This window comes from Lissotriton vulgaris, chromosome 3_1 (genome assembly GCF_964263255.1).
Source record: "Lissotriton vulgaris chromosome 3_1, aLisVul1.2, whole genome shotgun sequence".
Classification (NCBI taxonomy): Eukaryota; Metazoa; Chordata; class Amphibia; order Caudata; family Salamandridae; genus Lissotriton; species Lissotriton vulgaris.
The window spans coordinates 1,343,823,710-1,344,112,067 of record NC_141689.1 but is presented as its reverse complement, the minus strand read 5'-3'; the positions used below and the strand labels follow the sequence as shown (position 1 = coordinate 1,344,112,067).

The window sequence follows — 288,358 nt, the reverse complement described above, 5'->3', positions numbered from 1 at the left end:
CACATGGTCTGTAAGGTCTTGGAAAAGTATGTCAACACGATTCTCTCGGATTTCTTAGAAACCCATAATCTTCTGCACTACTCGCAGACCAGCTTTCCTCCTCAGCCTAGAACAGAAACCGTACTTCTTGCTGTAGTCGAAGAATCAAAAAAAAATCTTAACCAAGGAGGAGCAGTAGCCATCATCCTCCTTGATCTTAGCTCTGCATTTGATATGGTTAAATTTGACATACTTCTTAACAGACTTAGTATTGCCAGTGTGTCAGGTGGAGCCATTGCCTGGCTTAGATCCTACCTAAATGCTAGAACTATCCAGGGCTTTGTAGGAGAAACAACTTCTAGGAGCCTATCACTCAGTTGTGGAGTGCCTCAGGGCTCATCACTGAGCCCTACACTATCTAACGTGTATATGAGACCACTTGCTGATATTATCTTGCCATATAGGAGTAACATTGTCATATATAAGGATGATACTTAGTTGTTAGTAGCCCTTAGCCAGCCTCAGAATTCTCCCTCTGGCCTGGAATCTTGTCTTGAGAATGGCTTAGTGCATGTAATCAGGCAGTCACTGGTCATGTTAAGGTCACTCTGTATATGAATTACATTCTTTTTGGACTAAAACAAACAAACCTGTCGAATTTCAATCATATATCTCTTATAAACTCGTTTTCTGCATTTTCAGGTTAGAGAATGATTTCACCTGCTATTCTGCACCGCAGACATCTCTCTTGGTTAGTGTGTAAATCATACAAATGGTGGTAGCCCCAGATATATATACATGCTAGGAATGCTTACGCTGCAGGTCCTCATCTCGACATTAAAAATGATCCATAATGGGAAAAATGATTTAACATGGGCTGGCAAGAAACTGTGCCTCAAACCATCCATTAGGTTACCCTTAACTCCCCACTACCGCTTGGCATATCACCTCTCACAGCAGCTGCTCCTGACTCCTACTTGTAATGACTCAACATGTCCCCGTTATTGATTGGCATTGAAAGGCAGCACCTAAGCAGCTTACCAAGGCTCACTTGTGTTTATTGTGGGCAACATACATGTGACAAGGTTAGATCGCCAGCGGATGAGTGACTGTTGTCTGCAAGGACGCAAGCACACAAACAACTTAGCATTCATGGTTGTATAAAGTGGAGAAGTGTGGCTCAATGATTAGAGCGGCAGACCCTGATGCAGAGGTCTAGCCCGGGACCAGGGTTCAATTCCCCGCATCGGCGGGTCTTGGGCTCCCTTCAAATGGCAGAGGCGGATCTCTTGTGGTGTTCTTATGCTGAATGACGTGAACGGCAATCACACTCTTAAAACCTCTGATGACCTGCGCACTTAATTCGAAGTAGCTTGCTCCCAATGCTGGAAATGTCAGCTTGTGCATTGTCTGACCAGCCACAATAGCCCTGGCAATTTCTCGCTTCTAGTGTCTCTAACACTGTCATATTCTGGGTGGGTTCAACAGTGTTGTGTCTGGGCTCTATGGGGTTCTGATCCAGGCAGTGTACTGAGATGAGGTGTTCACAGAAATTAAGGCCCACTGGCAAATCATTCCGGGCCTGAAATAGTAACATGATGACTAGTCGTCATTGTTAAACACACATGACAAAGAACTGAAGGAAGCACGACTCAAGTAGGCTTATTTTAGAATACTCCATAACTGGTTTCAAGCCATTTTACTGTCAATTTTAATATCCTTTTTAATATAAAATAAATGTAACAGTTGTTAAACGTTTATTATTGTAGAAATAATGTTCAATACATAATAAATAAATGTGAACATTGTACTTGAGGTGGGATTTTAAATACATCCATAAAATTATGATTTTAATGTAATGTTTTTACGGTAATTAATTATTTATTTCAAAATTATTGCTTTAGCATTTTTTTTGCGTTCCATAGCTAATAGAAATATATAAATTCATATTTGACATAAAAATTTATTTTAGCAATTTTTTTAATGTTTAATGAACTTTTTTTACATTTTCCTACACTTTACCGTAGGGACATCTCCACCCTGTCTGTGACAACTTACTAGTACTGACTTTACCCTGTAAACTAAGCTCCATCCCCTGGTGGTTAGAGGGTGAAGACATGTAAGTCTAAAATTAGTAGAAAATTTACACTTGACAATGGCGAACTGACAAAAGCAGTAGATTTACTACAAAGTGGAAGAGTGCATTTAAATGTGTAGATTTTGACACTTGTAAATGTATATTTGTGAATAGTTCCTTTAGATTTTAATACAGGCACTTGGCAGGTGATGTCTGACACCAGTGTGTCTCAAAATTAGTGAATAGTGTTCATCCCCTAAATGTCCACAAAAATGGCTGATCCCACTCACTTCACCCCTGAAACTGTCTCTGACCCTCTCCATTTCTCTCTCTCACTCTAAGTATACTGTAATGTTGGGCTGTTATTGCATCTTTTTCTAGGACTGCTTTTGTTTTCCTGTCTGGCCATATGTGTGAGAATCAGTCTTCTCTTTCATCGCTGAACGAATATTTTTAGAATGGCATTTACATTGTATTGGTACTCACTGCTCACTCACTGTTTCATGTTCAGTTCTTAAGCATGTTTTTGTTCACTAGGTATCATTTCCCGACCAGAGGCTGAAGATATTTTAAAAACAGGGAGTGCAGGAAGCTTTTTAATCAGAATCAGTGAAAAAATCAAAGGATATGTTCTCTCATATCGCTCAGAAGAAGGATATAAGCACTTCATGGTAGATGCTTCCTGCAATTCATATAGCTTTCTTGGAGTAGACCAACTGCAACATGCAACTCTCGCTGACCTTGTTGCATATCACCAGGTATATATTTTTAATTAAGCAAAAAGTGTTTACCATTTGATCCAAAAAGCTTTTAAAAAAATCTATAGTCCTGTTTAGCTTTTATTGTATATGTGACACCTCCCAAACGTCAGCAACCACTACAATTTATTTTGTTGTCCAGACCTGTCCATGTATGATTCCTTCGTATTTTTGTGCAGCGTTTCTGTTCCTTCCATACACTGAGTTTAAAATGTTTGATGTGTAATTCTTGGTAATTATTATTTGGATTAAAAATGTTCCATCATATGAATTTTTGAAGCTGTGTGAACAATTAGATTCCAGTTTTCAAAGTGAAATTGTGCAAAGTGCCATTGAAATTGCCTCAAAGTAATTAGCATGCTTAAAACACATTTTCAGGTGAAGTATTTAAGGTTAGGTACATTTATGACTAAGGATTGTTTCCACAGAAAGAAGAGCTGAATGCATGGCAATCATATTCTCACCAATGTAAAATACTAGTCTTTCATTCCTTAGAAACTGAAATCCCCATATGGGTTGTGGTCGAGGAAGTCCACAGGCCATATCATGACGACTCTACGCAGAGCCGACTAGCTGTTTATTTGCTTTTGAGTTGCCTAAAAATTCACACATAACCAGTGCTTTAATGGGGAAAAAAGAAGTGCAGGTACTCATCAAATTGAACTGGGGGCGTGGCAAGAAGGCGGGGCTAGGAGGCGGGACAATGGGCGGGGCTAATGACACTTTAAAGGGCGCAAGAATTTTTGGGGGAATGAATAATGACAAATTGCTTCAATCTGTAATATATTTTTGATACCCTTGCATGTAAAAAAGATACTTTTAACATTCTCTTTCAAATGTTGAATATGAAATTTCCGGTGCACAAATGGTACACGAATCACATTTAATATGCAGAGATTCATCGACAATCACCATTGAGTATCCAACTTAAAAGGAGAGGCGGTGGACAAAGGTATTAATTTAAAGGGCCTACAGATGAAACCAGGGTGGGGTGGGGCGTGGAGAAATGGTTGAAGATGCCAATCCTAAACCAAGAAATCCCATTCCTTGCACTATAGTAAATGGACCCTTACGTAGTAGCATAGAAAATGGAGGAGGTCTGAGTTAAAGAAAGGGGTTATCCCTCGAGGTATTTTGGTGCTTTCTGAAAGATGTATATTAACCAAGTCAATATTACTCATTTTATTGACCTCAGAAGGATGAAAGGCTGAGTGAACCTCCTATGATTTAAAGCTGAGACCAAGAGGTCAAACACACATTTTTTAAGTGGATGTATTAGGCCACTGAGTAACCATAACACCAACCCCCACCATACTTCTTGAACATCTACCAAGTACCGGCTAAACCTGGGACAGTCCTGCTTTAATTGCTCTGCCTTGCTTCTAACAGTGCTGCTCTATTAGCCACAGTTGCCCATTCGGGTGGTGGGGGCGGGTAGTAGAGGAGAATCAGTGTAGCTATGAAGCACATTTAACCTAACTGGCTTGACCCTGACTATCTCTGCCTGCATCAGTGTCTTTTCCTGAGTCCCGACACGAGAAACACCATTGTGAAAAGAGTCAGCTACCTGCACAGCTCAAACAGTATGAGGAGAGGCAAGAGCCTACGGCACATGACTGCCCCACAAAAGAGTTTGCTATAGGCTAAACATTCCATGTTTAGGGCAACCAGTATCACCATCTTTAGTATGCTTTATCTTTCTGGTTATGGGATAACAGAATGGTATACAGCACTGACATTGACGTGCGGCCCCAGATCCAACAGCAGCACTAGGCTGCACCCTACTCGACTAAGAACTGACATCAAAAATATGTTAAATAATCATGCAAGCATTTATTTAAAGGTTACGTGAAGTTAAAGAAAGAAAGTAACTAGGGTGTCTTGCACATCTTAACTTTACCAACACTTGTTTTTAAAAACATCTTGCAGCAAGAGTATAAACAATATATAAAGTCTCTCCCCAATTAAAAAAAGTGTTAATTTATCAAGATGCAGAACTGTCTATCCTTATTACATCAGAATATACCAGTGCACCGATAAGCATTTTTTTTGTTTAAAGTGATAGTTTTCAAACGTGAATTTCAAAACATTAATTCTTCCCTCCACCCAGACAACAATGGCAATATTGATCTTATGTTTATCCTCTTGAGCAGCCTGGGTTCCTATTGTCCATGATCTCTATAATTTATCAATCAAACACAGGGGAGGATTTTGTAAAGCGTGTATCCTGAAGTAATATTGCTAGGTTCTCCTATATGTGATAATGAAGTAAAAGAAGGGAAAGTATAAACAATTGCATAGGATCACACAATTTGTTAAAGTGGGAAAGCCAGGATTAAGCCCAGATTTTCTGATTTCTCGTCAACTGCACAATGTGACACCAGAAAACCTGGGATTAATCCTGGCTTCCCCACTTTAACAAATTGTGGGATCCTATGCAAACAAAAATGGTGGCGAGAACCCATGATATTCACTAAACCACTTGTTAGGTACAAATCTAAACACCACTTCTGGTGTAAATTGGAGAGTTGTATAAAGGACAACAGCCATAAAAACGGCAATATACTGAAGACCAAAACAGTGTATAGCACTCCAAGGCCCCTCAAAAAGGAAAACTCTACATCTGTGATTTTCTAAAGGCCTGCTAGCCCAGATACCAGTTGCTGCTGCCTGCTAGCCCAGATACCAGTTGCTGCTGCCTGCCTGCCTGCTAGCCCAGATACCAGTTGCTGCTGCCTGCTAGCCCAGATACCAGTTGCTGCTGCCTGCCTGCCTGCTAGCCCAGATACCAGTTGCTGCTGCCTGCTAGCCCAGATACCAGTTGCTGCTGCCTGCTAGCCCAGATACCAGTTGCTGCTGCCTGTCTGCCTGCTAGCCCAGATACCAGTTGCTGCTGTCTGCTAGCCCAGATACCAGTTGCTGTGGCCTGTCTGCCTGCTAGCCCAGATACCAGTTGCTGCTGTCTGCTAGCCCAGATACCAGTTGCTGCTGCCTGCTAGCCCAGATACCAGTTGCTGCTGCCTGCCCGCCTGCCTGCTAGCCCAGATACCAGTTGCTGCTGCCTGCTAGCCCAGATACCAGTTGCTGCTGCCTGCTAGCCCAGATACCAGTTGCTGCTGCCTGCCTGCCTGCTAGCCCAGATACCAGTTGCTGCTGCCTGCTAGCCCAGATACCAGTTGCTGCTGCCTGCTAGCCCAGATACCATAGCCCAGATACCAGTTGCTGCTGCCTGCTAGCCCAAATACCAGTTGCTGCTGCCTGCTAGCCCAGATACCAGTTGCTGCTGCCTGCCTGCCTGCTAGCCCAGATACCAGTTGCTGCTGCCTGCTAGCCCAGATACCAGTTGCTGCTGCCTGCTAGCCCAGATACCAGTTGCTGCTGCCTGTCTGCCTGCTAGCCCAGATACCAGTTGCTGCTGTCTGCTAGCCCAGATACCAGTTGCTGCTGCCTGCTAGCCCAGATACCAGTTGCTGCTGCCTGCCTGCCTGCTAGCCCAGATACCAGTTGCTGCTGTCTGCTAGCCCAGATACCAGTTGCAGCTGCCTGCTAGCCCAGATACCAGTTGCTGCTGCCTGCCTGCCTGCTAGCCCAGATACCAGTTGCTGCTGCCTGCTAGCCCAGATACCAGATGCTGCTGCCTGCTAGCCCAGATACCAGTTGCTGCTGCCTGCCTGCTAGCCCAGATACCAGTTGCTGCTGCCTGCTAGCCCAGATACCAGTTGCTGCTGCCTGCTAGCCCAGATAACAGTTTCTGCTGCCTGCTAGCCCAGATACCAGTTGCTGCTGCCTGCTAGCCCAGATACCAGTTGCTGCTGCCTGCCTGCCTGCTAGCCCAGATATCAGTTGCTGCTGCCTGCTAGCCCAGATACCAGTTGCTGCTGCCCATACATTTAATTGTACCAACGAACTGGCCTAAATAAATGCCAAATACAAAGTACAATTGGGTTGGGGGGTCACCCCAAACAAACTCACCTGAAGATCCCTTCTTGGAGAGAGGAGCCGGGCCAGCAGCGAGGACCGGAGCGAAACACAGCAGCAGTGGCAGAAACAGCAGGAAAGGAATGTATTAGATTCCTTTCGTTTTGTTCCTGCCTTTGATGGGCCCCTTGGAGAGATGTAATGCAGGGCACCGGTGTTAATCGCTGCAGGTTCCCCTGCATTACAGAAGCACGATTTAGTGCTTGTGTTCTGTGTCTTTTGCCACGTTCTTACTTGTTTTAAGTTTACTTGCTCTTCCCATCGTTTTGCATTTGTTTGTGTCTAGACCTCTCACACCAGCAGTGATTGGACGAATAAATAAATAAATAGAACATTTTATCACCTAACTATTAAATTGAACAGTGTAATCAGTCCGCTCTAATCTGAAATAAACCGTTTTCTGGTAGAAGAGGTACCCTTTCCCCTCCCTATCAGCATTCCTGAATCTGTCAAGAGCTGCAGGCACCGGGAGATGACCATTTAAAATCACACCCCAGACGTGATGTCTTGAGTTAAATCCAAGAGCAGGATGTTTAGACCCACACGACCATCATCCCCCAGCCGAGGCAAGTGGGCAGATGAGAGCGCCATTAGCCATTATCAGCATGTGCAGTGTCAAGTTAAAACCAAAGATTTACGCCCTCCGCCCCCTGTCCGGGGGTGGGTCTGAGAGCAGCCATTCACTCCTCCCAAACAATGCTCACACACAATACCCCACAGGCCGACACACGACCATCCTCAAATAACTTTTAGAAAAAGCAGGTTGGGATGTGTGCCCCCCCCCGTGGCTGCCCCCTGCCGCCCCAGCTGGGACCTTTTCAAATTCACTTCCAACGCTGCAGGGCACCTGCCGAGTAGGAGAACAAAACCCGGCACACAGGGCGCAGCCGAGCCAGCCTGACAATGGGCAGATCTGTGCAGCTCAATCGGGCCATCCGATGGGCTTTCCAGCTCTCAGGAGAGGGGGAGCTCTTACTTTAGTGTGCTTTGTACTGCAGGGTGTGAAACCGGTGTGAAATGGCCAGCGTGTGAGCATGAGTCACAGTATAAAGCGGTGACGCATGCTCACTATACCTAAAACGTCGACCTGCGTGAATGAGTACTGGTACTCTCCTTTTGTAGGGAAAAAGTGCCGGTACTCTTGGAGCGAAAAAAAAGAAGTGCCGGTACTCAGTACCGGTGAGTACCGGCCCATTTAAAGCACTGCACATAACTAATAATTTTGCACTGTAGCAAGCTATCCTTAACGGTGGAGGGGCCAAGCCCCGCACATTTTGGACATAAAGAGTGTCTGTCAGATTAAGCAAGGGTCAGTCTGACAGACGTCCTTTTTTTGCAGGTCAGACAGCCAGGAGCTAGACATGCGATAAATGTGCAGTCTCCTAGCTGCCTGAGATGAACTTTGCTGGGCTGAGAATGTCACAGCTCTTACCAATCCTACTCTGTGACGAGATGTGGACTGCAGTCCCAATCCTCCAGGCACCTCCGAGGCTTCTCTCGCTGAGAGCTGCAGCATTTAAGTATTATTTATTGACTGTTTGGTGTGTAGATATATGTATAAATGTATGTATATTTGTGAGTGAGTGTTGTGAATGGATATCTGCGCGAGTGGCTGCATGTAAATGCATGGGTGTGTATGTGTGTGCCCCCTCTCAGTTGTACTTGCCAGCCGTCACTGAAAGAGAAACCGTCTATGCTTACTGAGGCAGGAAATGAGGGGGATCTCACAGGATCCTGGTTCAGGCAGCTATTTGTGAGCCGGATCTGAGATCCAGCTGATCCTGTGAAAAATGCAGAATTTGTTCCTTTTTAATTTTCTTACCTTTGAACACAAGTCAGCAGCTTTACAAAGGCCCTATTTAACAGGCTATAAGCCCTTCTGTTGTTCAAATAGCCTGCAGGGAGCCATCTGGAGCCTAGCATTTGGACACCAATGCAGTGGAAGGAACTTATCACTTCACCAGTACTTTTGAAAACCCATGATTTGAAGGCACGTTTTTCACATCATTCAATCTCCCCTATGCCAGAAATGTGTATGCAGTGTAAGAATGCCAGATTTATTTGTGTATGAGTAATTGCTCAGTAACTAATTAAATGGTAACTACTAATTTAATTTGTAATTCTTTTATAGAGCTACTTATTCCAGTGTAGAGTGTCAGTACTTTACATCACACTCAGAGCAACAATAAATCCTACAAGTATGTAAATCAATGTACAGGAAATGTTCCATAAGACAGTGAGTATTATAAGGAGTAGGGGCCACATATTGTCCACACTTGTAGACATTATATGTTAAGAGTGCATGGTCGGGAGAAACACAAAGTCAGGATTTGAAGCATAACATAATGATTGGGGTTGCCTATACTAACAAGACTTTATTGCTTCCCAAATAAACCCATCTTTGCACACTTATAATAACTGCAGATTGAGAAAATACAATACGGATCTAAACCCACGATTTGCAGTGTGTATGCAGCTCTTCATGCCGGTTCTTAGTTTACTGTGCTGTATTTGAATAACTACAGCTTATGAACTGGAAGTAACAAAAGGATATCCATGTCAAAATCTGTAACCCAGTTACCTATCTACCTGAAATACAAATCTGTGATCTGCATGTTACACAATGTGCTTTGCAGCTGGCATTTTAACCATCTGTGCACTCCCAGAATCATTCTAGCCGCCAGTTATCTCACCGTTATGATCCCCCTGAAAATTGCTGGGCATGCAAAGATCTCTGCAGCAGGTGTCTTACCTCTACAAGATACTTGAAAATGTAGCCACCCCATTTCCGTTGCCATACCTTGCCTTCAATGTATGGGTTCCCGATTACGAATTCCAGAACTGAGGCTGACAGTTTCTGACTTCTAGGCATACATTAATTTGGCGAAATTCCTAGTTACATGTTTGAACTTTAGGCACCTTGCTTGCAAAACACAGGCAGCTACCTCTGTTCAGAGCCATTATGGTACAGCCCCAAAGCTGAATATGGCAAAGGTCAGGCTCTCAAAACAATATGATCAGAGTATCTCTCCAAGGCACTGTGGGGAGAGTAGGGATTTATCGCCACCTAATGACCGCAATTACATAGTTAGTAGAAAATGAAGAGGTCTCGGTGCTCCCACAAAATATTCTCCTTAGGTTACTGCTCTTCAAGGAGACACTGAAGTGCAATATAATTTCAAACAGTCATGTTCTACCACTGTGTTCCATCATTAGAGTTCTTGGAAACATTCCAAACAAAAAAGCACACCTTCAGAGCACATGACTAAGCCCATTAATGTGAGAGTGTCAGTTTTGTTTTAGTTATGATAAGTTTATTTATTGAACTCCATATGCTAATTGAATAACAATAATTGAATAACTGAGCACAAAGCACTGACCTTTGGTGTAAAAGGCAAGAGAGAATGATGCATTCCTGCAGTCTCGAATTGCACAATAAATGTTTCATTTTTGAAAAAAATAGTGCTTCCAATAAGTGGTAAAACCTATCTACTTAATTGTGACAGTAAGAAATATTGAAAAATATATATCTTTGTTTTAATTTTAAAGTCTTTATTATATTTTTCTCATTACATTTGTGTCCTGTTTTATATATTTTGATAGCTCAGCTCGTGCTTTAGCTCCTACAGACAGGTCAGAGCCTGGCTGTGCTCTACCTCCCCCTTGACTCCCTTGAAATATAGTGTCTCCTATGTCCATGGTAGAGCACACACTTTTCAAAAACACACTGGCCTCCCCTCTTGGCAAATTTGAGAGAAGCTGACTCTTACTTTTAAAAGTGCCCGGTGGAGGAGCAGTCATGCAGTATTATGAAAAGCAGAGGCCGTACCATGATGGACCGAGCACCAGGCCCATGTTTATAATTTTTCATGCAACGCAAAGCAGCAAGACAACTTTCTGCAGTGCGTGAATGGGAGTGGGCAGGAATATGACATATTTGCCATTATATAGCGCTTTCCTTTCCTCTCCTTGCACTGGCACTCTCAGTGCAGCCTACCGCCAATGCAGGCACCCTTGCTTCATTGATCAAGGGTGCCTGCATTGCAGACAGGAGTATTTTGTGCAGGAAACATGCTGCAGAGTGAGGGATACAATTATTGTTCCTTCCCAGGTCTACAAGTGTTGGTAAATCTGGGAAAGTGTCAGAATGCATGTGTAGAGGCCTGGGAACAGCCGGGCTCCACACATGTAACGTCTTTGCTCGCAGTATAATGCAAGACAGCGATTTTCATTTCCTTTTATTACACCAAATTTATCAAGTCATGCATGGCCACACAGGGTGGCCCTTCGTGGCTTAGTAAAACTGTTTCTAGGTTTTGCCTTGTGCTAGGTCACCTTGAGTGATGCAGGGGTGCTGCAAAAGACTGATAAATCTGCCCCCTGATTTTAATGCATGAGGTGTCTAAAGTGCAAACATGCAACTCTGAATTTCTCCAAGTTAATGTTTGAACTGTAAACAGAACAAGTCTGTTTCCTCTTGTTCTGTCTAAAGTTCAGACATTAACTCAGGGAAATTCCGATTTATATGTTTGAACTTTAGACACCTCACACACAAAAAATACAGGCTTACTGGCCATCATAATACAACCAAAAGGGGCGTGGCCTGACTGCCCATGGAATAAGACATGCCTATCGGAGCTCCTGCCCCTAGCGGAGTCCCTGGGGACATGTATCCTTCATGTCAGCAGGCTTTGTCCTTCTGCGATGTTGGGGCTGACCCCTGGTTAAATGGGGAACTGGCTGAGCCAGTTACCTGTGTCCACCGACTGAGAGAATTAATAATCCGAGCCCGAACCCTCCGATGAGCTAAGCTAGCAAGATGGTGACTGCTGGGCTGCCCTGAATACGGCTGCCCGAGGCCACCACCGGTGGCCACTCAGGAGGGCAGCCCTCTAGTAACAGAGGGCTTCCCCTGCCCCCCCTCCCTCACCTTACTCCTCCCCTGGGCAGGAGGAGTCTCGTAGGGAGCGAGCGTGGGGGCTGTGATGTCACGTCCGGTGCAGCAGGCAGGGCGAGGGGTACTTAAGTCCCCCTCGCCATTTTACCTGCCTCTTTGCTGCACCGGACGCGTCGTGAGGGCCTCGTGGACACACAATCTTGAGGCCTAGGGCTTGACTGCTGGTGAGTGCGTATCCAGCGTCGAACATTCCCCCACCCTCTGCTCGCTCCCTCCGCTATGGAGGTCGCTGCTGGGCTGGGCGGCCTGCTTAGTAGCGGGCCGCTGAGGGGGGACGTGTCGGCCGTTTCCACAGGGTGCCTCCGGCCTGGGGCATTGTTGCACCGTTAGCTGGATGGCAGGGTTCGGGGTGGGGAAGGCCACAGCACGGGTAAGTGGGGCTGTCCTTTGCGTGAACTCACCCCCCCTCCCATTCTGCTCGCTCCTCCCCAACACAGGGGTCGATGCTGGGCCGGGCGGCCTGCTTAGGTGCAGGCAGTGAGGAGGGGTGAGTCCCGCAGCAGACATGGCGATCTTCCTGGGGGCTAACGCCGTCGTTTGGGCCGGGGGCCGGATGTCCGACACCCTCCGCCAGGTGGGAACACCGCCTGGGCAGCAGCAAGGAGGGCTGTGAAGAGCGCGAACGTAGAGCAGCCTAGCCGTTCGTTGCTACACTTCCCTGCATCGGGCGGGGGTTGCTATCCTTTCCTTCACCACTCCTCGTTCTGCCTTTAGCCGGAGCTCCCTGCTGTTACCAGGTACACTTGCACAGTGTAGGGGCCATCTTCGGTCTCGGGGGTGGGGGGGGGGGGGGGGATGTGGGGTGGGCCGGGCCGGTTCGAGTGAGCATCCTCCTCGCAGCAGAGCTTTTGTCCCCCCCTTTTTTCTGGTTCCTCGTCGCGGTTCCTCTCCCGTCCGGGTCGGGCGACCAGGCCTGGCATCCGCCGCTTGCCCAACGGGGGGGGGGGCATGCACATCGCTGGAGGCAGCCGAGACGTTGCGTGTCGTGGAGGAAACATAGGCTTCCACAGGACATGTTGTCGGATGCAGGATCTTTGATAGGAAGCACTTTAACAGGAAGTCTTTATATCCCGCCTAGGCCTTATGTCTGTGGTGAGGTCCCGCAACCAACCATCCCCGGCAAATACTGGATGTTAACGTGGTAGCAAGGTCACAGAGCAAGTCAGAGGATGTAGCTCAGTGGTAGTGCACATGCCTGCATGTATGAGGATCTGGGTTCAATCCCTGGCATCTCCAGTTGGTCTTCTTGCAGCTAGTTAGGTAGCCAGCGGTGCGCTCAGCGAGCTGCCGCTCGCCATAACGTGATGATGTGCAGGCGCACAATTTGGTTCATATCTTCCCACAGAATTGTGACCGATTTCCATATTTTAAAACTAGAATCACTGTGCTTTTACATTTTCAGAGCCACTTGCACTTTTTGTTGCTAAAACTGCAAATAAAGAAACATAAAGTGGTTTTGCATTTTCAGCTTGTTTAGTTTATTTGAAATGCCGTATTAAAGTATCTGATCTAATTAGATTTCCGATGGAGAAGTTGAGCAGTTTGCAGACTTGGGCTTGAGGGGTGTTTCGGCCATCGCGCAGGAAATGCAGTGCCCACGCGTAGGTCCGTGTGCCCCTGACGTAGTATGCAGCAAGGATTGGACATTCAATCCGACTGTCTGTGCGGATCCTCGCTTTCCTAAGTGTACTTTATAGAGCTGCAGAATCCACACGTCAGACGTGGGTGGGTCGGGGCGAGACCCCGAAACTGCTCCCTAACCTTCCATTGTTTTCCCCTGGTGCGATTTTGTATAGGCTGGGTCGCTTGGCAGGCTTTGTCACCACCGCAAGCCCTGCGCGTAGGTCTGCAAACTAATACCGTCTTTGAGTGTGGCAAGAGCAACACGCACTGGTTAAAATGAACCCGCTAAGCCTGAATGATTGAGTGTTTAAACAGAAGCTATGGGGTTCCAGGCTGCTCCTTAGTGCCTGCGCATTGCAAAGGGGCCGGTTAGCTCAGTTGGTTAGACCGTGGTGCTGTTAACGTCAAGGTTGGGGGTTCGATCCCGGTGCGGGCCAAAGTGTACTTTTCTACTTTCAATTATAATGTCCTGCTCAGGTAGCACACGGCGTGTACTGCACTGACGCGCTTACCCCGTAGTAGGGAAGCAAGCAAATTAATTATTAGACGGAGGTGAACCTTGGGTTTTATTTTCATGAAACTTCCCTCTGATCAGCGTGGACGGGGGCCCCAGCGGGTGCGAGGGAGCCGCATGTTCGAGCGGGCGGTCACCATACATAGTTCGAGTCAACCTTTGACAAAACTAGCTGCCCTGTGGTCAATAAGATTTTTGGGTGACGCACACGTGGCACACAGATAGTAACATATTTGCAGAGTTGACACTCCAATACCAGACAGCCAGGTCTAATTGGATCGTGGCTTTTCTTGGTTGGATGCACTCGTGTCACCTGGAACAAGCACCAAGTTACAGCGTGCTTTGCTTTTAATGCCGTCAGCCATCCACCTGGTTCAGCTCCCTTAGGAACGGCGTGTGGGCACGTGATTATAGCAACATTGTTACCGCGTTGATATTTATTTATTTATGCGTTTTTCCTATAGCGCAGACTTTACCCGAAGGCGTTGGAGCGCTTCACAATAGAAACAAAATTGAAACACAAGAACATTACAAGTGAACATATTACATAAGCAAAAGTTCCATTACATGAGGCAAATGTGACCATGTGAGCAAACAATATCGAGAGGTAGCACACGGTGCATTACAGGAGGATAAAGTGATGTGTGCAGTTTACACTAGCGCTCAAAGTACCAATATAGGTTAATACCTCACAGGCGGCAGCGCTCTCACCTGCTTGAAACAGGGCACTACTATATTTGTCCTTGGGGAAGGTTACGGGTTCCCAACTGCAGCGCTCCGTCACGCACTGAGCGGGTTCACGCTATCATATGGACCTCAACTGGGGAAAGGAGTTCAGGCAGCACGCGGGCCCCAGACAGTGTCTGCGGAGGACAGCATGCCCTGACGATATCTGCAGCAGCCCACCCCGGAATTGCGGTTTTTGATAAGTACAGTTCCTATATAGAGTGGGGGGGGTCGTGTAACCGTGGGCAGAGCATACGTGCTCAGCCAGCATCCGACGACCGCCCCCCCTTTTTCTTCCGGACAGCTTTTGGGTACAGCTGGGCGCCCTAAGATCTTGGAACTCTGCCTTGGTACAGTATAATAGTGCGCAACCTTTCACGATGTGTACTTTCTGCCACATGTTCCGGTATTGATTGTATACGCTTGGGGTCTGCTCACATTTGGAGTATTAGTAAATAGCGGGACATCTACGACATGCCAGTCCGGCATTGCTGGATTCCTAACCTTAATATGTCACTTTGCAAGAGGTGAATTGCTCAAAGTAACGGATTGCCTAAACTCCTGTGATCCTCTCCATGGAGACGTTGTGCATATGGCTCTGGGGTGGGATATTACGTAGGACAGTTGTATTCGCCAGCATTTAGCTGGAGCGCGGTTAGTTTTCGAGCTAGGTGCATTTCTCACAGGCGTCTGTCCGTTATCCAGTTTTACATTGCGCCGTAAAACTTGACAGTCTCAGGCAGTCTTATGTGGAGGATTTTAATATATTCAGTTGGAAAGGGAATTGGCAAGGACACAATTTTTTCCCATGCCTGTGGGGCCACATTCAGGGCGACTGACTCCGGAATCTGGGGACCACGGTTCATTCTCTGGCTCCGGCGGCAGATTAGCCCAGCACCAGGTGACTCTGGGCAATAGCTTGCTTATCTTCCCGGACGCAGAAAGGATAGGGATTCACACGTTCATCGTAACAGGCATTCAGTTACACCGTCCTTGCTTAACGCCGTTGGTCACTCACTTGGTGCGGTCCCCCTGAGGAACGGCTTGTGGGTACTTGAGTATACAACAAGGTTCTGCATTGATATGCTCAGGCGGCAGCGTTCTCACCTGCTTACTTATCAAGGCACTTCTCTGGGCCGCAAATCAGGTGATCCATAGTCTTGGCTCGACTTGCGAACTGTGGATCCTGGGCAAAGCCGTGTTTCCCCAGGTCTAGCAGTTTGCCCATGTCTGTGTGGAAGGTAACGGGTCCTCATGCAGAGCGCTCCATCACATGCTGGGCGGGTCCGCGCTCTTCATGGGCTATTAATAGGTATAGGATTCAGGCAGTACTGGGTAAAATAGAATGTAGCAATGTTCCAACCCCAGGTGCCTCACCCTGGAGCATTTTGGTACACCGCAGGGAGTGATTTGCGATTCAGTGGAACGGGTGCGCCACATACTGTCTTGGGTCAACATCTTGTCACTATAGTCGCAGGATACTAGGAGCTTTTTTGGATGGTGCAGAGTTTGCATGCCTACAGATCCCCATCAGACAGCTATTGCGCAGACCCAACATCGGACCTGATAGAACTTACACCATTTAGGCCAATCTGGGAGAGAGGGTTGGGCAACCTGTGAGGGTTGGGACGGGTCACTGGGCAAGCCTTGCCAGGACAGCAAGAATAAACATAATAATTGCCAGTGTGGCAAGAATCATTCAGCCAGTTTGGAGCGTCAGAGAATGCTCATGTCCTCAAACAGACAACCCTGAATTATATTCCTTAATGTATATAATTTCATATGGGTATTTTTTAATGTATTCAGTGTAATTAAATTCAAGAACTATGAGTTCCTAGGAAACTTATTTCTAAGCTCAATATACACATAGGAAGACAACAGATTAGCCAACATAAAGACACGGTTACAGGTCAGCGACAAATACACGGTCACAGGACTGCAACACACGCTTTACACGATATGGAGCCTCGATAACCAGCTTATAAGAGGTCCACTGGTCCTCCTCTGCGAAGGTTGTCAAGCGACACCTCCTGTCAGGTTGCCCCGGGGCCTGAAGAGGATCTGGCCATGTGGTTGAGTTTCTGTCTGACTCCAACGGGACGGTGATCTGGAGGGCGCCATGCGTTGACAGTCCTGAGATCAGCATGTTCACGGATGCTTCAGGGAGGGAGGGCTTTGGAGCAATCCTGGGCGAACAGTGGTGTGCGCTGGAATGGCCCAATGCCTGGCGCAAGTGTGGCATTACGTCCAACGTCACGGTGCTTGAGTTCTTTCCTATGGTCATCGCCCTCCACCTCTTGCTGAGTCCGTTTCAGACAGAAAGATCCTATTCTGGTCCAATAACATGGTGGTGGTCCAGGCAGTAAACGGACAATCAGCCAGATACCCTTTGGTGCTATGTCTACTGAGGGAGCTTGCTAGTGGGAGCCCGCGTTGCAATAGGGAGTTTAGGGCCAGACACATTGAGGGAGCCAAATATGGGGCAGCTGCCGCTCTCTCTCGTTTTCAGCGGTCTCTGGCCCCAGGTACGAGGAAACGCTATGGTAGCCACCTGTCTGCATTCTACAACGTAGTGGAAGACTTGGACTTAACAGGGTTACCACTGGAAGACAGAGTGCAGGCGTACGTGGCATGGGCAAAGAGACAAGGCAAATCCCACTCCTGGGCCTGGGGTCACCTGGCGACAGTCAGTCATGATGCTAGGTTGAGAGGGGGCCAGGACCCAGCAAAGTCTTTTGTCATCAGGACACCTTCGTAAGGCTGGTCTAGGGAGGAGCCGGGGGTCCCGGGCGGTAGATCCCCCATCGATTTCCCCTTTCTCCAAGCCATGCTAGATGTTCTGGATGCTGTACCCCACTCTCACTTTGAGGCTTCCCTGTTTTCAGCTGCGTTTTGCCTAGCCTTCTTCGGAGTTTCCTGCATCAGCGAGCTGGTGGCACGCTCCACAAGCGACAGTCAGGGGACGCTCTGGGGTTGGCAGAGATCAGCCAGGACCGTAGTTTACCATCCACCTCAGGAGATCCAAGACCGATCAGGCGGGCTAGGGGGTGGTTATTGAGTTGAGCAGGCTGGGGGACCCCCAATACTGTCCTGTCTCTTTAGTCAGGGATCACCTCGCGCTGCGCCCCTCAGCGCCTGGGTACCTTCCGATCCACGCAGACCTCAGCCTGCTCACAAAGTACCTGATGAAGAGAATCATGGTCAATGCCTTTCCAGGGCAGGCGTACTTAGCCGGGGCAAAAAGTTCTCCAGCCACTCTTTCAGAATAGGGGCTGCCACCTCGGCTTTCAAAGCAGGCATGCTGCTGGTGAGTGTGCAAAAATGGGGCGCTGGGGTCCCTATGTTACAGGCGGTCTATCTGCCCATGAGGCTACATTGGCTGCAGTAGTTCGCAGTGTGGTGTGTTCTACCGTTGCATTCGTTGCAGTGTGTTTTGCAGGGTTGTGTATTTTCATAGTGAAGAGATTAATAATACAACGTAGTTTGAAACTTGTCCTTTGCCTTACCAGGGTCGAGAGTGTGGATCCTGGGGCACTCCACCATCTCCAGGTTAGCACGGTGGGCATCGATCAGGAACTGGACACGTGGATTCGCAAACACAGAGTTTGTGTGGTTAGGTTTCCCAGGCATGCGCTGGAACAGCCTCACGATTAAACTTGAGCTATCACTAGCCTCACTCGGAGCACCACCCTACCACTGGCCACACCTCTGGGGGGCAGCGATCTCACATATTCGGAAGGACCATCTTACTCCACAGGATTAAAGTGAGCGGGGGAGGACTGTAAACGCATGGGGCAAGGTGAGATTTGGTGGCCAGAGATCGTGCCACGTAGGGGGTGGCAAGGTGCTAAATCCTACGAGGCAGGAGAGCGGTCTAGGAGATGAGTCTACAGCACCATGCACAATTTCACTGAGCGAAAGGACTGGGATTCATCAGGCATGAAATAATTCAGGATAGAATCAGGGGCTACTACGAGGTAGATGGGGTTCACCTCTTGCCTGTGGGGATGGACCTGTTCCTCCTAGACCTACAGGAGGCATTGCAGTTGAAGGGTTGCAGGTAAAATAAGGAAGCTAGGGTAGTGGGGGGCCCGGGCGGCGACGGTGGCCGCCACCCGGGCTGTGGTGGAGTTACAGGGCGATCTGGAAGCAGAGAGGTAAAAAAGTGTACATCAGCGGGCCCATAGGGGTGCCAGAGCCTAACACCAGGGGCCTCAGGGGAGGTTCCTGGAACCTGTGTCGGCGCCCCGGTAGTCCTTTGGGCGGTTGTGGGCCTGTGCAACTGGGGGCTTGCCTAGCTACGCTCCGCCCCGTAAGGGGCGTGAGTATAATCAGTAATACCAGAATGGGCAGCACATATGTGGTTCGCCACGGTGCTGCTTGGCTCATCAGGCGGGCAGGTGGCGAGAATGCGGCCTGCCCTTGGATCGCCCGTAAGCTAACCCACTATGATTACATAATGTTGTATGTAATAAACCTGCAGCAGCTTTTCCCAACTAACACTGGTGTCTAGTGTGTTATTTGCGGGATGCATGCATTTGTTGTGGGTTGGGGGGGCGGTTGCCATGATGTTACTAAGGCCCATGTACAGCGGCAGCTGCAGAAGATAGTGTGCGGGCACCAGTGAGTCCCTGGAAGTCAAGACGAGATCGCACACAGTTCCCAAAGGAGTCGGATGGTTGCCCTCCTATTCCCGGCTGCCGACGAAACCAAGCGGCCAAAAGGGTGGCCGCTCGGAATAAAAGGGGTCACGAAGCGAGAGTCTGATGTTAGGTGTGACTGCTCGGAAGTGCTGAGCGCCAGCTGCGGGTTTGGCAATCACCCAGAACGGGCGCATCAAACCCCGCTAGGGATCCTGCACAGTTCTACAGCCCAGAGTCCAACAAAAGAAGGAGGTGAGGCCAGGGGAGCCACGTGAAAGATTGTGATCCAATATACAGCCTAGAATGTGCAGTGGTTCTTTTCTAAGAGCGGGTGGCAAGACAAGTAACTATCAGTGCAGAGAGTGATGTACTTCAGAGATAGAGATGCTATCCAACTGGCATCGAGGAAACACAGTCCTTTGCTAATTGAAGGCTAGGAGGTCAATCTGTACCCAGATGGTACTAAACTGGTCCAGCGGCAGAGGGATGTGTGTGTGCGAGTCAAAATAGTGCTGCACCAGTTGGAGCTCAAATATGCCTTCCTCTTCCAGCAAAGCTGTGTATTGTCCATGAGGATTTGGCCTACTTTATGGCATCAGTGCAGGAGGCCTGACATTGGCTTGAACAACGGGCTGGTGGTTGGGTCCGCTGCCCTGCACACAGAAAGACACTGAATGGCGACAGGCACCCTTGTGGAACCGGAACACCAGGTGTACCACAGCCTCACCAACGAAGTAACAAATGAAGGCGGCCCAAGAGAAAACAGTGCTGGAAGAAAATAACTGTAATGAAGTTCTCAGCAATACCAATTGGAGGGCGCTGGTCTCGGAAGGGGAAAACAGTGGCTCGGACCAGACAGAACCCGAAATGAAAACGGAAGATGGGTGTCTCCCGGTGGTCACCCACATGACGGCTGAACATTTGGTATCAATCAGGATTTATAAAGCACGTAAAATTATCACTGAGGGTTACAAGACGCTGGAGTTGCTAGTTGGTTAACGGAGAAAGCAATGAAGAATGAGGCAAAAGCAGAAGAAAGCAATAAGAAAAACAGGAGAGAGGAAGGAGAAAGCAGGAAAAAACAAGGCAAAAGCAGGAGAAAGCACTCAAAAAAACAGGGGGAAAGAACAGAGAAAGCAGTAATACAAAAGCAGGAGAAAGCACTCAGAAAAACTGTGAGGAGGCAGAGCATTGCAGCAGTACAGGAGAGCTGGGCCTGGGGCCTGCTCCATATATAGGGCATGATCAGCCCCCTACCTGTCAGACCTACTGACTTCAGGGTGCAGTAAAAAATGCAGCATCATGAGATAGCTGGGCCTGGGACCTGCTTAATGGGGTTGTGCTGCGGCCTCCAATAAGTAGGTCGTAGGCAGAGGGAGGGGCACTGGGAAGCAGTGGGGGGGCTAGGTGGAAGGCTGGAAAAACAAGTTTTATTTATTTATTTATAGTGCCAACTTGACCCTAGAGAGTATCAGAGAGCTTTACATTTAGGATCGTTGCGTTAAAAGGTACATCAGTTACAAGAGCATAGTAAAGTACAATACACAAAAACAATGTTGACAGAATTCATAGGAGGGAGGGGAGGAAAGAGTCATAGGAGGGAGACGAGGAAGAACCGTGCCTAATGTCCGGCTGGGTAGGTGACGGACGATGGGGAAACCAGGTCCAATCTCCTCATTAGCTGTCTAGCAGCTCCACCGGGCATCAGCCATGTTGCTCAGTTTTGAGTTGATTTGATTTGAAAAGTTTTATATAGTGCTGGCTAGACCCGGAGGTATCAGAACGCTTTGCCAGAGGATTGTTGCATTACAAGGTACATCTAAAAGGTTTTATATAGCGCTAGCTAGACCCGGAGGTATCAGAGCGCTTTCCCAGAGGATTGTTGCGTTACAAGTTTTATCAGTTACAATAGCGTAGTAAGTTACCGTAAACAATAACTAAGTTGCGAGAATTCGTAGGAAAGGAGGGGAGGAAGGAGCCATAGCAGAGAGGCGAGGAAGGACTGTGCCCAATGTCCGGCTGGGTAGGTGACGGTCGAGTGGGAAACCAGGGCCAATCTCCTCAATAGCTGTCTAGCAGCTCCACCGGTAATCAGCCATATTGCTCAGGTCTCAGCATTCAGGAAAACAGTTTTGAATAGATACATAGGCTACAGTAGCATGGTAAAGTAGTGGGAGAGCATGTCCCCACTAGTGGATAGAGGTAAAAGAAGGGGGGTTTGGGAGTATAAAACAAACCAGAGAAGGAGCTGGGACTTCCATTTAGGAAACGAAGGATGCCATTTTAAGGTCAGGCACGTCAAGTCCAGGCCTCTGTATGTCCCTGTGTAGGCGTTGATGAGGTAGTTGGTCTTGGACATGCTGAAGCCCTGCTCGTGGGAGGTAGCAGACAACTCAGACCTCCTGGATGCCATTTAGAAGCCGAGACGTGAGGTAAAAGCGGCTGTACTTCCTCTTTCTCTGGAAGACGAGGTCAAAATATGGAGGGACTGCAGGAGGATGAACAACGACTCCCCGAGTCCTCCACTGAGTAGTCCTTTGCCAGGAATAGAGAAACTAAGCTGAGTATAGCATTATGCTATGGGTGGTATTAGACCATAGAGGTCGAACACCTAAACCAGGGAATCCACTGTGGTGTGATTAGTAGAGCTCTTCAACTCAAAGGGAGAGAGCAGAGTCCCTCTTTCCAAGCACCTCTCCAGCTATTCCGAGATGCTATTTTCACTGGGAGACCTGCACTGCCATGATTCTCGTTGTTTCAGCAGAGTACCGTCTGCCAGTTTTTCAGTCAGGCACAGTCAGGCTTGGGTTCACAACAGTGCTATTTTCATAATGTGGCTCAGCTGGTCGGGCCCTGTGAGAAGTTGGCCTGATATATGATGTCTCCAATTCTGGGGGCACCTTGTATCAGTCCAAACAATCCCTTATGGTGATGGTTGTAAGTCAACCTTATAGACAAGCTATCCTAAGGGTAGCATGGACTAAGCAGCCTTAAAGGCTTAACTCAAGAGGTCGTGTTAAGCGAGCTGTTTTACCAATCACAATCCTGTAATATCAAATGAAAGGACACCACACAAGTTATATATTATAAAAATATATGTTATTTATTACTAGAATAATCCTCTGTACTCTTTATGAGTGCAGAGGCACAAGCGTTGAAACAAAAGCACAGTTAAACATATAAAAGTTGCACAATTATGGATGAGGCCCAGGGGCCACGCAAACCATATATTAAAAAAGTGGTATAAGAGATACCAATCGAACAGTGGTTAGGCCTAGGGCCTAGGGAATCGCTGGGAGCAGTCGGGACTAGCAATGCTGAAGTCGGGAAAAGCCCGCGGGATTCGGGTGCAGCGCTTAAAGCACACACATGCACCAATGCAATGTCAATGGTGCTTAAAAGTTATAAAGTGACAATTAAAGGAGACTTCCGCTTAACCTAGCAGGAGGAAACTTTAGACACATACACTAGAGGTGTGTACCAGTGTAGCAACACCGGCGTTGAAGAGTTACCTCACCCACAGAAAGCGGGTGCACAGGTGCGAAGTAGTGTCGGGTTTTGTCACGCAGGTTGATGGTGCTTGGAGCTGAAGATGCTGCGGGCGTCGAGACGAGAAGTGTCCGGTGTGATCCAAGGGTGGATCGAAGATAAAGATGATCTGAAGGCAGAGGGGACAGAGTCTGGGTCACTCAGCAGTGACCAGGGTGGAACCAGGCAAGAACCAGGCAATGTCGGGCGCTTTCAGGTCGATGACGGGAAGCTGGTCTCCGCTGCCACGTGGACTCTGGGGCACCGAGGGCGTCCAGGAGTGGATCACGAGCTGTCCCACGAAGGTTCTCGCTGTCGGCGGTGTCGGCTTCCGGATTGGAGCAAACAACTCTTGGCAAGCGCAACCCAGGATTCAAAGATCACTTAACACTCGGACCAGGAGGGTCAGAGCGGGTGCTCCTTTTCAGGGGAGCGAGGGCAGGTCTGGAGCAACCAGACTCACGAATCAGATTTCAAAGTTCGTCGGCACAGGGGCCACAAGCCAACGAGCAAGTGACTGGGCCAACGCGTTGAGCCAAAAGATGCAGAAGGGCCCCACGCAGCACTCGGTGAGTGTAGAGGGGTGAGCTTCGGTGCAAGAGAGGCTCAGGCTTCTCAAACCCCAATGCACAGCTTCGAGGGGGCCTCGGATGCTGCACGGTCAGCGCCTCGTGGTCTTTCCAAGATGGCGGGCCCCACACTTCAGGTCGCCTCCACGGGTCTCAGCTCTGCAGGGACTGTGGATCGGCTGTTAGAAGGCAGGCACGCTGGGTCTTGTTGAACTCTGTTGCTCGAGTTCCGGCGGGAACTGCAACAAAGCAAACGTTGAGGTGCTGGATGGTGCCTGTTTGCACAGGGTGATCACTTCTTGATCACAAGGGAGATTCTACATTCTTCTACGTCGAGTAGGATGTCGAAGGGTCCAGAGTTTTGTTTCATAAGTGTCAGTCAGGATAGTCTGAGTGCGTTGGCACTGCTCCCATTCTTATACCAATCTAGGGGGCTGGATTACCTGCTAGGTCCCTCCTATGGGTGGGACCCAGGAAGGGGGTGGTTACACCCCTTTCCCTTTGTCCAGGGTCGCGCTGGGACTGGGGCTGGAGTGCCCCAGAACCGGCTTGACCGGATTATGCAAGGGGAAGCCTTGTGCGCCACTGGCAGTGTCTGGTTTCATTCAACCCACCCTACCCCAATACACTATCTCCTGTCTGGGGAGGTGTAGCACCTCCCTGCGACAGGAAACCCTTTGTCCAGGCCTCCTCTGCCAAGTTTCGGTCAGCAGCAGGAGGTCAGACTTGTGTCGGTGGCAGCAGCATCCATTTTGTGACGCTGAGGCTCTTTTAGAAGTCAACCGCGTTTTAGCAAAGTAACATGTCTTCTCCCTCTAGAAGGGTGGGATGCTTTCCCCGTTGACAGGGTTGTCGAGGGGATAGTATTCCAAATCGTATGACACCTTACACGACATGTTTTTATAAAGCCAAACCAAAGTTAGCACATAACCGCGATGGATTATAATGCACTTAAGAGTATATGGTATGGCAATATCCCGGAACAGCTAAGGGAGTTGGTCCCGACAGCTGCAGACAGGCTCAGCTCGTGCTAGAGCACCATCTCACATAAAACCAAGCACTCTGCCTCCAGGATTGATAAGGCCTGCCATAGGAGCCGGATCAACTCTGTCTCATCTTCCTGCTTCCACACCCTCCGCCTCCTTCATAAGACCTTCAAATGGATCCCCCTCGAACACCGAAAGACAGTCACTCACGCCCTGGTCACCAGCAGACTCGACTACGGCAACGCACTCTACGCCGGAATAAACAAAAACCTCATCCGCAAGCTACAGAACAACCAGAACGCCGCCGCAAGACTGGTCCTCAACCTGCCAAAACACTGCCACATCTCCCAGCACCTGCGCACGCTCCACTGGCTCCCCCTCGAGGCGAGAATCACCTTTAAGATGCTCACCCACGCACACAAGGCCCTCCACGGCACCGGACCAGCATACCTGAACAGCCGGCTCAAATTCCACGCACCCCAAAGGACCCTACGATCAGCCCAGCTCTCCTACGCCAAGGTCCCCCGCACCAGAAAGACCAGATCAGGAGGCCGCTCCTTCTCCTTCCTCGCGGCCAAAGCATGGAACGCCCTTCCGCTCCACCTCAGACAGACAACATCGCTCCCCATCTTCACAAGAAACCTCAAAACCTGGCTCTTCGACAGACCCCCTCCTTGATGGAATGGAACCTGCACCCCTCCCCCCCCACCCCTAGCGCCTTGAGACCTTTACGGGTGAGTAGTTGCGCTTTAACAAACTCCTGATTGATTGATTGAGGAGTAACTTATAGGTATATATGTGTCCAGATATAGGTTTAGATATAGGTATACTATATCTAAGCAAGGGGTGATTACACCACCTTGCCCCAGCTGAGTGATCAGCCAGTTGTGTCAATTTAAGAACCAGCCAGGGTTGGCAAAAGCTATGCTGCAGCCCCTGGTAGGCCTTGGATGCACCTATGCCCTTGGCACCTATAGTGCACTATATAGGGGCTGACAAGGTGTTCAGTACCAATTAGGTTATGCACCTAGGGTGCATGGAGTCCATTTTAAGGAGAGAGCAGATAGCCTGGGGCCCTGATTAGCAGGGAGCCAGGCCAACTAAGTCGAAAACCAGCTAAACACAAGGCAAAAAATCTGGGGTAACCATAGTCAGGTGTCCACCTTCCTACAGGCCCCTATTACATCCGCCACCCTTAGGTTCCGCCAGGCCGCCGCAACGCTGCTCTATCTCACCCGTTGTAAGAGAAACTCTGTACGCAGCTCCGGGATCATCTGGGGATCTTCCCTCCTTGTTCTTCCGATATGCAGCTCAACTGGTCTCAGCTCACTGCGATGTAAGTACTGCTCCCTCTGTTTTTTTTGCAGGGGTGGTAGCACCTCTCAGCTGCTCAGATCACGGCACAGGGGCTCAGCAGCTGATTCTTTTCCCTCCAGGCATTGTGATCGCTATTTTGTGATGTTCGTGTCTGTCAAATTCCGATGCGACTTGGAAAAGGAGTTACGACCAAACCTCAAGCTCTTTGTGTGGTCGCTAGGAGTTCAAGAGCATTGTAGTAGCCTTAGAGGCAAATTCTGGCAATTTGTACAGACTCTTTACAACAATTGATGGACAGAATGCAGAACAATGTCATACATTCACCCTAGTACAGAGATCTGGGCCTAAATCCATCTTTTTTTGCAGTCCCATGCTCTCCACACCACTGGAGTCAAGCTATCCTGGCTGAAGACGGCTGATAGCCAGAAACCGGTCCTAGGATGCTTGATTCCGGTCCAGGAAAGACATGGCTTGGCAGTTCGGGCTGGACTGTTCCCATGAGGCACAGGGTCAAGGCTGATTTGCATATGGCCATGTCTGAACTGGGGTGGTGTGGAGTGCAAAAAAACAATGGCTTTAGGCCCAGATCTCTGTACTGGGGTGAATGTATGACATTGTTCTGCATTCTGTCCATCAAATTTGGTTTTTGCATGTGTCACCCCAAGTGGGATGGGTATGCTCAGACGTGAGTCCCATGCTCTCCACACCACTGGAGTCAAGCTATCCTGGCTGAAGACGGCTGATAGCCAGAAACTGGTCCTAGGATGCTTGATTCCGGTCAAGGAAAGACATGGCTTGGCAGTTCGGGCTGGACCGTTCCCATGAGGCACAGGGTCAAGGCTGATTTGCATATGGCCATGTCTGAACTGGGGTGGGGTGGAGTGCAAAAAACGATGGATTTAGGCCCAGATCTCTGTACTGGGGTGAATGAATGACATTGTTCTGCATTCTGTCCATCAACTGTGGTTTTTGCATAGGATAATATACAGCAGCATATTACGTTGTACATACTGATAGACTCGTAATTAAGTGCTGCATTGACCTGAAGGTGTAGTAGTTTTGGCTTGTACAGAATGCAATAAGATTTATAGAAGTACACTAGCTTCCTGAGATGGCTTGGCACTACTGACAGACAGTGTATCCTGCTCAACAATAGCGGTGATGCTGGATGTGGCCCCATTGCGCCTGGACTGGCGAGCAGCTACTTGATACTAGTTTTCTGGAGTCTGTAAGAATGTAAATACTTGGAGCCGAGGCAGGAGGCTTGCATTCGTGTAGGTAGTCTGTGATAAAAGTGTTTACTGTGCGCATTTTTCTGGTATGCAGCATCCAAAATTTACATGTGGCACCTTTTTGCAGCGACTAAGTGTGAATGTGTCATAAGTCTACAACTGGTACCATCTCCCATCCGATTCAGGGGTTCAAATTGTTGATCAGAGTTTACATAGTAAACGACCTGATAGTTAGGGCTCATGGTATTTTTTTATATGCCCGTCTGCCTATGTCCATATTTCTTTTTGGGACCTCTAATGGGTATTTATCCATATTTATGTTGTGTTTTGAGAATAAAGGAGTATTAAAATTTTATATTTCCGCATTTATTTAACTCAGACGTGCACTCATGTGGATGCTGGTCGCGTTTTAGCAAATTAAGCAGCCCCATATAACAAAACACTACACCCACAGGTACATAGTAGTTTTATACTACAAATGTATGTGTCTATCTGCTCAGCTTTTGCCTGGAGTTCATGAAAGACAGCATGGAGATTGTCATAAGAAATACAAATTTCTGTATTTTTCTGCTTTAAAAAATAAATAAATAAATGAAACACATTGGTTTCAGTCTGTATTTATTGGGGGGGGCAGTAAAAAAGGAAAACTGGGAGCCATATTGATAATGTGTATACATGTTACAAGACATTCATTATGGTGATACAATTTAGTACATAAATACAAACATACTTAGAATGGAGATTAAGATCAGGCCTCCTCTTCCCCAGATTTAAGCAGTGGTGGTCTCTTCTTGGAGACTAGACAAAGGCTGAGTACGACAGAGAGCATAGTTAAATGAGATAGATACCTATTTGAATGGATTATAACAGTGATTAACATCTAGAACAAAGATTTGAGGAACAATAAATGAACTTCTGAATAATACCAAAAATTGGTCTTCTCTGAATTCTCCCGAGGTAGCGGACTAGACCAAGACATTTTCCAGCAATTGAATCCGCACGTCCATAGGTGAGACATTGGACTCCTTGCCAGCCTTCTCCAGTCTCCGGAACTGATGGCCCATAATTATTAATTAGGCATCATCCTGGTGTGTTAACCTCACTTTACAGATGAACGCTTCCGCACCCTTAGACATAGTGACTGCAATATTTGAAAGAGCTTAAATATGCAGAACATAACATGGACCTTAGCACCAGGAAGTCCACACCACATAATAGGGCGGAATGAGGGTGGCGAGGAATTTGTGGTGTCTCTGCGGTGATGGTCATTGTTTTGTTGTGAGAAGGTCTGCTCACTGTTATGCTGTCGGTGTTTCACCATGTCATCTCCTTCAGCACTCTCTACGTTACAACCACTAGATGCTCCTAAATCCTCGTTGCCTGTGACCATTGGTTCTTGATCCATTCTTTTAGTGGTCTTATGTGTAGTCTTAATGTGGGATGCATGAGGCCATCATGCCCTTCAATTTGCCCATAGCTCTCAATTTCGGAGACTAATCCCTGCAGTAGAGTTAAGCTTGCTCAGTCATTGTTTGAATCCTCGAGGGTAGGTTCTCACCTTCAGTGTGGATTCGTGCTCCTAGGAAAATTTTCCGGATCATTTGAAGACCTTTCAATGTTTATTGGGAAAGCCCTCCTGAGGAGTATGTCCACAGCTGTCCTGGAGTTCCTTTTGCAATGCGAGTAAGAGCTTGCTTTTATTAGCCAATCGTCTAAGTACGGATACACATGAATTATTTTTCTCTTCAGCTGGGCTGCCACTCTAGCTAGGCTGTTTGTGTAAACTCTGGGTGCTGACTTGATTCTGAAGGGTAGCACCCTGAATTGGTGAACAGGTGTGCGCCAATACAATTTGTTTTACCGAATGGGCTGCACAAGCGTCTGCAGCCTCTACTATAATACCAAAGTGCCCCAGGGGCACACAAAGTCAGCGCACATGCCTGTTACGCCCCGGGCAATTATGACTATGCAGTAATTTAATTTCGTAGGGCATTTACCCTATTAAAATATCGTATTTTACATTAAAAAGTAGATAGAACGATTTTTGAGTGAAAAATACACTCTTAGAATGTTGTTCAATCATTGATATCGGGCAACCAAAACCTGCATGCACAACCTACGCTCGTGCTTAGACTTCTCTGTTGCTTTTCCCATGGTTCCCATGGTACAGTTTTTCTTCGAGCAAATTGTCATTTACACGAAGTAGCCTAACATCAGATATTTTGTTTCACAGGCGTAGTGCGAAATGTCTGACATTACTTCAGTTTATGCCGCATAACCTAAATTACACCTGGGGGCTCGAGAAGCTTTATGCGGGAAGCTGCTAATGAGTTTACATAGCCCTCTAGTGCTTTTTCAGTACCGTGATGGGTTTTATACACAAAAACGTGTGGAGGCTAGTGGGGGGAAGGGGGGGGGGGGGGGGGATTTGATGGACTGTATACGAAAGCTGCTAATTAGCATATAGACTACAAGAATCTGTTCTACAGTAATTTATAGGATTAGCATATTATAAACATGTCCAGTTAATGCAATTTTAGCCTCTGGTTGAAACGTTATAACCTTTGACATTTTAGGTGTGTATCATGTGTGTAGCGGTCAGTTTGGTGTGTAAGTTCCTACAATAGTAGTTGTGAATCCATTCAGTTTCAGGCTTAGCTAACTTTGGGTCGTAGCAGTATATTAGTCGACGACATATAACCGAGGCTCCAGTATTGCTTTTGTGAAAACTGTGCCTAGTCATGTGGACACATAATTATTTTTCATCATAACTAAACAGCGTCCTTTGCATTTGGTCGGACATTTCTAGTAAAATCAGTTACATTCTTTGTGAATTTTCCAAAAATCAGGGCGCCTTCTGGCAAATTTGAGTAGGAGCCAGTGGGCATAATACACACATGTGAGGCATGGTTATCTACTAACAATGGTGCTTAGTTCAAAGTGGCAAATACATCATTCAGACACTCTCAGCATTTATTGTTTGACAGCAAATGGACTTGATTATTTCGTCTATCGTATTGTTTTTTACTGCTGTACACTTTTTGAAAACACACATCTCAACATGATCTTTTAGCAATTTATTTTCATGTTTTTAACAGTTTTAATAATTAATATTTTTCTTTTTTAACTCCGTTTTCATTCATTGATTTTTTTACAGCATACTTTAAAAATCCAGCACCAAAGTGCTGTAATACTGTTGTGAAAATCTATTAAAACAAGAAACTGCGTTAAATTGTCCATTTTAGCCCCTTATGAACACCAGTATCCATACCAGAGAGCCTATAAATGACCAGGCGTGTCTATAATAGACTCCGTTTTTTAGTCCCAGTGAATAGGGATGGACCCCTGTTACATTGGCTCATCAGATCATTTCTCTAAGGATCACACAGCAATAATTATAATTTTCTTCATTCGTCATTGTATTAAATCATCGTATTTCAAACTCGCTTTGGGGAAAACGATTTAGGAGATCGCCCTAAGCACTGTCATGGTCTCCATTTATTTGCCTATAATATTTAAATTAACAGGATCAACTAGTGGAGAGAAAAAAATAGTTAACTTCATCCGTCGCTTATAGGTAGTCCAAGAAATTCCTTTGATTAGGTCTGCTAGTTTCTGAGTGACAACTTGCGCTTCACTCTCATTGTCTGTTTGATGTCACTCACAACTCCTTGGTGAAAAATATCTTCACTATTCACTGTTGCCAATTTCGATTTCTATATTAAGAAATCTGTGATCAATAAACAGATTGAAAATTCGGTTAGTCCCTGGAAAGGACATACTTTACTGCTGTTCCCCTGTCTTTTCTGGGTGTCTAGAGAACAAAGGGATGCTGTAGAATGGTGGTTGGCGGCCTCTCACATTGTGTTCCCCTCTTGTGTCTCCACAGATCCAAAGGAAGTGGGATAATGTCAATGGTGAACTGTCTGCACCAATAACCACCTTCCCTGTCATGCCTGGGTCTCTGCTGGCCTGCACTTGTAGGAATTTTGAAGGTGCACTGACATGGAACTTACCAGCGTGGCACAGTGTCAGCTGTCTAGTCAATGAAGGGGAGAGCAACCCTACTTTAAACAGGAAAGATGCAGAGACTGTTGGCGTGATTAGCAGGACGCCAAATGTATAGTTTTATATATTTTGAAAGGGAAGGGTCAGGATAGAGGGGAGTGTGGATGGTCAGGTGGCAGGATACTACCCATTTGTTTATATCTGAGAGGGGTAAGCTAGTGCTCAGTGTGAATGGGGTGGAAGTGGCAGTACACCAGGCAATTTATTTTATATTGTGAGAGGGAGGGGACGTTAATTCAGAGGGTGATGTGACTGTGAGGTAGGACACCAGGTATCTTTTTAGGTCTCGCCTACGCAGCGCGCATACGCTGCTTAGGAAAAGGACCTTTTGGAATCGGTTCACTTAAACGTACATGCATTGCATTGTTTTAAATGGAAACGCGTGCACTTTTGGCGATTCCCTGTCAACATTTTTTTTTCTCATGAAAAACTGATGAAAGATGGCAAGTACCTGATTTCTGCAACCAAAAGTAAGTTTAGACGAGTTGTGCTGGAGCGATAACAGGGGAGTACAGCGGTAAGCTCCTGGCTCCAGAATAAGGCGCTTGTTTTCTAAATCGTGAACCAAAGCAATTTAGCAAGATTAACTGTCATTCAAATGTGTATGAAAACCCTCTGTTTATGCTTTTGGCTTGTTCTATTGCAGGCTGCTCAGCTGGGACAGTTATACACTGATTACCAGCCTCTGCCTTTTGTACAAAAATTACATAGTTACAGGGAAGATGTGAGTGCCTCTGCATATTGTAAAATATTACATTGTATCAAGGATTGTGTCCGTGCCAGAAGGTGTAACATGCTGGTTCAGTAACAGTGAGTTTTTGTTCAGGGGCCGGGTGCATGTGTCCACGTTTGGAAAGACGATGCCAGGTACACCATGATAGGAATGGCCTAATTTTACCTTCTGAATCCATATCAGTTTCTCAGACTATGTTTGAAGTTTGTTTTCTGCGTATTACCCCACTTTTTGTGGGATCTTGAAACTATGTACAGTTCTGGGTGTTTCCTTGTGTTTGCCTACTCGTGCAGTACAGTAAGCCGGATGCAGCTACAAGCACCTTGCTTTGTGGTTGTTGGGGGAATCTAATTTCTCTAGCGTTCAATGCAAGCTAGGAGTGGTTGCAGTTGCAGCACTGGGGCAGCCGTCTGTTACGCCACACATTTCTACTCAGAATGTAAACATGAGGGGCTCGAACTAAAACATCACTTTCGGTGTGTGATTGGCTGAATGTAGGTATCGAGCAAGTATGGTATTGCCATTCGCTGTACAACAAAGTAAAGAGAAGCAGATAACTCGCATCTGTCATCGTAACCATTTGCTAAAATAATTGTGGCTATCTGCATTTTGCCGGTAGTTCTGTTTTACTCTGTGGCGTTTTATGTACATGCTATGACTTCTTACTATTGAATTGAATTGAATTGAAAATAATTTGTACCGCGCAACTAAAACCCTAAGGTGTCAAGGCGCCTATCAAAATAAATCAGAAAAGATGGCAGATCAGACTATGCATATGCGAGCGCGAAGAGACGGGTCTTCAGGGCTTTTCTGAAAAGCTGCAGAGTGGGGAGGGACCTCAATTCCATGGGAAGACCGTTCCACCACTTGGGTGCAAGATTGGAGAAGGCTTTACCTCCCCATCGAGCTTTTCTAATACGCGGGACTAATAGAAGAGCCTGATTAGAGGAACGTAAGTTCCTGCAAGGACTATAGCAGGACAGGATAGATCCGATTCCTATAGAGCTATTTTTTGCTAAGGTCCTATAGATTAAGCACAGGATTTTGAACAGAATGCGGTCCTCCATTGGGAGCCAATGGAGCCGTTTCCTGGCCAGCGTGGCCGAGGTGCCCCGAGGCAGATCCAGGGCGAACCTGGCCGCTGCATTCTGGACCACCTGCAAGCGCTGCAGCAGGCTTTTGTTCAGTCCCGCGTACAGCGCATTGCAGTAGTCCAGACGAGAGCCCACTAGGGCCACTGCCAGTTGTTTCCTAGCCTGCTGTGAAAGGTAGTGCCTAATCTTCCTCAGTATGCGTAGAACGCCCCAGCAGGTGGCAATAGTCCTGTTTACCTGTTGACACATACTGAGGGAAGGATCGATCACCACCCCAAGATTTTTAGCAGATGACGCAGGGACAGGACATGCTCCAAGTGAGTCCGGCCACCAGTCAGTTGACCATACCTCCTCCTTGCCTCCAAACACCATCACCTCAGTCTTCTCCCCATTCAGTTTCAGTGAATTGTGAATCATCCACTGTCCAACCGCCTCCATACAAGATCTAAAATTGGAGGCAGTTGTAGTAACTGACCGGGAGAGAGAGACGAGGATCTGGGTGTCATCCGCGTAGGAAACTACCTCCATCCCAAAAGATCTAATAAGTCTGGCAAGGGGGGTCACATAGATGTTAAAAAGGGTCGGGCTAAGCGCCGACCCCTGAGGGACCCCACATTGCACAGACAGGGATGGAGATAGAAACCTACCCAGCTTCACTCTTTGCTCTCGCTTGTCGAGGAAAGAAGTGAGTAGAGCCAGTGCCTCCCCCTGAACCCCAATCTCCCTCAGGCGAGATGTTAGCACTGAGGGAGAGAGGGTATCGAAGGCGGCAGTAAGGTCTAAGAGGATCAGGAGGGAGGTCTGCCCCCCATCCACACACATGCGGATATTATCCAGTACTATGGTGAGGGCAGACTCTGTACTATGTTCCCTCCTGAATCCATGCTGGGAAGGGTCCAAACAGCCAGAATTTTCCACGAAGGCAGCAAGATGTTTATTCAGATGGATTTCTAACATCTTCGCGGGGGCTGGGAGCAGTGAGATGGGGCGGAAATTCTTTAACACCCCAGGGTCGAGAGAGGGTTTCTTGAGTAAAGGTCTTACTACCGCATTCTTCCACTGCTGGGGAAAGATGCCCTCCTTCATGGCCCTGTTCATGATGTCTACAAGAGGGGGTAAAAGTGAATTTCCGCACTGCTTTAGGATCCTAAGCGGGCAGACATCTAGAGGAGAGCCAGATTTAATTGTACTGAGAAGTATCTCTGCATCTTGTAGAGAGAGAGAGGGGAAGGATTCCAGGCACCATACCGAAGACTTCTCCGAAGGGCCAGAGTCCAGGACAGCACAGGCAGCGGGCTTGGTGGTAACAGGTTTCAGCAACTCTAGAGCGGTATAAATATCCAGGATCTTAGTCTGAAAAAACGTTGCAATGTTGTTGCAGAGCTCCTGTGACGCCATCACCGGATCAGGAGTCTGAAGGGTGGTAAGGGAATCTGCTATCCTAAAGAGCTCTTTAGGAGATGAAAGTGAGGAAGTTAGGGCAGTAAAGTATTCTTGTTTTGCCCTAATAACTTCTAGTTTATACTTTCTTATCAAGATCTTATGGATTTCCTTTTCCCTTAGATCCCAGCTGGTATGCCATAGACGCTCCTGTCTCCTGGCTTCCTGCCGGAGTAGTCTTAGATGCTCCGTAAACCATGGGGCTGAAGGTCTTTTCCTCGCTGAATAACAAGGCCGTATAGGAGCCAGAGAGTCCAAAGCCTCTGTAATGATCTTATCGTATTGTGAAACAGCCGACTGGACATTGTCCCCCAAGGAGGTAGACAAACTAGTGATCCAGGGTGTGAAGGAACCTTCTGTGATATTATTCAGATTCCTACGTAATTCCATCTTGCTCGGAATATTTCTGAAACCATCCAAGATCATACAGGACATAGTGAATGATACGGCCAAGTGATCTGACCATGACAGAAAGAAAGAATCTTTTACTGTCAACCTCCGATCATTGGAAAAGATTCCATCGAGCGTATGTCCTGCTCGATGGGTGGCCACCTTTACCAATTGAAAGAGTCCACAAGCTAACATAGCATCCACCAGAGAGATGGTGTCATGGGCCTCTGACAGCTCAAGATGGAAATTAAAATCTCCCAGAACCGTCAAGTTTTCACAGCCAAAATAAGGTTCAAGGATGTGGAGCAATTTTAATCCAAAATCGGCTCTAGGGCCTGGAGGACGATAGACCAGAAGTCCATTGAATGTAAATTTATGAGGGCCTGTAAAAGAGAAATAGAGAGCCTCAAAGGCATCCATAGGAACCTTGATAGGTGTAATAAGGCATTGAAGGCATTCTTTATAAAGAATGGCTAACCCACCTCCCACACGGCCCACTCTATCATGTCGTGCCAAGCAGTACCCCTGCGGGACTGCTACAACAAGGTCAGGACCAGAGGAGTCCTTTGCCCATGACTCCGTGACGAAAACCAACGAAGGCTTCCTGTCAAGTATGAGCTCCTTGAACATGATGTTATTCTTAATAAGAGAGCGAGCATTGACAAGAATACAGTCTTCGTGCCGCGTTTTGACTCCAATATCCCCCAAGGAATATGATCGGTGAGTAGAGGGAGATACAACAGAGCCACTGGGGCATGCCAAAAAGCAGCCACAGTGCGGAGATGAAAGAAGATCATCAGGAGAGCTTCTATGATGACACGAAAGACTTGAAGGCCTAAGCCTTAACATCTCCTGTAGCGAGTACCTACCAATCAATCTGCCAGCCTCATTTTGGCCAGCCGTCCAGCCGTCCATCCCGTCCTTAGCGCGGACGGGCGCAGACGGGCTGGACTCTGGCGTGACTCCGGCGTACCGACGGCTCACACGCTGCGCGTCATAAGGCCGGTTTAAATAGGGCTCTAGCTACTCTGCCTGCCTACTAGAGCGCCCACTAGTGCAGCGCTTCCCCACACCCACCCAAGATGACGCCCACCAATTAAAGGAAGCGAGGGTCAGGGCCGCCCAAATAGCGGTGAGGACACAGTTTAAATGCAGAATTGCGGACAGTGATTTAAAAACAAGGGATACTGTGCTAAAAGTAATACCAACAAAGATATGACAAAAACGGGGAGTTTAAAAGCGTCTCAAAGCTAACGCAATGCTAATGAAATGCAGCCAACAAGAAGAAACGATCCTACCTCGAGCCTGCTTTATCGCGGATGTCAGGAGCTGCCTCTGGCTACTCTGCCTGCCTACTAGAGCGCCCACTAGTGCAGCACTTCCCCACACCCACCCAAGATGACGCCCACCAATTAAAGGAAGCGAGGGTCAGGGCCGCCCAAATAGCGGTGAGGACACAGTTTAAATGCAGAATTGCGGACAGTGATTTAAAAACAAGGGATACTGTGCTAAAAGTAATACCAACAAAGATATGACAAAAACGGGGAGTTTAAAAGCGTCTCAAAGCTAACGCAATGCTAATGAAATGCAGCCAACAAGAAACTAGGTTAACCATTTCTGTCCCCCTCTTTCTCTGTGACTTTATTTTTGGCTTACCTTTACCCGGCAGTAATGAATTGACCAATGTACATAGCTGCCAAGGTTTCAGATTGCTATGAGTGACAGTTGCATAATTTCAGTGAAAATATGAGTGACATTTCAGGGACTATGAGTGACATTTTCTCGCAAGCAACATAAAGATGAGGGAAGCACATAAACACCAGAAAATACACTAATTTCAGCATGGAGAAACTCTAAGAAGATCTTAAACGTACTGCAGGGGACCAGAAATACAAGGGCCCTAATCTAGTAATCTGACAGAGACTCGAGTGGGGGTGGCAAGTGGTAACTACTTTAATTACTTAACTCGGTTCTTGGTGATCCGATCTTCATCCAGGAAGTCGCAGCACAGTGTGTCTGGCCTCGGCGATTGACTCTGGAGTAGGGCTGCCTTGTGCCTTCCACCCCCCTCCCAGGCAATCATTTTCGGTATGCCTCCGGTGCCTGGAGAATTCAGGCAGCCTGTCAGAGTTCTCTCATGACAGCTGCTGCAAAGGAACCAGACATGTGACGGTCAGTCAGAAGTCATCACTTCGACCACACTCTACAATGCACTTTTCCGATCGCCCTCCCCATACTGAGCTGTGTGCGGTGGCCTGGCCTGTGTGTGATAGCAGTACACTCAGCACTGCCACCCTACTTGTCCCCCCCTTGGCCGCAGTTTAGTTTGCGCCGCCGCCCCTGATTACTAATGCCTCTTTTCTTGTGCTGCGGGCTTGCGGCCATGAGTCAATACTTCAGTGTCTGTGTGTCCAGGCACTGTTGTGTTGACGCACCACCGCCGGTGAAATTTATTCTCGGGTTCATCATGGTGTCACTGACTCTTGGCGAGTCCCCGCAACGCAGGTGATTTGCGACGCTGCGCACGAAGACAGAGCAGTGCAGCATGCCACAGCGGGGACTCCTTGACTCAGATTGAAGTCTCCCGCCGTTTCTGCATCAGTGCTCATTGCCTTCTGTTCGGTCACATCCGGATTATACCCAACACCTGGGCACCCCTGGTGAGTTTCTGGCTGTGAACCAGTAGGATCGACTGTTGAGAGGGCGGCACGCCCCCCTAATTATTGGCAGCATTGTGCGTCAAACTAAGCTGTGCGGCGCAACAGGAATATATGCAGCCTGGAGCCAGGCACGATTGTTACATTGTAGCTTAGCGCTCTCACTTGGCCACCAGAGCATGGTGATTAACTATTTACGAACAGGAGCCCAGCAGCTGCTGGCACTGGCAGCACGTCTCTCGGAGCAGCAGAGCCCTTCACAAGCGCCGTTGGTGGCTCGAGCTGGACAGTTGGCAAATTGCGTGACAATGCATTTCAGTGCGGTGATGCGGAACACCGCACTGAAATGCGTAAGTGTCACACCTGATGCGTGATACTTGGCAGGACTGAATTTATGAGGAGGAGTTGTTGCTCGAGTACATCCAGTCATGCTGCTTCGCACATAAGTTTTCAAGTGATCTTAGTGCATTGTCAGTTTGTACAAAGAGTTCTAAATGGGTTGGGTCAAATTGCGTTGGATTTACCAATGTCTTACGACAGAGCCTTTTCTGTTTTTGAAAGCACGCTTTGTTCCTTGAAAAGGAATTGCACATTTCCAGCACTAGAGTTAAAATATTCATGCCATATCACTTAAGACCTATTTGATACCATTTTCGCGATTTAGCAGTGCTATGAAACATGTATATCGTTTTTTCAAACAGACTTTTATTTGCCCCTCCCCTTGTAGTTTGCCTTATTAGATGCACTTTTCGTGTTTGTAAAAGAATGATAACAACAAATGGTTGATATTTCATCCAAAGAGGGTCTATTGTTTTAATACATGCGTAAACTATTTACTGTCTATTCTTTCATAAATGTTTCTCTCTCGGAGGCAGATCACATTTAGCACCAATCGAAAACTTGTGCTCATTCACAAGGTAAACACTGCTTCTTTATAAAACAAAAAATATATAACACAATGTAGCTGACAGTGCACCATATCTTTCGTGCGATTCTGTGAGGAGGTAAAATAGCTCGCGTTTCCCATTCATCACTTTTAGATCTGTTTGAAACCAGTGCTGTCAGGCAGACCCGTTGCTGGCTATTTACATACAAGAAGCTTTGGGCCCCTAACATTCAACCATTGGCTTTCTTTCACAGGGCTGTTTCAACCATTGGTGTGAGATTTGGTCTATTATGTCTTGGCTGAGCCCAGTATAATACTTATCACCTATCAAATGCTGTTATCTGTTTGGCTGAATTATTTTACGTCCGCTCGAGTGGTTGCAGGCACCTGCATGAGGGACTACTTTACAACTGTAGCCTTTTCTGTCCGTTCCTGCTAACTGCCTCCAATATGTCTTGCTTTAATGTGTTAACTTTATATACATTAGCACGGTAAATAAAGACCTGATCACTTTGCCAATGCTTGTTCTATTTGTACAGGTGAGTTTATGGAAATGGCACGGGTAAGCCCAGGCCCTGGGTTCCCTATGTAACTGGTGCTCAAGCAGCACACCTCATTGGTGATATTCAGCAATACAGAAGCACGCCTGCCGCATAGGCACTGGAAGAAATGTTGGGGGGGGGGGGGGGTGAGGTGTTGCTGCAGAACCACACAAAATTACCATGCTGCAGTTCAGAAGATGAATGAGCAATAAAGTTGCCTTTACTTTTTTTTTTTTATTGCTTAATAATATTACTCAGTTCAGAAGAGCTGGGTGGCGTTTGCTCAAAGAAAGACTTACCAACAATGAGCCTGCCTATAGCCATGCAGTTAACTGTGCACATAGTATCTCTTGGTTATTAACTATTTTTGATACCCAGTAAGATTTCATACCAGGTGCAGACAAGAGGAAGTCAAATTGGCACATATGCTGAACTCTTGCAGCTGACAATGAGATTGTTGAGACTAGTGTCCTTTTGTAATGCAACAAGTGCTCATGTAAAGCGCTCTGATATCCAAAATCTTTGGGTCAAGTTCGCGCTATATAAAGATCTGTTAAAAAAAGGAGAAACCAATGCTCCATGGTTGAGCCAAAAGCTGAAGGCACACAGATGTGTAGGTGTCAGTAGAATGTCTGTCATGTTGTATTTTATCATATACAAAATATAATCTAGTAAAGTGTAGATTTTTTATCATCACCTCCTATGGGACATACTTTTAAAAATGGTATTTAGGACACTATATTTCTGTTATACATTTTGTTACTACCATACTACCTGTAGGGACTTTAATCATTGACTCCTTTTAAGAAGGCAGTAGCTTGAATTATAAAGAATGAAATTAATCTGTGAGTGAGTATGAGTGAATACTCAGATCTTTGCAACAGCTGCAAGTTCATAATGGTAGATGAAGCACTTCTTTAACTGCATTACATTCATCAAATTGTTCACGGTCCAAGACAGCACACAAGACACCAATGGTTATTTTTTTGTAGTTTGGGGCTATTGGTCCTTTTACTGAACCTGAGCATCCATTGTTTGACCTCACTTTGTTAATACAAGTTAAATGTCAGCCACAATGTTGTCATGTTTGTGTATTTTTTAAAGCAGTATTGGCTTGTAGTAAATACATTAAGGATCATAATATTGCCACATTGGGCACACATGACATGACGAAATGTAATGTTGCATGATTTTCACAAATATAATTTCTTTCCTGCCTGTCTTGGAATCTGCGTGCATGCATCCATTTTATTTCATGACATGTGAGTATCTCTGAAACATCCCTCTACACAGTGAATATGACTGCAGAGAGTCATAATTGGGTGCAAAACAGAAAGGTTATTTAATTCTAATAAAAGTAGTCCGAGTGCATGCAAGAAATAGATCCTAGGTTACAGATTGGCAGTGAGGTAAAATGTGCTGATTTTTAATGGATGCTGTAAAGCTTCTCTTGGCAGGATTGTTGTTGGTGGAACTATTCCTGGTGGAGTTAGTGCTGCCATGTTGTAATATATTGGTGGTAATACCACATACGCTAATTCCGCTCTCGATAATTCTGGTAATTGAGGATGTTTCCTGCTTCCGCCGTGAATGAGTGGAATCACCACATCAGGCGAAGAGCTGCGCCTTTTAAAGAGCACTTAATAACGAAAAGTAGTTGTATTGTAATTACATTTATATAGCTTTTAATACCCCTTACGAGTTGTTAAAGCTCTGGGGTTGCTGAGTACCATGTTACCCACGATAAGGTAGTAGTTAGTTTAGTGCTTAATATTGTTGTACATTTGTTGGGTATGGGATTACTCTAGTGCTCTGAGGATTCTGAAGCATTTCCTCTAGTTTCTAGAGGTGGATTGAGTTATTAGGCTTGCTGCTCTTTTATGAAAAAAATGGACTCCTGCATGTAGGTTCCCCTTTTTGGTTGCCTACTGCCCTAATGCTAACATGGAAACTGAGCCCACAGGCCCCCTTATAAAATAAAACATTAACAATTTGCTGGAAAATGCACAATTGTATCCCATTGTTTAAAAAAAATGATTTGCACTGGGAAGGGTGACCTGCTCCCAAAAAATGCTGCGTCACTTTAAAGAGAACCTCAACCCCCCCCCCCCCCAGCGCTTCCAGCCCCCCTCTCTCAAACTTCACCAGCCGCCACTGCTTCATATTATCTTAACCTGTAGCGCCACCCTCCAATTTCAAGGGCAACCTCCCCAGGTATCGCCCATCCTTTAACTACAAACCCTACAGCAAGTGTGCTGCAGTTTGGTGTATTCCTTGAGTAGTATCTACCCCTCACTTTATATTTACCATAGTTTATCTCTCTAGCATTCTTACTACATTGAATACTTCTGTAATCCAGTTATGTCCAGTTTACTGCTGCAGTCTCTCACATTATTCAGATTGTTTTTATGGGAGGGTTCATGAGTAAACTAACAGGTAAGGTTGTGTCTGGCTAAATAGCAGGTTATCTCGAAGGGCACTGCTTCTATGACTGACGTGTATATTGTTTGAATATCTTTTGGTGCGGCTTAATTTAATTCAGTTTAATTCAATATACTTGTTTGTAAAGAATGCACAACTCTGTGGCTCAAAGTCAGTCCATTTTCATTAGTGCAAAAGTATCTTCCTACCAGGCTAGTTGTTTTTACAGAATTTAATAAAACAAGAGTTTTGTGTGTTGACCACATCGATGGTTTCAAGTCAAAGTCTTCCTCATGGTGGATAACAATCTGGAGCTGGAAGGAGAAGTGAGCCTGATCTCGGCTTTGCAGGTAGGGGCGGGGTTTGTTCTCATTTCTCCCTTCAACTACACCATGATGACCATCACTGGTAATCATAATATGATAACAAGCATTGGCATAGCCAATAGGTCTCGCCTTTGGGACCTTATAAGTGTTTAGCCATGCAACACTTGATGTTGTTGCACCAAGGATATTGTGCAGGATAACTAAACACTTATAAGGTCCCAAAGGCAAGGCCTATTGGCTATGCCAATGCTTGTTTATATTTGTTGGGGAGAATGCAAGCAATTGTATGACACCGACTTTGTCCTCCTCCTCGGCACTGCTCTTCTAAGGATGGTAAAATGGCATGGGGACATGGGGACATACTTAACATAAAAAAGTAGGTGGGATAACAGTGAGTAAAGGGGATGTTTTTACCATCTAGTTTCTCAGTGACATCATTGACAACTTGAGGTTCACTCTTGGTATCTATTTGATATCACTCAGAACTCCTCCGTGAAAATCACCCCCTTATTCAAAATTGTCATCTGTTACTTTATATGTGTGAGATGCCATCAATAATGTCACCTGTTATGATGATGCCCAGGATGCTAGTTGTGATTATATGTGATGTTATCAATTGTTCAGTTTCAATGTTATCTGTAATATCAAAAGTGAGAGAATTAGCAGCACATTAGAGCAGTTATGCTTGCCTTAAATGTCAAGTTTTAGGAATGTTTACGTTTTGCTTCATGACTTTAATATCACCTTACCCAATGTTTTTCTCATGGAGTATAAACATTTATTACGTTGTAAACTGTTATGTAAAAAAAAAGTAATATATGAATGTTAATGTTAAAAGGTACTATTTTATCTCTGGAGGTAAGATTAAATAAGAGAATGAATCTCAGGAATGTAATGTGAAACAAACATGTTTAAGAGGCAACGTCAGTGCGCTGCATCCAAGATGCTCATGTTGAACGTGTGCTAAAGTTGCTGCTGTGGACGTTAATACATCTACTGTATGTTCTGTTAACAGGAGGAACCTATTACCTCCATGGGAAATGAGCTGCTTCTTTACCCCTGTGATCAACGGGAACACAGATGCGACTACAGTGAACTTTTTGCCTGAAAATGTGCGATAAAGTGAAGAGACTCCAATTTGCCTTCATGCGGGAACAAATACAAATCTAACTGAATGTGTAATACATTGTTATTTGCCCACGTTTTGACTACTGTTAAAATCGATTACAATTTCTGAAGCATTTACTTTGAAAGTACATGTCACAAAGCAGGGGATTTGTGAATGACTGCATATGTGAATGAAAAACCGAACATTGACAGATAATATCACTGCTCTAAATAACAGATGCAGAAACAAATCATTTAGAAAACTTTGATTTGGTGCATGGGAAAGATGCAGAGCTCAAGTCTTATGACCTCTGATTCCGTTGTGGAAAGTGGGACCATATAGTTCGACTATGTCTCCAGAAAACTGCCCCAGGACCAGTGACGATGGAAATCGTTGTTACTTTTGTAATTGCAGAAATCAACTTAATTTAGTCAGTTCAACCCATAACTTACAAAGTAGACCTCAACTCCATGCTATATACTTCTTCTGGCAAATTCATCTTTGCCACCTTATTTTGATCAAAAGAGTTCTTTCATCATCACAAACAAATCTCGAATGCAATTTCAAATTGTAGTCAATAGTGACAGTTGTAAGTAGTTTTGAAGGGTTTTATTTTCTAATTAAAAGTTTAGTTATTTCTGATTCTTTATTTATTAGTTAGAGCAGATCATTTTAAAATAATGCACTTTGTGTGTTCATGAAGGAAAAAATCCCAATTCGAAGAATGGTGATAAAATAGTGTCATTCAGAACCCATGGAGAGTTCAAAAGTGAAAGGCAAGTGTGAGAATAGAGCATAACGCTAAAAATCAAGAATTAATAATTGTAGAATTTCCCATAAAGAGAAATAAAGCATAGAACAAATAAGCCTTGGCAAAAGCCAATCAATTAGAAATAAAGCATAAAACCTGGGTCTGAATATTATGTCTAAAGGGCTCAGCCTATCTCCTCTCTCCTGTCTCTGCTCTCCTGACCCTTCTCCATCCTGCTCTTCTGCTACTTCCCTGCTCTGCTAAACTGCTCTCCAATACTAGGAACACACATTTTAAAAAGGACAGCTTAATGATGTTGTAAGACATGTTGCTTGTTCTCTCTTCTTCAGCCAATAACAATTCATGTGACATTTCCAGTTTCTAGTGAGCCTTTTATAGTGCTTGGAATATAGGACAATTGTTGTAAGAGGCTCTTTTCCTTTACAATTGCCCAACAGCAGGGAACCTATAGACACATAAAAGCAGAACCGAAAAACACTTCAGATGCTTGATGTCTGCACTCTTTGGGATTAATGATGGTATCCACTGGAATCTAGAAATGAGAGGCAGTTTTTGGATGGCCCAGGCTAAGATGAAACCCTCAACTCGGAACACTCTTGCGAAAAGGACTGCACGTCCCGCAGAGTATCAAGAGCCTGAGAGGGGGGCTCTGCTACCATCTGTGTACTGACACACATAAAGCGCTTCTCAGTCTCCCTCAGCGCAGGACAGCATGAACACTCTTGCGAAGGGGACTCCACATTCCAGGTAGCATCAAGAGCTTGCAAGGAAAGGCTCTGCTACCATCTGTCTGCTGATCTTCATAAAGCACTTCCCCGTCTTCTGCAGTGTAGGACGCACACCAGCCATGCCTGGGCAAAGCCTGAGCCAAGGTCCCGTCCGTCCTGTGCCCATCAGAGCCCGGAAGAGTCTGGGCTGGGCCACTCCTCTAACGTTACCCCCTAAGGAGAACTATCACATCTTTAAACAGGGTGAGTTCACCTTGATTTACTTTTAAATCACTGTTAAGTGAATTCTAACTCTGAAGTGGTGTGTCTGTTATGGGCAAGCAAAGGCTACTGAAAATGTACCCTGGAGAACAAAAAAAGTTCCAAGTTAACCTCTTCACACACAGTTGGGCTGACTCATGGCAACACAATGTCAAAGGCAGACTCAAAACAAGGGAAACACAGTGAGCAGGATTGCACCTGGTTTTAGTAATAAGACAAAAGGCAAAACCCCTAGAACCAATTTAAAGGCAGGCAGGGGTACCTCTCCGCCTGATTTGAGCAAGGAGTCCACTGCAACCAACCTTGAAATCTCAGTACCAATAGGATATGTTTCTGCACCTCCAGTGCCTGTAGCGCTGGCAATATCATGCTTTAATAGATATTCAGCCTTACCAAACCTCCAATCAACTAATGGACTGGGAGAGATTTGGGCCAGCTAGCAAGAGAAGGTAGAACGATGGACTAAACTGTTGTGGACTCTGGAGAGGGATAGCTGGCAATACTGGTAATGTTGATCCAGTCCATATTAGGATTTTGGTCAAGAGTCTCCAGAACAAGATCTGTAGGTTGAGACTGCTTGTACTAGCACTGTCCGATGAAATTGAGAAACTAAAAGCAACATATAGCAATCCCTTTGTAAGATTCGAGAGGAGTAGTGCGATCGATTACATTGTAGCACATACTCAAGCTTAGTAGATGACCGAAATAGGCAAAAATCTACCAGGGATAAGGTAGCTCAGCATCTAGGGTAGAAATCGCAGACCCCCCAACCTCCTGCTTCAATATCCCAAGTGCACATACAAAAAACCACCACGTCCGTAGCGTTCCATCACACTAGGTTGATGGTTCAGACAAATGGAGACATGTACAAAAGATCCAGCATGGTGTGTATTGCCAATGGAGAGAAGTCTAGTGTTTAAGTGAGACATATGGGCAGTGTCTTTCTGACAAATGTGCCTAAATTAACTGGTAGGGAAAGAGAGACAGAGGTGTCACTCAAAAATAAATTAACACACTTAATAAGATCGGTCTACAATTGCTACTCACTAACCTACTCCGACATTATCCAGGCAATGAGAACCCATGACCTATTATGGACCAACTGTGTAGTAAATTTCTTTATTCGATATTTCGTAATGGAAATCCATACAAGCATTATTGCACACATTATATCATAAAATCGTAAAAAGAAACAGTATTTGCAATAAAAGTTTACAATAAAAGTTTGAAAAAAAATGCTTAAAAAATATTTCAATTCTCTTTACAATTAAATACATTTCATTGTGTTGTAAGCAGTTTTCTCACAGATTGTTTCTATGTTTAAAAATACATTTTAGGAAGTTAACCATGTGATAACAAGTGACTTCAGAATCCAGAAATTGAAGGTGCAGCATGGCAGGGCGACACTGTCTTAAGTCCCACGATTTCAGCAATGGTACCAGCCAAATTTTGCGATGAACATGATAGAACTTACAGAACAATACTGTATGTATAGTGGTCTGTACAGATGTATCATCGCAAGGACATTGTCCTAATGTTTGTTCCCAGGTGTTTCTCATGGGGAAGGCTACTAACCGATGGAAAAGGTTTAATCTGAATCTGGTTAGTAAAAAGCGATCAAAAATGCCAATTTCAAGCGTTAGGTAGGGCTGAATTGTGGGGACAGAATGGACCATGATTGCATGGCGAATAGAAAAGAAGAACACCCTGCCTTAGGATATAAAGGCCCTAACTGGAGGGTCCAACAAATATGTATGGAGGGGTGATTGGCCTAGGGGTTGACACAACACATAAGAATCACATGGTCAAATCAAGAATGAACAATACAATTCATATTTGAAAATATATATGTTTTTTTATTTTTAGGGATAACAATGATATAAATATAAAGTTTTTAGGTCTCACATGTATATATAGATCATAAATAAGACAGACATGGATAAACAAACAACATAGTAAGAAAAATTCTATCCTGCCCAGTAACGGCCACACTACACTCACTCTAACTCACTTATTTCACTCTTTACCCACTCTTTCCTATTTAACCTCATTCACCATTCATGCTACATTCATTCATCTAATCCTGGCGAGTACAACACAACGATGGTTTTAACGTGTTGTATGGAACGGGGTGTTTTAATCCAGGGAGATGGTTTTGACTACGGGTCCTGATGTTAAAAGGACAATAGCCATTTTCCTGGAGACATACGCCGACGCGCGTTTCGGTGGCAGGCCAATGGGGCCGCACCTTCGTCAGGGCAAAGGGCAGTGTACTGGGAGGGGGCACAGGAGAGAAAGCGATCTGAAAGATAGAGAGCGAAAACAAATTTCATTTTACTTATATCTAAGTGTATATATTTTTCAGAGATTACTTCTGTGCTTACAACATATGCTCTTTACAATTTGATATGCAGTAAAAACATCTTAAACATATGAATTCACTAAGGTTCAAGAAACTTGATTTTAACCGTCTGATACACTTTGGAGCCCAGCTCCTACACTTGACCGGTGATTGTTGTGCAATGTCAACCTTCTAGATACACTCCCTAGGAAAGATTCCCTATTCCGTGGAATCTAAAAAGGCATCAAGATAGCCTAAACCAAATGGACCATAGAGCACAATTTATAACAACACTCAATCTTCATTTACAAACAGAGATTAAAAACCTTTTTTTTGGGTGTGTCAGCCACATTCACATAGTTCATGGTATATACCAGAGTTATTTTCTTTTGTACACACATGATCCTATACATGAGGACAGAAGCCTAGTCCTCGAGGAGCAAATAGTTAGGCTAGTCCTGGTTCACTCAATGAAGGTTTCAGCTAAATCAAAATTTACTATCTCTTTTTATCTCAATATTTTTACCTGTAGGTGTATATTATTCAATTGTTCAATAGATGTCGGAACGCAGTTGGGGCTAATTTTTTTGTAGGCAACACTTCAGGTCGGTTCGGGTCCTGTAGGGAGGATAAATTAGTGTCATCCTAGTTCAAACTACTTAGATGTTTCTATTTGGGCCAGAGATTCATTTGGTAACCCATATCCCTACTAGACTTAATCGCTATAGGTGTATAGGGAACCCTTATTAACATCCCTCTAATTTTTTAAGAAAAGGCAGTCAGGGCTCCTGCATATAATCTAGTAGAGGGGAGTTTGTCTTTAACCGGTGGCAGATAAAATTGCACTTTCATGTTTCAGGATACCTACTGTTATCACCAGCACTTCAGCATAGTGTTGTTCTTTTTCAAGGCTCACAAATCTCATGCACGCTTTAAACAAGGATGTGCATCCGTCCAGCCTATAGATAAAAACGTGGCATGGGTCACTATGATGTTGTGATTAGAAAGATAAGTATTTTACAATGTGAGCTAAGAGACACATTTCCCAAACAGTGTTTTTTTTAAAAGGGGTTACAAGATCACATTTAAGTGCAGCTTATGGTCTGAATACGTACCAACGCCGCCAGATAGTACAGGCTAGACTTTCTTTTTATATATCCTGGGTTCCACAAGGGTATACAAGTGTAGTTAGGTGTATGGCAAGCCTGTGGAAAAAGGTGGCATTTAGTAAGTGCCGATCCGCTAAAGATTAAAGACATTTACGAGTTTTAGTCCCAGATTTACCTTCCATACAATAGGTGCTGTTCCTAGACCGGGGTTCAGATGTGCAGTTCTTTAGGTATGTACTGGGTTTTCCTCGTGGGATACGAGTCTAAGTGCCGTCTTCTCTCAGAAAAATGCGTGATGGCTGATCTAGGGCCAAAGAGTTAAACGGACGGAGAGGTTATTTCAAGTCCATGCCGAATTCCTATTTAAAAACCATCGGTTTCACGGGCTTACCTTTGTTCCAAAAAGCTGTCCCTGTTGAATAGGGGTTCCGCCGACCAAGCGTGCCGGCCAAATGGTGACCATTGGATTCTCCCTCGTCACTTTCGGCATTTCAATTAAATAGCGCCTATGTTCGCGCCTTAGTTTGAGTGATATCAGCTGTGTATGCCGTCATACAAATAGACGGCGGACTATCTATTTCTCTTTCACTTTCGCCGCCATCTTATGTATACCGGTGGAGAGCAGGCATTACAGTGCTCATGGTATTGATACGAGGGACCGAGGCGTACTCCGCTCTCGTGTTTTTAACGAAGATTATTATTTTAGGACCTTAGGTTGGTTGATCGATCTAAAAAGATATTAAGATCGCATCTATAGTATCTTATGAATGAGGGACTGGTCTTTCATTGTTTTTATTTTTATAGTTTATAATTCTCCATTAAATGGCATCGGCCTAATGTCCTATATTCCAGTGGTCACATATTATTTTTGTTAACCAAAATATTTTTGTTACAAAGGGGAGATTTTTTATTTTTGGCCATATTAGTTATACCAGTGCTCGCCTCTCCTCGGTCTCAGTCCTATGTTTATGGTCCTGGGCACGATTTTGTTTAGAAAGAAGGGGGTTACAGCTTACTCACTGGCTATAGATGAAGACCCTTGTTATTGTTATAAGAGGAGTCAAAACTAGCATATTATAAGGTTAGAGACACTCTTACCTAGGGTACCCGTTCTAATATCAATTTCCCCATCGTGGTCATTTCAGTATCATTTTTCCCCTTCGAGGCATAGAGCTATTCCAGTGTTGTTATAGAAAGGCCTGATGCCAGGGACATTCTTCATTCAATCCTTTTTGAACAGAATCCAGATAAAAGATCCAGAACACCTCCCGTTTCTTTCGGAGGCAAGTGGGTTCAATTCCAGGATTTGCTTTTATCTTTTCCAGGATGAACCAGCGTAATTCCGTATCTTTGTGATCCTTTTCCAACCAGTGGGCCACAATCGGGGCTGCCAATTTCTTATTTCTTATATTGGACTTATGCTCTCCAATGCGTACCCGGCATTCTCTACCAGTTTCTCCAATGTATGGGAGATTGCACGGGCACAATATTAAGTACACGATGTTGCTGGTACGACAGTTAGTTAGAGTGGCATTTCGACTGACTGAGACTGTGCGGGTGTTAGTGATAACAGTATCGCCCACAATAGCTTGAGGGCATATATGGCACGTTCCACATTTGTGATTGCCATATATTGGATCCATTCCTGTTATAGTCGTCTGCTTGTTTATCGACGGTTCCTGTATTTTTCCTCTTACCAAATGGTTTTTTAAATTCTGGTTCTTTTTGAAGGCAAAGATGGGTCGTTTCAGGTGTGTTTTGTCACTTTCCAGGTTCAGGATATGCCAACTTGAATTTATAGCTTGCCTGATCTTATGGTTTATTTCGGAGTGACGGGTTACACACACTAGTTGGTTTGATTTCTCCGACTCTTTTTCTGTAAACATAGCCTCCCTATTCGTGTATCTGGCCCGTTTAAAGGACTCTTTGATCAATCTCGGGGGGTATCCCCGGAAGCGCAGTTTCGCCTGAAGTATGTCCGCCTGGGTCAAAAAATCCTGTAAGTTGGTACAGTTCCTTCTAATGCGAAGGAACTGACTATAGGGGATACTATCCCTCTGGCTACGCGGGTGGAAACTCGCGTACTGGAGCAAGGTGTTCCGCGCTGTTGGTTTAGTATACAGTGAAACTTTGATGATATTGTTCTGATGTTCAATCCAGATGTCTAGGAATTCAATTCTAGACCTACTGGTGTGGCTGGTAAATTTCAGATTATTGTCTGCCATATTCAGCCATTCAATGTATTCAGTCAGTTGGTCTTCTGCTCCCCTCCAGATAAAAAAGATATCGTCGATGAACCGTTTCCAGTTCACGACGTTTTCGAAAAAGGGGGCCATCTCATTGAAGATATTTATCCTTTCGAATTCACCCATATACAGACAAGCAATACTGGGTGCACAGCTCGCTCCCATACTTACACCAGAGGCCTGTCTGTATAATGTGTTGTCAAACTCAAAGTAGTTCTCAAATAGAACTACTTTGAGGCATTCGAGGATAAAAGCCGAGTTGGTTATATTGGCATTTCGTGAGAGAACAGTTTCAATGGCATCATATGCTCCTTTTTGAGGTATGTTTGAGTATAGTGCCTCCACGTCAAGTGTGACCATTATTTTGAAGTTTTCGTTGAACGGAGTGCCTTCCACTTGCTGAATGAAATGCCCGGTGTCCCGTACGTATGACTTCAATTCCGTGACCATCGGGTTGAGAAATTTATCGATATATTTCGATAGTGGCTCAGTCGCAGAACCAATAGTCGAGACTATTGGTCGCATAGGGGGGTCTGTACTGTTTTTGTGTGTTTTTGGTAAGCCATATATGATGGGAATTTTGGTGTTTGTAGGAGTAAGATACTCCGCCTCGGCTTCACAAATGTAGTCCTCATTAACCGCTTTTTGGACCATGGTCAAGATTCGTTTTTTAAGTGATTTTTCAGGGTTCCTGGTAACCTGAATATAGTGGCCTGAGGACGACAGAAGTTCATTCATCCTCCTCTTGTAGTCGGTGGTATCAAGTAGTGTAATACCACCACCTTTATCACAAGGTTTAATTGTGATATTTTGGTTAGTTTCAAGTTCCTTCAGGGCTTTATTTTCTTGGATGGACAGGTTAGCTTTTGGTAGGGGCACATATTTAGTCATCTTGTTGATCTTTTGCATGACGGTCTTTTCAAATATGTCAACTTCTGGTCCCACCATTTCCAAGGACGGTGTAAAAGAGGAGGGGGGTTTTACAGCCAGATCTATTAATTTCAATGTCGTTGGGGGGCGTATCCTGGAAAAACTTTTGGAGTCGTACTTTTCGAAAGAAAAGTTGTAAATCCCTGTTCAGTTCAAATTTGTTGAAATTGGCGGACGGTACGAATGATAGGCCCCTAGATAGAAGTTGGATGGCCTCGGGGTTTACCGTTTCATTTGATAGATTGAACACAGGGAGCCCCCTTATGTTCGCCAATACTGATGGTGGCGGGTCTGCACGTACATCTGCGGCTGCCCCCGACCCTGATGGTAATTCCTCGGTTGGGGTGTTCTTAATGGGGGACGGGTGTTGCCCCGGCGGTTCCCTAAAAAACGGTTTGGTTGGTAGTTGCGGTCATATCCTCCATTTCTATTTCCCCTGTTGGAGTTGTGTCCTTGATTAGAGTTGTGTCCCTGTTCATAACTGGGGTCATATTCCTCAGGGGTATCCCCCTCAGAATCGGTTGTTTCAGAGAAAGTGGTGACTTTCCTTCCTTGTCCCCACCTGGATGTTTGTCCTCGAGGGGCATTCTCTTCTTGGGTAGTATAGAAGTTGGTCCCTAAATAGGGATAAGCCCTTTCCTGTGAGAACATTCGGACGTCCTTCCTTAGTTTTTCTGTCTTTCTTTTAAGTAGATAGTCGGAGAAGGATTCCAATTCGAATTGGATTTCTTCTAGCTTTCTTTTCCCCTCTTCGACTGAGTCCCCCTCCTTCAGTTTGTCCTCTAATTCCCGGATTTCTTTCTCAAGGATCTCCATTACTGTCCGTGCTGTTTCCACAATCAGCATCATCCAGTCCCTGGAGCAACGGTTAGATATAAGGGCCCATCGCTCCAGGAACTGTCTGATTTCAATGAATAGTCCAGGAATGTTACGGACTCTGAGCCCAATGGGGATCGTACCAGCTCGTAAATAATCTAACATGAATTTCGCATGTAGTTCGGTTCTTTTTGATTTTTTTCGGAGATTTAGTAATTTATTCCAATCTCCATTTAGGCCTTTTGGTACAGTAAAATCTTGATTGCCGTCCACTGGGAGGCCAAGCATTTTGGCAAAATCGTCATCCGTGAAGCCAAATGTTTTTATAGTATCCATTCTGGATTTTTTTTATGAATGGGATTATTAGATATTAGATATAGGGGACAGATGTTATAAATACAAAGTGGTTTCTTATTCAGCTAATCTTAGGAAAAGATGATTGCATGGCGGACAGAAGGTTTCCCTATTTCACTTATGATTCTTAGTCCATCTAAGTGATTCTTTCAACTCCTTCTTGGATATCTCACAGATCTTTTCTGGTGTGATATAGTGTGGCTCCAGGCCTAAGTCCGTAAGGAAATTTCTGATATAGGTGAACCATTTTATTTTTCCCGAATGATCTAATGCCATTGAGTCTGCCACAATCCCTTTGGTTAACATGTTTTTATCTGAGGTCCATATACCCCGCCACAATAGCAAAGGTTGGATTTTTGCCAGGTCCTCAATGTGCTGTATGCCTAATTCAATGTGGGATGCATATGTGGAGATTCGCCTTGGTGCCACCAGAAGAAATCTTAAAAAGGAATTTTCTGCCACCTGTAGAGCACTAACGTCCACGTGCCCCCAAACCCCAGCCCCATACAGAGCTACCGTCTGGCATTTCGCGTTATAAATTTTCAGTAGTTCCACAGGCGACCGTTTGCCCAATTTTTGTGAGAAAGACATCAGAGCTGCTATTGCCCTCTTAAAGGAATGTTTTCTAGACTCAACTGCCGCTTTCCAATTACATTTTTCATCTATTGTGATGCCTAAATACGGATACTGGGCCGTCAATTCAAGCTTTTGGTTATTGAGGGATGTGTCCCTGAACCCTTTTTTCCCTTTGCCTGCCACCATTACAAAGGTCTTCTTAATATTAATGTGGAGGTCAAGGGTGCCCATGAAGTCCGCGTACCTGGTCAATGCCTTCTGTAGCTCGCAAGGAGTACGGGCCAGGATGACAGCGTCGTCTGCATAGAGCAGAGCGGGAATCGGGCGTTGTTTTACTTGGGGGAGGTCTTGAGCCCCCCTCAGAAGCTCCTTCTCCAGGCTGTTTGGATATAAGGAGAATAAGAAGGGGGCCAAGACACAACCCTGCCTGACTCCACGCTCTACTGCAAAAGATGCAGTCAACTCACCCCTAACACCGTAACGTACTCTTGCAGAAGCCTTGGAGTATAGTTCCCTCAGAAAATCTAAAAGTGAGGGGTCCACACCCATTTGTGACAGGACTAGCCATAGTTTTGAATGGGACACGCAGTCAAAGGCTGCGGACAGATCCACGTACACCATATAAAGCTTGTCTTTTTTTGCATGAATATATTTTCCCACGATTATTGACAGATTCAAGGCCTGCTCCACTGTACCAAATCCTTCCCGAAAGCCGAATTGTAAGTCGGACAGTACACCCCCATCCTCTGCCCACTGTTGGAGACGCTCAAGGATGACCCTACCGGCTACCTTGCCCAATGAGTCCAACAGTGAGATGGGGCGGTAGCAGGGTAGGCTTCTGGCGATCTCCTTTTTTAAAGATCGGGACCATAACAGACTTGGTCCAGGATTCCAGGAGTCTCTTTTTTGCGGCTGCCGCACACACCCTGGTCAGTATGGGAGCCCAGAGGTCCGTATTGTATTTAAAAATATCCTTGGGGCCCGGAGCTTTTCCATTTTTACTTAATTTTAGGGCCGTAAGGACCTCGGAAATGTCGAATTCTATTGAGATGGGGTAAACGACAGCTGGATGAGTTATTTCTTCACTTCCTAAAAGTATTTGTTTCTTAAAAATCTTTGAGAAGTGAGAGACCCAAGCTCCTTCTTCTATGGCCACTTCTATTTTTGGGAGGTTATCGTCAGTTAAGAAGGGGGATTCTTAAAAATCTTTGAGAAGTGAGAGACCCAAGCTCCTTCTTCTATGGCCACTTCTATTTTGGGGAGGTTATCGTCAGTTAAGAAGGGGGATCTTTCTGCTCTCCAGAATGCCTCGCTGTTTTTGTTTCGGGCACTTTTATGTAGTTCGTCCCACAAGGCTTGTTTTAATTTGACCTTTCTCTGGTTTCGGGCAGACAGATATTCTTTTCTGAGTCTGGCAATTAGCTGTGGATCTCTATTTTCATTTTTCAGGGCCACTTTGAGCTTGGAATGTGCCGAGGTGCAGCTATGATTAAACCAACCTCTCTTATTTGAAGTTTCTACCTTTGATTTTTTTGTTAGGAGGCCCTTGATGACGGTTAGAATTTTAGAGAAGTTACTTATGTCTTCCTCCTCTGTCGTGGTTAAATCAAGGCATTTTATGATGTGAGGGTAGGCTAATTTAATCACCTCTTCGGTGATTTGCCCAGGGTTTATCTTCCCCCATTTTAAAGTATAACCATTTACCTAAATTGTTCTGGTTCAGAGCTTTAGCTATCGTTGACGCGAGTGATTGTTGGTGTAGTAAGTTGAGTTCTATCCTGATAGCGGAGTGGTCGCTTAGTGTATTTAGTAGAACCTCAACATGCTTAATCTTATTTAACAGCCCATCTGATATGAGAATGTAATCAACAGTAGACTGGTAACCCCTCCCTACATATGTTGGTTCTAGCTTTCTTGTTTTTGGGTTCGAGTTGTTGACTGTTATGAGGCCCAAGTCTGACAGAAGGTCATTCATGGCTGTGCCCGATTTGGTATGACAAAAATGAGTAACAGGGATATCCAGCTCATTAACCATTCCACCACAGTTTTTACTAAAATAAGGACAGGGATGCAAGTTGAAATCCCCTCCCCATAAAAAAAAGACAACACCTTTCCCTCCTTTGGTCTGTCTAAAATTAGAGTTTTTTTCATTTAGATTTAGTATTACGCTCAGGAATTCTCCTTCCTCCAAGTTGTTATAGAAGTTAATGAGTAAGGCAGTCTCATTTTTGGGTAGGGAAAGGGAAAGAAGCTGGAAATTTGCATCCAGTTCAAGAGTGGTTATTTTTATTTGTTGAATGGTATTCGCTATATAGATAGTTAATCCCCCCTTAGCTCTGCCTATGCTCCCCGCCAGGGCTGGTGAAAAGAACGTCTTAAAGCCCAGAAGGTTTAATTCCGTTGGTGACCATGTCTCCTGAAGACATACAATTTGGTGTCTGTCTAGGAAACTTATGGCGGAGCCGTCCTCAATCATGGGACGGAGACCGGCAATGTTCCAAGACACGACACTCAAAGTTTGGGGATCCCTAGTTGGAGTTTGAGTTATTTGTGGTCCAGTATTGCACTCTGATTCTCCTTTTTTGGGGCTAGAATGATTTTCAGCCTGTGAGGGTCAATCAACTAACTCAAGGCCACTATATCTATTCGTCGCTGGGATGCCGCTCCAGCCCTCCCAAGATAGTGGTTCTCTATAGGGATCCCTATGATATGGTCCTCCCCAGTCGTCCCTTTCTCTACCCCGATGTTGAGGGCCTACTGTGTGCCAGGGTCCATCGCAATGATAGCCATTACGATGTCTTGGGGGGTAGAAGAAGGAAAGGCGCTTTGTTCCTATAGCGCCTGTTAAGGTCGGGTGGTCCCATGAACAAATGTGGTCAACCAGTCTAGGGTCATCAAAGGTGATAAGAACGCAATCACCTTGTATTGTTTTTTTGCCATGCCCTACCCAAGGGGCTCTTCTTACCATTAGAATCTTTGTAGAGCAGTAAGGAGGAGGTGGGTGATTTGCACTTAGCCAATGTTGGACCTTGTTCTTTAGCGACCAGGTTGCTTCATTTGTTTGATCTCCCAATTCTGGAACGCCGGTCATTACAACTATGAAGGGGCTGGCCTCCGGTGGAAGATTTACAGAAAATCTTCCTTCAGGGGGTCCTCTAACCCACCCTCTGTTCGGCTGTGTAGCTGGTGTTTTTGGGCCCATGTTGTTTTGTTCCGAATTAGTGTTGGTAATGTTAATCGGGGTGTTACTTAGTGTGTTTTCTAAAGTCTTTTTTTTTCGTCACTATGGGTTGGGCTGGTTTAGCTACTGGGGGGATAGATTGTTTATTTTGAACAGTGGAGGTTGCGGGTGGCTGCTTACCTCCCCCTGCCTTTTGTACCCCCTGATTTGGCTTAATTTTTACAGAAGTTGTCAAATCAGCTAGTGCTTTTTCTATTTGTCCCAGTCTCATTTCTAGTGGTGTTAAAAGTTGCTTAAATAGATCACCAATTTTAATTAGTAATTGGGCGTTGGAATCAGAGTTGTCGTCTGCCTCCTTACCTGATGGGAGGTCAGTTACGATTTCCCCAGTAATGGGAGCCGGGGTGCCATGTGGTGCTTGGTGAATAATTACATTATGGAATTCGTGAGGTAAGGGTTCGGGGCTCTCCTGTCTTGTTGGGAACCTTATGTAATTTTTTAGATTTTTGGTTGTTTGGGGCTGTAGGTTTTTTTTTTCTTATTGCACCCTCCCTCCTCCCTGTCTTATTTCTTCTGGGGTAGTTTGAATCACTAGATCTGGGGTATTTTCTAATTCCAAGGATAGTTATGAATCAGAGAGCTGTGAGACCGATAGATCAACCATGGTTGGTAGGCTATTATGCCTTTGGCCACAGGCTTCACTCGGTCCAGGGTCATTAAGTTGATCCGGCGTTCTTGCATCCGCCAGAAGTCCCAAAGAGGATCTTTTTGCATTTGCTAAATCTTGGGACACTCTACGTTCTATCAGGGAGATACTCTGATCTATGAAGGTGTTCGCTCTAGTGATAAAGTTATCAATAGGACCTGTAATTTGCCCATCCTTAGCGGCAGTTTTGCTTCTGCTTCCTCGTGTAGGCATGATAGAGATTAGAGTACTGTCTTCCTTACAACAATGAGGGTGGACGTGTGGATATGTAGGCAGAGTCCCAGAGTTGGTATGGGACGGTATGGGGAGAAGATCTAGAATTTTTAAGATAGAACTAAATGATCGTACTTTTTAGGGGGTGGCCCAGCCCAGTCTTTAACGTTCTCTAACGGGCACAAACAGGCCCGCCCTTGGCCCCGGCTTCGCCCGGCGCTCACCCGCGTGCACGTGTGCTGAGCAGCCTAAATAGAGAATACTAGGGGGGCGGGGCGGATAGAGGACCCAGGTGCGGCCGGTGTCTTTGGCGCTGTGCTACCTGGTCCTCGCAGTCCCGCAGCTGGTTCTGGCGAGTGCCCCCAAATCCTGAAGAGTCCCGGTGCTGCTGGCAAAGTTCCACGGCAGGTGAGCTTTCAAATGTCCGCTATGCAGCCTCGAGCTGGACCAACTGTGATTACATCAAACTGAAACTAAGACACACTTATCTGGTCAATGGCTTAGCGGGGCTTGGCCTGCTGAAAATTCCTCCAGCTGACTCAAAGATTAAGTTTAAATATAACCCCCGAGCCTAAACCCTCATGCCCCAAATTTCCATTCTAATAATTTGCGCAATAGAGAAGAATTAGGGACCTTGATGGTAGATTGACATAGTCAAAATCCATCTTTTGACATCTTTGATAGGGCCTGGGGAATATTGTGCGGGCACAGGTTAAGTTTATCAGTATAAGAAGGCCCGGAGGGTGTGAACCACAGGTTACTTGCCAAGGTGATTACTAGTGACCTGCCCCAGAACCTAAGCATGGAGTCAAATACTGTTAACATACTTTCGTGGCATGTGGTAGACATGAAACATTAGCTCTATTACCCAGATTGGGGTGAGTTCATAGATCAATTCGATATCTGCCTCCTACAGGAGGCATGGTGTTTGGGACCAGTGTATTGGTTGGGCTATTTAAACATTTGTATCTTTGCTTGCCACATAGAGTGTGGACTCCCTTCCGGTGAACTAACTATTTGGGTGCGATCATCATGGTCTGGTGATATATGCACCCTCGACATGGCGTACCTTTACATTCAGGGCATCTCTTTCATGAGTAAGGCCTGGTTACCAATGAATATGTACAACATCTATGCTAGAGGGATTAGAGGTGGCAGGGAAACACCAACTATGAAACATGTTATGGTGCCCTGGGGGATTTTTGACTCCTATGATTATTGGTGGGGACTTTAATACAACTTTTGAACCATTAGACATTTATAGTGGCTCCCCCATTGAGGCTGAGGATGCTGAATGAGGTATCCCCACCTTGGAATTACAACCTGTAGAGGTGCACGGATGCCGCCTACCAATTTATGTCCTAATCCCTATCATATGGCCTTTGGACCTGTAATGACCATACAATATCAGACGCCCAGGCCAGGAACACACAGAACCATCACAGACTAGCAGGATCAACTATGTGTTTGTCTCTGTGGAAGCATGTTAAAGATATGATGGTGATCACTAGGAAAGACAGTGACCCTAATGCTTTACATTGTACAATAGGGGACGTGTTAACCCATTTAGAGAATGTTCGATGTCACTGTCCAGGAATATAAGACATGCTAATAACAGGCGTACATTTATTGGGGCCTTTACAATAAAGTTAGCGATTGCTTTTGCCAACAGCATAGGAAGTCCCAATCAGTTCCCCATTCAAGCAACTCGTGCTTTAACAATGATTGTAAGGCAGCTAAAACGAAGATATTGTATACCTTGAAAACTGGCAATTTTGAGCTTATTATTCTCATGAGGGCTGATTATAAAAAGGTACAGTTGCAGGCTCGCTGAGTCTTGTACGACCAGCTTAGGGGTAGCATTTATAATGCAGCGAAGGCAAAAGAAGTGAAACATTTCTGGGAGTTAGTTGCCTATGGGGGACAATGCAGGAAATCTATCATGAATAACTATATCCAGACCTAGGCCTGGTGGAAGCACTTTTCAGATCTTTATGACCTGGTAGAGGAGGAGGTCTCTCAAATTACTAATTTGTCTGAGATAGGGAGTTGCACTACTAAAACCAAATTGGATATAGACCTTGAGGTGACCAAGGCGTTCTGTGAGAAACATTATGCCAGGCAAAGCTGCAGGTCCTGATGGGATACCAGGGGATCTTTTTTTTGTTGATATCAAGAGTTGGGCATTATATTTCAATAGCTTAGCCAATCCATTAATTGATGGAGTAGAGACACCACTTTCTGGAAAGCAGTAGAAATTATACCCATCCTCAAAAAGGGCTCTAGAGATCCACCACTGAATTACAGGTCTCGTAGCTGTGTTTCCCAAACAATTCTGTAGGTAGATCTTGAACACTCTTGATATTTGGATTGAAGATGCTTCGGCCTTCTCCCATCTGCAGGCTGGTTTCAGAAAACATCCCAGCACCGTAGACGAGGTGTTCAGATTTTTGACTATTTACTAGAAAACTGTGTTCATCCAGAAAGCCCACTTATACGTAATTTTTGCGGATTTAACAAATGACTTCTATCTGGTTCCCCACAGCAAGCTCTTAGAGGTTTTAAAACAAAAGGCTATCCCTTTGCCACTGCTTAACATCCTTATTTGACTACACTCCGACACCTATGCCCAAGTGAGATGGGAAAAAACAAAAAAGGCTCTGGTCCTATCACTGACCGGCCTGGACCGCTACTATTGGATAAACAACAACAAGTGGCCGAGCAGGTTAAATTTACAAGAGATACATCGCCTAGTCAAATAAATTACTAGGTTGGACAACCATTATGTTGAATTGATTCATATTTTATAGAGCAGTTTTTTGAAAAATGTTTTTCTTATGTCATCAAAAGAACACAAATATATTTAACAAATACAAACATACATTTAGTGCAGTGAAATACACTTATCACAAACAAGCAAAAGAATTGTCATATAAAATCACAAAGACAACTGTGCAATGCCTCAGACAATTTGATTTTGAGGCACCAGTCCTTAATAACAATAAACAAGTGGACAAACTGAAAGTTACATTCGCCTACTTGTCAACACCAACACAAGATACATATTGTAATTTATAATGGGGTGCTAATAATAGGAATAACACATGATAAACTGCGTGATTACAAAATGTATTATTTCATTCCTATCAAGCCCTGTCTGTTTTGTATCTTGGATGGAAGGTCAACGCGTTTCTAACCCAATTTGATTCTGCGGGTTCTCCTCAGGACACGGACTGGGGGGTCGCTGTCGCTGTGAATAATTAAAAATTTGGTATCAGTAAGAGGACTGCCTCTAGGGACCTCACCTCTAACAGACTCACACACTCTTATGATTGGTTACCTTATTCGTAATGGGTGGCAGTTGGAAATTCAAGGGCCATCCCCCGTTAGCTGTACTCTAAACAGATAACATCAGAGATATCCGTTTTAAATGCTGCCTTACTGCCCGATTTGTGCTCCACTACCTGACCCCTGAAACCGAGACATACCTCATTGATGAGTGCTATGGGCGGTAGGCGGGTGCCAGATCGTTTTAATATTCGGTGTTCATATCTTTACACACGACCACTGCAATACAAGCGAACCTGGAATTACTGCCTGTCTGAGTGTGCGGATTAGTGGGATTACAACTTTGAATTCGGACATCCTACCTTAATGATCGTAGTAAGTTCTGCACGGCTGCACGCGTAGGGAGGCGGCAGCCCCGCACAAGGTTGCTAGCTGAAAACACAAGGGACGCGCTGTTAAACACTTTCTACAGACCGGTTCTGATTATGTTTATAAGAATGGTTCTTGGCAAAGAACTTACTTGGAAGCGGGTTTCAAATTGCTTCAGTCCGGCATCCGTCTTCTCCCTGAGTAAAACATGTGATTACGTTTGGGGCGTGTCTTCTCTAATTTAAAGAAACTGCAGTCCCGGTGTATATTGGGACTTATAGTTTCAATGAATCTAAATGGAGTCTTTCTTGTTGGGGTAGTCATGTTGGTCATATTACGTTTTCATGTTCATGGTCATCTGAGCAGCACAACCACGCCGCAGAAACTACAGTGACAGACCGGATACTTAGAGGTTACTTAGTTCATTAAGGTCATTCAATCCTGACATTGAGGTGTCGAATTTCAAAATGAGATATGCTTCCTTCTGTGCCAGGCTTGCATCCGGATCACCTCCCGCACCAGCAATGTTTTTGACAACTGATAGAATTGTCCATTTCAAATCACTGACCGAGTGATTATTAGTCAGAAAGTGGGACACCAGTGGCGCTGTAAGTACTCTGTTGTTAATACGAGATCTGTGTTGGATTATCCGTTGGCGCACCTCTTGTGTGGTTTTCCCAATGTACACTTTTTTGCAGGGACATACTATGGCATATACTGCATACCTGGTTTTACAGTTCGTGAAGTCATCATGGCGCCAATGTTTCTTGCCATCCGTGAAATGTGTTCCTTCCATTGTTAGGCTGCACACCGAACACGTGCCACATTTGTGATGTCCCTTCACTGGGCTCATATTGAATAATGTGCTCTGTGTTTCTTTTTTCATTGTGGGACGTGTGGAAGAAATCTGCTGACCCACACTTCGATTCTTTTTCAGCGCAAACAGTGGTTTACCAATATCAGGAATGACTTCTTCTACTAGATGCCAACTGTTCCGGATGATTTTCTGCGCTGGGTTTGTATGTGGTCCAAAAGTGGATACACAAACCATGCGTTCGGTAGGTACTTTCTCCTTCTTCTGCAATAGATGCTCTCTGGGTGTCCATCTTGCCCTCTTCATAGAATGTTTTAGGAGCTTACTGGGATATCCTCTTTCTTTCAGTTTTTGAACCAAAGAATCTCCATGGGTCACGAAATCTTCTGTTCTAGAACAATTCCTCCTCACCCTAAGGAATTGTCCGTAGGGGAGGTTGTTTTTAAGGCTCTTGGGGTGGTAGCTTCTGTAATGTAAGGCATTGTTTTTATCAGTTTTCTTCTGAAACAGAGTTGACATGAGACCTTCCGGAGTGGATTTGATCTCGACATCCAAAAATGACATGGTTTTAGAGTCGTAGGCCAAGCTGAATTTTATGTCCGGATTGCGGTTGTTCAGCCAATTATGAAATTCTTCCAAAGACTGTGGTGTACCATTCCAGATACACCACACATCATCTATATACCTGAACCATTGCTGGATGTGTGCCTTGTGTGGATTATTGTTGTACACAAATTTCTCTTCGTACTGGGCCATGTACAGTATAGCCATCTCCGGTGCGAAGGGACAGCCCATCGCTGAGCCCTTGATTTGGACAAACATCTCTTCTTCAAACACAAAGAAATTCTTTTTTAATGCCAATGATGCAAATTTGACAATCAGCTCAGTGGGTACTCTATGGGGGCGAGGTCTCTTGTCCAAGTACATTTCGATCACATCCACTCCATCTTGCTGCGGAATTTGCGTGTATAAGGACGTAACGTCCATTGTAACCAAGAGTTGTGAGGTAGGGTCGAACTCCAAGCCCTCAACCTTGTTTATAAATTCCATCGTATCACGAAGATATGAGGGTACTTCTGCAACAAATTCTTTCAAGAACACATCAACAAACTTGGAAACCGGCTCCAACACCGAATCGCATCCCGACACGATCGGTCGGCCTGGCGGTGTGTTCGGGTCTTTATGTACTTTTGGGAGAAAGTATAGATGGGGTACTCGGGGGAAACGTTTAACCAGAAATTCTGCTTCCTTCGGGCCCAATATTCCGATCTCCCTTGCCTCCTTCACCATACGTGATATTTCATAGGTGGTCTCCGCTGTAGGATCCTGTGTTATACGGCGGTACCAATTCTGATTATAAACATGGCTTCTGCCTTCAGCTTTGTATAATTCTTTGGACCACAGTACCACAGCGCCTCCCTTATCTGCTGGTCGGATGACTGCCTCTTGCTGATTTTTCAGTGTACTGATGGCTTCTCTTTGAATTTTGGAGAGATACCCACCAAAATATCTTTGACATCATTTGGTGTGGAGGAGTATTGGGAGACTGAGACAAGTCAATATCAAGAACCCATGTGAAAGAAATGTATTGGGGACATATATGGGCTTTGGAGGTGAACAGTCGGAACCTATGCTCGCTCACCTCAGATTTTATGGATGTTAGAAATCGGAGTGACTTTGAAGGATTCCTTGCTTACATGTTGCCCCCCATAGCTAGGCAACTGTACATCAAGCTTCGTCGTGGTACTTTGCCGTCAAGAGCTTCTGCAAGACTCAGTCGATTTGGCTATTTTGTTCCCAGTTTGCCTCCAGATGGAGGAAACTCTACCTAACTACTTCTTCTTTTGTCTGGGATATGAATGCCCGAGGAAACAGTGGCTGATTCCAATTTGCAGACTACTGTGAACTAGGCAAAGCCATGTGGCACTTAGGTTGCTGCATGCAGAAACCACTGAATACCTTGTCTGTGCTGTAGCCCAATTCTTACATTGGAGTGGATGTATACGAGCTAATACCATCAATCAACTCTAATTGGGTTTTGATGGCGCTTCCTTTGCTGTTTCTTTTGAAGAATTCGATCATACAGCATTGTAGGTCACTTTGCCTCTTGGCCGAATTTCTGGGCCACTCACAACTTCTGATTGGTGGTGACTTTTGTAAAAACTCTGTGTCCCCTCATGTCTTATTATTATCTACTTTGCCTGCAGCATGACGCAGTTTGCTTGCCATTTTTGCACACTAAGTCTACCATTGCTTCTTTGAACCTTAACTCTTGTGAGCAACTCGCTGATATTTTCCAGTCCTGCATGTTTTACCTCATAATCTGCTGTTTGCTTTTAAAGCTTTTAATATCTTATATCTGACGTGTAACCTTGTCATTTCTAGTATCACTACTATGCTACAATATCTCTTTGAATGAGATTCTAAGACACCAAAATGTTTACCTATTATGTGGAACGATCTTCGTACATTGTTTTTTTTTTTAATAACCAATTTTATGTCACATATATAGAGGCACCATCCGACATTACAGGCAGGAAAAGCTGAGCACCCAGAGTCACAACAGTACATAAAACGACCCAGCCAAAAGTCAGTCTGATCATGAGGACAAATCATACTAGGATTACCATTCCCACACTTTAACATGCTTATGAGTGCATCCATGTGCCTCATAGATTGTTTTTTCTTGCTGTGCACAACAATCGACTTTGGTCACTATACCTGTATTGAGGAGGGTGTGGGTTGCTTCGACAGGGGAGTGTGCAATGTGCACATGCATCTTGGGATATGGGATGTGGGAAATTCGCTAGGACAAACAGATATTGGGGAAGGCATATCATCTTAAAGAGTGCGCTGCCCCCCATGAGGTTGAAATGGAAGCTATTCCAGCGGTGCAGATCTCTATAAGGGACCAAGCCCAGGGTTTGAAAGTTAAGAGTTCAGGCCAGGTCTGGAAGGTGAGATATGTGAATCCCTAAATATGTAAATGCGTTCTGCCCCAGGGGGATGTCTGGGCACCAACTATGTCCCTCAGCGGCACCTTTTATCTCCACCAGTACTGATTTATCCACATTATTGCAAAGACCTGATGCCTCACCAAGGAGATGGGGAATCTTTAGGCTGCTGGGGCCTCAGGCCAGGGGTCCTACAGGTAAAGGAGAACGTTGTCTGTGTATAACGCCACATGGTCCTCAAGTCCACTCCTCCACATCCAGCCCTGTATCCGCATGTCACAGCGTATGAGGCATGCTAGTGGCTCAATTGCCAAAGTGCATAGCAAGGTAGTGAAAGGAAAGCCCAGGCAGCTGCCTCTGTGGATTCGAAAGAGGGTGGACAAAACATAATTCACTCAAACCTGAGCAATGGGGTTGTTATAGAGGAGTCAGATCATTCAACGGAACGAGCTTCCCAACTCTGCTCACAGGATGACTTCCTCCAGAAAGTCCCAGGAGACCATGTCAAAAGCCTTATGAAAAGCCACGAGAAGAAGAGCTAAGGCACCCTCCAGTTTCTGTGCCTGTCAAGAGAGACGTCTGCACTTGCTGAATTCAGTGACGCATATTTCAAACTGGCATAGATCCACATTGATCTGGGTGAATGAGATGTGATAGGGTGTGGGTCAGCAGAGCTGTTAGGACTTTAGCAAAGGTCTTTATGTCTGCGTTAATAAGCAATATCAGGCGGTAGGAGGAGCATCTATCGGGGGCAGGCCCTACTTAGGGATCACCACGATAGGGGCATGGTCTAGGTCAGAGGAACCGATCTTTATTGTATCGCTTCGGCATAAAAGTTCAGCAAGTGCAGCATTAGTATGGTACGGAATTACTTTTGATAGTTTATGTGAAGGCAGACCTGAGGTCTCTCCAGCCTGGAGTCGAGATTTGACTTAGTCGACCTCCTCCTCAGTCATGCCCTGGTCTAAATCATGTGCCTAAGAAGGTGGGATAGAAGGCAATGGGATACCTACAAGAATAGGTTTCTCCATTTCTAAATGGTGTGTCAGACATCGTGCGTAGACGTCTTGGTAGAATGCCGCAAAGGTCTGAGCAATTGCCTGTAATTCCTTCCTGGAGAACGCTGGCCGAGTCTCTAATGGCGGGCACCACTCTAGTGGAAACATTCCGAGTCACCAACCAGTATAATAATTTGCCTGATTTGTCCCCCTATTCATAAACTCTGTGTCGACACCCTCTAGCGCTGCTTTGCCTCCTCAAGAGAAACATGCTGCAGCTCATCCCTTGCCAGTGCCAGGAGACATTAAGCCTCCTCTGTGCCAGGCTGTTGGGAGTAGTGCTCCAAAGTAAGGATTAGATTTTCAAGGTCGGGCATCCACCTCTGTTGCAGAGACTCTTGCCGCCCTACAAAGCCTTTTAACAGACCCCTCATGGAGGATTAGCATGAAAGAAGGCTTGTAACTACTCCTCTATGAAAGGGGAACATTCAGGATTCTTCAGATGCCATGCACTAAACCACCAGAGTCTGCAGATGGTTGCCCCATTGCGCCAGTTGGGGGGCATAATCAGATATGCCCAGAGGAAGGATTCGTATAGAGGGCAATGAGAGAAGGTCTGTTGTGGGCGGACCGGACGGACAGATTGGAGGGCAGCTGAGGTGTCGTGCTTGGGTCTGGGACTCCGTTAAAGTCTCCTACCACTTGTGTGGTTCCCAACGAAGGGCCACCAACAAAGTACGAAGCATCTGGAGGGTGAGATGTAGCAGCTGTGGAAGGGCATAACACGAAATGAAGTTATACTGGCTAGCGTTCATGCGACCGTTGACCCCTGGATCCCTTGGGATGCTCATGTATCTTGGTAATTGTCAATGGGAGGGATCTATTTAATAGGAGAGACAATCTCCCAGAGCCTCTACCAGACCCAGAGTAAAAGTCCCTATCATACCTGAAGTGTCCCCGGAAGGAGCCGTGGGTACCCAATAAGTGGGTTTGCTGCAACATAACCACCCCGGCTTGTATCTTTTGATGTGGTGCAAAACAACTGATCTCTTGATACGGTCTAAAAGACCATTAGTATTCCAAGAGAGAATTATGATTGTGTGTGTGTGGTGTGTTGACGATGGGCCATTTGGAGAGTCTGTTACTGCACAGCGACCCTGAGCAAAGCTATGAGAAACTACACTATAGGATTGGTGGGTAAACTGATTGAAAACCTGAAAATTAAAGACACAGAGCAAAAGAATGGTCCCATAGGGATCAACAGAAGTTCCTCTCCCCAACCCCCTCACCCCATACTTCTACCCCCAAAGCACCTGTCCCCCAAAGGCAAAGCATAGCTATTACAAAGAAAGCAAGAGAACACAAAAATAAAACTCAAAGGGAAACTCAATGGCAGTGTACACACCCATGGGATAGATTTATGCCTGACAGCATTCCGAAAAAAATTGGTTGCAAATATCTCAGCAGTTGGAATGCACACTTTGCCGCAAGGCCTAAACATCTTCTAGCAAGCAAAATACGAGGTATTAGATAGGGTCTCGTCTGGCTCCAACATTGCCTAACCCTCATATCCCGGGCGTGCTCGTGATGTGCCTATCTCTCGTTGACCAGTACTTAGCCTACGAGATTCGAGTACCTCTGCCCAGTCTTCCTTGGCAGGAGTGGTGAGGGGTTTTCCGTGGCTCTGTGTCCCCATACTCCCCCCTCATCAAGTTACAACAGTCGGCCCTCTGTGGCCCATTGCCAGGCCTGTTCCGGGGTGTCCAAGAAGTAAGTGAAGACTGAAAAATAACCTTGAGGCGTGCCGGGAACAGAAGCAAATAGCGGAGGTTGAGGATACAAAAGCTTCTGTTTCACCTCTTCGAGGGCACATTGCCACTGTTACACCGCCTTGGTGTATTCTGGGAAAATCATTACTCTTCAGTTCAAGTGTCGGAGATCCTGCTGGTTTCGGGCTTTGCTTAGGTTTGCATCACCGTCGCAGAAGCTAAGAATCCATAATATCACCGGCTGAGGTGAAGCTCTGGTTAAGGGCTTTATAGCAAACGATTAATGTCCCCTCTCAATAACAAACATATTAGATATCTTGTCTGCCTGGACTTAGGATCGGAACCAGGCTTCCGGAGTTTTGGGTGGAGTGAAACTCTTTAAGGTCTCAGGAAGACCAACTAGGCGCAGAGTATTATACCTTGAGTAATTTTCGGTGCCTTCTGCCAATGCGTCAAGGGTCGCAACTGATGCCATTACCTTGGGCACTTGATGTTCAAGTGAGGTGACTTCATCTTCAGTCGGAGAGATCCATGTTTCAGTTTCATTCACTCTACCATTTTACGTAGTCCTTTCGCAGCAGCGAGAATTCAATCTGGAGGCCATTGATTCTACACCACTTCCTGCGAGTCGTGAATCTCCTTAAGGATTGTGCTTAAATCTGCTGCTGATTGAGGTATGAACAAGGGTGTAGGAACAGGAAGCAACTCCAACTCCGATATGAGCAGAACTGAGCCATCCAACCATCTTGCATGTGCAATCAATGGGATCTGGTGCAAAGTCCAGAATGTGATGGCATCCATAAGTCTGGATGCAGCACTAGCAGCTCGCTCTCAGGCCTCCCCAGCAATCATAGGTCCTCAGTGATGTGGGAGTACCCCAGCCGAGGCACTTCCCTTAGAAGCACAGTGTCTCAGGTTGTTTGGGGGCACTAAAATGTCATCCACCTGGGCTGTTGAGTGTGCAGAGAAAGATTAGGTGCAAGGTCCCTGTTGAATGTGTCTCACTGTTGACCAAGGGGAGCCACGGGAGGTCGTGGATGGCCATCCCCTCAGAGGCTATGATCTCCACCAGAGTGCCATGTCATCAGTTTCCCACACTGTACCTCTAGCAAAGCCACCCATTGACCGGTCCTCAGTCCCAGCTAGTGCTGCCTGGCTCGCAGCCCAGTGCCAGCCAGGTACTAAGAGCGCAGCTTGATTATTTGTCCCATAAGATCCTGGGTCTCCTGGATTCAGTAAGGATTATCCCAAAAGGATTGCCTACAGGCACGCGATCCTGAGCCTTGCAGGCGGGTGCAACCACGTACAAGGGATAGCACCTCCTCCACCACCTCACCAAAAGGGACAATGCCCCCAGCAGGCACACAGCACAGTACCTGCCCTACCTAAATTTTAATCGGTGCATGAGTTATCTAGAATTCACATGGACTTAGACGACCAAACAACCACAAGTACTACAAGTGAGGGAGGCAACAGCTAAGGAGCTACACTGTTAGAAAGCTACACTGAATAGGCTAGAAGTCAGTATAGACTAGAAGTCAGTATTGCCATAGAAAGTGACTTCTCAATTACACTCTCTCTCCCCCCACAGAAGACCAACTGTGACCTCCAAATAAGGTATAAACAGCACAATAATAGACATGGACTGTGCTTCCTTGCCCCCTCACATACATCCATATGAGCACATTAATGATGAGAAGCCCAGAGAACTTAATGAGGTACAATCAGAGCTTTCTATGGTAGCTACTGTGAGGTGTCTCCTTTTACTCACTGGTGAAACATGCCAGCCACTTGGATCAATATCACATGCTAGCAGGAACAATTTCACACGCTAGCAGGAACAGATATTGCCTCACATAAGATGACTACCAGAGGGGAGCTCCTCCACTGAGCTCCTGGGTTAAGGGATCACCTTTTTGGTAAAAAATCCCTGTATAACCCGGCCCTCCACAGCTTTCCTTCGCCCCACTGCCCTCCTACTCCATCATACATCAACATCGGCAAACGTGGCCCCCGCAGCACCGCACTGACTAGCCTCAAGAGACCCCTCTTCCTCGTCTGTCCAGAAGAGAGGGCTGCTGATCGATTTCCACAAGCTCGCTGGTTGCTGCTGACGACTGGTGCCCTAACGAGCCACGTATCCTGCGGGCAAAGACTGAGGGCTGGGCTGCTAGTGGACCGACCGAGAATGCCTATCCCGATCTGGCGATCTTGTTGAGTCCGGTCCTACCCTCCCCCTCTGCAGGCCACTCTCCGTTTTTGGGCCCCTTGTCCTGGGACTGACCAGGATCAGGCAGGGCTGCGCTGGCCCCCGGGCGAGGTTCTCTGGCCTGCAACTGACGATCCAGGAGATGGCCGAGGCACTGGGAGGCTGCCTTGCCGCATCGCCTTCCTCCCCCCAGCCCCCTGGTATAGCGCTCCAAAATCAATCGCGCTCTGGGCCTTGGGGGCATCAGGATGCTGAGCGAGGCAAACGGAGCCTGGGCTCTATTGGAACGTGCCAAGGTGCTGGGAGCTGTTTCTTGCCCCCCCTCCCCCGGTGCAGCGCTGCTGTTCGATTGCGCTCAGGCTGCAGGGATAACACAAGCTGCGTGGAGCTGCTGAGTGGGCTCCCGGCTCGAGACAAAGCCCCGCCCCCACACTTAAAGCAGCAGTAAGCTCTAAGGCTGTAAATGGTGTGCCTGCCTCAAGAGCTTACTCATAGAAAATAACAGTCGATTTACTCCGTCATTAGATGAAAAGCCCCCCCCCCCAATATACAAGACACAGAGTGAGCAGTGTACACTAGCAGGGACATAAAGATACCCAGACACAGAGGTCAGTCAGATATCGGAATTCTCAGCGACTCCTTGAAGCGTCCAATCTATGCACAACAGCAGTATTATTGCCCCTGCCATTTTGTCCACAAACTGCCTTTCAGGCTGCCCAGACTGTCCACCCCGGAAAATGGCAGCACCTTGAAATGGCAATGGAAAGAGGACTGAAAAACCGAAACAAACAAGGGTCCACATCTGTACCCCAACCAGGCTGGATCAGCAGTGGTAACAGAAAGAGGACTGCACCCAACAAACAAGGACCCAATACTGCACCCTGAGCCATTTTCGCCCAGGTGGCGGCCATCTTGAAGTGGCGCTGACCTACCATAGTAATCAATAAAAAGCCTGTTGATCTGTAGAAAGCTCCAGGAATCTCATCTCACTTCGACCCGGCCAAACTTTTATCTCTCTAAGGTACTATCCTAACATCTACGGACATAAGGATTTCTGCTGATTACCGACCCAGGTCGCTCCTTTAGTGCCCAACCCTTGTCAACATGGTTGGTCCTGGCCTGACTGCTACTGGGGTAAACACATACACCCTGGGTTACCCCCCAACCCTCTCCAAAACCATCGCGAAAAACTTCAAGCACCTCACCAAGAAAAAAAACCCTGAGACTCTGATGTCTGACCTACGCTTCAGTGCAGACAACGGCACAGTCATCAACAACCTTGTTTTCTACTCCAGAAGAACCCCCGCTTGGTGCAATACCTTTGAGCACCTCCTTAATGTACGCTCAACCAGGAACATTGCCTACGGCACTAAACTCTCAATAGCGCCCTCTGCAACCCTGCGAGCCAACCTTACCATCACCCTCTACAAAAGCGGCATTGTATTGGTCCAATCCTCAACCAAAAACCTCAAGAAATTTGCGGACCTTTTTACCCTCCTCAGAAACAATGTGCATGACACTAGCAGGGCGACCAACACCCGCCTTGATAACCTTCAGACCTGCCCGCCCCGTATATCTAACCTCCCACAAACCACCTCTCTAAGGTTCTCCAACACTACTCCTCCCAACCCCTCCAGTCCGTTTACAAGCCCTGCCAACACTTCCGCCCCGAGACCCCTGGTCCCCTCCCCTCCTTCTCTCCTTACGGTATCGGAGGTCTCTAACACAGAGTACTCTAACCCCCTCAGCTCATCTACCGGCCCTGCTAATGCAATCGACCCGAAACACCTGGTCTCCTCCCGACTAGCTCTCCACTCGGACTCTGAGACCGGTAAACCTCCAATGACCTATGATGCAGGTCAAGCTCACCTTGCTAGCCCACAAATCACCCCCCCTACTGCTCCCAATACAGCCCATCCTAACCCTCCTAGCACCCCTATCGCGCCTGCTCCCATCACAGCCCATCCTAACCCTCCCTGCACCCCTATCACGTCTGCTCCCAACACAGCCCATCCTAATCCTCATAGCACCCCTACCGCACCCTCCCGTATATGGATATAGATACTCTGCACTCCAGAGCCACCAAAATAATCCAGAGCATCCATTTCTCCAACCTGGATCTAACAAACCTCCTCCACCTCGCTGAACTCTCCTTCGCCAGCCTCAAGCCCGGGGTGAACTCCACTTCCCCACCTATTACAGAGCTCCCCAAACACCCTCTTCCCCCATCCCTGAGGCACCTTCGCCTTCGCAAGCACCTTTGCCACCTATCGGAGGAAGAAACCCTAGCTCTCGCCCTCTCCTATAACCCTCCCCTCGCCTCACCAAATCTGCTAGACCTCACTGAAAAAGAAATCCTCGCCATCCTACAGGAGCACAATGCAGCCCCAGTCACCCCTTGTCCCTCAGATGTGAATGAAGAATATCCCATCTGCACTGACGCTATCAACCCCTGCAGATCCGCTACCCTCTGCAAAAGAAGTGTGACTAGAAGCAATCTAACGCCTGTACTCCTGTCTGCCCCGACACCCAACACCCTCCCGACGGGTCCCTGACTGGTCTCTTAATCAACTGCCGATCGGCAGTAAAGCACGCTGCTGAGGTTGCTGCTCTCATCATTAACAGTAAGTTCGACTTAGCAATCCTAACTGAATCATGGCTAAACAATTCCTCATCCCCATGCCTGGACCTCTTGGTGCCTCCCAACTATAACATTGCGAGGCTGGACAGACAACATAGCAAGAAAGGAGGGGGCATCGCTTGCATCTATCGTTCTAACCTTCATGGAAATTCTGGCGGATACCACTGACTCCTGCGAATACCTTGCCCTCTCAATTTGCAATAACTCCACCCAACTATGCAACCTCCACATCGTTTACCACCCCCCAGGCATGAACGACTCCTTCACTGACCTCCTCATGGAAATCCTCACAACAAAGAGTTCCTCCAGCGCTAAAGACTTCTTCCTCTGCGACTTCAACTTACTCTGGAACGACCTCAAGGATCCTCATGTCAACGCCATTAAAGACCTCCTGACTGATCAAGCCCTGACACAATCTTGTTTACTCCCAACCCAATCGAAAGGAGACACTCTTGACTTGATCATTGCGAAGGAAACAACCATCAAGATTATCTCAATAGACCCCTGGACTGGTCCGACCACCACGCCATTGTCTTCCTACTTCCTGGCTCCCTCAAGACAAGGGCCCCACAGCCGGTGCTTCCTAAACAATGGATCAGAGACACTAAGAACCTAGACCACAAGGAACTCAAGGCTCGGTGCAAATCTGACCTCCCCCGCATATCACAACCGTCAGTGACCTCAACGGTCACTATTCTGCTACTATGTCCAACATTCTGGATGACCTGGCCCCACTAAAACTAAAAAGAACTCAAAGTAAAGATAGAAACCCCTGGTACACTGGATCCCTCAACATTAAGAGGAGATCCCTCCGACAAGCCAAAAGAATCTGGAGACAGCACCCCTCTGCCGCTAACTTAAAACTTCTCCGCCAGGCCAGAAATACATACAACAAGAACATCCTCAACTCAAAAAAAGAATTCTTCAGATCGGAACTAGGGAACGCTCAGAACAGGCCCAGCAAACTCTTTGAACTGGTCAAACACCAATCCAACAAATTGGCCAAAACATCAAAAGAAAACCCCAAGTTTCTAATTTCATCCAAGGAATTCTACTTTTTTGCGGACAAAATTAAAACCTTAGGTAACGAACTTAGTTCCGCCCCATTCTCTCTATCCCCCTAACTTGCCTCCACCACCCACGCCGCCCCAACAGGCTTCACCCAAGAACCAAGCACACTGGACCAACTTCACACTCTACGACAAAGACTCTGTCTCCAAAATCCTGTCTACCTTAAAGCTGAACAACCCGCTCCCCTCTAAATGCCTAGCTACCGTTGCCCAATCGAATTTTCCCAGCTGGACTACAATAATTAATGCCTCCCTCCGGCAGGGATCAATTCCTGACTCCCTGAAAGTGGGCCAAGTTCTCCCCATTCTGAAAAAGCCGTCTCTACATCCAGCCTCACCTGACAATTTCAGATCTATTTCCAACATCCCTCTCTTAGCCAAAGTGCTGGAGAAATATGTGCAACTGCAGCTTAGTCGTCACATCAACAACTTCCACCTACTCGATGACTTCCAATCTGGATTCAGGGTGGGCACAGCACTGAAACCTCAATGCTTCACATCGTCGATGATGCCCTCCAAGCCTTTGACCAAGGCAAAACCTGTCTCCTAATCCTCCTAGACCTATCCTCTGCCTTCGACACGGTCAACCATGGGAAACTTCTCGAACGTCTACAACTTAGGATGGGACTAGATGGTACCGTCCTTGAATGGTTTAGATCCTTCCTCCAAAACTACTCTCAGAGATTCCCAATCAACGGCATCCTGTCCGCTCCTTCTTCGGTCACAGTTGGAGTCCCTCAAGGCTCAACGCTGTCCTCCACCCTCTTCAACCTTTATCTAGAACCACTTGCCGAAGTCCTACGCACCACAAATATCTCCTACCATATATTCGCTGATGACACTCAGGTCTACATCAAAATCTCATCTCTCGAGGAGGTTCTCTCCCTGAATGAGGCCCTGAAGCAGACCGTCCAATAGCTCGCCTCCAATCAACTCAAACTCAACACAAAGGAAATGGAATTTCTTCTCACTTTCTCTCCTAATACCGACCCCGAAACTCAGACTTGGATTAAGCCCATCACAGCCTTACACTGTCCACCAACCATTGTGAACTTGGCCAAATCGCTGGGAATAACCTTGTACTGCAACTTGAAAATGTGAGACCACATCACCTCGATGACCAAATCTGCCAGATTCCACCTGAGCTATCTATGGAAACTGAAACCCTTCCTGGACGCTCCCGACCTAAAAATGGCAGTACAAGCATTAGTCATTTCTAGACTGGAATATGGCTGCTTCTCCCACTCTGGCTTCCCCAAGATCTCTCTAGCACCCTTAAAAGTCTGCCTCAATGCGGCCGCCAGACTACTCACTGGCACAAGGAAATTTGATCACATTTCTCCACACCTGAAAAACTGGCTTCCTCTCGAAGCCACAATACAGCTTAAGCTGGCATGCATCACATCACGCACAAGGCCTTATACTCGAACTCCCCTGTATATCTGGCACAGAAACTTGTGTTATCTGAAGGAGTCAGAAACTCACGGTCCGCCAGAGACCACCTTCTCCAGCCCGCACGCTTTCTGGAAAAAAAACGTATAATCGGGCGTTCGCTGGGGCTGCGCCAAGAATATGGAACTCCCTCCCACCCGCCATTAGAAGAATCCCCTCTGTTGGATGTTTCAAAAAGGAGGCCAAATCCTTCCTCATGAGTAATTTCCTCATCTAAACCCTATCCCATAAACCCAACAGAGACTATTGCCTCCTTCCGTCGACCTTTCGCCCCACCATGAAACCCAGGGCCTATCTTCAGCAACTATAATGTTAACCATACTTAGTATCCTTCCTTCCCTCCTCTGTCCTCTGCTACTGTAATGCCAACTGTACCTTGTGTTCCTTGCATCCCCTTGTACACTCGTGATTCCATGCCTTTTGTACAACTCCTTGACTATGTAAAGCGCTCTGATACCCTAACTGGTCAAGTTCAGCTGTATAAAACACTAAATAAATAAATATATAAACTACGGGGTAGTTACTTATTACTAAATCAACAGCGACTACTGCCTACACATGGGTCACGTTAGGATTAATAATTACCTGCAAAGATCCCTCCTGGGCAGAGCTGTATTATTTAAAATGTTGGCCCTGCCACGTTTGCTGTATGTGTTGCAGAGCTCCCCCTTCCCGATCCCGGACCATGTCTTCAAAACGGTGGAAGCAGAGCAGCGCTCCCTTTTGTGGAGCGGGGGGGGTCCCCTGATTGCCCTTGGTAACCTGCAGCGCGACCTCTATGAGGGGCGACTGGCGGTATCCGATATTCGCCTCTATTATTGGGCGACGCAGCTGGTTAACGTTAACGGGTGGGTATTCGCGCCACAGGAAGAACCTGCGTACCGGGTGGATCGCATGGCCCTCGGCGCGGTTACCTATTTAGCGGCTCTCTACTCTAAGCCACGGCGTAACCAGCCCTTGCCCCCCCTGACCGCGGTGGTGGTCGGGATTTGGAAACGGGCAACGAAATTGCTTGGATGGGAGAGGAAGCTCACGGCCCAGACGCCCCTGTGGAAGGGCGACTTCCTCCGGGAGGTCGCTGGGCTCCGCGACCTCCGCCAGTGGAGCCTGATAGACATAGATCTATTGGGAGATGTCTGGAAGAGAGGGCAGGTGGTGGAGTTCGCGGCTCTATAGTCGGAATTCCATATGGGCGATGGCGAATTCCTCCATTATCAGCAGTTCAAGCATGCTGTATATTTACATTTGTCTCGGGGGGACCAGCTGCCTGAATACGCCCCACTTGAAGAACGGCTGCTGTTGGACCCCATGATCGACAAGGCCATATCGCTCACATATAAAAAGCTAATTAATAATATTCCAGATACACCAGGACCATTGCGGGAAAAGTGGGAGTCCGACCTGGGCTTGTTGGAGGATGATGACTGGAATGAGACCCTGCAGTGTCCTAGAGAAGTGGCGATCCAAGCTAGATTCCGATTGGTGCAGCTTCGCATCCTTCATAGGTCCTACACCCCTTTGCACAGTGCAATTTAAAATGGGATATGCAACATCACACTTTTGCCTGAGAGGGTGCGGGGATGAGGGCACATTCTTCCACATCCTTTGGGACTGCCCTAAACTTCGGCCATACTGGGTGGGACTGAAGGACATCATGGAGGAAGTGGTAGGGGCGGAGGTACTGCTGGAGGCTAGGTGGCATGTTCTAGGGGTCACGGGAGAGGTAACATGGCCCAAGGGAGATAGGGTGTGGTTGGCTATCAAAAGCATGGTGGCAAAAAGGAACATCGCACGTCTCTGGGGAAGTGACTTAGTACCAACAATAGAGGAATGGGAGCACGACATGAACTGTGCCAGAGGGCAGAGAAAGTCATCTACAATAGTCGGAGTTGCCCCAAAAAATGGGAAAAGATCTGGCAGGCCTGGGGGAGGTACAAAGGGGAGTGGCTGGACACCCCGGAGGGCACACCGTAGGAACTTCCCTCGCTAGACACTGCCCTCGACATACATCTGGTACTTCCGATTGGTGCAGCTTCGCATCCTTCATAGGTCCTACACCCCTTCGCACAGTGCAATTTAAAATGGGATATGCAACATCACACTTTTGCCTGAGAGGGTGCAGGGATGAGGGCACATTCTTCCACATCCTTTGGGACTGCCCTAAACTTCGGCCATACTGGGTGGGACTGAAGGACATCATGGAGGAAGTGGTAGGGGGGGAGGTACTGCTGGAGGCTAGGTGGCATGTTCTAGGGGTCACGGGAGAGGTAACATGGCCCAAGGGAGATAGGGTGTGGTTGGCTATCGCAAGCATGGTGGCAAAAAGGAACATCGCACGTCTCTGGGGAAGTTACTTAGTACCAACAATAGAGGAATGGGAGCACGACATGAACTGGTGCCAGAGGGCAGAGAAAGTCATCTACAATAGTCGGGGTTGCCCCAAAAAAGGGGAAAAGATCTGGCAGTCCTGGGGGAGGTACAAAGGGGAGTGGCTGGACACCCCGTAGGACACTGCCCTCGACATACATCTGGTACTTCCTTCCTCGGGAGGCACTGGGCCTTAGCTTTTGGCAGGTTTTGCATGACTGGTGGGGGGGGAGGAGGAGGGGAGGGCGAGGGGGGAGATGGCTCGGAGGGTTGGGCAGGAGGAAAGGATCGAGGTAGAGGACCCACTGGCTTGGAGGTAGACTGTCATTGTATACTCCAAAGACTGCATTGATTTGTCTTTTTATAATGTAAGCACAACCGCACTTTCTCTGCTCCAAGATGTGTCTTATGATGGAACTGTTTACTTCAATAAAAAATGTTTTAATAATTACCTGCAAAGAAAGTAGTGTGGTTATAAATACATGGGGGCAGATTTACAACTTCTGGCTCATCCCTGCAAATCACCAGGCAAGCGCCAGAGCTAAGAGAGCTATCACCTTAAGACTACCGCTAGACACTGCCTTTTGATAATACAGAGAAAAAATATCGCATATTGAGTTGAAATGGGGTAGCTCCACCTTAAAGTAGAGGGGCGTCGTCCCACTTGCCTTTAACACTGTAAAAAAGAACAAAAGAAAATTATAATAACCCACGGCTATTATCATTTTATTTTTGATGCTGCAGCAGTTTTGCTGAGTGGGACTGAGCTGGGCTGGGCAGGGCAGGGGGAGGAGTGGTGGCACTCTCTAAGTGCCCATGACTGTTTATCCGTCTGTCTTGGGCCGGCCAAACGGTCATGCACACTTTGCTTGTTCTACATCCAGGCTGCATTACAGCCCAAGTGGAGAACATGCCCAGGCTGGCTCTCATTCCCTGTGTTAGCGCCAAACCACAGCGCTCAGACCAATCGCAACACTGTATTGCACCCTTGTGTTTGGCATAGGGGAGCCTGGGTGTGCTTCCTGGTTACTCCTCGCACAAAGGCCAGGAAGAAGACAGAGGAGAGGAGATGGCCGGCCAGTTGGAAGGTAATTCGTTTTTATTGTTTCTTTGCAACAACACCCCCCCACTGCCCCCTTCCCCCCCCACTGCTGCTTCACGGGAACAGCCGCTCCTGGGGCTGACCTGAAAAGCTGCACTGTAAATGAGGAAGAAAAGAGAGGGTTGAGAAAACAGGAGCTAGTACTGCAGTGGAATGTGATAACCCTATCTCATATCAATAATGGAAAGTAGACCTTCCCGAGACACTAGAAATAACGGCACAGAGTTACAGACTAAGGGCCTGATTTAGAGTTTGGAAAATGGGTACTGCTTCACAATTGTGACAGATATTCAGTCCGCCTTATTATGAGTATTTTACCTAATGCACTTGTAAGAAGGGAGACTTGATATCCTTCATGTTTGTGACTGAGTACCTAGCCACCAAACTCTAAATCAGGCCCTGCAGAGAATAGACAGGAAGGCGGCTTGGGGAGAGCATTTTCCAGCAGAGATCGCAGAGACGGAGGAAGGCTGGAGAATAGCCTGTGTAGCCCTAGGCCCCCCATTAGTTTGGAAAACTGTGATATGGCGCCAAAAAATGCACGAGGAGGGAAAGGAAAAGCTCCGGACGTAGAGCAAACGGCTCCCAAACAGCTGGTGCCCCATAAGGATGTTGAAGATACCCCAGGTGAGAGCAGGGGTGCAACAAATGATGCTGGGGCATGGAGCAACACCAGGGGGAAGAAAGGTGGGGCGCTATATCCAGGAACCTCAACAAACACTGCTAGCGTGGATAAGGTCGCCAATCACGGGGTGAGTGCAGGGAGCTCCAAAACTATCACTGGTTATTTTTCCCTGGCGGCCCAAAATACCACAATTAAAGCAGCTAATGCACCCAATGCAGATAATACTGCTGAGAAAACCGCACTTGCCCTGGAAAAAAAGGAGAAAAACACGGGTACACGCAAGGGAAAGGCAAATACACAGGGAAGCCCTCGGGTTGCAATTGACGCACGGGATGCTAATTCTGAAACACAATGGGGGGAGATTATGGAGGCCCAGGAACACGATAAAGAGAGCAGAGAGCTAGATCCAATAGAACAAGCAGATCCGTCACAAAGTCAAGAGAATTCTTTAGGAGTAGGAGCGGTGGGGTGTGAAGCAGTAAATTCCCTGGCTGCAAAAGGTGCAGGGACATTGATAACTGAATTGTTGGTCAAGGAGATCACAGCAAGCAGTGGCCCAAGCGGTGTAGAGGATAATCTAGATGTACCTGATAATTTCTACTCAGTCACCAATGGGTCTGAAGATACCCCATCCGGGCCGGAAGCGAGCGAGGGGGAGAACATAACAGATGTCAGCCTCGTCTCCAGCTCAGGAGGAAATAGCAGAGCCTCCCCCAACGAGAGGGATATAGCCACTAGGAGAAAAAGGCTATCAAAACGACAAAGAGATACACAGTCGCAGGAAAAAACAACTAGTGGGCAGCGACGTATAAGTGGAGGCAACAACGCAACAACCTTAAAATGGGATTACTCGGCCACCCGGGCACCTATCCGGAACATATGCTGCAAGGAGGTACTGAGGGGCCAGAAGCCAAAACCCCCGCATTGCAGCAGATTCTAGATTCAATAAAGCAACTGCAAGAAGCGACAAAGATAGAGGGGAAGAAAAATTGACTTGCAAGTAGAAATCTACAAGGGTCCGTCAAAAAAATTGCTAAGATCTGTGCAGATACAAAAACAAGGGTATCCCACCTAGAGGACCGTACAAGTACTCTGGAAGATCAACAAACAAAGGAGGTAGCAAAGGCTAAGGGACATGAGCAGCAACTTATTGACATACAATGGAAACTGGAAGATTTAGAGAATCGCCAGCGGCGAAATAATCTTAGGATCCCGGGCATTGAGGAAGGGAAAGAGGGGACGACGTGAGAGCTTATGTCCTGAAGCTATTGAAGGGATCGTTCCCAGAGTTGAGCCACTGGGAGTGGGACAAGGAAGTCCAAAGAGTGCATCGATTTCCAATGACCATGAAGAAAAATGCAATACAAGTCCAGGGAGGAACTCAGAAACCACAGAGGCCACGAGCTATATTGATATACTTCGGGAATTTTCTATTGAGGGAAGAAGTTTATGCCAAAGCCCGACCTAATGATAAACGCTCATTTGACAATCAATCCATTTTTTACAACTCTGGATTACTGTCATATTACAGTGGAAAGGCGATGGAGATTGAGAGAACTCTTGGAACCATGCCACCAAATGGGATTACAGGCATACCTTATGAACCCAGCTTGGCTGAAGATTATATATAAATCTACGGTCAGAGTCTTCACTTCTGAAGTACAAGCAAAGGCATACATGGATACATTAAAACTAAGCGATCCAGTAAATACTACAACATGAAGGGCCTACTAGACTGAAAATATTATAGACACATGTAGACAGGGCTACTTATTCACACTTGTGACTGGGGGCACGGCGGGGGAGAAGATGGATAATTGACAACACAATGGTATAATGCACCAGTAATATAAAATTAAAGGATGTAGGGCAGAGGGAGGCTGACAGTTAGACTCCATCACAGAGACCTTAGGTCTGCTTGCCTCAGTAGGCGGGGCGAGGGGGGGTGGACATCAGGGTGGGCAAGAGGGATGGGAAAGGGGAGGGGACTAGAGGGTGTAAAAGGGGAAAAATCATCATCATCAAGAAATCACATGGGAGGAGAAAGGTGGAAGGGAAGGGGGAAAAGGGGAGAAAAAAAAATCTTTTGTTCATGCGGATAGTCACAATTAATATATGTGGATTGAACGATGCTAAAAAACGAAGAGAGTTGAAGGAATACTTAAGGACAACATATGCCGATATTATATGTATGCAGGAAACCCATATTGAGATATCACGTAAATTTCTGCTGGAACAGCTCGGTTATCAGTTACTATCATGTACAACTCAAGGGTCAAGGACACGGGGAGTGACTATATTGGCACGGGGTAGGGTGTTGATAGTAAAAAAACAAAAGGCAGATCCTTATGGTCGATGGGCCATGATCGAATGCAAGGTATATGGTTTTAGCTTCACTCTTTGCTCTATTTATGCTCCCACAGTAGACGACCCGGAGGCCCTAGATCATGTTAATGCGGAAATTACAAATTGGCCTATGCCTATCATAGTTTGTGGCGATCTGAATATTAATGGTCTTCACGGTCTGTGGAAAAATGATCCGACCAGGTTCCTGGGCCGAAAAAGAGAAGTCGTAGGGCTCTGATACAAATGATGCAGGATAACGGGCTCCTTGATATATGGGAGCAGCAAAACACTGGTGGAGGGGGAGCACGTATTACTCAGCGCCACATAAATCCATAGCCAGGTTAGACTATTTTCTGATTTCACCTGCACTGATATCTATTTCCAAAGTTAGAAAGCTCCCGCGGGTGATGTCGGATCATAGTCCACTAGTGCAAGATATCTCTATTCCAAATTATCAAAAAGAAAGATCTAATTGGACTTTCGAGAGAGCCTTGCTACATGACCCTAAATATGTGACCCAGATGGGCAGCTGGCTAAAAGAATTTTTAAAAACAAATAGAGGTTCTGCTTCTCCAATAATAGTCTGGGACGCTATGAAGGTTGGCATAAGGGGGGAAACTATCAGCTTCTCGACAAAAAGAAATAAAATTGAGAAGGAGGAAATAGAGAGCAAGTTAAGAACAGTTGCCGTTATCGAAGAGGAATTAACTGAAGCAATCAGGGCTAAGCATGACCTAGCAGAGATATTGCAAAAACTGGGTATAGCAAAGGCAGCTGTAGGTGAGACACTCGCAGTCAAAGCAGCAGGAAAATATCTGGCGTGGAAGCAGGACCAATATGAGTACAGCGAACAGATAGGTTGCATATTAGCTATCAGAACCCGACAGGCGACTACCAAAGGGGAAATCTCAAAGATCACATCAGGGACAGGGCTCACAGCTACAACACCAAGGGGGATCTGCTCAATCTTTCAGATTTTTATCCGAACCTATATAATCCTGATAGCAATGCTAATAGTGATGAAATAGAGTTATTTGGCAAACGCACAAGTAGAGAAGTTAACGATGGAGGATAAAGCGGGGTTGGGAATGGATTTCACGTTAGAAGAGATACAGGCAGCAATCAAAGATCTACCTGCTGCAAAAGCTGTGGGCCCTGATCTTAACCCGCTGGAATTTTATAAAAAATTCTTACCCAGCCTACAAGAGGACATCTACCAGCTTATGGTGTCTATACAGAAAGGAGCGGCACCACCAGAGTCCTGGGGGAGGCCACTATGGTGGTATTCCTGAAAAACAACAAACCCTCAACTGATCCCGGGTCTTACAGACCTATAAGTTTGATGAATAGCGATACGAAGATTTATTCGAAGATTCTAGCCAACCGGTTAAGCTTAGTCATAGGCAAGGTTATATCCCCCAGACAGCATGGGTTTATCCCCGGCAGGGGGACAGCAGACCATATCAGAAGAGTGTGCACGCTATTTGATGGGACGGCAGCCTCACGAGACCCTATGGCTCTAATATTGCTAGATGCCGAAAAAGCATTTGATAGGGTCTCGTGGGGTTTCCTTTGGGCTGCATTAGCGAAGGTGAATATAGGTGACGTATGTATCAGGGCTTTGAGTGCCTTATATAAGAACCCGACGATAAGACTAAGGATTATGGGAGAGCAGAGTGGGATAATAAATATTGGACGGGGAACAAGACAAGGATGCCCCGGTTCACCGCTGCTCTTCGCCTTTTATATAGACGCCTTCATTAGAAAGATAGAGACAAATGAAAACATTATACCAATTGTGTTGAATGGATTCGAAACAAAAATTTTAGATTATGCCGATGATCTAGCCATAACATCTGCTGACCCGGCTGCTGCATTATTGGAAATAGAAAGAGAAGCAAATTTATATGGGGCACTCTCGGGCTATAAACTAAACCAGAGCAAAACCCAAATTGTAATCAATAAAAAGGTAACGATTGTAGATCAAAGAATAACAGACTCAGCAGTTTACCTAGGGATAACAATAACATCAGATCTCTCTAAAGTAGTTGAAATGAATTTGGGACCAATGATCAAAAAAGCTAAAAGGGATTTAGATAGATTAAACAATTTGCATTTAACAACAATTGGACGCTGTAACTTAATAAAAATGACATTCTTGCCTAAAATATTATATCTGTTTCGAACCATTCCATTAAAATTCAATAACAACTGGTTCAGTGAAATAGAGAGAGTCACGAATCGCTTTATCTGGGCCAAAGGTAGAACACGGCGAGCATTAAAATTCCTGTCACTTCCAAGGGAACGAGGGGGTCTTGCGGCTCCCGACTTCATGGCTTATTATTGGGCAACTGTCTTCCAGTATATCAGGGGGTTAGTGGGCGGGAGTATGGAGGACCAATGGAGAGGGGGGAAAGTGTCCCTGACATATATGAGTTGTTAGTTAAGGATTCTAATAAGTGGCTCCTTACGTTTAATGAAGGAAGCTACTATAAGAAAGTTAAGTTCAAGACCCTCGGGCCAGCAATAACAATTTGGTCTACTTTCAGAAAGAAAATAAAAATGGGGAGGATGAATTATTATACACCTTTATTCAAGAATCAGCTTCTACGGCTATATTCCATGAGCAAGTAATGAAGAGATGGGATATACTGGGGGTAAAAACTATAGGAGACCTCATCGATTTGACAGGTTTTATGACATTTGATTATCTACAGCAGTTATACAACCTAGATCGCAGAGACTTCTTTAAATATCTACAAATAAGATCAGCATTGGTAAAAAAACAGGGAGGTAACATCAATTACAAGAGAGAGGAAATCATGGAATCTTTAAGAGATAAGAAGGGCTGCTCGATATCCCAGATTTACGGGGAACTGAGTCAGTCTAAGGAGGACGACTGTGGAAGGGTTGTAGAAAAATGGAACACCAAGCTAAATCTATCTGGTAATGAGGTCGAAAAATCATAAAAGCTCTTAAACTCAGTGCTAAGAGTAACTAGTCTACAAGTCCAGCAATATAAAACCATGTATGAGCTTTATTATACACCACATAGAATTGCTCAGTGGGGCGGAACAACGGGGGTAGTTTGTCCTAGATGTCAAGCAACGCAGGCAGACACTATACATATGTTCGCGGCATGTCCAGCCCTGGGCCCATTTAAAAATTCAATAGAGAAATTTTTGACAGTGCATTAGGGATTAAAATTAGTATAACTAATGAATTCATGGTTTTAGGGGTAACCAAGGACGGCGTAGAAATACCTCAATATGAATTTGTATATTTAGCAATGACTGTAAGCCGGTTATGTATCGCAACACTGTGGAAAATTCAAATCCGCCAACATTCCAACAATGGTTTTCACGTTTATTAGCGGTATATGTATTAGAGAAAGCGCTGTATGATAAAAAGGGCTGGAAGACAAAGCAATTGGGGAAACAGATATGGGCCCCTATAGCGCAATGGAAACACAGGCTTGATAATGGGTAGAGGAGTATACCCTCTCTTTGCTTTTTCTTCTCACTCACTTCTCCTTCCTTTTCTGTTCTATTCTCCTCTTTTGTTCTCTGGGTGCAATTGGGTAGTACATTGTTTAACCTTGCAGAGATATAATGTATAATTTCCTCTTACGCATTTTTTTATCTATTTATACAAGACTGTGCTGTATAAGTTGGTGGAAGTAATTGAATAATGAAATGTTTTATTTGATGATGATGAATAAAAAAAAAAGAAGCAGAAACATGTTTCCCTGTAAAGAAAAAGGAAATATATCTGTGACATTTTACAAATATACTTGTCTCTTGTATTTTTGTTTTGTACAGTGTGGAAAGTCCTCATTTGTAAGGCATGCCTTGGGAATTAAAATTGTAACTTCACCTTGTGTATGTATGTCACTGTTGTAACCCAGTTAAACTGTTGCAAATTGTTACTAATACAATTGGAGACTTAATTGTTTGGGGTGAACAAACAAACACAATCACTGCAAAGCCAATGCTCTTTGTACCTAGTGGCCCTATTGACTTTGACAATACTGTTTTACATCAGTAAAAAACAAAGAAATAAAAAACAGAACAGGCACGATGATGTGACTGCTGCTGGCTGCCATTTCATTCCTTTTGTGCACTTGCATCACCACAAATGGGTGCGCCGACGGAGTGATGCAGGATCCAATCAAGATGGGAGATGCCAATTGGATAAGTAAATATAAAAAAACAATCTTCACAATGTTGAGCGGACCAGCAGCAGCAGAGCCTGCTGCTGGACCTCAATAAAAAAATGAAAACAATATATTTAAAGAACAGCTAAGGTAGGGGAGAGTGTTCAGAGTAGATTGAAGGAAGCAACATGAGGAGGGTATAGGCAATGGAGCAACAAAAGCACTTTTTGGACTGTGAAGTACCCCAGGAGAAAATTGGAAGCAGCCAGTCCTACTAAAAATATTAAATAATTTTCTGTAAGGACCACGAGGGGTAGGAAAGCAACTGAGGAGACGATGGGGCCAGATGAAGGGAAAGCACAGGTGATGTTTTGTTTTTTTGTGGGGGGGGGAGGGAGAAGAACATGAGCGAGAGCACACAAAAATGTGAACTCCCATGGAGTGCTTAGTGAAAAAGAAATAAGGAGCTTCTAAAATGTGAGCTGTTGAAGGATTTATATCAAAGCATATACAAGGAGATGATGGACAGAGCGCTGAACCCAGGGTTTCCCTGGATCGGATCCAAGCATCCTGGGACCGGTTTCGGGCTACCACCCTTCATTAGCCAGGCTAGCTTGAATACAGTGGCACAGTGAGCAAGGGACCCGTGTCTGGGCATACCCTGCCATCTTAGGGCGAATAAAGCAAGCACAAGGAGATGATGGACGGAGTGCTGAAACTTTTCAGACACTCACCCTCAGTCATGGATCTGAGTTAAATCTATCATCAGTTCAGCCCTAGCCATTTGCAAATCAGTCTTGACGTTGTTTCTCATGGGAACAGTCCAGCCTGAATTGCCAAGCGAGGTCTTCCCTAGACCAGAAACTAGCATCCTGGGACCGGTTTTGGAGTAACACCCCTCATCAGCCAGGCTAGCTTGAATCCAGTGGCAAAGTAAGCAAGGGACACACATTTCCAATCAGCCAATTGAATGGATAAAGAGGCTATACTCCAGGTGAGGGACAAACACAACATGAGGAAGGCAAGCCATTGAATAGGAAGTATGAAAATTAGAGCGTCTACTAGACCAACCAATAGTAAGCAATGGGCTCACTATAGGCTTTTGGTATGGTCCACACAAGAGGTATTTCGCAAACGATCTAACAGCTGTCAGTAAGCAAGTCCTAAAAATGACAAATTGTTTTTGTACACATCATTATGACTTACCTGTTTATAACTCTGCATAGAAAAATTAATTTGGCTTTACAAAGGCTGGATCAGCAAAGTTTTCCTTAAAGACATAACTTTCGCAAATGTATTCTGCAAAAAAAGTAACAGCGATTGCACGGGTCTGCCTTTTCTGCGAATTATATAAAAATGCAGTTGTTGATACTCAGACAGTTAACATACGTGAACTCATGCAAAATTCTGGAAATAAAAGTCCGTTCCTCTCCTTCCATCAGTCACAAGACGTGAGAAGTACTGTTCAATTGAAACAACCCATTCATCATAACTTGGCTAACTGCAAACAATGTACCGTCAGCAGGTGGTCACCACAACTAACTTCTATTTGGCAATAGTATACGTCTCGATGCTTTACCTTATATATATCAGTAATTCAAACGTCATCGGGGACTTCTTACTGAGACAATCATTATGGTCCTGTTTTCTGTGCCAATGACTCACGGCACATTTCGTAACAGACTATCTGTACTGCCCTTAGGTGAATTTGAGGTTACAGAACAATGCTTTAACTTTGCATTGAAATGTGGACATGGACATTGGAACTTCCTTAATGAAAGCCCTTTCTTATGTTTGGGTGTTCTTTTGAACTTCTGCAACCAGGATATACGGTAAGTAATCATTGCAATTTATTTTAGCCTTCAGAAACTCAAATAATGTACAACTCAGATGTATATCTCAAATAATACAGGGCCTCGAGTGAATAGAAAGTTGGCAATCTGTTCAAATACGTTTACATCAGCTTTCGGAGTAATTTCAGACTTTCATAAATTCACACAGAATTCCATGAGCACGCATGAAATTCTACAACGATCGTAGGTTTTTATGAGTAATCAATTAGTAAATACTTCCCCATTCGGAAATTTAGCATAACATTTCTACATGCAGAGGTGTGTGGGGGAAAATGTTTTCCATGTAAAGAAGCTCAGGCCACGACATCCTTACCAGCTTGGGGAGGAAGTGGAATGTTCTACGCTCTGATAGCTTTAAAGAGGACTTTCTAGGGTGGTGTCTTCCAGCATTTTAACCACAGCCACCTTCTTTGGCATATAACCCTTCTCTGGAACACTTAGGGGCATATATACAAGGCCACTGCTCCACTGGAGTGTCACTTTTTTTGTCACTCCAGTGGCGCACAATGTTAAGGCATATGTACAATGCCATGCAAAGCCTGCCTGCGTGGCTTTGTAAAAATATCCCCCATTCAAGCATTGCTCTGCGTGAAAAGGGCCTTCGATGGGTGTTGGTCGGGTGTACCCTCGCAACACCCATGGATTCTAATGGATTCCCATATTTACAAGGTTTAATAAACCTGGGAATGCATCAGATTCCCAAAGGGGAGGCTTTAACCCTTCCCATGCTCGTGACGGAACCGTTCCGTCACGAGCCTCGGGTGGGCTGTGCTGGTGATGGAATGGTTCCGTCACGGCCCGCTCGCCGCGCCTGCGCGGCGTGAATTCCGTGCCTGCGCGGCGCGAATTCCGCGCCTGCGCTGGACGTTCTGAAGAGCGGGCGGGCCGTGACGGAACCGTTCCGTCACAAGCACAGCTCACCCTGCATTTCCTAATGATGCAGTTCAGCGCAGCAAGATGGCTTGCAGCTACGCGCCATTTTCTAGTAAATATTTCCCTTACTATCCGTTTTTTTTCATGAGACTTGCTTCTTGTTTCAGAATTTTTATTGATTTTTCAAGCACATATGTTCCACCATGTACACCTATGTTTGAACCAGTTTTAGTAATAAATGCTTGACAATATCTACTGGTTTCTCAGGGAGTTAGGAATCCTAAATCACAGGATACACAGCTGTGCTGTAAAGAATAGGCGCCATCAAAAGTAATTATGACAATCTGAGTCCATAAAATAAGAGCAATTAGACAAATACCTAATCTTGCATTATCGAGCATCGGCCTTCTGAGGTGAAGCATATTTCACAAGGGGACTTCTGTCAGGATAACCGATTTTCAGGCAGTGCATGATTCCTATTCATATCTATGGCGGCAAGGGAGTAGCCAGACAATTAAAATACCGCCCACTTCAATCCAAAGCTGGGATGTCACCAAGCAAATGAAGCAAGTCATCACAACCATTCCCAGAAGCGCTCTCTTGTCTCTTCCAACCATTCATCCTTTCATCCACCTGCTGATGTCCGCCATTTCTCCATTACATTCTGTCATCCATTAATTTTTTCATCCATCATTCAGTCTTTCGCCATTCCGTCCATCTGCACATCCATATTCAAACCTATCTATCCATCCCCCCTTTCATTCTTCCATCCATCGATACATTCATCCATCCATTTACCCTTTCACTCTATCCATCCATCTAGCCATCCATCTTCTCTCTCATCCATCCACCCTTCACACAACCATTCACCCATTCACTCATCCAGCCACCCATCCATTCATCCATCCATTTACCCTTTCCCTCATCCATCCATCCATCTAATCCATCCACACTCTTCAATAAACCCTTTAATTTATCCATCCACCTTTTCACTCCATCCACCCTTTCACTCTATCCACCAACCCACCCATCAATCCAGCTATTTACCCTTTCATTCCATCTATTCATCCTCCCTTTCACTCATGCAAGAGTGGAGAAGTGTGGCTCACTGGTTAGAGGAGGCAGACCCTGAAGCAGAGGTCAGACCCGGGACCAGGGTTCAATTCCCGATGCGGCAGGGTCTTGAGCCCAAATGTCCACGGACTCGATAATTCTCGCTTCGGTGCCTACTCTAATCACGGGTTCACACTCTGCAACTCTGGGCATTAAGCTTGCTTAATCTCCACAACGGCCCTGCGCGGCGGGATGCCCTGTATGGGTTATCTCACAGGGAAAAGCCAGGACGGGTTCCCAATGCAAGCGCCGAGATGCCTCACGGTGATTCGAGCGCTATATAAGAAGACACAAAAAAAATAAAAATGCATCCATCCTTTCACTCACACATCCATCCATCCCTTCTCTCATCATCAGTTATCCTCTCTTTCACTCATTCATTCTTTCAGTCATCCATCCATGCTTTCATCCATCCACCCTCTTGTTCACTGATCCATCCATACTTACATCCTTTCCATCACTCATTTACCCATCCATCCATCAACCCTTTCACTCACACATTCATTCATCCTTTCACTCATCTGTGTCATTCAGGTTCCAGGACAATCAAGAACTCCACCTTTGCTGTAGCTCCTAAAGTTGGCACTTCATGATGCTCCAGCATCCATCAATCCTTTTGCTCATCTATCTACCCACCCTTTCACTCGTCGATCCATCCATCCGCCCTTACATCCATACGCCCTCCCTTTCATTCATCCCTCCATTCTTTCACTTATCCATCAACCCACCCTTACAGCCATCCACCCACCCTTTCCCTTAACCATCCATTCTTTCACTCATTCATCCTTACATACATCCTTTCACTCATTCATCCTTACATCCATCCTTTTACTCATTCATCCATCCATCCTTTCACCCACACAATGTAACACCTACCCTCCCGTTCATGTTATATATCAGCCTTTGTCTGCTGAGTTGCATACGGAAGAGGTCTGGCCCTTTTATGATGGTTTAACATGTGTCAGACCCCCTTTCAGAGGGCCACAGGACAAGCAAGAGCTACTGTGGACAACTGTGGGGGTTGAGGCCTTTGACGCCGATGTCCTGGGCCTTACCTACTATTGATTCAGAGAAATTGGGCGAAGTACCCCTTCAGCACTTGACTCTTAGGGTTAGCATTGTCTGAGCAATCCATTGCTCTCTCATGGAGGGAGGTAGACACAGGAGGGGCACATATGCTCATAGCTCGAAATACACACAGCAGGAATAGGGTATTGTCCGGCCAAATACTTACTAATTAAAATATTTTATTTTACCATTATTACCACAAAGATAAATACGACACTCACTCACAATTTTAAACACAAGCAGTGGTTTGGTATAGGTTAGCTGGCGCCACTTAGAAAATCTCACAGTTGATTTGACGTTAGAGGTTATATCTGACGGTGCTAAAAGGTAGAAGGAACCACTTTAATCCTTCCAAACGCGGCACAAGCCTTACACAAGCTATAACACTCCTTAGCACACATAAGTCACAATAATGTTATATATACAAGTGTTTCCATATTCTGATACAATCACTAAGAGTAGTTGTTTTTGGTACATCAGTTCGTGTTTATTCTCGTTCACTGGAAACTTTACACACAGCCGACACGTGTTTCGTTGTAATTGGGAATGTAACCCACGACTTTTTCAAGGCTATTTCCAGATCTGTTCTCTTTCAATCAGTATGCGGTGATAATTCCAACCCGCATGACACTCACTCACAACTCCACAGTCCACCTGAGGTCAGGGCTTTTGTAGGCAGTTCCCTGTGTCCCACACCCTCCTTGCTCTAGCAATCATGCTTATTTTGCTTTCACTTTAGACAACATCCAAGGTAAGCCACACTAGGAGTCCTCGTCTCAAGGGTCCTCTCTGACTTTATGGTAAAGTCAAAAGTCTTCCAGGGTCAAAGCGCTATCTAGCAAGCAAGTTCGGCTGGGGCCAACTTGGCCTGAATTCAGTCTTACCTGCACATGCAGGATCAAAGCATCTGGAGTGTCTGAGCTTGCCCCTTTCCCCTTTTGAAGGTGCTGGTATGGCAGCAACGGGTTCTGGTGAGTTCACTGCACGTGGCCCAGGCGGGCTGCACTGGGGAATCCCTGAGTTCTTCACACACAAGTGCGCTCCCGTAGAGATCGAAGTTTCCACACAGCTCATTATTTGCAGTGTAAGTCTTTCAGTGCATCCCTTGATGGAGAGAATGTGATGCAAAGTTCCTGATACGGCGCTCTGTGTCCCAATGTAGGTGCATGAGGGATTACACAAGAGCCTCATTCCCCTGGAGATACTCCTGGTCTGGTCACTTCTTGCTGATTCCGGTGGCCCCCCTGTGGCACACAGGGTCATCGTACATGGGCACAGACCTGATGCCTGCACAGTGGCCCATCCTAGTATACAGGTTCTTTAGCTCGTCACCATTCTAGGGCTACTGCCGACTACGCACAGCAAACTGTCCATGCTGACCCCACTTGGCATACACTGCACACAGGCCCTGGCCCGATCGGTACAGCAATATAGGTGGTTCACTTTGCAGCGGCCCCCTCCTGGCATATGGGATTGCTGACGCCTAGCTGCACATTGGCCTCCAGCCCAATCGATACAGCATTATCCATGGCTCACTTCACAGTGGCCTTCCCCTGACATCTTCGTCCTACACAAGGGCAACATCCCCGTCAATGCAGCAACCTTTACCAAAACATCACACAGATAATCCAGTTGACAGGATTCCCCACTGGATCTCGTTCCCTCTAACACTCACCTCTTCCTTACAGGGCGCATTGATCTTGACAGGCAGTGGTGTTCCAGGGCAGAAGTTCTTGGACTTCCAGTGTGATGTCCCCTCACCCAGTAGGGTAACTAACAGGCCTTGACTCCCAGTCCTGGTCACAGTCAGAGGTGGTCTCCTGCTTGCACAACTCAACTGGCTGCTTGACAGTTGACAACTTTTAAGGTCTCAAGCTCCCCTTCTTATAGTCTATTTCCAGACACTGAATATCAATTACAGTCTGATTCTTTGAAGTTTATGTTAGGGCTCTGCTTAATTTCGAAATGTGCACTCCTGTCCCTTCTCTCCCTCTTGAAAATAGTCTGTCACAGGAGGAGCGACCCCATAGCTAACAGCCCCACGACAAAGGAAGTGGGAGTGGCTAGAGTTCACTTCTGGATGTCAGCCACAGTGATAGGTTACCCCAGGACCTCAGCTCTACTGTTTATAATTTCCTTATCAGCCCCATCTCCTTCCTGAGATGTGCCCAGGCCCCTTCCTTGTGGCTTTCCTCTGAATTAAAGTGTACCCTTTGTAGTGTACAGGAGAAGTCAGGCTCTACTCTCCAGTATGTCCCACCCACCTTTCAGGAATGCAGCAATACAGTATCTGTCTAGGGCAGTGGTTCCCAAACTTTTGACTCCTGAGGACCCCCATTGAGTCACCACTGGAAGCCGGGGACCCCCAAGAAAATTGTATGAGTTAAATTTCAAATATTAAAACAGTAATTCGAAAAAAATACACATGTGTGCACACAAAACAAATACTCAATGTTCTAAGGATTTTGGGGCCAGATGTACAACCATTTCATTTAGCACCTCGCAATTGGCAACACATTGCGAGTGGCAAATTACAAGTCGCTAAATGAAATGTTTAACACTGTTTGGGATTCCCAATGGGGTCGCAAATTGCGAGGTTCATTAATATTAATGAGCATCTCGCAATTTGCGAGCCCATTGGGAATGCCAGCTCTGCCAGCTATGGTGGCCTGCTGGGCTCTGCAGGCCACCATGTCTGGGATTGCTTTTAAATAAAGCAGTTAAAAAAAATGCAGCCTGTTTACAATGTATTTAAAAAAAGCAAATTAAACGTTTTCGTTTCATTTTCTAAGGGCAGGCAGAGGTCCCTGGGCCACTACCTGCCCTTAAAAAATTATTTTGCATGCATTTACAAAGTTGAAGGGGTCCCCTGGGGACCCCTTCCCATTTGCGAATGCATTACCATCTACTTGAAGTAGGTGGTAACTGCAAGTGTTTTGCGACCACAAAACATTTGTACATGGTTTTGAGACTCGCTATTTGGAAGGGAATGCCCCTTCCAAATAGCTAGTTGCAAAACCTATTTAGTGAGTCTCAAACAAATTGCGACTCGCAAAATTGGCAATGTACATGGCTCAATAGGTTTTTGCATGCGCAAACGGGTTCGCGAACCCGTTCGAGCATATAGAAACGGATCGTACATCTGGCCCTTAGTATTTTATATTGAAGTAATAGCCCCTCTGTCACATGTATTCCATTTGTTTCATAGTATTTCTCATACCATTGTATGATGTCAGAGCACTTTACATCACACACATATAGAGACACTGAATCATACATGTAAATCAGTGTGTATATAAAATGTTTAAAGAGTGCTTCGTCTGGAAAAGCTGAAACTCAGACCAAATGCAACTTTTTAGCAGCATCAGGATAATGAATAACTGGAAAAAAACATAAGTTACTAACTGGTACCATGCAGTTTGCAAGCAGCTCTTTGATGACCGTTCATAGGTCCCTCTGCTACATTACGATTGTCACTTATAAAGTGCACAGTAACGAAAGAATCTCTGTGACAAAAGCAGTAACCACGAACCTATGCACATAAAATACTGCTTTTTAAAATGCATGTTACACATTCTTTGCAGTAGGCACATTAACCCTCTGCGCTACACAATTTAAGTCAAAGCTGCCACTGAACAAAACTCTCCTCACACTCCAGCAGGTACATTAATCACTGGCATTATTTTGACACTTTTATTGTTGCTGGAAAGCTGCTAATTATACAAGAAACTTTTCTGTGCTTTTAAGCTTTCAGAACTGTTGCCTACGGACCCCCTGGGAATGTGTCACGGACCCCTGGGGGTCCGTGGACCCCAGTTTGGGAAGCACTGGTCTAGGGGATTCCTCTACCTCCTCATGTTCCACCATGCAGGCCAGGGTCTCCCACATTGCAACACATAGTCTACCATGTATTGTGCCATTCACAGGCACCCATACACGGTGCAGTGCGGGAATATCGTCGGAAAAATATCGACTAACCTTAATATCGCAGCAGAAATATCTACAAGAAGAAATATCGATGTCAAAAATATAGTTTGACCAGAATATCGACAGACAGGTAAGTAATATTGATAACATTAATATAGTTGTAATAAATATCGTTTACAAAAGCATAGTTTAGAAAATATCGTTTTTTTAAATAATTATAAGTAATTTAGTGTTTTTAATGAGTATTGGTTGTCAAAGTAGTATTTTTTGTAGCATTTTATTAGTTAATAATGTATTTTATGTTGAATTTGGTGTTAATAGTTCCGTAGCGGGTTGTGGGTTTATAGGGGAGTAGGGTGGGAAGTAATTTAAATATAATAAAATAATTGATTAATTAATGTGTTAATTGAATATAAATAGTGTAATAAATAATAGTTCATTAATTTCAATTAGTTAATTGATTAATAATTATGTAAATTAATTATGTTAATTGTTTAATTAATTTTAGGTGTGTGTACTGGAATTTTTAAGTGAAAATGTAGTGAAGTAATTACATTTTAATTGAATACTTATTTAATTAATGATTAATTAAATAAAAATAAAGATTTGTTAATTTTTAAACGAGTGAATACATTTAGTAATTTTTACCCCTACACTATCCAACGCTTTCCCTACTGTTGCACCCTCTGGAGTGGGAAAAGTAATTTTTACCCCTACGCTATCCAACGCTTTCCCTACTGCTGCTCTCTCTGGAGTGGGAATAGTAATTTTTACCCCTACGCTATCCAACGCTTTCCCTACTGTTGCACCCTCTGGAGTGGGAATAGTAATTTTTACCCCTACGCTATCCAACGCTTTCCCTACTGTTGCACCCTCTGGAGTGGGAATAGTAATTTTTACCCCTACGCTATCCAACGCTTTCCCTACTGTTGCACCCTCTGGAGTGGTATTAGTAATTTTTACCCCTACGCTATCCAACGCTTTCCCTACTGTTGCACCCTCTGGAGTGGGAATAGTAATTTTTACCCCTACGCTATCCAACGCTTTCTCTACTGTTGCACCCTCTGGAGTGGGAATAGTAATTTTTACCCCTACGCTATACAGCGCTTTCCCTACTGTTGCACCCTCTGGAGTGGGAATAGTAATTTTTACCCCTACGCTATCCAACGCTTTCCCTACTGTTGCACCCTCTGGAGTGGTATTAGTAATTTTTACCCCTACGCTATCCAACGCTTTCCCTACTGTTGCACCCTCTGGAGTGGTATTAGTAATTTTTACCCCTACGCTATCCAACGCTTTCCCTACTGTTGCACCCTCTGGAGTGGGAATAGTAATTTTTACCCCTACGCTATCCAACGCTTTCTCTACTGTTGCACCCTCTGGAGTGGGAATAGTAATTTTTACCCCTACGCTATACAGCGCTTTCTCTACTGTTGCACCCTCTGGAGTGGGAATAGTAATTTTTACCCCTACGCTATACAGCGCTTTCCCTACTGTTGCACCCTCTGGAGTGGGAATAGTAATTTTTACCCCTACGCTATCCAACGCTTTCCCTACTGTTGCACCCTCTGGAGTGGGAATAGTAATTTTTACCCCTTTGCTATCCAACGCTTTCCCTACTGTTGCACCCTTTGGAGTGGGAATAGTAATTTTTACCCCTACGCTATCCAACGCTTTCCCTACTGTTTCACCCTCTGGAGTGGGAATAGTAATTTTTACCCCTACGCTATCCAACGCTTTCCCTACTGTTGCACCCTCTGGAGTGGGAATAGTAATTTTTACCCCTACGCTATCCAACGCTTTCCCTACTGTTGCACCCTCTGGAGTGGGAATAGTAATTTTTACCCCTACGCTATCCAACGCTTTCCCTACTGTTGCACCCTCTGGAGTGGGAATAGTAATTGTTACCCCTTCGCTATCAAATGTGTTAACTAATAATATATTTTATATTTTAATTATATGTATGTATTATTGTTGTTATATAAAGTAATGTGTTAAATATATGTATATGTCCACATTTATTAAGTTTATAATGAAAAAGTGTAGTTAATTTGTTTTAAATAGTTAAAAAATAAAAGTAATGTAATGTATTTTGTTAATAGTACTTATATTTATTTATTATTTAATGTAATTTTAATTAATTTAAAAAGTCGATATTTTTCACATCTATATTTATTACAACGATATTTTTGAGTAGATATTTATGTACTTAGCTGTTTAGGTATAGGGTGTCGATATTTTTGTAAACGATATTTATACAACTATATTTTTGTCAACTATATTTTTGTAATCGATATTTCAACACCCTACCCCCATACACAGAGTAGATGTATTTAATATACACACACTGCCCAGCATGTTATCCTTTGTATCCTGTACCACTCACAGGCACAGATAGATCCAGCACATTTACCATGCATATCATTGTGATTCAAGCACTTTACTGTGTCCCTTTTGTTTCTCTGATTTGAATATCAATAGTTACATGTCAGCCCGTTCCTGTGATTCCGAAACCCAATAGCAATCCTCAGGGGCTATTGCCAATTTCCAATTTGTAGCTATAAGACTTTAGGTCAAAAACAATGTCAAACAAACTTACAGATTCATTTGCAGGTTTTCTCATTAAACCTGTTGTGCAGCTCAAATCTTTTCATGGCCATCGCCCTCTATGCCTCAACCATTGGACATTCCCACAGAATATAATACAATCCTGCCTCGGCCACGTTGCATCCAGGGTATTTATCTGAGGTGGTAGGGTACACTTTTCCTAACCTGCCAAATATATTCTATGTCTAAAATTATATAGCTAGACTTAAACACGTGTTCCTTGAAACAGGTCGGGTCTGTAACAGTGATTGAAGTACGAATTTTGTCAAAAATCTTAAAATGTCGAAAACTTTGACAAACATGAGGGACAGCTAGAGATATTTTCATTAGTGTATCATCGATCTCAAGAGAGGGTGAGAGAAGAGATGATAAACTAAAAGGTTTGAGAGAACTATTTTGAAAATTTTGATATTTCTTTTTTTAACTTTACTTATAACTGTTGGCAGTCAGTATAAATGAATCCAAAACATTTTAAATGGCACAGCAAATGGCGCCTCAATGCAACGATCTGGTGCGATGGACCAAATGGCGTCTTTGATGCAATATGTGACAATGTGGATGCGTGCACCCCAGACAGCCGTGCGTCAAAACCAATGAACTTTGGAGCCGCAACAGGCCGTGCGACACCTTTCTCCGGTGATGAGACAGCAACCTCTGCGGCGGCGGCACGCTTCTCCGATGATGCAACACACTTCCTCGGCAATTGCGACGGCAAACAGCTGCGACGGCGACATGCTTCCTCGGCGATGCGAAGGAACTGCTGCGGCAGTGACACCCTTATTCCTCGTTGAGTCGTGCTTTCTAGCTCCCAGTGACATGCAGTCTTCAGAGGGCCCAAAACATCAGCAGGTACCTCACTGCAGGTAGAATTCCCAGCAAGGAAATTCAGGGGGAGCTGGTGGTGAAGTCTTTGTGACCCTGAGACTTCAGAACAGGAGGCAAGCTCAGCTCAAGCCCTTGGAGATCTTCCTCAAGATAGTAAAAGTTCACACATAGTTCCTTTTCTCCTTTCCTTGGCAATAAAGTAACCACTGCAGGCCAACCCCAAACAGCAACAGCACAGGGACAGTAATCTTCCTTCAACTTCTCTGGTTCTACTCCTTGGCAAAGGGTTTGTCTTGATTCCCAGAAGTGATCTAAAGTTCTGGGGTCTGGGCCCCAATATTTATACTGCAAAATCCTTTGTTCTCTGAAGGCAGAGAGTGTCTAGGCCCAGCCAAAACCAGTTATGTCCTCCCTGGTGCAGCTTCCTGGCAGGAGGTGTAGACAGCATTGTTGATAGCAGACAAGGTCCAGGTAGCTACAAGGAAATCTCCTCCCCCTACTCTCTATCCTATGAAGGCTCAGGCAAGTTTAAGGAAATCTCCCCCCTACTCTCTATTCAATGCAGGTCCTATTCAGTCCAGCCCTGACCCATCAGACTGCTGGAGCCTAGGCCCTGTCCAGCCCCCTCACTCACAAACCAGACATGGAATCCTCAAACCTAGCAGAGGCATGCTGGATGGTTAGGCAAGAAAATAACTACTTTCTAAAAATTGTATTTTCAAACACGAATGTAAAAATCACCCACACTAAAAGATGTATCTTAACATTCTGAGTTCAGGCATACTAAACTTTATTTTCCTATCTTGTTCCTAGGGTCAGTTAGGATTATAAGATGCACTAATCAAACTGCCCATTCTGGCCTATGGGAACAGATAGCCTTGCAATAGTGAAAAACTAAATTGGCTGTAATTCCCTATCAGGACATGCCACACACATCAGGGCATGTCCTACCTTTTACATACAATGCACCCTGCCCTCGGGCCTACCTTAGGGGTGACTAATGTGTAGAAAAGGGAACGTTTAGGAACTGGCAAGTGGGTGCACCGGCCAAGTCAACATTGTAGTCCCAGACTGCACACAGGCTCTGCAATGGCAGACCTGGGCCACACTTTACAAGCTACTTCTGTGGGTGGCACAATCAGTGCTGCAAGCCCACTAGCATCATTTGATTTACAGGCCCTGGGCACATATGGTGCACTGTACTAGAGTCTGACAAGTAAATCAAATAAGCCAATCATGAAGTCACTAATCCACTACAACAATTTACAATAGGTAGCACTTGTACTTTAGCACTGAATAGCAGTTAAAACACACTTCTATCCATGGGTCTAAACAATCAAATAAACAAACAGGAGAGACCTGAAAAAAGCATGATCCCTAACCACTAACTAATTATGAAAAGGAATTGAGACGAAACTCTCTTGACATAAGTATTTTGGAGTCCTACTCAAAAGGACCGATTCCCATCACTCACCAATGGTGACATGCTTCATCATCTGGGTCTCCTCCTAGTGCCACACTAGTGACACTAAGGGCTACAAACCTTTCAAAAGGAAAGGGGAGCTTGCAGATGTTTTTGTCTAGAGCTATTGATTGTGCTCCCCTCCCAAAATTATGCACTTTACTAATGGACCCACAGATATGAGCAGTTACTTCATGTGGGAAAAGAAATGTGCAGTGCAAAGATAGTTTCGAAAAGATGAATTAAAATTGAGCAGTGTGATATAGTCTCCCTGCTCCGCTGACCTCCGTCCTACGCTTCACTATCCTGTTGACGATCCTGCTCACCTGAACCGGATCCGTGTGGGTGAGCCGTCCCACACTCCAGTGGTGCAATCCCGGAGTTTTTCCGCCGTCGTGGAGCGAAGATACGTCGAAGAACGTACTGAGGCCTAACCTGCCTGGGAAGCCGGGATCTCTAGTGCTGGCTCTGCCGGGTCCGAGCTGAACAACAACGGGCTGCTGCATGCCGTTGGGCCCGGTCTCTGGTTCACTCGAACTTTTTCTCGATTGTTCTGCTACCATCAACTGCCTGGTGCCCTGTAGCGTGTGAGGCGACGAGTGACGCAAGGTACTGTCTTGTGAGGGTCCCTGACCGGGGATCCGGCATCCATAACGCCGAGCCCCCAGGATCGGCGCCTTGCCGCGTACCACTGCCCGCTGACTGCCATTCCCTCCTAGCTTATTCCTGCTCCGTTTCACTTTGCCCCGGAGAAGGCGCCTCTCCGTTGGGTTCACCATGCCTGAGGACAGAATACGTTTAAAGGAGCGGGTTCGATCTGGCCCGTCCTTGTTAACGGTGATGGAGGCACTTATGGCGCTTCAGGGCACTATCAAAGCTCGGACTCGTGCCTTGTTATCTGCGATGGATGAAGTCACAGGCTCGAGACCGGACCCTGACTCGACGCTTGCGACCCGGCAGCCAGCCCACTTTGCAATGGATGCTTCGGAGGTGTATTTAGACCCGGCGGTGGAAACAGTGTTTGCCCCCATTATGTCGGATTTGTCAGACTAGAGTGTGCCTGGACACCCAATTGAACTGTCGGAACCTTCGATCCTGCACCCTTCGAACATTTATACGGCCCCACTGTGGTATTCTCTACTTTGTACTGTATGCGGATTTGGACTTTGTTGATCCCCCTCCTCCACCGGTCGTTCAAGATGGCGGATGAGACGAAGCTTGGCCTCAGATATGGGGAGGGGCGATGGTGGTACCAGCAATCAACATCTCTGCGCTCCTGTTCTGCCGACTTATGGGACATTGTGTGTAAGGGACTTCCCTTAATTGCCGATTTCAGTACATTTGATCGTAGGGGTCAGGGTTGAGATCTTTGTCTGGGCTTATCGAGGTGAAATTATGGTTGACGGGATTGCTTCACTGTCCTAACGGATTCCGGGGCAGAGTTAGCTAGGTTGGGGGAAGGAGACCGGGAGTCCGTAGTATTATGCCCTCCTCCGATTTCCCCTTTCGATTGGGCTTTCTTAACTTTTTCTCTTTCCCTTTCTTCTATATTTCGGGCTTTGGTTGCTGGGCGACAGGCACGCTGCGTGGGGGTTGGCCGTAGTCATTTGCAGGGGTGCAGGGTGGAGGGGTGTGGGTGTGGTATTTCGTTTTTGTCATTGTTCTATGGCCTCTTTTTCTTCTTCTCTTCTCTTGCCTTTCTTTCCTTTCTTTTCCGGGTTAGTGTAGTGGGTTCGGCTTTCTCTGCAACCTCATCTCTATACCTGTGCCTAGACCTCTCCGGGGCCTGGGTGCTGGGGGGCGGACGACAAGGACGGTGTGGATATTAATAATATGCTGTTTATCCTGATGTCGCATGTTTCAACGCCGTTGATTGCTAGGGTAGCGAACTTGGTATGGACGCATCGTTTTCCTGTTCGCCCCCATTCCCATGGTCCGAGTCACTATATGATACCTGATCCTTTCTATTTTATATTGAAAATGAAAACCTCCTATCCTGTTTCGCATCGAACTGCACTCTCAACCACTGTACTTTGTAATCTGAGCTACTATGATCCCCAGGGACAATTGCTTTGAAACTGACTGTGATACTATACTGAACTACTTAGCGGCCAGCCCTGGGGGTTGTAGGCCCGGTTTTGTATATGTGTGCAAATGTTAAATAAAGGTTTTCAACACAAAAAAAAATAATAATAATAAATTGAGCAGAGAGAGAAAAAACTTTTATTAATATCTCTCAGTGCTCAAACCTTAAAACAGTGCTATAGACCGTTTTAAACAAATAACAGTCTCAATGGATACAAGGGTCAACATGTTTCAGTAATATGAGGAAAAACATTATCCTCTGCCTTCTTCAGGTTCACAATAAGATTGCTACTGCAAACGTGAAATCAATAAGAACTGGCTCGAACCAATACAACCTTATCACCTGTAATCAGGAATGTACACCGTGTCCTCTGCAAGTGACGAAATGCTAATGGCTTTTGTAACAAAAAATTATGTATTGAAAAAATGCTAATCATAGTGGTAGGAATGGCAAACTCATTAAACAACAAGCCTCTCATATTCATAAACCAAATATGCATACAGTCTATTCTTTATAGTGGTGCATTCAATCATCATCTATCATGTTACCAACGTGTAAGAGTGCATTACATGCTTACCCATAATGCATGAGGAGAAGACCTCACCTCACCTGGCTGCGGCTCAGGAAAAAGGAGGCACCGCTCTATGAGAAAAAGTAGAAAGGACCACAACCATTATGGTACCCTTCTTGTCTCTTATTACATTGATTCATCTCTAAAATTGCAAGAGTTATATATTCACAACTGCCACACAGGTGTAACTGGGAAAACTGGCAGGTTATGTCTGAAAAATCATGTATTACATCCCGATAGAAGCTGTCTATGTTGTTTTGTCGAATTTATATGAATATGAAAAGTCAAACTCACACATGCTACTGAATATTTATCTATGGAACATTACTATGCAAAAGACTCGTATTCATGTTGTCATTATATCAGTGTAGTCAGCTGTCTATCATTTGGATGAAGGATCCTATCCGTGTTATTACCAAATTGATTTAATATATGCCCAAGTTGTCGCTCTGTGCATCATAGACCTGCACACTACGGCATCTGCGAAATAGTTCACATACATCTCATGTTCCTTAAAACAAAAACTAAGCCTCAGAACACCCTTTCTTGTGCGTGTGAAAAATTATAAATATATCAGCTATCTATCATTTGGGTGAAGGATCCTATCCGCATTGTTCATAAATGGTTTAGATGTATGCCCAAGTCGTCGCTCTGTGCATCCTAGACCTGCACACTACGGCATCTGCGAGATAGTTCACATACATCTCATGTTCCTTACAACAAAAATCAAACCTCAGAAAACTCTGTTTCTTGTACACGTGGACAAATATAACTATATCAGTTCCATCAGTGTTGCTCAAAAACGGTTTAGGTATTTGCCCAGGTGATCGCTCTGTGCTCTAAATAGCAGTGGCAAAGTGCCCAAAGCATCTAGACCAGCAACAGCATAGCAAAAACATAGGAGGCAACAGTGAAATAATGGAATGGAGACCCACGACAATGGTGCCAGGTCTAACACAAGGCACATAGCCTGTGCACAAGGATTGTAGCGTCCAGCTTAATAACATGATAGAACGCAATTGTGATTGTCCGTGTTGTAATATGGATAAATCTTGTTCTAGTACTTCAATAGCAGATGACACAATGTTGCCCAATGAATATATTCTGGATGTTAGTGTTGTTAACCCATTGTGGACCACTGCTAGAGCTTTCTCTAGGTTTATACGATCTATTTCTTGTGGTCTTTCTGCGGCCTCTTAATGTGATATTTTCCAAATCTCATTGTAGACCGCATAATAGAAACATTTGTGACGTGGCTTCCTAGGACCTAATAAAAAATCCTGTAGGCCCACATCCTGTGAAAATATGGATAAGTGTTATTTCACCTGTGTGAGTGTTGAGGTTTTTAGCCAATCGAGGCATAACTTCCCAACACTGTATGATGTCACTACCCCTGGATGTTGTTTTTGCACATAACGTGGATCTGGCCCATTAATACAAAATCCTTTAGTTTTATCCAAGAATCTTTCTTCTTGACAGTTATTTGCAGGGCCAGACTGGCCGTAGCGGGCACCGGGCAATCCCCCAGTGCGTCGCACGGGTTGGGGGCTAGTTTGGGGCCCCTGGGGGCCATTTTTATTACAGGGCCGTTTTTGCAGCATAGCTGAAAAATCGGCCCTGTAACAAAATTGTCTGAAAACCGGTCCTGGCAAAAGCTCGGTGGCACCCACAACCCCCCCTGGGGGGGGGGGGGCGGGCAAGCTGTGCACTTTGCCAGGCTTGGTTTTGGTTCCCAGTCCAGCCCTGGTTATTTGTGTCTACGGGCCAAACCAACCATTCCTTCAAATCGGGGTCTGATCTATTGCTTTGCAAAATTTCATCTATTGTAACCAGTATTTGTGATGTTATGTTATCCTCGGTGTGTGATGGTGCTGGCGCCCAAGGTGTATTCAGATCTTTATTCCTGGCTAACCCAAGACAAGTTGTTTGTTGCACTGTTTCATTCAAGAACATTATTTGTCGAGGAATAAGACATGGTCTAAATAGTGCCTCTGTTTGGACCTTCCGATGTTTAGTACCCAGATGGATTTTAAGTCTATGGTGTCTTTCCATAGGTCAAACCCTTGTTCAGACAACTGGGCAATAAAGGAAGACAATCTTTTCTCCTTTTTACAGGCAAGAGGTGGCAGAAGTACTGTTCTTGTTCCTTCTACTGCCAGGACAGGTACAGGCTTTCTGTATGATGGCCCAAATTATTTTTTTTCTTCTATTTGTTTTCTGACCAGATCCACGACTTTAGGGATCCAGACAAGTTTTGCTGTGATACTTTTTTTTACTTCCCTAGTGGTGGTCTTTTTTGTCTGGACATTTCTCTGTAGTGGCCTGTTTTCGTTCAGGTCCTGTAAAACAGACAAACGTTTATGGATGTCAAAAGATTTTTCATCCGTCATGTACCCACATTCTTGTCCCAAATAGGACCTCATAAAGAGTGACCCCCCCGCAGAGAGCTTCTTGGCTGATTGTTTAACGCCCTCTGGACTCCATACAGATGTTTTACCCAATTTCCGGCAGAACCTAATAACCTAGCTGTCAAGGATTGCTTTCAGTCCCGGTTTTTCCTCTCCACAACTGAATTTCCCTTGGGACGGTACGGAAAGGAGTACCGCAATGCTACACCCATACTTCCCATAGCTTCCTTGTAAGCCATAGAGCTAAATGCGGGGCCACTGTTAGAATGTAATGTGCCAATTGCGCATGTCCCTATAAAGACTTGCAAATCTTTTGTGACAGTTCGAGTGTCAGCTGAGTGCTGAGGCCACACCCATCGGAACCTAGAGCAGGATTCTACTGCAACCATGATATACTTGTAAGCCCGATCAGATTGTAAGGGGCCGCATTGGTCCAAATAAGCACACACTAGCAGTTTGTACGATATTAGTAAAGGTGTCTGCCCTGGATGTGTTACAGTGGAGCCTTTCATCAGCTGACAGATGTCGCAGTTCAAGACACAGTCCTTAGTCTGCCTTCTTAGTCCAGGTCACCAGTAGAGTTGTTTCAATAGAAAAACCGTAGCAGAAAGTCCAGCGTTTGCAGAACCTATACCCTTGTGTGTTGCTAGAAATAATTTTAACCTGCGATCCATATTTGGTACTACTCTATCCCCCACTCCAGGATTTTGAGCAAATGGAACATTGTATGCATCTAACTTGTAGGAGTACTTGAGGGGAAACCTTTTCGGTACTGCTGTGTTATTGCATGTGGCAATAATTGCAAGCATTATCTCAGGTCTATCCTTCTGATTGACCGAGTACAGCTATGGAAGCTGTACATACAGCCCCCTTTACGGTTTCGTCAGCCAATGAATTCCCTTCAATGTGAACGCCATCACGTTCATGACTCAATGTGTATATCACATGAGCCCTTGACAGTCCGTTTTTCAACTCCAGTACCTGTTCACATTGCTTTTTGTGCTTTAATGTGCCACCTTTTGCATCTTTATACCCGTTTTGTCCCCAGTACACAGTAAAAGGAATCACACACGATTAGTGTGGGGAATTCACGATCCGTATTCACCAGTGCCAGTATTAGTGCTTTTAGTTCTGCTAGCTGGACTGTGTTGTCTCCTAGAGACTGTGCTTTTGCACATTTCGGGTGAAAATTTCCATCTTGCATGCATCCCTTAACAATAGCACAAGCGGCGCTGTATTGCTGTTTGCTCCCTATGGCTGGTTGCCCAGAACCGTCAGTATAAATAATATATTCATACTGATCTAGAGGCATTATTTCTTTTGGTAGAGGATATTCTTGTTTGTATTTCAGAAATGCTTGTGTTTTTTAAATTTGGGTCGTACCTGTAGTCTACATCTGTTGCAGTGCATAATTAGCCCATTGTATCCATCTTGGATGTAAAGCTTTACGTTTGGAACTCTGGCCTTTGTTGCAGCCTCTAAGGCTGGAACTGGTGTAACGACTATTATACGTTTCCCTTCAGCCTTCTCTAACTACAGCAATCTGTACTGCTGTTAGAATTTTTTCTATAGATGCGAAGCGCATCTCAGCATTTGTGTACAAATTAGATTTTTATGCTATTGGTACTGTCTCACCTCCATTATATGTTAGATAGGTGTACCCAGATTGACCCTCAATTATACGGATCTCCAGGTTGCGTACATTTACGCATGTCTGTAAGTGTTTTGAAGCTATTATGTCAGCTTGTAAGGAACAAAGAGTATATGTGTGTTCCTGTGTCCACTGTCTAACTGAAAAGTTAGGTGTTATCAAATTGTAGAAAGGTTTTACTCTTTCTGCATAATCCAAAATGTATGTTATGCCAAAATTCAAGACTCCCATGATTGATTGTAAGTTATATAATGATTTTTGAGGTTGGAGCAGCGCACACCTTTCTAAAAAGTTAGCTGCCAGGCTTTTCCCTTCACTTGAAGGCTCATATCCTAGAAAAAGGATGTTAAGATTGGCTATCTTCGATTTTTTTAAAGATTAATTTGAAACCCTCAGAGGCAATTCCCAAAATGATGTTATGCATTCTGGTCAAGTGTTCCTCCAGGTCAGCTTCCATTGGATAAATATCACCCACATAGGACAATGCCTCTTCATCCAGATGTTGGAGTAATTTAGTTACAACCTGGGCTGTTCTTATACCCCTAGAGGAGTCGACAAAATTGCCTTTGAGACCCTAGCACTGAGAATGCTATCAAATATCTGCTCTTAGGTGCTATATTTTGACAAACAAATCCATTTCAGATATCTAGCATTGTTTTGTATTTTTCCGCTCAATGTTATTCATTAATGCTGTACTGTGTGCATTTTGAACTGCAAACGTCTTAGTGCAAATGTTTAAATATCTGTAATCTAAAACTAGACGATATGCGTTGTCTGGGTTCGATACGGGAAATAAAGGGTTATTCATTTGAGAACTGCATGCTTCAATCACTCTTTGGTATTCAAGTTGATCTAAGATCTCCCTGGCCTGTTTTTTTAGCTTCTTGCTTTAGTGGATACTGTCTCTGTGGAGTTGGAGTATTTTTTTAATGGAATTATCTGGTGGATTGAATCCTCATCCCATCCAATATGGTTTTTGTATAATGCTGGGGCTTGGGCTACCACCCACTCCTGCGCATATGTATGTTTTACATATTTAGGAACGTGGTCAGAGAATGCTGGTAAAATTAACGTTTCTCCCCTATGGCAATCCATGACGACGAATGCTGGCGGACAATCTGGTTCAGCAAACAAAATGTCATAGCCAAACGTTAGGTTCTCCCAAAAAAGAGCTGTAACTGTCCTGCATTTGTTCCCCTCCATTTGGAGTGTAATTTCATATAATGTTTGTGGGATACTTACCCTAGTATAATGTGTTTCGACTGTGATATAATAATTCCAGCCTGCTGTCACCAGAAATTCCATCAGGTTCTGGCGAGCTATTGTTACTTCTGCCGCACTGTCTAGCACTGTCAGAGCCCATTCCCCGTTTAGTAGTTGAGTCTTCAGAATTCTAGGCATGTCTGATCTTTAGACCTGCAACCTTCTTCTTTTTGAACTGTGATTTTGGTTTGGCTTTATCTTCTTTTTTGGAAGTATATTCTTGAGTGTTATGCTTGTCTCTGGACTTTATACGCTCTTCTTGTCTGACTGACCGTCCTTCCCTCTCAGAGTTTTTCGATGAACCCTGAAAGGAATGAGAGGAACGTGTGTGTATCAGTATCCCCATACCTGTCAGGTTTCTTAATATTATCCCTGTTTCCTAAGCTTATACCTCCTTTCGCAGGGCTCCTGTGGAGATCTACCTCTTGATTGAGATCTGTTTTCTTTAAATTTTTATTTTTGTTATTATCCCACTTCACTTTAGAAGAAGTAGGTGTCTGCTTCAAAGTCTCCTTCTCTGGACTCCTCATCAGTTATGGTTTTAACGCTTTTCCACCCAAACTGTCCCTGCCTAATATTGCATATGCAGTTTCAATTATTTTGGGTAGTTCGTGCTCCTGTTGTAAAGGACTGAACGCCCTTAGGCATTGGCAGATGGCCACTGATGCTGCCTCCCCTTTAATATTTGCTAATATTAATAGCTGATACCTGGGCATAGTTACCTAGTAACTTCATCCCTAAGTTCAGCGCAGGCTCTGCTCCGTACTCAGTTTGTATTTGTCTTAATACATCTGGTATTACAACTAAGGATGGTATACCATGAGTTTTAGTATATATGGCAGAAAAAACTGTACCCCAAGACGTACAATCCTCTATCTGTGGTGTTATCCCCATGAGTAAGCAGATTGTCAGCATTCTGTGTTTTTCATGAGGGCTAGTATTTGGGAATACTGCTTCTAGCTGTGTTATTTTCTGAGCTATCCAGAATGGCATTTGTTCACGTTTTGCAGGCATTTACCCATTACTGCATGTAATGTCTGTGGTATAATTTTAGTTGCTGTGTTCTGAATGTGACCTGTATTTGTTATTACCATTGCTGGCTGGACCGTAAGTGTCCTCATGAACATGACGTATTGTGTCATCTTTTTGTAAAGTTTTATTAATTCTTTGTGAAGTATGAGTAAGTCTGGTCCTGGCAATGTTTCAATGTCAGGATGTGGTATGTAGGCAGCTAGTGTTGGCCAAGTCGCTCATTCTCTTCCGTGCAGACCAAGTCTTACTCTTCTTCTTATAAGGGGTAGAGCGCCTTTAAACCAGTATAAATGTTCCTGGTACGTGAGCAGAACCTCAATGTCCTCATACGGACAATATTCTGCTGGTGCATCACCTTCTGTGTAGATGTGAAATGTTTTTGTTCTTGTATTTGCTGCTGGGAATGTAACCCACAAATAAAATACCTATGTTCTGTATGATTCATGTGCCTCAATCACGAAAGCTACTATGCCACCCCCAGGTGTTAAGCCATGCACAAGCAGTATCAAGGTGAATGCAGTTCTAATATTTTCTGAAATCTGAATTGTATTTGCATCTTCCTCGTAATCAGTGAGGTGCAAGTTTTGAACTCCTCCCACATTATCTGCGTCTTCAGTCATTGTTTAAAGAAATAAGTATTTTCCAAGGGAGCTAAGATAAGGTGTTTTACACAACTGTTGAGAACACTGTGTTTTTCAAGCTTGATTAACCAACAGCTAACAAAAATTATTTTGCCTACTCAGCTTTGGCAGAGTTTAGCCTACCCACTCAGACTTCTCTGGGGTTTTGCGAAATAGGGATTTTTTAGAATAGCATGACTGAACTACTCAGATTCTACTGTTAAATAGGTACCCAACCAACGTTGGGGGCGCCATGTTGTGTAGTTCCTATAAATAGTATACAGGATCTGCATGTTTAGACAACATACACTGTAGGATTGGTGTCAGACGAACTCTTGGCAACCATCGAACATGACAACCCTGATCCCTCAGGACTGCGGAAACAATATGCTACTTTTCTCTCAGTCACTTGTGCTTACTTAGTCTGTCTCAGAGAAATAAACAGAATAAACAGGCTGGGCGTTTTCAATAAGAATTTATTGAACAGTTGTTATTCTGGTGTAGAATAGATGAGCTGCAACAACCATTAGATAGTATAGATTATAAATGATTAGCAGTATGATAAAAGTAATGGATGGTATAGCTCTACCATCTTACTACAGTCATGAATGGTTTCGAGTTGGACAACCTGTGAGGAATATTAGACCACTTGAGTGTCTGCATGCAAGAACCTCAGTGTCTCTGGTCAGTGTGTCACCAGGAAGTCTCGGTCTCCTCTGTCTTATCTTATCAAGAAGTGATGTATATATACCCATAGGTCTCCCCAGGGGTCCTACCTTGCTGTATTAATGTGTCAGCCTAACGATGACGTTGGGAATTAACTTTGTACATAGATTTTATACAGAAGATGGTAGTCCTGTTGTACTTCCAAGAATCCTCATGCATAATGTAAGGGATTCTGAACTAGGAAAAACCTGTGTTCTGAATGCAGTGTAATATCTAGGTAAAAGATCAGTCCCTGTAAACCGTGACAACTGTAATGTAGGGAGAGAATATAGGTGAAGGGTAATGAGATTACCAGGGCCTATAACATGATACCCTTTATCTTGTAATCATTTGATTATTCTTGTTTGTTATTCCTACTTGATGTCGATATTGCATGTATTACCTTCCTTCTTTGTAAATCGCTCTGTTATCCTTCAGGATCTTGTTCACACTATATAAAACTTTAATAATAAATAAATAAAAATATGCAATATAAAAATCAGTGACACAAAGGCACTTCCATTCATAAGCCAGACCTATTGACATTGCCAATGATTGTATCCCTATCTATTGCTGTTCTCGGGCATCCAGTGCTTACATAACTTTATTGCAAACTGGCAAGACTCCTTGCTCCCTGCTCTGCCTCTAACTCCATATGCAACTTCATATGTAGTGATGCCTAGGAGTCTCTGCATCCTGTGCATGATAATAGGCTAGGCAAGCACTTTTCTCCAATATGTGACTGCAGCATTTTCACAATAATAATGGGGCACTGTTACATTGTTCTGACATCTGAGTGGCATTGTGTGATTTCCCTTTTTACTTCTAATAGGAACGTTATCTCTAGAGACAGCCAATAAAGGTATGTTATGCTGCTCTATTATGACAGGTCAAGGTGAACAATCTATGATGCTAGTGTTGTGGTAACATTTTTCCCTTTCCTCACTCTTTTAACTGACATTGCTGCCTGGACAGCTGTAGTGTAGGTGTGACTGTAGGGAACTCATTCTGATGAATGCCCCAGATCTAGGTAAGCTTCACAGTGGACAGAAACATGGAGATGGCTGTCGGGGATTTGCATCACAGCAGCCCATCCTGTTTCCCTTTTTTTCCTGTTACGTTTTGTTATGTTATATTGATTTATAAAGCACACTAATCACTGAGACGTTATCCAGGCACTTGGGCAGGTGTGTAGGGTGAGGTCCCTAAGATGCTTACACAAAGAGCTGGGTCTTGATCCTCTTGCAGAATTCAAGAAATGAGAGGGAGGCCCTTATATGTTGAGGGAGGTCATTTCATGTCTTTGGTGCAATGAAGAATGAGTGACTTTCAGTTTTGCTTTTTTGGATGCAGAAAAATGTGCACGTGGGGCAGAGTGCAGGTGTCTAGTGGCTTGGTGAAAGTGTATGCAGCTGTTCAGGTATTCTGGTCCTGTGTTGTGTAGGGCTTTGTTTTTCTGAGTTGATTGCTGATGGCTTTCTCAATCACTTTGGCTAGATAGGAGAGCAGGGTGATGGATCAAAAGTTGCCCATTTGATTTGGGTTGGCTGCGAGCATCTTGAGGATTGGTCAGGGTGGTGCTGATTGGTGATGTTCACAGTTGTAGATTTAGTGGGGGCATGGGTTCATTTCAGCCTCTGAGTGGATGGTCCGCATGATTGCTACTGTGTTGTTTCTAGTGAGGTTGTTCATTTGGTTGTGGTAGGTTAGCAACAAGTTCTCTAGGGTTGAGTTGGTGTTGCGAAGTTGCTGTACATGTTTGCGATTCTGCTGTCAAAGAAGTTGGATGGGTTGTCACAGAGTTGTTGGGAGGCAGCAATGTTGTTGACAGTGGCTTAGGGCAAGGTGAAATGCTTGACAATTGAGAAAGTCTCCATGCAGTTGTTGGAGCTTCTTTTGATGAGGTTCACTAGTTATTTTTTCTTGGTGCCCATGTCGGAAAGATGGGCATATACCATACTGCGAGACTTGCTCGCATCTTTCCTGGCCGATAGAACACAGGCTGTCACCTTGGGGCCTTACCAATCTGCCAAGCTTTCGTTACCGTGCGGGGTTCTTTAAGGCTCATCCCTTAGTCTGACACTATTTAATATCTATGTGTCGAACCTTGGTAATGTTATCAAAGCACATGGGATGAGCCTAACCTCCTACGCCGACGACACGCAATTGGTTCTTGCCATCAAAGGCGACGGATGCGAGGTGGCAAAACGCTTCCAAAAGGGAATTCTAGAAATCGGAGGGTGGATGGCGTCTAACTGCCTCAAGCTTAATTCCGAAAAGACAGAGGTGGTTATTTTTGGACCCCTCTCACCAAGTTGGTCAGCATCCTGGTGACCACCAGCCTTTGGAGTCCCCCCCCAGCCCGGCCCCTAAGGTCAGAAACCTGGGAGTAATCTTTGATGAGGGTCTTAATTTTGTGGCACATGCAAACAAAATAGCGACAACAGCCCACCATAAATTAAGAATGATCAGAAAAATTATCCAGTTTTGCGAGATGTAGCTGCCAAAACACTGGTCAGTTCTTTAGTTTTATCGTCCCTCGATTACTGCAATAGCCTATTTCTAAATGCCCAGGTCAAGGTCACTAAGAAGTTACAGACGATACAGAATGCAGCAGCATGGCTGCTTTCTAGAACACCTAATTTCTCGGCCATATCGGCCACCATCAAGAAATATCACTGGCTGACCATCCGGAATCGGAGTAAGTTTAAATCCCTTTGTATAGTGTACAAGGCACTTAATGATCACGGACCGCATTTTCTTAAGGATCAGTTGATACCCTATAAACCAGCTAGACAGCTTCGATCCACCACTCTTAACCAACTAGTGGTCCCATGTTCCAAAACAGTTTCCTGGGGTGACCGCCGCTTTTTAGTCGCAGCACCCAAATTATGGAACACCTTGCCTCAACACATCAGGCTAAGCCCCTCACTCTTGCAATTTCGCAAGAGATTGAAGACCTAGCTTTTTAATCAGTAATACCTAATAATAATTTTCTGGAGCCATTAACATCTAGGGAAATTATGTGAATTGTCTAGCGCCGAGACGCCTGTGGGTATTCGTTCGCGCTTTATAAATGGTAAAAATAAATAAATAAATAACTTTGCTGGTGATGGTCTCTACTTGCAGCCTTGTAGGTAGTTCTGTCTGTGGTATTGTGGCTGGCTCTCCATTTCCTTTCTAGCTGTTTGCAGTGTTGTTTGGGGTCTTGAAGGACTTCTTTGTTCTAGGTGGCCTGCTTGTTTGATCTATTATGCTTGCTGGGTTTGATGGATGCAAGGGAGTCTGCAGAGTTCTTCATCCAGATGTTAAAGTTATTGATGTCCCTGTTGAGGTTGTCTGTGGGGCTAAGTTGATCCGTATTGATTGTGCTGAGCCAGTCTGCTCCTGTGATTTTGCCCCAGCTGCGGCTTGGAATACTGAACCTGGGCAGGGTGTTGAGTTGAGGTGTGCTGATTTAGAAGTGGATGATGGAGTGGTCAGTCCATGTGAGTGGTGTGGTGAAGTCGTATTTGATGCTGTCGCTTGTGGAGAAGATGGGGTCCTGTGTGTGTCCTGTGGTGTGTGCTAACTAAGGGATGAGCTAAGTGAGTCCGAAGTTGCTCAAGCTTTTCCGGAGTGCTTTTGAGGAGGATACATTTCGGTCATCCAGGTGAAAGTTAAGTTCACCACAAAGAATGTAGGCTCTCTAGAGTCAATGTTGAGCGGAGCTACGAAGTTGGTGATGAGGTTGGTAAAGGTGGCTCCTGGTCCGGTTAGTAGGTAGGTGAGGGTTCCATTCAGTGTGAAGTTTTCAGAGATTTGCAACTGAAAAGTGCAGGTGTTCCACGAATGAGATATCATTCTCTGTGGATTTTGTGCTTTTGAGGGTTCTTTCTAGATGATAGTGACTTGTGAAGGCGGTCCTGTCTAGTGATCTTGTAGCCTACTGGGATTGCTGTGGTGATTTTGGGAGCCAATGAGTGGTAGAGCCAGGTCTCTGTGATGAGGAGGATGTCGGTGCATCGCTGGGTAATAGTTCTCTTGTTTCGTTGTGCGTTTTCTGAGTGATCATGGTTTGAGAAGAATGCATGCGAGTGGATTTTGACATGCAGGGTGGCTGTGGTGTGTGTTGTAGGGTGGGAGTTCATGGATGAGGATTTACGTCCTTTTAAAATAATGTTTCAACCAGTCAGTTTAAGTAGGTCTCTCTCTCAGAGAAGGATAATTCCATGTATGGATTGGAAAGGGAAATAAGTTCCTGTTTTGCTTTTACTGATCTGATTTCACTACCCAATAATTTTTGTGGAGAGAATGCTTCAAGTTGTCCTTTTTTTCCTCTTCTTCTTTTGTAACTAGCACAGTTTGAGAAGACACTTATGCATTTTACAAATATTCATTTTATTCTTAAATTAATTCACTGGGCATGTACAAATTAAAGGACAATTACAATGCGTGACTTTTGCGAAACACGTATTAAATCTCAGAATTCAGTTAGTCACAGTCCTGTTTCCTCTTTAAATTCACGACACAAATAATGTTGCAGCCAAATTTTACTTGGAATGTTCATGCTGCTTTTTCTTCCTATGAATGAAAAGAAATATATAGAAAGAAAAAATGGTATTAACGTCACCAAAGATATTATGATGCAGTGTAAATTAGACTGACATAAACAGCACGTTGCACTTTACAATGATGGAAAATATTTTTTTTTTAAATACAGGGGCACTGCATTATTGACACAATTTATATGGTTTGTAGTCCGGTTTATCAATGTTATCATATTCGAATCGATTATGTCAGTTTATGCTTTCATGGAGTAGAGAAATGAGGGATGGGTTTGCATAAAAATCATGAAATTGTAAATTATAAAATAACTATTCGAGTCATTATAAGAGCCTCAATAATTCTGATGTGGCAGTTAAATGAAGCAATTGACCATATCAAAATTCTAGGACAAACGGAACAACGTTTTTCTGGTGTATTTACCCAGAGATTTTACCTGGTCACTGGCCTGGCCGGGGGGGCGCCCGCGGCCCCCCCCCCCCCCCCCCCCCCCGGCCGCCGCCACCTCCGCATACGAACCACCAAGTAGCGCAAGTGTCTTGGGTTGCAATAATTGACTGCACAGCTGAGATGTCAGTTTTTTATTCACGTGCCAAAAACCTTATCCCTTTGTTTCAAAGCAGGCACTACATGAATAACATTAAAGCGCTGCATCTGCAACTCCAGACTTGCCCCTTGCGACTTTTGCCACTACCTTCGCATGGGCAGCACTCATAAATTGCCTGCTAAACGGTTCTGGTTTCGTGCCATTTTTGTATTATACTGAGCCCGGCGCCGTGCACGTCCCTGAACACACACATACACACATGCACACGCAGGCAAGAAGGCACAGACACACACACGCACGCACCCCCCCCCCCTACTTCCCCCCACTCACCGGCAACCCCCGCCGCACGCACACAGGAGCGCACCTACATGCACGCACACACACACATCCAGAGCCCCCCCCCCGGCCGCCCCCACCTCACCTCCCCCCCCCCCCCCCCCCCGGCCGCCGCCACCTCCGCATACAAACAAGCGCCCCCCCCCCAAGCCCCACTTACCGCCATTACTTGCAGCCTCCGCGGGGCTCTCCCTCGGGCGTGGGACGGGAGCCCCGCGTCACCAGCACTGCTTCTCTCCGTGGGCACGTGCGCAGGCTTCCGAAGACGGAAGTCCCGCCCCATGGAAGGTTTCGGTCCTAGCAACTTGTTATTTAAGAGTGGAGCCTGCAGACAAGTCTCTACTCAAGTAAAGCCTCCACACAAAAAAAAGCCTTCCTACTCCATTCAACTGTATTCTTTTACCCAGTTTGCCAAGGAAAAGTTAAGTCGCCCTGCTGGGATGCAACTCTATGATCTGCAGGTTAGATACGGGCGGCTATGGCAGGCATATGAACCACCAAGTAGCGAAAGTGTCTTGGGGTGCAATAATTGACTGCACAGCTGAAATGTCAGTTTTTTATTCACGTGACAAAAACATTATCCCTTTGTTTCAAAGCAGGCACTACATGAACAACATTAAAGCGCTGCATCTGCAACTCCAGACTTGCCCCTTGCGACTTTTGCCACTACCTTCGCATGGGCAGCACTCATAAATTGCCTGCTAAACGGTTCTGGTTTCGTGCCATTTTTGTATTATACTGATAGGGAATATTGGTCTATTATTCACTATTAGAGTTATAAAATTTGCAGCACCAGGAGCTGGAAATGGAGCTTTACTGGCAGCAGAAGTAAGTAAATAAACTTTTTTAATGTATGTTGTGTGTATGTTTGTGGGTGAGGGTGTGTTACTGTGAAAGTTACAGCACGTGTATGTGTGAGCGTGTGTGTGGGAAAATGAGTGACAGCAAATAACAGGTAACTAGTGGGACTGATTGTTAATAATAGTACAAGTGAGTCACAGTGAGTAAGAAACTGCGAATGAGAGCGCATTAGTTTGGATGAATATGAATGGATGTGAGGAAGTGTTAGAAGTGTGAGAAGTCTAAGAGACTGTGAATGAGTGTAACAATGAGAATGCAAGTATTAGTGAGCGCGAGTGCTGATGAATAACTAATAGAGAATGAGCATCACTGAGTGTATACGAGTGTGTGCAGGTAAGAATGTGCTGTTATGCTTGTGAGTCTGTTTGCTTTGGCATACTGAAGGTAATTATTGACTTAAAGAAGCACCAATGGTAAAATACTGGTGTTGGCATACTAGCGGTAGCTCTTGGTTATCAGTATCCATGGATAACTGATAGTGTTGGTTAACTTGAGAAACTCTTGGCATAGGTGGCACGATTGGCAAAATGCTGGTAACACAATGAAAGTAATTCTGGTCATAAGGGAGGGTGCAACCATAACAAAATGCTGGCCCCGACATAACTCAGTGTAGGTGGAATCTAAAACAGACACTTTTCATTGTTGGGTTATATTAAAAATGCAGTTATTATAGAAATTCAGCAAAGTCAATTTTTTGTGATGGAGCCAGAAAAAGAGTGTGATCACTTCTTCAAAAGAGTCGGGGTCTTATGGTGCAACTTTGTGAGATGCAATTTAGGTTAAAGAGTGTGAAGGTACTTTCAGTACCTTGAGTATTTTTGGTGAATCGAAGTGTATTAAGCTCTCGAGGCTGAAACCTCAGTATGTACCATGGTAACAGCATGCTGATTGTTATTTGGGGATAATCTCCTACATAGCAATGCTTTTAAAGGGCGTTACTGCAAAAATCAGTTCCAAAATGTACAACTTCCTTTTAAGTTTAACAAAGTTCCACAAGACTACGAGCAGCAGCCCCGTGGAAAGTGACAATTATATCATCCTCATCAATTGTGGTCATCACATCTATGGATTACTAGTGCATTGCACAGGCAGCCGGAGGCATGGAGCAGGCTCTTCCACCTCCTCACAAAACAAAAGATGACCATCAATGTTTTTAAAAACATAAAGGCTGCATTTATTTCATATTTTAACAGGTGTGGTCCGTCCTTCAGGGCTGATGCCACCGACTTCTTGCAATCATGAAGAGTGTCTACCAGGCTGGGAAAATGTCGCTGTGCCAGACATGCTTCATGTTCAGTTGAGATCAGGCAGCCAGGCGCTGTACATGAACTTGTAGGCTCCTAGCTGCCGGACCTGAACTTTGCCGGGCTGAGGATTTCACTGCCCTGTGGCGTGACCGCCTAAGCACAGCAAAACGCTTGGAGGTTCTACCACTCATGGCGCACTTCCCCCAAGACCACTGATAAGGTCCACTAACCTTTTCCTTTTTTTTGCGTTTGGCGCAAGCGTGTGTGTATGTATCTACGTATGTGTAGTAGTGTGTGCTGTGAATGGGTATGTGTATGTGCTTGTGAATGGTGGATGTATGTGAGGGTGAGTGCGCCTGTAGATGGGTGAGTTTATGCATGTGTGGCCTGCCTGCTCAAGTTACCGTTTTTTAACTGATTTTTTAAATAACTGCATCAAGATAAATCACATTTGCATAAACCTAACATTCATCACACATGGGCCAAAAACGGAATTTTAACCAATGGAGCCCTCTACATTCATTAAACAAGCATTGGCATAGCCAATAGGTCTCGTTTTCTGGGTCACCTGCTGCCATATTTATAGACTGTTCCTCTCGGGTCTTTGGTCTAACCTCCAACGCTTCTCATCAAAGTAAGTGCCCCTTGTTCCCTCTGAAGTTATATGCAGGTTAGCTCATTCTGCAGGGAACATGACCGCAGCCTTGCTTTTCAAATCTCTTCTTATGTATTCACACATTACACCACCCACAGTGTGTAGTTATCTCCAGTTTCCGCTTTTATTTGAATTTTGATGGCAGCAGTAGACCAGGTCCACCGCCTAATTGCGTAAACAATTTAGTTACTCTGAGCCGGACCGTCCGCCCACCACACGAGTAACGGTAAGATTGAAGTTAGTTAATAAAACAGTGAGTTTGTTACTAACTACTGAGTGAGCTAAGCAAGCACTGTAAGCGGCTAAGCAACCTGAACGAACTTCTTGCCAGTCCAATACCGTCAGTACTGAATACCATGCAAAATCAAACCAACGCTGTATTTTTATTTTTGGTATTATGCGACTGAGGGTCCGGTTGTAAGATCACCGGTGTGGGGAGGGGGGGGAGATGAAGGAAGAGGGTGGGAAAGAGGCAGCTCCATAATACTGTTTATTTATTAGGAATAAAAATAGGATGCAAATGATGCAACAATTCAGATTCAATAAAGGCCCCCCGGCTGTAGCGGTGTATAGTTGTGCTGGCGCCGCAGTACTTACTACTCTACATGTGCTGCTCTTCGAAGCACGCTGTATTCAGGTATAGACTTGCTAAGATAAGCTTGCAGTTTTGTCCTATCGCTGAAGGTTGGTAGGTTGGGGAAGAAGTGTCTGGGGCGTCCTTTAAACAAGCAGTGCAATAGGTCTCACTTTTGCGAGAGTTTAAGCTATTAGCATTGTAAATGACAATGCCTTTTATTTATGTTTTAAAAGCAAAAATATAGATAAAAGGCATTGCCATTTACAATGCCAATAGCTCTAACTTTAATAATGCGAGACCTATTGCATTGCAAATGCTTGTTGTTTTCTCCGAATTAGTCCCAACGCTATTTTTGGAGGTCCAGAAATCATATGATTAAAAATGGAACACATGGTTTGTCATCTACATTTAGAAAATACATTGGAGCAATTATAAAATTTAAAGGCTCCCGTCTTTCCATTCAACCACAAACTGAACCGTGTGCAGCTTCGTTTGTACTTTTAAAATGAGACGCTTAGATCACCATGTACTCCATTTAAGCAGTAAAGATGCCCTGCCTGTCCAGAAATAGATTCTTGCTGTGGCGTTATTGCCAAAAGGAGGTTCCACACTGTAGTCATTATTTTGGATGCCAGCAATCATTTACACTATAACTTTGAACAAAAGCTAAAACAAGACAACTGCATTGTGTCAGCAAATGTAACAGTCGGCATTAAAACTGGAAGCAATGAGTCATATAAATCGTCACAGAGTATAGATGCCAGAGCGCTGCTCCGAAATGCGAATTCTCCCAGGTAAACTCGACTCAGTACTTTTTTGGTAAATAAATATATAACAGTACAGTGTGCTGAGCATTACAACTAGTTTGGGCGATGGTGCCATCTGCGGAGAAGACAGAGGGCAGGTGAATCTAAAGTCAGAAAGAGCTGCCCTTGCCGAAACCACACAATGCCAGAAGTTCAGATGTTTGCAAAATGTTCAGGGACAGTATCTTACCTTCATGATTTCTAGCCAGCTCAGTAGCTTATATATTTTTTAAGAGCACTGCCCAGGTGAATCCCTGTTGCTCGCCACTCGCCTCGTCCATGACTCCTCGGTAGGACTCAGTGTCGGCCCCCGGGGGTAAACAAAGTTGCAGACTAGTCTTCCCCCGGGGATCTTCGTGTGGCCAGAAGGACAAGGTGGGGTTGGAGTTCGAAGGGGTGGGATTGGGGGCGGACCGGTGCTGAGTATAAAGGTGCTGGGGTGAGAGGTTCCGGCCTATTTTCCAGCACCTCTCACCATCGGGATAGGGAAGTTAGGAGTTTTAGGTAAATTGGTTGAGGAATGGGTAGGTGTAGGTGGTAGTTCCCATTTTTGTTGGCATCCAGTACATGTGTGGAGTCCTACTGCAGGGGATGGCCTGCGCTGATTATGATGCAGTGCGTGTCCTGGGAAGGGCGGGCCGGGCGGATTTGCTCAGTCGCGGCGTGTTTGCTAGAGGTGTGGGGCAGCATGGTCTGGCCCACGCGATCCGCGTCGGCGGGAGTTGCGGCATGCGTTGATGAGCCGATGACGTCGGAGAGACCCCCGGGCCCAGGGGCGGGCGCGTCAAGAGTGAAGTGGGGGGGCAGGAGGCAGAGCCTGCCCGCGTGCCTGACAGACACTACAGTACCAGGTGAGGGGGCGGGCTGCAGCGCGAGGCAGATGTATGGCCTGTGGGAAGTGATGATGAGGGGGGAGGGGGTGGGGTCTAAGGAGAATGCCAGCATGCCGTTAGACCTGACTACTGGGCCCAAAACGGCTGAAGGGGACAAGACGGCTCCAACAGGGCAGGCCCCAGCTAAAAAGAAGGTGTAGACTGCAGGTCTGCCGGGGGAGGCTCACATGGGACATTCGTACTCCAGGGACCAGGGCAAGTGGGGGCTGAGCTAAGGGATGGGGGGATGAATTGCCTCCGGGTTTGCCAAGGTGGGAAGGGCTCTCTTTAGAGGACAGGATCAAGGAGCAAAGGCGACTGATCCAAAAGACAGGGGACAGGTGGGCTGCCATGTGTGAGGCCAGGGACCGGGCGGGCTGGGGAGCCTTGGAGGGCTAAGTGGGGGGCCCGAGTTTGCTGCAGGATACAGAATCGTTGAGGGATCAATGGGTATGGGTCCCTGCCAAACAGCAGGTAGGTGGCGGATAAGGAATAGCCTGCACGGCAGTAAGGCCCGGTGGTGCTGAGGACCCCTCAGGTTGGAGCAGCCTGGGGGGGGGGGGGCTTACCCAGCAGCATTAGCTGGGAGGGGGAAGGGAAGGCCATCGGGGCGCAATACTGCTCCAGCATGTTGGCCAGAAGTAGCAGGGGGTCCGCGGTGGCCAACCTGCTGCAGCGGGAGCGTGTTAAGCAGAAAGGCGCAGCGAGAAACGTGAGCACAGGGCGTGAGCAAAAGAGAGGAAGGCAAGAGAGAGTGCATGAGCAAGCAAAGAACGTGACAGAGCTGGCGTTGGAATATGAGGACGAAAGTGATGATTGGGAGGATGGTGAGTTGTGTGAGGAGGAAGAAGGGGACAGGATCTTGCCAGGGGTCTCTGGTTGGGTAAACAAGAAAATTTGTGTCTTGCAGGAAAAGGTGACCAAAGGGAAGGCGGTGCACCAGCGGAAGATCGGTGGCCGAGTCAGTGACATGGGAACATAAGGAGGACCCTCAGGTACGGGGGAGTAATTTTTGGCCTAGGGGGAGGCGAGGGTGGGTGCGAATGGGAAATCCTGCCGGTCGGTAGGTGTGGGGACTGGGAAGATACAGGACGGGGCCTCCATGTGGAGGCTGAGTTGGTCCAGAAAACCAATGAGACGGGTGGGGGGCAGGTGCGTTTGTTGGGGACCTGGGCTCAGACTGTCAATATAGTGGAGACCGGGGTCCAGACGGACGATAAGGAGGATAAAGCCGGTGATAAGCACCAGAAGAAGCTCCCATATATGGGGTTAGCGATGCCCCTGGGTTCCCATCTCATGGGAAAAACCAGTGCTAGGATGTGGAAACAAGAATATGTCGATGTTTTTAAAATACTACATCAGGAATTACAGTCCAAAGAGGAGGAATGGGAACTGACGAGACGGCCGAGGGTCCCCATTATGATGGAAAAATGGACATCAGCATTTCTTTTCACCAGAACATACTGCGAAAAATATCTGGACAGAGCGATAGCATTACTAAAATACATGGACATAATCAGGAAGGCTCAGATTCACTTCGGTGGCTCAGTGTGGCTGAGTTACAACGAAGAGTTTCGGCGTGAGTTAGCATCAACCCCAACAAGTCTTGGGGGGAGGTGGATCAGGAGTTTTAGATGAAGTGGATGTAATCCACGCAAGCAACTGCATCCACTCATTTGGCGAGCGGGTTGCCAGTAACCTACTGGTCCTTTCGGGCGCGTCCCACCCAGTATGGGGCAGGTGGGAATAGTGTGGGAACAGGGAGCGTGGGAAGGCCATACAACCTAGCAGTGGCAAATACAGAGGCCTGCTGGAACTTAAACAAAGGGTCCTGCACGAGGCACCCTTGTAAGTTTAAGCACAAATGCTCCAAGTGCAAGGATAGACACCACCTTGCTCAGTGCTTTACCCTGGTCACCCCCAGTGAGCATTGGTGGGCCCCAAAAGGGAGAGGGCAGGTGGGACCAGAGGGCCCCTACTCCAATTAAGCTGGCTGCCATGGCCCCATGGCTTTCAGTCTACCCTGACAGGGAGGCGGGGCTGCAGTTGCAATGGGGATTTCAAGAAGGTTTTTGGGTGGGTTATAAGGGACCTAGGGTCAGGCGCTGGGCAGACAATCTGAAATCAGCTAAGGAACTGCCCGCAATTGTGGAAGCAAAATTGGAAAAAGAGGTGTCAGAAGGAAGGATGGTGGGCCGTTTTACCGACTGGCCATTGGAGGACTTGATCATGTCACCATTGAGGGTGGTGCCCAAAAAGGACCCTGGGGAGTTCTGATGATTCATCACCTATACTGGCCGGAGGGGAACTCAGTGAATGATTTTATCGCAGAGAGTGACTCTAGGGTAATGTATGCCTCAGTGGATGATGCGATCCGTGTGGTGAGGGCATGCGGGGGACGAGCAGAAATGGCCGAGCGCGATGTCAAGTCTGCTTTCCGCCTGTTGCCTATTTATCCGATGGATTTCCCGCTGCTGGGTTTGCAGTTCAAGGGGGCAATCTAGGTGGACAAAGTCTTGCCCATGGGATGTGCCATCTCCTGTTGGCTGTTTGATATGTTCAGTACATTTTTAGCATGGGTGTTCATCAAGAAGAGCGGGCACGGGACAGTGACACACTATCTGGACGATTTCTTGTTCGTGGGAAAGGGTGACTGTGGACGAGCACTACAGCAGTTTAAGGAGATGGTGCGGACGTTCGGGTGTCATTAGCGCCGGAAAAGACAGCTGGGCCCAGCTGTAGGCTGACATTCCTGGGCATCGAGCTAGTCTCTGTGCATTGGATGGCGCGGCACCCACAAGACAAAGTGACAGACATGCAGGGATTTCTGGCTTATTGTTTTATTGATGTAATTCATGCCAGCTCCGGGCGTGGAGGGTTGCACCACCCCAGGATTTGTGCAGGGGCCACAGGCTCGAAATCACATCAACGCCATTGTGGGGAGGTTGAGCCATGGATTGTGGACACAAGTGGTGCCTCACGGCTCATTCAGGGCCAATGTGATAAACACCTATCCCATTGGGGTGAGAGGCAGGCTGTGGGACACTGCAAATCCCAGCAATTAGCAGGATATCTTAATGAGAAGCCCATAGGAGGGCGAATATTTAAATACAGTGTCAACAGCTCCTCAAAGTAACAGAGTGAAACCTATGATTAAGGGATGCTCCCGAAACACGTCAGGCGTACACGTATGGTTGAAGTGCTGGCTGTGCCTCTGGAAGATTGCAGCCCCCCGAATGCACCCGTTTATTGATGTTATTCACACCAGCTCCAAGCGTGGAGGGTTGCACCAGCCCAGGATTTGTGCAGGGGCCACGGGCTCAAAATCATGTCAACACCATTGTGGGGAGGTTGAGCCATGTATTGTGGACTTCATGTCTCATTCAGGGCCGATGTGATAAACACTCACCTATCCCACTGGGGCGAGAGGCAGGCTGTGGGACACTACAAATCCCAGCAGGTAATAGGCTATCTTATTGAGAAGCCCATTGGAGGGTGAATATTTAAAGAAAGTGTTGAAAGCTGAGCAAAGTAACAGAGTGGAGGATATGATTAAGGGATCAGGCATACTCCTATGGTTGAAGTGCTGGCTGTGCCTGTGGAAGATTGCGGCTTCTCTGCAGTAAAGTAGTGGTCACAAGCAGCCCTCCAGCTGAACTCCCTAACTCTCGTAATAGACTACGGGCCGCAAATGGAAGAACTATTTCCGACAAAAGTGGGGAAATGACTTTTGTTGGACCAAATTGGTCTAGCCAGATAGATTATATACTTGTGGACCTCATGCTATGGCCAACCGTTGTAGACATGTCCATAACACAGAAATGTGACAGCGAACATAATCCCCTTAGCCTGATAATAGAACATCTGTGGGGCGAAAAGGTAAGGACAGCTCCTGTTCTCCTTGCCACAAGGGAGGTGATTCCTTCAAACGACAAACTACGGCTCAAATGGCCCATAATTTTGGCTGATGAACGCAAACTTAGTATTTTCAAATGAGATCTCAAGAACCATCTAGGGGTGTTGTCCTCTCGGGCAGGTGATACGATTACACCAACTAGCTGTAGTGCTCCACATTCCACGTTCTTTAATCATTTGGCAAGAAACTCTACTGTTCCCTTATACAAGGCCCACCCTAATCAGGCAAAACCGACCAAGACGACTTTATTGTTTTCAAAGGTGTGCAGATCCTTGAACAAACGGCTGTCGCTAGCCCTAAGGCAAAAGGACATCCTGTTAATTCGGGAACTGAGGAGGCAATACAAATTGGTGCAGCACAAAGCCAAGAGGAAATGGGATGAAAGGAAGTGGGAAGAACTTGGGGAGTCCATCCTGCACCCAGATGCCAGGATGTTCTGGATACTCGTGGGCACGGGCAACCATGAAAGGTCTCCACCTCTGGCCAATAATATCCCAGACAATGTGTGGCAAGAACACTTTGGAGCCCTGTACTCAATCCTTGTTGATTTTAATAATGAACCAGCAGTGCCTACCCCACCCCAATTATCACATTATTTCTCATTCAGTACGGACTAAATATTGACCTCTCTGGATGCAATCGTGCCCGCTAAGGCCTCTGGTCCGGATGGCATCCCAGGAGACCTTTATCGATTTGACAGGGAAAACTGGGCAGCATACATTCTGACACTGGTTAATGACATCCCAGGTGGATGGAGGATCCCAGAATCCTGGAAGTTGGCTGAAGTGATCCCCATCTTCAAAACGGGCAACAGTTCAGCCCTTCCAATTAGCCTGATCGACAGTGTCCAGAATGTCTTCCCTCAATCGCTGCTAGCTAAAATCTTGGATTGGATGGAAGAGAATGACATCCTCTCCTCCTTCAAGCGGGCTTTCGATGGAAAATCAGCACAGTTAATCAGGTCTTTCGCCTCCTAATGCTTTATTGGAAGGTGGTTTTGCTGAGCAAACGGAGCTCATACATTGCATTCATAGACTTAAAATCTGCGTTGATCTCGTACCCCTTGGACAAACTATGGAGGGTGCTCAGGGAGATGGGCATGCCACAGGGTATCCTTACACTCCTAGTCAGGCTCCATGAAGAGAGCTTCGTCAGAGTCAAATGGGGGCAGCCAGGGACAGGTCACCTATCCCATTGAATTACAGCGGGGGTCCGCCAAGGCTGTGTCTTTACTCCAACCTTGTTTTCACTTTACATCAACAACGTTGTCGAGCTCCTATCAGCTACTTCTGCAGATGCCCCCTCCCAAGCAAAGCAAAGAATTGCCACCCTTTCTATTCACAGACGATACTCTTCTTATCTCAAAGACTCCAATGGGCTTGCAAAACTTCTAAATCAATTGAAGCTTTTCTGCGATAGGAGAGGACTCGAAATTGAAACATCCAAAACAAAGCTCATGCTACTGAACGCCCACAAGTCCTTCAAGGAAAACTGCTCTTAGACAACACTCCCTTGAAGAGAGTGAGCTCCTTTGATTATCTGGGAATCAAATTGTCGGCTCCAAAGATGGAACCAACCACTTGTTATCCTCCTTGTTAACTTATATGATATCTTCCCAATTGAGGGGCTCAAAGGTTGCATTGAAGTCACTCCCCACGATTAAAGGGTATGCAGCCTGCTTTACATCCAATACCTCGTCTAGGGCCTGCAGAGTTGGTGATCTACCAGTTCTTGGGCACTTGGACTCTACTTGCCCAGTGGGCCTTTTAGTCTAACCCAGAGGATATCACAGTTGGTGGTGGGAAGCTCATCGGTGGCACAAACCCTCCAGAGGGACGACCATATTTAGAGGGGCTTTCCGGTTTTTTAAATGTTACAAACCCTGGAATAAAAGTTGGGGTCAGGTTCCAGGTTTCCTGCAAGATGCAAGTCTCATATTGATTAATAAACTCAAGCCAATGCAGAGGGTCTAATTTTCTCCTTATGCCCACCACATTCCATGAGGCTCTGTTTAATTTTCTTGTGTCTAGGGGGAGCGGTAGGTTGGGGTGATAGGTAGCATGACAGGTTCGGCCATGTGGCTGGTTGAATGGATGTGTGAGGTCATCTCACCAGCCTGGTCGTCGTCTCTCGATTGTGAGGCAAATTGAGTGTGTAAGGGAAGGTGGGTACTAAATGGCGCTGGCTTTTGCTTGACGGAGCGGCCTTCTGGGACCGTATAGGTCAGAAGGGAGGTAACGTCATGATCGGTGTTGGAAGGGTACACATATTTCCATGGGGACTCTAATAACAGTCAATCATCCTGCAAAAGAGGCGATTGTGGAGTGTCCCTGAGTAGTGCTACTATGGTCTTGGGAGTAGCCACAAAAGGGGGGGATGTTCTATTTCAATTGGATGTTGGTGGTGTGTGGAGGGCAATTTCTAGCTTCCAAAGTGACTAGATTATACACTAGGTTTTCATTTGTGAGGATGATTTCTACTGTGTCTGCAGTGCTATTATTCAGGACTCATCTTCTTGCCCTCAAAATATTGTCCCTTATCACTGATCGACAGCCCCTTACATGCCTAATACAGTGAATGGCTTTGTTCTTAAGGGCCTCCCTAGACTCATGTTTGTTGCAATCAACTTTGGGGACGTTAGTCATATAGATGGTGCACTGGGGAGCATGGTGAGGGATTGGGTGGGGCTTAAGAAGTAGAAACGCCTCACTGCGGCCTGTGATCAAATGGAATGGTTCTTTCACTGTGGCCACCATAGGCCCGATCTTCCCCCTAGTGTTTCCATCTTGATATTTGTCGAGTGTGGGTGGCGTATCACAAGGATCCCCTTCACCATGACCTGGGTTACAGGTCAGGGATGCAGGGTTGGTGATTAAAGTGTTGTATGTTGTTTGTGAACTACGTGTAATGAGCTGGTTTAATTTCGTTTTCATGGTTGTTCATGGAGAACACATGGATGGTACTGTCTCCATGCTGCTGCAATCGGCAACTATGAGATATTGTCTGGAAATAAGAGTGTTCAAAGCCCCTATTGTTTCTTTAAGGACTGTGATTTCCCTCTGGAATTCTAGGTTAGATGGTGATGTTTCAGTGCTCGCCACCCTGCAGTCACCATGGTAAGGAGTTGTGGTCATCCCACTACATACTATGCCTGAGAGTCCCGGGCTCTCCATGTGAATAGATGATTTGGGCTTGGCTGGCTGTTCAGCGAGGGGTATGAATCTGTTGCTCAGAGGTAGATCTGCTGAGATCCCACTTTGGGTTTCACTGTGGTTGCTTGAGGAGCTGGTAGAGGGTGCTTCAGTATCTTCAAGGACTTTTGTTAGCCATTTGTTACTGGCAGCCTTTTTAAGTAGGCTTGGAATGCTTCCAGGACCTGGGCTGGCAAGTGGTATGGCAGAGAGGGTGGAGGATTGGGGGGCCTCAGGGGATGCCGTGAGTAAGCCCTCGCAATCAGTGAATATGTTGCCTATTTGGTCCAACACACTCCACCTGCATTCCCCATCCCTCTCAGGCCCAGGGCTGGGATCCTAAGTCTGTTTCTTAGGGCACCACCCAGCCCTCCATCGATCACTTTCCTTTTTCACAAATTTGCGCTGAGCTGGCTGGTTAGTACTTGAGGGGCTAGATGGTATCAAAGTCAGTCACAGAACCTTATTGAAAGAGGAAATCCAAAGTCCGGATGCTTTGAGTTGGAAATAACAGATGGGTGGCCCAGCCCAGCCTCCTCCGGGCTCCTCCGGCACACATGGACCCGCCCTGCCCAGGCACGGCTCGGTCACGCCTTCACCTGTCCCGCACCGCGGGAGTCAGAGGATGCTTTTGGCAACCTCCACCGCAGGGGGGAGCGTGTGACTGCCTCCTGGCACTGCTGGGCATTGTGGTACCCGGCTAGCCTCCACGTCAGGTAAAGTGCTGGTGCCTGTTGCTACAAAGGGGGCTCCAGCGCCACGAGAGCCCAAGTATGCTTTTGTGTGCTTTCCGCACGTAGGGGAGTACGTGACCTCCTCCTGGCACCACTAGGATTGCTAGGCATTGTGGTCCCCGGCTTGCCGCCACATCAGGTTTAGTGCTGGTGCTGTTGCCACAAAGGGGGCACCCGGGCTGCGGAACCTAAGGATGCTTTTGTGCGCCTCCGGCGCATAGGGGAGCACGTGACTGCCTCCTGGCACCGATGGAAATGCTGGGCTTTGTGATCCCAGCTTGCCCCCACGTCAGGTGAAATGCTCGTGCCTGTTGCCACAAAGGGGGTCCCTATAAGTATTGGGAAACAATATTTTTGTAATCAATAGTTTCGACTTTATATTTATGTCCCTCGAAATTGTTGGAAGCAATATTCTGTCAGAGATCCATTTACAATCTTTCCCTCTCCAGAGCTGGGTCAAACTTTCTTGACTGTGCTTCACTTAGTGGCTTGGAGGTTGAGCAGGTCAGTTTGCAGACAAAGGGACTGTCTAGACAGTTGGGTTTAGCAACCCAATATTCTAGGTGGCAGCTGACACCAAAAGCTTAGTCTCGTTATTGGAATTCCTTTAGCTCCTAGTACAGGTCTAGGGCCCTAGATCCTTTGAGAGGGAAAAGTGTACATATTCCATTCTTTCCATGGAATAGGTTATATTTAGGTTTAAAGGTGATTACCCTTAAGGTGCAGTGGGCCACTATTAAGGGTTTTAGAGCACTATAGGTCTGAATGAAGGACTAGGAGGTTTTTGCTCTACTTAAAGGCTTTTCAATATCACATCATATCACTAGGCTTTGGTTTCTAATTGGGAATGATCTTTACTCTAAGGTCCTTGAGAGACCTCCTTTTGAGTCTCTACAAAATACAGATTTTTCAAGTCTTACTCTAAAGACATTTTCTTCTGGACGTCTGGCCATTATGTCAGCTTGGAGGCTACGGACCTGGAATCTCTCTGTTGGAGACATGCTTTTTTAAAGGTACTTTTGTACAGACTAGGTTAGATCCTTCATCTGTCCCTAAGTATGCTTCTACTTTTCATCTGGTGCGAGAGATCATTTTACTGGAATTTTGTCCTCCTTCTCCTTCTCAGCTGGAATTGGAGTTACCTAATTTGGATTCAAAGGATAACTTTTGATTAAAAGTATTGCCATGTTTTGGTTGCATGTCTTAATAATATCACTTATGTTTTACTATTCTTGTGCTTAAATACTGTTTTCATTGTAATTAGTTTGAAGTAAATGTATCCAATAAAAATATTAACTATTTACGTTCTTAATTTGAATGTTAAAAGAGCAGTGTTGAGTTACACTCAGACAGTGGCTGATTGCAATTAATTTTGTTGGTTCCAAAGTACTTGTTACAATTAAATAACAGAATGAGCCTATATCATTAAAGCTTCATGTATTTGCTTCAGGCATCTCATTCCTTCTCTTTGTGTCATTTTATCATAGCACATTGCTGTGCTTAATTAGTGATGGCTGGAACGTGGAAGAGGTCGAAAAGGTGATGATTGAATTGTGTAGCAGTAATTCCATTACTCTGAGTCTATTCTTCCATGTTTCATTCATAACTTCCCATACTCCTTCCCATGTTTTATTAGTTCGGCTTCTTAGGGTGTGAAGCAAGAAGTCATTTGATAACCAACTTGCTATATTCAGAAAGTGCTGGAGGTAAGTAGTGCTTCTTGAGCACAGAACCAGTAGGTAGGCATATGCTTTGTGGTTTCTTATTGGAGTTTGAAGTATGAAGTGCCTGTTTTTCGGCTGCTGACATGCTCATTAGTGATGACTAAAACTAGGAACAAGCCTCCGAATTATAGGATACTCAGTGAAGCTCCTACATTTCCGTGTTAATTGCTGATGGTGTGTTTTTGCTCATGCCACTTTACATACATTATTTCATGCCAACTATGTTTTGCTTCTTGTCCTTTTTGTGTTTTTGTCTCCCACCTTATTTAATAGGGAGAGACCTTTCAAGATTTTTCCTGTGCCGGCTCCTCATTAACCACCTCTCTTTAGTTAATGGCTCTAGATGACGTGCATGCGCTGTCTCGAAGAGACATGCTGTGTCTACTTTTTGGGCTTACAGCCCACCCATAGGGGTCTGATTTTCTAGCACCATCGTCGCTCCATTATTCGATTCCCCACATTTGTTAAGGGCATGCATGGGTCATGCTTCTCCCGGTGTTTAGCCCTCTCCGAGAGCAGTGACCAATTACTTTGAAAAATATGCAGTGACCATTTTCATCGATTAGTTCGGGACTACATTTAAATTTTTTTAAATAGGTGTCCGGTCCCGCCACATATTAGGAGAGCTAGTGTTTTCATTATCAATGAGGGCCGTTTTTGTCCAAATCCTGTGCTTCTGCCTGTCTCCTGTTGCCCCATGGCTGCACCCACAGGGGCTGCAGCTTTCACTTACCTCACTAGCAGCAAGGAGTTGAGGGAACATTCGGTACATCTAACCTAACACGAGTACACCATAAAAGAATAAATAAATTTCAAGTTTCAAGTTTAAGTTTATTATGTTTTGGCTCTCAAAAGAGGGCCACATAAAACAATCACATAGTTATACACCACTATTTACAATAAAATCATAAAGAACAAAATTAAAGAGATCATTTCATAGGCACTGGCCGAACAATTATCCAACAACATCTCTAGGTGTCATTAATAAATATCTAAAAACCCTTTAAAAAAAGTTAAAAAATTTGAAACAGAACATTTCATTAGGTGGACAGTAAAGTGCATGGAAAAAAGTTTTTACATTTAAGATTCCTAATTGTAGACAAATAGGTTTTAACCATTTAGTGCGTAGTGGACGTAATGCAGGACAAATAAACAGAACATGATTTCGGTCCTGCACTGCATTATTACAGAGATTACATACTGGAGATGATCCATACCACTTTGCTAAAAGAAGATTTAGAGGAAGCAAATCATGTCTTAAAAGGTACCATAGCCTACGGACTCTATGAGGGATATTCTAAGAGATACTGCTGGGCCTGCTTTGGTGAGTACGTGCTTAAAAGTAAATCACTTCCTTTTTTTCCGTGTAGGGCAATCATATCCAATTTAAAACAGAGTTCCCAAGATGCATATTTCAGCTGGGACTTTAGTTGAGAAGGAGAAAGTAAAAACAAAGTACTTGCATCCAACTCTAACAATGTTACAGCTTTTCTAAAGTTTTTTACTAATAGGGAAAACTCGTTTAAATTGGCCAGAAGTTCATTTTTAATAGATCCCCGTAAGGAACCCGATTTACCTCTGGCTAAACAGGCCACCCACCTTACTAGGGCAATCAACCCCTGTACCCAACAACTCCGGAGACCAAATTCCAGCCTGCATGATGACACAGTGCAAGCTGTATTAAGGGAAGAAATTCTTCTTAGTACCTTTCCTTCCATTACCTGCAAGAATCCCCAGTGTCTTAACTCCACCAATTCTATTCCGTACAGTAGAGTTGCAGGGATCTTTGCTCTATATACTTCCAAAAATCGTGCAAAGTGTCTTTTTCCTTAGCAGAATACAAGGAACATAACCCCATACCATGAGCCAATGCTTTACGCGAATTATGCTCAATGTGGGGTTTCTCACTTAGGTTTGCTGAAATTATTTTACCTAAGAAGGTGTAGGTTTTAACCACCTCTAGTTTCTGTCCTCCTATAGCCCATCTAAAGTTTTCAGACCTACATTTTTTCCTTCCAAAAATGCACATGATTTTGCTTTTAGAAGCATTGATCTTCATAAAATGTGCTTCTGCAAATAAATGTAATGCTTGCAGGCGGTTAGACAAGCCCTTCGGAGTTAAGTCTAAGATGAGAATATCCTCCGCATACATTAAAACCGAAATGGATGTCCCTCCAATTACCGGGGCTAACCCACCACAGGCTGCAATGGAAGCAGGTAGGTCTACAGTATATAATGAAAACAATATAGGGGCCAATATACACCCTTGTTTTAATCCGTTCGGAGAAGGGATAGACTGTGAAAGGCCCCTTTCTCCGCCTTGTAACACCTTACACCATGTGTTCGAATGGAGGGATTTTACTAGTTCGAGTAGCTGTGGTGGCATACCCAATGCAGCTAGCTTTCTCCACAGCGTTGGACGGTCCACCTTGTCAAACGCTGTGGAGAAATCTATAAATGCCGCATATATTCCACCTCCTCGAACTCGTACATATTTGTCTGCAATCACTTGAAGAGCTGTTAGATTATCAAGTGTACCATGCTCTTTACGAAACCCAGTTTGTTCCAAGGGTAAAATTCCATTTGCCTCCACCCAATCAGTAATTAATATTAAAAGACATTTAGCAAAAACTTTCCCTATAGAATCCAATAAAGCTATTAATCGGTAATTCATGGGTTTATCCCGCTCTCCCTTCTTAAATATGGGTATTAATATACTTCCCCTCCAAGATGTAGGAACTAATCTCGATAAGAAGCAGGCTTGAAACAAAGGAAGGAGAATCCTACTCCATAAGGTGACATCTTGTTTCAGTATTGAAATGGGCAACTCGTCCGGACCCATTGCTCCGAATGAGCGCATACTCTTTATCACGGAAGCAATGGATTTCTCGGACGGGAGCTCTATAGTGTGCCCACTATCCAAGACAGGGTCACAATCTTCACCCTCTACGCCATTAGACGCATATAGATTCGATATAAATGAAATCCAGACGTCTTCAGCAATAGAGATGGGAACAGGGGAAGTTCTTGCACCACATCCCTTACCAATTATGGACCAGAAATCTCTAGATTTACCGAAAACAGAAGCCTCCCTTAGACTAATCCAGAGTGAGTCTTCTTTTTCTTTTTTTAATTTTGTTCTCAGTCTGGTCCTCCTTCTTTTTAGTAAGGCTAACTTATGATCATTTTCCCTAGATCTACATAGGAACTGTTGCCTCACAAGTTTATTTGTTTCTTTATTTAAGGGTAATAATATACTAGGGACGAGGTTCAACTTCCTAGTATATCTTGGCTTCTTTGCAGTCGAAATAAGCTTCTTCATAAATATTTCAAAATGTAAGATTTCCCTACCCTGCCATTCTTCTAATTCAAGTAAAGTTTGTGCAAGAATGTTTTGCACATCCTTCATAGTGGTAGGGTCCCAGAAGCACCTTCCGGACTTACAATAAAAAGAAACTCCTCTATTACTTAAGGACCAAGAATCAGTGTCCGGAGGTTGTAATGAGACAGTTAAACTGATCACATTATGGTCACTCAAGGAGGATTGAGAAATCATTATGTCTCGAATAAAAGAGAAAGTGTCATAGTCCGTAATTACATAATCCAGGATGGATTCACCCCTAGAGGACCTATGAGTGTAATTAGCGGGAATATCAGATGGCATCCTACCATTTACAATTAGCCCCTCTAAATAGCTAAGTTCTTCTAGCAGTATCTTTCCTCTTTTACTAGTTTTTATTTTATTAGGAAAGATTGATTGGGTATGTTATATGCTTCTTCCTTAGATTTATTTCTAAACAAGTCTATGCTTAGGTTAGAAACTTTGCTATTTAAATCACCCTCGAGTAAAATATAAGGGGGCTGGTCAAACTCTAATAGTTGTTTAACATAGGAAAACATTCGCTTCAAAACAGTATTAAAAATATCTTCGGGTGGAATGTATGCATTTATAATTACCAGAGAAGACTGGCTACCTACACTAGCTAGATTATTGATAGTTATTGCTTGAAAAAGGTTACTTGTGTCAACATAATGGGAAAATTGCCATTGTAATGAATTAGATAAGATGCAAGCAATTCCACCTTTTGCGTGACCTTTTTCGATGGTGTAGCTGCAGCCTCGAACACAAAATAATCTTTCCCCCCGTATAGGATATTTTTACACCAGGTTTCTTGAATACATATCACATCTGCATTCAATGAGAATAAAAAATCAAGCTTCTCTGGACGATTATGTAGCCCTGCTGCATTCCAGGATATGACTTTTAAATGACTGTTAAAGATGTTGAAACAGTCTTGGATTATTCAATGTATTATTAGATAAAACTCCTGGCAACCAGTTCCACCGATGATTATCTTCAGTTATGGGAATAGTCAAGTTCATGGGGATAGGGAGTACCTGGGAAACCATACGTTTACCTCTAGAGACCCAGATTTTTAGGTCTTTATTGTATGGGGATGGGTCTTCCTGCCTAAAACCCAACTTTGTGGCCCCTTCTCTAGAGAAAATATACTTTCCATTATTAAAAAAGGGTAACACATCAATCCCTCTACATTGAAATGCTTCCGCTTGTTGAAGGACAAGGTTAGCAATTATTTTAGAACAAAATTTTACCCGTACTCGTAGCCCATTTTCACATCTTATTAGGGAAACCAAGTCAATATCACTCGACAAAATAAGTTTTAAACTTTCAATATCCTTAAAGCAGTTAAGCAACCATGACCTGTTTAAGTATAGGTTAGAGTCAAATAAGGGCAGAAAGTCCAGTGTCAAAGTATCCACATAAGAATTAGGGGCTTTTAAGGGTACAGGTGATGGGTTCGTGGCCTCAATAACCGGCAGCCGAAAAATAGGCGCTGATGAATTTAGTGTCCCTTTTACAGCAGGGATAGTTCTTGTCACCTCTTCCACTGGGGCTGGGGGCACTAATCCATTATCCTCTTGACAAAGGACTCCTCCAACAGTAGCGCGAACATCAAGGGGACCTTCGACTACAAAGCCAGTAGTGCAAACAGCGGCCTCATTAGAAGAAGTGTCCAGTAGAGAGTTATCTACGATTTCTATAACATCAAGCGCTTCTGTATTTATGTGCTTTTGGAAAATAATTTGCCTCTGTCTTTTCTTCTTATACTTGCGAACAGGTTTCCTATTTTTCCCTTTGTTCTTTCTGCTTTTTTCTCTCACTTTTCCCTTTACAGATAGACTTCCTTCAGGTTTTTTTTAATCCTGGTTGAAGATCGGAAATAATTCATTTCCAGCGTTCTGGTTAACCTCCACCAAACGTTCTTCCTTTAAGGAAGGTTCAGATTCCTTCCTGCAATTTGGGGCAAATGGGGTAGGCATCCCTGAGGGCTCTTGTATGTCAACCACTACTGGCATCCCCACAGGCACATTTTTTTCCAGTAAGTTATTGTTGTCTAGGACATTCTGGACAACAGTCTCCAGGGGAGAAGTAGTACCATTTTCAGTGTTTTTTGCCAATAATACTTTCAATATCTGTGTAACTGAGTCCAAGATGCAATCAGAGCTCCCAACAAATTTGCCCAATAAAAACAGTATGGAAGCCAGTAAATGTTCTAGTGCAATCAGAGAATCAGAAATAGGTTTATCATCTTTAGGGTACCCAGATGCAGTGAGAGAGCAGATACAGGATAAATTAAGTTGTGGAGTCCTAGATCCATTCTGCAATGAAGGGATGTCATTAGGAGTTATAGATGGAGTACTACTATATAGCAATAATCCTGACGGCGTAGCTCCGTTTGGTGTTTTACTAGGATCAGGATGTTTCAAAATTCTCTCGTCCATATAGCGACCACATAATTCAAGATCGATACTAGACAGAATAGACTCTTCTTTTATGGCCACTTCCAGACTTTCTGCATTCTTAAGAATGTTAGGCAGAGAGACTTTCGTATCTGCTATCATAGTATCAGTGTTCTCCTCTTAGCGAACGTACTGGGAGGTTAGCATCAGTAGTTGGAGACAGGAAGGCAAGTTTTTTTCCGGAGCTGGCTCGAGATTAAGATCTTTCTCTACATCAGACTGTGCATCCGTCAGTAGTATCATCTCGGAATCAGCAGCTATCGGGACTGCCATAGTCTTATCAACAGGTTTTTCCCATAATTTCAGTAGCTGCATCTGTCCCTTCAGTAATACACTATTATCATGTTTATTCCTCAAGGGGTTAGATCTAGTTTTTATACATCCCCCCTAGGACTCTTCCAGAGCGTAATTTTTTTTGCAGTCATGTTGAGCAGAAAAGTAACCAACCAAGCAGCAGGCTTTTGCACAGAAGATATATTTAAGTAACGATAGTTAGTCCATAAAAATGAATCCACAGAGGAATTGAGGTTAAATATTCGGCCAGTATACAGAAATATCTCCTTCACAGGTTACACTCCTCCAGTTACTAATAGGACTTATTTGGAAAACAAAATACAAATAACAGGGCCCAGGGGGGCGTGGCTTGGCGGGCGAAGATGGCGGTCGCAGCCTTGTAGAGCTCCCGCCGGCCCGGACTTGATTCAATCATTTATCCTGGCCCCCGAGCCCGCTGTTGATACCCAGTGGTTGACATCGATCTGGCGGAGTCTCCTGTCTACTTTGGTGTGTCGTTCCTGCACTTCTTCCCTTCCTGTGATCGGAGAGAGGCGACGGCGACGTGCGGCCTGGTGACCAGCCGGAGACCGGGGTCCTCGAGTTTCGCGACGCCTGGTGGCGGTTGCGATCTGGCGGGTGTGGGTGGCATCCGCTGCGCCGCCCTTGGCTCAACTTTACAGCTACGATCGCCTGGAGATCAGGACGGCGCCACTAGCTCCTACTCCTCGGGAGGACGACTCTTCCCCTGTGTGACCAGAGAGAGGCGACGACACTGCGGGGCCTCGTGACCGGCTGGAGACTGGGGTCCTTGAGCTCCGAGGCGGCCGGTGACGGACTGGCGGACGGTGGTGGCGTCCGCTGCACCGCTCTAGGCTACGGCTGCCCGCGGATCACGGAGCCGCAGCTTATTTCTGAGCTTTGGACGGCCGCTCGTGGCGACGAGTGTGGGTGAGGCCTGTCCCACCTGGGTGAAGCCGGGACCTCGATTTTCGCGACCCCGGATCTGTGTCGACTGGCCCGCCTTCTCCTTTGAGACTTCATTGCTGCCGTTCCATCCAAGACTTGCGACAGTGCCCGACGGTTCCGGGGTGGTGTCCGCCCTGCCCGGCGTGTGCCATGACCAGGGATAGAGGAGGTGGCCCGCCTAAACATGGCCCCATCGACAAATTCACCGGGCCGAGTGGCGGCTCTGGGGCGGCCGGTGGCAGCGGTGGCCCTGGACCGGACAATGCAGCTATACTGGCGGCCATCACCCAGTCCCGGGACATGCTTGATGCCAAAATTGGGGCGGTCGGGGCGGATGTCACGCTCCTGCGCCAGGACCTCCGTAACGCGGTGGAGCGGATCACCGGGGCTGAGTCCCGCATCACAGCGACCGAGACTGACATTGGCGCCCTAAAGAAACGACTGGCGGAGGTGGAGGGAGTTCAAAAGACACTGGCGGCCCGCGTGGAGGATGCCGAAGGGCGCGCACGGAGGAACAACCTCCGCTTCATCGGCTTTCCGGAGCGGTGCGAGAAGAACGACATGGAGCGGTTCTTGACCCAGTGGCTAGAGAGCTGGCTCCCCGAAGGGGCACTGTCCACGTGCTTCGTGATTGAGAGGGCCCACAGGGCTCTGACCCAGCGGCCGCCGGAGGGTGAGCGCCCACGGCCAGTCATCGCCCGGCTGCTAAATTACCACGACCGGGATGTTATCCTGCGGGAGGCGAGGAACAAGGGCTCGCTTGCCTTCGAGAATCATACCATCATGATTTTCCCGGACTACACGAAGATGGTGCAGCAGCAGAGACAATCCTTCATGGACGCTAAGGCTAAGCTGAGGGGCCTCAAGCTCCAATACTCCCTCCTGTATCCAGCCCGCCTGCGGGTGGTGTATCAGTCCCGGACCCATTTCTTTGATTCCCCGGAGGAAGTGTTCCGCTGGACCGACGAAGCGGTGCGACTCAGGCCGCACCCCCAGCCGGGACTGGACCCGGGCAGGTCCCAGGGATCGTCGCCGGAGCAGACGGATCGCCCGAACAGGAAGGGCCGCCATCGGAGGTCTCGCTCTAAGAAGAGGTCGGCCTCCGCCAGTGCATCGCGGTCGGGTGGTGCCAGGGACTCGGAGCACTCCGATGCGGGCAGCTGATTATTGCTGGGACTAGACTCTTTTTGCTGAACATTGAATTGCCCTACTTTGGCTGGTGAGACTGTTCTATTCTGTCTTTTGTATGCCGGTCGGTTCCCATGTGAGGACTCCATTTGTTTTTCATGGGGACACAGTGGGGCTCGGGGGGTACCGTTTGTGGGCCTCAGACCCTCACGGATGTGAGTGTTGTTGGGGGGGTGGTGTGTGTGTCATGGTTGGGTTGTTGGGATCCATTGGTATGGCGGGCCCTGGGTCCTCTGTTTTGGACCCGGGTCTCTCCATGCCGCGACAGATACTTCAAAGTTTTCTGAGGTATTGGGGTGGTGGGTGTGGGGTGTGGGGAGAGGCTCTTGTGTTGCTAATGCTGGGGGGGTTCTGGGTTGGGGGGGGTTGCTGAGTGTATGGGCTGGGGGGGTGGGACCACACGTGTCTGGGGCTTTGATTTTTGTTGATTTGCGGGTTGCGCCAGGGTGGGACGGAGGGCCGGATTCTAGACTTTGTGATGATAATGGCTGATACTGTGACTATGTCTCCTCAGAGGACCCTGCGGGTGGTGACATGGAATGTGAGAGGTATCCTGGATAAGATCAAGCGTGGGGCTGTGCTGCGATGGGGGAAGAGGGAGATGGTGGATGTGCTCCTGCTCCAGGAGACTCACATGCTGGGTTCAAAGGCCCTTAGCCTCCAGAGGTTTGGATATCAACAGGTGTATCATGCGGGCTTCACGAGGGGGTCGCGGGGGGTGGCCATACTGGTACACCGTAGGGTGGCTTATGTTCATGAGAAACAATGGATTGATCCTCAGGGCCGATATGTCTTTATCAAGGGCCTGCTGGGTTCCGAGCCAGTGGTTTTTGGTAGTGTGTACGCCCCTCCCCCCCTGCAGTGGGCTTTGTCCGAGCGGCTGTTCGCGCTGTGGGACGAGATTCCGGAGGTTCTGACCATGGTGGGGGGCGATTGGAACGAGGTTATGGATGTGGGCCTGGATCGCCAGAGACGAGCTCCTGTTGTGTCTGACCCCCCCCCCCGCGGCTGCTCCTACCAGATTGTGTGCGACTGTGAGGGGTTTGGGCTGGATTGATGTATGGCGGCATTTTCACCCTGCGGAGCGTGCATTCACATATGTGTCAGCGGTGCATGGGTCCTTCTCGAGACTAGATTATTTGTTTGTGCCGGGTGCCTGCCTGAGTCGCGTCAGGGATGCCGCGATACTCCCCAGAGGCCTCTCGGATCATTCCCCTGTCCTGGCTACCGTGACCCTCCCCTCTAAACGACAACCCTTTCGCTGGCGTATGTCCACTTGGCAGTTGCAGCGGCCGGAGTATGTGAACCATTTACGCGAGGCGATTGACCACTTCTGGCGCGAGAATTTGGTGGGGGATGTCGACGCTCTGGTTGTGTGGGAGGCGCTGAAGCCTACGCTCCGGGGCGTTGATATAGCTTGGTGTGTGGCAGCTCGGCGAAAACATCGGGAGGCCATTGTGACCGCCGCGGCCCGCGTTGAGGAGCTGGAGCAGCGTGGTCGGCTCGGGGGTGATGAGGGCGTCGTGAGACAGCTCCTACAGGCCCAACAGATGTATGCCTCAGTCCTGTACGAGGAGGCCCGACAGGCGTGGCTCGCCACACGCAGCAGGGTATACCAGTGGGGCGACAAGTCCTGCACCATGCTGCATAGGCTGTGCCAGGCGACCTTCCAGCCCCTGGTGCTGCCTGGCCTCACGGCGGACGACGGCTCGGTCATGACCGACCCAGATTTGCTGGCGGCTAGCTTCGCCCGTTATTACGAGGCGCAATACGCTCCTTGTGATTCTCTGATGGTGGACGAGATTGCCTCTTACTTGGAGGACCTGCTCCCGCAGGCAGTCCCTGACGAGACCAGAACCGCCTTGGAGGCCCCGCTTACGTCTGAGGAACTCGGGGAGGCCCTTGGTCAATTAAACACTGGCAAGGCGCCCGGCCCGAGCGGCTATCCTAGTGAATTTTACAAAAAGTTCCACGTCCAGCTGGGACCTCACTTTCGCAGCGCCCTGGAGGCGGCACGGGCTCGGGGCGAGTTGCCACCAGACTGGCGTCATGCCGAAATAGTGGTATTTTTGAAGCCGGGCAGGGCGCCGGACCGGCACGACTCTTACAGGCCGATCTCCCTTCTCAACATCGAGGCCAAGATCTTGGCGAAGGCCCTAGCGAACCGCCTTTTGCCTCACATTGCTGACCTGGTCCACCCTGACCAGGCCGGATTCATGCCGCACAGGGCCACCCGGCATAATATCCGACGGGCGCAGGCGGCGGTTGACGCTATGGGTGCTAGGGATGAACAGGCAGCACTCCTTCTTGCGGACATGGACCGAGCCTTCGATTCGGTGAGTTGGGCATATCTGTTCACCTTGTTAGCCCGCCTTAATCTAGGGCCTGTCTTCCTGTCATATATTCGTCTCCTCTACACTGGTGTTACGGCTTCGGTCCGCGTGGCCGGCGCTGTCTCTGGGCGCTTCCGCATCGGTCGTGGAACTCGACAGGGTTGCCCGCTATCTCCCTACCTATTTGCCCTCGCCATGGAGCCCCTGGCGTCGCGGATACGAACAGATGCCCAACTACGTGGCTTTGTCTGGAACGGTGACCTGGCGGATAGGATTGCACTGTATGCAGATGACGTCCTTCTATTCCTTACTGATCTGCGGCGCTCGGGTCCCCGGGTTTTGGAGATCATGCGGGGGTTTTGCGGGGGTTTTGCGAGGTCTCAGGGCTCCACCTTAACCTGAACAAATCGACCCTATGGATTTTGGGTGGCGGAGTGGTTGCTGACCCATGGGCCGCCGAATTGCGTGTGGCGACAGACGGCTTAAAATATCTGGGTGTCTTTCTCTCGGACTCGCGGGCCGTGGCCTGGGCACGTAGTGTCTTGCCGGTGTGGGAACGGGTCCAGACGGATGTTAAAACTTGGTCCAGAATGCCACTCACACTCTTTGGGAGGTCGGCAATCTTTAAGATCGTGGCACTGCCGAGGCTTCTATATCAACTCCAAAACTTCCCACACCCCATTGGCATGGAGTGGTTCCGCCAGGTTAACTCTGTGCTGGGCCGCTTCCTGTGGGATGGTGGTGCAGCCAGGGTGGCCTTGAAGACGTGCTTTCTATCTACATACTGTGGTGGCTTGGCCACCTCAGACCTCCTCTCCTATTACCAAGCGTCTCACCTACTTGTCCTCAATGAATGGTGGTATGGAGACAGGGGTGATCCGGCCTATGCCCTGGAGCGACTGCTCATGGGTGAGCACACGCTTCACACTATTCTCTATTCGGCTCGCATATGCCGTGGATTGCCGTCGGTCACTAAAGTGGTATTTGCGGTGTGGCGGCAATCCCTGCGCCGCATGGGTTGGTGGGGCAAATTAACGGCTGAAACGCCGCTGTGGCACAATGGCCTGCTTCCGGAACTGGTGGCCCCTGGCCGGGTTTGAGGGCTGGGAGGCTATTGGAGTTACACAACTGGGCCAGGTCATGTCCGGCACCACCCTCAAGTCCTTCGAGGAACTCCGCGCGGAGTTCCAGATGCCTCAGTCCCAGTTCTTCCGCTACCTCCAGCTGCGGCATGCCCTCGCCCCGAGCGTGGCCGGCCTCGACTCCCTGCCGGAGTTCAGCCCGATTGAGGCAAAAGTGTTTATGGGAGACTTGGGAGACAAGAAAGTCTCTAGGATTTATCAGACACTTGTTATCCACTGCTCCTCCACTCTCCGCTCCCTTCGGGAGGCGTGGGAGGTGGATGTGGGCGCCCTTGATGAGGACGATTGGAGGGAGGCGCTGGAATCCCCGCGCGGCACCGCCGTTGCGGTTCGGCTCCGCCTGATCCAATTCAAACACTTACACTGTGCTTATTATACGCGTGAGCGTCTGTGGAAGGCTGGCTTGATTGCGTCACCGGAATGCCTGCGCTGTGGGGAAGTGCCTGGCTCCCTGATGCATACGGTGTGGTCTTGTGGTCGCCTGACTGGATTCTGGAGGGGCGTGTGGAGTTGCCTGGCTGAGGTCCTGGGTTGGGATCTTCTTCGTACCCACCGGCTGGGCCTGCTGCATATTATGGAAGGGGTTGGGGGCAACATATATAAGCGTCACCTGTTGCTCCTGGGGCTGGTTGTGGCCAAACGAGACCTGGCTCGGGCGTGGAAATCTGTGAGGGGCCCCCCCTGTCTGCATGGAAGGCTGGGCTAGATTATTTCATGGGCCTGGAGAAGCCGGTCTTTGAGGCTGCCCGCGCAAACATTTCAAGATCTGGAAGCGGTGGGCCGACTACCGTGGCCTGTCCTTGGACCCCCCGGCGGAGCAAGAGGAGGACATTTGATCACAGTGACACTTCTGGCCTGAAGCGGCAAAGCTCTGGTTGCGTTATACCTGCTTATTCTTTGTGCATTTCCTTTTTTGTTGCTCTTTTTGTACACGTGTGGGGGGGGGGGGGTGTTGGGCACGGGGGGGGTGTAGTTGGGGGGTAGAGTAGGCTGCTGGGGCATTTCAAAAACTGAGCTTATTTGGCTTTTGCTTCATCCTTTACTGTCTATGTCATCATTACATTGATACTGTTGTGGTGATCTTGGTGTGTGGAGATGCCACATTCTTGATACTCCTATGCTCAATAAACTTGGTTTTGAAGATAACAGGGCCCAGCCCGGCTTACCTCGGCCACTGAGGGCCACAGAGGGCCCGCCCTTTGCCCGGGCTTCGCCCCGCGCGCTCCGGTGACGGAGGGGTGACGCTCTCTTTATGCGCCGCCTGGCGCGTTTTCCTCCACGTCTCCCGCCGCAAGGCAGGGCGGGAAACGTAGTCCTGAGCCCCCTCCGCTCGGCGGCCGCTTTAAGATGACGGTTGCGGCGGCGGGGGGGGGGCTTACACCAGCAGGCACCAGGGTCCGGGGTCCACGGGGAGCATCGTTTGCGAGGTAGGCTCTCGCTGGTTAAGGCGTCCTGATTACTCCTTTGGCACAGTGTCCACAGTGTCCACAGCAATGGCACAGCGTCACCCGCTCCACCGGGGTGACGCTCTCTTTATGCGCCGCCTGGCGCGCTTTCCGCGATGTCTCCCGCCGCAAGGCAGGGCGGGAAACGTAGTCCTGAGCACCCTCTGTAAAAGGGTACGTAGACAACCAGTGACCAAAGACCCTTTTATGTTGCCCGGCGGTGTCGCCTCTATTACCCACAAAATATTAATCAATGAAGAAGCAGGCGCTGGAGACTGAAAGGTAGGAAACGAGGGTTTATTCTCTCCGGAGGAGAACACATCAATTCGGACAGCAAGTATCGTCACGAGGTGCTCTAACCGCATCTCTGAGGCCTGGCCTCTTATACACAGGTTTATTGCTTTATTACATGAAACACATATTTGTCAATACTTTGATGTTCGGAAAGGCATCCTAGGAATCCCCGCTTCAAGCCCGTTCCCACACGTTTACAGTTGAAATCCCCACCCTGGTCACAACAGGTGATGATTATCGCGCAGCTGGACATTCCGCCGATTCACGGAATGTGTGGAGTTGATCGGATCTCATGGGGTGAAGGGTGTTCGATCGACTCGAGGGTCCTTTGATAGGGGGAAGCTTCCTACGGTACGGGGGTGTGATAAACAGTATCCGCAGGGCCAGGTGGCGGCCTGGGAACAAGGAAGACAAACGGGCACACAGGAAAAGGGGTTTGTATCAAAGGACTTGGGACCATGAAAGGGATGAAGGGAGGTGTCGCGCTGGGAACAGGATGGGATTCCGAGGTAGAGCTGCGCTGAAGGGGGGGTTTATGACCTGAGGCATATGGGAGCGGGAGGGGGGTTGTCAGCGTGCGAGGGATGCCTGCGAGGTTAGGAGAGAGAGAGAGACGCGCTGGCTATCAGCGAGGGCAGGGAGGCCATGGTGCTCAAAATGGCTGCCGCTTACGCGCAAGGCATGTGAGAGCGGGGGGGTGATCAGTGCGTGGGGGTGCTTGTGAGGGTGAAGAGCCGTGCTGGGGGTCAGAGGTGTGCAGAGGGTGGTTCTGATCAAGGCAGCTAAAGTGGAGGGGGTGTGCGACAAAGAGTGTGGCATCGGGGCAAAGGGAAGATGGCGCAGATAATGTTCACCAAACCGTATTAATTTTCCACAGTCCTCCCTTTAACATTTCTAAGACATCTTGTTGGCCTATTTCCTATCTATGTCTACTGCGGTGGTCATAAGTAAGGAAGTGAAAAACCCAGGCGAAGGAACTGTACATAAACATCGCATTTTAAAATCTTTTCATCTTAGTGGCGGGCTCATCGTTAAGCTCGTTGCAGGAAAGTCATAGTAATGCAATATCAGACAAAAATTATGTAGTGAGAGCGTTGGGTACAGATCATAGATGCTTATAGTCATAGGAACTGATAGGTTACCACGTAAGTAAGTTCTTTTTGTACTCGGTTGGAGCATAGTCAATTCAATGGCGGTTGGGAGAGAAATGAGACATAGTAAAAACAATAATCAGGGTTTCCAGTGTCTTGTGGTCGTGGACCATTATTAGTGAGTTCTCAGCATTCTTTGTCATCTTCTGTTAGCACCGTTGAGCACCTGCATTACAATTCGTTCTTTAGTAGGAATGTCCATGTGGGTTGAGCCGTTGGAGGTCTGCGGGCAGGAGTGTGTCTTTGTTTGGTTTCGCCAGACCTCGTGGGAGAAATATGTTACGGTTTTTGGAGCAGGTGCATTTTCTTCCATAATCCAGAGTGTGGCCATTAGAAGGAGACAGAAAAGGATTTGTGGTGAAGGGTGCAATTGTCTTTGAGTTGTGGAGTCTGTCTGTTCTTGGGTCTTTGTGGTGGGTATTTCCTGTTGCTTCCATCATCTTCAAGGTGCTCGGTAGCGGGCAGAACCACATACTTCGTTTAGCTTCTCTTTGGGGTGACCCTTGGTGGTGTTTTAGGTCACCGTTCTGAGATTTAACACAGTTCGTGGTCTACTTGGTCGGAGCTCCCTCCCTTTTGACGCAGGAAATACCCTTCTCTGGATGGCACGGTAGGATTTAGAGGATGTTGAAAGTTCAGGTGGAGGGAGGGGGGTGTGCGAGTAGTCCTTATGGTAGGTCGGAGGAGGAGGGGATGGAGCAGGGCCAGATCGGGAACAGACCAGGGGGACGGAAAATTTAGACAGGCGGGTCCATAACCAGGTTCAGAGAGCGGGGACTTTTCGGCACATGTCGATCATAAAGCAGGGACCTCAGGTCAGCCCTTTCCTTTCATTCTGTCAGAAACAGTGCCTCGTCCTGCGACTCCTTACTGCTGCGGTCCCACCTTGGCCAATGTCGCTGATGTTCCACGATCTGCAGTCAGGCCGCGTGCTCCCACATCCGGTCTCTTTCTCCTCCGACAGTGGTACCCTTAAATGAGTTTGGAAAGACAGTCTTTAGAGATTCTGCAGAGGAAGGTAATCACATAAATCTATTTCTCTCCCAACACTAAGCAACTGGGTAAGCATCCATTACATTGAGGTTTTTTTTTGCAGCCAACGTATAAATAATTGATGATAGGTTTGCTGGGTTCCCTACAGCTTTCCTTCGTTACTATTTCTTTGGCGTTTTGTTGGTATTACATTCATTGTCGTGGAACGAAGTCTGATACTTATTCATTGCATTTTATCACAGTCACGTCAATTCTTCTGGCAGAGACCCACTTTCCTAGTACGAGTCCTACGAAACTTATGCCGTTCTTCAGGGCTTTGTATTTTACAAAAAAGTGCAACGTGCTATTCACCATGGTCTGATGGGTATCTTTCTGAGGAATGAACATAGGCTAAACGATTTTTCATCATATCAATGCATCCTATCTTTCGGCTAAACAGTTTACTTTCAACGGGGTTTATTTGCAACAAGTTCTTTCGTTTTTGACTTAATCCTAACTTCGCAAACATTAATCTAAATTCTACATAGTTTCTTACAACCTGTCTACTTTATTAAAAAATTCGGGGCTTGCGATGACTATTCAACTCATCCTTGGGGTGAGCGAGGTCTAATGGAAAACAACTAGGAATATAGCGAACTGGGGCAAGGGACATTTTTCAAACTCTCGTCCAGGGCAGCTGATACAAAACTGGGGGCATTTTGGGAAAACGGGGATGTCTCGATCACTTTTACTGTTTGGGTATTGAGATAGTTTCGGGACGGGGAAGGTCGCGTTTACCAGAGACGTTTTTATCATGGATGCCACTGACAAGTAGTTCCCTCAATATGGGTCAGATTAGGGAACCTTAGTCGTCTTACCTGTCCCTTTCTTTTCGGCCAATCTAGGTTTCATCAATATTTAGCAGAAAAGGAGAGGTAGCAACGTGGTATCGATGTAATTTTTATTTAGGACAAATTTGTGCAAATACTTGTAGTATTTCGGAGCCAATCAGGTGGTGCACCAGGGGTAGTGGTTCGCCACTTAGGTGTCAGTCGCTAGGAAGAGTGAAAGTGTGGAGGAGAGAGAGAGAGAGAGAGAGAGAGAGAGAGAGAGAGAGAGACAGATAGAGAGAGAGAGAGAGAGAGAGAGAGATCAATAATAGGCTAAATAGTACACGTGTGACATGGAGAGTGGCTGTGTACTATTTAGGCTATTCAGTGCATTACCCAACATGAGACATTTTGGGTTTGTGTTAGAATGTAGAAAGCATGCAGTTTGGGACGGAAGAGCATTAGGCCGGGTACATTAAAGGCATGCATTGAGATGGGTGTCTTTAGGTGCCATCTTGCAGTGTAGGTCCGTTTCATGTATCAGACATGGCGTGGCTCCAGATCTTTACTATACCCAAGTCGTGATTCCAATGTAACCTGTAGAGGGAGAAAAAGAAAGAAAGGGAGGGGGAACAACATTCGAGCATATCAGATGTACGGGCACGAAAGTTCTTTACTTACCACATACTCGTCTTATCTCCTCGAGATATAATCCCTAGGGTCTTGGTTTCTGAAGTTAAAGGGGGCGGGCAGTGTGATAGGTTGTTCATGGGGGGTCCGAGGGTGGCATTATAGATCGTGTGTAGGGAAACGCTAAAAAGAAATCAGAGGCGCCTAGCGCGAGGTATCTGGTTTGTAGATGTATCTAGCTATCGGGATCCTTAAATCATTCCCAACGCTGTGATGTTCTAAGGCATATCAGTTCTTCGGCCAACCCTGTCCCTTAGTACCTTTGAGCATCATACCTTTATCACACCGCTTCACTTTACCCGTACTCAGAAGTCGAGGTCCTTCTTCATGCGTTAGTTCCTGAGCCTAGTCGCATATTTGGAGGCAGCGTATCATACCTTAGATTCGATCATCAATCTGGGGCCAAACAACCATTTTCTAATAACCTTAAAAAGAGAGCAAAACGGTTGCGCACAGAATAGCCCTCCCGCCAATTCCCACATTTACAAAAGTATGCGATACCTGTTCACAGTTTGGAAAACCTTTATTTGCATAATCGTTCAGTAAGTAAATATGTGAGTGCAATCGTATTTGGCCGGACACGATGATGGCTGAAGCACATACAGTAGGGGGGCTATTTTTTTTTTGCAGTATTTTAAAAGCATTGAAAAACGTCTACTTAGTTATTTGTAAGAAACTAAAAATGTCTATTAATAATTGAGGGATCAGAGGGTATTTATTTCATAAATTGAAACACAGTCAGACTAATTGCAATCACATTTCCTAGATGTATACCGTGGGCGTGCGTCATAAGCTACGTTATGTATCGGTTACAATAAATATCATAATAAATCGTATATTGAAATCAACATTTTAACGGGATCCTTTCAAATGTTCGCCAAGTGAACCCTCCTCCCCTTTTCGTCAAGTGTACAAAGGTTCACATACATATCTCAGAACATCAAGTCTTGTTAGCTAAAGAACACCACGCGGTGTTCGTAAGTTCCTATTGATACCGGCGCCATTTTGGGCGATGCCGGGTTGGCTGCACCAGAGTCCCTTTCGGCAGTTCAAAAAACTGTGCTAACAGAGGGGCTGGTAATGTGGACCGTCAATCAAAAAGGGGAGGGAGGTAGAGTCTTCCTTACCGGGTCACGTTGAGGTTCAGCCGGAACTTACTCGAATCCGTTAGCCCACAATATTTTTGGATGATTCAGACTGAAGCTGGTAATGACACGAGAGCACCACCATCTTGTGGCTATGTCGTGGTCATTTCATTAGTGATCAAGGTAGTTGTTCCTCACCGGAAGCCTGTAGGGGCCGAGGGCTCCTAGGACTCTGGTAGAATCTTCAAAACTGTGGGGATGTTGTCGGAGGTGGGGGCTCGTGCCCAGGCAGGCAAGCGCCCGAGTTTCAATATCGGGCAAAGTTACTCCAGCGGCCTAGACCCGCCTTCCAGGGGGCCCAGACGCCATTTTGAGACCCTGCAGCAGCCGCCCTTCGTCGTGTCTTCAAGAGTGGTAGAGACTTCTCTGGGGCGAGAAAAAATGGAGCACCGTGCCGTTGGAGCAGGACATTGGCTCGGGGCGCTAGGATGCAGCTGTGGCGCCTCTACCTGGGGAGGTGAGGGAGACTCGTTCGCGCCGCCTCCCTCTCCCAGTGCACCCCACGCCGTTCCTTCGAATCAGGGGTGTGCATGATGACCACCATACACCCCTGACTCGGCGAGTACTCTGGAGGACCATTGTATGTCCGGTGCTATTCAAGTATGCCCGTCGGACATTGTATGTTCTGTGCTACGGAAATAGGTCCGTCGGACATTGTATGTTCTGTGCTACGGAAATAGGTCCGTCGGACATTGGATGTTCTGTGCTGCGAAAATAGGTCCGTTGGATATTGTATGTTCTGTGCTGCGCAGGTATATCCGGTGCCCGGCTGGAGGATTTCGGCACCGGGCCGGGGGCTGGGAAACCTCCTACCTGTGGAGGTGGAAGATTTATTTATTTATTTATTTATTTTGTGATTTATAGAGCGCCTGGTGACCCGAAGGCATCCCCGCGCTATAAGGTTGTGAAATCCAGGACGGGGAGACCAGGAACTATTTGGGGAAGAGAAAGGTTTTACGTTTTTTACGGAAGAGGGCGTGACTTGGTTCGAGGCGCAGCATGCGAGGAAGAGCGTTCCATTTAGAAGAGGCCTTGACCGAGAAGCGGCGGCCACCGGTGCGCGACTTCTTAAATCTTGGGACTTCTTAAATCTTGGGACTTGGGACTACGAGGCTCGTCCGCGTCGCCTCTTCCTCCCAGCCCCACCCTGCACCAGTTCAGCGGAGGAATTTGCGATGGCCGGACCAGGAGATACGAGGGAGGGGGTCATCTGCATCCGCCCCCTCCCTACTCGTGGCCCGGGGGACGCCGCCCCAGGAAGGAGAGGATGGGGAGACCATTTCCCGCCGGGCCCATGGAGCCTCCTGTACATTCTCGCCGGCGACCTATTTGGTCTATGGCTGTCGGCAGGCCCCGCCCCACACGTGCTGTGTGTTTCACCTTCCGGATGGGCGGGACCGTTGACCTGTTACATTTTGGGAACTTCCGGAGTGAGCGTAATATGTTTTGTATTGCTCCTATTGGTACAGTTTTACTTGAAAGAATGTTTTACTAGTTTTTCTATTTATCGTTGGTTGTGTGTTATTTTTACCGTAATTAAATCTTAAATTATATAACAGAGATTTGGCTTCCTTGAGTCCTTTTTCTAACGGGGCGTTGTCTACGCAGGCCTGTAATTGCTTTTGTTTTTCAGAGTGGGGGGGGGGGCAGAGAGTAATCAGTCCCAGAACTCAAACATGTCGTTGAAATTGGTCTGACAAAATCTGTGCCATCGGGCATAATCAAACGTTGTAGTACTATCTGTCTTGTCCGTGTTAGTCTGATTCGTCTTTGTCTCGCGCCTTTTCCCTTTCTGCCGGTCTGTTATTTCTGTCGGCCCTCCGCTCTTACCTATGTTCCGTAGAGTCGGGCATTGGGCTTTCCAGTGCCCGAGTCTTTTACAAAAAGCACATTGGTTTTGCCTTAAGTCTGTTCGTCCTGCGCGTAGTGTCGGGGGGTTACTTTCGGGTCGTTGTGTCTCGGGGTTGTCCTGTCGGTACGTCCCTTTACACTGTTCCCTTTTTGTGTCTAATCCTCGGAACTGTGTCGTCGCTGCCCCTTCCTTTGGCCTACCAGACGCTTGGAAGGTCGCCTGTCGCGTTTCTTTACCTACTCTGACTTCGTCTCTTTCCTTTCGCTGCGTTGCTTCTTTGCGCCACATACCGAGACTGTCGAGCATAATAGGCGTGGTCTTGCTACTACGAAGGGCTATTTCTAACGTTTCTATTTTGTCAAGATCGAAGGATCCTACCAGTGGCCACTGTTCTGATTTGCTTTGGTATACTTGTGCCATAGCTTGCTATAGGCTATGGTAATTAATCCATACTTTGTGAACATTTCTTTATTAGGGGTGCCTTCCAGCGGAGCTAGATGGTCCACCTCTAATAAACGGTCCGGGCCGAACCAGCTATCAATCAGTGGGGAGAAGACAGGCATGACGGGTCACAATGGGGACAATAGTCAGCACTACCTATCTTATCACTGTGTGCAAAGACTAGACAGAATATTTCTATTCTACGTTGTTTGCAGGCAGTGAATACCTCAAGAACCAATATCAATCAAAAAAATGGTCAATGGGGAGAATAAGTAGGCCCGCAAAAAGGTCTGCGTCACCTACCCTTTCACTATCTGCAAAGAGGGAACCTATTCTTTCCTGTTTGCAGACAGAGAATCTCCAGAAAAACGATCCGTAACAGTTAATCAATGGGGAGGGGCAATTGATCAGTGGGGGAGAAAGATAGGTACGACGGGTGCGTTACCTATCCTTCACTGTTTGCAAGGGGAGAGCCGGTTGTTTCTCCGTTTGCCGACAGCGAATCTCCAAATAAATTAACAAAGAGTAATACTAGTATTTTTTTCAATCAATCAAACAATTTCTTAATTCGTCGTGTCTACACGACCTTACCCGGACCGCATGGACAGTTTCTTGTCTTCCGAATCCAGCGCCCGATCGTCCTCTTTTCTTCGTAATCCTCGCGGCACTCCTGATGGTTCCCAGTCAGGACCGTAGATCACTCGAGAGAGGTCTGTTCGGAACCAGTGAAGTTCGGATGATCGGCTGTCAGACGAGGGTCTATCGGACAGGGTACCTCCCGATCGTTGCAGTCGTTCACTCTGTCGTCAGGACCTCTCCCACTGAATCCACGAGTCGCTGATGGGCCCCACGCTTGGGACGCCAATTGTAAAAGGGTACGTAGACAACCAGTGACCAAAGACCCTTTTATGTTGCCCGGCGGTGTCGCCTCTATTACCCACAAAATATTAATCAATGAAGAAGCAGGCGCTGGACACTGAAAGGCAGGAAACAAGGGTTTATTCTCTCCGGAGGAGAACACATCAATTCGGACAGCAAGTATCGTCACGAGGTGCTCTAACCGTATCTCTGAGGCCTGGCCTCTTATACACAGGTTTATTGCTTTATTACATGAAACACATATTTGTCAATACTTTGATGTTCGGAAAGGCATCCTAGGAATCCCCACTTCAAGCCCGTTCCCACACGTTTACAGTTGAAATCCCCACCCTGGTCACAACAGGTGATGATTATCGCGCAGCTGGACATTCCGCCGATTCACGGAATGTGTGGAGTTGATCGGATCTCATGGGGTGAAGGGTGTTCGATCGACTCGAGGGTCCTTTGATAGGGGGAAGCTTCCTACGGTACAGGGGTGTGATAAACAGTATCCGCAGGGCCAGGTGGCGGCCTGGGAACAAGGGAGACAAACGGGCACACAGGAAAAGGGGTTTGTATCAAAGGACTTGGGACCATGAAAGGGATGAAGGGAGGTGTCGTGCTGGGAACAGGATGGGATTCCGAGGTAGAGCTGCGCTGAAGGGGGGGTTTATGACCTGAGGCATATAGGAGCGGGAGGGGGGTTGTCAGCGTGCGAGGGATGCCTGCGAGGTTAGGAGAGAGAGAGAGACGTGCTGGCTATCAGCAAGGGCAGGGAGGCCATGGTGCTCAAAATGGCTGCCGCTTACGCGCAAGGCATGTGAGAGCGGGGGGTGATCAGTGCGTGGGGGTGCTTGTGAGGGTGAAGAGCCGTGCTGGGGGTCAGAGGTGTGCAGAGGGTGGTTCTGATCAAAGCAGCTAAAGTGGAGGGGGTGTGCGACAAAGAGTGTGGCATCGGGGCAAAGGGAAGATGGCGCAGATAATGTTCACCAAACCGTATTAATTTTCCACACCTCCGCTCGGCGGCCGCTTTAAGATGACGGTTGCGGCGGCGGGGGGGGCTTACACCAGCAGGCACCAGGGTCCGGGGTCCACGGGGAGCAGCGTTTGCAAGGTAGGCTCTCGCTGGTTAAGGCGTCCTGATTACTCCTTTGGCACAGTGTCCACAGTGTCCTCAGCAATGGCACAGCGTCACCCACTCCACTGGGGTGACGCTCTCTTTATACGCCGCCTGGCGCGCTTTCCGCGACGTCTCCCGCCGCAAGGCAGGGCGGGAAACGTAGTCCTGAGCCCCCTCCGCTCGGCGGCCGCTTTAAGATGACGGTTGCGGGGGGCTTACACCAGCAGGCACCAGGGTCCGGGGTCCACGGGGAGCAGCGTTTGCGAGGTAGGCTCTCGCTGGTTAAGGCGTCCTGATTACTCCTTTGGCACAGTGCCCACAGTGTCCTCAGCAATAACACAGATTTAAAAGATGATGAGCCTATTTAACTTTCAGGGGATTACCATTTAATTAACACAAGTGAGATAGGACGAGGAGGTATCTGCTGACCAATATATAATGGTAAACAGTTTTGGGGAAAAGTTCAAGACCGTAGCTGGATTTGTTCACCCATTCTTTCACTTTTTAAAGAAATTATATCAAATAAAAAAAAATTCTATACTTCAAAAATTTGAAGATGCTTTGGATTAAGTGAAACCTCCTGGCCAGAGAAGCTTCAAGAGAAAGTGTGCAACTTAAATATTCCTCAAGGAAGTAGAGATATTGCGAAAGTATCAGGTATCATGTAGCTATTGTAGAAGGTCTGTTAGGCATAACAGTCATGATCTAACTATATACGCCATGTATGATTGTGTTTTTTACTCTTGGTTTCATCTACAATTAGTAATATCGAACTGGGTATTTACAAAGGTGACTGCAAAGAATATTATTTGGCAAAGGTACTAAGATAAAAGACTGTGTAAACGTATCTTCACTAATTGTCACTGGCGTAAATTTGATTTCTAGTGTACAAAAGCCTGATAAACGATTTTATGATCTTTATCATTCATATAAAATTGCACAGCAAGGCAACGATTCTTCGAATCATCAATAGGTGCAAATACTGCAAAGTGACTCTCGAAATTCGCAATACGATGTTACAAATTGTGAATGGATTCACACAGATAGTTGGAGCACTTTTACCCATGGCCACTGCAGGAACAAACAACATATAGTCCCCAAGAAACGTTTATATCGATGTCAGTCCAGCTTCCACACATTACCACTGTAGACTTTCATTTGATACACATTCTACACAATTAATGTCACTTAAAGCAAATTACATAATTCTAACAGCAACAACCCCAAGGTACATAGCTATACGTGGAGCACCCTAAACGATCAACACAAGCCTTGTCAATTTATTAAGGGATGCCTAGTCAATTTAAGATGTGGGCATGGCACCAAGTATTAAAGAAATGTATAGACTAATATACCAAGAGAATAGCCAGGTCTTATGTATGAAAGAAAAGATTCCAAATTTTCCATTAAGTGGCAGGCAAAAACTTCAGTAAGATCGGGAAAAAACATGGGAAAGGTATGTACTCGCTGTCTCTGTCTGCATAGTGGGTTTCTAGGGGTCATGATTACTGTTACTGGAATTTTGTTTTAGAAATGACCTCATGGAAAGCACAATGGATAATACAGGTAGCCAAAGAAAGGAGCAAAGGAGAGAGTTTTTTAGGGCTTAATATCTCCTTCCATATGGTACATATCATTCTCAGAACTGTGAAACTGCAACCACATCAATTATTTGAAGTTACACTAAGAACTATCCCATAAATCCTATCCCGTTCACCCATCTCCTCATCCAGCCACCAAAAAAACCTTTTGCAACAGAACACATTTTTTGTTGACAAAAATGCTGGTGGAAATACGCTTACCTGTCTAGATACCCCAATATTGTTTTCAGCCACTTAGCGCCTGGCTCCACACACACCATGTTACCTGACTCTAATGTAATTCTGAAAAAAGCAAATGAAACATTGCATTACAATCAGTCTTTTGACCAGTATAGAAATTCAATATTCAAGATCATTTTACAAATAACATACTAAATAATTGCATGTGGCAATGAAAGTTAAGCAAACAAGCTGGGATTAATCCAGTGGGTGGTGCATTTCTATGACTGCTCTTGATGTAGGCGGTACTGATCTGCTCAAGAGTAGACTGGTTTTGGTGCTGACAGATTAGAGTTTGTGTTAGTGTGTCTGCCTGATACCTGGGTCTCTCTAAATGCTAAACGGGTAACAGCAATTTAGGAATGTAGGAATCCATTCTCATACTCACGGTTGTACTGGGTGGTTCTCTAGCTCTTTATGTTGAGATTCTAGATATAAACTTCTCTTCTCACTTTGCACCTCAACACTCCCAAAACTGATAATCACTGAGGCAATGATTCCAGCATGTGAGCCAATGTTGGGAGCTAACTGGTCCTCAAAGTGTTATAAACTCCAATGTGCCGCAATATAGGCCTAGATAGTTGTGCGGCTTTTTACCTACATTTGTCCCACCATTGTTCTACATAAAGGGTCTGGAGCTGACCTTTTATTTAGTTATGTGCTGCAAAAATGTTGCATGGTTTTCCCCGAAAACTAGCTTCATTTAGTATGCATGAGGATTCTCTGTATCACAGCAGGTACCATCTTCTGCATAGCAATTCCGAATAGGGGTCATCACTATCGTCATTCTTGACAGACATGCCCACAGTACTATGACACATTTAGGTAGAACCCCTGAGGGTACCTTTCAAGCATATAAGCACCACATCTTCGCTGGGCAAACAAGAGGAGAAAGACTTCCATGCTGACACGAGATGCTGAGGTCCCTGCACGCAGACACTCCAGCACGCAGTGGTCTGACATCCCTTTCGGGGTGCCCAAATTCGAGACCAAGATGGGGTTCTTCATTCTCTCACATCAGGTAATGGGGTTAGCTCTTTTCCAAGGGGGAGTCTTGGCTATACACCTACATACATGCTAGGTATACTTAGGTACATCTGATTAGGGTTTGCATTGTAGGAGTACGCATTATTACTGTCTTGTATCTATATGCATGCATATATATTCACTTTTCAGCACAATAGTATAATTTTACCTTCTATTTACTCTACTGGTGCTTATAACCGTATACATCTGTTTCTGTTTAATGGTTGTTGCAGCAAATACATTTTATACTAGAACGACGCTGGTTCAATAAATACTTATTGAAAATGTCCCCATTGTTTATTCTCTATCTATCTGAGAGCAAGTGAGCATGAGTGACTGAACGAAAAGTACTGTACTGTTTCCATGATCCCCGAGGGGTCAGGTTTGTCCTGTTTGATAGTTGCGAGAAACTATTGACTCCTTGGTAAGAGGGCACCATATTCCTCTGGGTGTCTGGAATCAGTCTGGACACCAATCCCTTAGTTTATGTAGTCTAAATGTGCAGATCCTATATAGATTTTTAGGAACTACACGACATGGTGCCGCCAACGTTGGTTTGGTTCTTATTTAACTGTCACATCTGAGTAGTTCAGTCGTGCTTTCTCAGAGACCCCTATTCGCATTGACCCGGAAACATCTGGAGTGGGAAGGGTAAATCTGCCGCAGCTGAGTAGGTATACCCTATGTAGTGGCTGTAGGTTTATTCAAACTTGAAGGATTATAGATCCCAACAAAAAACTATGGTAGGGGGGGACCAAGGGGAAGTTTTAAGACCATGCTCTGGATACTCTCCCCTATAGAAACATGTAAACAACAAAGGTACCAGAGGGTCTCAAGAAGTGTGTCCACAGGAGAAGAACAGCCAAACCATCCCCGACCTCTACTGAGATGCGTCACAGAGGGCTCTCAACAGGATGAGGAAAATACCCATCAGTCACCAAACGGATCCGCCCTTCATCATTTGGGATTTTATCCGTACCACCCGTCTGAAAAGATCGGTGCCACATTCAGAGGTCAACCCAGTGGTAAGGGGGTTCCTCAACAAATACCGGCAATGTTAGTGTGGTATGCCTCTCGATGTTATGAGTGGCCAAGGACGTGACTGGGGTGTGCAGTGTTGGGACATATGTGAAAGTGAAGATACCAAAAATGGGGGTGCATTAAAATTGGTTCAGAAAGAGCACAAAACAAACTTTATTCCCTGTGTGCCTAACTTACCAATGTTAAAAAGGGTTACCTAGGGCTGTCTGACTATGTGGACTGCCTAGGATGGGTGTGGTCGACTAGTTTCTGCAAGTCAGGGACTACTGCGTCCTTGCATTCATCAGGACCAAGAATAGTAATACAACTACTGCACCATGTGGAAATGAGTGAAGTGAAAAATAACACCTAGACAACAAACAGCAAGTGCATATGGTCACCTGTTTGCTCCGGGTGCCTCTTACAATCTGCGCTGATCACTAAGAGAAGAGAAGAAAGTTAGGGATAGCGATCACTCTCCTGTGGGCTATGCAAAAAGTCTATTTAATATAAATTTAGACAAACCATCACACTCAGGGTATTGATGTACATATACTCAAAAATGAGTATGGTCAGTTATTATTACATTTGGAAGGAGAACTCATGAGCCAAATGGTTTTTATGCTTACCTAGATTTGTAAGGTAGGCTGGCCTCACCCCACCTGGCAGCGGCTCAGGGGAAGATGAAGCACCGCTCTAGAAAACATGTCAATCACATGTTGCACACAGTGAGCACAAACAGAACAAAACACACCTCCTAAAAACACAACACGAGTCAATGGTCTAAAATTGTTACACTTATTCTCTTGTGCAGTGGCGGAGCGACAACCACTCCATCAGAACTATGAGACTGTCAGTTTAAAAATGCACAGCGTCGATACGATGTCAGCAAAGGCATGTTACAAAGCGGGATGTCACAAAACCTGATGCCGATAATGCATTGGGTCGGTACATTCAAAAGCACAAACCCCTTGAATAGCGCTCCTAAATCTCCGTGCTAAGCAGAGTGTCATTAAGTAAAAGATCGCGCAGCGCCGAGGACGGGGTCCTTCCTACCTCTCCGTCGGTACTCCTAGACCGGCGTCCTGGCCGTCTGGGGAGGTACCGGGAGGTAGGAGCGTGGCTGGTTATAAGCCTCGTTCTCATTGGACGCGTTACCACGTGGGACGCGTCAGCATTGTACATCATTGGTTCTGGGCGGAACACGCCCACTTCGTGATTGGTTGAACCGCCGGCTCTTGACAATACTCATTGGTGGACCGGCCAAATGCGTCGTCAAGGAGACGCTGATCATAACAAACGCGGAGCTTAACGTGAGAGAGGAGTCATGGGGGTAAACCACTTCACGGGAGGCTGGACAATCTTTAAAAGAAGGACCACTATGTGTAGAGTAGTCCATACACGTAGACGAACCAGAGCTATTCGCCTCGTAGGCAAAATGCATGTTTATATTCTTCTGATATCGCCCTCACCTGGTTATACCCTATAATGAGTAGTGGGTATAGGGGAGCTACTCGAATCATGTAGGGAGTCTTCTGGCAATATTCACAAGCAAACACAGGCCACCAATGAGGGCAAAAAAGCCCGTCTCCAATAGTGTAGTAACCCTTACCGGCATGTAGAGTATAAATGTAGAGACAGACGTCTACTTTTAAATATGCATAAACAAGGGATGTTGCCATGGTGGTGTTATGAGTTAGATGTACAAGGGTGGGTATTTAATGGCACAACCCTCTAGACTAACATAACAATGTCAACAACGAGATAAGTCTATAACATAAGGATGGATATACAGTAAGGTAGGTAATTACTGGCCCAGCCCTCTCAACCTCCAGCAGGATAAGTGTATAACATAAGATTGGATAAACAGTAGGATAAGAGACCCTGCTATTCTCAGTTGTCGGTTCAAAAAGTAGACCAAGGGATCTCATCGTTCAGCCCTTCCCTGTGTGTATTCAATTTGAGCACCCATCTCTGCTCTTTCAACAGCAGATATTTAGTCACATCTGCTGTATGTTTCGGGATGAAAGGTTGTTCCAGAACAGTCCATCGGAAATCAGAGGCTGGATGTTTTGCCTCTAGGAAGTGGGCAGTTAGTCTGGTGGCTTGTCTGGCACACCTGATTGTACTCTTGTGCTCAGATATCCGTATGCGGACCTTTCGTGTGGTCATGCCTACGTACTTGAGGCTACAGGGGCAGGTGATGAGGTAGATTACATGGTCGCTATTACAGTTGGTAAATTTTAATTGCTTCCATGGTCTACCAGTGCCAATGTCGATCTCCAAAGACTTTGTTGTTTGTACACAGACCTGGCAATTACCACAGGGATGATGTCCCTGGACAGGAGGGAGATTCCACAGTGATCCAACCGCTCTTGGTGGATCCTCACGAGGCCTAGTGTGCACTAATTTGTCCCTAAGGTTAGGGCCCCTCTTGAAAGAAACCAAAGGGCGGGGAAGAGTCAGGTGTCCAGAATTTAGTATAGGCCAGTGTTTCTTGATGCTCTTTTGAATGCTATTGGAAAGATTACCAAAGGTCTGAACAAACGTCAGACGATCTAAGTCAGGTTTAGGAGATCTCGGTTCAAGCAGGGCTTCACGATTGTTATTCATTGCCCTTTTCATGGACCTGTGGACCAGTCTAGGAGGGTATTTTCGTGCCACCAGTTGTTTACTCAAATCCTCGGAGTGTTTCTTGAAGGCTGTTCTCGTCGAGCAGTTCCTTTGCACCCGCAAGAATTGGCTGAAGGGTAAACTCTCCTTCAGTGCTCTCGGATGGTTGCTGTCAAATAACAGTAATGAATTTCTTGCTGTGGGCTTCCTGTACAGCTCGGACTGTAGGCCCTCGGGACCAGCCGTAATCAATAGGTCAAGGAAGGCTAACTCTTGTCGACCTATTTCAATGGTGAATTTCAGATGGTTGTTTCTGGTGTTTAACCAACCCAGGAATTCCAAGCAACTGTCCCTCGACCCTCTCCACACTACAAACACGTCGTCGATATACCTCTTCCATATCTTGAGGTTCTCGATGAATGGATTTACACTGTTTAACACATGGCTTTCTTCGAACGAGTGTACATATAGATTAGCCAAGCTGGGGGCGTAAACGCTCCCCATGCTGGTCCCAGACGTTTGGAGGTATACTTGTTCTTCGAATTGAAAAAAGTTTTGCTTCATGGCCAGAGTGGCACAGGCCATGATGAATTGGACGGGGGTGATGCTGTTAAGTTCCCTGGACTCCAAAAGTTGGTGCACAACGTCCAATGTCTCATCCTGGGGGATGGAGGTGTAGAGTGCCTCTACATCAAATGAGACTAAGAGGTCACTGTCTGTATCAAATTCGATGCTGGGTAGTAGTCTTAGCAAATCGGTGGTATCCTTGAGATAGGTGGGCATCTCCTGCACCATCGGTCGTAGAAAGTGATCCACAAAGGTGGAGAGGGGTTCCAGAACTGATCCTATACCCGAGATAATCGGGCGTCCTGGGGGTGGTCGTTGTTCTTTGTGAACCTTTGGTAAGGTATAGAAATACGGCATCTTGGGGTGTTCTGTTACGAGATATGTGGCCTCCGCAGGTGTGATCCATCCCTCAGAAGATGCTTCTTCAACCATTGTTTTTATAGTCCGTTTCAATTCCTCCGTGGGGTCATGGTCCACTGGGGAGTAGGAGTGTCTCATGCTGAGTTGTCTGAGGCACTCAGCTCGATAAACCTCAGTATCCAGGATCACAATAGAACCGCCCTTGTCGGCTGGCTTTATTGTTAAATCTTTGTTATCAGTAAGAGATTTTAATGCCAAATGATGTGATTTAGGCATATTCTGGAATGTTCTGTGTTGGATACTGAAGAGGTCATCCATCTCTTTCTCCAATGCTTGTTCATAGGCTAGGACCTGGGGAGGCATAAGATGAGTAGGTGGAGTAAAGGTGGATTTGCATCTCAGTCCGGTATTGACATCTTCCTCATCCTGTGTAGAGGCCTCTTTACTGGCGAAAAAGAAATGGAGTCTGATCTTCCTCAAGAATCTGGCTACTTCCAGACGAGTTTCAAATTCATCATTACGATGAGTAGGCACAAAGCCCAGTCCTTTGTTCAGGGCTTCCTCCTCTATTGGAGTGAGGGTGTGTCTGCTCAGGTTCATGACTATATTGGAGCTGCACTGCTCTGTCCGGCCTCCTTGCTCTTGGACGAGTTGCTCCTCAGCGTCCTGCCTTCTGTGGACGTTGTTGGGGGGCTGAAATGAACCTGGGGCTGTGTGTTCCCTCTTCTTTTGCCCCGTGATCTGCCTCGGCCAAACCCTAAAAAAGGCTGCCCATTAAAGTTGTTTGTTGGGAAGGTGCCAGGGAAGTTGGTCATATTTTGTCCCATGGGTTGTTGAAATGGACCCGGTTGTTGCGGGGGAAAGAAAGGCTGCATGCCGCCGAAGTGCCAAGGGTTGGGTGGCCACCATTGTGGTTGCTGGGTACCTCTCCAGTTGTTTCTAAAGTTTCTTTTTCCTTGACCTCGACCTCGTGTGTTAAAATTGTCGCTGTCGGTATCACTACCTGAAGAATTGGCACCTGAACTGGATGTGCTATAAGATGATCCCTTTCTACGGCCAGTGTTACCAAACTCTGGGGGGGTATATGTGTCACTAGAATAGGGATATATTCTTTCGAATTTAAACTTATCCAGGTCTTTCCTGAATTTGTCCATTTTTACAGATAAAGTATGCTCTCTGAAGTCTCTATTGCTTTTGTTAGAGTCATCAAGGTTCTTACTGAAGACCTTGGGAGCTATAGTCGTCTTAATCTTAGACTCGAGAATTATGCATATTTAAAAGTAGACGTCTGTCTCTACATTTATACTCTACATGCCGGTAAGGGTTACTACACTATTGGAGACGGGCTTTTTTGCCCTCATTGGTGGCCTGTGTTTGCTTGTGAATATTGCCAGAAGACTCCCTACATGATTCGAGTAGCTCCCCTATACCCACTACTCATTATAGGGTATAACCAGGTGAGGGCGATATCAGAAGAATATAAACATGCATTTTGCCTACGAGGTGAATAGCTCTGGTTCGTCTACGTGTATGGAATACTCTACACATAGTGGTCCTTCTTTTAAAGATTGTCCAGCCTCCCGTGAAGTGGTTTACCCCCATGACTCCTCTCTCACGTTAAGCTCCGCGTTTGTTATGATCAGCGTCTCCTTGACGACGCATTTGGCCGGTCCACCAATGAGTATTGTCAAGAGCCGGCGGTTCAACCAATCACGAAGTGGGCGTGTTCCGCCCAGAACCAATGATGTACAATGCTGACGCGTCCCACGTGGTAACGCGTCCAATGAGAACGAGGCTTATAACCAGCCACGCTCCTACCTCCCGGTACCTCCCCAGACGGCCAGGACGCCGGTCTAGGAGTACCGACGGAGAGGTAGGAAGGACCCCGTCCTCGGCGCTGCGCGATCTTTTACTTAATGACACTCTGCTTAGCACGGAGATTTAGGAGCGCTATTCAAGGGGTTTGTGCTTTTGAATGTACCGACCCAATGCATTATCGGCATCAGGTTTTGTGACATCCCGCTTTGTAACATGCCTTTGCTGACACATCGTATCGACGCTGTGCATTTTTAAACTGACAGTCTCATAGTTCTGATGGAGTGGTTGTCGCTCCGCCACTGCACAAGAGAATAAGTGTAACAATTTTAGACCATTGACTCGTGTTGTGTTTTTAGGAGGTGTGTTTTGTTCTGTTTGTGCTCACTGTGTGCAACATGTGATTGACATGTTTTCTAGAGCGGTGCTTCATCTTCCCCTGAGCCGCTGCCAGGTGGGGTGAGGCCAGCCTACCTTACAAATCTAGGTAAGCATAAAAACCATTTGGCTCATGAGTTCTCCTTCCAAATGTAATAATAACTGACCATACTCACTTTTGAGTATATGTACATCAATACCCTGAGTGTGATGGTTTGTCTAAATTTATATTAAATAGACTTTTTGCATAGCCCACAGGAGAGTGATCGCTATCCCTAACTTTCTTCTCTTCTCTTAGTGATCAGCGCAGATTGTAAGAGGCACCCGGAGCAAACAGGTGACCATATGCACTTGCTGTTTGTTGTCTAGGTGTTATTTTTCACTTCACTCATTTCCACATGGTGCAGTAGTTGTATTACTATTCTTGGTCCTGATGAATGCAAGGACGCAGTAGTCCCTGACTTGCAGAAACTAGTCGACCACACCCATCCTAGGCAGTCCACATAATCAGACAGCCCTAGGTAACCCTTTTTAACATTGGTAAGTTAGGCACACAGGGAATAAAGTTTGTTTTGTGCTCTTTCTGAACCAATTTTAATGCACCCCCATTTTTGGTATCTTCACTTTCACATATGTCCCAACACTGCACACCCCAGTCACGTCCTTGGCCACTCATAACATCGAGAGGCATACCACACTAACATTGCCGGTATTTGTTGAGGAACCCCCTTACCACTGGGTTGACCTCTGAATGTGGCACCGATCTTTTCAGACGGGTGGTACGGATAAAATCCCAAATGATGAAGGGCGGATCCGTTTGGTGACTGATGGGTATTTTCCTCATCCTGTTGAGAGCCCTCTGTGACGCATCTCAGTAGAGGTCGGGGATGGTTTGGCTGTTCTTCTCCTGTGGACACACTTCTTGAGACCCTCTGGTACCTTTGTTGTTTACAGGATTATAGATCCCTACATTATGCATAACTGTATCTCTTTTATAAACTTCCACCCCTAATGTCTCAGACAGAAAACACTGCAGCTGATGACAATGCTAGTAATAATAGGGAGGAAGCAGAGCAGGAAGGTGCAACAAACATTACAGAAAATTGTAACAATGCATTTGTTGCAAAATAGAACATTTTGGTCTCAGCTTTAGGAGGGACCGGAACATTTGTGATTGAGACACATGAGTCATTCAGGACAGAGGTATTTAAGTTCCCACCTGAAGAGGCACGTGCAAATACATTTCATTCTTATACTCCAGATGAAATACCAAAAGAGTATTGTCCATACAAGAACAAAGAAGTTCTACTCACATGCCAAGAGCATATGAATTGGTTCAAAGGCACCCTCCCACACAGAGCAGAGACAGAGCGACTTGGCCAGACCTAGCTGCTTACATACCACATCCAGAAATTGACACATTGCCAATTTCAGACTTGCATCCACGTCACAAAGAAATAATAAAACTTGACAGAAATCTGACACCATTCATCATGAGAACACTCACGCTTTAACCTACAAGGGTTACTCGAGCAGGTCAATTACAAGGGACCACAACTAAAATCACCCCACAAACACTGAACGCAATTTTGGGAAGAATGCCCGCTAAACGTGAGCAAATGCCTTTCTCAATAGCATAGTAAATAGCACAGCTAGAGGCTGTGTTTTCACACAGAAGCCCACAAGAAAAAACATAAAAGGGGAGGCAGCAGCGGTGGCTATACACCAACACCTGAGGTAATGCACTCCCGCACAACAGGAGCGAGAATTATTGAACATACCTATGCTTCATTGGGTAGAGACAATTTGGGAGCTAGTCCTGCGAAACCACAAGTAATGGGTAGTCCTGCAAAGGATAACTCCAAGCAAGCACCTGATTCTTCTAAAAAGAAATGGGATAATAAACAACATAACAATAGAGAAGATAGATCATAATCACGGGGTGGAACTCCTCAACAGGAGCCCTCGGACAGGAGGTATAACCTTAACCATGATAACATAAAAAAACCTGGCAGGTATCAGGATACTGATACACGTTCCTCTAGTTCAATTCAGGGTTCATCAAAAACTTAGAGAGGGAAGGAAGGTCAGAACACAGATCAAAAGAGCTAGTAAAGCCAAGAAAAACACATCGCACTTCAGCCTACTATTATCAAAAAAGAAGATAAACCAAAATATAAACCTCAATTTAAAAAGAAGAGAGTAGCTGGCCTTAAAATGAGAAATGCCCAGGCTGCTGAGGACTCAACTTCTGAACGGGGAATGGGCTCTGACGATGCTAGACAGTGCAGCAGAAGTAACAATAGTTTGGCAGAACCTGGTGGATTTTCTGGTGACAGCGGTGTTGAATGAGCATATCACAGTGGAAACACCTTGTACTAGGGTAAGTGTCCCACATCAGTTCTATTAAATAGCACTCCATATAGAGGGGGGCATACCCAGGAAGGTAAAGGGTCTCTTTTGGGAGAACCTGACTTTTGGATACAATATCCTTTTGGCTGAGAAAGATTGGCCACCCAAATTTGTTATGAACTGCCGAAACGGAGAAACAGTCATTTTACCCGCTTTCTCCTACCTTGTTCCAGAATCTTTAAAACATTCATACGTGCAGGAGTGGGCTGTAGCACTAGCTGCTACATTATACCGCAATCATGTAGGGTGGGAAGCTGAGTCCCCTCACCATGTAACCCTAGTGAAAAATACTCCAACTTCAAAGAGACAGTACCCAATAAAATATTACATGAAAAAAACTGGTCAGGGAGATCTTAAATCAACTTGAATACCAAGGTGTAATAGAGAATGGCACCTCTTCTATCAATCATCCTTTGTTTCCCGTAATGAAACCCGACAATTCATTCTGTCTAGTTTTAGACTACAGACATTTAAACACATGCACAAAAACATTTGCAGTACCAAAAGCACACAGTGTGGTATTAATGAATAACATTGTGCGAAAGAAATACAAAACAGTACTAGATATCTCAAATGGAATCCTTTGCTTGAGAGCAGATATCTGACCGCATTTTTAGCCCCCGACACTCAACGTCAAATCCGTATAATGCCCCAAGGGTATAAGAAAAGCCCCGGGTTGTTTTTAGCAAGAATCTCAGCGTTACTTCATAATTGTGATGAAGAGGCATTGTCCTATGTGGATGATATTTATCTGACGGACGATGAATTATTGGTTCATTTGACCGGGGTGAACAACATCATTTTGGGGTTCTCCTCTTAGGGCTACAAATTTAAATAAAAATTTGCCCACCTCAATGTCCTATTCTTAGGATATGAGGTCTCAAGTGAAGGGTAAAGCCTAGCAGCTAATTGTTTTGAAAGGTACTCGCTGATCCAACCTCCAAAAATGCTGAAAAACGTACAATACATTTTAGGATTCCTAAATTTTGGCAGACCATACATTTTGGATTACGCAAAAAAAGTAAAACCTTTCTACAATTTAATTAGACCTGATTTTTTCAGTCCCATATTGGACACAGGAACACAGAGAAATACTACATTCCCTACAAGCAGATATTATAGCTGCCAAACATTTACATACATGTGTAAATACTACTAACTTGATGATCCGTGTAGTAGCTGGTCAATCCAGAAACACTTACCTAACCTTCAATGAAGGGGAAACTGTACCCATTGCATACAAAGCACATTTGTACACAAACATTGAAAAGCGTTTTGCATTCACTGACAAAATTCTGAGAGAAAGAGCATTGGCTCAGGGGAAAGGAATAATAGTCGTAAATCCAGTACCAATTTTAGTGGCTGTTACTAAAGCAAGCATTCCTCACGCTAAGGCACTGCATCCATGATGGATACAATGGGCTAATTCTCTCACTGCAACAGATGTAGACTACAAATTTGATTCTACATTAAAACACAATCATTCTTGCAGTACAGTACAAGCAAAAATATCCTCTCCCAAATGAAATACTGCCTCTAGATCAGTATTAATACATAATTTACACTGATGGTTCAGCTAAGGGCCTTTTTGCTGTAAGCGTCAGGGAGGGCGTTATTTCCCCTACAGCAAAGCGCTTTATTTGCCAGGAGGATCGCTTTATTTATGCTGGTGATTTTCCCAGCTAAAGAGGAGCGTGGCCGCGCAACACGGCGCTGCAGTCTCTGGAGAGGGAACCCCTCTCATGAGGATTCCCCCATGCCGAAATCGCGGGTGCCACCCCGCTTCTTTATTTATTTATATTACGGGTGCCCATTCCGTTTTGATGAGCTCCAAAGCGGGTGCCCACCCCGCAGTTTATTTTTATTACAGAGGGAGCCTACCACTCATTTGGTGCCCAGATTGCCGCTGCCGCGTGCTTGTGGGCGGGCTGCCGGACGGAAGCCGAAGTGACGTCGTGGCAAGAGGGGAAGCTGATCTGTGTCCTGAGGAGGACAGGAGCCCTGCCCGCCTCATCGCCTGCCGGTAGTAAGTTCCGGGTCCCAGGAGGGGGCCCGGGTGAATAGATGCCGCTCATTCCCCGCGAGGCTATCGTGAGTGTAAGAGCCCGCCCGCCACCTGTGAAGAGACCCGGCCCCTGGGAGCAGGACCGTGTGGAGAGAAGTTCCTCGCGCAGCCTGAGGGAAGCTGCACCAGTGCAAGACCAGGCAAAGAGGAGCCTCCACAATGACAGAGCCGGCGAGTAGGGCTCCGTGGGGGCAGCGACCCGGGAGGAATGTAGTGCCCATGAGGCACAGAGTCGGGGCAGCCCCGGTTGCACAGTGGGACACCCCAACATGGCACGATTGGCTTTGGAGGGGCCCGGGGGTCCCGGGGCCCCATGGCAGTCAAGAGCAGCGCGCTCAAAAACAACAATTGATGGACAGAATGCAGAACAATGTCATACATTCACCCCAGTACAGAGATCTGGGCCTAAAGCCATCTTTTTTTGCACTCCACACCACCCCAGTTCAGACATAGCTATAGGCAAATCAGCCTTGACCCTGTACCTCATGGGAACAGTCCAGCCCGAACTGCCAAGTCAAGAGCAGCGCACCTTGAAATTCTGGACACAGGGCATTTGAGCCCCCTTGGAGATGGCCAGTTGGCCAGGGGACTGGTATATGGATAGGGGGCAAGGCCCTTAATGTGATTTTTGTCCTGAAGTGATTGTGGTGCTAGGCAATGTAATGCATTTAGTATGTTTTATGCACCCTGTGTCTGATACCTCTAGATATGGTTTAGGCTTATAAGATTGTTTTACCTATTTAGGTTTGTGTTAGTGAGATTGTACTTCACTGTGAGATTTACGCCCCTACATGTGAGTTATACTTAGGTGGTAGGGTCTAATGTGTTTAGACTAGTGAGGAGATTGCATAATGTGTTTATGCAGGTGAGGTTGGCGCGAGATGTAATTCGCCTCTGATGTGACTGTGCAGAATGAAAAGTTATGTTACAGGTTGAGGTGGAGTACAGTGATTACCAGTGGCTACTGGTGTAGGTGTATGATCTATTTTTACTTGTACCAATTTCAGGCCCTGTCCTGTGTAAATAATCCCTTGTGAATATTGCCCGTGCCAGTTGAAACAATGTATATTGTGTGATGATGTGTTTTGAGAATACAAAGGATATTTTTGTATAACCTTGTGTGGAGTTCCTTTTGTAGTGTGCCTGGGATGTTGTTGCTGTGTGCTTGCGCAGATGCTTTACACATTGCCTCCGGGATAAGCCTGACTGCTCGTGCCATGCTACCAAGGGGGTGAGCAGGGGTTATCTTTGGCAGGTTACTCCCTTGCCCTGACTAGAGTGGTGGTTTCTGCCTGGCTTTGGCGCAAGCCTTAGCCAACCAGAAATCCCAGTTCTAACAGTACCATACAGGAAGTTCAGACAAAAAGACATTAGAAGATTCTACTCTATGATGTAACAGAGTTGGAAACAATGGAATGGAACTTGTACCAGTCGAAACTGAGCAACAACAAAATAAGAATGAAACGCAGATCTTAATTCGGCCTAATACCAACAACCATGTGAATATGTCCCATAACAAGTTATCTGCCAGTTCAACAAAACCTGATGAGCTACCACAGATAGATCGAACAGCATCTGGCTACTTTATCAATATTGATACCCTCTCAGTGGATACAATAGTCTAATTCTCGCACTGCAACAGATGTGGACTACAACTTTGATTCTACATTGACAAGCATTCTTGCAGTACAAACAAGAATATCCTCGAATATATAATTTACATTGACGGTTCAGCTATGCCAGCCGTAGGAAGTAAACAGCAATATAGCACAGTTTGTGCTATTGTAAAGGGATGTATGCTGGACAGTAAGTTCCGCACTAGTAATACGCAGACCCAGTCTCTAAGGGATTGCATGGCACATCTAGCAGAACTAAAAGCCCTGATTATGACACTAAAGAACACGGATTGATAATTCCCCACACTAATTGTGTGTGATTCATTTGTTTGTGTCCAGTCTTACAATAAATATCTTCACTACTGGGGCCAGATTGGATGTAAAGATTCAAAAAGTTGCACAAGAAAGCACAAGCTGATTTGGGAACAAGTAGCAGAGCTAAAAAAGGCATGCCACAGGCTCACGTGATTCATTTTATTTTTAAATTTGTTTTTATTGCAGAATTAGAAACCATTGCATACAATAGCTCAACCAGTACACTCATGGTGTCCCCCCGCATGAATCGGAGAAGCTTAGGTTATACACAGCCATTCAGCCCGCATCCCGGAGGCCGGGTGGCACAATGTTCCAGTTGTTAGCAAGACATCACGGTGAGCGTCCCTGAGGGACAATGGTCGAAATCTCTTTATGTATCTGCATTTTACCCCCCCAACCCCTAACCATCCCCAACACCGTCCAGCATAGTCTAACATCCCGGTTCCGTGGCGACACCGCAATCCCGTCCCCCAGTCCCTGTGAGGCCTTATCGTGTCCGTTCCATACGCCCTGCCCCTGCTCCGCTATCTACCCACGCTCCACAGACCCATTAGACTGTCACTGGCCCGGATGTGCCCCCGTTCCCGATCTGGATCCCGGCGCCCAACCCACCCCTCAACAGCCCTAGAACAACCCCTGATCCCTCCCCCCCAGCAACCGCTAATGGTGTGTGCCATGTTCCTGACTCTTGTATGGGTCCCGCTACAGATCCGCACATACCTCCGTACTCGTAAGCCTCGCAGTGTCCTCATGCCCTATCCATTCAGCCCTCATCGTCCACCAAGGAGTCACGCAGAGCCTGTACTATCAATTCCCATGCACGCGCTGATTCCAGGCTCTTTTCGTTGTCAAGCTTGATAGCCTGCCTCATACGGAGCACACTCTCGCATTCAGACCACCTCAGCACGTCATTCGTCCACCTCCTCACAGACGGCCCCTCCCTGGACTTCCAGTGCCAGGTGATCTCTCTCTGCGCCAGTATCAGCCCTAGGTCGATAAATTTACTTGTCACATTAGTGTTCTTTGTGTGTGGGAACCAGAGCAACAAGCACGCCGCCATATCAAACTCCACCTCCCTGTCGGTCACTGCATTGAGGAGTTCCCCTACTTCCGCCCAATAAGCCTCTAGTTTCGGGCAACCCCAGAACAGGTGATCCATATCCGCCTCCAACGCCCAGCACCTCGGACACCGTGCCTCCTGTACCTGGAAGTACCATTTGATCTTCTCTGGGGTCAAGTAGGCCCTATGTAGCACAAAAAAATGCACCTGCTGGAAGCGCGCATTCCTCGTGCCCTTCCACGTACGCTTAAGGATATGTCCCCACACCGTGTCCGGAATGGGCCTGCCTATGCTCACCTCCCATTTCGCTTTCAGACCCAGGAGCGGTTCCAGCCCCTCATGCAACATCCTATTATGAAGGCAGGTCACCGCTTTAAAGGTGCCGGCGGCCATCACTACATACTGGCAAGCCATAGTCGTTTCCGGTTCGATGAGCCCCCCTCTCCAATGCTTTTGAATGGCCGCCACCACGGCCGCATGCAAGAGGAAGCTCCCCTCCGGCAGCCCAAACTGTTCCTGTAGCGCCCTGAAGGGCACCAAGGTCCCATCAATATACAGGTCCCCTACCACTTGCAGTCCCAGCTCCTCCCACTCCAACAATGGGGACCAGTCACCCCCATGCGGCAGCGCCGTCAACATGCCTATCGGTATCTCCGGGGCATACGGTCGGGTCGCCTTCGCCCTCCTCAGACTCCTCTGCCAGCATAGCCTGAGCGTCCGCTCCTCCATGGTGAGGCCTCGCAACTTCAGTTTCTGCTGCATAATAATATAGGCTAGGACATGGCGTTGTATCCCCTGCTCTCGGTCGTGCTCCGGCCCTCTGAACACCCTAGCCACATGCTGTGTAAGAACCTGAAGTTGCGCGGCCAAATAATACAACTCAAAGTCAGGGACGGCCATCCCCCCCTCAAGCTTGGGGCGAAGCAGCGTGTTCAGTGCCACTCTACGGCGGCCGTGCCCCCAAAGGAAGTCAATAATCATCGTCCGCAGGTCCCTAAAGATCCTCTGAGGAATCCAAATGGGCAGCGTTCGAAAATAGTACAAGAGCCGTGGAAGCACCACCATCTTCAGCAGAGCAATCCTACCTAACACCGTCAGGGGGAGGGATGCCCAGAAAGACATACAACCTCTCAGCGCCCGTACACACCATCCAACATTGCCCTCTAACAAGTCCGCGACCTCGTGGTAGATACGGACTCCCAGATAAGTAAAGCAAGCTGGTTCCCAGACCACCCCTACATCATGGGCGGGGCAGGGCGCGTCCGCTCTAAGCGGAAAGACACAGGTCTTCGCCCAGTTAACCCTGAGGCCCGACAACCGGCCAAACTCAGACAGCATTTCCTTCGCCCCTTCCAGAGCCCGGTCCGTGTCCTCCATGTACAGTAGCAGATCGTCCGCATACAGTGATATGTAGTGCAGCTGCCCTCCTCTTGCAATCCCTACATACATGTCTCCCGACCTGGCACGCACCGCCAGGGGTTCCATCGCCAGTGCAAACAGAAGAGGGGACAGGGAGCACCCCTGTCTCGTCCCCCTACCAACTGAATAAGCCGCAGACACCAGGTTGCCCAGACGTACTCGCGCCGTTGCCGAGGAATACAGCACCTTCGTCCATCTGCGAAACCCTTCACCAATGCCGAACCTCACTAGTACTTCATCCAGATAGACCCATTCCAAACTATCAAAAGCTTTCTCAATGTCTACAGATAACACCGCCTGGGTATCGTCCGTATCCACTGCACCATCCAGTATCCCAACCAGGCGATGAATATTTAACGCCGTGCTCCTCGTGGGGATAAACCCTTCCTGGTCCCTGTGTACCAGGCCGGTCATATGTGGGGCCAACCTGGTGGCCAAGATCCGGCTTAATATCTTGTAGTCCACCGTCAGCATGGACAGTGGCCTGTAAGACCTCACATCAGTCGCTTCCCTGCCGGGTTTCAGCAACGGCACTATCAGTGCTTCCCTCATTGATCCGGGCAGACCCCCCAACCTGTAAGCCTCCGTATACACCACCAGTAGTCTGGGTGCTAAGCTATCAACGTACTTCTGGTAGAATTCTATCAGTAGGCCATCCACCCCGGGTGTTTTATTCCTCGCCATATGCTTAATGGCCGCCCTGATCTCGGCCAGCGTTATGGGACCACCTAAGTCTTTTGCATCGTCATTGTCAAGTACCGGAAGCTGCATTGACTCCAGATATGCCGCGATTTCGCACGCCTCCACTCCCAACTGACTCTCGTACAACTCCGCATAGTAGGCCCGAAAGCACTTCAGCACCGCCGTTTGGGAATATACCATCTCCCCTAGTTCATTTTTGATGCTCAAGACCGGGCAGCCTCTGAGTTCAGGATTAGCGAGCCTAGCCAGAAGCGTGCCCACCTTATCCCTTTCAGCATGCGCTCTAATGGCGTATTGTCTGTATTCATAGCTCCGTAACCGTTCCGTTTCGGTGGCCACCACCTCCTTAGCCTCCAGTAACCGGGCCTGCAAATCCGGTTGGTCCGGCCTACGCCGCTCCAGATCCCTCAGTTTCTCCTCCGCACTGGCAAGCGTATTCAACACCGACAATCTAGCATTCGATAACCTACCCAAGCACACTCCTCTCACCACCACTTTCATCGCGTCCCATTCAGTGGACCTACACGTAGCTGTACCCTCATTCTCACTAAAATACTGATCTATGCCCCGTTGGACTGCGTCACTGAACACCGAGTCCTCCAGGGTGTCGGGCCGGAGCCGCCATGTTGGAATCGCGGAACGCGTCCGCTGCCATTGGACATGCACCAGCAGAGGATTATGATCCGAGATGGTTCTGGCCAGATACTCCGTATGGGAGACCAATGGGGCTAGGGACCCGCTGCACAGCACCGAGTCAATTCTAACATGTAGAGCGTGGAGTGCTGAGAAAAAGGAGTAGTCCCTGCCATCCCTGTGTTGTACCCGCCACACATCCAACAGTCCCCATCTTTCTTGCCAATCCTTCCTGTGCATGGCTAACTTACGTACAGGGGAATCAACGAGGGGTGGGTGAGATCTGTCTAAGGCCACATCTGTGATCGAATTGAAGTCCCCTCCCAGTATCACAGGACCCGCTAGGAAAGAAGCCAAGGAGCCGGATAAACCATCAAAGAAGCGGGCCTGATCAACATTCGGAGCATATACACAGCTGAGAACCACATCCCGACCATACAACCTCCCCTCTACCGCCACATATCTGCCCTCGGGATCCACCAATTGATTCAGCACCTGAAACGGTATCCCTGCTCTCACCCATATCAGTACCCCTCTAGCAAACGCGGAGTAAGTGGTGCCAAAGACCTGACCCCGCCATCTCTTCTGTAGTGCGGTGCATTCCTGTTTCGTCAAATGAGTCTCCTGCAACATGGCAACCTGAACCCCCCGCCTCACCAAATAAGCATGCACTTTGTGGCGTTTGACCATAGTTCGCAGTCCTCGGACATTCCACGTTAGGCATTTCAAGTTAGGTAACGTCCCCATACCAGCATAGAGCGATCCAGTTCAAGTATAGCCAGTTAATACCCACACCATAGCAGTTGCCCCCCCCGAAACAAACTGTAGAAAAAACTCCCCAAACCCCACTCCCCAGGACGGAGCCCACAAACCCGGTGTCAGCCCCGATCCAAACTTTAAACCAAACACACATCCGACTAACCTGTGGTCGCCACCACGGAAGGCCTTAAGGGCCCTGGGGGGGTGAGTTATCGCCGACCCCGGCAAGCGGAGCCCGCGCCCCGCGCCTTCCATCCCGCAATGCCGATGCGGCACCCTACCTGGCGACCCATCTAGAGCCAACAGGATACCACCCTACCAGAAACAGTGTCTCAAGTCCCATAGAAGAATCAGCCATGAAAAATCTCATCAGACGTCTGGCGGGTAACCACCGGCCCCTTCAAGCTCTCCGCCTCCGAAAGTTCCTCTCCAGTCCTGCCACCGTCATCGCCAGAGTCCGTCGCCGCCAATTCACTCTCCGGCTGTGATCTCGTGATGGCCGCCGTCGCCGCCAGCGCCTCTCTTTTGTCTGTAGCCATTTGGGCCTCCCGTTTCTCTCGCTGAAGCCTAGTGCGGGAGCGTATCCTTTGAGACTTCTGGACCTGAGGCGGTTTAGGCTTCTCTCGCCTACTTTTGCTATTCCTGTCCGTGCCAGCTCGGTAAGATTCCAACCACATCCATGCTTCATCCGGAGTTTGAAAAAAGTGCGTGGTCCCATCCAGGATGATCCGCAGCTTGGCCGGGAAGAGCAGGGAGTATTGGATGCCCTCCTCCCTCAGCTCCTTTTTCACCGCCAGAAAGGATGCCCTATTCTTCTGGACCGCCTGAGTGTAGTCCGGGAAGATCGTGACTCTGCTGTTTTCCACCTCATTTGGGCCCGAGCTTTCTGGATGAGGAGGTCCCGGTCCTTATAATGAAGGAGCTTCACCACCATCGGCCTGGGGGGGCGACCAAGTGCTGGTGGGCGAGCCGGCACCCTGTGCACTCGCTCCAATGTAAAGAAGGAAGTGAGTCCCTCCGGTGCCACCACAGTCCGGAACCATTCCTCCATGTAGGCCACCGCATCCTCCCCTTCAATTCGTTCCGGCAGGCCTACGACCCGCACGTTATTCCGTCTGTTGCGGCTTTCGGCATCCTCCGCACGTCGCTACAGCATGTCCAGCCGGGTCAGGATGTCCGTTATCTTATGTTCCGCGGTCACCACCGCCGGTTTCAGGTCCAATAATAGCTGCTCATGGTCCTTTACCTTATCCGCCAACTTGGCATGATCCGCTCTTAGGAGCCCCAGCCCCGTAGCGACCTGCGCAATGTCCTGCTGCAATGCCTCCTTGGTCGAGGTGATGGCATCCAGAATAGCATCCAGGCGCCGGTTCAGTCTCTGCTCTTGGTCCATCATCGGCGGGGAGGCCTCGCCAACCTGGGATAGTGCGGCCGAGTCCTCCCGGCCCTGCTCCGTGCTGGTCGCTCCACCCGCAGCCGCCATCTTAGGTGTCCCCGTCGCCTCTACACGGGCATGCCCGTACCTCACCAAAGCCCGATAACCTCTGCCCAGGGGGACGTGCGCATCAGCAATGATCGCGACAGAGTGCCTCCGCAGTGTCCGCAACTATAAGGATCAGAAGGTCCAGCGCCGTCCACCCCACTGTCGCCAGATCCGGGGGGAGGGGGAGGGGGGAGAAGAAGCAGAGACGAGTGCTCGCCCCCAGTACCCCGATCCAGCGTCGGTCACCAAGATCCCCGCTCCTCAGGTCCGCACCAACAGTTCTTACAACTCCGGTCTCGCATAGGCGGGCCACCCCGTCAGCCGATGCCAATTCCACTCAGTTTCGGTTTCAGAGACCATCGACCCGTGCCGTCGCCATTTTCTTCACACCCTGGTTAACACCTCGGTCGTCGTCTTACTAGGTCTCCGCGGGGCCAGCAGACCCCAAAGTGCTCTCCGCCGCTCACCAGTGGTTCCCCAACTCTTCGTAGGCTAGTTGCGCCGACCAGGGGTTGCCCCAGGTGCGGTTTTCAGGAGAAATAGCGGGACCCTGCACGGAGCTGCAAGCTCACGCCGCCATCCCGATCGGCGTCCAAGCCACGCCTTCCAGGCTCACGTGATTCATACGCTGAGTTATCAACATGTTGGCACGCACGTTTAGGCAAATTTATTGGCTGATTAAGCCACCAAGAGGACAGTGCAAACTGCTGCTGTTGCTGCAATCACTCGTTCTAGCACGCGAGTAAATGGGCAGATAATGGTAGCTGTCATCGCTTTGCGTAAAAACAGCACTGCCCTGCCAAAAGGTCTTCCACTCAAGTACTTCTACAGGTTAGATACATAAAATATTCCATATGCTGAAATTCCAGGAGTGGAGGATAGACTAATACCAAACATGGATTGCAGATTTGGTTAAATACTAGCTGCACAGGATGGTCTGGGTTCCGCGCATGCAGGTATTTCTGCGATCGTTTCATTATTGAAGCAACTTTATTTGTTGCCAGGTCTTACAAAACATACCAAGGTTTTTGTCCTTAAGTGCAACATCTGCCAGCAGATGAAGGGTTCCACCATAGCACATCCACCATAGACACCTTTACTGATATCAGACAGACCTCTCGCTTGTGTCCATTTGAACCACTCCAGCCCCCTCCCATCTGACGGGGCTTACAAGTACCTCTTGGTGGCAGTGGATTCATGCTCTAGATTCCTGTGGCTTTGGCCTCAGCGCTCAGCTGATGCCAGAACTGTTATAAAGGATTTCCGATTCTTTATAGGGACATATCCAATTGGCACATTACATTCTGTTCATGGCCCAGGTTTAGCTCTCAGGCTTACAAAGAAGCTATGGGAAGTTTGGGTATAGCATTGCAGTACTCCTCTCTGTATCATCCCAAGGCAAATCCGATTGTGGAGAAAAAAACCAGGCCTTAAAACAATACTTAAAAGCGAGGGTATTAGGCTTGGGCGGCAGTTGCGTCAATCATGCCAAGATGTACCCTAGAAGGCCGTACTCTACAAGAGGTCCTGTCTGGGACAAGAATGTGGGTACCTGACCTCGCTTAAGGCAGCAGAGTGGCTGATGAAAAAGCATTTGACATCAACGATCGTTTGGCTGTTTTACAGGAACTCAATGACTTCTGGACACTCCAAAGCAATGTCCAAGTAAAACGCACCACCACTGGGAAAGTGAAAGCAGTTTCGGAAAGACCTGCCTGGGTCACAAAGATCAGTGAACCTGGTCAGGGAAAAGATTGTGGACAAGAAAGAACTTGGGCGATCTTACAGAACGCCTGAACCTGTCCTGGCTGTCAAAGGAACAAGAACAGAGATTTGTCTCCATTGATCTGATCAAACCACACTATATGGCTGATACTGAATATCAGGCCACATGGGCTCCTGGGTAGCTGTCAACCTCCTGTCACCACCATACAGGAAGTTCAGACAGAAGGACTGATAACGTTTCAAGATTGTACTCTATAATATAACAGAGTTGGAAACGATGGAATGGAACTTGTACCAGTCGAAACTGAACAACAACAAAATATGAATGAAAAGCAGATCTCAATTCGGCCTAATACCGAAATCTATGTGAATATGTCTCACAGCAAGTTATATGTCAGTTCAACAAAACTTGTTGAGCTACCACAGATAGATGGAACAGCATCTGGCTACTTCATCAATTTTGATACCTTCTCATTGGATCCAGTGAAACTGAGTCACTGCCAGCTTCTGTTTCCCACAAAGAAAAAATATATATAAACCACCTTTGGCTGAAACAGACGTACTTTGTTTCTCCCAGGCTACAGCTCTGGATTGCAATTTGTCTACTGTTCCTAGTCCTCTGGATAGGTGTAGTGAATGTCTTTTTCTTGCTTCTGAATGGACATTATCTCCCACAACGATCCGCAGTACAACAAGTGAACTTGGTCCTGAAACCACCAACATCATCTCATCATGAACGAAGAGATCTGTCCTTTGTGAACATTACAGCAGTTCCAATTCCTGAAGAAATGGTTTGGGATAGGGTTTCATATGATGTCTTTGGTCCCACTTCTGAAAGTACCACATGTATTTAACATTTATTTGAATTATATCATCACCTCCAGTACATTTTCTTATGATTGGGACTTAGACACAGTGAATAGTATTCTGTCTGATTTAGACCAACCTGCTGCATTCTCTAAAAATGAATTCTATGATGATACATCTGATTTTGATACCATGTATTGCTACCAACATTATGGTCATCATTTCTTGCACAAAACAAGTTTCCCATGTAATATTTTTACTTACCATCAATGGGAACATTGCCCAACACCACCGAAAGGTATGTTCACAAACGTTCACACAAACGTTTGCTTATTTTTCTGGGTTTAACACTTCAGACCTGACCTCATATTATTATATGGTAACACCTACACTTGCAAAGAAGAATATGCTTACTAATACAAAACAGATATACTCTACTTCCTTATTTCCCAGCTGTTTTTACAAGGGTTCGACTTTTGGAGGGACACCATAGAAACAAAATCTGTCTGGGTGACTAAAGATTGGCAAGTTCAGGGAACTGAGGCATTATTTAGAGCGTGCCTCATTCGACAGCAAATTGTCTTCCTGAACAACACAGTGCAAAAGACCTCCGGTCATGGACTAGCCAAGATCAAGGACTTGAACACACCTCAGATTACCTCGCTTTCACACTTTAAGGGATGGCAAAACTATACACAACACAGTGAGGATACGCTAGATGATATTATACATGAGGGTTCGTACAATTCTTCAGACCCCAATAGGAATGGCTGGTTGGTTTGGCATAGCGACACAAATAGGTGTCAATCAAGATTCAAGGGTGCCACCGTAGAGTTTAGTATCCATAGGCCGGACCAACGTTATGTACAACAAGAACATCCGGGGATGGTGACATCCTACAGTGTTCAGAAGTTATGCTGAGAAGGCTAAGAACCTCAACACTGTCCTAGGTGAAACAACACTTATCCTTACTTTTAGAGGACATGGATCTAAGCCATGTTTTACTAGGTCCCCGGAAATCATGTTGTAAATTATTCTTATATGCTATTTGCAACAAAGTATGTAATATCTCTCAACAGGAAGCTGAGGAAAGATTGCGTAGGGTTAACCCAGAAAAGGTTTTGGCAGTGGTTGACAATGGCATGACCACACTAACAGCTAGAATTTATTCACTGGCAAACATTGTGTCTTCTACAATAGATATAATGGAACAGGATCTGCCTATTGTTCAATATGGACAATCGCAGCTAAGATCAATTCTGTTATTAAGCTGGAGGCTACAGTCATTGCGCTCTGGTCATGTGCCCTGGTGATATATCAACAGTACATCTATGTGCTCTGCTTATAATTTACCGGAAAGGCAGACAACAATGGCAAAAAGAGATGCAAAGCAAACAATGTTGTGCATTGAAAAATTAGACCAATTATCTTTCACGATGGCTGAGTCACCTTCCACAGAATGTGTAATCCATGGTCATATAACATTGCTAGTGACATCATTCCAATTTCAATATTGTCTTCAGTACTACCAGGTAGACGGGTATGTAGCGCTGGCTAGGAAATACATCCATTAATCTTGGGAATTACCTTACAGATTTAAATGCAGAAATGGTGATACTGAAGTCTTTCTCAGCAATTCAGACTGTGAGAATTTGTTAAGTGGGTCTCCAATTTTTTAGGATAACATGCTTCACGGAGCTTGCAACGCTTCGGTTTCAAACCTATCTTGTCACTTGAAAGGATCCCTAGCTGCCGTGATTCATCCTGTGTTCAAAGTTCTGGAACAGGAGTTATTTGATGTTGAATGATCAAAGTATTTTCGTGATGCTGCCAGGCATCGCATATCTGGTCACAGTAAAATCCAGGATTACTTGCTGTTTGCAAGTATTGTTTCCATCGGCCCACACAGTAAGGGAGGCACCGCAATGGCCTTCGTTGAATGTTTCCCTTATACTGTTTGATTCTGAGCAGTTTGAAAGCCTTACTTTTACAGAAGGAGGAGGTGGCCTTAACCTCAGCTCAAGAAGCTTTTGATCTCCAGGTTGCAAGGTCTTCAGCTGAGATATAGGCTCTAGTCCGAACTAACTTCCCGCTCCATTTCGAGGAAATGGTACATTGCATCTTTAACATGTCTGACACGTACACCTATTTAAAAACATAAGTTCTGGGCTAATAAACACCTTTCAGACGATCTTCGGAGTTATTCAATATTTGATACACTCTGTATTGGGGAGCGTTTCTGGAGGGCTTCCGCTGTTCTTACTGCTTGTAGTGCGTAGCCTGATTTACTTTTTCTGCTACTTAATGGACATCCCAAATTCCAAAGAGAGAAAAAGCGCTCTTGGAGCGAGGTTGCCCTGAACCCATGGTTCTCCATCTGGTCACACCTCGGCTTTGGGAGCTAAGCGAGCATTGGCTTCTGTCATTCAGATCAGTCAGGGTCAACGGCCTTTTGCCTGTACTCCGCTGCTTATTCTGCGGACACAAATGTATGTTGGACATCTCTCTAACACCTCCATCGGTTACGCATCCGGACGTGAGTGTACTGCTGTACCTGCTAAAGGCACATGTAGTGCAGTGTCCTCAGCGTATTCCATTTCTGATGTCGGCATTCTTAGAGCCATCCCAAGATGCTTCAGTTCCTGTCAAAATGGACGCTGGCTCTGTATCAGACTTACAGGCAACCTCATCAACGGCTGTGGGAACCAAAGAAGATAAACTTTCCTCTATTGACCTGATCCAAGAGGTGTTACAGGGACCATCATCTTAGAAGGCAAGCAACAGTGATGTTGAGTCTCCCACAAAGGACACATAAACATTTGGTTCTCCGGGTTCTGGGTACAATTCTGCCTTTTTTCAAAACACAACCTAAATTGGAATTCATAAACATTATTTTTGCCTTATTTTTCCTCTTTTGTTCTCACTGAGCACTATGGCTTACAGCGTGCTCAGGTGGTCTAACATATATATAGACTATTTTGAGGATTTGGAGCTTTTTTAACTTTTACATCATTTTTTTTAAAACCATATCATGTTTTCAGATTTTTTTTATATACATATTTTAGCAATGTCTTCTATGCTTTTTAAACAGGCATATTTTAGCATTTGATACTTTGTCATCCATTCGGATGAGGAGTGGGTGTTATGAACCCCAATGTACCTCAATACAGGCCTAGGTATTTGCACAAGCTTTTACCTACATTTTTCCCCACAAGTGTTCTACATACCGGGTCAGGCGCTGACCTTTTACCTAGTTAGGTGCTGCATAAATGCTGTGTGGTTTTCTCCAAAAAATAGCCTAATTTATTTAGCATGAGGTTTCTCAGTCTCACAGCAGGATTACCATCTTCTGCATAATAACTTTGTATTAGGGTCACCACTTTCGTGATCCTTGACCAATGTGGCCACAGTACCATGACACATCTAGGTAGAACCCCTGAGGGTACCTTTCGGGTATATAAGCACCACATCTTCGCCCGGCAAACTAGAGGATACTCCAGCACACAGTGGTCTGACATTCCTTGCGGAGTGCCCAACCTGAGACCAAGATGGGGTCCTTTGTTCTTTCATATTAGGTAATGGGCTTGGCACTTTTCCTAGGGGGATTCTTGGCTACACACCTACATACATGCTAGGTACACTTAGGTACGTCTTGTAAGGGTTTGCATCATAGGAGTACGCCTTATTACTGTCATGTATCTATATGACTGTGAATATTCGCTGTTTCAGCACTATGGTTGAATTCTACCTTCTCTTTACTCCATGGTGCTTATAACCATATGCATCTGTTTCTGTCTAATAGTTGTTGCAGCACATATATTTTATACTAGAATGATGCTGGTTCAATAAATACTTACTGAAAATGTCCCCATTGTTTATTCTGTATATCTCTCTGAGAGCAAGTGACCAAGTGCGAACGAGTGAATAAGCGAAAAGTACTGCACTGTTTCCATGATCCCTGGGTTGTCATGTTCAATAGTTGCCAGAAACTATTTACTCCTTGGTAAGAGGGGATCGAAGTGGCACTGTGAGCTAGCTGGTCTGCAGACTAACTTACCCTTCGGGTGTGACTGGAGTCAGTATGGACACCAATCCCTTAGTTTATGTTGTCTAAACACGCAGATCCTATATAGATTTGCCGGAACTACTTGACAACAGGCCAATCAGAATGGTCGAGCTGTTGCCTATGATCCCTGTGGGGGAAGCTGGGATGGAATGTGTGGGTGGGTCGCACATGGCTTTGTGCCAAGTTTGAGGCAGAGAACAAGCCTTTCGCAGTAATGTTTGTGATCCTACCTTTACCTTCTTTCTCCCACCTGGGGTGGTAGCCATATATCCCTGAACCTTTACGCCTCATCTACATATTGCCCTATGGGAGATTGGTAAATCTTGGTTTCAGGGGTGGTACAGTCCTAGAAGGACTCCAAGGAATTGTCCTGCCTGGGGCTTGTGACAGGCTAATGCAAGTCCATCCAGCCACTGGTTTTCCTGCCATCCTGGTTTGGCCTTTCCCAGGCTGGTTCCCACTCCCATATGGAATTAGACAGGACCGTGGGCCAATACTGAACGCCTACTCTGTTTGACACACTCTCACAATCTCCTCAGAAGCTGATCAAATATACTCTAATTTATGGCCCTTTAGTGTTTCTGCCAGTACCCTGCAGATAAAACCAATTAGTCAGTCATAAGCTTTTATTCGATATGCAAGATATCTTATAAGCACATATATAATACAAACATTGACATTGTACAAAAAAATACATCACTTTAAGAAGTCAGTATGAACTCATGTTAAAAAGAATAAAAGTACATAAGATGCCCATAATAATTTATCTAAAAAGAATTAAACCGCTACTGACAGTCTCTTGCAACGAATAAGCCAAAACTGTTTTAAAAATTTAGCTATTCCAGATACAACTGGAGGGGATGTGTCCGTCATTAGGATGCGTAGAGCTACTAAGTAGCTGCGTGTGCCCATGTTTCGGCAAAGTGGTTTCAACCAAAAGCTCCTGGGCTTTGCATAGTCCGGGCATTCAAACAGGACATGCGAGATGGACTCTATCCTACTCGGACAACAAGCACAGTTAGGGGACAATTGAGCCGCTGATTTCCAGTTTGATACCACAGCTCCAAGCTGTAGAGAGCCAACTCTGAATTTAAAATATAAAGCTCGGTCAAAAGGGAGGGTAATAAGGTCCAAGTAGGGCTCGAATACCACAATGTCTTTAACTAGTAGAAAGGCGGCAGTAGACTTACAATGGTTCGGGTTTGTAATTAAGTGCTCCGCCGTCCATTTCCAAAAAAGGCTCTTGACAACATCCTTCGGAGGAGCAGAGCGTGATGACCAGCAATCCCCCAGGCCGATTTTCTCCAGTAGCTTTTTAGTGTCTCTCAGCCATCTTATTTTTGCCCAGCCACCCATGCTCATTATTTCCCCCAGGCCATCCGCATAGGATTTTAGCTCCTCACCTCTCCAGATTCGTGTCCATAAGAGGAGAGGGCGGAGTTGGGCTTGATCTGCGATGCTTTTGCAGCCTGTATCCAGCAACACTGGTATGGACGGTGTGCTCAGGGGAATGGCGATGATGGATTTTAATAACTTGCTCTCCGCTGTCGCCAGGGTGTCCATACGACAGTGCCCCCACAGTTCTGCCCCATACAAGGCTGATGTGACTACCTTGGCCTTGTAAATGTCGATTACTGGGGTAAGCGATCTCCTGGATGAAGCCCGAAACTCCCTCAAGAGAGCTCCTCCTACTCTCTTATGGTTAAGGACCATCTTGTCGATATGTGGTGCCCACGTCATTCTGTCCGTTATCCGAATTCCGAGGTAGTCGAATTCGGATACTTTCTCTAGGGCAACAGAGTTGAGCATAGGTGGGCGGCCCAGTTTCTTTGGGGGGTTTAGAACCAGATATTTTGTTTTGTCCACATTAATTACTAAACCCTTTGCGGCACAAAATTCCTGAAAACGGCTTAGCAATTTCTGGAGGCCTTGTGGGGTCTTCGAGATCAAAAGCGTGTCGTCCGCAAAAAGCAGGGTGGGGATCCGCACTCCTCCAAGACAGGGGGTATCGGCTGGTTCTAATTGAAGATATTCTACCACCCCATTCACATATAGTGAGAATAGGGTGGGCGCCAAGACGCAGCCCTGTCTTACACCCCTGGACACCGGTATTTTTTCAGTGAGCTCTCCGTTTTTTCCCCAGCGAACCTGTGCGAAGGTATGGGCATGGAGGTTAATGAGGAGGGACAAGATATAAGGGGGTAAACCCAACTCGTAAAGTACCCTCCATAGTTCTTCCCGGGGGACTAGGTCAAAGGCAGTCTTCAGGTCTATAAAGGCCAAATAGAGACTGCCCTTGCCTAGTTCCACCACTTTCCACCCCAGAAGTGCCAACCTAAACACCTGCTCTATTGTCCCCATTCCAGCCCGAAAACCTGCCTGGAAGTCCGATAGTATCTTATTCTCCTCCACCCAATGGAGAATCCTCCCGAGTATAGCTTTACCTGCTATCTTTTGGGTGGAGTCTATCAGGCTTATGGGGCGGTAGTTCCCCGGGGATTCTCTACACCCTTTTTTGTAAATCGGGACCACCACCGCCCCTTTCCAGGATTCGGGTACTGACCCTCCCATCATGATGTCATTGAGGAGAGCGGCGATAACCCTTCCCCACTCCACTGGGTAAGCCCTCATAAGGTCCCCTGGAAGGCCGTCTGGGCCAGCTGCCTTGCGTGGGGCTACCCACCCTATTACTTTTTCAATCTCTAAGGGGGTAAAGAGGTCATAGGTGTGAGGTTCAATTACTAGTTGCAAGTTCGTCCTGGCATTCAGTTCCCCTTCTGGCGGAAGGTATAGAGCCCCAAAGTGTTTGACCCAACTTTGAGGGGGGATGTTACAGGGTCTAATAGCTCCCTTGGGCCTATTCCGTATGGCTATAGCATTCCAAAAGGACCTTGGGTCCCTACTTTTACTAGCTTGGAGCAGGTCATCCCAGCATTTGTCTTCCCACTCCTCCCTAGCAGTTTTGAGGGATCTATTGTATGCCTTCCTTGCTTCCTGTATGTCACTGTGGGATTTATGCTTTACTGCCTCTACTAGCTTTGCCTTATGCGACCTACATACTTGGGTATACCAGCCATCCTCTAGGTTTTTAGATTTCTTATTACCCGATTTACTAGAGTGAGTGGTGAACACGTTTGTCAGGGCCTCCACTAAGGAAACAAAAAATCTACTCACTCCACCCTCCCCTTCAAGGGGGGACCCCAAGGTTGACATCGCATGATTTAAGAGGGATGAAATTTCCCCAACCCTTGCCTCAGAGAGGACCAATTTGGCCCATTTTAAACGTCTACCACAGGGCGAGACTTCAGACTCGTCGGGGGGTACAACTACCAAGTTATTATCACCCTTTCTTGCTGGTCGCCACCAATAGTCCATGGTTAATGAAAGTGAGTTGTGGTCACTTTCAGTCGTGGCGACCACCAGCATATCCCTCACGTGTTTCCATAGATATACATCTATTAGCAGGTAATCTATCCTGGAGGTATGTCCTGGTCTATTGTATGTATGGGCCCCCCCCTGTCTGAGATTGTCCTCCCATTGGCTGCCCTTAGATTGAATTCAAGGGTCAGGGAGTATAGCTGAAGCGCCACTTCTGACCACCTCCTGACAGATGGGATGTCCAGTACAGGGACCCCCAGCCTAGAATCCTCCTCATCTTGGTCAATGGCAACGTCCGACCCCAAAGGCTCGAACGTGCAGTTCATATCACCCGCTACCAGTGTACACATCTTATGTGGGGTTTTATTTAAGAGGGTTTCAAGGAGAGATAATACGGGTGACTTTCTCCCACCCTTAATCCCACGAGCGTAGACGTTGAAAACATTTAGAATCAGTCTTCCCCTTTGATCTGTTAAGGTGATGTTTTGGATGTCAGGGCAGCCTGTGTAAAGCTCCTCTACACTGCAGTCAAAGGAGGCTGCAACCCAAATGAGTAGGCCGCCCGACGGTCGCCCTCTCCCTGTTTCTGAAGCTCGTGCAGGGACGGAATGAGAAGAGAATCCCACCCTGTGTACCGGCACCAGGCTCCACGTCTCTTGGAAGATGCACAAGGAGTGCTCATCCACCCAAGCAGTAAAATCGGGTAGAGCCAACTTTCTTGCAATCCCTGCGACATTCCAGCTGAAAACCTTAAAAGCTAGGTCCGTCACAACTGGAATGTCGCTGGACGCAAGAGAATCCCTGTCTATGGCCCTCATCAAGGGTGCCTGAAGGGGGCAAGGATCTTGGGGAATACCTTTAAAGGTTGTCATCTCGCTAATATCATCAATTGAGAGAGGGACAGTTTGGGGGGATGGTACTCCAATTGGATCTACTCTACTCACAGATTCTTTATTCCCACTTATCCTGGGGTCAGCCTCCTCCAGTCAGTGGGACCCTGGTATCCACAAGGGATTCGCCTCTGGACCCCCAGCAGCTCCTGCCCAACATGTCTCCCAATTTTGGCCGAAACTGGGGGAGCTCAAACTTCCTCCAGTTAAGCTAACAATATGTCTGGGGTAAAAGTAGGATAAATCTACTACTTTAACCCCCGGAGCCCCCATGTTTCTAATTGGAGTACAGATGGAAGGGACTACTCTAGGGTCTTGAAAATTTATTATTATACAGTCCCCCTCCTGAGTTTTTTTACCCTGCCCTACCCACTCAACCCTGCGAACACTTAAGATGATCCCATCCACACCCAAAGGGATTGGCTTGTTTGACTTGAGCCAATGGATGCATTTATTTTTGAGGGATTGATGGTTTTCCATTTGGCCTTCCTTGAGGGGGGGTACATTTACCAAGACAGCAACGAAAGGTTGGCAGTCTGGTGGGAGGTTTACTGGGGGATCCGTCGTATTGGATTTCTAGGGCCCGATAGGGTAGTAGTTGGAGCTGTAGGTTGGGGGGCAGGTCTAGTAGCTTTCCCTGGTGCTAGTTTTTGGGCTTTTTCACCTGTGCGTGATGTTTGAATGTCTTTCACTTTGCCGCTAGTTGTCTGTTGCTGTTTTTGTGGGGGTGGCTTAGACTTATTTGTAACAGCCTCTAAGTGTACTGGAGGTCCCTTAGGTTTTGGCCCTACTAAGGAGGTGGAAGAAGTTTTGGGAGCTGAGGTTTGTGCTCTATTACTTTCAACCTTATTTAAACATTTTGGGGGTTTAGGATCTTTCTGTGGTGGTAGTTCGCTCCCCCTTACACCCATATCAAGGTTTTCACTCGCTCTGGCTAGTTGTTTAAATGTAGTTTTGAGTGAATGGAACCCGTCAAGGGTTGATTGTTCATGTTTATCTATCCTCGCCCCCAAGCCCTTAACCTGTATTAGTAGGGGCATCAGGAGACTATTTACCCTCTCCAGGATATTTTCGATAGTTACCGGGTTTGTGGGCTTGGAAACATCGGAGACATTAGCGGAGTTATCATTTATAGGTGGCCCCTTTGGAGAGACCACAACATCCCCCTCTATGTCCGCTTCGTTCTCTGTTGACTGGCCCCTAGGGATTTTCACACCAACTCCAGAAGGCTTTTTTGCTCTTTGGTAAAGAGCGGCCTGTCTCACCAACCTACCCTGTTTACGTTTTCCTGCCTTTTTGTTTACGGACCTTTTATCCAGCCTAGTTTCAGGAGTTTGAATGTTAGGGGACACCCCTTCTGGCACCTCATCTGGTATTTCTATGATTAGAGTGGGCAGTATTGGTGATAGAGGCTGGCTGGAGGCTACGTTTAGGGGTTTAGGTGATACTGGTGGCAATGATTTACTAAGACCACCCTCTTCCTCAGTGCCACTAGGTAGAAGCGCGGCCAGGAGTTCCAGCCTGTCTATATTTTGCCCTATTTCGACCAACTGGGGAGGGTCTGTAGAGTCTCCAGAAACGCCAGCGGGGGAGACGGAGTGAACCCGCTCACTGGCAGGTGTAAACGGCTGAGCAGCAGCCCCCAGGGAAGAACGTCTTGCAGGGAGGTAGACCTCCGATAGGCGCCGCTCAGACATAGCAATTTCCTTTTCTATTACAGCCGCCACCCTGGTAATAAAGCGGTCCATGGTTCCAATAACAGGGCTCCCAGTAATGGCTCCTCTTTCACCTTCACTCCTGAGAAGTTTTCCAGAGCGGGTAGACATAATTGTAGGGGACCCCAGGGGGCCTCACACGGGCCGTGTGAGCGCACTGCGTTGGATAGGAAAGGGACGTGGCCCAGCCCAGCCTTGACAGCCCCTGACTGCCACAGACTGCCCGGGCTTAGCCCTGCGCCGCCCGCGCGCGTCCCGCGGTGCAGGATGCTGGATCCGTTTTTAATCACCTGTGGGGCGTGTCCTGGCGATGTCCTGGCGGTAGCACGCCTCTCAGCAGGCCAGGAGGTTTGTGGGCGGTGTAGTTTGCCTCACCCTGTGGCTCCTTTGACCCCCCAGCTGCTAGCGTTTCCCGCGAAGCGGGAAACGCGAGGTGTGGCGCAGGGGTCCGCACGGACTGCAGGGGAACGAGGTTTCCTTTCAAAGTCTGCCCCCTCAAACTGTCTGTAGGTCAGCACGGCACAGTTCTCTCCCGAGGTGAGGGATGCTGGACGGCACAGTTCTCTCCCGAGGTGAGGGATGCTGGATCCGTTTTTAATCACCTGTGGGGCGTGTCCTGGCGATGTCCTGGCGGTAGCACGCCTCTCAGCAGGCCAGGAGGTTTGTGGGCGATGTAGTTTGCCTCACCCTGTGGCTCCTTTGACCCCCAGCTGCGAGCGTTTCCCGCGAAGCGGGAAACGCGAGGTGTGGCGCAGGGGTCCGCACGGACTGCAGGGAAACGAGGTTTCCTTTCAAAGTCTACCCCCTCAAACTGTCTGTAGGTCAGCACGGCACAGTTCTCTCCCGAGGTGAGGGATGCTGGATCCGTTTTTAATCACCTGTGGGGCGTGTCCTGGCGATGTCCTGGCGGTAGCACGCCTCTCAGCAGGCCAGGAGGTTTGTGGGCGGTGTAGTTTGCCTCACCCTGTGGCTCCTTTGACCCCCAGCTGCGAGCGTTTCCCGCAAAGCGGGAAACGCGAGGTGTGGCGCAGGGGTCCGCACGGACTGCAGGGGAACGAGGTTTCCTTTCAAAGTCTGCCCCCTCAAACTGTCTGTAGGTCAGCACGGCACAGTTCAATTAGCCACTTGATGACACTGCCTCTTATAGACTCCACATATGCACATACCCTCCATGTTACTCGTAGAACTAAGGCTGTCCCTCCCTCAATCTGGGCAGCTTGGCTGATGTGCACCTTAAAGGCTTACAGGAACTTTACACTTACATAGCAAAGTATAAACATGAGGCCTCATCTACAGAACCACATCCACTCACACTTATAGAATAGGTTCCTGCAATACTGAAATAGGAGGTCCAAACATGTTTTAACCGCCACAATGTATGATAGACAATTCTGTGTTCTCTGCAAATATGCCCTTAACACTATTTCTTTAACATCCGTTAACATTTGCAATTTTATGAGCATTAGTTATTTTTATTTAATCATCTATAATTTAATACCTTTGCAATATTTATATTGAAAACACTATAATTAGTCAAATTAATCCCCCCCCCCCCCCCCCCCCCCCGGAAATGTTTGCAATTTATCCATGAGTCACATCAAAGCCATCACTGTAATGTAATGTAAGGTGTAGGCGTGTGGCGAGGCTGGGCCTGAATTCAAGCAGTCTCAATGGTCCAACAAGAAATGTAATTATAGCCATGTCTTCAGCTTCTTGTGGAATTCAAGAAGAGAGTTCAAGAAGAGAGGAGGAGGCCCTGATGTGTTGGGGAGAGGTTGTTCTGGGATTTGATGGAGTAGGAGAATTGATTGACCTCCAGTTCTGCTTCTGTGGATGTGGGGTGTGTGTGCGAGCAAGAGTGATGCTGAGCAAAGTTTTCTGATGAGTTAGTGGAAGTGAAGTCAGTGATTGAGGTATGAAGGTCTCGTGTTGTGCAGTGACTTGAATGCATGTGAAAAAAGTTTCAACTAGCAGTGCTTCTGGATAGGGATCTAGTAGAGATCTCTGAGGAGTGGTGTGGGTTTGGAGCAGGAGGTCAAATACAAGTCTGGTGAGGGCGTGGCCAACAGCCTACGGGAATGGCCGAGCACTAGTACAGCTCTGGAGCCCTCGCCCGATATCCGCCAAGGGAAGAGGAATATACAAAATGGCGGCCCCTCCAGTCTCGCTCGCCTGGTCCCGTAGCGAAGGAAAATTACCGTGAATCAACCAATGCCCAAGACCGGCAGACCGGACAAGAGATACGGGTGACAGCAAGTCATTCAACTTTGGGATCCGCATTGACAGCTGTGTGCCGAGGCAGTCGTGACAGCGCCTACACTCCACACATATCCTAAGGCACTGCATCACTGACTCCAGGCTGCCGGGGGCAGAGAAGGTACACTGGCACTCGATGAAGCAGAAGCTAAGACTACTGAAGAGAGCAGCAACGAGATCCTGCAGTAGCGGAACGGAGCAGAGAGTACAAGCCACCCTGCCCATCCATTTCTGAGAAAGCTGAGAGTCTCAGACGCGGCCAAGAGAAACCAAAGTTGTCAGCAGTATGGAGCGGGGATCGTGGGCCGCCCCCATATCAATGTAAGCTGGTAGCTCACCACCTACATATATCTCTGATGCCCATGGCCCTGGCGACACTGCGGCAAAACAAAAGTGAGCAAATGTGGAGGACAGCGAAACGCTGGCATGCGGGTCAATGATATGAAGCAGCTCCGTACGTCGCCACTACAGAGTCACTCATCTCAAAGTGCATGCCGGGACCCAGAGCCGAAGCCGAAAAGAAAGGTGAACATGGCTGGAACGAGTGCACCGGCAGTGGGGGGATCAGGGGTAGATCCTCTCCACTCGTTATAGGAAGCTGATCGCTCGCCCCACAGTGATCGCTGATGCCCTGAGCCGCAGTGCCACTGTAACACAAAGAAGGTGAGCGCAGTCAATAATTAGCGTTACTGCCAGTGGTGCTGGGCAGGGATCGGGGGCCGCCCGCAGTATGTAATCATTGAACACTCTACCACAGTAAATGCCAGTGCTCAGAATCCTTTTTAAAAAAAAATTTAAAATTATTTTTATTGAGACCAGACAATAAATAACGCAGGTTCCTACGTATACAGCAGAATTGGTATAGAGATACAGAATAAAAATATACAATCGTTACACAGGTTATCAAAACAATAAGCAAAAACATTCCTGAAAATTAGGACTGAAAAAAGCAATACAGAGGCAAAATAAGAATAATAGTACAGGCATTTCAGATATGTGGCCTAGGCATTCATTTTCCTTTATGTAATCCAATCTGCCACCGGTGCCCAAATTCGGGTTGCCAGTTGACGCCTCCTCCCCCCTTTACGGGAGTACACAGAGAATTCTAGCCTATATATAGCTAATAATCTTGCGCGCCACTGTATAAATGTTGGAGCTTCCGGAGAAAGCCACTGAGAGGTTATGCACAACCGGGCCTGAGACATAGCAATGAATATAAGGGCTGACTCATTTGCAGCATAGCTGCCAGATATTGTATTTCCAACCTCTACCCCGAAGATAACAAGATCCAGGGTCATTATACATCTTATCTTTAGTGTATTATTAATAAAGCACTCGATATCATCCAGAAAGCCACGAAGTGATTGACAAGAAAAGAACATATGTATTGAGTCGGCTGCCAATAGCCCACAACGAGCACAAACATTTCCCTTTATGGCACCCCATTTAGCAATCTTAGCGGGTGTATAATATAAATCGAACATTGCCATATAACTTTGAGTCTTAAGTGAGCCCGACACAATAACCTGCCTTGCAAGTTCTAGCACCGGAGATAAATCGACCTCAGCAATTCCTAATTTCGATTCCCACTTGACACTTTGAGCTGTCATATCATCCGGAAATGTTGAGACTATATATTGGTACAATATCCCTATTCTACTTCTCTTCTTGATTAAATCAATAAGTGGGACTTTCTCCAGCATACCAGGTGCTTTCTTTAAGCATTTTTTAATAAAGCTTTGGATTTGTAAATACTTAAAAAAAATCACGAGGAGATAGCTGAAATTTATCTATGATGTCGCTGTAAGTTAAGACGACACCATCCTCCACCAAGTCTCCCAGACTACCAATAGCTTTCATTTGCCAGCTGTGCATAATATGGCCCTGAAAGATATTAGGAAACATTCTAGTGGCTTTAAACGGCACATACAGATTTATATTGGGTATACCTATTTTCCTCCTAATCAATCGCCAAATAGTCCATGCAGCTATCAAGACTTTGAAGCGAGTTCTCTTATAATAACTGGGTTCAAGGACCTCCAGGAAAATCACTTTTACAGCAGACCCCAATCCAATCTCAAAGATAGTCGGATTATTACATATGGGAACATTCAGTTTATCCCCACAGATCAACACGCCCATTGCTTGAAGCATTGCAACCCAATAATATGTAACAAGACTAGGAACCGACCAGCCCCCTCGGTCACGAGGGAGGCACATCCATTTGGCAGCCCTACGAGATCGCCTATAACCCCACAAAAAACTATGGCAAACCCTATCTGCCTTAATTAGACTTGTTTGAGAGATCAGAAGAGGGATGGTCCTAAACAAATCTAAGAACTTAGGGAGAACTAGCATCTTGAGAACACTACAACGACCATATAAAGATAAGTGCAGGCTGTCTAGTCGCTCTAATTTAGTGTTGACATCATCTATAACCGGAAGAATATTTAGATCCGGAATAGTATCAACTGCCGAAGTTATACGAACTCCCAAATACGTAGCGACTGGAACTACTGGAGCATCCGATGTTGCCATACCGGGTGTCCGAATCACCTGGGTCTTCGAGACATTTAGCTTATATCCCGATAATGCCCCAAAGTTCCCTGCCAATTCCTTAAGTTCCCTGAAAGCAGAAGTGACGTCTGATGTAATGACAACTATATCATCAGCATACGCTAACAGATTATAGGACGAGTTGCCTGCTCTTATAGGTATTATGCTCTGATTATCAATAATCTTAGAGAGGAAGGGATCTATATATAGGGCAAATAACAGGGGGGAGCAGGGACACCCCTGTCGTGTGCCCCTAGTAATAGGAAAGGCGCTGGTCATCTGGCCAGAAATGCGAAGTTGAGCTCTCGGGCAAAGATACATAGCACTAAGCGCCTGTATGAATTCCTTAGGGAATCCCTTCCACTTCAAAACAGCCCACATAAACCCCCAGGAGACCCTGTCGAACGCCTTCTCGGTGTCCAACAGGATCAACCCGAGGGGAGAGCTCGTGACCTGGGCCCAGTCCAGTAATGCAATAGAACGTCTGACATGGTCAACAGTGTCCCGGCCCGGTATGGATCCATGCTGATGCATAGAGACTAAAGGTGTAATTACCTGCACTAGTCGGCCTGCCATTATTTTTTAATATATTTTCGAGTCGCTGTTGATTAGAGAGATAGGCCTAAATGATGATGGTAGCAGCTCCGGTTTTCCCTTTTTTTTTAAACAGGACTATGGTAGCATTTTGCCAAGATTCCGGGACTATTCCCCTCTGGGCTGCTCTTAATACATCAAGAAGGACCTGGGCGATTTCACCTAAAAACATCTTATAAACTTCTAATGGGACTGGATCAGGGCCACTGGCCTTTCCATTAGCCAGAGATTTAACTGCAATCTCGACCTCCTCCCATTGAATGGGGGTGGCTAGGAATTCAGCCTGTTCGGGAGATATAACGGCAGTCTCAAGGTCCGCTAAGAAGTCTTCTGCAGCCCTCTCTACATTTAACCTAGAGGTGTCTTCTTGATACAGACGGGAGTAAAAGTCCACAAAAACCTTGTTAATCTTTTCCTGCGATTCATGTATTATTCCTCGTTTGTCTTGGATTTTAACTACCTGATTCTGAATGCTTCGTTGACGCAGTCTCTTGGCAAAGACCCTGCCCGAGTTCTCCCCGAACTCAAACATCTCTGTCAGATAATGTAAATACTTTGATGCACGATCCTGTCCAAAAGACTCCCGTAGACCAGCCTTTAGAATGGCTACCCTTTGAAGACACGGAGCAATATCATTTCCATCCTTTATATTTACAGTCAATTCTATTTCTGCCTCTCTAAGCTCTCTAAGACCAGTACGCATCTGCGCTTGTTCTAAATTCCACCTATAGAACGAGAAGCTTTTGGTCTCACCCCGAAGACCTGCTTTCAGCGTGTCCCAAACCACTTGATCTGAGGCAGAGCCCCTGTTGATATTTAGAAACTGAACAATCCATTTTTGATGTGCGAACAGTACCCCTCATCAGATAATAACTTTCTTTCATACGTCCAATCTCTTGGTGGTTTCCTAGTTCGTGGCCATGGGCATTCAGAAATAAGTGGATTATGATCAGAAAGCTGCCACCTGTTTGGGCAAAAAAACATAATCTAACCGAGCATTTTTCTTATGGGGTATAGAGTAGAACGTAAAAACATCCTCTGTTTTCTTATGAAGATGCCATAGATCTACAAGGCCATGCTCCAGGATAAGAGCCTGGAGAGCTCGAAACACTTTTGGTTTTCTCCCCACATAATTGAGTGTACCAGCAAGATCAAAATCACTTGATATATTAATGTTCATATCTCCACAGAGAAAAAGCGGACTAGGCCACGTTGCTAATTCTACATCTAAATATTTGAAAATATCGGGGTCATCTAGATTCGAGCCATATACGTTACAGATTGTGAATAATTTCCCACCTATGCACAATTCCGCTATAGCCCACCTTCCCATTTTATCCCCCAAAGTCCTTTTACACTGAGCTACACCAATCTTTGAGTATATAGCAACCCCTCTGATCATCGAAGTCTGTTTAGAGCAGGCTAGCAACTCGAACCCAGACAGCCTTAGACAACCCCTCTTCCCCCATGGAATGTGTGTCTCCTGTATACAAAGTATATCGACATGCATGGAATTGACTATTTTAGAGAAGAGGGCCCGTTTTTTTACATCGTTAAGGCCACAAATATTCCAGGTACCTATAACCAACTTATCCTGCCCCATCAGAGGAAAAAAAAAACAAAGCATGTAAAGGTTTTCCTCAGCCTATTCAGTACATAGTAATACCTGCTTACTTTTATATGAGCACTCTGTGCTGCCAATTCTGCAAAATAAGTCTCAATTTTTTTAATTTTAAAGCAACCCCGGTAACCAACCCCCACCCCTGACCCCCCACTGAAGCACTCACCCCCCCCCCCCCCAAACACCCCCTCCACCCATTTAGAGGCTTAACCACTTCCATGCTAATGACAAGGTCAGCTCATCATGGAGTGGCCATTCATTTCAATGGAAATTACACAGAAATCCTTGAAGTGCCGTAGCAGCCAAGTGGTTAAGGACAATGTCCTCGGTGATGCTGAGGTGCAACAACCGTATCCCCACCCCAACACATTCCCCACTACACAAATGTGACACTCTCTAGATTCCACTCTTGGACTCAATTATTACTCCTCATGACAATAGTGGCGCCCCAGTGCTCAGAATCCTAATGCCACCACAGTAAAAGAAGAGTGATTGCGCCCGCAGAACAGGGAATTGCCGGCAGGGTTCTGAAGCCATTCATCGCATCGCCGTCACTTGTGGAGCACCCCATGGGGATTGCCGGCGCCCAGAGCTCCAAAACCATAGCGGTAAGCTGAGGGTGAGCCCGAGCCTTGGCCAGGAATTAAGCCAGGAGCATTTAAAAATATACTGAGACAAACTGCGGCTTCAGAGACAGACACCAAAGGGGTGAAAGAAAATAGCAACACCAGGTCATACCAAGGAGGAGCTCACCCCTCGAAATACACCGCTGATAGGGCGCCTTTCAGCATTGCCTTTAAGCCCCAACCAAGTGGAGAAGTGTGGCTCAATGATTAGAGCGGCAGACCCTGATGCAGAGGTCTAGCCCGGGACCAGGGTTCAATTCCCCGCCTCGGCGGGTCTTGGGCTCAAAATTCCACAGACCTGATAATTCTCGCCTCGGTGCGTATTCCAATCATGGAGTCCCACTCTGCAACTCTGGGCAATAGCTTGCTTAATCTCCACAACGGCCCCCACAACGCTAAGGATGCCTGGCCTCCACCTTGGGGGTGCCCAGGAGTGGACGCCTCACAGGGAAAGCCAGGATGGGTTCCACAGCGGTATTCGTACAAGCGCCTTGAGACCCTTGCGGGTGGGAAGTGCGCTATACAAGTATCAATTTACATTTTTTACATTTACATCGTTAGTCAGATGAAGGATTGCAAACAAATGGCGATCGCCCCGTAGAGACTGAAGAACGTACCTACGCCTGGACCACTGGCTTGATCGAAGTGCATATCTCTACCAGGGTGGTGCAACAACTGCTAGGGGAAAAAAATCCACTAATGGACCTCACCAATACAGGGGATCAGATATAAAGTAAGTGTGCAATACAAGATTAGTTAAGAGAAGGCATTGAGCCCACAACACATATCCCAACAACTCCCTTCGACCGCAGTGAGGCCAAGCACAGACCCCAGGCATAGACACTTGTCTCCCCCCAGACAGATTGATCTCTCCCCCCACAGCGATCCTGCCACGAGATATCACACACTGAAGTTATCAAAGGGGAGAGCATTCAAGCAGGTGAAAACACAGCTCCCTGCGTTTAACCACCTTGGGCTAGACCTAGGCAGAAATACAGCCCACCACTCTGTGGTACAAGACTCATGAATGACAACTAGGGAAACCCGATTGGCTGCGAAGGGCACATTGCCTAGGCAGGCAGCGAGGACTACCACACTCTATCCAGAGCTAATAGAACCCCAGAGCACTAACAGTACACAACAAGATGGCATGAGGAAAGGGAAGCAAGGCAGCACTGCAAACAAAACTTGACAAGTATGTCTGGACCAAAGGTGGAGAAGAACAAGAAACTGCTAATGCAAACGCACAAGAACAGACACAAAATCCTTCTGGTCAGTCTGAACTCACTCTCCAAGACATCATGGAGGCGATCAACAACATCCGTACCTCTCTGGAGTCAAGATTAGACACAGTAAACATTGAAATCTCCCATTTCAGAGCAGAGCTAAGAAATATGGGCACAATAGTAAAGTAAGTAGAAGTAGCCATCAATACATTATTCACCGAAACAGCCCATTTCAAGCAACAAATGCAATAGCTTCTAACCAAACAAGAAAGGATGGAGGCAAAATTAGATGACTACGAAGGTAGAGCATGCTGAAATAATGTGCACATTCTCGGTGTATCAGAACACAGAGAGGGGCCAGAAAGAGACCTCTTAATCGAAGAGTTAGTTAAGAAACACCTGCCACCAAAGGGTCTTTAAAACAATTTCTCAATATAATGGACTCAGCGAGTCCCAGGCGGAAGGCCAGTACCATGGACCCCCCCCGAGATTAATAGTCGCAAGAGTATTTAATTTCATGATAGAGATGCCAATCTTCAAACGGCATGTATTGCTCCACCGACAAAATTAGAAAATAGTACAATCACCTTCTTCTCAGACTTTATGATTAAAGTACAAAAACAAAGACTAAGCTTCCTGGAAGTACTCAAAGGCAAAGACATAAAATATGCAATGCTATTTCAACCGAAGCTATGCATCAATGCTGATGGCAAAACATGATTCTTCTCCACACCAGAAGAAGCTTGGAACTGGCAGTATGGTTGGCGTCAAGTCGGAAGCCTCAGTAAAGAGTGGCACTTGAGGCAGAAGTGGAATGGAACCAAACATTTATAGAATGCTCGCAATGACACTAATTACGGAACTGCAGAACTTGAAGTGAAAAGTTAAATAGATTAAGAAATCTTAATTGCACCGTTTGAACAATCCACATGAATATATGCCCGATTAGGCTCTCCCGCTCACTTCGAACTGGTTCACTGGGCTCGGTGGAAGTTATGACTGGCTTCGGCATCACTTCTTCTTGTACATCGACCCAGGATGGGTAACTATGTATACACTAACAAACTAAGGGAACTGTATCTAGTAGTATCCAGACTATTTTTTTGAACAGGATATATGAGGAAGGGGGAGCGCTAGGCGGAGCCACGGACACCTGTTTTCGTTGGGTGTGGGGTGACAGGCACTCTGCATTGTTGGGGAGATGGGTAATTTAAAGTCCACCTTCAGGGCGGCAGAGGGGGGGATTGTTTGGGATGGCAAATTAATTACAAATTTAAGCAGGTCGTCACAGCACATACATCTCAGACCTTGTTAATGAAACACACACGGACATTCGCAGATTACCCACACTCACAACACAAACATGGGCCCAATCGAAGACACACTGTGAGAGGGGACCCGGCGGGACTCGCCTATTGGCCGGACTACCATGCCCAGAATCCCCTGCGCGGATAGGACGCCACCGAGGTAATCACGTCCAGCTGGATGTAAGGGAAGAGACACCCACCTCTAGTCTATCTTCACAGCGAGGTCAGGAGTCAAGGGGAGGAGCAGAAGACCGGGCACCAGTAAAAACGGACGTCAACCAGGAAGAGGCGTTCCGGACCATCGTGAGGGCAGAGCTGCACACGGAAGAAGCTGACCACGCGTGGAAGGACGCCGAATCTCAGAGCCGGGAGCCGGAGCTGAACGCCGAGGGTCAAGTCAGCGTTCCTGACAGCGAAGAGGCGGGGGAAACCGAGGACCGCTGGACGGAGGAGTGGTGTCCCCCGGAGGAGGCTGGAGAGCGTGCAGTGACTCTGGAGAGTTACGGCAGGTCCAGTGAGTGAAACCGGAACGGGTCACTGTTGTTGGGTTGTTGTGGGAGGCGGGTTACTGTTGTTGGGTTGTTGTGGGAGGCGGGTGGTTCAGAGCGCTATTGAGGGAGGAGGGAGGTAAAGTACGGTAGAGAGGGGCATCGCAAGAGTCAAATGCACGTACGTGGTCATTGAGCACAACAAAGAAGCACATTTTGATTCTTGGGCACTATTTTGCTGCACAGGTTCTGTGACACAACTGTTTACAGTATCGTTTGGAGTACTAGCAGTTTTGATACCACTCTAGGCTATCCTTAAACCCTGTTCTTCACCCTGGGCCTTACCTCACTCCCTAAACCATTCCTATTCAACCCCCCCTTAATCCCTCACTCATCCCCTTCCACATTTCTGTGCACTACCGGGTGTCGGAAAAAGGGGTACAGTAGTCAGAACTGATGCACTGACGGATTCCCTTTCTCTCTTCTCGGTGCCCTCCGGGTAAAACCAATGCCACGGAGTCCACATCACCCCAAGACCTTCGTCTTCAGCTTGAAGAAGGAAGAGCAACGCTAAATACATCAGCCGGCCCTTCAAGAGAGGAGAAGACACCTACAGAAGAAAGAACTTTAGAACCTGTAGTTAAATCTAAGTCTGTGCCATCTGACAATAAAGAAGTCCCTGTTCGATAATATATTCAGCCTCCGCGTCTGTATATCCGACCTGCCCTCCCACACACACCCAAAGACACCCCACAGAACATCTTGAAGGGTTTATCCCGCCGATCGGATGCCAGTCATGGCAGACAATGTTTACTGCAGACAACCCCCTCCTCGAACAATGGTAACAACTCTCACTGAAAACTCACTCAAAATCCTTATGTGGAACATAAACAGGCTCAGAGACAAGCTAAAAAGGGGGATAGTGTCACAATACCTTAAGCAACAAGCCCCATATATAGTTTTGTTGCAGGAAACCCACCTTTTGGGCATCAATTGCAAAGCATTAAACAGATGGGGGTACAAATTTGTTGTACAAGCTGGCTTTACGTCTGGTTCCAGAGGAACAGGTATACTAATCCCCAAGAATCTTGCACTAATTCCACAGCGAACATGGGCCGATCCAGGTGGCAAATTTGCCATCCTAGAAGCAAGCTGGGAAGGGAAGCCAATCAACGGCATATGGGAATACACCCCTGCGCTCCATAAACTAGTCCTCACAGACCTAGGTAAGATCCTTTTAGATCTGCCACTTGAATCCTTAATCCTGGGAGGGGACCTCAATATGACTTTAAATGACAGCACTTATCAGCAGCCGTTGCGCACTCCAGCCAGAAGCACTACCCCCCTTTCAGAATTTCTCAGCGCTATGGGCCTGACGGATGTATGGCGCCATTTTAACCTGCACTCATCCTAATTCACTTTCTTCTCAGGCACCCATAACAGCCTATCGCGTATTGATTATATTCTGACACACACAGCAGACATAGGCAACTACAGGGAAGCATGTTGCCCAGCACGTGGTGTGTCAGACCACTCTCCTGTCTGGGCCACTTTCACCTTCGATAAACATCGACATAGACCTATTATCACACTACATCTAAGGCTCCTCAAAATCCCCAATGTAAAAGAAAACCTGATAGAACATACAGACTACTATTTCAACGAAAGCACAGGTTCATTATATTCAGCACAAACGCTATGGGAGGCTTTCAAAATAGTACTAAAAGGCCAAGCAATAGAACTCAATGTGGCACACATTAGAGATCGTAGGGGAATGATAGAACCGCTCGAACATGCGCTCCAGAAAAGTGAAGAGGAGTATATGCAGACACCCAATGAGACCAATAAACACAAACTAATACTTGAGTACAAAGCCTTAGTGACCGAGATGGCCAAAGCTAAATACACGGTAGTCCAACATAAGTTATACAAACTCTGGGATAGGGCGGGTAAACTTCTAGCTTCCCCAGGTAAGAATAACAGCACTGACATTATCAGAGACCCACAAGAGATTGCAGAGGCCTTTGCCGATCACTTCAAAAGGCTGTACACCTCAGCCGTCACTACCACACCAGAAGACTCACTGCAACTACTCGCAGACATTCCTTTACTAACCTTGTCCCCTGAAGATCTAGACTCGCTCAAAGGAGAAATCCACTCAGCAATTTGTAGTATGCAATCCGGAAAGACAATAGGGCTCAATGGTCTCCCTATTTAATTCCTTAATGTCGCAGCATCTAAGATTGCCATACCTACGAGATATGTACCTTGAAAGTAACAAGAAGGGGGTCCTCTCTGAAGACCAAAGGGTGGCCTCAATAGTAGTTGTACACAAGTAACTGAAAACTGTGGCTCTTATCCACCGATCTCCTTCATAAATGCAGAGGCCAAATTCCTAGCCAAAATACTAGCCTCCCAACTTGCCCCCATTATTACCAATATAGTACATGTGGATCAATCAGTTTGCACGCCCAGCGACAACACGGCCGTAAACATCCGTAACCTACATAACCTCCTGGGTAGGAAAAACATAATAGCAGAAGACGAGCAAAATACTCTCATTAGACACAAAAATGGCATTCAACATAATCAAATAGCCGTACCCCTTGGAGGCTTTGGCCCCAAATTCCTGAGGTGGGTCAGACTCCTTTATACAGACCCTAAAGGCCAAGTTAAAGTAAATAACCTCTCATCGCGGATGTTCCTGCTGAAGAGGGACATAAGACAGGGATGCCCCCTATCACCACTGATTTTTTTCCTTGATGCTTGAACCGCTCACAACCTGGGTTAGAGGAGACGGATTACTAAGGGGGCTGAAATGGGATGAGAGACAAAAAGACAGAATATCCCTATATGTAGGCGACATTCTGCTATACCTCACATCACCAGCAAAATCAATAAACAGAATTCTTCATATTTTCACGAATTTCGGCAAATGTTCAGGCAATACCATTAACTGGTCCAAATCAATAATTTACACACTCCATGGACCAAACTCTAATCTGCCACTGAACTACGCAATTACAACTGCAGTTGAGGGTTTCCGATATCTCGTTGTATATATAACCCCAGACCCACATCTTTTTTTATTCCAAAAATCTCACGCTTCATCTACATAGATTGCAGAATGACGTGCGGCACTGGAGGGAACGTCCTTTGTCACTACTAATATGCGCAGTGCTTTTTAAAATGCAGGCACCATAGCGTTTTTATATATCCTACAGAACAGCTCATATAAGGTTCCTGAATCATGCTTTAAAAGCATATACAGTGAAGTTAAGACATTGCTTTGGAATGGCAAAATGCCAGTCATTGTCACACTTAAATTAACTAGAAGTTGGTATGACGGTGGGAAAGCACTCCTCTATGCAACTCTACTACTGGGCGTGGTTATTAATTATTGGGTGTACCATCCCCATACAGAACCCGCATATCAGTTGGATAGATACCAAATGAGGAAGGAAGGACATAATGGGTCCTATACCAAAGCCCCCAAAAAGGCCGATATCTTGGCCTCACCACCCTAACCATTGATATCTGGAACCAAGCCAATAAAGCACTTGGTTGGCAAAGTACAAAAACCCAAGTCACGCCAATGTGGTCAGCTCAATGACTGGGTGCACTGGGTACACAGCTGGGCTTTGACAAATGGGAGCCTTCTGTATCTCCACCAATGGTGAACTTTGGAAAAAAGGGACCATCCTCCAGTTCTCAGAGCTACAAAAAGAATATGACCTAGACCCACGGGAAGTATTTCATTACATTGAAATCTGCCATGCTCTTATTACAACCCCCCCCCGATAGGGTGAGATATCGGAGGCATCCCCACAGGAAGATAGAATACTATCCAAACCCATTAGCAAAAAAGTTATCTCAATGATTTATCAAAAACTTAGGAATAACCTACCTGACCCACTTCAACTACTCAGTGAAAAATGGCACGTATAGCTAGGGCCACTGGCAAACTGCGTTAATGTCCCTCCCGTGAGCCTGCTATCTCACTTAAATTCCATCTTATCCAGTTCAAGATATTGCACAGAGCACACTTAACTGGGGCCACTCTTACTTAAATAGGGCATAGAGAAGACCCACGTTGTCTCAGACCCTGAAGGAAGATACCACATTTTATCACGTGCTATGGAGCTGTCCTGATATAATATCATTCTGGGGAAAAGCCACACCACATTTACGCAACACTATTGGAAAAGACATCCAATTAACACCTAAGTTGGGACTCCTCAATATATGGGATACCACAGATCCTACCACAACAGAACAACAAGGGGTCATATTGGGGTTACGTGCGTTAAACGCAATATCGATTTCTTTAAAAACAGAGGTTGCCCTAAAAAGTGGGATAAAAAGTGGGCTAAATGGAGCTCATATAGGAGAGAGATCTGTATCTCTCCATCAATCGAATTGGCGGGGGCAGGGATAAGTGCTGATGGGCCTGAGAATCTGCACTCCAGGAATAACGTTGATAAGGAGTCTTTGCTAAAAAGTATACCGAATGTTAATGTCATAATGAATAACCAGTATGACCTGTACTGTTTTCTTTGAAAACCAATAAGAAACTCTGGAAAAAAAAATACAAGTCCGGCATTGGCATTTTGGATGGTATGACGTCTGTGAAGGAGATGGGCTGGGGTGCCGGCATAGAGTGGGTTGCCGTAGTTTCATCAGCTTTTAATTAGGACCTGCATTCGGGTACGGCCAGTGTCCAGTGGGTGCCATTTGAAGATTTTGTGTAACATGCAGAGGGTGTGGAAGCATGAGGAGGTGATTTCATAAACCTGGGTCTTCATGGTGAGGTTGGTGTCTAGGATGAGGCCTAGATTCCTAGTGTGGTTGGTTGAGTTGGGTGTGGATCCAAGATCAGCAGGCTACCAGGTAGAGTTCCAAGGTGGGCTTTTATTCCAGAAGATCAGAACTTCAGTTTTGTCAGTGCTGAGCTTGAGGCAATTTTCTTTCATCCAGTTGGCCACGCTGGTCATGCATTGTTTAAAGTTTGTTTTTGTAGTGAATGTGTCATCTGAGAGGGAGAAAATTGGCTGGATGGCATTGCATAGGAGATGATGTTGATTCTGTGGGATCTGATGACGTTTGCCAGTGGATTCATGTACATGTTGAAGAGTGTGAAGCTGAGTGATGATCCCTGTGGGACTTAGCAGATGAGGTTCTTGGGCTCTGAAGTGGATGGCAAGAGCCTTACGTGTTCTTCCGAAGAGGAAAGAACCTATCCATTTGAGTGCTAGTCCTCGTCCTTGTATTCCCTCTGCAGGTAGCCTGAAAGATGAGTGGGCCATGGCAGATGGTGTCAAAAGTGGTGGAGAGCGCGAGAGGTATGAGTGCGGTAGTCTGTCCACGATCAAGGATAATGTGTATGTTGTCTGTGGCAGTGCTGAGTGCAGCTTCAGTGTTGTAGTTGTTTTGGAATCCGGATTGTATGTTATCCAGAGGTTTATGCTGCTCTAAGTGGTCAGAGAGTTGTCTGTTGACGGTCAGCTTAATGACTTTAGCTGGAAATGGTAGCAGTGAGATGGATCTGTAGTTGCTGAGTACAGGCTGTTTTTCTTGTGAGGAGGACAGGCGTGCTTCCATCTGTCTGGGAAGGTGGCTGGTTTTTCTTGTTGTTTTTTTAAAGTTCTTTGTATTGATTATCGGGCATAGTTTAAAAACTGCGGTTACAAATTGAATCCGAATATACACCTCATGTCTCACAGCACATTAACTTAAGCATGACATCAGTACATTTCTTACAGTTATTTTGGCAGAGAGTTGCTAGCAAATATCCCTCCCTCATCCACCTCAGTCAGAGTTCGCATCTGACTCCGACAGAGTCGGAGTACAGATGTTTCATGTATACTTATTAAAAGCTCCCCATACTCGCTCCCACTTTTTGGGGCACCCTCGATGGACATGCGTTGCCTTTTCTGCCACAATGGCACCGTCCATGTACCTACACCAGTCATGGTGTGTCGGAGAGGATTGTGACCCTCAGTGTTTAGCTATGTTACCCTTGGCGAACATCATTCCCAGCATTGCCCAGTCCTGTGTTGCATGATTTAGATCAGTGCGCTCCCAGATATTCAGGAGGCATCTCTTGGGTTCTGGCAGAACCGGAACTCCAATCAATACTATAAGAACTCTCCCTCACGACCCATTTATTTTTAAGGATCCATATTGCAGATTCCACCAAGGGCACTAACAAATACCAAAGACCATTTGTTTCATTTACTTTCTTATTTCACTTTATTTAGTCATCTTTATATAATCATTTTGATAAGTTTTTTCTTACTTTTTCTTTTTTTCGTTCACTTCTTTTTTGTAATTAAAGATTCTAAAACAAACAAAGTTCTATCACAAAATTACAATATTACAAAAAATATTTATACAATTAACCTCTACTGAGTTTCATACACGCCTGGGTAGAGAAAACATGCAAACAACATGACACATACGTACTACATACACACTATTCACACAACACACTCCGTCTTCATGAGTTAACACGTTTCAGTTGTTTGTCTTCTGATCCCAGTTGGTTCTCTACATTCTGTAGGATTAAGTAATAGAACCGGAACTCCACCCACCTGAGGAATGGTTTGTATCACTGTTGCCCAGTAGGACTCTATATGTGGGCACTCCCATAGTGTGTGATAAAAGGTACCCTCTACCCCACATTTCATCAGACAAAGTGCATTTTCTGCCCCTCCTCATCTGTGTAGCGTCACTCTGGTGTAGTAAGTACGATGAAGTATTTTCAATTTGACCAGTCTTAATTGTGAGGGTATCGCTACTTCGCGTGGGGACGAGAGCGCTTCCTGCCAGTCTGTGTCATCTAGTTCCCCAAGATCATTGGCCCATTTTTCGTGAAGAGGTTCCGTGGTATCTGGTAGATTGTTAATAAGTTTACGGTAAGTGAGGGAAATGGCCTTCCTGTCCATGTAATCTGTTAATAGCCTATCCTCTAAAGGGGAGGCCTCCGAATGTATGGTCCCAGCAGGTATGGCATCATGAGTGCATTTCTGATCTGTGTGTATCTGAATATTTCTGAGGGTGCCATTTCGTATTGCTCCTGGAGGTGAGCGAAGGTAGCCACCTCTCCCTTGACCCACAAATCACCCACCGTCGATATTCCGATAGCATCCCATCGCTTGAAGCCTTTACTATTATTAAATCTTCCTGGTCGTTGTGCTTCCGAGAGTGGGGTGAGTTGGGTTATACCACCATCCTATCCTAGCTTCCTGAGCGTTATTCACCAAATGTGGACTGTGTGTGCCGTGGGCCCAATCAATGGTGAAATCCGTTTTTTGGTGTATAATGCCCTCATTATTCCTCCCTCCCCTAACCCATCTCTGTCTGCTTTAAATGCAGGATCTGTTTGTGGGGCGTGAATCCATTGATTAAGTACCATAAACTGGGAAGCCCAATAATATAATTGTACGTTTGGAAGTGCTATGCCACCGTCGTACCAGCTCTTTACCAATTTATTCATGGAGATGCGGGCCGTTTCTTTGTCCCAGAGTAAATTTGACACTTCCGCCATTATTGCTTTGAAGTAACTTGGTGGAACAAGGAACGGGGCAATCTGCAGGGCATAGAGAAACCTAGGGAGCGCCATCATCTTAAAAAGTACCTCTCTCCAAAGCAGCCCGTGCTTGGCATCTCGCTGTAGTCTTTTCAGAGGGGGCATAAGGTTTTTTTCGGTGAATGCCCCCTGGAGTGGTGTGATGTGGATTCCCAGATACCCAAAACTTCCCTTCGTTATTTGTAGACTACACCCCTTTGGGAGTTGCAGTGGTGGGCCATGAAGGACATATAGGATTGACTTGGTCCAAATGATGGTGTAACCAAAGAATTGCCCATATACTTCACAGGTATTCAGGAGTTTGTGTATGGATTGTTTAGGAGATGCCATATATAGCAGCACATCATCAGCGTATACTGATATGCGGTCCTCCCAGCCCTCCACCCGATGGAGCCCTCGGATAGTTGGTTCCCACCTGATCCATGCAGCCAGTGGCTCTAGAACAAGGGCAATTAGGAGTGGTGAGAGAGGACACCCTTGACACGTCCCGCGTCTCAGAGGAAAGTCCTCCAATTTGTGACCATTTGGAGTCACGTTGGCTGGGGGTTTTGTGTATAGCAGCTGTACCCAGGCACAGAACTTGAGGCCAAAGTCTAGATGCTTAGGACTGGGAAGAGGAAAGGCCATTCTACCATATCGAAGGCCATACGAGCATCTAGTGAGAGGATAACAGCTGCCTCCTGAATAGTGGGTATACGCGCCAGTACACCATGTAGGCGTCGCAGATCAAGGGCTGTCTGTATTTCTACCCGGCATGAAGCCGGATTAGTTTGGATGTATTAAAGCGGTGAGATGGGGAGTTAATCTATCTGCTTCATCACGAGGGCCACATAATTACATGCCACATAATTACACTACTCAATACAACATATATACAATTCACATAACATTACTCAGTGCCACATATTAACACACCACATAATTACACTCTACTCTATACAATATAAATACACACCACATAACAACTCTCAAAACCAGATAATTACACCACATAATTACACACTACTAAATGCAACATAAACTCCACAATATACCATTCAGTGCCACATAATTACACTCCACATAATTACACTCTCCTCAATACAACACAAAAACATTCCGTATGATACAACTCTGTGAGAGGTTGGCTTGGTATATGATGTTCACTATTCTAGTGAGCACTTTAGAACTTATATGCATTAGGAGACTGTTACCATAAAACTACTGTTGACACCTGCGCACTCGTGCGTTAATACAATGAGACGCCGATTAGTGCTTTAGTTCAAATAGTAGGCATAGATTTATGGTCCTTTACACAAATATTATGCCTTGGGACACTGTTAATTTTTTAACCGTCCTCGATAACGGCGTGTGTGTATACCAACTGATGCAGCCATGTTAATTTAATAACAAATATGCACGAGTTTAACGCTATATGCACTAAGTGATTCTTTGTGCTTAAATCAACAGCCACCCAGGGATTTATATATTCTTTCCCTTCCTCTTTTCAGACGATAGGACAATTTTGCCATTTTGTTTCCATTTGACTCATGCACCTGGATGGTAGGGTGAGTACTCTGACTGCACCTGACACTAGTAGAACCATTTATAATCAAAATAACCACCTCTGATTAATTTTTTCACTCACTTTGTAGACTGTCATGCCTCGCATATGTGTCTTGAGAAAGACCCGCTGCGACTGCAAACATTGGCGCTTTAAGGGTCGAAACGTCGACATCTATTCACAGGCCTCATGAGCTTGGAGCCCCAACGAATTTGAAAGAAATCATAGGGTTCTTAGATTGTATCAGTTAATGGCCTTCATGAAATGATACTCTGTACATAGGTGTATAGTTTTTCTATATTTTGAGTTCATTAAAATTGGATGTATTTTGTTTATATCACGTGTTCACTATTCACTATTGTCACTATTTCTTGCACTATATTTGATATATTGACAGTTGTTGTATATAATGTACAGAAATGACTTTTTGACTCAGAGAATTGTATAAAGAGAATACAAAGTAACATGCAAGATTTCCTTTTTCATTTAATGCAAGGAATTGTCTTGATTTCAATTTTTCAGAGGAGGTTTGTTGGTTCATTTGGGAGCATTGCATAAGAAGATTGTTTGGATAAATTACTGTTGTTTGAACCCGACAGAACCAATTTTTCTGTCCTAGTGACAGCATTGAGACCTCTATAGTCCACACAGAACCTCATCTCTCTCTTACCATCTTGGGTGTGAGGTTTTGCTACAAGGACTACTGGGATGGCCCAGGGGCTCTCTGATGGCTCAAATACTCCAAGCTCAAGCATTTTCTGCATCTCAGTCTTTATATAGTCCCTGACATGGTCAGGTTGGCTGTAGATCTTATTCTTCACAGGCAGACTGTCACCAGTGTCCACCTCATGGGTGCACCAGTTAGTCTGACTAGGTTTCAATGAACACATATGTCTAAAAGACTGTAGAACCTGTCTACAGTCCTGTTGCTGCTGGTCAGTGAGGCTGCAAGCTAAGGCCACACCATCAACTGAACCATGATCAGGGTTGTGAGATAAAAAGTTTGGGAGAGGTTCACTCTCTTCCTCCTGTTCCCCATCTGTAGCCGTGAGCAAGTCCATGTCTGCCCTGTCCACATATGCCTTCAATCTGTTGACATGGAGCACCCTGTGGGGGCTCCTAGGGGTGCCAAGGTCCACCAAGTAGGTGACCTCTCCCTTTTTCTCAAGTTTAGTGTGGGGTCCAGACCATTTGTCTTGGAGGGCTGCTGGGGCCACTAGCTCCAGCACCCTCACCTTCTGCCCTGGCTGGTACTCAGTCAGCACAGCCTTTTGGTCATGCCAAGCTTTCTGAAATTCTTGGCTGGCCTCTGGGTTTTTGGAAGCCTTCTCCATGTATTCAGCCATCCTGGAGCGGAGACCAAGTACATAGTCCACTATGTCAAGTTTAGGCTTTTTGAGAGGTAACCCCCATCCTTCCTTCACAAGACACAGGGGTCCCCTTACAGGATGCTCAAATAAAAGCTCAAAAGGGCTGTAGCCAACCCCCTTTTGTGGGACCTCTCTGTAAGCAAACAGAAGGCAGGGTAAAAGGATGTCCCATCTTCGCCTAAGCTTTTCAGGTAACCCTTTTATCATCCCTTTGAGGGTCTTGTTGAATCTTTCAACAAGCCCATTGTTGAATCTTTCAACAAGCCCATTGCACTGTGGATGGTAGGGTGTAGGGAACTTATAGTTAACACCCCACTCTTTCCACATTGCTTTTAGATATCCAGACATGAAGTTGGTAACTCTGTCTGAAAGTACCTCCTTTGGAAAGCCCACTCGGGAGAAAACTCCAAGTAGGGCCCTTTCCACAACAGGAGCTGTTGTGGTCCTCAGGGGAATAGCCTCTGGATACCTGGTGGCATGATCCACTACCACCAGTATAAATCTGTGCTCAGATGCTGTTTGGGGGTCCATTGGTCCAACAATGTCTATCCCCACTATCTCAAAGGGTACCCCCACCACAGGTAGTGGTATGAGGGGGGCCTTTGTGGTGCCACCTGATTTGCCACTGGCTTGGCAGGTAGCACAGGAGCGACAAAACTCCTTGATGTCTTCTGACGTATGGGGCCAGTGAAAGTGAGGGACAAGCCTGTCCCAAGTCTTGTTCTGGCCTAAGTGTCCTGCTAGAGGAATATCATGGGCCAAGGTTAGAAGGAAGCCCCTAAATTGCAGAGGTATGACCAACCTCCTGGAAGCACCTGGCTTGGGGTCTCTAGCCTCTGAATAAAGGAGCCTATCATCCCAATACACGTTATGGGTACCTTGAGCATTCCCAGCAGCCTCAGCAGCAGCCTGCTGTCTGAGGGGTTCAAGAGAAGGAAAAGTTAACTAAGCCTGCCCCAGATCTGCCCTTGAGGGTCCCCCTGTCCACAGAAACTCAACCTGATCAGGTTCAAGCTCTTCCAGGACAGTCTCCTCTTGGATCACAGAATCATCCTCCTGAGAGGGCTGATCCTCAACCTGGGGCAAGGGGGAAGGCACTGCCTTAACCCTCTTGCTCTTTCTCTTGGGTTGTGTCTGGTCTATAGTTTCAAGATCCAACACGGGTTCAGGTAAGCACTTTTTGGCCTGTGACCTGGTCACAGCAAGGACTTGTGCTGAAATACCTAGCATCTCCGCATGAGTCCTATACTCCACTTCTGACCATACTGAGTTTTCAAGGTCATTGCCCAAAAGACATTCAACTGGGAGGTCTGCACTTACCACAACTCTCTTGAGGCCAGTTACCCCTCCCCAGGAGAAATTAACAACTGCCACACTATGGGGAGTAGTGACATTGCTAGCATTGGTCACTAGGTAATTATACCCAGTACAATCTGTCCAGGGTCCACAAAGTTAGGTGTCACCATAGTGACACTGGCACATGTGTCCCTGTAGGCCTGAGCCACTTTATCATTAATCAAAGGCGTCTGCCTGTACTTGTCCAAAGTATTGGGACTCACAGTAGTGGACATAGCCATGTCCACATCACAGATCAAGACTGCCTGAGTTGGAATTCTGACTAAGTCAGAACCCATCTCAGTACCCATGGTTAACCCCACTATAGCTTTAGTTTGGGGGCTGCTCCTGCTGACTGTACTAGGGAGTGCAGGTGCCTTAGGGGCTGCAGTGGCAGGGGCTGTACCTTTCTTAGTGCACTCACTAAACCAGTGAGAAACGGACTTACAGTAATCACACCAAGGTTTCTTTGGGCCATCATTCTTCTTCTTTTTCTTTCCAGTTTGGGACCCCCCCCTCATTAGTAGTATTTTGGGGGCCTCATGCACCTGGATGGTAGGGTGAGTACTCTGACTGCACCTGACACTAGTAGAACCATTTATACTCAAAAGAACCCCCTCTGATTAATTTTTTCACTCACTTTGTAGACTGACGTGCCTCGCATATTTGTCTTGAGAAAGACCCGCTGTGACTGCAAACATTGGCGCTTTAAGGGTCGAAACGTCGACATCTATTCACAGGCCTCATGAGCTTGGAGCGCCAACGAATTTGAAAGAAATCATAGGGTTCTTAGATTGTATCAGTTAATGGCCTTCATGAAATGATACTCTGTACATAGGTGTATAGTTTTTCTATGTTTTGAGTTCATTAAAATTGGATGTATTTTGTTTATATCACGTGTTCACTATTCACTATTGTCACTATTTCTTGCACTATATTTGATATATTGACAGTTGTTGTATATAATGTACAGAAATGACTTTTTGACTCAGAGAATTGTATAAAGAGAATACAAAGTAACATGCAAGATTTCCTTTTTCATTTAATGCAAGGAATTGTCTTGATTTCAATTTTTCAGAGGAGGTTTGTTGGTTCATTTGGGAGCATTGCATAAGAAGATTGTTTGGATAAATTACTGTTGTTTGAACCCGACAGAACCCATTTTTCTGTCCTAGTGACAGCATTGAGACCTCTATAGTTCACACAGAACCTCATCTCTCTCTTACCATCTTGGGTGTGAGGTTTTGGTACAAGGACTACTGGGATGGCCCAGGGGCTCTCTGATGGCTCAACTACTCCAAGCTCAAGCATTTTCTGCATCTCAGTCTTTATATAGTCCCTGACATGGTCAGGTTGGCTGTAGATCTTATTCTTCACAGGCAGACTGTCACCAGTGTCCACCTCATGGGTGCACCAGTTAGTCTGACTAGGTTTCAATGAACACATATGTCTAAAAGACTGTAGAACCTGTCTACAGTCCTGTTGCTGCTGGTCAGTGAGGCTGCAAGCTAAGGCCACACCATCAACTGAACCATGATCAGGGTTGTGAGATAAAAAGTTTGGGAGAGGTTCACTCTCTTCCTCCTGTTCCCCATCTGTAGCCGAGAGCAAGTCCATGTCTGCCCTGTCCACATATGCCTTCAATCTGTTGACATGGAGCACCCTGTGGGGGCTCCTAGGGGTGCCAAGGTCCACCAAGTAGGTGACCTCTCCCTTTTTCTCAAGTTTAGTGTGGGGTCCAGACCATTTGTCTTGGAGGGCTGCTGGGGCCACTGGCTCCAGCACCTTCACCTTCTGCCCTGGCTGGTACTCAGTCAGCACAGCCTTTTGGTCATGCCAAGCTTTCTGAAATTCTTGGCTGGCCTCTGGGTTTTTGGAAGCCTTCTCCATGTATTCAGCCATCCTGGAGCGGAGACCAAGTACATAGTCCACTATGTCAAGTTTAGGCTTTTTGAGAGGTAACCCCCATCCTTCCTTCACAAGACACAGGGGTCCCCTTAAAGGATGCTCAAATAAAAGCTCAAAAGGGCTGTAGCCAACCCCCTTTTGTGGGACCTCTCTGTAAGCAAACAGAAGGCAGGGTAAAAGGATGTCCCATCTTCGCCTAAGCTTTTCAGGTAACCCTTTTATCATCCCTTTGAGGGTCTTGTTGAATCTTTCAACAAGCCCATTGTTGAATCTTTCAACAAGCCCATTGCACTGTGGATGGTAGGGTGTAGTGAACTTATAGTTAACACCCCACTCTTTCCACATTGCTTTTAGATATCCAGACATGAAGTTGGTAACTCTGTCTGAAAGTACCTCCTTTGGAAAGCCCACTCGGGAGAAAACTCCAAGTAGGGCCCTTTCCACAACAGGAGCTGTTGTGGTCCTCAGGGGAATAGCCTCTGGATACCTGGTGGCATGATCCACTACCACCAGTATAAATCTGTGCCCAGATGCTGTTTGGGGGTCCATTGGTCCAACAATGTCTATCCCCACTATCTCAAAGGGTACCCCCACCACAGGTAGTGGTATGAGGGGGGCCTTTGTGGTGCCACCTGATTTGCCACTGGCTTGGCAGGTAGCACAGGAGCGACAAAACTCCTTGATGTCTTCTGACGTATGGGGCCAGTGAAAGTGAGGGACAAGCCTGTCCCAAGTCTTGTTCTGGCCTAAGTGTCCTGCTAGAGGAATATCATGGGCCAAGGTTAGAAGGAAGCCCCTAAATTGCAGAGGTATGACCAACCTCCTGGAAGCACCTGGCTTGGGGTCTCTAGCCTCTGAATAAAGGAGCCTATCATCCCAATACACTTTATGGGTACCTTGAGCATTCCCAGCAGCCTCAGCAGCAGCCTGCTGTCTGAGGGGTTCAAGAGAAGGAAAAGTTAACTAAGCCTGCCCCAGATCTGCCCTTGAGGGTCACCCTGTCCACAGAAACTCAACCTGATCAGGTTCAAGCTCTTCCAGGACAGTCTCCTCTTGGATCACAGAATCATCCTCCTGAGAGGGCTGGTCCTCAACCTGGGGCAAGGGGAAGGCACTGCCTTAACCCTCTTGCTCTTTCTCTTGGGTTGTGTCTGGTCTATAGTTTCAAGATCCAACACAGGTTCAGGTAAGCACTTTTTGGCCTGTGACCTGGTCACAGCAAGGACTTGTGCTGAAATACCTAGCATCTCCGCATGAGTCCTATACTCCACTTCTGACCATACTGAGTTTTCAAGGTCATTGCCCAAAAGACATTCAACTGGGAGGTCTGCACTTACCACAACTCTCTTGAGGCCAGTTACCCCTCCCCAGGAGAAATTAACAACTGCCACACTATGGGGAGTAGTGACATTGCTAGCATTGGTCACTAGGTAATTATACCCAGTACAATCTGTCCAGGGTCCACAAAGTTAGGTGTGACCATAGTGACACTGGCACATGTGTCCCTGTAGGCCTGAGCCACTTTATCATTAATCAAAGGCGTCTGCCTGTACTTGCCCAAAGTATTGGGACTCACAGTAGTGGACATAGCCATGTCCACATCACAGATCAAGACTGCCTGAGTTGGAATTCTGACTAAGTCAGAACCCATCTCAGTACCCATGGTTAGCCCCACTATAGCTTTAGTTTGGGGGCTGCTCCTGCTGACGGTACTAGGGAGTGCAGGTGCCTTAGGGGCTGCAGTGGCAGGGGCTGTACCTTTCTTAGTGCACTCACTAAACCAGTGAGAAACAGACTTACAGTAATCACACCAAGGTTTCTTTGGGCCATCATTCTTCTTCTTTTTCTTTCCAGTTTGGGACCCCCCCCCTCATTAGTAGTATTTTGGGGGCCTCATGCACCTGGATGGTAGGGTGAGTACTCTGACTGCACCTGACACTAGTAGAACCATTTATACTCAAAAGAACCCCCTCTGATTATTTTTTTCACTCACTTTGTAGACTGACGTGCCTCGCATATTTGTCTTGAGAAAGACCCGCTGCGACTGCAAACATTGGCGCTTTAAGGGTCGAAACGTCGACATCTATTCACAGGCCTCATGAGCTTGGAGCGCCAACGAATTTGAAAGAAATCATAGGGTTCTTAGATTGTATCAGTTAATGGCCTTCATGAAATGATACTCTGTACATAGGTGTATAGTGTTTCTATATTTTGAGTTCATTAAAATTGGATGTATTTTGTTTATATCACGTGTTCACTATTCACTATTGTCACTATTTCTTGCACTATATTTGATATATTGACAGTTGTTGTATATAATGTACAGAAATGACTTTTTGACTCAGAGAATTGTATAAAGAGAATACAAAGTAACATGCAAGATTTCCTTTTTCATTTAATGCAAGGAATTGTCTTGATTTCAATTTTTCAGAGGAGGTTTGTTGGTTCATTTGGGAGCATTGCATAAGAAGATTGTTTGGATAAATTACTGTTGTTTGAACCCGACAGAACCCATTTTTCTGTCCTAGTGACAGCATTGAGACCTCTATAGTCCACACAGAACCTCATCTCTCTCTTACCATCTTGGGTGTGAGGTTTTGGTACAAGGACTACTGGGATGGCCCAGGGGCTCTCTGATGGCTCAACTACTCCAAGCTCAAGCATTTTCTGCATCTCAGTCTTTATATAGCCCTTACATGGTCAGGTTGGCAGTAGATCTTATTCTTCACAGGCAGACTGTCACCAGTGTCCACCTCATGGGTGCACCAGTTAGTCTGACTAGGTTTCAATGAACACATATGTCTAAAAGACTGTAGAACCTGTCTACAGTCCTGTTGCTGCTGGTCAGTGAGGCTGCAAGCTAAGGCCACACCATCAACTGAACCATCATCAGGGTTGTGAGATAAAAAGTCTGGGAGAGGTTCTCTCTCTTCCTCCTGTTCCCCATCTGTAGCCGTGAGCAAGTCCATGTCTGCCCTGTCCACATATGCCTTCAATCTGTTGACATGGAGCACCCTGTGGGGGCTCCTAGGGGTGCCAAGGTCCACCAAGTAGGTGACCTCTCCCTTTTCCTCAAGTTTAGTGTGGGGTCCAGACCATTTGTCTTGGAGGGCTGCTGGGGCCACTGGCTCCAGCACCCTCACCTTCTGCCCTGGCTGGTACTCAGTCAGCACAGCCTTTTGGTCATGCCAAGCTTTCTGAAATTCTTGGCTGGCCTCTGGGTTTTTGGAAGCCTTCTCCATGTATTCAGCCATCCTGGAGCGGAGACCAAGTACATAGTCCACTTTGTCAAGTTTAGGCTTTTTGAGAGGTAACCCCCATCCTTCCTTCACAAGACACAGGGGTCCCCTTAAAGGATGCTCAAATAAAAGCTCAAAAGGGCTGTAGCCAACCCCCTTTTGTGGGACCTCTCTGTAAGCAAACAGAAGGCAGGGTAAAAGGATGTCCCATCTTCGCCTAAGCTTTTCAGGTAACCCTTTTATCATCCCTTTGAGGGTCTTGTTGAATCTTTCAATAAGCCCATTGCACTGTGGATGGTAGGGTGTAGTGAACTTATAGTTAACACCCCACTCTTTCCACATTGCTTTTAGATATCCAGACATGAAGTTGGTAACTCTGTCTGAAAGTACCTCCTTTGCAAAGCCCACTCCGGAGAAAACTCCAAGTAGGGCCCTTTCCACAACAGGAGCTGTTGTGGTCCTCAGGGGAATAGCCTCTGGATACCTGGTGGCATGATCCACTACCACCAGTATAAATCTGTGCCCAGATGCTGTTTGGGGGTCCATTGGTCCAACAATGTCTATCCCCACTCTCTCAAAGGGTACCCCCACCACAGGTAGTGGTATGAGGGGGGCCTTTGTGGTGCCACCTGATTTGCCACTGGCTTGGCAGGTAGCACAGGAGTGACAAAACTCCTTGGTGTCTTCTGACGTATGGGGCCAGTGAAAGTGAGGGACAAGCCTGTCCCAAGTCTTGTTCTGCCTTAAGTGTCCTGCTAGAGGAATATCATGGGCCAAGGTTAGAAGGAAGCCCCTAAATGTCAGAGGTATGACCAACCTCCTGGAAGCACCTGGCTTGGGGTCTCTAGCCTCTGAATAAAGGAGCCCATCATCCCAATACACTTTATGGGTACCTTGAGCATTCCCAGCAGCCTCAGCAGCAGCCTGCTGTCGGAGGGGTTCAAGAGAAGGAAAAGTTAACTAAGCCTGCCCCAGATCTGCCCTTGAGGGTCCCCCTGTCCACAGAAACTCAACCTGATCAGGTTCAAGCTCTTCCAGGACTGTCTCCTCTTGGATCACAGAATCATCCTCCTGAGAGGGCTGATCCTCAACCTGGGGCAAGGGGGAAGGCACTGCCTTAACCCTCTTGCTCTTTCTCTTGGGTTGTGTCTGGTCTATAGTTTCAAGATCCAACACAGGTTCAGGTAAGCACTTTTTGGCCTGTGACCTGGTCACAGCAAGGACTTGTGCTGAAATACCTAGCATCTCTGCATGAGTCCTATACTCCACTTCTGACCATACTGAGTTTTCAAGGTCATTGCCCAAAAGACATTCAACTGGGAGGTCTGCACTTACCACAACTCTCTTGAGGCCAGTTACCCCTCCCCAGGAGAAATTAACAACTGCCACACTATGGGGAGTAGTGACATTGCTAGCATTGGTCACTAGGTAATTATACCCAGTACAATCTGTCCAGGGTCCACAAAGTTAGGTGTCACCATAGTGACACTGGCACATGTGTCCCTGTAGGCCTGAGCCACTTTATCATTAATCAAAGGTGTCTGCCTGTACTTGCCCAAAGTATTGGGACTCACAGTAGTGGACATAGCCATGTCCACATCACAGATCAAGACTGCCTGAGTTGGAATTCTGACTAAGTCAGAACCCATCTCAGTACCCATGGTTAACCCCACTATAGCTTTAGTTTGGGGGCTGCTCCTGCTGACTGTACTAGGGAGTGCAGGTGCCTTAGGGGCTGCCGTGGCAGGGGCTGTACCTTTTTAGTGCACTCACTAAACCAGTGAGAAACGGACTTACAGTAATCACACCAAGGTTTCTGTGCCATCATTCTTCTTCTTTTTCTTTCCAGTTTGGGACCCCCCCCCCTCATTAGTAGTATTTTGGGGGCCTGAAGAAGACTTCTGGTCTTTTTGTTTTTGATCTCCACCCTTCTGGTCTGCCTTTTTATGATTACCTCCATGGTTCTGGGGTTTCTACTTAACCCTGGTTCTGACCCATTTGTCTGCCTTCTTTCCCAATTCTTGGGGAGAGGTCAGATCTGAGTCAATCAGGTGTTGGTGCAACAACTGGTTCTGACAGTTATTAGGGATTTGCTCTCTCATGATCAAATTATACAATCCTGTATAGTCCTTAACTTACTACCAAGCAACCAACCTTCCAGAGCCTTAGTGGCACAATCAACAAAATCAGTCCAGTCCTGAGTATGAGATTTTTGGGTATCTCTGAACAACAACCTGTATTGCTCAGTGGTTAGGCCAAACCCCTCAATAAGAGCACTCCTCAGGACAGTGTAGTTTTTAGCACATTCAGACCTAACAGTGAGGAGCTTGTCTCTTCCTTTCTCTGAGAAGGAGAGCCACAAGATTGCTGCCCACCGATCTTGGGGAACCTGCTGTACCACGCAGGCTCTCTCCAGAGCTGTCATCCATTTGTGGATGTCATCCCCATCTCTGTAGGGGGGCACAATCTTACTCAGGTTTCTATGATCATAGGACCTGTCTTTATCCTTGGGGATAATGCTGCCACCAGTGGAAACTAATTCACTTAATCTTTGTTCCCTTGCTAAAGCAAGTTTAGCTTGGGCCAGGGCTGTTTCCTCTTTCTCTATCTGACGTTAGACAGCTCTCATCCTACTCTCATGCTCTTTTCTCTGAGGGGAAGTCATTCCCCTTTGAGAACCCCTTGAGGCATTAGAAAGGATAGACTCCCTGGAAGGAGATCTGTCCCTTCTATTGCCAGGGAGAAGCCTACTATTAGGTTCTTGAGGGGTGAAACCCTTCTCCATTCCCATGTAAGCGTAGGTTAGCCTTGCTAAGTCTCATCACCTGAACTTGGCTATCCCCCTGATCATCTGACTCATCTCCATCTATCTCCTCAACTTCTGGGGTGATGGTATCATATCTAAGGGGGCCCATTGTCCTTTGTTACCTGTGGGGGCTTCAGAAGCCTTCTCAAGATCAGCTGTCTCTAGAACATGTATCAGGATTGGGATGGTAAGGTTATGACCCTTTTTCAGCCTCCTTGCAGTGCACAAGGCACTCAAGTCTCTGAAGCTGAGTTTTTCATAGCTGGAGGGTGCCTTGTGAGGGTCACTTTCCACAGGTAGAGAACTGCCTGATTCACCTGTGCCAGACATGACTAGTGAGGTGTGGGTGTGTGCACCTACCTACACTAAGTGTTTACCTACTCGAACCTCTCTAGGAGTTGTAGTCAGGGTGTGCTAAGCCCTTTGGTCTACAACCACTAAGTTGTTTTTTTTTTTACTTTTTATTTGTGACTGTATCAGATATTACATGTTACATTTACTTTGGGTATTAATTGTCATATCCAATTTGTCATCATATCTTACATTTCTCCAGGTATTATTCCATTGCATCAGTTATCATTAGCATTCAAATTGTAGTATCGCCTGTATATGAACAGTCCCTCAACCCCTTCCCTCCCCCACCCCGTCTCCCGGCTTTCCTTCCGGACGTACTTTTATTTTGGATACATTAGCTTTTAGTCTTTCCAGAGAGTAGTTCAATCATCAGGCTTGGTTAACCATTACACCGTGTCCAGGTAACCATATTTGTAGGCATTCCAGAAGTCCGGCATACAATCAACTGGTATATCATTGTGTCAGCTCTAGGTCTACATCTTCCAACTCTATCAGCATTTGTTCCCATTCTTGCGCAATAGGATATTTACGTAGGCCCTTCTCTTCCTCTCTACGTAGCGCTGCAGTTTCTGCTTTGGCCCATTTCAGAAGGTCTGATCGCCATATTTCTGCATTTGGGGATCTGGGCGACTTCCACCTCATAGTGAGTACTCTAAGTGCTAACAAGAGGGCTAAATCCTGAAATTTCATTTGTGCCTTACAAGTCTTGGGTCTCTTCCTGTGTCCTATCAGGCAGGGTAGTGCCCCCTAAGGGATCTGCAGGGCTGTTATAGTGTATATTATGTGTCTAATCGTCCCCCAGTAGTTGCGTATTCTCGGGCATGTCCATAACATGTGGAGGATGTTTGCTTCGTCCTCCTGACAACTAGGGCAATTGTGGGGGGTGGCAGGGAACATCCTGTGGAGCATTTGTGGGGTGAGATATGCCCTATGTAGAACCATGGCTTGTATAAATTTAAATTTAACATTTCTGGACACCCTCCTATGGTGACCCAGGATGATCTTCCATTCCCCATCTGTTATGGCCTCCCCCGTATCCGTAGCCCAAGTCTACCTGAGTGCTGTGAGGGGCAAAGCTGCATGTTCTCTGATGCCCACGTAGAGCCACTTTACTAGGTGTCTGCCCGTCCCCATATAGTAGAGGAGATGAACTAATTCGTGCTGATCAGGCTTGGTGCGTTGTGGGGCCCAGGTGAGTCTGACATAGTGGGTCACCGAGGCGTGCAGGAGGTACAGTCGTTGTGGGGCACCTGCGTATTGTGCGAAAGAAGCATGATCTAGTATGGTGTAGTCCCCAAACAGGTCCCCTACTCTGTCCACCCCGGCTGTCGACCAGGGTTGTAATCTGCGTTGTGTCAGGTTCCCATGTGGCGTTGGAAGTCCTAGGAGGGGAATGTTGTCTGCGTAGGGAGTAGTCCCTGCCGTGTACGACAGCGCTTTTTGCCAGCACTTCAAAGCCACGCGCAGTAGGGGATGGCAGTCCCTGGGGATCTTTGCAGCGGGCAGTGGAAGTGAGTGAAGATCTCCGCGTGCCAGTTTGTCTGCTGTGAAAACAATCTCATGTAGGTTCCTACCCGCCACCCAGCGCGATAGCCATTGAAGTTGGCTTGCGTAGTAGTAGCTTCGTAGGTCTGGTACTCCCAAACCTCCCTGTCTAGTGTTCAGTTGTAATTTCTTGAGGCTTATTCGCCGTCTTCCCGACCCCCATATGAGATTGATTAATAGTGTGTTTAGTGTGGTAAAAATATGTTGTGGGAGTAATACTGGTAAGTTTACGAAGTAGTACAGTATCCGAGGAAGTAGGACCATCTTTGATATCACCACCCAGCCCATTACAGAGAGGGGCAGGGACGTCCAGAAGTTCACACTGCCCCGAAGGCCATTTATTGCCCTCCTTACAGTACCCTCAATCTGGTCCCTCGGGCTCCGATATACATTAATACCGAGGTATTTGAACGTGGTTGGTGCCACCTGGATCTCATAAGTTCCAAACTGTATATGGGTGGGCCGCTGTCCCTCTCGAAAAAAGAAGCTCTTGGGTTTATGGCCACTCCAGATATTTTCTCGAACCGCTCAAAGATGGCCGCTAATTGTGATCCTGCAAATTACGGAGGAACACCAGTATATCGTCGGCGTATATGGAGAGCAGGTTATGGATGTCCCCAACTAGTATGCCCGCCTCCGCTGCCCTATTTCGGAGTGCGATCGCTAGGGGTTCTAATGTAAGTACAAATAACAATGACGACAGCAGGCATCCCTGTCGGGTGCCCCTGTGGACGTCGTAGCTGTCCGAGGTGTACCTGCCCGTACGTGCTCTAGCAGTTGGATTTGTGTATAGTAGACAAATCCATTTTATCAGGGCGTCCGGGAAGCCGAAGCGGCTTAGAACTTCAAACATAAAGTCCCACACCAGGGAATCGAACGCCTGTCGGAGGTCTAGGGCAATGCAGTCGGCGTGCGGCAGTTCTTGTGGGGTGGTTGCATGAGGGCGTGGAGTCGCTGCGTATTCTGAGAAGTACTCCTCTCTGGGAGGAAGCCACATTGGTCTGTGTGGACCAGGCCAGGGAGATGGGCTTGTATTCGTAAAGCAATAGCTTTGCTAAGGATTTTATACTCCGAGGAGAGCATGGTGAGGGGTCTATAGTTGCTCACGTCAAGGGTGTCTCTGCCGGGTTTCGGGATGGATATTACCAGGGCCTGCATAGCCGTGACTGGTAGATGGCCGACTTCATAAGCAGTTTTGTAAATTTTTCCAGTACGAGTGCCAGTGTTTCGGAGTAGGTTTGGTAAAACTCCCCAGGCAAGCCATCCATACCCGGAGTCTTACCCCGGTTAAGTGTGTGGATGGCTACTTTTATTTCCTGTTGCGTTATGGGTCTGGCTAGGGCCGTCTGAATCTCTGGGGCCAGGGTTGGAATCGCCAGTTCTCCTAAGAAGTCTGTCATGTCTACTCTAGTATCTGCAGGGGGAGGAGCATAGAGTCCCTCTTGGTGGGTTTTGAACACATTGTTGATTTCTAGTTGTGTATTGACATGTCTGCCTGTTTCATCCCGGATACTCGTAATTACTGGGGCCTCAGGGGTATCTCGGATCAGCCGGGCTAGCAGTGTGCCGGATCTATCCGCTTCCGCCTGCTGTCGTCTCAGGTAGTCCCCATAATCAATAACCCTTAAGGTCTCTAGGATTTCTGCATGCTCAATGTTACATAGTTGTAGGTCGCCGTTGCGCTCTGGGTCGAGTCCCACCTCAGTCTCAAGCTCTTTCAGTCGGTTCTCCACTTCACAGAGTTTTCCATGAATTTCTTGTCTGGCTCCCACCAATCTACCTATCGCAGCCCCCTTATCACAGCCTTCATTGCATCCCACATTACCAAATTCGAGGACGTGGAGTCCCAGTTTTCCCTGAAATAATTGGTTAATGTGTCGGCAAGGTGTGTGCGGAACGGGCCGTCTGCAAGTAGGGAGGGGTTGAGTCTCCAGGTGGGGACTGGTGAGGGTATCCTGCCCCAGTGTAGGTCTAGCGTTTGCGGCCTATGATCTGAAAGGTTTTGGCAAGATAGTCTGAGGACGCGCACTTTGTCATGATAGAGGTGGTGCAGAAGAATCTATCTAGTCGGGTATGCTGGTTATGCAGTGGGGAATAGTATGAGTATTCTTTGTGTGTTGGGTGCAGCGAGCGCCATATATCCGTCATGCCCCATCCTTGAAGCCATATCTTAAATGAGTCAGTCAGTTTGTGTACCCCTGTCGCCTGGAGGGGAGGGTGTGATCTGTCCAGGTCCACATCCAGTATCATGTTCCAATCACCCCCCAGAATCCAGGGAATATCTATCCAGTCTGCCAAGGCCCGTCCGACAGTTGCAAAGTTCGGGGCGTAGACTCTACCCAGAACCACCATCATACCATCAAGTGTGCCCTTTACCAGTATGTACCGCCCTTGTTCATCCGCCCTCCTCTCCAGTTCCACAAAGGGGGTACCGTATCTCACCCATATCGTGGCCCCCCAGGAAAAAGCAGAGTACGTCGTGGAGAAGATGGTTCCCCTCCATTTTTTCCGTAATGTGTGTGCTTCGGACTGTGTTAGGTGGGATTCCTGTAGGAATTCTCTGTGTGCTCGCTGTCGAATCAAAAAGGCATGTACTCTATGTCTCTTCTGCACTGCCCCTAACCCTCTCACATTCCAGGTAACCAGCCTATATTTCCCTTTCACTTCAGCCATATCCAGATTCAGGTGTTACAGTGAGTATTATTTTACATTGCAATGTGTACGTCTTCAGTGCTAGCCAGGAGACGATCCCCCCCCCCTTTCCCAACCACTAACTCTGGAGGCGCAGCCTCGGAACCTTGCTGTGCCGAACATGGAACTGTAAAACATATCCAAACAATCTGTGTTGCATACGCTTCTGGGGGGTCGGCTAAGCTTGGGCCGTGTCCAAAGAGCCATACTTGTCTGCACTGCCAGCTCAACAGAGCCGCCGGGAGAGGTAGCATATAATCGTCTATTTTCTGGTAGCCGCATTTTTGGAGGGGGGCCATTGTCCAACTTATACAGTGCTATATCCCTGTGTGATACAGGAGTGCGGGGTGCATGAGGTTTTCGTGTCAAAAACAATAGTTAGAAAGCTCACCTTGGTTACCTCAAGGGTCAACATATCACATCACAATCACAATCCTGTACCCTATCTATTGATCCCCCTCACCCACCATGGTTTGTCTGTGCATTCAGGTTACACCAAAAGAAAAGGATACCAAATTGATCTGGGTTGCCAGGTCCCATCCATGTTAGGAGTCATTCTTGGGCATTGTCCAAAAGGTCATCCGCTGCTCTAGGCATTACAGTCGGGAATAACACCATACTGTTTTCCGAGTCCGAATGTACCGTGCTGTCTTCAGTGTCCGTATTTATTGTTCCAAGTTCCTCCCTGAAGGAGCCCAACAGTGCTATAGCGTCTTCCTGTCCTTGTTTCTGTTGTTGGGCAGTAGGTTTTCGCCGTTTCGGTTCTGCGCTACGTGCACCTGATTTATCCTCTGCATGATCCGATCCGCCCTTGGATCCGCTGGCCGGTGAGTCTTGGGTTGGGTCCTGGTTCTCCTCTATGTCCATCACTTCTAGCCACTCTTCCACATCCGTAGGGCTGTCAAAGAAGTGAGTTTTATTGTTGCGGATCACTTTGAGACGCGCAGGAAACAACAGGGCATAGCGGAGTTTGGCTCTCTGGAGTCTCTTTTTCACCTCATAGTAGGAGGACCTCTGTTTCTGCACCAGGTTGGTATAATACGTTTGTTTTCATACTCTATGATGGATTTCATCCGGGCCTGTCTAAGCAGCGTGTCTCTATCTCGGTAGTTGAGAATCTTCACTATCAGTGGCCAAGGTGGCTGTCCCGGTCTCGGTCGGCAGTGGGGATCCTGTGTGCTCTCTCCACACAGAAGAACCGTGATAGTCCCTCAGCGGCTACGGAGTCTCGGAACCACTGTTCCATGAACTCCGTCGCGTGGGGCCGCTCACTGCGTTCCGGAAGCCCGATGACACGTATGTTATTGCGCCGATTGTGGCCTTCTGCATCCTCCACGCGTTCCATAAGAGTTTTCACCTGGTGTTGGATTTGTTGGATTGACGCAGTATGTTCTGCCACCATCAGCATGAGATCCGTCAGTGTCATCCCTTGGTTTTTGATTTTGTCCACCAGTTTGTCGTGGTCAGCTTTAAGCAGTGAGAGATTAGTGGTAAGGGTGCCCTTTTGCGACTCCATCGCGGCCCTAGAGTCTCTGATTTCTTTTTAGTATTAGGTCCAGTTTGTCCCCCTGTTGGTCCTCTGAGAGGGTAGAGGTCAGCTTTAGAGGTGTAAAACCTCCCAGGTTCGCGTTCGGGGTAGGCCCCGTAGAGGTCCCTTCCTTGCCATCCGTGATCTTTGCACCTTTCTGTACCATGGTTGCAGGTCACTCTCACCGTCCTCCACTTCAAAGGGGCATCTGGGACCAGCAAGCAGGGTGGGCACCAGTTTCCGCCGTTTCCCCGGGCCCAGGGTGGACGAACTTGCACTCCTCGCCCAGGGCAGCAATGGCGGCTGATTCCGCGCCTCCTTTCGTCTTTCGGGCTGTTCTCGCGTCGTCGCTGGGCCTAAGGCCGACCATCCGGATCCTCACCCCCCGGCGCAGTGCAGTTCTGGGCCGGTGGTTCCCCTCAGTTCAATACTCCTACCTCACCCAGGGTAGTGCTGGTGGCTCTCTCTACGTCCCCAGCCCCGCCCCAGGCCGCCGGCCCTCGCAGTTTCCCACCTTCGTGATCTTCCTGTGGCGGAAATGGCAGCGGGAAGGGGAGAGAGGGTGGTGGGGGACAGCAGACGGGGCAATGCAGCGCTGTCCATGGTGTCCTCGTGTGTTCCCCACTCAGCGGTAGTCTCACCGGGCTCCAGTCCTGGGCGTCGGCGCGGTGCGGGTCCGGGGCTCCGGCAGGCAGGGCCCCGTCCATGCGCCAGCCCCCTCCTCCGAGTGGTTGCCTCCAGACCCCGAGTCTCGCACCAGTGGGGGGGGGGGGGGTCGGGTGATGATGTTGTGGACTTGTGGCAAGCAGTGACTGGGCGCTGGCAGGAGGTTGGTGACACAGGGAAGAGTTCAGGTCTCAGTGGGATTAATTTTAGGTGGCACACGAATAACCAATCCTCCGGGATTTAAACCTGCTGAGCAGTTTCTGCAGAACAATTAGCAATACCTAATGTCCTCCTCGCTTGTAAGTATGGGCCCACTATTCAGTGGACGTCGCACCAGCCGATCAGTTCAGGGCAGCCTCCGGTCCCCGCGGCAGGCAGCGCACCACGTCCAGGGCTCAGCCCGTACTCGAGGCCCCGGTTCGCAGCGTGGAGCTAGGCCGCTGATACGTCCTCGCGGTCCGCCGGGCAACCGCAGATCCCGGAAACCTCAGTTGAGTCTAGCGGGGAATTTCAGATGCAGAATCCCACCTTCGGTGGCGCAGGACGGCCCCCCGTCACGGCGAACAGGACCGTTTTTCCCCCGGCGGCACCGGAGCTCTAACACCCTCCGTCCGCCATGATGGCTTGCTAGCCACGCCCCAACCACTAAGTTCAGTAGAAATTAAGTATTTAAAGCTTTGTTTATATGTACCTATGGTACTTGATGTGATCTTTCAAATGATATTGTCAAAGATTGCAAGCTCAAATCCCAACCGTTGCACACCAATGTGAGAAGTTGGCCTGGTATATGATGTTCACTATTCTAGTGAGCACCTTGCACCAGTCCAAATGACCCCTATGGTGATTGGTTGTAAGTCAACCTTATAGACCAGCTATCCTAATGGTAGCATGGACAAAAGCAGTCTTAGGCTAACCTCAAGAGGGCATGTGAAGCCAGCTGTTTTACCATATGCAATCCCTTTAACATCAAATGAAAGGACACCACATAAGTTATATATTATAAAATATATGTATTTATTACTAGAATAATACCCTGTACTCTTTATGAGGACAGAAGCACAAGTGTTAAACAAAGAACTTCCATATAACATACAAAAGTTGCACAAATATGGATAGGCCCTGGTGGCCACTCAAACCGTATACTAAAATAGTGGTATAAGAACCATGTCACGAACAATGGAAAGGCCTAGGGCCTTGAGAATTGCTAGGGCTACACTGGACTAACAAAGGTTAGGTCGGGGGAGGCCCACAGGATGCGGGTGCAGTGTCTATAGACAACCGCGTTTACCAATAGAAGTCAATGGTGCGTAAAAGTTAGAAAGTTACAGTTTTGGGAGTCTTCCGACTGGACTAGAACTCAACCAATTAAACCTAGAACACTAGAGGTGTAAACCACTACAGGAGCACCCGAGTACTCTTGTTACCTCACCCAAAGGAAGCGGGTGCATAGGTGTCAAAGTGCGTCAGGTTTCGTCGTGGAGTTCTTTGGAGCCTGGAGGAAAAGATGCTGCAGGCGACCAGGAGAGAAGAGTCCGGTTGGATCCAAGGGTGGATCGAAGATGTAGAGTACCTGAAAGCAGAGGGGACAGAGTCTGGGTCACTAGCCAGTGACCATGATGGAACCAGGAAGGAACCAGGCGATTTCGGGTTACGATCAGGTGCTGTCGTGAAGTTTGTCTCCGCTGCCACGTGGACCAGGAAGAATCGGCGACAACCAGGAGGTGGACACAGGCTGTCCCACAAAGGCTCTCGCTGTCGGCGGTGTCGGTTCTCGAATCGGAGTCAGCAGGCCTTGGCAAATGCAACCCATGCAGGAATCGAAGATGGCTTCTGGATCAGACCCGCAAGGTCTGATGGGCTGCTCTTTTTTAGGGGAGCAAGGGCCTGTCCGGAGCAACCAGACCAGCAGTGTAAACTTGAAAGTTCGTTGTCACAGAAGCCACTAGCCAACGGGCAAGTGACCGGACAATGTGTTGAGCAGGAAAAATGCAAAAGGGCCCCACGCAGCACTCGGTGAGTGTGGAGAGGTGATCTTTGGTGCAACGGCTGCCCGGGGCTGGGGCTTTTTAATCCCCAATGCACAGCTTCGAGGGTACCTCGGGAGCTGCACAGGAAGCACTTCGCTGGCTTTCCAAGATGGCCGGTCCCACATCTCATGTCGTCTCCACGGGTCTCAGCTTTGTTGGGACTGTGGATCGGGCTGTTGGAAGTCTGGGAGTCCAAGTCTTGTTGATCTCTGTTGTTCGAGCTCCGGCGGGAGCAACAACAAAGAAAACCTTTGAGCACTATTGGTGCCTGCTTGTGCAGGGTGGTCACTCCTTGACCACAAGGGAGATTCTTCAGTCTTCTACGTCGAGTAGGATGTCGAAGGGTCCAGAGTTTTGTATCAAAGTTTCAGTCAGGATGATCTAAAGTCTATGGGCACAGCTCTTACCTTTATTCCAAATCAAGGGGCTGGATCACCTGCTAGGTCCCTCCTATGGGTGAGACCCAGGAAGGGGGTGGTTACACCCCTTTCCCTTTGTCCAGTTTCGCACCAGAGCTGGGGCTGGAGTGCTTGAACTGGACTTTGCATGGGACACCTTGTGTGCCCCAGGCAGTGTCTAGTTTCATTCAGCCCTCCCTGCCCCAAGCCACTATCTCCTGTCTGGGAGGTGCTAGCACCTCCCTGTGACAGGAAACCTTTTGTCCAGGCCTCCCCTGCCGGAGTTTCGGTCAGCAGCAGGAGGCCAGACTTGTGCCTGTGGCAGCAACATCCATTTTGTGATGCTGAGGCTCTGGTTAGATTTAACCGCGTTTAAGGAAAGTAACATGTCTTCTCCCTCTAGAAGGGTGGAATGCTACCCCCGTCGCCAGGACTGGTGAGGGGGTAGTATTGCAAAGTGTATGACACCTTACACGACATGTTTTGATAAAGCCAAACCATAGTTAGTATTTAACCGGGAGGTTCATAATGCACTTAAGAGTATATGGTATGGCAATATCCTAGAACAGCTATAAGGACATTGTTCCGGAAGCTGCAGACAGGCTCAGCTCATGCTAGAGCACCATCTCACATAAAATCAAGCACTCTGCCTCCAGGATTATTAAGGCCTGCCGTAGGAGTGACTTATAGGTGCATATGTGTCCAGATATAGGTTTAGACATATGTATACTATATCTAAGCAAGGAGTGATTACACCACCTTGCCCCAGCTGAGTGTTCAGCCAGTTGTGTCAGTTTGGATGTCCAGTCAGGGGTGGCAAAAGATATGGTGCAGCCCCTGGTAGGCCTTGGATGCACCTATGCCCTGGGTACCTATAGTACACTGTACAGGGGCTAATAAGGTGACCCAATCCCAATTGGTGATGTACCTAAAGTACATGGTTGTGAATTTAGAGAGAGAACAGCAGGGCTGTGGATCTGATTAGCAGGCCCACAGCCACATTAAGTCGAAAACCAGTGAAGCAAAAATCAAAAATTGGGGTGACCATAGGAAAGCAGACCCTACTCTCCTACAAACTCAGTGCCACGTAATTATATACTTCATAATTATACTGCACTCAATGCAGCATACACTCCAAATAATACCACTCACTGCCACATAATTAAACTCTACTAAATGCAACATATACCTCACATAATACCACTCAGTGCCACATAATTACACACCACATAATTATACTCTACTCAATGCAACATAAATACACTCCACATAATACCACTAAGTAACACATAATTACACGTCACATAATTACACTCTATTCAATAAAACATAAATACACTCCACATAATTCCACTCACTTACACATAATTAAACACAACATAATTACACTATACTCAATGCAATATAAATTCAATCCACAAAATACCACTCAATACCACATAATTACACATCACATAATTACACTCCTTTCAATGCAACATAAATACACTACAAATAACACTCAGTTCCAAATAATTACACACCACATAATTACACTACACTCAATGCAACATAAATACACTCCACATACTACTCAGGGCCACGTAATTACATGCCACATAAGTACACTCTACTCAATGCAACATAAATACACTCAATATAATAACACTTAGTGCCACATAAGTACACGTCACATAATTACATTCTATTCAATGCAACAAATACACTCCACATAATACCACTGTACCACATAAGTATAAAAAAAAGAAAAACATTTTTTATGTTAAACTCTGTTTTTAATCAGGTTGTTCAGTTGTATATAATGTTGTCTTGGTTTTTATAAAAGTAACAAAAATGCTTAACACTTTTCAGTATAACTCTTCAACATAATGCACATCAGCCACAATGCTCTACAACATTCTGCCCACCGTCTGTACCAAGAGGTGAGCAGTCCCACGCGCTGGTGGACTCGTCATTACAGGTAACGGAGACCGAATTACCACATTGCTGGAGCAAGGGCAAAGGGCTCCCATTGTTTTTTAAACCACTGCTGCACAACAGACCTTGCGCACTGTCTTTTTGTTTTAATCAGTTAAAAATCCCTTTTTAATCACGAAGCTCTCACCTTGCTAAAGCACCCCCTTCCCTGGTCCACCACTGACGTAGTCAGATTGTTGTCAAGGGAAGGCGGGCCGGAAGTGACTACAACTTCCCCCTTGCTTGCGGCGAGCAGGTTAGCAGGCTAGTTGCTCTGCTCTGCCCTACTATAAAAGAACAATACCATTCTGTTCGAGCAGCGGACGCGCTCAGCGGGCCAAAGGCAAGCCCGTCTGCGCCCGTCCTCACCAGAACGGGCCCAGGGCCAGGAATCTCTGCCCCCCTCCCCTCAGGCCCTAGAATATATACCCGGGAGACACTAATTCAACTCAGACAGACTACAAACACATCATGCCTCCACTCATTCTCCATGGAGGGACGACAAAGCTATTGCACCCACTGCTCATATACTCTGTCACCAAAGACACTCCCATCCCCCATCGAGCCCCCAATCAGCATGGCCCTGCTGAACTGCAGGTCCCTGCCTAAACACTCCTTGGAAATCTCCATGCTTCTTCAAGACACAGAGCCAGCTGTTCTGTTCCTGACAGAGACATGGTTATCCCCATGCTCTGAGCTGGATGTTGTTCAAGCCCTCCCCCCAGGATACCTCATCCAGCGCCTCGACAGAGTATGTGGTAAGGGTTGTGGAATTGCAATTAGCTATAAAAGCCACCTCTCCTGCCGCATACTACATAGCCCGATCCTTGACTGTGAGAACGCCCACTTTATTATTCAACTCTCCCTTTCAAAATCATTTTCGGGCATTCTCCTGTACCGCCCACCGGGAGCACAGGGACAATTCTGCAGCTCACTGATGGAAGCCATCATCTCACGGGCCTGCTCCTCTTCCAACGTTAATGTACTGGGAGACCTAAACCTCCATTTAGATGACCCATTGGACAAAGTGGTAGGTGACCTAACCCTTGACTTGGCTACCTATCATCTTCACCTAAAAAGTCTTCAAGCCACACACGCAAAAGGCAATCTACTAGACCTTATCTTCTCAAACATCACTGAATTAAAAACTAGTGAGCCCCTACCCATCCCATGGTCAGACCACTTCCTAGTACCATTCACCTGGCAAACCATTATTGAGCCCCCCACAGGCCATCTCCTTGCTTCCCAGAACGTACTTGGTCAAAACTACTCCCCGATGATTGTAGACGCGAACTCGAAGTCAACCATCCCCACATTCGAACCAGACCCATTGTTAGCAGGCAAGCAATTTTCAACTTGGATAGAAAACTCATTGGATCAAGTACTGCCAAGAAAAATCTTACCCAAAAAAATGGAACCTTCAAATCTCTTTGGTTCACTCCAGAACTCTGCGACATGAAAAAACAATGCAAAAAATTAGAACGTGAATGGAGAAAGGACTGGGCCAATAATAAAAAAGTAGAATACAGAGCAGCCATCAGGTCCTACAAAGCTACCCTTAAAACAACCCAGGCGGCTTTCTTCGAAGAAAAAATTCAAGCCTCCGCCAACTCCTCTAGGGAAACATTCTGTATTGTTAAAAAACTTCTAAAAGTCCCAGACCCACTCCCGTCACTGACCCCTCTGGCCACAGATGCAACGAACTGGCAGAATTTTTCACCACCAAAATTCAAAATATCCTAAAAACCCTCCCAGTTACCGAATACCGACCAGAACACCACCCCCCAGTTCCCGCAAATAATGTCCCCCACCTAGACTCTTTCTCCCCCCTCGCAGTGGAGATGCTCCCCCTCATCTTAAAATCAATTAAAAGTGGCTCCCCCCTCGACCCCACACCTTTTAATATCCTGAAACTAGTGACACCCACCATCACCTCCTCCATCACTAACTTAATTAACGCCTCCCTAGAACAGGGTACTGTTCCCCCAACTGGAAAAGAGCCACAGTAAGAGCGCTGCTAAAGAAACCCCATCTGGTTCCCCTAGAGTTGGGCAACTACCGGCCCATCTCCTCACTACCTGGAATCAGCAAGGTAGCGGAGAAATTCGTTAACCAACAGCTCTCCGCCTTCCTTGAATCTAATGGACTAATACACCGCTTGCAGACAGGTTTTCGGCCTGGCCAGGGCACGGACACTGCCCTGATGGCAGCTGTAGAAGAGGCGAGAATGATCTTGGACTCAGGCGGATCTGCAGCAGTGATCCTCCTGGACTTAAGTGCAGCTTTTGATACGGTGGATCACCGTATCCTTCTCCACCGTCTAAGCAGAATAGGAGTTACAGGGTCGGCCCTATCCTGGCTCAAATCATTTTTAGAAAATAGAACCTTTCAGGTCTCCGAAGGCAACATTCGATCCAGAGCTATTCCGCTCCAATACGGGGTGCCCCAGGGCTCATTGTTAAGCCCTACACTTTTCAATGTGTATATGTCCCCACTGGAGGAAATTTTAGCCCCTTTTGGCATCAATCTGGTCACGTATGCAGACGACACCCAACTCATCTCCCTAAACCAGACAGACCGCTCCCCGGAAAATCTATGCTCCTGTCTCAAAGAAATCTCCCGTTGGATGAGCAAATCCCTCCTCAAACTAAACAGAGACAAATCAGAGATCCTAGTGCTAGGCAATCAAGCTAAATTCTCCCCCAAACCCATGTGGCCAATTTGCATGGGGCCAACTCCCTCCCCAAAAAAAGAAATAAAAAGCCTGGGTGACTGGCTCGATCAGGACCTCACTTTCCAAACCCAAGCTACGAAAACCGCTGGAATATGCTTTAGTCTCCTGCGCACCACACAAAAAATCCTCGTCCTTTTATCCCACTCCCCATTCCAGAAAACTCCTCATTCAGGGTCTCATCCTCTCCAGACTGGATTACGGAAACGCCCTCTATCTTGGCGCCCCGAAATCAGTCATAAACAAACTCCAACTCGTCCAGAATTCGGCAACCAGGCTGCTAACAGGCAAAAAAAATCGATGCTCTGCCAAACCTGCCCTAAGCTCCCTACTTTGGCTCCCAATCCAAGAGAGAATTAATTTAAAATCCCTCTGCATAACACATAAAATTCTCCAGGATAAGGGTCCTCCAATCCTGAGAGCCCTGATCAAACCATACAAAGCCAACAGGAAGCTACGATCAGACCACCTCTTCCTGGCAAACATCCCCAGAATCAAGAAGGCGCGGTCAGGAGGACGCCTCTTTTCTTACAATGCCTCCTAGCTCTGGAACTCCCTCCCCCTCAACATTCGCAGGGAAACCAACCTATGAAAACCTGGCTCTTCCCCTAGGTCACATCCGTTCCCTAGCAAATTCCATGAGCTCAGCACTGGGACGCCCCTGGGTAGCCACGCGCTTTACAAATCCACTTCCAATTCCAATTCCAACATAGTCAAAACTTCAGGATAAACACATAAGGTCCCAAAAGCGAGGCCTATTGGCTATGCTAATGTTTGTTATATAATGGAGCCACTATACTTCCTGTCCAAGAATATGTAGCAATCCCATATGTGTAGCAATACAAAAATACCGGGCAGAGGGATTGAGCCCATGCGGAGCTATCTTGTTTAATTATATCTATTGGAAAATCCTCAAGGCCCATTGCTCCTGAGTGCCTTGACCCTTTAATAAAGCTCTTTATTTCTTTACAAGAAGGGGAACTGTCCTCATTCACCACATGGATCTCCTTAGATGCCTCATAATTGGACATGGCCATTGTATTCGGAGCATATAACTGTGAGATGTATTGGGTCCATTCTGTATCAGATATTAAAATGGCTTTTGCCTTAACTCTACTGCCACAATATTTGGTTATTTGGGCCCAGTATTTGCACAAATCACTAGACCAAGTGACCTCTCTTAGTTTGATCCAGTTGGAGTCCATTCATTCTGAAGCCTTAGTTCTCTTTCTTATCTGCTTTATACTACTAAGTTCACTTTGATCAGAGAGGATTGCTTAAATTGTTCCCTTACTAGGGCAATTATCTCCTGATTTAACAGTTTTACCACCCCTGAACTAACCGTGGGTTGCTTAGTTCCTCTAGCCTGATTTTTCTTGCCACAGGATCTAAATAGGAGAAGATTGTTTTCATATGACAAAATGGGATTTTCCTGTATAGGACTACAGCTCACCTTTTCAACCAGGCTCCCTAGGCATATAATTATTTTATTCGACCAAAAGATTCGCCCATTTGTTTCAATATACATTAGATAGTATCGTCTAGAGAATTCCAGGGCTCTAAAGACTTGAGCTTCAAAATAACTCAAGTTTGTCCCCAGTACCTTAAATTGGGAGCAGGCATCAAAAATGGGTAAGATACTACCATGTAGTCAATAAGTGACTAAGCTAATGCCCCCGAGAGGCGTGAAAAGTAAGGGAGGCTGGGGAATCCTCTGGGAATCTCCCATTTAAAATAACAAAATCATTCATTCTCAAGCAGTCAAAAAATGCAATCTTCGTTTATCTGACCTAATGGTATTTGGCAACATGGATAGTCCACATCCTCCAGTTCTTGGTTACGATAGACAAAGAAGGAACAGTTGGAGATTTTTGCATTAAACTCTCCCACCATCAATATCATTGTGCATTCTTCTGAGATATTGATTTTATGGATAAAAGAGAAAATGGATCCAACCAGGGAATCAGACACCCTCCCAGGGGGAATATATTTATTTACCAGCACTCTTCTCTCAGAAATGCAGATACTAATATAAAGCGTCATGTGAAGTAAAGGCACTTCCAGAGGTGCTGGACAGCTGTAGACACTGCCAGATGCGGAGGAGCCGAGAATGCGAGACCTGCTCTATGATGGAAGATAGGGCAGCATCACACAACCCAACGCAAGTCACTCACTCCCCTCCCATGCCACCTTCCGCATACATTAGCTCTCGCGTGTCTTTCTTCTGCTAACGATTATATTTAAATATGTTACTGTGATTTCTGGCTTCGCACAAAAGAGGGAAGGCCCAGGCCCAGCGGTTACAGAATGCCTTAGCATGTTGTAGTAGTTCTCAGTTGGAACGGCCAACTAAAGATTCCGCCACTTGTAGAAGTCAAGCATACACTTTCATGTTTTGGTTATCATCTAGAGACAAATGTCGTGATCTGATGAGAGCATTTGCTGTCAAACAACACACAGTGCAAAGCAAACACAAAGCAACACACACAGAAAGGGACTTTTAGAAAGCTCCTTTCAGCCATTGGCTACAGTGATTCAGCTGTCTTTAGGCATAGGCTAAGGAGACTGGCCTTCATTAACCGTTCCATCCGTTGGCATTTCGAAGATGGAAACACCATTAAGTAAGTCCCACATACTTAAAAGTAGCGCACCCTAAGTCTTCCACCTCACGCCCTTCATTTACTAATGTACTAACCTCCCACACCTGGCTCATACATTGATCCCCAACCCTTTCCGGCCTGCTTTCAATTACTACGTTTTTTTACACGTTACCTAATGGCCCAGCATCAGCCAAGCAATGTGCATCAATGTTTAAGCATATGCGTGCTTTATTTTGCTATTTTTACTTTGTTTTACAATGGCTATCAAGCATAATAGAATGCTAAACAATAAAGCTAAAATGGCTGCTAATATGTTGTCATGCAGGTACAGCTTAGGGTAGATAGGTGTGGAGAAAGCGTGAGGGGGAAATGGAGGCTACACCCCCCCCCCCCCCCCCCACACACACATACACACACACACAAACTAGGAAATTGTTGATGCCCGTTGTAATAGTACTTCTGGGGGAGAATATCATGCCGAATTGCAGCCAACTTCTGATGGGACCCTTGTTTCTATACGTCAGCGCACTATTTAAGAACTTTTCTTTCCAGCAAGATTGTATTTGAGCAATAGCCCCTTCTTCTTTGTATCACAGTAGCTATCACATCACTGTTTCCTTTTGGAAAATGAGTACCTTTTAAAAAAGATTCAAGAAATGAGCTATTCCATTTCAAGGTTAGATCGCAAAGAGCATTACTGTGGCGCCGCGGCCAGGGCGACTGACGCTGGAATCAGGGGACCACGGTTCGATCCCCGGCTCCGGCGGCAGGTTAGCCCAGCACCATGTGACTCTGGGCAATAGCTCGCTTAATCTTCCCGACGGCCCCCAGCGCCTAGAGACCCTTACGGGTGATTGTGCGCTTTACAAATGTGGACTTTTACATCTTCAGAGCATTACTGTGGCGCCGCGGCCAGGGCGACTGACGCTGGAATCTGGGGACCACGGTTCGATCCCCGGCTCCGGCGTCAGGTTAGCCCAGCACCATGTGACTCTGGGCAATAGCTCGCTTAATCTTCCCGACGGCCCCCAGCGCCTAGAGACCCTTACGGGTGATTGTGCGCTTTACAAATGTGGACTTTTACATCTTCAGATAACGTATTTGTATTCTGAGAGGGAGGGCTCACAGAAATGGCACGAAGTCCCACGGCAAGAAGACATCCAGCTCAACATTTCACAGGATGGGAAGTCAACGGAAGAAGCACTTTCCTTAGCTTTCACCTGTTCGAATTATGCAAAGTATTTCATTCAAATAATGCATTGTTTACATTCTGTGTGTGTGGCTGTCTGCCTTTCGCACGTTACACATTAATAAGGACGAATTCTAACCACATTTCTATTTCACCATGTGTAGTGTGGTTCAGTGGCTGTAAACTGCAGTGAAACCGAACCTCTGCAACTAAGCACCTTTCATCGGAAAGAGTGTAGCGGGCATTGAAATGCCTACCTGCAACAATCTTGCTGGCAACTGGGTACTTACATGACCTCCACTCTCTGACAATTGATTCCTTTTGGAAAGATTTCAAGACGGGTGTACTTTTGTGGATGAATGAACGCAGATGTCCGTTGTTGGCATCGGCATCTCTGTCCTGCGTAAAGGCCTTCAAAGACTTGCCCAGAACCTGTGTGATTGACACAATGTAGTTAGGAGACATTTTCACTAACATAATACCAATGCTTTTTACATGCAAGTCCACCTCTTTTGGAGGCAACTAAAAAGCAATATTTCATATTTTGAACGTGTGATTGGTCTATTAATAAGAACAAAACGGCAGTTACGGTCTAAATTTAAAAACATTCATTGACATAGCCAATAGTTCGGAATATTGGCTATGTCAATACGTTGCACAACTGTTGTTCTGTTTAACCTCGAATTTAGATAAACAGTGCAGACTGTCATAAGTGTCAGTGTTGACAGTAAAATTCTGGTGCCGAGCAACGTAAACCACAGACTCAAATTAAGCAATGCTGAAACTAAAGATATATATATTTTTTAATCAGGAAAATCTAATTCCCTTTTGCAGATGTGCAAATGACTTCAATTCACATGGAGGCTATAGAAGGAGAAAAGAGACCATGGGTCTGATTTAGACTCCAGAGTACATTATTTACTGCATCAGGGCAACAGAGTAAAATGCAAACAGTAATATACTCCATTGCCTTGACAGAGCAACCGAACTCCAAATTTAGAGATGTTCACTTGACCAGCGGACATCTCTTAACATTGGCGCGAACTGCTGGATGCTGTTACTGTCAATGTATTAAAAGTTTCATGGATGGTACCATCAACCCCACCATAACATCTGCCAAACTTGTAATATGTTTTTGTATGGGAGTTGTCTCTCATGGAGTAGGGGTCATTTTGCTATTTTCACCGACCCTAACTGCCAGGCTTTATCTAGAAGTGACTGACAGTGAAAACTGACAATTTGACTGCCTCTCTAAATCAGGCAGACAGTCAAGGGGCCAAGCCTCTGATGGCCATTACTCCATCGGATGGTCTGAGGAGTCAAGGTTTGCCATCTGTAAATCAGACGGGTGAATCTTTATTTTGGTGGAGAGGGTACTCTGTCGCAGTTGCTCCATCAAACTCTAAATCAACCCCAATGTTACCTAATATCCAGACCCCTCAATAAGAATCATTAAAAATTACAGACAGGGCAGATTTATCCTACAATGGGATGTCTACATTAAGTTGTGGAATTTCACATTACCTGATATATCACTCCAAATTCTGTTAAATAATTTCTAATAACACTGCAATATGGTCTGTGATTCATTTCTCAGATGTCCCTTAGAGAGCTATTCAAAGCTCTATTAGAATGATTCATAAAGCTCTCCAGAACCCTGCTTTGAAATTAACATATTCTACAATCCACTTTAAATGTTATTATATTTTCAGGTGGCTGTATAAATTGAATTGTTGTAACACTGATCTCTGCCCTCATTGTAAGAGAGGATCTGGATGATATTCACAGGTTCATGAAATGCGTGTCTTAACTATATTTTGGTTTGGCATATTATTTTTGTACGCAAATATGTATTCAGCATTTAATTTTAGCAGGTGGTTTCCGGTGCTCAGCACAGCAATTTATTGTCAACACCAGCTCTTATAACAGCTTGCCAAATGGAGGCTGTAGGAGAGTAGGATCTGCTTTCTATGGTCACCCCATAACATGTCCTGTAAGGTGTCAAACACTTTGGAATACTACCCTCCCCCGCCAATTCTGTCGGCGGAGGTAGCATTCCACCCTTCTAGAGGCAAAACACGTCCTTGGGAGTGGTCACGTGACAGGAAGCGAGAGCGAGAGCTGTGCTGTGCGGACAAAAAACGAAAAAAGCAACGGAGCCACGGAGCCGAAAGAGCCTCCTGTAACTTGTAATTAGGAACCAGGCCCACGGCAGCCGCTCGGAAAAGCAGTTAGCGGTCAGCAGAGGAGTCCGCAGGGCTCGGCACGGTAGGGGCAGTGCGGGAGAGCTGGGAGCTGCGAGTGTGCCGCTGCAGGAGCACTTCCACCACGCTCACCTTTTCTCTCGTGTATCGGGCCGGTGCAGTGCTGGGAGCCGGGAGGCGCTGCTGCTGGTGTGCCGCCGCAGGAGTGCTGCAGGAGTGCTTCTATCGCCCCCACCTTTTCTCTGTGTCCCGGGCCAGGGCCGGTGCAGGGTACTGCCGTGCCGTCGCTTTGAGTCAAGTCGTCAGGCTGGGCAGGGTGAGCACCAGCTATCAGCGAGCGACGGGGACCAGGACCACAACAGGGGCCCGGGCTGGGCTGACGCTGTGCTGCGGAGCTGCCGGGCAAGGCGAGCAGCTGCCAAAGCGGGACCAGCCATAAGCTGTGTGCAGAGTGCCCGGCACCGGCAATGCAGCCGCATAAAGGAGACGGCCACGGGAGGCAGCAGTGAGCGGAGGTGACGCAAGCATACCAGCGCTGCGCCGCACCACCCCGGGGCACCTGAATGCCCGCCAGGAGCAAGGAGTCAGGAGACAGGAGACAGCGATGGAGTTAGTGAATACATTCGTTTTTCGTTCACACTTGGTCTGCATTCATTTAAATTTATGAAAATTCCCGCCCCACCCTACGCCCGTCTTTGCCAAAGTTAACCTCAAATAAAGCCGGGGAACCTGAGAGCCATCTGTGCAGAAGCCACAACAAAAGAGGTAGCGGGGGCAGCAGAACCGGGAGAGGAGGTAGTGGCAGGGGGGGCAGAGGGAACGGTGGCAGCAGCAGCAGTAGTGCTGCAGTACGCACCGCAGACATCCTTCGGCCACGGCCACTGCCCCTGTCACAAATTAGATCCATCGAAAAGGATAACATAAGTGCGAGAGAGCGGATGGCCTCATAAACGACTGTCAGCAAGTGGCAGGTCTTACATTCACCAACTTTGAGACACACTTGGTCTGCATTCATTTAAATTTATGAAAATTCCCGCCCCACCCTACGCCCGTCTTTGCCAAAGTTAACCTCAAATAAAGCCGGGGAACCTGAGAGCCATCTGTGGCCGGACAACGCCAAAGCCAAAGCAGAAGCCACAACAAAAGAGGTAGCGGGGGCAGCAGAACCGGGAGAGGAGGTAGTGGCAGGGGGGGCAGAGGGAACGGTGGCAGCAGCAGCAGTAGTGCTGCAGTACGCACCGCAGACATCCTTCGGCCACGGCCACTGCCCCTGTCACAAATTAGATCCATCGAAAAGGATAACATAAGTGCGAGAGAGCGGATGGCCTCATAAACGACTGTCAGCAAGTGGCAGGTCTTACATTCACCAACTTTGAGACAAGAGTAAACAAATAAACAAGCAAAAAAAAAACCTTTTCAAAGGATCAGATTCCGACGTAGGGCAAAGAGGAGCGCAAGGCCCCGTCTGGGGAAATGAGATCGGGGAAGATGCGCCAACTCACAGAAAGTAAAAAAAAAACAAAAAATCAAGGAAGCTTATTACGGAAGTTAAATCATCAATGGAAACAGGGACCGAATCAAACCTCAGGGAGAGGTTGGTATCAGCCCCAACCCCCGATCTAACATCAGACTCCAGACGGAAAACCGGTCTCTTAAAATTCTTCTATTTAAAGGACCCAATGGCAGCGATCTACGCACCAACAGCCGAGGCTGGCAAGCTGCCAAGCCCCATTGCGCCATTGAATGTACCCTCCCCACTGGCAAACGGCTTGCAGAACACGACGAGCACTGAACCAGAGCTCTACCGTTTCCATCTTGTTCAGGTTCCCCTCTCCAAGGCAAACTGGAGTTAGTAACCGCCCAGGTGCACTGTTCCAACACTCCCGTAGCCACAAACGAAACCAAGGGAGGTAGAGCCATAAAGGACACCATAGATAACCGCCTCGTAAAGGACACCCGGCCAAGTCAGAGTACAAGTGCAACAATCATGGAGCTCGTCGAAGCCAGTGTCCACACTAAGGAACCTAAGAGCGCCAAGGAGGGTAATTTAGGTCACAAAAACGTATCTACTTCATCTGTACAAGAAGGGGACCCATGGTTAAAGCCCCTTTTCCTATCAAACGATTCTCAACTCGAGGAACTCTCTGAAAGAATCATGAAGTACATCGACTCACAAGGGAGAGGACCACGAACAGAATATGGTTTTGCTAATCGACATCTGAGTCCGGGTATGCTGGTCTCAACCCCTCGCTGCCCAGAACTAAAAAGAGACCAACAAAAAGTATCCATAAACGATAGTATCATTATGCAGATGAACCAGTCTCATTTCAACCATCCCGTACCAATTACAATTTCATCGGGGAGCACGCTGGACTCAGAGCCCAAGGACCCAAGCATAATCCAAAAAGTCGAACCCTCCACGTCATGGACTCAATCCCTGTTAAGCACTTTAGAGCAGGCAATAAGGGTATTGAACTACCAATCCAACAAAATGGAAGTCCAGATTGACCTCATCACGTTAGTGGCTGGGCACATTTCGGGCATAAATGCTAAACTGGACTCCTTAACATCCCTATTAACAACCCAGGGGAAATTGGAGGCCAACACCAGCTCGAGGAAACAACAGTGCAACTGTGGATGCGGAAGCATAATCGAAAAGCTAGCAAGCCTCCCGGCCATCTTGATGGACATTTTAGGGGAGGTAAAACAATCGCGCAGTCAGGTGATAGAAGCAAAACCAACCCCGGAGAAACCTTATATAGTAAAGACGATGTATATTAACGGTCCCACAAGATGTAAACGAACAATGGATCAAGACCAAACATCAAATGAAACTGGTAAAGGAAAACTAGTCTCGGAAACTGACGAAACACAATTTATCCAACAATCCTTTACTGAAGATAAACCAACAAAGAGGCAAAAGAAAAGGGCAAGGAAGGCTAGGCTCAAGTATAAAAACCAACCAAACGCAGATCCAGATAAAATGTTTCCAATTTTCAAAACCAGCATCTCTCAGGAAAATAAACCTAAATTATTGAACGAGGCGCCTGCGGGTGAGGAGTTTCTTGCAGAGCCATCTGAGAAGGCAAACTCATCGAGTACTTCAAGGGTCGAAGGCCCTAGAACAGGAGCCAACTCGTGTCCATCCCCATTGATAGGTGCAAACAGTCAAATGGATATAAGATCGGTCCAGCGACTAAAAGTGCAAGAGCCTGGCCGGGATAATATGAGGTTCACGCAAGCGGTTGAAAATGGAGGATGTGAGCGAAACGAATGGAAATCAGCCCTGGGAAAAAACAGTGGGCCTTATTTATGAAGGTCTTGCGCGACTTTTACGTGACTTTTAAAATGGGAAAAAGACACGCACCGGTGGCGCAAGGCCTTCATAAATAAGGCCCAGTATGGGCACAAAAGGCATTTGCAGAGAGGCTTTAAACCATGGTACAAAAATTATTATTGAGAAACAATTACCCTCAACGTTTGAAAAAAGCGTAAACGAAATTCAGGGTCAAGCAGTAGCACCAAAAACAAAATCTGTGCCAACCCCCGTGCGAATAACAGTTTTTGAAAAGGATCGTAAATGTTCGCTAATGCCAAGGGTTCCAAGTTCGGCACTAACTAAGTTAACCAACACAGCTCCATTACATGAAAAAACATATACAATTGAGGGAGTACAGAAAGATGAAGCACTACAAGAGACACACCCCCCTTGCGGAAGTATTCAACTCCACAACTCGTCATCACGCAAAGCAGGCTTAATACATAAGGAGCTAAGTCAACATCTGGAGACATTTGACTTAAAACTAATTTTTATTCCCGAATATTCAACCAGGGGGACACAGGACATTCTAAACCGAGGTAATCTGTTAAGATTATTTAAGGAAATACCAGCTTTACAAGAAATTTCTTCTCATGACCTTTACTCCATTGAATTTCAACAAAACTTAAACAACGCGGCCATTGAGGAAACAGTTACAACATGGGCCTCAAAGGTCCTCGTAGAAAAAATATACTCTGCAAGACCTCAGTTTGAATCATGGGGTATCTCCATTATGCGACACAAGCGCCCAAGATATCCCTATCCTTTACAAATTAGGACAGGTGACCTGAACAAGGGGCAAGAGATAAGAGGTCAACACACCACCTGTCTACGTGGCGCCCAATCCGCCTCGCTAGTGTCATCAAGTGCAAGTCGCAAAACAACTGGTCTCCACCACGCAGATAGAATGGATTGGTCCTGGATACCCAATGTCTTGAGTAATAAAACTACCTAACCCAGAGCCAAACCTCTCTGGGACCACGTGGAACAAGATGCTCTCCCAGAGTACAACAAAGAAATCAAATGTTTCACTTTGCTCGTGGAACATGCATGGCTTTCGAGAAATGGCTCATGATCACGAAACACTATCCTTTTTCTTACGACAAGATATAATCTTGATCCAGGAGTCATGGAAACTACAACCGACTTCAATCCCAGGTTTTACAGAACACCATATATCTGCAGAACGCAATTCAACACATGGGCACCCCTGTGGTGGATTATCAATATATGTAACCCATAAATATAATTGGGCATCAGAAGAGTTGGACGTGGGTCTGAACTGGGCCCAAGTGATTAGAATCACTGAAGCCCCACTATCGGGGTTTGATCCATGGAAAATATTAATATTTAATGTCTATATCCATCCCGACAGAAAGACACAAAAAGAAAAATACGCAACTTTGCTGTCACTGATCAAGGCAATGCAAAGAACCCACTCACAATGCCCAATGGTTATTTCCGGGGACTTCAATAATGCCCTCATTGTCCAAAACAAGATGAAGGCGAAGTCGACCGCAAATATTGGCGGAAAAAGGCTAGTATCAAGCCTAAAAGAATACGGACTGTCAATCCTGAACGGCAACACAAAAGGGGATAGGCCGGCAGCCGTCACCTATCTGAGCGGTAAGGTCCATTCAACAATTGACTACTCCATAGTAAGTGACGAGTTAATTCCCAGCATCGAATCATTCAGCATCGAACACCGAGTAGAAAGTGATCATTTCCCCCAAATAATAAGACTAAATATCGTACTAAGTAAGGCTCCAACCATGACCTCCCTTCTCCACCATGCATCAAAGTACAACTTAAGAAAACTAAAATGGCGTGGTGACGGGTTGGGCAAAATCACGGACACCGTTAAGGACCAAATGGCCAACCTTGGGACCCAAAAAGAGGTGGAGCTAGTCTCTAACTGGGAGCAAACGATTCAGGTCCTTCAGCAAAAGTTCCCAGCAAGGTCAGGGAACCAGGGTTTTCGCAAAATCAAGAAGGAGCCTTGGTTCAACATGGACCTAAGAACAAAAAAAAGAAAAGTCGCCAAGGAAGTTCGAGCACTCGCAAGGCAAAAAATGTTGGGGGCCGTGACAAACAAATTTAATTTGAATGGAGCCAGGCGCATCTATAGGAAGGCACTGAGGGCCGCAAAGTACTCGCATAAAGAAGCCATCTGGAACAAACTGCTAACCGCGGGCAAACAATCAAACAGCCGGGACTTTTGGGGTATTATAAACGATTTAAATCAAGGGGCAAAACTCCAACAGGAAGTTGGGGTTGGAGCAGAAACCTGGACCAGACATGTGCAAATTCTATACTGTAACACAGATTCTGGCCCCGTTAATGGTTCCGGGGCATCACAGGAAAATGCGGAGGAACTAAAAGGAGCTGAGTACAAAGAAAAAAGAGCTCTTGAGCAGGAAAAAGTTCAGAAGGGGCCAACAGAGCTTGACGACTTAACCACCAAAGATGAACTATGGATGATAATATCAAGATTAAAGTCAGAAGGAGCTGCAGGGCCAAACGGGCTGCCAAATGCGATCTTTAAGCATGACCCGGACCTGTGGTCTGAGATCCTAACGCCCCTGTTCAACCAAATATACAAACAAGGAGAGTTACCCGCATCCTGGAAAGGCAGTATCATCCACCCCATATTTAAGCATGGCGATCATCGTAACCCCAGGAATTTCAGACTGATATCATTAATAGACGTAGAGGCTAAGCTCTATGCTTCCTAAATTCTACGAGAACTACAAGCCTGGATAGCAGAAACAAAGATAATGCCCAAATTTCAAACAGGTTTCAGGCAAGGAATGGGAAAAACAACAAATTTAACTTGCCTGTCCATCCTAATGGATCAAGCAGTTGCAAAGGGATGCCGCTTGTACGCCTGTTTCATAGACATCAAGTCAGCTTTTGATCGGGTGAATAGAGAGCGCTTATGGATGAAATTAAAAAGCTGGGGGTTGCCACATCAACTCTTAATAGCCATCAAAGCCCTTCATCACCATACTTGGGCAAGAGTGAAACTGGGAAACGGGGGCAATACAACCAGGAGCATCCCGACACATCAAGGCCTAAAACAGGGCTGTGTATTAGCCCCCACCCTCTTTAACCTTCTTCTCTCCGACCTCTCAAGCGCGCTGGAATCGGCAGATAGCCATTCACCATCTCTAGCTAACAACCCAATATACTACCTACAATATGCTGATGATATTTTATTGCTGAGCAAAACACCAATCGGCTTACAAAGAGCTATAAATAAATTAACATCGTACTTAGAACAGGAAAGCCTAGAATTAAATAAAGAAAAAACTAAAGTGGTCCGTCTGGTAGACGCGCACAAGTTACGGTACAAATGGATGGCTCAAGGGGCAACAGTGAAAGAAGAAAGGAATTACAAGTATCTGGGAATAATAATATCAAAAGGTGTTAACCACAAGGACCATAAAACCGCCCTACAAGCAAAAGCACAATCTTTAATTTTTGCGTATCGTTCCTTAAAAGTAAAAATGGATTGCCCAAATTATAACCATCTACTAAAAGTAATGGCAGCGCAGATCATGCCTACCCTAGCTTATGGCCTGGCGACGTGGTGTGGCAAGGAGGCCAATCTTTTAAATGAACTACAGACGAAAATTTATAAAACGGTCTTCAACCTGCCAAAATCCGCCTCAGCTTCACAAGTCAGGCTTGAATTTGGACTGCAAAACCAGAACTTCCGGAGCATGTGCGGCTTTGTGAAACTCTGTTACAAACTTCGATCCGCAGACCCAGACACATTGGACTTGCTGAGCTGGGAGGAAATCAAAAAATGGGCGGATACTGCACACCCGAACCCTTGGGGAAAGTACCTGAAACTATGTGTGGAAAAGCTGGAGCTGGAATCCGTCTGGAAATTAGGGACAGATAAAGCAAGCCTAAGCAAATTAGCCAATGCGGCAGTAAAAAGGAAATCCTTTTTGGAGGATAAAGAGACATTGGCAAAACGTCGGCATGGCTGGACTATCATCAACTCGTATACAAACTCAAAACCACTCGCTTACCTATTATCTCACTTTAGTGGCCATTTAAAAAAGGCTTTTATTGATTATCGGATGGGGATGCATGTTTCAAAAGACTTATTACCGTCCTCGAAACCCTCCGACAAGAAGGAGCAATGTCGCCTCTGTGGGTATAAAACTGAAACCCTTGCCCACTTTCTTTGTGTTTGTCCTGCTCTGATAGGACAGAGACGACTGTTATTGAAACCTATTTTTAATGCACTAAACATACGCTCTTGTAGACACGCCGTTACAAGCTGGCTTGGAGGTTCCTCCATAATCCTGGCATGCTGCGGCGTTAAATTCCTGGCTGAAGTAAGAAATCGCCTTGGACAAATTGAAAAGGGGGATCACCAGGTTGGTGGGTTATCAGAAACGTTTTTAACATGATGATCTTTCACGTTTTGACCCCAATTTTAAAAGATGCAGAGAGTTTATAACTCTAGTAGTTTTAATCCATGTTGTATCGCTATTTTATTATGCGAATTTTGTAATAATTTTAACCAATTATGCAAATAAAACTTTGACACTTTGACATGTATGTTACTGCTTTTCCCGGTTAAAGTTAAACAGAGCCCCAGCATCACAAAATGGATGCTGCTGCCACAGACACAAGCCTGGCCTCCTGCTGCTGGACGAAACTCGGGCAGGGGAGGCCTGGACAATAGGTTTCCTGTCCAGGGAGGTGCCAGCACTTCCCCAGACAGGCAGATGTGTATTGGAACAGGAAGGGCTGCATCAGCAGATGCTTTTTGAGACACTGCCTGGGGCACTCAAGGTGCTCCTTGCATAGCCCGGTTCAAACCAGTTGCTGGGGCACTCCAGCCCCAGCTCTGGCGCGAAACTGGACAAGGGAAAGGGGTGTAACCAACCCCTTCCCTGGTCCATACATAGGAGGGACCTAGGCAGGTAATCCAGCCCCTTAGCTTAGTATAAGTATAGGAGCTGTCTCCACAGGACTTTAGATTATCCTGGAAAGAAACTTTGATACAGAGCTCTTGGACCTTCGACATTCTATTCAGACTAGAAGACGGAATACATCTCCCTTGTGGTCAAGGAGTGACCACCCTGTGCAAACAGGCACCACCAGTAACTTGCCGGGCTGCTTTGTCGACGCTCCCACTGGAACCCGAAGACTCAGTGACACAGGAACTGGACTCTCAGACTTCTCTAACTCCGACCCACATACACAGCAAAGCTGAGACCCGTGGCAGAAACGAGAGTCGTGGGACCGGACACCCTGGACAACCTGCATTTTGCTAACAGCTCCACTACTGACGTACCCTCGCAGTTGTGCATTGGGCATTGGGGTACGAGAAGCCCCAGACCCGAGCGCCATTTGCACTGAAGCTCAGCCATCCACTCCACGAGTGCCGCGTGGGGCCCGCTCTTGCATTTCAGCTCGAAGCGTCTTCCCGGTTCCTTGCCCATTAGTTAGTGAGCCCCCTGAAGACTTTTCTTTTGAACTAAAATGCTTTCCTGGTTGCTCCAGGATTGTTCCAGCTTTCCTTCAAAGGTGAAGCACCACAGACCTTGCTGATCTGCAACAGAGCCAATCTTGACATCATGCATGGGTTACGGTTGCCAAGGCTTGTTGGGTCCAATCTGGATACCGACATCGCAGTCAACTAGATCCTTTGTGGGACAGCTCAAATCCAGTGCGTGATCATCGTCGATGCCTCCTGGATCTCGTGGCTGAAGAGACAAGCTCACCTTCAAGCACCCGACATTGCCTGGTTCCTTCCTGGTTCCTTCCTGGTCACTGGCTAGTGACCCAGACTCTGTCCCCCCTGCTTTCAGGTTCTTCATATCGTCGATCCATACTTGGATCCACCTGGACACTTTTCCTCTGGTCGCCTGCAGCACTTCTTTGCAGCTCTCCATAGAAAACGACGACGAAGCCCGACACTAAAAGGCACCTATGCACCCGGATTCCTTGGGTGAGGTAAAACGAGTACTCCAGTGCTCCCTTGGGTCTTCACTCTCAAAGTGTCCTAGTCTAAAGGAGTTTCATCGTAGTCCACCCGGAAGTGTCCTTAAACAGTAACTTTGTAACTTTTTCATTTCCCATTATAAGTCAATGGTAACTCGCGACTGTGTTGAGACACTGCACGCGTCTCCCGTGGGCCTCCTACTTCCTAACCTTTGGTTGTTTAGTGTAGCCCCAGCGATTCTACAGGCCCTAGGCCTGCTGCCTAACTCTCACGTGGTTCTTATACCACTTCTTTAGTATATGGTTTGTGAGTCCCCTAGGGCATGACTGTATTTGTGCAACTTATTGTATGCTAATTGAGTAACTTGTGATGTACTTTTACCTCTTACCTCATAAAGAGTGCAGAGGGGGTGGGTTTTAAATAAATACATATATATTTGATATATACCTTGTGTGGTGTTCTTTCATTTGGTATTCAAGAGATTATAATTGGTAAAACAGCTTGCTTCACATGCTCTCTGAAGTCTTAGCCTAAGACTGCTGGTCCATGCTACCACTAGGATAGCTTGTCTATAAGGTTGACTTTACAACCACCATCAATAAGTGTCGATTAGACTGGTGCAAGGTGCCCACTAGAATAGTGGACATCATATGCCAGACTAACTTCTCACATTGGTGTACAGCGGATGGGATAAGAGCTTGCTGTTGTTTTACCATATATTCTTAAGATATCATTTGAACGATCACATTAAGGTACCTGTATGTACATATAAATCAAGTTCTTATAATACATAAGTTCTACTGCAGTTGTAGGTGGTAAGGGCCTAGCACACCCTGACTACAACTCCTAGAGAGGTTCTAGTAGGAAAACATTTAATGTAGGTAGGTGCACACACCACACCTCACTAGAAAATGTCCTTGGATGCAGGGCTTAATGGGCCTCTGACAGAAGCTGACCCTCCCAGGGCACCTTCTAAATATGACACATTCACTTTTCATGAATTGAGAAGCCTGTGTACAGCCAGAAGGCTGAGACAAGGACAGAGGCAACCTTTAACCACCTGGTAGATATTTTAGTGGAGTATGATGTAGAAAAGGCATCCACTCCAGATCAAACAGGTAGTACAGAGGGTGGCCAGCCCTCAACAGAAGATCCCACTGGTGAGAGCCCAGAGGATTCTGATGATGCTAACCAGGTAGAAGTCAGGGAACTGAACCAGGTTAACCTAGGACTACTTGGGACTGGAGGAGGAAGAATCCAAGCCAGGCCCCCAAGTAGGCCTAACCCTGAGCACAGAAGAGGAAGGTCACTCTCCAGTGAGTCCAACCACTCTGATGACTCAGTAGGGTCCCATGCCTCAGCTCTAGGTAGAATGACTTCCCCTCACAGATCTTTGGGGACTCCCCTTCAACAACTGAGGCCTCCAGAATTGGGGAGACAGTCCTTACTAGGGATAATACCTATCCTATTGACCTCCACTTCGATCTTGTGGAGGTGACTGCGGCGTTGACTTCCTCAAAGACCGGGAAAGCTCCCGGCCCTGACGGAGTTCCACTTGACATCTTTGTGAGCAACCTAGACCTATGGTCCCCAATTGTCATGCAAGTTATGTCCGCAGCCTCACAGGTCGGCCTAATCGACTCTTGGTCTACATCTGTGCTTCTACCCATTTTTAAAAAGGGAGAACGCGACAACCCAGCCTGTTACAGACCCATTTCCCTCTTGGACTCGCTGGGTAAGGTCGCTGGGAGACTAATCTTGGAACGTCTCCAGGACTGGGCCAAAGACAACAAGATCATAACCGACCTTCAGTTCGGTTTCCAAGAGGGATTGGGCACTGTAGAACAGGCCCTTAATCTGACACTACTCATGGGTAAATATGCTTGGGCCAAAGGCGGTAACCTTTACCTGGTCTATGTGGACTTAAGTTCCGCATTTGACTGCGTAGTCCACTCTAAGCTGTGGGAGATTCTGAGTAACCTGGGCGTAGATCCTCCATTCCTGAAATTTCTACGAGAGCTCTACTCGGATGCTAAAGCTTGTGTGAGGTATGGCATCAATGGAGAGCTATCGGAATCATTCAGTATCGCAAAAGGCGTCAGACAGGGGTGCGTCCTTGCTCCATATTTATTTAATATTTATACAAACGGATTGGAACAAGCGATGTTGGTAGACAATAAGGATCTCCCCTGCATAAACACCCGGCCAATCCCTGCATTACTATATGCCGACGATTCCGTCATTCTAGCGAGAACACCAAATCAGCTCCAGCTCCAACTGAACAAGTATTGTCAATATATGCTTTCTCTTGGCTTAAAAGTAAATAAATCCAAGACTTTTGTTATGCATATTGGCAAGAAAGCTCAGAAATGCAAACCTCTCTATATTGACGGCACTAGGCTAGAAAACGCTAGAACATATCCTTACTTAGGGATCCTCATTGACGACCATATGTCCTGGAAACCTGCCACCTCCAGCAAGAAATTGCAGTTCCAGCGCACAACAACGGCCCTGACCTCTTTTTCAAGGAAGTTGGGTAAGCCCGCTCCTGCTGTGATACTGAAAATCTATCAAGCCAAAAGTCTGAGTGTGGCTACTTATGGAGCGGGTGTATGGGGCTATGCTCCTGCTACTGAGCTCCAAGTAATCGAAAATGATTTCTTGAAATATGTATTAGCCCTCCCCCGAAGTGCTCCTAACTACGGTAGCCATATTGAACTCGGTTGGGATTATCTATCTGATACCATTAGATACCAACCGATCCTCCTTTGGCACCGTGTATGGACTAAGGAGCAATGTCTCCTTACTCGGTCGTTAATAACTGATTGCCTTACATTGACCCATTGGAAAAAGATTCCCTGGTTATTATATGTTTTGAAATTTCTGAATGATTTGAATTGTCCAGTGTTTTTCTATCAACCCTGCCTCATTAATGGCCATACCCAGAAAGACCTTGAAGAATTTATGTGTCGCCCATTTAAGAGACCTACGCATGTGTTCTGAAATTGGCAAGCAATCAAATACCCACTTAACGATGATACAATCCTCCTATGGCATACAACCCTATTTGTCTTTTTACTTGTCAAATTATGATAGATATGTTTTAACTAGATTTCGGTTTGATTCCTTTTACCGTCTTGTCTCGTTCCCTGAGCCCTCAGATTGTACTCGTGAACTAGCTAGATGCCCCTGTGACGGCTGTTCTTCTCAGTCTACTTTGCACGTAATTTTATTCTGTAGCTTCTATGAGACCCCGCGCAAACGCTGGTTGGTCCCACTTCTCCGACTAACAGGACTGAGAAGATGCAGACCTGCTCTTTTGGCACTACAGTTTTTAGATACCCCATTTGTTGCCAAATCTATAGCTTGCTTCCTAAAGGCATGTCTGAAAATTCGATCTCAACTAATGGTTTCTGCATTGTAAATTTTTCTTCTTTTTTATGTGAATAACCTTTATTCCATTGCCGTTCAGGGTGTCATTGTATATACGACTCTTTTAATGATTAATGTAATGTTTTCTGTATCTATCAGTCAATATTGCTCATATGGAAACTTTTTATAAATTGTTGTAAATACTATTTTCCTACAAATGTACTTTTATGATTGTAAATTCAATCGAAATAAAGTTTCTTTTGACTTTGACTTCCCCTCAGAGAAGAGAGCATAAGGCTAGGATAAGGGAATCCAAGCTCAGAATCAGGAGGCAAGAAGTTGCCCTTGCAAAAGAGACCCTGGCTCTTGAGAGAGAGAGAGAAAATTGTGTGGACTAGAGCCCACTGGTTGCAGCATAGTACCTAGATGTGAGAAGTTGGCCTGATATATGATGTCTCCAATTCTGGGGGCACCTTGTATCAGTCCAAACAATCCCTTATGGTGTCTGGTTGTAAGTCAACCTTATAGACAAGCTATCCTAAGGGTAGCATGGACTAAGCAGCCTTAAAGGCTTAACTCAAGAGGTCGTGTTAAGCAAGCTGTTTTACCAATCACAATCCTGTAATATCAAATGAAAGGACACCACACAAGTTATATATTATAAAAATATATGTATTTATTACTAGAATAATCCTCTATACTCTTTATGAGTCTAGAAGCACAAGTGTTTAAACAAAAGCACAGTTGAACATATAAAAGTTGCACAATTATGGATGAGGCCCAGGGGCCACTCAAACCATATATTAAAAAAGTGGTATAAGTATCACTAATCGAACAGTGGTCAGGCCTAGGGCCTGGGGAATCGCTGGGAGCAAACGGGACTAGCAATGCTGAAGTCGGGAAAAGCCCGCGGGAATCGGGTGCAGCGCTTAAAGCACACACATGCATCAATGCAAAGTCAATGGTGCGTAAAAGTTATCGAGTTACTGTTTTAACTAGCGTTCATGAGTTACCTCACCCACAGGAAGCGGGTGCACAGGTGCAAAGTAGTGTAGTGTCGGCTTTCGTCGTGTAGATCTATGGAGCCTGGAGATGGAGATGCTGCAGGCGGCCAGAAGAGAAGTGTCCGGTGTGATCCAAGGGTGGATCGAAGCTGAAGGGAACCTGTAAGCAGAGGGGACAGAGTCTGGGTCACTCAGCTGTGACCAGGGAGGAACCAGGAAGGAACCAGGCAATGTTGGGCGCAATCAGGTGGTTGTCGAGAAGCTTGTCTCCGCTGCCACTTGGACTCTGGGGCACCGAGGATGTCCAGGAGTGGATCACGAGCTGTCCCACGCAAGCTCTCGCTGTTGGCGGTGTCGGCTTCCGGATTGGAGCAAACAAACCTTGGCAAGCGCAACCCACGCAGGATTCGAAGATCGCTTCTTACTCGGACCAGGAAGGTCAGAGCAAGTGCTACTTTTCAGGGGAGCGAGGGCCAGTCCAGAGCCCACCGGACTGGCAGGTCAAATTCAAAGGTTCATCAGTACTGGGGCCGCTAGCCAACGGGCAAGCGAATGGACCAACGCGTTGAGCCAAAAGATGCAGAAGGGCCCCACGCAGCACTCGTTGAGTGTAGAGGGGTGAGCTTCGGTGCAAGAGTGGCTCAGGGCTGGGGCTTCTCAAACCCCAATGCACAGCTTCAAGGGAGTCTCAGGAGCTGCACGGTCAGCGCCTCGTGGTCTTTCCAAGATGGCCGGCCCCACGCTTCAGGTCGCCTCCACGGGTCTCAGCTCTGCAGGGACTGTGGATCGGGCTGTTAGAAGGCAGGCACGCTGGGCCTTGTCGATCTCTGTTGCTCGAGTTCCGGCAGGAACTGCAACAAAGCAAACATCAAGGTGCTGGATGGTGCCTGTTTGCACAGGGTGGTCACTCCTTGACCACAAGGGAGATTCTTCAGTCTTCTATGTTGAGTAGGATGTCAAAGGGTCCAGAGTTTCGTTTCATAAGTTTCAGTCAGGATAATCTGATGTGCGTTGGCACTGCTCCCACTCTTATACCAATCTAGTGGGCTGGATTACTCGCTAGGTCCCTCCTATGGGTGGGACCCAGGAAGGGGGTGGTTACACCCCTTTCCCTTTGTCCAGGGTCACACTGGGACTGGGGCTGGAGTGCCCCAGAACCGGTTTGACCGGATTATGCAAGGGGAAGCCTTGTGCGCCCCAGGCAGTGTCTAGTTTCTTTCAGCCCTCCCTGCCCCAATACACTATCTCCTGTCTGGGGAGGTGTAGCACCTCCCTGCGACAGGAAACCCTTTGTACAGGCCTCCTCTGCCAAGTTTCGGTCAGCAGCAGGAGGTCAGACTTGTGTCGGTGGCAGCAGCATCCATTTTGTGATGCTGAGGCTCTGGTTAGGATTAACCTCGTTTTAGTAAGTAACATGTCTTCGGCCTCTAGAAGGGTGGAATGCTATCCCCGTCGCCAGGACTGGCGAGGGGATAGTATTCGAAATCGTATGACACCTTACACGACATGTTTTGATAAAGCCAAACCAAAGTTAGCACATAACCACAATGGATTATAATGCAATTAAGAGTATATGGTATGGCAATATCCCGGAACAGCTAAGGGAGTTGGTCCCGACAGCTGCAGACAGACTCAGCTCATGCTAGAGCACCATCTCACATAAAACCAAGCACTCTGCCTCCAGGATTGTTAAGGCCTGCCATAGGAGTGACTTATAGGTATATATGTGTCCAGATATAGGTTTAGATATAGGTATACTATATCTAAGCAAGGGGTGATTACACCACCCTGCCCCAGCTGAGTGATCAGACAGTTGTGTCAATTTAAGGCCCAGCCAGGGGTGGCAAAAGATATGCTGCAGCCCCTGGTAGGCCTTGGATGCACCTATGCCCTGGGCACCTATAGTGCACTGTACAGGGGCTGATAGGGTGTCCAGTACCAGATTGGTTATGCACCTAGGGTGCATGGAGTCCATTTTACAGAGAGAGCAGATAGCCTGGGGCCCTGATTAGCAGGGAACCAGGCCAACTAAGTCAAACACCAGCTAAGCACAAGGCAAAAAAACTGGGGTAACCATAGTCAGGTAGCCACCTTCCTACACAACCCCCCTCAAACGAAAGGAGATAAGGCTATCCTTGGCCAGGTAAGCCTTTATTGCCTGAGTGGCCATATAAGGAAGTACCTGCACTAGCATGGTTACCCCCTGTCTCATGGTCCACTAAGCAATCCCTCACCCTTGGGGTAATAGAGGGTCCCCACCATAGGGAATCACTACCTTGGGTGTGTTTTTGCAAAGTAAAAGGCTGGTGTTGATATGGAGTACTGAAGTGAGGCTCCACTAATGTAGGGCTCAGCTTCCTCCAATTATCTTTCACCATGTGTGCCTTTCTTTCATTGACTGAGTTGCACTGTGCTCTCAGGGTCAACCTCTAAAGCTGGAGGCTGGGTCCCTTTTGTTGGCTTACTGGAGGGACAGTTCAGGTTTGGGCCCTTTGGGTCCCAGGTTTGGCTGTGCACAACAGAATCCTTCTGTGGGAGGTCCCTAACTACTTTTAAGGGGGATCCCTCAGGAGTTTTTAAAGTTTTCACCTGGCTAGGGCTGCTAGCTTCGGTGCCCCTAATCTGCTGATGGGGGTGCTTTATTTGACAGGGGGCCCTCTGGGGCTCACTGTCCTTCTTGTCCTCTGCAGCCCTGGGCTGAGTAAGGCAAGGTAGAAAGGGGCAGGTTACCTGCTCCAGACTGGGTCCCACCTGAGAAGGGTCCACTGCCATCAGGGGCTCTGTCAGGCTAGGCCTAACAACCTCTGGGACAGTTCCTTCATCAGGGGAAAGATCAGATCCCTGAGGAGGCTGATCCTGTCCTAATGTCTGGTGGGAGGGAGATTTCTCTTCCTCCTCAATGCTCTCTGTTTGTGTGGAGTGATCCATCATTTCAGGCTTGACAACACATGAATCAGTTTGAGTTTGGTCTGTGGCCATCAAAGCCCCACCAACCTTTTCAGGAGGAGACTCAGTTTGGGTATGGGCTGTTATCATAACAGCTCTGCTAACTTGTTCAGGAAGGGCTTCTGCTAAAGATGGGGCTGAGCTTTGTACAGCCCTACCAACCTTTTCAGGAAGGACATCTTGAATTGGGGCTGTGGCCAACACAGCCCACTAACCTTTCCATGGGCATTTACCATTCTAGAATGGATTTCTTGTTCAACCTCAGCCCAGGCTGAGATTTCCAAATCATTTCCAATTTCCAATTTCAATCTTTATTTCGTTGCGTTTGCAACATAAAAGATAACACAGAATATACAATTCATAATAAAATATACACAATATCAATTCATACATTATAATGAGCATCCTACTAAATAAACTACATTACATCTACATTTCATCATAGTTGGGCGCATTAAATTACATTTCTTCATGTTTGGACACATAATTTAGCGGTTCCGGGTTTGGCGCAGAGTTAATTAAATATTAAAATGTTTAAAAACAGTAGAAAGGTTAAAAAACATTAAATTGATTTATAGCAGCCAAAAATTAAAAGGTACAATGCCTAGGCAATATTCATGTTTAAGGAAAGTTTTACATGATTAAAATGAAAGAGATGATTTCCTTCTACTAAAATAAACGGACAATAAAAATTTACTAATCCCGAACACAATTACTTGGCTGGTATCCGTGCTTAAAATCCTGCCAGCTTCCCTATGGGAAATGGAGCCAATATTACGGCACAAGGGGACTATCCATCTTTTCCTTGCCTTGCCGTAACTAGGGCAAAAGAACAATATGTGGAAGATATCCTCCCTTTGGTAATTGGTGCACAAGCTACAATGATCTTTATCTGTCTTTCCCCATCTTTTCTCAGTTGCCTTTATCCTCAGTGTTCCATACATAAATTTTAGGTATAAGGATTTGGCCACTGGAGGCTGGATTTCATCAAGAAATTGTTCAAAAGATGCCTCATTTTTTACCAAGAGAAATTTTTCTGTGAGTGGACTGTGTGTTCTTATATACACGGAATCATGACTCACATATGACCAAAAAGTTAATTTAACAATTTTCTTGGAAGCTGAGTTTAGAGAACCAGGCTCATTCCAAAAGTGTGTCAATCCGAGCTTGGTAAGCCAATTTTTTACATGCTTAAACCAAAAAATCTTGTTATCTCTATCAAGCTCTAGTACTTCCTTCAAACCATTTTTATAGTCAGATAATTCCAAAGTTGTCCATAATCTGACCCACAACAGCAATGGTCTCAGTATAGCGTGCGGATCTGTGCGTTTAATATTTAGGTCAAGGAATAAGGGTATCAATGGGGTATGAGTTGGAACTTTTAATAGTCCCCTGATAAATTTATTCTCCAGTACGTCAAAGGTTTTTTTGCATACTGGCCCCCAGATTTCCGCCCCATACAAAGAGGCAGATTGAACCTTATATTTAAAAAGCTCTATTGCTGGAGTGACTGCCTTATTCACACTTTTGTTGTACCTCTGTGTTATTGGAAAAGAGTTTTGTTTGAACACCAATTTTGATTTTTCCAGTTGTGGGCCCCATCCCATTACAGAGTCTAACAAGACCCCCAGGTAGGTAAAACTGTGCTCGTAGTCTAATTTTTGCCCATTTAACATCAAATTCCTTTTAAAAGTTTTGTGCGGGTTTAGGGCCATGTATTTTGTTTTTTTTATGTTAATTTCTAATCCTTTATGGATGCAGTACTTTTGGAACCTGTCTAGTAGGGTCTGTAGACCCCGTGGCGTTTGTGAAATTAAAATTGTGTCGTCCGCGAAGAGGAGGGACGCAACACGTTCCCCTCCCAGTCGGGGCGAATCGTTGTCACAATTTTCCATGTAGGTTGCAATATCATTTACGTACAGGGAGAAAAGCGTAGGGGCCAAAACGCAACCCTGACGCACTCCCCTTTTTATGGGGATCGGGTCTGTGAGTTCCCCATTTGGGCCCCACCTGACCTTAGCGTAGTTCTCCTGATGCAACCCCATCACAAGTTTTAATAATTCGCCGGGGAGTCCTTGCCTATACAAAGTTTCCCACAATAGATCGCGTGGGATTAGGTCAAATGCTGTTCGTAGGTCTACAAAGGTCACATACAAGTGACCTTTGCGAATGATGACATATTTCCAATACAAGCAGCATAGCCTAAATACTTGGTCAATAGTACTTGTTTTATTCCTAAATCCCGCCTGATATTTAGATAAAATTGACTCCTCCTCCAACCATGAATTTATTCGATTTAAGATGGGCCTGGCATATATCTTCTGCGTAATATCTAAAAGGCTAATGGGGCGGTAGTTGGCTGGGTCGCCACGGTCCCCTTTTTTAAAAATAGTGATGATTTCTGCGCCATTCCATGTGTCCGGGATATGATCGCTAGCTGCAACTATATTAAATAGATGGTTTATATAGGGTGCCCAAACATCTATATTGTACAGATACAGGTCGCCAGGAATTCTATCAAGCCCTGGCGCCTTCCCTTTCTTTACTGTGGTAATTGCTGCCTCTGTTTCTTGTACAGTAAAGACTACCGGGTGGGTGTTAGCTGGTATTATGACCAAAGGTACGTCTGTTGTAGCGTCAGTTGGAATTTTTGCTGCATATAATGACGTGAAATGCTTAACCCAAGTGTCCTCATCTAAATATACCTCCCTGGAGCCTTTCTCCCGTTTATTTTCCTTAGCTGCCAATTCCCAAAATTGTCTCTGGTCCTTGTTTTTAGAGGCTGTTAACATACTGAGCCATATTTCCTCATCCCATGAGGATTTCGCTCTTAGTAATGTTTTATTATAAGCCTTCCTTTTGTCTCTAATATCGAACGGACATTCCCCTTTCACAGCTTTAATTAGTGCAGTTTTGGCGAGACGGCATTCCTTGTTATACCAAGGTTTGCCTATGGATTTTACATTAGTCCTGCCAGCACCTTTTTTAGGTTTTTTTGTAAGGATTTCTAATAATTTGCTGAAAAGGGATTTGTGTAGCTCAATAAATTCTTTAGGGTCGCAGCTATGGGGACAGTATGAGTCTAGGGTATCTGAGAAAATGCTGTAAATATTGGCCAAAAGGTCCTCTTTTTCTAATACGAAGGCCCATTTAACCGCCCTACGGTTGTTACTGAGGACAATATTGTCAGTTATGGATGAGGATGCTAGGCTGTGAACTCCCTCCGGGATATCAAACCCCATTAACATACTTAGTAAGAAGTTCATTTCAAGAGGGCGATGGTCACTTTCGTATCTCTCTTTGACCTTCAGGTCTACTGTAAAGGGCCAAAGGTCAAAGGAGACAATAACATAATCTAGGTTACTTCCGTAATTGCGTCTCTTGAAAGTAGGGGCTTTCTGGCTGTCAGAAGGCATGCAGCCGTTACATGCTCTCAGGCCGTGTGAAGTCAGGAACCTCGTGATCTGCAAAGCCAATGTAGTACCGGCCACCATACTATTCTCGTTCAGGGCAGGTATTCCATTGGCCGTGTCCTCCTCTTCAAACAATTGAGCTATCCCTGTGATTGGTTCGAAATTACAATTCAAATCTCCACATAGGATAACACTTGCCTCTATTTTTAGTGTATCCATAAATGACTCTAGCTTCCCTATGCATGCAGATTCCTTGTGGGAAGACTGAGGGCTGTTATATACATTAAGCAGATAGAACACCCTATTATCCACTGTCGTTACTTCCAGACAAAGAATGTCTGGGGAGTCAGTGTTAATCATTTTAATACCTAGTTTAATGGAAACATTGACCCATACTAATAGGCCTCCAGATGCACGACCTCTTCGGGATGGGACAGCCTCTATCTGGTAAGTTTTGTAGCCAACCCTGTGCATTTGTACTGTGGCCCATGTTTCCTGCAATACACAGATGTCAATGGTGCTCATGTATATATTCCAGTCAGGGTCGCTTAGCTTCATACGTACCCCTGCAATGTTCCATGATACAAGATTAAGCAAGGGAGGTCCCTCTTTCAGATCGTGAGGCACAACGGGTAAAGCAACTGCCTATGAAAACGGGGCATAAATCCACCTTGGGGCAGCTATTATCTTTTCTTTCATGATGATATTCCAAGGTACGTGGCACATTTTCATTCCCCCCAGAATCTCTACTTTTTTTACATGAGGCAAACGATAACAGAAATGAACCCTCATTTGCCCCTGGAGACGCTACAGGTGGAGCAACAGGCAATCTACTAAGTGTTTCATCACATATTACAACAGTACGTGTACCTAGTTTTGGACTACTAAATCCTTTTTCCTCAGTACATCCCAAAATACATGGAACAATTTCAATACCCCTGTTATCTTCCATACTCTTTGAACATCAATCGCACTCCTCCAGGCCACTAAATGCCACTAAATGCCTCAAACCTGTTAGATAGCTCTAGGGGAGTAAATGGGAAGAGGTGGGACACTTTTCCATTCCCTCCTAAATTATGACTAGTTGGTAGAATGTTCCACCCATGCATCACAGGAGGTGGAACTAATTGATGCAGATAGGTGGGGTTCTTAGCTGTTTCCATGTTTGAAATGTGAACATTAAAGGGGATGTTGTTGTTTAAGTGTTGAGGAGGAAATACAGTGGATCTTGGGTAGAAGTAAGTCAGTGGGCGTGGCACTATGCAGTTGTTTTCATTACCATAGGGCCAGCTCAAGATATATTGGACCGCCTTTCTGTCCCTGAAGTTTACAACTACAATGTCACCCCCTATATCTTTTGTTCTTCCACCCAACCAAGACAGACAGCGAACGTGGACTATTTCGCCATTTATATAATCAGTTTTGGGTCTGTACAATGACAACCAGTGCATTATCTTATTTTTTAGTTGGAAGTAACCTTCCCGCTTACCACTTGTCAGCTCAGGGACCCCAGTAAGTACCACCACATACGGTAGAGCTTCTGGCGGAAGTTCCGTAGGTGGTCTCCTTCCCTGTGTCCCTCTTACTTGGCTAGACTCATTCTCTTCAGTTGTTAAGAGTCTATTCGGGGGGATGCTTGGTTCCCTGGCCTGGGTGTTGGCTAGAGTATCAGTACAATTAGATGTTATAGTTGACCTACTCATAGGTGTTTTGTGTTGCTTTGCTTTAGGGTTATTGGAAGGTTTACTACCAGATGGAACACCTGTGGTTGGATGGTTAGGAGCTGCTGGAATAGCCACCACTTGCTTGTTATCAATAGTGGGGTTAGTGGGTTTTGCAGCTGCTCCGTCAATTAGGGGGGTGTGCAATGGGGTTAAAGCTTTTTGGGGCTGTAACACATTCTGGGACCTTAAGGGCCTATCCAATTGCCCAAAAGCTGCCAGGTCCAGCTCAATTTTCTCCAACCTTTGTTCTACTCCCTTAAGTCTTTCGGATAAAGCTAGTGTGTAAGTTCGCACAATGATTTCTATATTGTCCAAAAGCGTTTTCGAAGAGACTGGCTGCGATCCTTCATCCATTGGAATGTGGATAACGTCAGGCACTGTAGCTAATGGGGAGGTTGGTATCACAAGTTTTGTAAGGGTTGAAGCAGTTACAGTGGTTAGATTGCTAACAGGCTTCCCCAAGGACATAGTGGTGACAGGGTTAGACTTCTTGCCAAAATCAGAATGGCTTAACTTAGACTTGGTTGTGTCCATTTTCATCCGTCTCCTTTTGGAAGGTGGGGGACCGTGTACTTTGTGTGCCAAAGGCCTCTGGTTTTTTCCTCTTACTACCTTTCCCGGCCTGATTGTGGGGGAAATTAAAATTTTAGCGGGGTTAGGTGTACTAGGAGGATCATGTGCCTCAGTTTGTGACTCTGGCTGGGTTTGCGTAGGTGAAATAGCGGGTGCTAGGCATTCCTTTGAACAGGACCTCGGGCCCAGCCCAGCCTCTTCTGGCCTAAGAGGGCCCGCCCTTTCCCCGGGCTTCGCCCCGGGCGTCCCGCTCGCGTCCCGCGTTGCGGACGTAGCCCCGCTTTGTAGCGCCGCCTGGCGCTGGTTGGTGACGCGCTCCAATGCGCGGTCGCAGTGCCCCCTGGGAATGCGAGTTCCTTCGACCTGCCTCGCCGTTCTTCTTGGCGTCCTTGCAGGGAGGAACCGGCTGTCGTCGCGGACTTCAGGCGAGTCTCCAATCACTCTAGGGTAGCGTCCACACACCCGTCTTTCCTTTGCAGCGTTACACACCTCTGGATGGACGTAGCCCCGCTTTGTAGCGCCGCCTGGCGCTGGTTGGTGACGCGCTCCAATGCGCGGTCGCAGTGCCCCCTGGGAATGCGAGTTCCTTCGACCTGCCTCGCCGTTCTTCTTGGCGTCCTTGCAGGGAGGAACCGGAGGGGAAAAATGGCCAGACACGGGTGTCGTCGCGGACTTCAGGCGAGTCTCCAATCACTCTAGGGTAGCATCCACACACCCGTCTTTCCTTTGCAGCGTTACACTAGGAAATCATTTCCTAGTAGACAGTCCACAGGCAAGATTGGTGACACTGCCGCTCTCTTTGGGCCAATGACACCTCCCCAGCTGAGACTTACTACTGCCATGGGATGATTGGTTTCTATTCCATCAATATTGGTCACCTGGTATATGGCACGAGGTATGAGTTGCCTTGAGGGGACTAGACATTCAGCCACCATGGTGATGCTAGCCCCTGTGTCTCTAAAGGCCTCAACTTTTAGACCATTGATGAGGGGCTCCTGTCTGTACTTGCTCAAAGTGTTTGGGCAAGCAGTGAAGTTGGCAAACCCCATGCCATTATCACAAACAAGAGTAGCTAAGTTAGGGGACCTGGTTAGGCCAGAATCCAGAGAGAAATTCTGTCTTCACTTTCTCAGGATTCGGCCAGCACTCACAATCCATCAGCAACACTTGCTCACTGCCTCCTGGGTCCAGTTTGATCCCTAGATCTCCTTGATCTCTCCACCCCAACACCGATGGGCCCTTCTCTGCCACATACAGTTTGCAGTCCGCCGTTCTTCCCCTAAATTCAAACTTCAGGATCCGGTAGCCCACCATGGGAATCGGGGTGTCTGTATATGATACCGGCCGAATGTCTGGCGGTTCCAACTTGGGGCCTAGGCTTGGACTGAACTCTTCCTCCCATACAGATCTTTGGATTATGGTCTATGGTCCTGTGCCACTCAGTTCACGACTGTCTTCTTCCCCTTCCTGCGACATACCTTCTCATAATGACCTATTAGGCTACAGAACATGCATTTCGCCCGAAATGCTGGGCAACGTTTATCTTGGGCCGCGTGGTTCGCACTTCCGCACCTGTAACCCGTGGCTTTGCTATCCGTGGACTGTTTCCATATTTGACTTGACTTTCCCGACCATCTGTTGGTTCCTTTATTATCCCCGGGCGTCATTCTGTTTCGTCCTGACTTCTCTGCATCGTCCACCTTGTTCACCATGGTTCTCTGGGTGTTCTCCCGTTTCCCCGTTTCGCTGCGTCAGCGCATCGCTTCGACAGTTCCGCTTTCTTTACCATTGCTATTACTTCTTTTAGCGCGCCTCTCCATGCGCCCACAACTTATCCTGCACCGTCTTATTGTTGGTGTGCATCACGATTTGGTCCTTTATGAAGTCGTTTTGTAGTGTCCCGTACTTGCATGTAATCGCCAACCTTCTCAACGCCGCAACGTAGTCGTCAATGGATTCTCCCGCTTCTTGCTTCCTCTGCTGGAAGTTAAAACAATCAATGTAGACGCACACCGCAGGCCGGTAATGATTATCTAGATCTTCTAAGGCATGCCGGAAGACATCATCATCAGCCGCTAGTCTAGGCGTGGGCACTAAATTCGTGAACACTCTTATCCCTTCCGGACCTAGATTATGTAGGAGTATCCTTCTTCTCCTCGCACTGGGGAAAGGTTCTCCATTTTCATCTTCCAAAGCTTCTAAATAGTTCTTGAAATATTCCCTCCAGTCTTCCCATTTCATCTGGGGTTCACCTGGTTTGGGCAGAAACGGAATCGGCACTGTAAGGGAAGATGCTTGTGTGCTCATCCTGGCCTGTTCTTCCGGTTCCCCTCCTTGACTTCTAGGGCTACCAGGCGCGCTTGCGTTCCTGCCTTGTGCCGTGTTGAGTCGGGGTTCTCCTTCTCCCCCGTCTCTTCTCTCTCCCCGTTCCGCCAGGGCCTCAGTGGTGGTGTATCTACCCTCCTACCGTGCTTCCTTTCCTTGTTCGCCTCAGTTCCTGGCCCTGGTGCACGTGGTGGGAGCGTCTCGTCTCCTTGCGCCTCTGCCACGCTCCTCCTGCGACTCTCTGCCACTGTGCTTCTTTCCGTTTTTGTCCCCTGACTGGTACAATGCAATGGTCTCCCAATGTCTGTTGCTCCTCTGTATGCCTTTAGTCTTCTATGAAACAGTTAGGGCTTCTTGTGGGAAATCCCACTCCTCGTCGCCACTGTAATGTTAGAGGATCACCTGAAAGATGAGGCAGACTCTGTAGATCCTTGGGAAAGGTTGTAATTTATTTAGGTTTAGCAGATCACAGGAAGAGCGCCGGGCGTCTTACAAATCGCGCTCCGATCGCTCCGCAAATGCGCGCCCTAGCCGCTCGTGCATACGCACCACTGTCCGCGATCTCGTCCTTGCGTGCCGCGTCATCACGCGCCCGCGAAGGACTAGACCGCTACACTACACCAGTGCCTAATTCCAAATATCCCAGGCAAGAATTTCCCGTGCTTTTGTCAGTGTTGAGGCTGGCTCAGCTGCCCCTCTAAACTCCCACTCACCGCCCATCTTTTCAATTGGCTCCTGTTGCTGTACTTTCTAAATGGTTGCTTCTGATTCGTTAATAGGCTTGTTAGTCCCTCCTTAGTAAAGCCTTGTCTGCATTTGTAACCTCCTATGAGGACTGGATTTTTTACTTGCGTGGTTACACAGTATGTTTATTTAATAGGTGAGCACAATTTTCTTTCATTATTTTTATCCTACTGCAGACACGACTTTCCTGCAAGGCTATTAAGATGTGCAAAAGGCACCTTCAAGTTTGAGATCAGCTGCCACTTAGTTCTTTAGTTATGCACGACTGCGGAAATTAACACAAACTCACTGATGGCCCCATGGCTCGTAGCACCTCAGCTCTGTCCCGCCCCCAAGTACCGCTCTTCATGTTTTCAGCAAGTCGCCCACTTTAAGATGAACAAAATGGGTGCCCCTTTCACATTTACACGGGTGCCCGCTTTCTTTGCTACCAATACACTTAACAAGCATTTGCAATGCAATAGGTCTCGCATTTTCGGAACTTTGACCTATTGGTATTGTAAATGACAATGCCTTTAATTATTGCAGGTTCCTTAAACACATAAATAAAAGGCATTGTCATTTACATTGCATATAGCTCAAAATCTCGCAAATGCAAAACCTATTGCATTGCAAATGCTTGTTAAACTTGGTAACAGTGTCTAGACTTTGGTTATATCTCATTAGTACCAGTTTAACACCCAAATATAGCATTAGGCATCAGAAGGGAGACCAGTTCAGCTTTGCAAAGGGCCTTCCCCAGTGCGGCAACACATGTCGCTGCATTTGTAGTAACTTTTGAACCATTTGGACTAGAAACAATTTTTGGGGGGTAAAATCTGCAGATTACACAGTAGATAATGGACTATGTGGCAAATGCAGCAAATCTATAACTATGCGAAAATCACAGTGGCTGCACAATCACATACATTTCAGTGGCCCTGGCCTTAGGCCATGACTGGAGACCTCTCTTCAGTAGATGCTGCTTCTGAGCAGGAGATTTCCCACTCCCCTTATACGGAAAGTGCTGGAGTCTATCAAGGGAGTTCTGCTTTTGTTTCCATAGTGAATGGCTACACTCCCATTCATGTTAGGAAGGCAAGGCCTCCTTTCTGCACTACCGATGTCCAAATCCAAAATAAATGGGAAAACAAACCCATGCCTTACACGTGTCTAGGAGATTTGCCGCTTAATGGAGAGGCTTTGTCAGCAGATGCCTCAGCAACATGTTGGTCTGGTCTTAGGGCTACTGCTGTCCATCCTTTCAATTTCCGTAGTCAAAGGAGGGCCCAACAGAAAGCATTTGGGATTTATCAGAAAGATCAAATGTTTGATATGTACTTGTTTCTTGAAAAATAAAAAATAAAGATTTTACACAAAACAGGAGTCAGACTCCTACTGAAACGAGCACTCTGACTCGCTGCCAGCAACATCAGAAAAATGTTGCTGAAAGCTAGTGCAGGACTTGGGGACTTAGTTTCCTTGTCCTGAAGTAGAAAAAAGTAATATAGGGGGCAAGGTAGGAATACCTTGACCCCCAAGATCTCATGGGGGGGACACATGAATCTGCCATTGTGGAATTACGGTGTTTTAACATCAGTATTAAAAAATGGCAGATTCAACCTTTGAAGCTGTCATTCTTTGGATTTTCGAAAGGCTTACAAATGATGCATTACATGTCAATAGACAGTGAGTTAGCATTAGTGACTGATTGAGAGTTAGAGTGTCATTATAAGGAAGAAATGGGGATTAGTACCTGCTCTAGAGACCTGAATCCGAGATCTCAAAAAATGCGCTCCTGTGGCAAATCACTTAGGGCCTTATTCCTATATCAGGCGGAAGACCAGCCGACAGCTCGTCAGTCGCAGTCTGCCCGACATCTGCTGCTGTCATCCGACCACCGCATTACGATACGTGTGGTCAGAGGCAGCAGGCAGAGGGACCTTCTGACGCTTTCCGACGGGTTCAAGGAGCCTGTCGGATGGACAATAATCCCAACAATATGGGCGGTGCTTGCTCAGGCACCACCGTAGGGATTACAATGTCCCTTTCCATCTGCCTGTCCATGGTGGTCCAACCGCCATAGAAAGGGACTTGTCCCCGGGCCTCCGCTATGGGGCTTGGGGAGCACCTGTGTTGTCCCCCCTAAAAATCCCTGCATAGTGTGGGAGGCACCACATGATGCTTGCCACACTGTGCAGAGATGTTCAAAATGTGCATATTTCCTGTTGTGGCTCGTGCTGCGGCCCGCGGCACAAGCCAAAATAGGAAACATGCACTTTGTGACTGCTGTGAAGGCGTCACATCATTATTAGGATAGCGGGAACTCCGACTCCTTGTCCGACGATCCATTTCCAAACAATGCCAGTCGGCTCATTTTTATTCTGTGTTTTGAAGTCGAAGAAAGGCTGTAGAGTGAGTGAGACAGAAGGAAAGGAGAGATATGGGAAAGTAAGGAGGAAGAGTAAAATATGGGAAGGATAAAGAGTGAAGGTGCCAGAAGAATGATTAGAGGCACAAAAAGAGGGAAGAAGAGGTAAGTCTCTAATGATAAGGTAAAAGGATGAGCAAAAAAGAACAATAATAATGTTATAAAATGAGTTGTACAGAGCTAAAGTGAATATAAATGAGAGAGGTGGAGTGAGTGAGTGAGCAACATAATGTTTAATACATGAGAGTTAGAATGGAAGTTACTAGTTGGCAATGGTTTGCACCTTTGTCCAAGTAGGGACCCTTCCTTCTACTCAGGATAAGGGGATACATTACTGAAATAACCCCTGTTCACTCCCTTGGTAGCTTGTACTAGCAGTCAGGCTTATCTCAGAGGCAGTGTGTAAAGCATTTGCACATAACCAACAGTAATACAGTAAAAACACTACAAACTGACACCATAACCATTTAGAAAAAGATAAAACATTTTATATAGTTAAAACAAGACCAAAATGATAAAAATCCTACATACAGTACTTTAAAATATGCACTTTGCAATAGTAACTTTTAAAATGCAGTTCCCTGAGGTCAGTAGCTCTATTCGGTGCTAGCCCGGTGCTGAGAACAACAGCATCCAGCAGTTCCATCTGACTGCGTCGGCAGACTCAGCAATAGTACCTTTTCGTTGTGGCCAATTACATTGGTGCAGGCCAGTCATGGCAACCGTCACAGTTGCGGTGCAAAATGCGACTTGGTGACGGTCTTCCAGCGGCATCAGTGAGTCCAGGGCTGCGGGTGTGGAATGAGGTGGTGCTCGTGGCGGTGCTCACAGATCATGGTGCAGGTGACATTGCTGGTTGATGGGAGCTGGTGTCAGTCAGCCAAGACGGCTGTGTGAGACAGGGAGGTGCTTGTGTAACTTACAAGGTGCAATCAGGGGTATTACGGTCAGCAACGTCATTGATGAGACCATGGCGGCAAAATGAAGCGAGGCTGTGCGGAGTGTGGAGCCCACAGGTCGTGGTGGAAGCAGCGGCTCGGTGGCGGCCGTTGGTGAGACCAGGGTTGTGGTGTAAAGTGTGGCTGTGGTCTCTGCAGTGCCTTCAGTACATATAGACCTCAGCGGTGTCAGTGACGGTACCGACTGCTTTCCCCTCTGTGGCAACTGAAACCATGGTTCCAGAGGCAGTACCCAGAGATAAGTGAAGTATTTGCTGTCCCGGAGACTTAATGAACAGGAGGCAAGCTCAAGCCCTTGGAGATACTCAGCACAAGTTGAAGAAAGTTCAGTTCAGTCCTTTCTCTGCCCAAGGAAGAAGCAGCAACTGCAGGCCAACCCAACAAAGCAAAAACACAGCAAAGGGGCAGTACTCCTCCTGGCAGTTCTTCCAGCTCTTCTTCTTGGCAGGTTCATTTATTTCCAGCGAGTTCTAAAGTTCTGGGGTTTGGGCCCCAATATTTATACTGCCTTTTTCTTTGTTCTTTGGTGCAGAGAGTGTACTGTGACCAGCCCAAACTAGTTCTGCCCTATCTTGCCCGGCTTCCTGGCAGGTGGTGGACACAGCATTGTCCAACACAGACCAGTCTCATTCAGTGTGCAAGGAAATCTCCTCCCACTACTCTAAATGCAGCCCAGGTCTATTCAGCCCAGCCCGGACTCATCTGGGAAAGGCAGTACACACCTTGAACCCTCCCAGTTGCTGTCTGAAGAGAATACACATTCCCAGCCCCTGTCCCTCTAAAGCCATACAGTCAATACAGACAGCCATGCCTTTTATAAAAACCTCACCACTGACTTATTTGCCACTCTCGGGCATGCATTCCGTGTGTGAGGGCATGTTTTTATATGGCTCACAGCTTGCCACACTCACTATGGCATGAATGAGCAATATGCCGGATCACTTCCCAGCTGGCCCTAGGCATGTATACTGCATATGTCTCATTTTAACTTAAACCCACCCTCATGTTGAGATGGTTAACTCAGCTATGTATCAGACTTGCCTTAACACGGAGCTGTATGGTCGGAAAGACGCATGATCTGTATGGTGTTTCTGATGAACAAATATTGTTGTAGTTTTATTTTTTCAATATTTTTCTCTCCTTTTTTTTCTCTCGTAGATTGGATTTTGCAAATAAAGTCGCCATATCCGTTTGGGTGCAGGGTCACCCCGACCACACCTGAATCAAGGAATCATTAGAGGGTTACTGGGTGTCGCCGTCCTAGACCCCTCTTTTTCTAAACTTTATACACTTTTGCACGGTCCTGAAGAAACGCCACTGGATCCACTGGGGACCACGAGAGGCATGAAACATGTCGACCTGATACCATTAATATTTTACTAGCACTAAAAATTTGCAGAAGGAGAATACTCCTTACCCTGACCACCCTGTCAAGAGTATTGTCCTTGACTCCAGGTTTTAGCCATATTACAAGGACCCCAGAATAAAGTCTCTCCAGGGTACTAGTGTGATATTTTTAACTCACTAAGCACCACACCCCACACACCCGCACTCACCACTGCGGCGTTCCTCATTAAAGATCTCCGACAAGGAGCCCTCTCACTGGGGCCCATGAGGGACTGCAGTACCACCCCCACGAGGAGCAATGTCTGATGATGAAGCATGACACCCGCCTGGGTGTGTGAGGGCACCCCCTTAAGAAGGAGGAATTCCCCCTTCAAACCTAATATTATCCAACCTGTACCCCTCAACAGAGTTCCTATCATTTGTCTTTCTAGCAACCTGACTGATCAGCTCCTTTCTAGGAACATTTACCCTCTATTAATTTAAAAGTCAATCCATAAACCCAGCAGAGGCCCACAGGATGGCTAAGCCAGAAAATACCTACTTTCTAAAAGTGGTATTTTCAAAGTCGGAACATAATAATCACCTTTACTAAAAGATGTATTTTTATATTCTGAGTTCAGGTATATAAAACCCTGTTTCTCTATCTTGTCCCAATGGAAAGATATGCTTATAAGATTTTGTAAGCCAACTCCCAATCTATCCTATGGGAAAGATAGCCTTTCCATAGTGAAAAACGAAGTACACTGTAATTCACTGCCAGGACATTCTACACACACCTGTAAATGTCTGCCCTTCACTATACACAGCACCCCATCCACAGGGGTACCTTCGGGGCCGTACTGGTCGTAGGGGGCACTGGGCATTTCCCTGGTGGGCTGCCAGGGTGGGGGCTGGTTTTGGACACCTAGGGGCTGTTTTTGTTACTGGGGGCAAGCAATATCGGCCCCCTGTAACAAAATCGTCCCAAACTGACCCTAGAAACAGCTTGACCGCACTTCCCCTGCCCCTCCATGGGGAGGGCGGCCGATCAGGTACCCAGGGCCGGTTTTGGTTCCCAGTCTGGACCTGGGTACCTTGGGCCTACCTTAGGGGTGACTTATATGTAAGAAAATGGAAAGATTTAGGGTGTGGTAAGTGGGTACACTTGCCAGGTTGACATAGCACTTAGAAACTGCGCAGAGACACTGCAGTGGCAAGTCTGAGAACTCTGTTCAGGGCTGCTTGTGTGGGTGCACAACGAGTGTGCAGGCCCACTTGTAGCATTTGATTTACAGGCCCTGGCACCCTCAGTGCACTTTACTAGGGACTTACTAGTAAATCAAATATGCCAATCATGGAAACACCAATCCATAACACAATTTACAATAGGAGCACCTGCACTTTAACACTGAACAACAGTGAGAAAGTGCGCAGACACTGAACTGGCAAATACAGACTCACAACCAGGCGGTCAGGAAGCAAAAAGTCTGGGGAAACATGATAAAAGATGCCTGGTCTAATAAGGAGAGAATAGAAAAAGTATTAGAGGGAATAAGATTGGAAATGAGGTTCACCTTTAAGCATGGAGGTAAAATCAAGTAAAAGTGAGGAATATGTGAGGAACAAGTGCCTAACTACCGTTGGGCTGAGAGGCCTTTAGCCGCCCCCCTCTCTCAGGTTCCCTTGACTGGGTTGACGGGGCTGGGGCTGCTTGCCTTACATTAAGCCACAACAACAAAGTATGCCTGCAGGGACAGTGACAGCCCTGACAGGCCTCTGTGTGTCTTTTTTGCTTTACACAATCTCTGCTGCATTCCTGTCACAGTAAATACAAATGCATGTTATCATTATATTATGTGATTGTTTCATGTCAACAGATAAGAGTTGTGACTCACTATTTAAAGTAAACTGAAGAAATGAGTCAAAGCTGCAATCATTGCATCCCACACTCACCAACAAATAACAGCAGGCCTCCCTGCAACACTTTTACCCCAATCAAAGAGCTAAAATAAGTACCACTCAAATAGGAATCACAAGATAGACAGTGCCATGCCAGGAGAATTTCGCCTTCTATGAAAGTCTTTAAAGTTAGCCTTGTATATTAAAGTATAACAAACATTTTAATGGCACTGTGTCTTATATTTTAATAGTGTTGCAAAGATTTCAATGTTGTGCAACAATATTTAAACTTAAAGTGCACAAAGGATATATTGCGTCTTGACACCAAGGAAAAAATAATGTTCCATTCTGTTTAATACACATTACTACCAACTGCATTACTGGGCCAATACTGGGTCAACTGCAGACAGCTACACACCACCTGCATAAATGTTGATTTCTAGTAGGGGTGTCTCAAACGTTCATCTTTCTAAGATTGATAAAAAGGATTTCCCTTAGTTAAGGACAGCCCAGTCATTTGCATATCACTGGTTCCTGTCTGAGGGCACATGGTGTGCAAAACCCAATATGCTAGAATGGGGCTCTGAGTAATTACTAGTGGCTGAGATTAATTCAAGCATTCCATTCATTACTTTTTTGCTTTCTTTGGTGCGACACTCAAAGAGTAATGGGTTTTACCAGACCTGGGTGCTATGCTCAATGTGCTATGGGTCCCATACTCAATGTGCTACAGGACTCAAGATGCTCACAAATGCCAAAGCCTGTATAGGTTGAAACTTCTATAGGGTTAATTATGCTCCCATTCATAGGGTTGCTGGCCAGGTTTGGCCTAGATTATTCCTATTTTAGCCGGACTAAGGCGGATATACATGGTTCTCATTCCTGTCTGAGATGGCATGGTGGGCAAAAGAAAACAAAAAAAAAACTATGGACTTGAACATGGTCTCATGTAATTACATGTGACTGATCTAATTTATGAAATTCTACTCATCACTTTTTTTCTATATGCAAAATCCGCTTTAGAAATCAAATGTAAAATGAAAACAAGCATTGGCATAGCCAATAGGTCTCACCTTTTATAAGTATTTAGCCATGCAGCACATTACCCTGGGTGCTGCAACCTCTACTGTTATTTCACGTGCCACTGGTGAACGGCCTTGCTGTGGCTAGGAGCAGTGCAGACTCTGGGCCATGAAAGGGGACACCTAAGAGAGAGAGGTTGGGGTCTTGTGGAAGGCAGGGTAGCGCACTTTGTAGGGAGTCCTTGGGATTTTGTTAAAGAAGGACACTTTGGCGAGGGGTGTTGGGATCTTGTGTAAGGAAGATGCTTTTGTGTGAGTTGTTGGCAGTTCCTTTAACTTGAAGGAAGGCACTTATGAAAGAGTTATTAGGATCTCGTGGAAGGTGGACACTTGGCAGGGAGTTTTTGGCTTTTTATGGAGGGTGTCACAGTGCATTTAGGCGAAAGTTGCTGAGATCTCACGGAAGGTGGAGGGGGCGCTTTAGAGAGAGTCTTTGTGGTATCTTGGAAGGAATGCGTGGTCCATAAGAGAGAGGAATCTGAGTTTGTAGACTTTCTTTGGAGAAAATTGTTGCGCGAAGTACACTTAAGAGGCGCTGGACACGATTGTTGTTTTTAGGTCTCGGCCAGCGAAAGACTGCGCACATGCGCAGTCAAACTGGCAAGACTTAATGAGTTAGAGGAACTTTCACTAGCGAGGTTAAGCCCCGCCCCTCTTTTCCATTGGCTGGCGCCCTAAGCGGTGGCCAGCCATTGGAGAACAGGTCCTAGTGATGTTCTTCTTTCTCTCTAAGCACCGTCCTTTTCAGACTGGGTTACTTGACTTACTGCTGGCGTGAAAGGTTTCTTATCTTCTTTATGGGTCCAAATGGCCCCATAAAGAAGATAAGGAACCTTTTATGCCTGCAGGAAGTCGGTCTGAAAGGGACAGGGCTGTGTCATGGTGAGCGCTTGTTTCGAGCGCTTGTTCTTGTTGCTTGTTTGTTCCCCTGGCCTCAGTCGGACGACCAGCCTCCACCTCCTGCCCATTCGCAAAGGGGTCCCCATTACACAAAGTCTGCCTTCAGCACCCTGCACCAAATTCGCAGCTCCCATTGAAGCATGCGTGTACTTTGCTGACGGTGGCCTCATGCACACTTTGTAATATGGAGTCTGGCAATTTCCCAGGGGCGCGCCGCCCTCTCTGTGCCAAGGGGCAAGGATCACAAAGAGCCTCCCGGGCGATCCCGCCCCCCACTCCCAGGTCAGCAAATCACCCCCTCCCCCTCCACTTTGTACTTAGACCCCTTGCTGCCTTTTTCTAAGTCTGACGACTGAGAGCCCCTTGACCTCGCGCGCCTTTTACCTCACATGCCAAGTCTGCCCACCACGAATTGCAAACTAAGGCCAGGCCCCACGCTCTCTCCCCTCCCTCGCAGAGGGTGGTCCCACGCACCCAACCCTGCACCCCATCACTCATGCAGAACTGCACTGAGCCAACGAGAGAATCCCGCAGACGGGTTCCTGCGCCTGTGCGATGCCCGCCCTGTGCAACCCCTGCATCCGGCCCGATCCCCCAAGCGCCATCTACTCCCACATGGCACTACACTGCTGCCTAGCAGATTATCACTCCTTAAGGCCGAGGGCATGAAGACTGGGCCTCAAACCGCTGCATGGCGGACACCAGCAGCTCCACCGAACTTGTCACAGCTAGAACCCTGGCAGCTATGTACCCGTGGGCAAGGCTGTACATACAGGCTGTACTGTATTCTACCCCTGCTTGTAACAACCAAGTACTCCATGTATCGTCGGCATGGCCCAACCCCGCGCAGCAGGAGAGGGGGAGGCTGTGTCGACCATACAGCACATCATGGAGCATTTGTGCACCGGGTTCCCCACACCTTTGTATCCCAATCTGAAACACTTTGCTGCAACAAGCACCAACCACCTCCGCCATCCCCGCATCATCCACCGCCATCCCCCTCCAGATAGTGCCCGACCTCCGCCCCCGATAGTCCGCCGAACTGCACTCCAACCCAAACGGCCTCAGAAGGATGAAAGGCCCCCGGCATACGTCCACCCCCTCATGCAAGGTCTCTCCTGCAAGCACTCCCCTAGCTCCTCACGTGCACCGCCGACCTCCACACTCTCCTGCCAGCCCCAGGCGAAACCGCAACCTAACCTGCCCCGTGGAACAGCCCACCCTCCACTCCAGGTCCCCCGGCCTCCCTCCCTCCATGGTCAGCTTCACATAGGTTCCTACTTAATTTAACTAATTTGGCATAAACATACAAGCAAATATAAACTGCTTTTTGTATGATTAACTCCTGTAGCTTCCAGCAATAATACTAATCTCTACCTAGAAAGGTGTACTGCTTATCCTGGTTTGATGCTCTATGGAACACCATCTAAATCCCTCTTTGGTAGGCTGCCTTCACCCTATAACTGATGCCTTTGTGACCAACTGAGATGAAGAACATTGATCCCTTATCCAAACATGGGAGCCATCAGGATTAATCTGAAAGTTAGCTGCTTTTGCCAAAGTCCTGGTTACTGTCATGTTTCAAACAAACAAGAGAACTAGTGTAGTAACTTCTGTTTCAAACTTTTGATAAATGAATTATGTCTTCAGCACATCGTAGTGTGTATTCTACTTTTGGAAAATTAGGTTGGGATTGAAAGGGGAAGGCCACTTCATTAGCATCATGACGTCCATCAGATCAGTGTGTATATTCCACTTTTTGAATCGGAGGTTGCATTCCATTCAGAAGGCCCCACCTTAGAGAAATGAATGAACAAATGAGACCTGCAACTCAACTTAAACATGATTTATAAAGCGCTGCTAATCACCCACGAGGATATCCAGGCACCGAGGGACTTGCTACTTCCATTGTGTTTAGTTGGACAGCCAGGTCTTGAGTCCTTTCCAAAATTCTGGTGGGATGATGAGTTCTGGAGGGAAAGGGAGAGGTTGTTCCAGGATTTTGCCATGAGGAAGGGGAAGGAGAATCCTCCACTGTTGCTTTGGCAGACGCAGGGGTGTTTCCGAGGGAGAGGGAGGCAGAGTTCAGAAGTCAGGCGGGTTGGTGAAAGTTCCGGCGGTGGTTGATGTCAGCTGGCCCCTAGTTGTGTAGGGCTTTGTAGGTGTGGATGAGCATCTTGAACTGGCCCCTCTTCTGAATGGGGAGTTTATTGAGGTGAGGTGTGATGTGGGTCTGTTTAGGGAGGTCGAGGATGAGTCTGGCCACTGAGTTCTGTATGGTCTGCAGCCTCTGTGACTATGTCACAGGGGTTAATGACACAATTCGGAAGATGAATGGTCTGTCTGCATCATAATTTCCTTGTTCCCTGATTTCATGAATACGAGAGGGGCGAATAATGGTCCGTGTCCCAAGGAACTGGCTGCCAGGGTGCTGAGTTCATGATTAGCCAGTGGGTGGATGCGTGTAGCTTAAGTATATCTAAGCCAGAATATTCTCAAGGAGCGAGGTAGAGGACCTTGCTCAATGTTTTTTAAAAAGTATAACTGGTGAGTAGTAGGCCCCACACACTCCTGGGCCCAGTCGTCACTGCACCTGCTGCACTATTGGATATTTCCCCCCTCTACATACACCTGATACTTGACTCCAGTCTGGGTCCGGTGGGTCTGGATTGCCCTTATCCCTGCAAAGGTCGTCTATAATAATGCATTGCCCCATCGCCAGAATGAGGGGAGTGCAGTTCAGTTCACATCCTCGTGCGTGCATCCCAAAAAGCACGCTTGACCCGCCGAGTTATCATGGGTGTGCTCATTATCAGTGGGAGCGACGGTCGCTAGAATGCTGAACACCAGATGGAGTCCGTATGTTCTTTGGGGTTTCTGCACTTAATGGAGACACACTGACGCCTTATCAGTCGCCCCCACTTTCGCACTGCATGTTACTCCTCCCTCCATCCTAGGAGTTACCTGCTCCATGGGCCAGTTTTCTTGTAAATGTAGGTGTACTTATATAGCGCAACCTGTCACCCAAAGGGCATCCTGGCGCTTGCTTAGGGAACCCGTCCTGGTATTCCCCTGTGAGAGGCCCCGGCAGGGTATCCACAAGGTGAAAGCCAGGCATCCCGCCGCGAGGGGCCGTTGTGGAGATTAAGCAAGCTATTGCCCAGAGTCGCAGAGCATGAACCCGTGAGTCGAGTAGGCACCCGAGCGAGAATTATATCGAGACCGTGGAATTTTTAGCCCAAGACCTGCCGAGGCGGGGAATTGAACCCTGGTCCAGGGCCGATCTCAGCTTCCGGGTCTGCCGCCTCTAACCCCTGAGCCACACTTCTCCATGTCTGCCTTGTTCCACTAAGGCAGACAGAAAGGAAACTAGTGGCGAAATTTCCCTTTCCTATTACGTCATGACGCATTTTTCTGCCGGCTGTCTTTTCTAAGTCGACTGCATATCTGCTGCTAAACGATGTTGACCTTGGGCGTCATCCCAGATCTTTATTTCTAGACAAAAAACGCTTGGTACCCGGGGCTGAGAAAAAACAATATATTTTCTAATAGAGAATGTCAGTGTAAATTGACCAACTAATTAAAAAAATACTGTATTTATTATCATCTGCCAAACCGCTCGAATATATCCAAATATTGGGCTAGAACATGAGCTTCAAGAAAGATAAACAGCAAACTCACAGTGCCACCATGCCTCACACGATTCCGTCTCTCTTCACACGGTCCACACCGTGAGGAGCTGGGAAAACGTGGCTTAAAACCACTGTACACTGGATTTTAAGCTCAATTTAGGACGCAGTAACCAGCCGATGTCCATTACGAGGTGTGAAAACACCCCAGGACCTCGGCAACTTCCTCAATGGCCCTTTGTTATTAAGTTTTTGGAGGGAACTGTGGCTTGGGGAGGGGTAGAGTGCCTCTTAAGTAGCTCTCGCACGAGGTCACCTCCAATGCTCCGCCCCCTCATCACACGGTGGCATTCATTTGTAAGTTGGCAGGTTCGAATTAAGGCATTTGGCGGGTGGACGATTCAATTATCTCAGTGAGTGAGGCAATAAAGGAAAAAAATACTCAAATAAGAGTAAACGTATCATAAAGTGAGATAATGCCCATTCATTGGTAGTGGCTTATATCCCTGTTACATTCAACATCGTCTTTTAAATATAATAATACAAATGGGATTGGCAGCGGAGCTATAAATAATTGCTTCTAATGCAAAAACCCAAATGGCAACTAATATTCTTAAACATCCGTCAATTGTTACGTTTTAAATAAAATCCCAGTTTTTATTTGGGATTGTTAGTAGACATAATAAAACACCACCCCGAATAAATGTACCGACCATCTTTCGGTTAGAACCTTCTTAACAATTTAACTTTGAAGATTGGCAATTTAAAAAAAGATGGCGAAATAATCAATGAACTTTTTAAAGACAAAATAAGAAGGCATTTTCATAAAATGTGTATAGGTTGCTGTGCAGCCATTCAGCAGCGGATAGTTCCACGAGTTTGTGGATGGAATTCCTGTGGGAACAGCTGGCGTGAGCGCTGGGTGGATGGCGGGAAACAAGAGTACTCACCAAGCCGTGCCTGGCTGAGGAACAGCAGAGCCAGCAGGGCAGAGGTTACCTCTCTCCTCCTGTCCATTTCTGCTCTGAGGATTTGATGCGAGGTCAGTTTCTGTCAGTCCTAAACTGAAGGGAAGTTTCCTTTTAATCCTCTCAAAACAGAGAACTAGATCTATTTTAGAAGCTAAATATGAGAAATGACCTCATACTCCAAAGGCACATACATAACCAAGAAAGCACCGACCCGTGGACTGTGTGTTGCAGCTGTTTTAATTTGCATTGATCACCTGCGGGATGGTAAAACCCCTGTCCTAAGCAGTATTTCCTTCTTCCTGTGGTTTAAAATGTGATTTATAGATCCTAGTTTTAAGCACATCGCACTAAAAACTGCCATCTGGCAACAGACAAGTTGAACTCAGGGGAGTGGTAACACCCTCTCAAAAGAGACGCTGTACAGGGAAACCATTTATTGACAGTTTCAGCACATGGCACCACTTACAGCCTGATTCATCATTCTCCCGTTTTGCGAGCCCCTAATAGCGATTCGCTATTAAGGACTCGCAAAACGGGATTCATGTAGAAATTGCATGAAGAAATGCGATTCCTACATATTCCTTATTTGCGATTAGCAAATTGCTAATCGCAAATAAGGAATAACTCTCCATTCATTCCTATGGGCCAAAAGGCCCATAGGAATGCATGGGGAGTATTCCTTATTTGCGATTAGCAATTAGCTAATCGCAAATATGATAGCGATTTGAAGGGTGCCAGGGGTGTCCAAAGGACACCCTGTAGCACCCCTCAAATGAAATTTTACACAGGTGTTGCACACACACGTCCAAAGGACATGTGTGTGTGTGACATGCAACTCAGAAAAATGCATTTAAATGCATTTTTCTGAGTTTTCGCAATTTACCACAAGGTCTGACCTCGCGGTAAATTGCGGCCAGAAATGACGAATTCGCAAAAAAAATTGGATGATGAATTGCATTTAAGAAATCTCAAATAGAGATTCCTTAAATGTAATTCCTCGCAAAATTGCGAGATCGCAATTAGCGATTTTTGCATTTGGGATGCTGAATCCCAAATGCAAAAATCGCACTCGCAAAGGGCCAGATTCTCAGAATCTGGCCCTTTGCGAGCGCAACTTTGTTTGATGAATCGGGCGGCTAGTCCTTTCTTGTGTCATCATCATTATAGTATGTAAGAAAACCTGAGGGCGCTAGAGGGCGCACAAGCGGAATGGCTGCCTAACGTCACAGCTCCCGCACCTTGGCCACTAATCCTTCTGTTATCCTGTACCACAGACTACCGACAACGCTGCTACACCTGCCATCTGAAACCTACCACTGTCCCCCGCACTCGTCCAGAAGTCTGGCCCGCTGGTGGTGTCAGCTGCGGAGATCTGGCCTGAGAAGCTGGGCCGGTTGTGGCCCTGGAGGTCGCCGAGCGGAGGGGCCGGCTGTGGGACGCCACGCAAGGTCGGTGCCTGCCATGCGGTGACAGGCCCTGCCTGCTCCGGAGTCCGCGGATTTTGTGCAGAGCCCGCCCGGACTGCCGATCGCTGAGCAGCCTTGGAGTCTCCTTCTTGACCGGCTGCCCCTGCTGCTTCCTGGTGCTTGGAGTGCCCACATTTGCCTGCCTGATCGTTGTGCACGCCGGTGAGCGGTGAGACGGGGCGAAGTGGCGATTCACTGCTGGTGGCTACTGGAGGCCGCCACCGCGACCTCAAGCACAGCGGGTGATGTTTCCCCTCGGCGGCGGCCCTCCGGGGCTGCCCCTCGCTCTGCCTGCACCTGCGGCTGTAGTAGTTCCTGGGCCCCCCGCTCCATTGCTGCACCGGTCGGTGTTATCCCCGGAGCTTGCCTGCCCGCCTGATCGCCTCTGCTGCTCGGCGTCTGCCACTGCCACTACTGTCACTTCTGCCTCACCTGCCTGGGTTGTCCTCATTCCTGCAGCAGTCCCACGAGCTGCACTTTCTTTCCTGCATGCGGAGCCGGCATTGGACATACTTACCTGTGGAGCCCCCTACGCCATAGCGGCCCTGCCTGCGTCTGCTGGCACCTCCGCTCCGCCTTGACTGTGTGGCGGCCTGCTGGGACTGTCGGCCTGAACCCACCTGCTTGTCACCATTGTGGCACACATGAGCTGCGTAGCCTTCCTGGACTGAGATTGGACACCCCTGTGTAAAAGTGTTCCTCACATTGCACGCTTCAACCTAATAGCTGACTGGGCCCGATCGGATCTACGCCAGTGAGGCCTGGACAGGCGGCGGTGCCCCCACCTGCTTGTCACCATCGTGGCACACATGAGCTGCATAGCCTTCCTGGACTGAGATTGGACACCTCTGTGTAAAAGTGATCCTCACATTGCACGCTTCGACCCAATAGCAGACTGGGCCCAATCGGAGCTACACCAGTGAGGCCTGGACGGGCGGCGGTGCCCCTACCTGCTTGTCACCATTGTGGCACACATGAGCTGCATTGCCTTCCTGGACTGAGATTGGACACCTCTGTGTAAAAGTGTTCCTCACATTGTACGCTTCGACCTAATAGCTGACTGGGCCCGATCGGAGCTACGCCAGTGAGGCCTGGACGGGCGGCGGTGCCCCCACCTGCTTGTCACCACCGTGGCACACATGAGCTGCATTGCCTTCCTGGACTGAGTTTGGACACCTCTGTGTAAAAGTGTTCCCCACATTGCACGCTTCGACCCAATAGCTGACTGGGCCCGATTGGAGCTACACCAGTGAGGCCTGGACGGGCGGCTGTGCCGGACGGGGAGGCCAAGATGGTGCGTCCTGAGAACCGTCAAGCAAAAATCAGCTTCGACGGCGCCAAGAAATCTACGAAGGTGGCCCCTGTTGACCCTGGTCCTGGTGCCGCTTCCACTTCCACTGTTTCCTCTCCTGCCAAGAAACTCAACTTGCACCACTTGTTTCAAGAAATGCGACAGGGGTTTGCCACTGTGGTGGAAAAAGTGGACGGCGTGACAGCCAGACTAGACGCTTTGGCCCACAGGGTGGACCGACACGAGGAACGACTCACGGCCACGGAGCAACGTATCTCTGACGCAGATGATGTCGCTTCCACTCATACTACTCAATTGGCCCGTATGGACAATTTACTCAGGATTATAGCGACGAAGAACGAGGATTTGGAAGCCCGTAGTCGACGCAACAACATCCGCATCACGGGCATTCCGGAGTCCACCAACACGGGCAGGATGGAACTGTATGTTGAGAATCTCCTCAAGGGGTCCATAGGCGAGGACGCCTTCTCTCCACAATTCATCATTGAGCGAGCACACCGATCATTAGCTCCTGTCCCTAAACCTGGTCTGCCGCCTAGACCAATTATCGCCAAACTGTTGAACTATCGCGAACGTGATGTTGCGCTGAGAGCTGCCCGCTCTCAACGATCCCTTCAGTATGATTGTAAATTGTTGTGTCTTGTAAAGCGCACTGCTACCCGGAGGCCTCGTAGCGCTATAGACCGCTGGGGAACCCGTCCTGGCTTTCCCTGTGAGATAGTCCCTCCTGGGGGTCTCCAAGGTGAAACCAGGCATCCCCGGCGTTTGTGTGGGGCCGTTGTGGAGATGAGGCAAGCTAATGCCCAGAGTTGCCGAGTGTGCTCCCTGGTCGGAGTAGGCACCGATGCGAGAATTATCAGTCCGCTGATCCTGGTCCAAGACCCTGCCGCGTCGGGAATCGAACCCTGGTCCCGGGCCGTTCTCTGCACTCGGGTCTGCCGCCTCTAACCAGTGAGCCACATCACCTTTTCCATCTATCCGGATTTCACCCCGATGGTGCAGGAGGAGCGGCGTAAATTCATCCCTGTGAAGAAGAAACTGCGCGAAGCTCAACTAGACTATGCCCTACTCTACCCAGCGAAACTACGGATTACTCATCAGGGGAAGCAACGCTTTTTCACGAACCCCCAAAAAGCCGAAGACTATTTGAAATCACTACGCAGGGCCAGAGGAGGAGATCGCGCTGCTGCAGCTGACCTGGGGGATGATGATCCGTCTGCTGCGGAGAATGAACACTGACTATGCGCTCTTAACTGAACTACACCTTTATCTATCTGGCGCTGGCGCACTCCCGGCTTGACCTATGGACTCTGAAGAAGCTGCCACTTCGACGTGATATGGCTGTGTCTGGTCGCTTCTGTGGTAATGTATACCAAGATCCGCTTACCTAGCCCTGGCCTCCACTGAGGGCGGTACAGTATTGGAGGCCATTGGCGGGTAAAGTGGCTGTGCGCCCTTGATGTTGTTACCCTATCGGGTGTACCCCATGCTCACTGTTAGTTTGTTAGAATCGGGTGTTGAGGGTGGGGGGTAGGGACTGCGTGCGGGATTGGATTGCTGCAGACATGATTGGGATGCTGTAGTGGGTGGGGGGGGGTTTGTTGGGGGGGTGAGGTCTACACGCCGAATGTTGTTTTAGTCTATGTCACACTGTGTTGCTACAATGGATCTGAGTGCTATGAGAATGACTGCTTTGTCCTGCTCAAAGGATGATATTTCACTGATCTTTTTGCAATGGCGGACCTAGGGTCTGATGTACAACTACACTGCATGTCATGGAATGTCCGTGGGCTTAATAAAGCCAGGAAATGTCGTGATGTTCTTGCATACCTTACCAGACACAATGTACATGTTGCCATGCTCCAGGAAACACACCTGTCACCACAGGTGCAGACCACCTTTGCGTGTAAGTGGGCTGGCACTCGCACTTTCTCATCCTTTTCCACGTATGCCAGGGGGGTTGCCATCCATCTTCGGGGTACTGTCCCGTTTCAGAAATGCGGGGAACTGACGGATGGGGGAGGCCGTTACGCCATACTATGGGGACGCATGGGCCACGAGACTAACACCTTTGTGAACTGCTATGCACCTAACATAGACACGCCTTCCTTCTTCACTACACTTTGGGGTAAAATCCTGGACGTGGGATCCCGTCACATCATCTGGGGTGGGGACTTCAATTTAGCGTTGGTCCCCAGCATGGATAGAGCAGATGGGGCTAACCATTACAAACCCAAGGCTAGGGAGGCCCTCGAGGGCATTGTCGCTGAGGGTGCCCTAGTAGACATATGGCGGTGCCTACAGCCGGCCAGGTGGGAAGGGACTCGCTTCACTTCACAAACGGGCACATGGGCACGACTAGACTATTTCCTTGTCACCCCTGGAATTGCACTGGGAGTACTGAAGGTCACACACCTACCGAGGACATACTCAGATCATAGCCCTGTCCTTATGCATACTCGAATACCTGGGTGGGACTGCCCTAGGCCCCATTGGCGACTACAGCTTGCAGCTTTATTGGATACCTTGTTCCGGTCTGAACTGGGGGAGGAAATTGCTGATTTTTTCCCGAGGAACAAGGGGTCAGTTGAATCGGTGGAACATATCTGGGAAGCATTCAAGGTCACTGTCCGGGCATATTGTATAGCTAAAAGCTTCGGGGTCCTTCGGGATATACAGGCCACTATCCATAGACTACATGGGGAGCTACGAGCATTGGAGACTCAAATGGTTACAGAGGATAACCCTGCCTTACATGCAGAGTTTAGGGTCACATTGTCCAAATATGAAGAGGAAGCTGACAGGGAGGCGAAGTTCAAGAGTAAACACTGGCAGGCTCGGAGATATTGTGAGGGGAATCGCCCGGGAAGGGCTCTAGCAGTGCTGACGCGGGCCCCGCGTGATCGTAACTCTATCCTAGAACTCACCGATGACCAGGGACATGCGGTCAGGGATTTGGAGGCACTGCTTGCCACCTTCACCTCACATTACCACACTCTGTACACCTCCACCGCTTCAGCAGATGTACCCTATGCCGATTTCCTAGGTGAAGTGTCACTCTGTTGGCTCAGCGATGGGGACAGGGCCTTCCTGGCGGCTCCGTGTGAATTGGACGAGATTCGTGAAGCCATTATGTCCCTTAAGAATGGCAAAGCGCCCGGGCTGGACGGTCTACTGGCTGAATTCTATAAAACATATATAGACATTATGGCCCCAGTCCTTTGCGAAGTCTATGAGGAATCTCTTGCTGATGGCATCCTCCCAGGCTCTATGCGCGAGGTAGTTATCACCTCCCTCCTTAAACCCGGTAAAGACCCTCGCTCCTGTGGGTCCTATCGTCCTCTTTCCCTCCTGAATTGTGACGTGAAAATACTAGCCAAGGTTCTAGCTACTAGGCTGTCCCTACTCATGACCAGGATTGTGCTACCTGACCAGTCGGGGTTTGTCCCTGGTCGCTCCACCTCTCATAACCTACGCACCTTATTTTCACTCCTCCGCACGGTTCATCCTGACCTTCCGGTGGCTGCGGTATTTTTGGACGCTACTAAAGCTTTCGACTCGGTCGAATGGCCCTACTTGTTTTCAGTGCTGTCGAGCATGGGTTTCCCCAAACTTTTTCTTTCCTGGATACAGCTCCTCTATACACAGCCTACGGCGAAGGTCCTCATCAATGGTCGCCTTTCTCACTCAGTTGCTATCACGCGAGGTACACGCCAGGGGTGTCCTCTGTCCCCCCTCCTTTTTGCGATTGTGGTCGAGCCTCTGGCTTGTCGGCTCCGTCAACTGCACTGGGAGGGTGCCGTACAGTGCCTGCAACGCCAAATAGATGTCTCTCTCTACGCGGACGACATTACGCTTTATGTCAAGCACCCCCACCTTCACCTCAACCCTTTAATGAGAGAATTTGTGGCCTTCGGGGGTATGTCGGGGATACACATAAATTGGTCCAAGTCGCAGTTCTTTCCCCTCACTGACTCAGTAATCGACTTTCCCCTTGACTACCCACTAGAATGGTGTCGCTCAGATCTCCGATACCTAGGCATACAAATCTCGCGGGATCGGGAGGAGACAATTCGCTCCAATTGCGGGGTAGCAATCACAACCCTTACAGCCATGGTTGACCGCTGGATTGCATTACCGCTTTCCATGGCTGGTAGAGCTTCCCTTATCAAGATGGTAGTGTTGCCCCGCTTCCTCTACCTCTTTCTCAACATCCCGTATTACCCGGGTACCTTTTTTTAAAAAACTCTGAAGTCGTAGCTCTGTCGCCTGTTCTGGGGGGGCAAGGCCCCACGACTGAAATGGTCCACACTCATATTGCCTTACGAAGCTGGAGGCTTCGACGTCCCCGACCTTGAAGCCTACTATCTTTGCGCACAGGCCCACTATGCATTTCATTGGATGGCTCCCACGCCATTCATGCCGCAGCTCGATGTGGAAGACTGGATAGTACACCCTATACCGCTCAATGGCTTAATTCACTGTCCGGAGTCAGTAATCCAGACTTTGAACACGTCTGTTTCCTGCACCTTGGATGCATGGCGCCGCCTAGCTAGGAGGCTCTCTTGCTCCTTCCCTTACTCCCCCCTTCTCCCCCTGACATACCACCCCTCACTCGCACTATTGCAGGAACGGGGATTTCGGCTGCTTTGCGACCGGTTGCATATTGTCACCTGGGGGGATCTGTTCGTAAACAAAGTTTTCAAATCCATGGAAGTACTCTTTGCCACTTATGACCGTTCCCCACTCGATGTATTCTATTACCTTCGCCTCCGGCAGGGGATGAAAGATATCCTACCTGATTATCCTAATGAACCAGAACTCCTATGCCCATTGCACTTTCTGCTCAGCTCGCAAGATGGGGCCCACTTGGTCTGTACCGCCGCCTTCGGTCAGACATCGACCCTCTTGTGACGGGCGCTAGGGCATCCTGGAGTGCAGATCTATCCTCCGCGCTCACTGATGAACAATGGCAGTATTGCTGCACCCTCACAGCTAGGATATCGGCCAGTAGCAGGCTCAAGACGATCCACTATAAGTTCCTTCAACGTCTATATTACACCCCGGTCAAAAAATTCAGGTTCCGTCTGGCTGATACGGACAAATGCGAGCGCTGCCGAGCCGACCATGCGGGCTTCTTACACCTTGCCTGGGAATGCCCGGCCGTTCGGACGTACTGGCAACAGGTGACCGATGCTCTCACAGCCATGACCAAGGACCCTATTGAGGCGGAGCCGCGTATCACACTTCTGGGACACACACCGCATATTCCAAAAACCATCAGGAAATTCATTGATACTGCCCTGCTCTTGGCTAAACGGCGTGTGGCATGTCGCTGGGGCCGAGGCAGGGCACCAAAATTTAAGGACTGGCTCTCGGAGTTGACTTACTGTCAGGCTCAACACATCACTTATTCCGAATTGTTGCCGCTCTCAAACAGGCCTAAAGACATCTGGGAACCACTGGTTTCCTACCTGCTGGCTCAGGAGGACGATGACGCGGCCTCGGAACATCAGCGGGAGTAGGACTGATCAGGCTACCGGCCCTGGAGACTAAGAAGCGCTGGTTCCTGGCGCATGCATATACTGTGCTTCCGACCTGACTCATGACCCCTACTGACCACGCTACTAACATAGACATGACGCTTAACTCGAGCGGCTGCTATTCCACCATCCGATACGCATCATATCCCCACATTTCCTTCTACTAACACTTCCTGGGGACACAGCATAAGTCCACTACCCTATTTCTATGCAGGCCCAACCAATGCCACGACCACTACCACAATGCCATGTAGCAACCTATGATCTTTATTCCATGAGCAGGCGCATAGAACTGGAATCTCTTCCTCATTCAGACGTGTGTATAAGACCTTCTTTTTTATTGTTTATTATTGCGGGTTGATAAGAATTGGTGGGGGGGTGGGGGGGGAATGTAAAACCTGTTCTGCTGCTGCAAATCCTGCAATGTACATACTCCTCCTCCCCTTCTCCCTCCCCTCCCCCCCTTCTCCTCCCTTTTTTTTCTGTTTTATTCCCCGCCCCTTTGCTTTCCTCTCCTTTTTCTACTCCCTTCCTCTTATTGTGCTCACCACCAGGCGCTCCCTTATCAATATGGTTTGTCGCCACCGGGCCTCCGGGATGCCGGTAACAAGGCTGTGTTTATCTTTGCTTGCTTTCGTTTCATATCACTATGGGCATGACGCTGCCAGCCTCCGGGTTGTAGGCGAGCACAGCAGTGTACTTTCCTTATTATGCAATAAAGCAGTTTGAATACCAAAAAAAAAAAGAAAACCTGAAGCGCTCTGCTTTTACGATGTATGAGCACATTAGGTACTGAAAGTGGGAGGCTTAAGGCAAACATTCATGCCCCCCTCGGCCCTCCTACCATGTGACGGCCCTGTTGCCTTCCCTTTAGTTCAGCCAAAGCTGTCATGGTGTACTGCTCAAGTGATCTGTTTCAGATCCACTCACCTAATTGTGTCCATTTCAACTTCTACACAAAGGGCACCGACATCCTCATATGCAGGGAATTTATAGACATCTACAAAGCCTTCAACCGGGTGGTACTTTCAATAAGCTTGTCTCATCATAGACGCAACATAAAATCCCTTCAATCCCAGGCTTTTGATCACATTACAATTACCTTCATTCGTGCTCTACTCAGCAACGACCTTAAATCCCAATCCAGACCCCAAAACGAAAAATATTTTTAACAGGTGTAAGCCCATGCTAAATGCAACCTCAAACATCTCAATTTTAACCCCCCCAAAAAACTGTCTAATTTTTTTGCCCGCTAAGTCTGTTCTAGCAGTTTAAAAAGGGTAAACAAGAGTGGCGGCTGGTGGCATTTGAAAGTGGTATGGCATAAAAGTTGAGACTGAGTGCTCTGTAGCGAGTGAGAGACTGACAACATTTTGAAAAATGAGTGGGTAAATGGTGCATTTTCAAGCAAATTTGAGAAAGCAAAAAAGGTTAATGAAGCAGTTGCAAATACATGCAGTTGTGCCCCCTTTTTTCTCTCTCAACATCGTGTCCATATGCATATCTTATGTTCAGCAGACTCCTTTCATTGACTCCTAAATGTACTTCATCAAATCTCCTTCACTTCCCAGCCCCCAAACACACAACACACTGATGCACCTGTAAGCACTGTATTTTCATTTGCTTTTGCCTTCTCAGTATTTTGCCAGATGTGTACCTCCTTTACACACAGTTGCACAGAATCACAATTGCAACTAGAATAAGTGAGGTGAGGCAGTCTGCACCCAACCTTCTTCTGTATTTATTGAATGTTTATGTGACCTTTGTCAACACAGTGGTACTGTGCATGTATCTTTCACTGCTGCAGAAGTTAAGAGGCAGATAAGTCATTCACCATAGGCATCTGGGGTGCTCTATAACTGTGTTACATTCATGAGCTGGGAGTGTGAAGTGGCAGTGAGTGTGTGATAAGGAGGGAGTGCTTGCCATGGTTTGTTGAGCCCAATGAACACATAAATAAATCATGAATGAACTCTAGGCACCTTGCCGCCCGATCAACATTCATCAGTCGTGCTTATCAATGAACTGCTGTCTTCTATGAGCCAGAACCACGCTTGTCATCTGGGGTGTGCCTGAGGATAAGCAATACATGGAAGGCTCCTGGTTTATGTATCACTGGCTTCAACTATATTTTATTTTTTATTTCTCCCCTTTCATTCAATTTCTTCACTGAGTCCTGAATGATTTACAACACCCACCTTCCATATGTTTCTTGCTCCCAATTTTGCATTGGGTTTTAATTTAACTTGTTCAGCAGCAAACCCTTTCTTGTCCCCTTCAATAGCAGCTGGGATCTGAGAAAGATTGCTCATGTTTTTTTCTGTAACCAAAAAAGGGGGGACTGTGGGCTTTTATACAGGTCCACCGTACATGCCCAAAAGTAATTCAACAAGATAAGTATGCAGTCCCTAACAAGCAAAAAAAACCAAAAAAATGGTTGGCTATGTGTGAAACAATGTTCACTAACTGAAGGGAGGAAAAGGGGAATTCCTACTTTCGGAACGAGTGGCCTCACACAGTCAGCCAGCTAGGTGACATGCTTCATCATAGGGTCTGCTCCTTGTCAGGTCGGCGCTGCAATACCTGACGGGCTCCCTATGAGGGGCTTTTTGGCGGAGATCTTTTATTCCTTGCCGTTTAGTGTAGTGAGTGTGAGGGACCTAAACAGTGTAGATGTGTGAAATGTGGGTCGCTAGACCTTGTGGGGATTAAAACAGGAATTATCCTAATTATGGTTCCAATACAACCAGGAGAGGCTCTTTAACCAACAGTGACTCAAGCACTGGTAGTTGGGGCAGCAGAAATTCCGGACGGAATATACATTCCAAATATCCAAATTTTAACATGCCACCCTACCAGGGACCTACCTTTTGGCAATTTCCAATGTACCCACAAGGACACACACAATTCTTTCCACCAAGCAATAACCAGAGGCTGGGGCAGAAGAAGAAGCCGAAGAAGGGGGAACTAAAAGAGAGTACAATGTCAAGAATAACCAATGCACTCAGTAGAGACACGGAGCCAGACGAGGAAAAGAAACTAATTGTTATCCTCAAGCCCAGGATACTCACTGAGTCAGAGCAACGAGTCTTGCAGAAGGGCTAGAGATATGTCCTCACCCTCAGAATTGACAGATTTCACGATAATTGCGAGATCTAGGGTTTCTTCCACAAGATACGCCTCAAGGCGTTCTTTCAAGATGAACCTGTATCTCGCTGACAACACGACAAACAAAGATACTACACCCCCACTGATGTCAACCCACCACACGCCTCTCGACAATCCTTTCAACAACAATGGTCTTCTCTGCGGAGACAGAGGGATGGATCAGTAAGAATGAAGCAGAGTTCCTCATTACCAAGGACCCCAAGGTGCCCTACTTTTACATCTTGCCCAAGATTCATAAAGACACCACCCTTGTCCCGGGTAGGCCTATTGTCTCAGGGATTGGGTCACTTCTTGAACCACTCTCAAGGTTCTGCAACATTTTACAACCACTGGTAAGAAAGACACCATCTTTTCTACTAGACACCACTGATGTTCTACGACTCATTGAGGAGGTCCAACATCCAGAGGAAATAAATCTTCTGGTTAACCTGGATGTTGAGGCCCTATATATGAACATCCCTCAACGGGCCACCCTGGGCGTAATAGAGGATGCCCTGGGTAAGATCGACTGGGATTCACCCACACCAGATACACCCCAGACTCCAATAGGATAAGGAAAATAATCAGGAAACATTGGGGTATCCTCAACACAGGAACACCCCAATTGCCTACTCCTAGGTTCGCCTTCAAACAGACTAAAAACCTCAAAGATTTACTGATACATACCAGGCCAAGGGCCCAGAACATCAACCCACAAAGACCCCTTTGGGATCTACTGCCGGTAACAGGACACTACCTGTGTGGTTCCTGCATTGTCTGCCCCCATACAGAACCAACCAAGCAAATAGCATTTTCTGACTTTCAAATGGCAGTTAAGAAGGCACACCAATTGCAATACTGCCAATTGCATATACATGATCACCTGCCCTTGCGGCCCCCGCTACATTGGCATAACCACCAGAACTATCAAGACACGCATCACTAAACACAGGAGCAACATAAGGTGCCACAGAACCAATACTAAAATGCACACACAATTTGAACTCTGTAAGCATTCACCAGACACCCATTATTTTTTTTTTATTTAGAAAGTTTTATATAGTGCAAACATGAACATCAAGGGTATCAGAGCGCTTTACAGATTGTGCAAACACAAATATTCAACATATCAAAAGTACATAGATTTAGAATGTCCAACATTCTCATGAGCCTTGCATCTAGGACACAAATCAGCATTGAATGGCCCGGGAGTCAAGTGGGGAAGACTGAGGCAGATATTTCTTCCTCAAGAGCCCTTTAACTTCTGATTTGAAGAGGACAGTGGAAGGGATCACCCTGACTTTGGGGGGGAAGAGAGTTCCTGATCCTTGGCGCCATACCTGAAAATGTTCGAGTATAGGATTTTTTTTCTTGATTTTTTTTGCTTTGAGTAAGAGGGTGCTGGCACTTCTGGAGGCTCTTGAACCACACGAAAGCTCCAGTTTCTGAGCAAGGTACATCGGGGTCTTGAGGTAGATGGCTTTGTGTGTCACGTATGCAATTTTCAGCATTATCCGAGCTTCATATGGGAGCCATTTCAGAACTAGCAGGTCCTGAGAGATGTGGTTGATTTTATTTGTGCCCGTTACGAGCCTGGCCACAGCATTGAAGGTCACCCTAAGGCAGAGGTCTTCAATCTGTGGGGCGCGACCCCCAGGGGGGTCGTGGAGTTCTTGGAAGGGGGTCGCAGATTCTGTCAGGGGCATGCGATTCCTGGCGTTGGGCTGATCGAGGGTGCTCCCGCGGAGGCCTAATTCACACGAGGAGTGAAAAAC

At 46.8% G+C, this 288,358-nt stretch overlaps 2 protein-coding genes across 3 annotated transcripts in view; one reads left to right on the top strand and one right to left on the bottom strand.

Moving 5' to 3' along the window:
* The window catches only part of SH2D4A (SH2 domain containing 4A), a 606,680-nt gene extending 561,131 nt beyond the window's left edge, over positions 1-45,549 (top strand). For both annotated transcript variants that reach the window (XM_086961815.1, XM_086961816.1), the window contains 2 exons: positions 2,594-2,814; positions 42,460-45,549. In XM_086961815.1, the coding sequence (XP_086817941.1) occupies positions 2,594-2,814; positions 42,460-42,552 (314 nt within the window). In that variant the 3' untranslated portion in view covers positions 42,553-45,549. The remainder of the gene's footprint in view (positions 1-2,593; positions 2,815-42,459) is intronic.
* Positions 45,550-113,369: 67,820 nt separating this feature from the next.
* Positions 113,370-275,233, bottom strand: LOC147727858 (interleukin-8-like). The gene is made up of 4 exons (XM_086963190.1): positions 275,095-275,233; positions 234,632-234,773; positions 153,349-153,429; positions 113,370-113,572 (listed from the first exon to the last, which is right to left on the bottom strand). The coding sequence occupies exons 1-4, from the start codon at positions 275,159-275,161 to the stop codon at positions 113,542-113,544; spliced, it is 321 nt and encodes a 106-aa protein (XP_086819316.1). The 5' UTR covers positions 275,162-275,233; the 3' UTR covers positions 113,370-113,541.
* Between the last annotated feature and the right edge of the window lie 13,125 nt (positions 275,234-288,358).

Bases quoted from the DNA above. Each gene is read 5' to 3' on its own strand.
- LOC147727858 (XM_086963190.1), bottom strand. From the start codon at position 275,161: ATGGACAGGAGGAGAGAGGTAACCTCTGCCCTGCTGGCTCTGCTGTTC. The intron at 234,774-275,094 runs GTGAGTACTCTT...TCAATCACACAG, and splicing joins CCTCAGCCAGGCACGGCTTG to GTTCTGGGCAAGTCTTTGAA. The intron at 113,573-153,348 runs GTAAGCGTATTT...TTTCATTCATAG, and splicing joins ATATTGGGGTATCTAGACAG to GAAGAAAAAGCAGCATGAAC.